At 43.2% G+C, this 288,358-nt stretch overlaps 3 protein-coding genes and 2 long non-coding RNA genes across 14 annotated transcripts; 3 read left to right on the top strand and 2 right to left on the bottom strand.

Annotated features, from left to right (window-relative positions):
- The first annotated feature begins 23,565 nt into the window (after positions 1–23,565).
- Positions 23,566–28,571, top strand: LOC138787028 (uncharacterized). The gene is made up of 3 exons (XR_011362281.1): positions 23,566–23,639; positions 26,667–26,788; positions 28,309–28,571. It is a non-coding gene; the product is annotated as an uncharacterized lncRNA (long non-coding RNA).
- Positions 28,572–71,285: 42,714 nt separating this feature from the next.
- On the top strand, positions 71,286–75,272 carry LIF (LIF interleukin 6 family cytokine). The gene is made up of 3 exons (XM_069961471.1): positions 71,286–71,367; positions 72,196–72,383; positions 74,035–75,272. The coding sequence occupies exons 1-3, from the start codon at positions 71,352–71,354 to the stop codon at positions 74,509–74,511; spliced, it is 681 nt and encodes a 226-aa protein (XP_069817572.1). The 5' UTR covers positions 71,286–71,351; the 3' UTR covers positions 74,512–75,272.
- Positions 75,273–130,701: 55,429 nt separating this feature from the next.
- LOC138785473 (uncharacterized) lies at positions 130,702–163,979 on the bottom strand. Of its 2 annotated transcripts, none has more exons than XR_011362110.1 (5): positions 163,819–163,979; positions 142,052–142,152; positions 136,013–136,330; positions 135,080–135,169; positions 130,702–131,006 (listed from the first exon to the last, which is right to left on the bottom strand). It is a non-coding gene; the product is annotated as an uncharacterized lncRNA (long non-coding RNA). The 2 variants fall into 2 exon arrangements; XR_011362109.1 differs by having other exon boundaries at positions 135,080–135,136; positions 163,819–163,975.
- LOC138785469 (acyl-CoA dehydrogenase family member 11-like) lies at positions 163,952–234,307 on the top strand. Of its 3 annotated transcripts, XM_069961467.1 has the most exons (16): positions 163,953–164,094; positions 177,737–178,007; positions 180,155–180,387; positions 188,889–188,988; positions 191,741–191,858; positions 191,930–192,072; positions 192,242–192,391; positions 198,313–198,407; positions 198,497–198,596; positions 201,492–201,632; positions 201,714–201,806; positions 201,887–201,994; positions 206,180–206,351; positions 208,200–208,266; positions 208,676–208,802; positions 233,871–234,307. In XM_069961467.1, the coding sequence occupies exons 1-15, from the start codon at positions 164,075–164,077 to the stop codon at positions 208,800–208,802; spliced, it is 1,938 nt and encodes a 645-aa protein (XP_069817568.1). In that variant the 5' UTR covers positions 163,953–164,074; the 3' UTR covers positions 233,871–234,307. The 3 variants fall into 3 exon arrangements, with proteins under 3 accessions (XP_069817569.1, XP_069817568.1, XP_069817567.1); XM_069961468.1 differs by lacking the exon at positions 208,676–208,802 and having other exon boundaries at positions 163,952–164,094; XM_069961466.1 differs by lacking the exon at positions 233,871–234,307 and having other exon boundaries at positions 208,676–210,879.
- Positions 218,580–277,902, bottom strand: MTMR3 (myotubularin related protein 3). Of its 7 annotated transcripts, none has more exons than XM_069961459.1 (21): positions 277,750–277,902; positions 258,001–258,056; positions 256,460–256,539; positions 256,289–256,378; positions 256,068–256,184; positions 253,219–253,301; positions 252,476–252,642; positions 251,811–251,907; positions 250,160–250,273; positions 248,048–248,256; positions 246,340–246,465; positions 245,970–246,081; positions 244,408–244,603; positions 242,598–242,783; positions 241,975–242,145; positions 240,213–240,358; positions 238,303–239,611; positions 237,776–237,886; positions 222,719–222,807; positions 222,537–222,563; positions 218,580–219,367 (listed from the first exon to the last, which is right to left on the bottom strand). In XM_069961459.1, the coding sequence occupies exons 3-21, from the start codon at positions 256,460–256,462 to the stop codon at positions 219,211–219,213; spliced, it is 3,510 nt and encodes a 1,169-aa protein (XP_069817560.1). In that variant the 5' UTR covers positions 256,463–256,539; positions 258,001–258,056; positions 277,750–277,902; the 3' UTR covers positions 218,580–219,210. The 7 variants fall into 7 exon arrangements, with proteins under 7 accessions (XP_069817560.1, XP_069817563.1, XP_069817561.1 ...); XM_069961462.1 differs by having other exon boundaries at positions 218,580–219,340; XM_069961460.1 differs by lacking the exon at positions 277,750–277,902 and adding an exon at positions 271,107–271,127.
- Positions 277,903–288,358: the final 10,456 nt, after the last annotated feature.

Raw genomic sequence — 288,358 nt, 5'->3', positions numbered from 1 at the left:
AATAATAATACTAATAATAATAATAATAATAATAATAATAAATCTTGCCTATAAGAGTAGCTATAAATATAGCATTGCATGCATACAAAAACCTAAAACTATTGATGTACGTTTTGCTAAATTCCACCCAATGTATTTAAAAATCCACACTTTCAGATTTTGCTCAGTATCCACAGTTGAGGCTAATAACACTGTAGATCTTTTGTCGATTTCTCATTTAAGTCAATAGGGGGAAAAAGGAACCTACCATCAGTTTCATCCAGCCCAAACCACGGGCAGTGTCAGACTCTATTGTTACAACTATGATTCACTGTGAAACACTGGGCTTGACTGACAGATACCTATATGTGTACGGGGAGAGATGGAAAAAGCCACTGGGGACTGCCCTGGTGTGTTGACTCAAAGCACCTTTCGTGGAGGGTTTTTAAATCATGATTTCTCAGAAAAGCATTGGGGTTTTATTAACAGTTGCAGAAAGGAAGCTTGTCCCAGTTTCAACCTATCTGTGGTTCAGGTAGCAGGAAACTGATAAGGTCCCCTTTAAATCACAGCTTTAATGTCAAAACACAAATCCCATAATGGATATTTATTAAAAAAAACTCCTGAAAACTATAAGCAGAAGACTGTGATGGATGAACTCTCACTGCCATCATATGATGTCAGAGATATTAACAAGTCTCCTATGATGCATATCCTCCTCTACTCATAAGTATGGGGGAATTCAAATACTAAATACATATTTATTCCAGTCCCTTACATATTCCATTGCATCATCGTCTCGTCTGCATACTGAATCATCCAACTTTTTTTTACGCAATGTAAAACTGAGCAGATCCAAACTTGTTATGTTTTACTGTGAAAAGATGTGGAAGAAAATATGTCTAATTAAGACCTGGTGAATGTATGAAAAGTTGTTTCTTCCGCCCATCTTAATAAAATAAAGGTTGGAGATTAGTGCCAATTTCCCTCAAGTTTATTTGGTGACTATTGTAGAACACTACATATAAATTACATTTCCGTTTGAAAGGCTCTGCAACAGCTCATGCCTTGGGACCCAAGAAATTCTAAAGATGCCATTTACCCTAGGCTACTCCAGTGTGCTCATAGGCATTGCATATATCAGTGCTTCCCAACCTTATCCACCTTGGGGCACCCCTTAGATAAAAATTTATGTTAGGGCACCCCTACAAAATAATGTTCTACACAATATAAAAACCGCCATTCAGTGACTCACAGGTGACGTCTTCTTTGATCCAAGATGTTTCTTTCCCTTTTCCTCTCCATTTAGCCCAGACCACCATGACTATTTCTTCCAGCTACACTTCATCTCTTCAGAACCTGCCAGACAAACATTTTAGGCTCTGCACTTTTCCAGCAACTACTGTGTACCCCCATACAATAATAATGCCCAAAGTGCCCCCTTATACAAATAATGCCCCCTCATGTTCCCACTTATACTAATAATCCCCCTGCTGTGCTCCCATAGTAATAATGCCCCATGCTGTGTACCCTCAAACAATAATAATGCCCCCTGATTTTCCCCCTTATACTGATAATGTCCCCTGATGTGCCCCCACATAGTAATAATGCTACCTAATGTGCCCTCCATATAGTAATAATGCCCCCACTGCTGAGCCCTCCATAGTAATAACACCCCTGCTGTGCCCTAAATATAGTATTAATGCCCATGCTTTGCCTCTCATAATAATAATGCCAACTGTTGTGTACTTCATAATTTACCCCCTACTGTGCTTTTAATCTTAATAATGCCCCCATGCTGCTCCCCTTAGTAAAAAAGCCTCCCTTCCTTCTCTGCCCCTAGTAATAATGTCCCCCATAATGTGCCCCCACCTGCTGTGCACCAATAAAACAAAAATCCTACTAACCTAATCCGGGCTGTGTGGATTCAGGCAGCAGCTCTGCTTTCTCTTCGGGCTCCATTCCTGCTCCTACATTCTGTTCAATTGAATGTTCACAGAACATCAAAGTGATCGGTATATCCCTAGAAGCTGCGCGGACGCAGCTTCTAGGGATATTAAAGTGACAGTGTCACAATTCCCACCGGGATCCCTCGGCACCCCTGGGTTGGTGTATATAGTCACATTCTCATTATATATAAGGTGAATGTTCTAGGCTCATATATGTACAATTTTGATTAATACATTCTGGATATCTACTGTTACCCACAAGTGATAAACTTGAACGCAGTTTTTTTGCTGTTTTTACAGTAGCTATTTCTCACTCTTGATCTTGTAACTTGTTAACTTCCCTAAATACTTCATTGCTACATACAATGCAATACAAAGCGGCAATACGTAACTGAAAACTTGAACAGAGATAAAGACAAGTGATGGCCCCACAACATACAGTATTAATATTTTGTAGGACAATTACTGTAAGGGTATTATTATACGGGCCGACTAAGGACCAATCATTTAAGTAACCGAGTGCCAATCTGCTAGATCGGCACTCGTTTACTGGACCTATTAGATGGCTCGATAATCAGGCAGTAAGAGCTGCAGCCACGGGGATTGGGAAGCTGCGGAGCACTGGAGAGAAGACCGGCATCAGGGAGAGGTAAGGTATCAGGTGTTTGGGTAATCGTCAGCCGCCGACATCACTATTACTTGTCGCCCATTGATTTTAGGCCCAAACCTTAAAGGACAAGTGCCATGAAAAACTTTTTGCCAGTAATTGAAGCACATTACAAAGTTATATAACTCTGTAATGTGCTTCAATCACCTCTGTCTCCCTTCCCTGTCTTTTCCCCCCTCCACCCCCCACCAGGAAGTGCACTAACTCACACAGACCTAATGACTGTCGTCACCATCACCAAGCTCTTCTCTCAGCTCCTTCTCCTGTTACACTAGCCTCCCCCCTCCCCTGCCTTGTCAGTTGACTCAGCTTGCTCAGCTCCCATTGGCTGAACAACTGCAAGCCATCACTTGTCACATCTCACTTGCTTATCTTCCCTCTGACTGACTCGGCACATAGGCAGCCCCCCCCCCCCCCCATACAGTCATCTCTGATGACTCATGCTCACAAGAAGGAGCTGCCTGGTGACGGTGACGACAGTCATTAGGTCTGTGTGAGTTAGGACACTTCCTGGTGGGGGGTGGAGGGGGAAAAAGACAGGGAAGGGAGGCAGATAGGTGATTGAAGCACATTACAGAGTTATATAACTTTGGTATGTGCTTCAATTACTGGGAAAAAGTTTTTCATGGCACTTGTCCTTTAACCCCTAGACGACCCAGGACGTAGAGTTACGTCATGGAAGTCTGTCACCAGACGACCCTGGACGTAACTCTACGTTAAAAAGTGATCAAAACGTCCGATCTTCACAAATATGGTATTAATAAAAACTAGAGATCATGGCGGAAAAAATGACACCCCACACAGCCCCCTAGGTGAAAAACAAAACTGTTATAAGTGTCACAATAGGCCTATTTTATTAATATTTAATTGCCAAAAAAAAGGATTTAATAAAAAAAAAAAAATATAACATTAGAGAATCTGTGTAACCTGCATATGATTGTGTTCGGGCTGACCTATAGAATAATAGTATCATGTCGCTGTTACCATATAGTGTATTACGTAGACACAGGAACCCCCCCCAAACGTTACCATATTGCATTCTTTTTTACGATTTCACCTATTTATATCTTCATAAATAATGTATTTGGAATTCCATCATACATGTTATGGTAAAATGAATGACGCCATTACACAGTACAACTATTCCTGTAAAAAACAAGCACTTACATGGTCTGTAGATAGAAAACTGAGAGTGCTAGAGCTCTTAGAAGGGGAGGAGGGAAAAATGAAAACACTAAGATCAAAATTTGCGCGGTCCACTGGGTCATTTTGGGCCTGGTCCTCAAAGGGTTAACCAACGGTCAGTCTATGATCATTTCATCGGCTGATCGTTGTCTCTATTACATGGAGCGATAATCAGTTGAATTGTCCCGATTCGGTCGATTATCGCTCCGTGTAATAGGGCTGAAACTCATGTAACTTGAAGCCATTAACTATTTGGTTTTTAAGCTGCCAAAATATCAACCCAAGCTTATTTAAAAAAAAACTTCATCAGAATCCTGTACAGCACAAAGTGTACCAGAAATATAAAATGGAACTACCCTTACCTGGTGTAAGTGCAGTACACAGAGTAGCATATTGTAGAGAGGTGCCACTATATAGTTTAACACTTGATTAAGAAAACATACAAGAGGAAGCAAAGCTATTTTATTAATTTCATTCATTATCTAGTTAGCATAAATACTTTTGATATCTGTTGTGACATTACAATAAAATAATAATATGCACTATCCTGTGCCATAACTAGTGCATAACTAGTTATGAAATTACAGCTCCTGCCCATTTACATGTATTCTTTCATCCAGCTCTGTTCAGCTTGGTCCCCCAGTAGGGGCCCTGCTATCAGAGTCTTTCTGCCTGTTAGACTATGAGAGGTGTGAGTTTTGACACTTAGGGGCTGTGAGGGTTTTGCACAGCTGGGTCCCTGTGGCTGTGATTTAATACACTTAATAAATCCTAAGATATATATATATATTATTCCATACTGCTTCCAACCTGTATCTCAAATAGTCAGAAGACAACAATGCTATTGGTTAGGGTTAGTGTTGGGCAGAAGTGTCGAACTGTTTGGGTTTGGCAACATTCTCTGAACCTGAATGTTTGGCATTTAACTCCCCACAGCTGCATAAGTTGGATGAAACCTACATAGCCATTGGACCCACAAGAAGATCTTACAGTCCTCCGGTGGACCAGTCTCTAAAGAGTCCATGGTTTTGTTACTTAATAGTTCATATTTAATTCAGAATATTCAGGATATTGCCTGGTTTACCTTATTGTTGGATATTGTTATATTCTGGTTGTAAGAAATTGTGTGCCCAAGATGATTTATGCTTATTATAATTTATTGGATTGTAATATTTAATGTTTCATTGGTCCATATAGATCTCATAATAACTGTAAAAATAGTACTACTGCTTGTACACTGTGGACATACTGGAACCAGCTTGATGGCAGGTATATGAAGATAAGGAGTCACAGGAGTAGGTGGAACCAGGGGCAAAAAGAAAAAAAAAAATCAGAAAACATTGGGAACCCGTCTACAGCATCATAAGGGATGCAGCCCACTTAAGCATCTGACCTGATAAACATCCGGAGATTTAAGCAATCCATTACACAACTTCTAGCCATGAATATGCAGAGTAAACACCTAAGCGTGACCCAGATCCATTTGTTTATTACATGGTTACTTTAGGCTTATTAAAATGACTGTGAAAACAAAGAGAGAAAAGTTTAAGAAAAAAATAAGTGGTCACCTGCAATGCAGATGCCTCCAACCATCTTCTGTCTACAGAAAGGAGGAAAAAATATGCTACGTTATGTTTACTGCTAGTTTTTGGTGTTTTTTTTTTTTACCTATTCTATCTGGTTAGACAATCTTTAACCCATCATATGCTTCCATAGGAAGTTTAGGAAATGGTTAGTTTCCATACAACTGTAAAACTCTTTACAATGAAGCAGTGTTCACCTCCTCACTTTCTAAGAGCCATAACACTTTCATTTCTCCACCTATGGGGGTGGTTGGGGGCTCATTTTTTGTGCTATGGTCTATAGTTTTCATTGGTAACATATTGGTGCAAATTGGAGTCTCATAATTTTTTTTCTGATATATAATTAAAAAAATCATCAATCCTGGTGTTTTGTTTTTGTTTTTTTACATTTTTGAAGTCCCCTTATGGGGACTATTACGTGCAACCATTAGAATACATATACCGATCAATGCTATGATGGGCGATCTTCCCATAGTCTGCCTGAGGCAGTCTCTGTGAGAAGATCGCTGATCCAACAGGACAGAGATAAGTATTTTACCCTTACCTGTCAGGGAAAGTGATCAGACCCTACAGTCACACTACGGAAGACCCTGTACTTTTGTCACGCTGCAATTGATACAGATCGTAGTATTTAAGGAGTTAATGACTGTGATTATACCTAGCTCTTGGGACATTAAGGTGTGCGGAACTGCTCACACTCAAGCAGCCTTGCATACATTAAAACTCCTTCACAGTCAGGAACATATATATATATATATATATATATATATATATATATATATATATATATATATATATATACATTCCTAATGCACAGATCATCAGCAGTAGGTATGCATATATAAAGGTTGTGGGCCTGAAGGGGTTAATCATCTAAACATGATTGCGAGGTGAGGTGCAGAATGGTTTCTATGGCAGTAAGAGGCCTGTACTAGGCCTCTGCGTCTGTCATGGTAAATCTGCTTATCAGGGAAAAAATATAAAAAGAATAAAAGAATTAAAAGCCCTTTTCCACCTTTATCAGCCAGCCATAGACTCACAAATGGGAATAGTCAGAAGAGACAAAAGCAGAGAACCGCTAGGTACACCTAAAGCACAAAGAGATACAGGAGAGATGGAGTTTCTTCAAAAAGAAACCAACACTGAGCCCCGTGTGCACAAGCAAGATGGTACCACCAGCTCCCAGAGGTAGAGACCTTGAGGAAGACTCTAACAGAGAGAGTGTATTGAGCACACAAACTGACCCTGAGGATTCGGATGCAACCCCAATCTCCAGGTCTTACCTCAAAGCCATACATCACGTCCTGTGCTAGGCATTGTCACCGGTTCTTCATGAGCTTACAGAGCTAAAGCAAATGGTCCACCATATTGGGTGAGACATGAAACACCTGGAATCTGTATCTACTGATGTTGTGGGCTTTTGCGATTCCATGTTGCACACAATCCAACAGCATCAGACTTATCTCAACTGGACCTTCCTCCTCCTGGAAGACCGAGAGAACAGCAACAGGACAAAGAACATTCACTTTGAGGGCATCCCGGAGAGTTATGCTGCAGATGCCCTGCCCATAATTGCTTAACATCTCTGCTAGGTGAGGACGGGGCTTCTTGGATGATTGAGAGAATTCACTGGCCTCTCTGCCCTAAACCATAACCAAATGAAGGTCTGCAGGATGTCATTTGAGGTCTACTGAGCTTCATTGACACACAGGGAGAGGCCAGGCCTTATGTTTGAGAACTCTGATGTCCTCAGATTCCAAGACCTGGCTGCCCCAACACTGGTGAAAAGGCGCTTGATAAGACCCTTACTGCTGAAGTTGAGAGAAGCCAAGATTCAATACCTGGCTATACACATTTGGGCTGGTGATCTAGAAGGAAGGGAGACCGATTACAATCCACACTCCTGAAGATCTCCAAAAAGGTCTTGGAATTCCTGGACATTCCCCTTCTCAAGATAACCTCTTGGATGCCGGAGCAGGCAGGACCCAGACTACCAGGGCTCCCTAAGATGACACCATGGACCAGCACGACCAAGCCAAAGTGCCATGGCAAAAGAACAGCACAGATAAAACTTCACTCAGAGTGATGTGCCAAAGTCTGGCACATGAACTTGTCAGAGATATAATTTTGGCTAATTTTCTTCTGTCACATCTCACCTGCTTTTGGCTGATGAAGGCACACCTCTGTTGGTATCTGGGTACCAGGTTTGTATCCATTAGGTCTGTTATTTCTGATTGAATATAGTATCCTCTTTGTTATTTTGCTGTTTACACAGATATAATTTTCCTATGTTCATAGCACTTCCATTTCCCATTCCTCTCATAAAAATAAAAAAAAATTTAAAAAATCCATGTTCCATTATAACAAATGTAACAAGTGTTATTTCTGTGGCTCTAAGGCATAAGTATTGGCCATTCCCTTTTATGTAAGTGGGCGGCAAAGGACCAATGCATCGGATCAGGTTATATCTCCACCCCTTTCCTATCAACCAACTTTTTAGGGTTGCTTTTTTCCCACACATAGCATTACGTTGCAGATGGTAAATGGAATCTATGGGATGCAGCTTTCTGCAATGTATGTTTACCATTGTTTTTCTGTATTGTACATAGTTGTTAAAGGGGTTGGCCACTTTATAGTAAAATTGTTCAGTGTACAGTATTAGTAGCTATACTCACTGCACTTATTGACAGCAGCTCCCTGTGTACCTTATAGAGCTAATATCAGACTTCCCTCCTCCAGGCTGGGCTGCCCTGCGGTTAATCTGTCCAAAAGGTGGCCGACATGGAGGAGCATGTGACCATGCCCCGCCCCCTGTGTCCACCACTGAACCTAAATATGTTTATGGAGGACACTGGAGGCGGGGCAGGGTCACATGCTCCTCCATGTCAGCATGACATGGTTAGAAAAGGCCTGCCTTTCCAGAGCTGCAGTAAAGTTACGCCACTCTTTCTTTTACTCCCAATTAATGCCGCAAGCATCACCCTCACACCCAATGTTTTTACTCTCCTAGGTGTCTGAGTTGGGAGTCACACTTTCCAGTTGAGAGAGGACGCACTGCAGCATGTCTTCTACCGGCTCTATCTCCTGATCAGTACGGGTCTGAACACTCAAAACTTTTGACATGTTTCTATGACATGTCAAATGTTTTCTGAAGTGACAGTGATGCTTTAACACCTTCCCCAACACACACACACATTTTTTCCCTCAAACTTATCATACAAATTTTATGTTAAAATAAAAGATGTCATCAGAAAGTACATTTGGTCCCACAAAAATAACGACTTTTAAAAGCTGAGGAGGACTAAAGGAGAAAGCAAAAATAAAAATTGGCTTGGTCTTGAAAGACTTAAGTAGTTTTGTGCTCACACACCCACAGATTCTACATTCTCATCTTGAAATGTGCTTCCTTCCTTTGCCAGACAGTATGACAGTCCTTTGTTCTATACTTTGTGAAATACATTATTACTAAAGTGAAGTAGAATGGAAGAATGGGAGCTGTAATTTCTTCACTCCACCAAAAACTATAGGCCACAGGCACTTCAGGCCTACAGCCATTGACTTGATGGGACACAATCTTTCAATCTGGCCAGTGCAATAGTATGATGACAACGGGCTTGGGGGCAAAGGGCCAACTAATATAATATGGGGGCACAGGGGGCATTATTATTATATGAGATACAGGGGGCATTATTACTATATGGGGGGGGCAAGGGCATTATTACTTTATGAAAGCACAGTAGGACATAATTATTCATAAGGAACAGAGGCATTATTACTTTATTGAACAACAGGAGGCATTATTACTAGATGGAAGCACAGGGGGCACTGTTAATTCATGGGGCACAGGGGACATAACTGTATGGGGACACAATAGGGACATTATTACTATATTGGAGCACAGAGAGAAATTATTAGTATAGGGGACATTATTACTATATGGAAGTTCAGGGGACATCATTACACAGGGGGCTCAGGGAGACATTTTTACAGCTGTATGGTGGTACAATGGGGTGGTATTACTGTATAGAGACAAAGGGGTATTATTATTACATTGAAGTACAGAGGGCATTATCACATAAGGGCATGGGGGGATTATTAATGAGTGGGGTACCACTAGGTAATTATACAATATATGAACAGGATCACAGTAGGGGCATTATAAGGCTCCGTGAACACTGAGCAAAACTGGCAGAATCCCACGGCGGAAATGTCTACGGAAGTCTGTGGGAGGCTTGCGCACCTCCTCTCTCCGCGCTGAAGAATAAACATGTTCATTCTTCAGCGCGGAGAGACGCTGAGAGAGGAGGCACACGTGTCTCCCATAAACTGTCATTATGACAGGGAGGCTGGCGGGATTCCGTGTGCTTGGAGCCTTAGTGAGTGTGGGGCACAGCTGAAGCCATTATTAGTGAATGCATTATTACCAAATGGTACACTAATGGGGCCCGATACTCTGCAGAGACAATCTGAGGTAGAAAAAAATAAAAATAAAATGCATGCAATAAGATGTCACTTGTGAGTCACTGGATGTAACTGTAATCATATATATGGGCTGCAAAGCCATCATATGAGCACTGTATGGCAGTTAGGCTATGTTCACACTACGTAAAAGTATGGCCGTTGTTGCCACCGGCCATACTTTATGCAGTGTTGAACATTGCCTGTTCCTCTATGGGATCCCGGACGGAGTATATACACACAGTGCGGCGCCGCAAATAACTGACATGTCAGTTTTCTGCGGCCGTAATTTAATGAATTGCAGCTGCAGAAAACCCTGTCAGTTCACACAATGAAGCGAGCGGCTCCGGCCGCTTGCTTCATTTTGTGCTGTGGGAGGTTCTGATGCGGGCGCGCGCTGATGCGCCCGCATCAGAACCCTGCGGCGGAAAAAATCATCTGGCCTGTACTTAAGTATTGGATGATCCGGGCAGATACCGGCTGTTCCGTGAACGGAACGGCCGGTCTCATACGTAGTGTGAACATAGCCTTATTTTGGTATGAGCAATAGTTAAGATATATGGTGCTGTTAGTAAATGCAGGACTGGATTATATAGATATATGCTGTTGTATATCCTATATATATTATTTGGGGGCAAGACCGACATATCTATGGGTACAGGTTTCATAATAAATTAAAATCTAGAAGTGTAGGTATAGCTTCACATGTGTTTTACATGTTGTTTTAAAGCAATACTTAAAAAAAATATGACCCAGATCTTTTAAGATCCTAGCAATGCCACTGATCCAGAGGGTAATGATCAGCCTCCTCAAGCTCTACCTAAATGGTGATGGTCACACACAAATTAATACCTAATTTGTGAACTAAGTTTTCATATTAGAGAAATTGGAGAAGGTGGGATAAATGTTTTTTAGAACAAAAAGCTTATGAAAAAAAATGCTGCAAGTTCAGCTAAAATATGTCACACAGTGCTCAGGTTGAGTGTAGGATTGGGAAATCGTTGCTCATCAGAGCTGATATATCATGCAGCCACCATCATGAGGGAGATCCAGCATTGGGAAGTACATTGAAATGAGCAATGTTTTAGGGGTGTGCCCTCTTTTCAAGCCACAGAAAGATGGATGGGATTATTCATATTTATAAAAAAAAAAGACAAAAACATTTTCTGTTTCCTAGAGCCACAGTACTTTCTCCTTATTTATAATTTTCCAAAATTATTTAATTAAATATTGGATTTAAAACAAAAAATATTAAGGAACATCATAAAAAAAGTTTTTCCTTATACAAAAAAAAAACTTTTTTATGCCATATTTTACAGCCCAGAAATGTTGTGTGCACATAGTCTACAGGTATTTTCTTTCTTTTAAATCAAATGGTGTCAGGAAGCTATCTAGATTTGTAATTAAAGCGCTACAAAAACATGGCCACTTTTCCCCCTACTGTTGTCGCCAGTTCAGGTGTGGTTTGCAATTAAGCTCCATTTACTTCAATGGAAACGAGTTTCAAAACCCCACCCAAACTGGAGACAACAGTAGGGGGAAAGTGGCCATGTTTTTGTAGCGCTGGATAACCCCTTTAACTTTTTTTAGAAAAAATATCAAGTCTTCCAGTACTTATCAGCTGTTGTATGTCCTACAGGAAGTGGTATTTTCTTTTCAGTCTGACACAGGGCTCTCTGCTGCCACCTCTTCCCAAAGCAAGAAAGGTTTTCAAGGAGGATCTGCTACAACTTTGGACAGTTCCTGTCAGCGAAAGAGGTGGCAGCAGGGAACATTGTATCTGACTGGAAAGAAGACACCTGTCAGCTAGGCTGCTACGGAATGACACAGAATGACCAGTGAGGGTATGGGGAGGACACGGACAGTGAGCCCTGGACTTGCCCCTTCCAGCTGACCCTGCCTTCTTGCCTCGAGACAACCCAAGGCAGCTGCAGGCAACTGTGCAACGATCTCTTACTTGAGTCTGAGGTGTAGAACACAGAATGGAGACAAGAAAGACAATGGGCTGGGGTCAAACCCAATTGGCCATGCATTACAGAATTTGAATCCAAAAGAGCAGTCAGAGGTACAAGAGCTGAAATCAGAATAACCAAGTAAAGACATACATGGTCTGCTTATCTTTCTCAGTGAGACTAAATAGCTAGCAAAGACAAGTAAACACTTGATAGGCAGGCAGGGACCTGGTCCAGCACTCGATTGGACCAGGAACCCAGAACACATACTGACAGAGCAAAGGATAAATGGTAAGACGGGATATTAATCACAAAGCAAAACAAAAGTTAACTATATGATTTTAATCCATTAGTCAATATGCCTTCTAATGGGGGTTGCTAGTGGGCCTTATAACGATCCGTATGCCTCTCTACAGTGGGATTGAAATACGTTAATGATGCGCTCCCGCGGCACCTACCTGGAGGTGCGTTCTGCAGAAGATTATAATATGGGCAGTCCAGACAGCCCATATTATAATTTGGTGCGCTTTGGTGCCAGCTCTACTAAATCAATTGATTTCCTCCGTGGGCCAAAAACAATGGCACCTGAGTTTGACATGCCTGGCTTTGTGTATTAATTGTGAAGAGCAATAAAAAACTATACATCTTCCCATAAAAAAATTAGCCCACACTCAGCTCTATCACAAGTAAAAAAGGAACACTATAAATCTTGGAATATGGTGAATGTGTGTTGTTTTTTTGTTTTTGTTTTTTAAAGAAAATAGTTTGTATTGTGCCAAATTTGTAAAAAAAAAAAAAAAAAAAAAAGAAAAGAGAAGAAACAAATTTGGTATAATTGTAATCGTAGTGACCCAAGACATGTATTTATTATATCATTTTTAATTTGATAGTAAGAAAGAAATGAAAAAAAATTCATACCCCAAAAAGGGTTAATAAGGGAAAATTTTTATTAAAGTATTGTATTGCACCCCCAAAAGTTATACAAATCACCAGTATACACTTATTACGGGAAATGCTTATAAAGTACTTTTTTCCCCACTTACTACTGCATCAAGGCTTCACTTCCTAGATAAAATGGTGATGTCACGACCCGACTCCCAGAGCTGTGCGGGCTGTGGCTGCTGGAGAGGATGATGGCAGAGGGATGCTCAGTGTCCCTCCAGTGTCCTGTGTCCCTCAGTGTCCCCCTGCCATCATCCTCTCCAGCAGCCACAGCCCGCACAGCTCTGGGAGTCGGGTCGTGACATCACCATTTTATCCAGGAAGTGAAGCTTTGATACAGTAGTAAGTGCAGGGAAAAAAATACTTTATGTGCATTTCCTGTAATAAGTGTATATTGGTGATTTGTATAACTTTTGGGAGGCAATACAATACTTTAAAAAAATCTTCGCCGGACTTTTCCTTTAACTGATGAGTTACATAAATCCCAAAATGTCACCAACTAATTGTAAAATTAGTCCTGTCAAAAAGAAAAAAAAAAGGTATGGTTCTAGGAGGGTGATGATGAAAAAAGTAAGAAAATTGCTTGGTCACTAAGGGGATAATAATTGGGAGTAGGGATGTTCCGAACCGAGTTCTGTTCGGGTTCGTACGAACCCGAACTCTCGTTCCGTGCAGAGGGTGGATACAGCGGGAGGACTGCCTGGAAAACTGGGATACAGCCATAGCCATAGGCTGTATCCCAGTTTTCCAGGCGGTCCTCCCGCTGTATCCACCCGCTGCACGGAGCGGGCAGACAGCGGGAATCTGATGCCGAGCGTTCAGGTTCATACTAACCCGAACCTCGGCAGTTTCGGACCATCCCTAATTGGGAGTATATTTAATGTATTAAAAAATAAGGAAAGGAAATTTTCTATGATGTTTCTTAATATGTTTATATTACTAGACATAAATATACATATATACATAAATGAGGAGAAAAGAAGAAAGTTCTGCCCTCGAAAACAATGACCAGTGTGAAAAATAAACTGTTTGAGGGTTTTTTTGTATGTTAGTCACATAAAAAAAATAAAAAAATTACACCACCACCAAACCAAATACAGTGTCTGTCTGGATGATACATTCTGTCCTCCATATCATATGTACAGTGATTAACATCCAGTATTGGAAGTCGTCATCAGTCACAAGGGCCCTTCAATAAGACCACTGAGGTGTGGCACTTTGAATTATAGTTCAGCACTCCTCCACAACCTCTTCTTGTTGTTGTATAAGCTTTTTGTTTTTAAACCATTTATCCCTCCTTTTAGGATATCTTGAATATACAGTATATAACACTGTGTCTATAAATTGAGCTCCGGAAGGAAGTTTTCATTAATACAACATTATAACCATTAAAGACAAAATTAGGAAATCAATCTGGATAAATGCTGTGGTCAGCAACTGCACCCTCTATATGAGGCTGTCCTTATAGAGTATTGAGTACAGAATTTCACACAAACTGGACAGATTCAGACATTGGAAGGAAGAAGCACATTTCAAGTCGAGAATGTGGAATCTTTGGGTTGGTAAGTGCAAAACAACTTAATATAGCATTTCTGATAACAATAAATCAGTAGTTTGAATAAATAAAGAAATACACAGGTATGGGAACCTACCATAAGTAATCTACTTTAACTCTAAATCTATGTTAAATATATGAATTTAATATTTGAATGTGTATGTTTTATATTTAAAACATAAAAAAAATGTGTTATGAAGTTTTCTAGTATTTGCATATTATGTGCATATGGAGAAATCTGCATTTTTTTATATGCGGAAAAATTAATCTAAGAATATATATATACTGTATATATATCTTAGCAAAAACAGTCTAAGGGTGCCTTTACAGCTACCGACTCACAGCGTTAATAACGCTGCGAGTCGGCTAGGTCCTGGCAGTTCACTGTCATTACATACACGCAGTGGTCTGAACGACTGCAGCGTGTATGTAAATCTGCCGTCCACTTAACCCCTTCTGATGCCGGCCGCCCGCCTCCAGCTCCGCTCTGTATACATACCTCCTCGCTGCACGGGGTCCCAGCGTCCTGCTCTCGCGCCCGGCCAATCAGTGTGTTGCCCAACCGCAGCCACTGATTGGCCGGGCGGGAGAGCAGGACGCTGGGACCCCGTGGAGCGAGGACAGGTAATGTATACAGAGCTTGGAGCGGGAGGCGGGCGGCGGGCGGCATCAGAAGGGGTTAAGCGGGCGGCAGATTTACATACACGCAGCGGTCGTTCAGACCACTGCGTGTATAATGACACGCAGTGTATGTGATCTGCCAGGACCTAGCCGACTTGCAGCGTTATTAACGCTGCAAATTGGTAGGTGTGAAGGCACCCTAAGGGGGAGATTTATCAAACTGGTGTAAAGTAGAATTGTCTTAGTTGCCCCTAGCAACCAATCACATTCCACCTTTGATTTTCCAAACAATCTGTGAGGCATGAAAAGTGGAATCTGGTACCAAAATGTTTCCTAAATCTAACAAGCCTGACGTAACCCCTCCCAAACCCAACGAATGGGCTTGTTTCACATAAAATGAATGTCTCTGGCAAAATGTATCATTTTGAGAGGCATAAAAAGCTGGTGAAAACTGTCAGGGTAGTTTTACACTCTGAGGCTATGTTTACACAACTTATGTGTTGTAAAAATCACTGGCGTTGTTGCAATTTACAACACATAGTATACACTCCAGCCGGGATCCCTAGCAGCGCCCCAAAAAATGACAGGTCAGTTCTCTGCAGCCGCTATTCATTGAATAGCGACCGCAGGGAACTTGTCAGTCCACACAATGGAGCATGTGGCGGGCAGCCTTCTTTACAATGAGAACAGTGAATCTGTGGAACAGTCTAAACAACAAAAATAGTGGAGTTCTTCAAAACCGGCCTAGACAAGTTCTTAGACCAAAATAACATAACTGCATATGTATAGAACCTATCCTCATCTGTCCCCTTCCCTGTATCCATCCCCTCCTTGTATCCCCCCCTTCCCTGTATCCATCCCCTCCTTGGTTGAACTTGATGGACATGTGTCTTTCTCCAACCGTATTAACTATGTAACTATGTAAGATGCGGGCGCACACTGATGCGTCGCATTCGAATGCAGCGACAGTGAAGATCATCTGGCGGGTACTGCAGTCACGGCCGGTGCAGCCGGGTCATGTAACGGCCGGTGTCTTAGGGCCCTGTTCCACTGGACGATTATCGTTCAAATTATCGTTAAATCGTTCGAATCTAAACGATAATCATTCGGTTGAATTGCAGTTAACGATTAACGACCGAACGAGAAATCGTTGATTGCTTTATAATACCTGGACCTATTTTTATCGTTGCTTGTTCGCAAAACGTTCCCAAATCGTTCGCATTTAATAAGACGTCGTTCGGTCGTTCGCAGTAGCTACGAACGCAATAGCGAAGAAATAGCGAAGAAAAAACTATCGCAAATACGATGATAAGTAACGATTATCGTTCCATGGAAATAAGTGAACGTTTTCAGGTCTTTCGCAATAGCGGTCGGTTGAGATCGTTAATCGTCAACGATTATGCGAACGATAATCATCCGGTGAAATAAGGCCCTTACAACGTGGAAACATGGCCTGAACATGTAACAAGTGGAAATACAGATGTCATTTCATGTAATTTTTTGCTGTTTTTCTTTTATTAAATGTTTTAATATATGTTCATTAATGGATAATTTTCTTTTAATCTCTTTATTGATATTATAAGTTTTTCATTATAACAAAGAAAGGTTATGTTCACACAACGTTTATCCAGCTCCGTTTAAAATGACGTCCGTTATTTTGAGTCTAAAATAACGGACGTCATTTAGTTGTCTGGCCTCCGCTTAGTGCAATGACTGGTGTTTGTACATTATTTTAGTTTTGGGATTACTAATTGAACTTTGGGTGTGTCTTAATTGAAAGGTCCATTGAATTTAATAGTAAAGACGGAGAAAGAACGTTGACAAAAGTAAAACTGTGTGTAAACTACTAATAAAAATGTCCGCTGTTTGCAAAAGACGTCCGAAAATAATGATCATGTTAATTTGACATCCGTGGCAAAAACGTCCATCATTCAATACACTGTGTGCATTGGATGTTCGTCTTCTCATTGACTTAAATGCATTGCCATTGTAGTCAGTTAAATCGCGGCAAAAACGGACGTTTTTTAAAATGAAAATCGGTCGCCTTTTCAATATTTTTGAGGTTGTGTGAACATAGCCAAGTAAAGCATATAATAGTATATTTCCAACATTACTGCATGTAGTTCCCAGGTGAGCCAGGCTGCTCAGAGAGGACTACTGTCCTTGTTGTCAAATCTCTCCTCTGGGTCCACTGCATCCCCCCAGCCATAATAAAGCCCTTGAGCTGATTTGGGTGCCACTCTGCTGTGAGTTCAAATCCTCCTCCTTCTTCGGCCCATTCATCCAACACAGTCCCCTGGCTGGACAGGGGTGTTCCCTGTCACTGAAAGGACAGCAACCCACCCTTTGAGCCATGTAATTGGGGAGAAAGGTACCACTGGCTGTGTTCTGGCTCTGAAACTTCCCTTTGTCCTGCAACTGCTTGCATACTCGCTGCAGAATTCTGTTTAAGTCACATATGAGTGGTGGGTGGGAAGGTCTAGGTTAGGCTGCAGCATAGAGAGGCAAGCAGCCAGTGGCGCCGCAATGATGAGGCGACCTGAGTCGTCTGCCTCAGGCGGCGCCACCAGCTGTCTTCATGGGGGCGGCATTCAGTGGCAGATTATAATATGGGCGGTTCGGGCGGCCGCCCACATTATAATCCGCCACTGATTGTACCATGTACTGGAGACCCCTGCGCCCGGACAGCATCTTTAATTAGATACTGGGAGCGGGGGAGACTGTATTCATAAGCGCCGCGCTGTAATGAATCAGCCGCGCGGTGCTGTTACTACAGCGCGGCGCTTATGAATACAGTCTCCCCCGCTCCCAGTATCTAATTACAGATGCTGTCCGGGTCTCCGATACCGGCATTCCACGTCCGTGATCCGTAAGGATCACGGAACATGGGAATGCAGTCTTAGTCCCCCGGCTGATGTGCGGCTGCCGGGGGTGTCCCGTCCTGTCCCCGGCAGCGCGCGCATCAGAGAGCTCCCTGTGCACCGGAAGTCACAGCCACAGGCGCACGGGGAGCTCTCTGATGTGCGCGCTGACGGGGACAGGACGGGACACCTCCGGCAGCCGCACATCAGCCGGGACCAGACCAGAGAGGCTCGACGGGGGAACGGAGGGTAGGTGAGTTATGTGCTGTTTTTGTTTTATCTGCTGTGCAGGGGGGGGGACCATCTATAAGGGAGGGGGGAGGGGGACCATCTATAAGGGAGGGGGGAAAGAGGGGGACCATCTATAAGGGGGGGACCATCTATAAGGGAGGGGGGAGAGGGGGACCTTCTATAAGGAGGGGAAGAGGGGGACCATCTATAAGGGGGGGAAGGGGGGACCATCTATAAGGGGGGGGGAGAGGGGGACCATCTATAAGGAGGGGGAAAGGGGGACCATCTATAAGGAGGGGGAAAGGGGGACCATCTAAAAGGGAGGGGGGAGAGGGGGACCTTCTATAAGGAGGGGGGGAAGAGGGGGGGACCATCTATAAGGGGGGGAGGGGGACCATATATAAGGAAGGGGGGAAAGAGGGGGACCATCTATAAGGGGGGGGGGGGAGGGGGACCATATATAAGGGAGGGGGGAAAGAGGGGGACCATCTATAAGGGAGGGGAAAGAGGGGGACCATCTATAAGGGAGGGGGGAGAGGGGGACCTTCTATAAGGGGGGGAAGAGGGGGACCATCTATAAGGGGGGGAAGAGGGGGACCATATATAAGGGGGGGAGGGGGACCATATATAAGGGAGGGGGGAAAGAGGGGGACCATCTATAAGGGGGGGAGAGGTGGACCATCTATAAGGGAGGGGGGAAAGAGGGGGACCATCTATAAGGGAGGGGGGAAAGAGGGGGACCATCTATAAGGGGGGGACCATCTATAAGGGGGGGGGAAGAGGGGGACCATCTATAAGGGGAGGGGAAGAGGGGGACCATCTATAATGGGGGAGGAAGAGGGGGACCATCTATAAGTGGGGGGAGAGGGGGACCATCTATAAGGGAGGGGGGGAAAGAGGGGGACCATCTATAAGGGGGGGGCCATCTATAAGGGAGGGGGGAGAGGGGGACCATCTATAAGGAAGATGGGATAGGGGGACCATCTATAAGGGAGAGGGGACCATCTATAAGGGGGGAAGAGGGGGACCATCTATAAGGGGGGGGGGAGGGAAGAGGGGGACCATCTATAAGGGGGGGGGAAGAGGGGGACCATCTATAAGGGAGGGGGGAGAGGGAAGAGGGGGACCATCTATAAGGGGGGGGAGAGGGGGACCATCTATAAGGGGGAAAGAGGGGGACCATCTATAAGGGGGGAAGAGGGGGATCATCTATAAGGGAGGGGGGAGAGGGGTACCATCTATAAGGGGGGGGGAAAGAGGGGGACCATCTATAAGGGGAGGGGAAGAGGGGGACCATCTATAAGGGGGGAGGAAGAGGGGGACCATCTATAAGTGGGGGGAGAGGGGGACCATCTATAAGGGAGGGGGGGAAAGAGGGGGACCATCTATAGGGGGGGGGGCATCTATAAGGGAGGGGGGAGAGGGGGACCATCTATAAGGAAGATGGGATAGGGGGACCATCTATAAGGGAGAGGGGACCATCTATAAGGGGGGAAGAGGGGGACCATCTATAAGGGGGGGGAGGGAAGAGGGGGACCATCTATAAGGGGGGGGAAGAGGGGGACCATCTATAAGGGAGGGGGGAGAGGGAAGAGGGGGACCATCTATAAGGGGGGGGGGAGAGGGGGACCATCTATAAGGGGGAAAGAGGGGGACCATCTATAAGGGGGGAAGAGGGGGACCATCTATAAGGGAGGGGGGGAGAGGGGTACCATCTATAAGGGAGGGGAAAGAGGGGGACCATCTATAAGGGAGGGGGGAGAGGGGGGCCATCTATAAGGGAGGGGGAGAGGGGGACCATCTATAAGGGAGGGGGGAGAGGGGGACCATCTATAAGGGAGAGGGGACCATCTATAAGGGGGGGAAGAGGGGGACCATCTATAAGGGGGAAGAGGGGGACCATCTCCTAAAAGATCAGCACCCTCCTCTCCTGACATCCTCTGTGCTGCTGGGACTTCTCCTATAGGATTAGCCCCCTCCTCTCCTGACATCCTCTGTGCTGTTGGGACCTCTCCTATAAGATCAGCCCCCTCCTCTCCTGACATCCTCTGTGCAGCAAGGGACCAAACATTATGTTTATTGGTGAAAGCAGTGGGGGGGTGGGGGGGGCGCAGTGGTGGATTATAATGTGGGCGGATTGACGGGGGGTGGGGGGGTGGCGTCATTCTATAGTTCGCCTCGGGCAGCAGAGAGACTAGAATCACCCCTGCAAGCAGCAGCAGCAGCATGAAAATAGGTAAAACGCGCATGCACAGCAGCCTCTGTATGTAGCAGCTTTGCCATGTCTGCTCTGCACCAACAGGTTCTGAAAATGCAGCAGGCAAGGGATGTGCGCAAAACAATCTCAACCCACTGTGGGTCTGAAGTTCGAATGAACCGATCGAACCCGATTATCTACGGGTCTGCTCATCACTACTCTGGACAGTTCCTGTCATTGACAGAGGTGGCAGCAGAGAACACTGTGTCAGACTGTAAAGAATACATCACTTTCTGCAGGACATACAGCAGCTGATAAGTACTGGAAGACTGGAGATTTATAAATAGAAGTCATTTACAAATCTGTATAACTTTCTGCTACCAATTTATTTTAAATATTTTTTTCCCTCCAGAGTACCCCTTTAAGAGTCCATTTAAATGTACAGGTTCTCTAGCACATGAAATTCTGTGTCCCATCATTTACTTGCATTCATATCTGCAGAATTACTTTTATAGAAAGTACGTGTTTAGGGGGGAGCAAAGTGATGTAGTTTACACATACAGCATTTTGTATTTTGGTGTTTTATTAATGTTTTGGGGTCACTAGGTTGTTAAAAAGAAATGGGGCATGTTAAGGCACAGCATAGCATGTTTTGAGGTACCTTCTTCCATAGAATTTCCAACATAAAATCAAAACCGCCAAAAATAAATTTAGAAACCACCAATAAAAATGCCATAAAACACCCTTCCAAATGCAGACGTTTGTGAGCATTTTTACATGTCATTTTATACATGCAAAACAATGTATACACTTAGCTGAATAGAAACCAGTTTTTTTTTGTCTCCATTTACAAATCTGCCTTAAGAAAAAAAAGGTAAAGCCCAGGTCATACCTTCACTAAAGCCCTAGGCCGTCTATCATAACAACAGTTGTCATTTGGCAGATGTCTGGTAAAAATAAAGACGGCTGTCATTTTTACATACCGTGAACCTAGCCCTAAAGTGAAATTAAAATGAAGAACTCTTGCAGCATCAGGCCAGGGCTACACTGTGACTTTTTGCAGTGCTGCATGACTAATTTTAACTATTGATTTACAGATAAAGGCTAAGGCTTTGTTCTTACAACATCTCTTTTTGGCTATTTGAGGCCAAATAGAGGCCGTTATTTTATAATGACAATCTTTATTTACCCCCTCCCACTGCTGCACAGTAAATTAACGTCGCTGCAGCCTACGCCTGATGCTGCAGCAACATTAATTTACGATCAAGGATAACACAGGCGCAGAAGCTGCGCCTGTGTTATCTGTGGTGGGTCCTGGCTATCAGTGATAGCTGGGGACCCATCGCAACTCTCAGCACCGGAGGGAGAATTCTCTGTCTGGTGTCCTTCGGGGCTCTACAAAGTGATCGCCCTGATGGTAGCCATTGAAACCGAAAGCCTCAGGCAATCACAAGATTGTAACAGCGGCAGGGGACAGAGGAGAGAGGGCAGACAGAGGGACATCAGCTTATGGGATCATTATGATCCCATAAGCTGATGTCCAAAAACGACCTGGGCATTGATGCATCAATGACCCCAGGTCGTGAAAGGGTTAAACAAATAACAGCTGTTATTTGGCCTAAAACAATTCTTAGCAAATTTGCATAAAAATCGTGTCAAAACACATCATTAATGCAAAATAAACGCCATGTGTTAACACACCCTTACTGCATTATTTCATTGCCATAATTAATCATTTAATTCTGCAATAAAACTCCAACATGTGCAAACCAGGATATGTTCCCACAACCTCTTTTTTTAGCCAAAATAACGGCCATTTTTCATAATGGCTGCCTTTAATAGTGCTTTTTGTGGGAACATAGCCTCAGCCTGTAGTTGCAGCCTATTGCAATAAAATGATTAATTACTGCAATTAAATAATGCAGTAACGCAATGAAAATGCACATAATTCAATACGATGAACTGCGCATAATCTTGTGGACTGCACCTGTCACTAAATTGTGAAAATAAATCTTGTAGCTTTACAAAACATTTCAATGGAGCTTTAGCCATCATCCATTTTTATTACATCATTTGACACCAACTCTCTCATTAAGGGTACGTTCACACTTACCAGATCCGCAGCTGATTTTCTGCTGCGGATCCGCAGCGGATCCGCAGCAGATTTCATTTAAATAACTGAACACAGCATCAAATCTGCACCATCAAATCTGACAGATTATCTGCCAAAGATTTGAAGCCAAAACCAGGAACAGACTATAAACAGAGATCAGGTCATAAAGGAAAGCCTGAGATTTCTCCTCTTTTCAATTCCAGTCCTGGCTTTGGCTTCAAATCTTTGGCAGATAATCTGTCAGATAATCTTTCTGTGTAAAAGGGCCCTAAGTGATTTCCCACTCTGCCAATCAGTGACGGGGTCGGGACTCCTGGCTGGGCCATGACATTGCTGCTGGAAGAGCCAGGTACGCAACGTACTCAGTTTGCAGAAGATGACAGCCGGCTGCGGTGAAAGCGACCCAGAAGCAGCGCAAGGGAGGCACAGGTTGAGTTCACTTGTTTATTATTATATGCTCTAACCCCCTGCCTGCCTGCCAGTTTTAGTGTTCATGGGACTTCCTCTCTTTAATATTAATAATCACAAACTATAATCTTATATACATATCAAACAGAATCTTAGCTTAATCCAAACCTTAAACTTAATTCCAATTTAAAGTGTAATGCTAATGTGCTGGTCTTGTACATGAAACCAGAGATTCACGTTAAAACCATCATACAGTATGTGAGATGTGTGTAGTTGGACCCAGAAGCCACAGTTCTCCTACACAATGGCCAAACTGTACCCATAATGGAATTTCATTTCACCTAGTGGTTAAAAATTCATAGCTGAAATGTATTTTATGCACTTACTAGATGCACTATTTAATAAAAGGAGGATGAGTATAACACTGGGTTTAACATTTCAGAAGTCTTATGTTAAGACTGGAAAATTCCTACAAGAAATTTTTTTTGTGGGTTTACTTGGAAGGTACAGTTTCTAGCCTTGTCCTCAAGAAATCAGAAAGGTGCTTTTATGCAAATGTCATCATAACCACAATAGAGTCATGAGGGCACCTAATAGTTCTATTTGGTGTCACCTGTACAAAGCCTGTACAAATTCAGGTGTTCTCCAGGATCTTAACATCTGCTTAAAAAACACACACACACACACACACACACACACACACACACACACAAAAACACACCAGTGTCACTTCCTATTTTACTGAAGAGATATACTGGTAGCAATCACACTATTAGTGTACATTTTCCATAAGATTGAAAAAGATAGGAGGAGGAGATGACAAGCATAAAAGAGATAACTTCTTCTTTCTGAGACATTACTCGCACAAGCAGAAGTAGAAGACTGTCCTATGTCCCTTAGTATGGTGGTGAGATCAAGAAAGTGTGAAAAAGTCTCGGGTACAGTATTGGTTTTTGTAGCTTGATTTGTATGTTTCGTTTCAGCTGTATTATGTATAAGTGTAATATGTAAAGTAAGTGTCTTGTGACACTGGAAGTGGCTTTGTATTATACTGTATATGACATGTGATCTCTCTGCCTGGCAAAGTCACTTCACATGATATGTTATTTCTGGTTATAATTTACAGTAGAGGTGTAGAGGTGCATCCTGCTACTATCAAAATACACACTGAAGTTTTACATCTTCCAATGATAAAGTAACAGAATTTGCACAGAACTTATAGGTATATAAAGGAAAAAGTCTCTTCTCGGAATTTTAAAGATCTATTTAAAACAATCTATTTAGATCATTACCACTGAGTCACAGGGTTTTTTTTTATGAGTTATATATAACACTTTTAGTTTAGTCCTTTAAAGACACTGGGGGAGATTTATCAAACTGGTGTAAAGTAGAATTGTCTTTGTTGCCCCTAGCAACCAATCAGATTCCACACAGATTCTTTGGAAAATGAAAGATGGAATCTGATTGGTTGCTGGGGGCAACTAAGACAATTCTACTTTGCACCAGTTTGATAAATCTCCTCCACTGAGTTTGTAAATTATATTTTTCTCGTAAAACTTTTTTTTTTTTAGATAGATCTCAAAAATCTCTTTGAAGTAGAAAGAAAACTACCACGGTTAAATTCATACATGCAAATGCGCAATATTGGTTTTGTGGTTTACCTGAGATCAACCTGATTTGAAATAACCTAAGAGCAAAAAAAAGAGCATGTAAAACTTAACTATGTAAAATAGAATTATAAAAAATGGAAAGTCTTTTAAACTTTTTTAAAGTTTGGGTTCGGCAACGTTATCCAAATGCTCGGTGTTTGATTTCCAAGGATGCAGCCCTAGGGAGTCTTGGAGAACATGAATATAGCCACAGACTGTATCCATATTTTCCTGGCAGCCTTAGGGTGGCGTTCATTTTGTGCAGCCGCATGGAACACAGAGCTTTTGGGTTCCAATAACGTTACTGAACCTAAACATTTTGACAGGTTCGCACAACTCTCAAAATATAGTTTTTAAGTTCAAAGATAATGTTGGTGCAATAGGAAAAAGGCTCATGTTATCATTTTGTAACACGTAAGGAAGTTGTTGCCTAATACTAGCTCTTTCTTCATGTCCTCGTAACCTTATTTTTAATATTCATCATCCTATTTCTATGTAGTACATTAAAATGCACAATCTACTGTAAATGGGCATACAATTGCTACAGTGGGAAAGTAAGGCCCTAATCATACACCAGTAATCCTGTCTGTTACTGCAGACCTGCATTTATAGACAGGATTACAGATGTGTATGATAACCATCCACATTTGCACAGATCCATTGATTGGAATGGGTGGATCCATGTTGGGAGGGTTTATAGCAACTATGGATGTGTAAAGGGTGCATTGAAATCAATGGGTACCATACTGTGTGCAATTATAGATCCGTAATTGCAAAAAGTTATAGGCTGTGTTCACACATACTATTTCCATCAGTCTTTTTTCAACCAGAACCAGGAGTGGGCTGAAAACACTTTTCATTATAATTTTGCCCCATCAGTTCCACTCCTGATTTTGGTTAAAAAAAAGATACTCATCGAAAGACCGATGGAAAAATTCATGTGTAAAAGAGGCCTAAGGCTAACAATAAACATAACCTGGTCTTCTACCATCACTTTCCAATCAATGTGCAAGTTTGCCAAGGATTCCTGTTAAATGTGGGGGACAATAAACTATGTGTCTGCTGTGTGGTAGATTAGGCACATAGGTATAATAGAAACATTTACTATTCTCTACGCCACCTCTTGATTGGTTTCCTTTACACTAGTACACAGTGTCGGACTGGGGTATCTGGGGCCCACTAGAGAAAATTATCCTGGGGGCCCACCATTGAAGAGCCAATGAGAAAAGACATGTCAGTCAATGTTAGTGCAGGTTCTAAAGCTGGAAGCCCACCAAAGGATCCTCTGGTACTCTGGTGAGCCAGTCCGACACTGCTAGTACACTCTTTTTAGCCACACAGTTTTTAAATACATTTTTTTAAAAACTGTTTGGTAATCTGCTAAAAGATATTAAATCGGGCTGACATCATGTTACCAGTGTATTTTGACAAACTGAGACAGAGCCTTTTGCGTAGTAAGCATCTTCCAATGTTTCCAATGGATCTTGTGTGCATGTTTACTCTCCGTTTAAATCACAGCACCGAGTGGGACCAGAAAGTAGAGACCACGTGTGTGTGTGTGTGTGTGTGTGTGTGTGTTTCTCAGAAATATCAGAATAAAAGCTGACGTAATGTAAATACTAAATACTGCTGCTTTACTTATTTGCCAGCACTGTCCTTATTTTAAGGCTATGTTCCCACTTTGAGAACATATCGGTGGAGGGCAGCCGTCTCATTATATAGACATCTGCTAATAAAAATCATGATCTATATAATTAACCGCCTTTCATATGTGGGAACATGGCCTAAATGCGCGGGCAACCTCTTTAAGGGTACGTTCACACGTACTGGATCCGCAGTGGATTTTCTGCTGCAGATCCGCAGCAGATCCACAGAAGATTTCATCTAAATAACTGAACACAGCATCAAACCTGCTGCGGATCCTGTACATGTGAATGCACCATAAAAGGGTTTAGCCACTGTGAACACAGGATAGGGAACAAGTGTATAATTACAGAAGGTCCAATTACTGGGGTCCCCAATGAGCTTTAGAATGAGAGTTTCAAATCATTTTGCTATCTTAGGCATTTTCGTAGACAACAAATGAACTGCATATTTGACTGCTACTTTCCCTTATGAGAGCTTTGGGAGTCCCTCTCTCGAAATTGCTTGGAGTTCCAGGGGTTGCTTGACCCCCATCCCCCGCCATCATACACTTTTCCCCATCTTATAAATATGAGATATGTGTTCATGGGGAAGCTACCATATATACAGATGCATTCATGTTCTGTTAAATTTAAAACTAATTTTTAATCATATATCTGTGTTTGGACCTAGGTTTCCTCTATGGAATTTTCCTGTCCCTTATCATATCTGCTAATAGCAGTTGTAACATCAGTCAGACCAAAAACATGTTGGAAGAAATGCAAAGTGAAGCAAAAAAACTTTTTACTAAATCTGTAAGTATCATTATGTTGATATTCTGTTCATTAGTATATATCAATGTATACCTACTCGAGAATGCACAGCTTACAGTTTCCTTAGAATTATTGTTATTGCTAGTAAATAGTAACTGCTCTAATTTACCTCCATATTAAAATAAAAACACCTGTAAATGTAAAATGCCATCCCATATGTCTTACATGTTAGGTCATTTTTTTTTTTTTTTTTTTTAAGAACACCTAAATTATTTTTGAAGACACTGATTTCTTATTCAGGCAGAGATTGAGAATAGCATGGCTTGACTGCTGCCAAACTGTTTCCCATTTTCATATTTTTACCAATCTCCCTTTAAGGCTATGTTCACACACCATCGATAGCCTGACAGATAGCTGTTAGGTCAAGATATACAGGTAACATTTCAGTTCCTGAGCTCGCTTCATAGAGCCCCTGGACTTAAAGTGCCTGTACCACCAGGCACAGGCAGAAGCACTGGAGGGGGGCCGACCCACCCTTAGTGGGAAGAAACTCCAGCCCCTCCATGACGTGACTCCATTAGAATCAATGGAACCCTATTATAGAGGGGCTAGGGTTTCCTTTCACTAAGGGTGGGTAGGCCCGCCTCCAGTGCTTCAGCCTGGGCCTAGTGGTACAGTCACTTTAATGACATAAATGTTTACCATGCATTGCCAAGTGACAGGCTCCCATGGTATACATTTATGCCATGTCGGGAAGGGGTTAAAGGGAATCTTTTTGCTGAAATAACTACTCCAAATTAACATCGTTAGATTGCTGTTAGGTCAAGATATACATGTTACATTTCATTTATTCATCTGTGCTTATGTATAATGCAAAAGTCCTTTTATTCTATAGCAAAAAAAGTCAAATAGGCTTTCCTGAGCTCATGAAGTGCAGCAAACTGTAACATCTTTATTACCCTCCATTTTTTAGAATGTGTGCACAGATGACTTTTTTTCCATAAACTTTAATGTATCACATTATTAGATTCAAATTGTTTACCTATTTTACTGTTGTATCATGCTATCATGTATCATTATTTTTTTTTAAATCAACTGGTGAGAATTTACTTCTATTAAAAAATCTCAAGTCTTGCAGTGCTTATAAGCTGCTGTATGTCCTGCAGCAAGTGGTGTATTCTTTCCAGTCTGACACAGTGCTCTCTGCTGCCACCTCTGTCCATGTCAGGAACTGTCCAGATCAGCAGCAAATCCCCATAGAAAATCTCTACTGCTCTGCAAGAGAGCAGCTGATAAATACTGAAAGACTTGAGATTTTTTTTAATAGAAGAATCTCTGCCACTTTCTGGCACGAATTGATCTGAAAGAAAAACTTTTTTTTTTCTAAATTACCCCTTTAAATTTAACTGTAAATGAAGTAACCTATAAAAAATGCATTATGCATTAGTTTTCAACAAGGAAATGTTAGATTTAAAATTATTGTTCAGAATAAATATATTTTTTATATACGCAATATGATATTTTATAATATAGCATAATAAACAAATACATTTATATTTTAGGTCATGGAACATGAACTTCAAAGAAATGATTGTAAGATAGCCTACCAACACACTACACAATTGCATTTCACAAATGTGTCTGTCAGGATAAGTGAAAGTCTAACTGATTTCATCGAAGGCTTTGATGTGCTGCTAACAAGACATGATGAAGAAGAGTACAAACATACAAAGGATTTAAAGAATGCAAGAGAGAGGAGTTCAGCACTGCGGTCCAATCTATCAGAATGTAAATTGCCAAACAAGCGTAATAGACATATAACATCAACGCTGGGGATTAAAGTTTACCCACCTAGTAGTAATACAATTTTTGATCAAAAGTTAGAATGCTGTCGGCTAGCAAACATCTACATGAATTTTCTGGATGTAGTTGACGAAATTTTGACACCTAAAAGATCAAAACGACATTTTCGTAAACGTAGCTTTCGGACATAGTAAGCCCTAGTTGGATTCTGGACATCTTCTTATTCTTCATTGGATAATACAAAGGTAACCATCAACCAACTAAATGACTCTAGTGCCCAGCGAATATTGCAAAGATATGATGTTGGCATCATCAAGCTCTTTAGTAATATTCTTTCTTTCAGCAAAGCCCTCAAATTATTCTCTTTAAAAAATGTTTGCAACATATGCAATTTCTACAGTGATTGTAGAAAGATTGAAACCACAACATTTTGTGCAATAGGCCATAAATGAATGACCATATAGGGCACAAACCTATTTTTTTCTATTGAGCTCAGTGGCCAAAATTGCACATTACATTGCACTAAAGCCAAGTGACGGTACTAATAGTTTAGACATATATCTATTGCGTGATAGTTGTGAGCACTTACAGTGAGACACATTTAATGCTGATACATGGAAGTGTTTTCATGCATTCCTGCATGTAAAAGAAGGGCACTAACCCACCCAAAAAACAGAACTATTGTTCATTATGCCCTTTTTTTTATACATTGCCCATAAGCTCTCATAATAGAGAATATTTATTATACAAATCTGCATGAAACTGAAGTATGTAATTACTGTTAACATTTTATACAAATATTATATTTATTTATTTATAGTTATTAGCTTATTTAACCTAGTTTTACGTTGTAATAATATGATAGACTAGTATACTAGTTAAATGTGCACTTTCTAAATCAACAGTAGATGGGAAATAAAGTATGTTTTCAATTTACATATTTTTTTTAGCTATCAGGCTTTAAAACAAAGCTATACTTACTTATATCCAGGTCTAGTCTCCTGAAGGCAACTTTTTAGTCATAGTGCTAGTTAAAAAAAAAAAGAGAGAGACCAAACGCAGTAAGTCCCGGCCAGTACAGAGTTTCACCGCTTAAGCAAAGCAAAGGAGTGTGCAGATGACCTGGACCTCCTGCTTTTAGTCTTTTTTTCAACCAGCACAAGACTAAACAGCTGCCATCAGGAGACTGAACCTGGATACAGGTTAGTATAGCTTTGTTTTAAAGCATGATAACTAAAAAGAAATAATGAACCTAAATTGCAAACATGCTTTATTTCACATCTCCTGTTGATTTAGATTCTGAAAGTAATAACAACAGGTACCCTTTAAATATGTAATCTTTTCCATGGTGCCCAATGTGTAAGTTGTATGTGAAGAATATTTAATTAATTATTATACATTTATTTATTTATTTAAATAATTTACTTACACTTGGATATGCCTGGGGCCAGGAGCCAGGAGCACAAACAGTATACATGTGAATGGAGTCTATGAGTACTAAAGCAGTCCCCAAAGGGTCCTGTTTCCAGCATTTCCTTTGTATTGAACAGGTTATATATTTATCTGTGTATCAGGAATGCTCCGTGTACAGAATATTTATAAATCATGACCTGTTTGGGGATCTGAGGGCTGTCATTGAGAGACCGTTCTATAATGTAGGTTTGGACATTTGTTAGACAGGTGGTACCTGGTAATGATATTACTGACACAAATAAGATAAAGGAACACTACATTAAAACTAGGGATGGTCTGAACAGAGTTCGGTTCGGTTTCGTAAGAACCCGAACTCTCAGTAATGATTCCCGCTGTCTCCCCGCTCCGTGCAGCGGGCAGATCCAGCGGGAGGACCACCTGGAAAACTGGGATACAGCCATAGCCATAGGCTGTATCCCAGTTTTCTAGGCGGTCCTCCCGCTGTATCCACCCGCTCCACGGAGCGGGTAGACAGTGAGAATCTGATGCCGAGCGTTCGGGTTCATACGAACCCGAACCTCGGAGGGTTCGGACCATCCCTAATTAAAACTTAGAAATGAACAAGACAAATAATTCTTATCTATTTTTTATCTGTCTACTGTATTTTCTGTATGTTCCTGAAAGAGAACATAGGAGTCATATCCTGTTGATCTGTTTTATTTTGGCTAGAGATGGAGAACTGTTGATCAGGATCAGGATTGACCAGGTGAAGGATTCAACAACAACAATAATAATAATAATAATAATAATAATAATAATAATAATAAAGGGAAACACATATAATTGTCAGGTCAAACATGAGAAGTGAGGTCCCTGCTCGCAAAAGCTTAAAGCCAATGAGGACAGCGTTGGAGACAAAAGGGGGGGGGGGGGGGGCAAAAGGGGTTTATAACTAAAATGGCCCTTTTATCTTTAATAAATAGGATAATGCACATACAGGTGGGAGAACTGGTCACCAATCAATTCCTGTATGGACAGAGTGTAGGGGGTGTATGGGTGGTTGGATGATGGCCATATTATAGAACCTAATAAGCCTGCTTGAAAAGAGTTTTAAGAGCACGTTTGAAGCTTTTGGCATCCGAGTTGAGTCTGACTTTCTTGGTTAATGCATAAAGTCCTGAAGGCGGGAGTGAGAGGTGTGGATTATAAAAGATGTTAGAAGTATGTCATAAGCGGAGCATAAAGCATGTTGAAGGTGGTAGAGATGAGGAGGGAAATGTACTGTAGGTGACAAGAACATGAAAGGGATTAAATGTGGGCAGCGAAAGACAGATCAGGGTCAAATACAATATAGTTGTACCATAAAAAGAGATGGAAATGTTGGGTGTAGGGTGGTTAGCAGAGGGAGGAAATACAAGTTTAATTTTAGTAAGATTGAGTTTTAGAAATAAAATTGGAGATGGCAGCCAGACAGTCACTAGTGTTTTGTCATACTACAGACAGAAGAGCGATGCTTCAGCCACTTCTGTTGAGTCCATATGCTGCTAGCACATAGGACACATATAAATGATTTCCAAGTATATTTATTACTACTTAGTATTAGCTGTAATATGTGATAAAATAAGATTAAAAGGAAGGAGTAGATTTAGGGAGAAACTGCTGGGATATTTTTTGTGATTCCTTTATTAATAAGATTGTGTTCTTGCTGTATATATATCTATGAAAATGAATACCTGCAGCAAGTCCAGGTCACCCCAATAGCTAGGCCCTTTTCTATTATGTATGGAGCCAGATATAAGGGATATTGTATTTCAGCTTGACGCTTTATAACCTTTGTTTTCTGCAGTTGTATAAATCCTTTGATGGGAAGTTCTGCAAATAGGTTTTCCTGGGAACTAGATTAAGAGATCATATATGTGTTGCAACAGAATGAACAGCAAGTTATAAGTAGGAGGAACTAAACAATGACAATTTAATCTGTCGTTAGCCTGTATCTCTAATGCTCCATGGACCACTATTTTGTGATAGTACTGTGAGATCTATCAGTGTTCTAAGCATGTTTCAAGGCCTTACAATACACACTTCTGTTTCCTTTGATGTAATTATACACATTTACTGGTTTAAGAAAAACGTGCAAATTAAAATGTACAGAATTGAACCTTAGCATCATCAAATAATGCTGTACCATTTAAAGGTCACTAAAAGTTATTAGCTTTAAAGGGTTAGGCTATGTTCACTCAACGTTTTCCAGCTCCGTTTAAAATGATCTCCGTCATTTTGAGTCTAAAATAACGGACTTCATTTAGCAGCCCGGCCTCCCCTTACTGCAATGACTGGTGTTTGTACATTATTCTAGTTTAGGTGGACTAATTGGCCTTTGGGTGTGTCTTAATTGAAAAGTCCATTGAATTTAATAATAAAAACGGAGAAAGAGCGGACAAGAGAAAAACTGTGTGAACAACTAATAAAAAACGTCCGCTGTTTGCAAAAGACGTCCGAAAATAATGATCGTTTTCATTATTTTGCCATTCGCGGTAACAAGATCCATTATTCAATACATTGTGGGCATTGGACATCTGTCTTTCCATTGACTTAAATGCATTGCCATTGCAGCCAGTTAATTGCGGCAATAACGGACATTTTTTAAAATGCCAAAAACGGCCGCTTTTCTCTATTTTTGAAGTTATGTGAGCATAGCCAGGCTGGGCTGTGATCTGCTGTGATCCCCCACTTCTGACAGTCAGTGCTTGGTCCTTGCTGAGTACCACTTACTGGTGACATCTCAACACCAGTAATGGCACTGGTTTCAGTGGTGACCCAGGCCAGCCATTGATTAGCTAAGCGGGAGGGTGGAAACTTTTTTTTTTTACTTTTTCAAACCAGCCTGGGTAATATTAAATGTAACATTAAATCATTGAACTTCCTTTCAGACCACAAAGAATGTGCAATATCAGTATTAGGTCACACGTATGTTCACACGACAGGATTTCATGATCATTACAGATGGCCGTCATCGGCAATAACGGCTGCAAAATCCCATCGTGTAAACATAGCCTTAAAGATAAAATGTGAATAAAATGTGAGATTGCTTGAGATAATTCTTAGACATAATGAATTGTAATGTATTTAGTTTAAATAACTTATATATGCATATAGTGATATGTACTGTAATTATAATTAATATTATTTATATCACAAATAATCCCCTTTTATGTTTGGATCCAGTATTATGTACTGTATTTGTAAATATTATTTATCTTATGAATATACCTTTGCTATTTTTCTCATTTATCTAATTATTTATTATATTTGGGTTTAATTTAAAACATTTGCACCAATAAAGGACTTTCAATTTTTATTAAACATTGCCTTATTTCCTTAAAATGGTTTCTGTTCATTTCTAACATATTTATCACTTCATTTACAAAAAATTACTCCTTATCCCCCTGCCCCCCAACTGTGTTAATGCAGACTGAGTCTGTCTGTCTTCCAAGAGTGTCCATGCTGTGCCTTAGAGGTAAATCAAAGCTTCCCTCTTACGTCTTACCAACCATAAATCTCTGGTCAGCTGTGCCTTGTGTTAATACTTGTATTTTTTATATGTACACAGTGCTACCTCCTGAATGCAATCCCCTCTATATCATCATCGGCTGTAACAGCAAAAGCTCACTGCTCAGACCAGGGGCGTTTGTGACATAACCCCCTTTTTTCCTGTTCATATAGAATCTTGCAAACACAGTGTATGAATAACTCCCTTCTCAGTCTACATGCCATTTATAGTACTGTACTGTGTGAACCATTATGCCAGCACTGTATGAGCACTGTTAGCAAAAAAAACTCCAGTCCTCCCCCTAAAAGGGGAAGAATGAGATATAGCTGTGCATCATGGAGGTTTCTCAGGGTCTCAATAACAACTGTAGGAGCACTAAAACCACTTTGTCACCACTCTGAATGATTCATGTAAGAAAAATATGATGTTTAGAAAAACATATTTTGAAAGTACAGATAAGCTTTAACTCCTTAACGACAATGAACGTAAATGTATGCCATGAAAGTCATGCTCCAGATGCCATATGGCATACATTTACATTATGGTCTGCAGGGGCTCTATAAAGCGAGCTCAGGAGCTGTTAATGACAAGCATTTAAATGTCAGTGACAGGAGCTCCTGTCACTGTCCAATCAGGACCCCCATTGTGTGATTGTGGGGGCCCCGATCATTTTAACTGACTGACTCTCTTACATTCTCTTACCTTCATCTGTGCAGTCAGCTCAGTAATCTTCTATGTGAAGATCGCCGATAACACTGATCAATGCTATGCTATGGCATAGCATTGACCGGTGTTAGTAATGTAAATGCATGCATGTTATAGTCCTCTAGGGGACTTAAAAGTGTGTGTGTGGGGGGGGGGGGGGATTTAAAAAGTTTTTTTTTTTTTTAAATATGACATAGCCCCTCTGCCAATAAAAGTTAAAATCCACCCCCTTTCCATTTTATATATAAAACACATAAAAAATTAAATTGGCATGTGAAAAAAGAACACACTACAACTAGGTATAGTATTCACAGAGGGTTGTGTATACATAGGAAAAACACTTGCAATTCATTGAACAAATTCAAGTACATGGGATGTTGCTTTGGTCCAGAGCCTGGCTTTGATTGTCACACCAGAGATTGAATGACACTGTGTAAAAGTGAATTGAAAAGGGGGTGGGGGGGCCCGCACAACCCTAAACTGGGTGCTTCCTATAACAGACCAACAACCAATTGTAGCTCAACAGAAAAGAACGAGGGTATGTTATAAAAAGGAGCACTCCAACAAAAAATGCAAAACTATGAAAATATTTATTACAAGTTCCAAAAAGCAAAAAATATACAATGGCATAGAAACAAAACAGAATCCCTATACACTATTTAAAAACACTTAAAATATCCACAACCATGAGGGACCCATACAATAAAAGGATCCCCCGGGCCTGCAACACGGTAAACAGTACAACCCACAGACCATCCTCCTATAGAATATAAAGTGCTATGTGCTGAATAAGAAGGTATGACCACTATATTAATCAATAACCCACAGTGTGTACCATATTATACCACATAACATATGAGAAAATATAATATATGAATGTATAAGCAAAATAAGCTAGTACAAAAAAAAAAATCCAGCACACATAAGTACAGAAAAAAGCAGTTATATCACCATTTAAAGAGGGAGAGGAGCATGCATGTGGCGACTCATGATACCCTACGCGTTACGTCCCAACAGCAACCCCTGACAAAGTTCCTGTTGGGATGTAACGCAGATTTGATCTAAATAACTGAACACGGCATCAAATCTGCTGCAGATCTGCTGCGGTTCCTGTATATGTGAATGCACCCTAAGGCCATGTTCACACAATGTATAACACCAGCCATTCTGCGACCCGGCTGGTGTTACTGAAGATCATCCCGGCCGATACTGCAGATCTTCACTTCTGCTGAATTAGGATGCAGGCGCATCAGTGTGCGCCCGCATCCGAATTCCCCTCTGCTCACAATGGAGCTCTATTGTGTAAGCTGACAGGCTCTCTGTGGCCGCAGACAATTGAAATTACAGTTTTTTGCAGCGCCACTAGTGATCCCGGATGGATTCCATTCATTTGTATACAACGTGTTTGTTGTATAAATCACAGCTATGATTTCTACAACACATACGTTGTATGAACATAGCCTAAGGGTATAAACCCACACACCGTATACACAGCGTATTTACTGCTGCAATACGCAGCAAATACGCAGCAGATTAGATCTAAATAACTGAACACAGCATCAAATCTAAACCATCAAATCTGCTGCGTATTTGTTGCGTATCTGCTGCGTATACGGTGTTTGAGTTTGTACCCTGAAGGTGTATTCCCATCTCAACCAATATGGCTAAACCTGTAGGACACGCCAAGTTAAATATTTTTGCCATATTTTTGGTTGTCTATGTTATCGAGTACTTCTAATAGAAGTGGACCGGTTAAGATAGATTATATATATATATATATATAGATATATATAGATAGATATATAGATATATATATATTCAAACGATGTAAAACAGACACTGGAGTAAACTGCCCATAGCAACCAACCACAGCTCAGCAGTCAGCTTTGATAAAATGAAACCTGAGCTGTAATTGGTTGCTGGGGACAGTTTTTTTTTACCAATCCAGTGTCTAGTTTACACCCTTTGATAAATCTGGGCCTATATGTCTATAAAGCTACCCTATGGGGGAAATGTATCAAGCAGTGTACCTTGTGCTACATTTTTTGGCGTATGTGTGATCTGCACAGACCTTCGTCAGATTTACTAAACAGTGTAGCTGTAGCTCGGTGTATGTGTGAATATGACAGCTTGCGCCTGATTTTTCCTTCTTGACTTATGTGGGCTTGGTTATTCCTAAGAATTTTCTTAGCTGTGATTTATCATGTGCGCATTTTGGAATATTCGCATATTTATTTGCATCTGTACTCCAGTCCCAGGGTAGCGGAACTTTCCTAACTAAGGTCAATTCATGAATACCTACAGTAAAATGTGCAGCGCCAGGGAAGCTATGGCAGTCGATTTATGAACCAACATGCGAATGTTCATAAATACCTTACTAGGCTGCAAACATATAAGCCAGTGCACAGTTATAAAAATATTTGCAAAAAAAGGTGCAAATGATAAATGTCCCCCTTTATATATATATACACACAAGTCAGACCACTGCTTTTAGAACAGTGTGATGGCTGGTAACCTAGACAAGAAGCTGGCAATAATGGCAAGGAAAGAACGGCCATATAAGAGGAAGGAGGCATGTTTGCTAAATTAATGAATTTGGAAAAATATTGAACTTGACTAGGAGTTTAACTATACCTGTATTAGTTGAGATGGGAATACCCCTTTCCATTTATAGGGAATCTAGGGGAACGTTAGGCGATCCTAACCTGCTGATTCCTATAGTACAAGGGATAGGAAGGCTATACATACCTTTATTATATAAGTGAGCTTTCTGTAACTTTTATTAATATTTTAAATGAAGGCTTTTTGTCAGTGTACCAAATGCCCTCATTTACATATAGTAGGTAATAAAGTTATGTACAGCCTTCCTGTCCCCATCCCTGTTAGAATGTATCAGAGGCTTAGGATCATCTAACTTGCTGCTTCCATTTAGAGATGAGCTATAGGGCCTTTTTACACGACCTGATGTGAAGCAGAGAATGAGCACTGATCAGCAAGATCAGCACTCATTTGCAGAGCATTCACAAGGCTTGATCAATTGTGTGTCTGGGCCACACGAACGATTGCTGGAACCCCCTTTGCAACAATTTAAATGCATTGTTATCAGCTACACATGACCTTTAAAACAGGGAGATGTGTGGCTGATAACGATGATTTATATGGTTGTGCAAATGATTCAATGAGCTGATGGATGAGCTTATTTGCTTGTTCATTGGCCGATTACTAGGGACAATTATCAAGCAAAGGTGCATTCCTATGAACGCTCATTACCAATAAGCGGCCAATGTAAAAGGGCCCTTACAGTTAACATGCCTGGTCATGTGATCTTGAGGCTTTCCTGTTATCATTTTAATAGCTTTATCACAAAGACAGACAGTTTTTTGCATTCTAGAGGAAATCTATTTTACATAACTCTAAACTTTTGTATGGGGAAATATGAAAGAAAAAAATAACTTTTTGGGACTTTAATGTAGGGTGATGATAAACTCACATTTCCTGTTATTGGAAACAACACCCTTAAAGATTCTTTTGTAACACTATTTTACAGCAGATTAAATATAGTACATTGAAAGGTCAGATGTCTAAGATAAGAATTACTGATGCAGAATCAGATAGTGTAGGCTGGAAAAACAGACTGCTTACTAACAGTGACATAAACAAAGAAAACAAAACAAAATAAAAAACAAAAAAACCCCTCCTCTCCTGACTGTCCTAACTGTGTAGAATGATTTATCTGATAACCATGTCACCTTATCCAAGCATGCTGCACTGTATCAAGTCTTACTTGTATGTTATTATGTATAGTAACTTGATCTTAGATACCTACTGTCATGAACTTCACGGATGTTTATGACTTATCTGGATCCGCTTTATACCTCATTACCCCATCCCAATTAGTTTCTGCAGGCCTTTACACACAGGCCAATTGTCAGCTGAATTAGAATTTATAGGAACTCATTCCTTGTGTAATAGTCCAAATATCAGTAAACAAATTAGGAGATGCTTGTTTGTCAGCTGATCAGATCTTTCAAAGTGACTTTGTATTCACAAACTCACCCCACCAAATTGCTAGTACCACATATTTGATGAGAGTAAGGGTCCTATTACACGGAGCGCTTTTTAACGAATAATGATAAATGATCGCAAACAAGATTGTTTATCGTGAACCTGAAATCGTTCAACATATAACACAATGGACAATGTGCAATTACACTGAACGATTAGTGAAAAAATGCAGAACTTGAGCAAACGAATGTGCAATTACAGCGAACGATTACTGAACGATTAACAATGATTTTAGGTTCAGATCTAAATCAACGTTCAGAGACACATGAACAATTTTTCGATCATTGCCTGCAATTACACAGAATGATTATCGTTCAAATTCGATATAACGATTTTTCGCACGATAATCGTCCCGTGTAAAAGGGCCCTAGATCCCTATCGGTCGTTTCTTTTACAATATACCGGGTGCCTTGGTTAGAGCAAAAAATGATCTTTTAGGCTATGTTCACACAATGTGAACGGAGCGGCCGGTCTCTGCCCGGATACAGAGTTGCTTTAAATCATTGTTACAAGGCACACATAACCTTTTGTAAAAACCTCCACACTAGGACCACATATTACTTTATCTTTCCTTTGTCTCAGCAGGATTTGCCAAACGCCCTAGCAACTGCACTTTTACAGCACATTCACTACCTTTTTCTTACCCTTTAGAAGCAACAGGTCACAGCACATTAAAGAGTCACTGTCGTATTTTATTATTATTTTTTTTGCAGAAATCAATAGTCCAGGCGATTTTAAGAAACTTTGTAATTGGGTTTATTAGCCAAATATGCCATTATATGCATTTAAAAAGCCTTTTCCCAGGTCCCCCCCTCCTTCCTCTTTTCCATCCACTGCAAAAAATCTGAAAATTGTGACTTGTTGCATGAGTCGTCCCCTGTCTGTTCTAGGGAGAGGGGAGGGGGGAGGAGGGAGGAGGGAGTTGGCAGCAGAAAGCAGATAACAGAGGATTACAGGCACGGAGCTGGGTGACAGCTGTAATCTGAGCTCAGACAGGTCAGTGGTGACTGTCCCAGGAGATAACGGGTGAGGTATTTGTAGATTAACTCTTTGTTGTCCTGTTTTGGTCTTTTCTTTAGCTCTCTCCATAGGAGAACAATGAAGACAGGGGGGAGAGCTTCAAACTGCTTTTTCATGATAAAAATGCATTTTTTGGCTAATAAACCTAATTACAAAGTTTCTTAAAATCGCCTGGACTATTGATTTCTGATTTCTTCTCCTGCTGCTGTCCTCCCTGTGTCCCAGTGTAGGTTCAGAAGAATGGAGATAAGGAGGCAGCAGCAGTATTATCTGACAGGCCCTGCTTCCTGCCGTATAGTGACCTGTCACCTCTTCACGCCTGTGTGCGACCTCCCTCCTCCTCCTCTTCCTCCCCCCCTGACTAGCCCAGGATCCTGTCTTCCTCTAAATCTACCTGTGCCCCTGCTGGTTTATGAAGTAAGATTACATGTGCTCTCTCTCATCTGCCTCTGTATTATCAATATCTATATCTCTATATAGAATAGATATATATAGAATATATATATCTAGTTAGGGCCGTCTTAACAGTATTATGGGCCCCTGGGCAGAGGTGCGAATTGGCCCCCCCCAACTGCCACCATCAAATCCCCCACATCTTTGCATATAGTGCCCCCCATAGTAGCCAATCCCCCCATAGTAGCCAATCCCCCCCATATAGTGCCCCCCATAGTAGCCAATACCCCCATATAGTGCCCCCCATAGTAGCCAGTGCCCACATAGTAGCCAGTGCCCCCCATAGTAGCCAGTGCCCCCCATAGTAGTCAGTGCCCCTCATAGTAGCCAGTGCCCCCCATAGTAGCCAGTGCCCCCCATAGTAGCCAGTGCCCCCATAGTAGTCAGTGCCCCCCATAGTAGTCAGTGCCCCCCATAGTAGCCAGTGCCCCTCACAATAGCCAGTGCCCCCATGGTAGCCAGTGTCCCCCATAGTAGCCAGTACCCCCCATAGTAGCCAGTGCCCCCCATAGTAGTCAGTGCCCCTCATAGTAGCCAGTGCCCCCCATAGTAGCCAGTGCCCCCCATAGTAGCCAGTGCCCCCCATAGTAGCCAGTGCCCCCACAATAGCCAGTGCCCCCCACAGTAGCCAGTGCCCCCCATAGTAGCCAGTGCCCCCATAGTAGCCAGTGCCCCTCACAGTAGCCAGTGCCCCCATAGTAGCCAGTGTCCCCCATAGTAGCCAGTGCCCCCCATAGTAGCCAGTGTCCCCCATAGTAGCCAGTGCCCCCCATAGTAGCCAGTGCCCCCCACAGTAGCCAGTGTCCTCCATAGTAGCCAGTGCCCCCCATAGTAGCCAGTGCCCCCATAGTAGCCAGTGCCCCCCATAGTAGCCAGTGCCCCCATACTAGCCAGTGCCCCCCATAGTAGCCAGTGCCCCCATAGTAGCCAGTGCCCCCCATAGTAGCCAGTGCCCCCATAATAGCCAGTGCCCCCATAGTAGCCAGTGCCCCCCATAGTAGCCAGTGCCCCCCATAGTAGCCAGTGCCCCCATAATAGCCAGTGCCCCCCATAGTAGCCAGTGCCCCCATAGTAGCCAGTGCCCCCATAGTAGCCAGTGCCCCCCATAGTAGCCAGTGCCCCCATAGTAGCCAGTGCCCCCCATAGTAGCCAGTGCCCCCATAGTAGCCAGTGCCCCCCATAGTAGCCAGTGCCCCCATAGTAGCCAGTGCCCCCATAGTAGCCAGCCCCCCCCCATAGTAGCCAGTGCCCCCCATAGTAGCCAGTGCCCCCATAGTAGCCAGTCCCCCCCCATAGTAGCCAGTGCCCCCCATAGTAGCCAGTGCCCCCATAGTAGCCAGTGACCCCCAAAACAACAAACCAGTTACTCACCCATCCGGCGGCCCCAGCAGCTCCTCTCCCGGCAGCGCGCACTCCCGACATCCTCCGGCACAGGCAGCGGGGTACAGAGCGTCTCTGTACCCCACTGCCTGTGCCGGAGGATGTCGGGAGTGCGCGCTGCCGGGAGAGGAGCTGCTGGGGCCGCCGGACGGGTGAGTTCCTGGACTGCCCGCCCCTTCTATCGTCGCTTAGCTGAGTCGATCAGAAGCCCAGGAAAGTGCTGCTCATTGCACTTTCCTGGGCTTCTGATCGACTGTCAGCTGAGAAGCGATAGAAGGGGCGAGCGGAGGGGGTCTCTCAGGGCCGCTCACTATGCATATGCTTAGTGAGCGGCAATAGAGGGGGCGGGCGGGACGGCTTCCTTGCGGTGCTCGGCACTGCTTGGGAGCCGTCTTTGCTTTATAGGACGCACTTAGTTTTATAAGTGCGTCTTATAAAGCTAAAAATACAGGTGACAGAGGGCAGGGGCCCCCTAGGATGCAAGGGCCCCAGGGCAGCCGCCTACCCTGCCCAATGGATAAGACGGCCCTGTATCTAGTCACAGTACTTATACTACTCTATAGTGTCCCATAATACCATCAAGCAAAAAATAATGTTAGATTATGTATTCCTAATCCTTACAAAGCTGAGTTGGGGTACATTCGCACTGAGCGGAATCCCGCCAGCTTTACTGTCTTGATGTGATGTCTCATGCGCCTCCGCTTATAAAATTGACATGTCAAATTTTTGAGCTGAGAGCAGAGACGTGCAAGACATCACATTGAGACAGTGAGGCTGGCAGGATTTCAAATGGAGTGGAGGTCAGCCTGTTGTGTCTTACTGGTTGTTCATTGGTGGGCCCCAAGGATTATTTCCTCCGGTGGGCCCCAAGTACTCCAGTCCGACACTGCAGCTGTATCTGCAAAATGCCACTTTTTTTTTGTTACAGTAAAATCTATATACATTATGGATACTTGTATGCTTGGCTTTTGAGTTTGGTTTGACTGGTCTGCACAGGGCCCAGACTGGATGAATGGGCAAATATTCCCCCAAACACACTCCAGAGTCTCATTGAAAGTCTTCCTAGAAGAATTGAAACCTTTATAACTGCACAGTTGGGACCAACTGTATAATAATGCCTTTACATTTACAATGAGATGTCCTAAAAGTTTCTGTAGTGTAATGTGTAGGTGTTCCGATAAATTTGTCCATACAGTGTATTTCATTAGTATTGCAATAGCATTTCTGCATAGTGAATACTGATAGACTAATTTATAGGCAGATGCAATACAGATGAAATACTGAGGACATGATGAAATATGAATCAAATACAAAACACATGCAGATGCATCTGGATTTTAGTCATTTCCCATAGACATTAATGGGCGGTTTCCATTTGAAAAAAGGATAAAAGTGGCACATGCAGGCTTGGGCCGGGTTCACATACGTATAACACCGTCCGTTCTGTGACTCGGCTGGGTCACAGAACAGCAGGTGTTACTGAAGATCATTCCAGCCAGTACTGCAGTATCGGCTGATCTTCACTCCTGGTGAATTCAGATGCGGGCGCACACGTCCCAATTCACCGCGGCACACAGTCCATTGTGTGAACTGACAAGTCAGTTTTTCGTGCGTCCGGGGCAAATTGCAACAACTGCCGTGATTTATACAAAACATATGTTGTGTGAACAGAAATTGTACCTGTAATAAACACTAGCTCTGAGCCAGTGTACATTTAAGTGATGGCGCACAGGCAGCTCAGATGCACCTGGATGTAGAGGTGTGAGCCTCCACATAAATCCAGCATTCTTATACAATAGGGTGGGATTAATTAACACTAACAATGGGATGCCGGCCTTAAAGTGACTCTTTACCCACATACTGCCCCCTCCCTCACCCAAACCTCTTGTACTGTCAAATAACTGCTTTTAATCCAAGATCTGTCCTGGGGTCCGTTCGGCAGGTGATGCAGTTATTGTCCTAAAAAACAACTTTTAAACTTGCAGCCCTGTCTCAAATTTGCATGGCCTAGAGTGTCTGTGCCCTAGGCTTATGATGCCCCTCCGTCCCTCCTCCCCACCCTTCTCATGATTAGGAATGCCCCAGGCAGGATTTTTCCTTCTCATCACTTTTCTGAACTTTGCACAGGTGCCTTAAGGTGCAGCGTTCAGACACGTGATGAATAGGATAAATGCTGCCTGGGGCATTCCTAATCATGAGGAGGGCGGGGAGAAGGGGCATTGCGGCCTAGGGCATAGACACTCTAGGCCAATTTGAGAGAGGGCTGCAAGTTTAAAAGTTGTTTTTTTAGGACAATAACTGCATTGTGGTACTCGACTGGTGACGTCCTGAGATGTTACTAGGGACGCCATTTCTGTGGTGGTTGGTTGGTTGTGTTGTACAGCTCAGCCAGTGATGTAAGTGTTGTGATGCCAGTGCTAGTCCAGCACACAGGTGGGTTGGTGGTACCTGCTTTTTTGTTGTGGCTGGCTGTACTCGCCAAAATGGTCAGTGACCTGCCTGGTTGTGATGGGTCCCTTGGGCTCTTGTCACAGTAGTCCTGAGTGGCAACTGACCCACCCGGACTATCGCCACCCACAGAAAGGGGAAAAATGACCCAAGGTGTGCAACAAATGTGTATAGGTGCTGGTGCAAAGGAAGAGATGACTGAGTTTCAGTGAATAAATAGAACAGCTTTACTATGCAGTCTCTGAATAATACAGAACACTTTGGCAGAAAGTAGATACACATGGTACAATAACAACAGTAACCCTTTGCTTATTTCAGCTGTGCAATACATAACAAAGTTTAGAAATAACACTGACACCTAGTCGTGAAACTAGAGAATGCTACCTTTATCACCACTGAACTGAATCGAGAACTTTACGACAGGTACCCTAACTGTGGGATACCACGGCATCACCCCACGGACCCTAGGACAGATCTTGGATTAAAAGCAGCTATCTGACGGTACAAGCGGTTTGGGTAGGGTAGATAGTGGGTACAAAGACAATTTAAAGCGAATGCACTATTAGGAGTAGTGAAAACATTTTTTTCAATACCCTGTCCATGCTGTTGCAGCAATCCGGGTGGCACAGTCCTTTTTTCAAAACACCACCTGGTTCCCGAGCTTGGCGCTGTTTTCTTCTAGTGCACTGGCCAGCTCTATGCACTTAAGGCGGGCCCGGTGCCCCGAGTGTAACAATATTCCCTTCCCTCACACGTGACCATGCTTAATTCTCATGGAGGCGCGTCATCGAGGGGAAGGGATTGTGTTTGTGTTTATTATTGCAGTCATGGACACAGATCAGCCTTATTCAATTGCTTCTATGCATCCGGCATTTTTTACACAATTTTTGTTTGTATATGCTTAGAATAAGTGACCTCAAAATGTGTACTGGGAAAAAAATTGTGTGCAATTCACAGTGTGAACTGCAACATTTATTGCCATTAAAAACAATGATAAGTGCATTGCAAGCGTTTTGAACACATAAAAATGCTGTGTTAACTCTTAGAGAACCTTAGAGAAATACATGAACCTTAGAGAAACCTATAAAACCATAGCCACATCTCTCTACTTGCTCTGAAGTATTTTATCACAGCAAAGTTCAGCATCCTGTAGAGGAGACATGCTGGAGCCTAACAATATAACTAATCCACTAGACACCAAGTATGATGAACCACTTTACCACACAAAACCACCAAGTATTTTTACAATAAATTACCTTTTAGAGCATTAGACCACCATAGATTACTAAATTTATTTCTCCCCTGCTGTATGTCATCAGGGATGCTGACATTAACCCCTAAAGTGCCCTAGACCACCTGGAAAGCCGATATCACGCCACCCAACAACCTCCTGTACACATCAGTTTCAGACTTGGAAAACAAAATGACTGATCTTTTATGAACTACCACTGGAGGGCAGACGGAATCTAAAGAAAGAGTTCTCAGTGTTGTAAACATTAAAACCATAGAAAGAACTCTCTGCTGCCCCTTGCTCCAGTAGACCAACCTTTGTTTTTAACAAAAATTCAAAAATGAGGCTTCCTCCTTTTCTGTCATTTTCTCATTTTACTGTAAATAGACTTTTTTTCTCTGGTGTTTTATCCTTGCATTTCTTTTGGTACAGTTCTACCATGTTTCCTTGAAAATAAGACAGTGCCTTATATTAATCTTTTGCTCAAAAAAGGCCCTATGTCTTATTTTTGGGGTATGTCTTATTTCCTATAGAAATAAGACATACCTCTAGACCTCCCTAGAACACTCATATCCTTGCAGGAGCGCATCAGCATCGTGACGTGCCTGTGGGACGTGCGGGACAGGCAGCGGTGTGCGTCGGGATGTATGGAGGTCGAGGGGGCCATCGACCAGGCTGCCTGCAGCGCCAGCTGTGAAGGTCCACTAGGGGATTAGGTGAGTCCTGGAAGGCGGTGGGTGGCAATGGGCAGCTTTACTTTTGTGGGGCCCCAACTAGTGGTGCCCTAGTTTAAAGTAGGGGAGCCTTATTTTCAGGGGGATGCCTTACTTTAGGCTAGTTGGTAGGGTATTTGGGGTGTATTATTTAAGAAGGGCATCTTATTTTGGGGTAAAAACACGGCATAATCCTTTCTCATGCAATTCCAGGTTTTTTATTGAAGAATTGGGCAAAAAACTCAATATGTATACTTACACTTTTTTCTGACGTTTTTACCTCTCTATAGAAGTCCAAAGAGGGAAAAACAATGTTTCTGTGGAAAAAAATTAAGACCGCAGTCCCTGCTGCAATTAAAAAAAAATTGTTAGAATTTTTGGCTTTAGCTGCTCAGTGAGCTTTCCTACATTCCTTGAGCCTCTCTATCCATTCATATATACTTCTTCACAACAAAACACTTCCTCCATACCATGTGGCAGACATGCCCTCAGACCACAAGAAAATGAATCACTGTACGCTGATCTTTCATGCAAATCATAATTTCATCTTCATTTATAAACATAACATGTTCAAATCTGCACAGAAGATACTAAAAAACAGCGATCTAGTACACAAATCATTGATAAGGCAGTGCGGACAACAGAAATTTTAATACAACAATAGTGGATAACTCTGATTCACCCTCGTATTAAATACAATATAAATCTATTTTCTCCAATAGTGATATAACTTATTTGCTAACTTACATTTGGAGAATTAATCTCCATGAAAAACTAGGCAGAAAAACTGTTAAAAGAAACTTAAAGGGGTTTTGTTTAAGTGACAGGGAATAAAGTTTAAAAAAAAGCTCACTGCAATTCCAGTGCCACTGCGGCTCTAGTGTCCTCATACCTGGTTACATAGTTGGTACAGTACATTACAGAGCAGCACTATATCCTGTACAGTACATTACAGAGCAGCACTATACTGTACAGGACATTTAAGAACAGCACTATACTGTACATTACAGAGCAGCACTATATACTGTATAGTACATTACAGAGCAGCACTATAATGTACAGGACATTAAAGAACAGCACTATACTGTACAGTACATTACAGAACATCACTATACAGTACAGGACATTACAGAGCAGCACTATATACTGTACAGTACATTAAAGAACATCACTATACTGTACAGTACATTTTAAACAAGACACATTCAACAAAACCAGCACTTATAGTACAGTAGTCCCCAACTACTCACTCATCCTTTACTGTATAGTGACCCACCCATCGCAGCACTGTAAAGTATGGGAGATGGTGGTGCACTGACTGTACTACTACTGTACTGTATATGCACTCCAGCAATCTTATACAGCACTGTACTGTATGTGAACCCTCACCAGTGCTAAACTCACCATGTACAACCCACCATCCACGCTCGCAAAAACCTTTAGATACTGAGCAAAGTTTTAATTCAGAATATTACTTCCAGGTAAATTTTCTATCGAATACCGCGGTATAACTGTACTTCAAGACTGGGTGCCCGAAAAGTGTTTGAGAAACGAGCAAGAGTTTGAGAACCAAAGCAAACTTTCCTTAAAAATACTGTTTGAGTTCTGAGCAGTTTGAGAACCGAGGTACTACTGTAAATGAAAGGCTTTACTTCATTCCGAAAAGAAATTACACCAATGCAGTTCCAAAATATGTAGGGTCCCTACTCATTATGATACCAACATTGGTTAGTAATAAGGGGAAAAATTATGTTCTGGTTTATGTTATGGATTTTTGCAGTTTTGGATTGATTTTCCTTATAAGAAATACAGAGAGAATTTAGCACATTGGGACCAAACAATATGTCATAGGGAAGTTCTCTTCAATATAAGTCTTCCATTTGGACATGTGAGAATACTTGGGGGGGGGGGGGGGCATGCATTGAGAAGATGAATGACAAAATACTTTTTTTTAGAGTTAGTTGACAGACTACTATGAAAACTGGCAACTCTTCTGTCTCATAAATGTGAGTTTATTTCTAGACTAGACTATGTGTTAGGTCATGAAATGTTTAACATAATTTCCCAGTTTAGTTATCGGATGAACCATGCTTCTTTCCACACAAATGTTGACTTCAACTCTGATTAACAGCCGGACTATAGAAAAGAAATGATGATGTCAGTGCATCATGTCTAGAAGCACATTAACATAAACTGGCAGATTTCATAGACTCATCCAGTACAGTCAGGCGGTAGTGGCATGGCTGAGTCAGCTCACGTAACTATTCGGAAGTAAGTGAGCTCCTGCCAAGAATAAATTCCTCCCTTTGAGGAGAAACAGTGAGGGAGCGGTAAGATGGAATAGCGTGTTTTACAGTTGAGGATGTTCTTATTCAGGCTCAGTAACTGTTAACTAATTGCCAAAACATGTTGAGTGGAGTGTAACAGATGTAGCAGGAAAAGGAAAGCCACCTCTAATATGTTTCAGTTTAGTGAACTTGTGCTTTCTACAAATATTACTACAAACAAACATCATCATCAGATAAACAGATTACAGATGACGTGTGTCACTAGTACTAATGTGCAAACAAATACTTTCAATGCAATAATACAATTGCTGTAAACTCATTGTGCCTATGTAATAGGAGGCAGCAGGGTAGCAGTAATAGGCAGCTGCACTGCTGTGACAACTGCTCAGAGGTCACCAATGTCCATCAGAAAACATGTTGGAATGGGTTTATTTACTTGTCTCACAAAAATTAAATTCATAAAAATTATATAAATATAATTAAATTAAATATATTGCTATGACAAAAAAAGAATATGTTAGTAGTTCAAAAATACTATAATGTAAAATCTCATATGATCCTGAAGACCGAAAAAGTCATGAAGGTGTTAAAGAGCTAGATAGGAATTTCTGATGACATTTTGTTTGACTTAGTGATTAATGGCCTATCATCAGGATAGGCCATCAATATCTAATCAATATCTAATCAAACTCAATCTTTTTAAGGCCAGACTCACACTTACCGGATCCGCAACAGATTTCACGCTGCAAATTCGCAGTGAAATCCGCTGCAGATCCCTTTCCTGTTAGTTTTTATGAGAATCCATGTAAGTAACAGCATTCTTAACCCCCCGCCGTCCAGATTGGTTCAGGGGCTTCCAGCGTCTGGATGTCCCGCTAAGCCAATAAGTGGACTGTGCAGCGCACTGACTGGCTGAGTGGAATGTCCAGCCGAAACCCCCCAAAACAAGCTGGAGTGTGGGGCAGGTAATGTATGGCCCGGCCGTGGGGGGTTAAGGGGGCTGTCACTTACATACTCGAGTATGGATTTTAATAGAAACTAACAGACAAAAAATCAGCAGCGTGAAATCCACTGCGGATCCGGTATGTGTGTATCTGGCCTAAAATTGAACTTCTTGTATGCCTTTCTTCTAACCAACCCACACCCAACATCTCTTTCTCAACCTGTGGTACTAGCTAGTGATGAGCGAACCGAACCATAAAGAACCAGATTCCTTAAGAACTTTGAGAAAGTGCGTAATAAATCTAGTTAAAATAACAATAACAAATAAAATCACAGAATAGACCAGGATACAAGGGATTATTACTCCTATAATCCCTTGTATCCTGGTTTTCTGTGAATATCAAGATGTGTGACGTCACCCCTGTTAGGGTGAGACCTTAAATTAGTCTCCTCAGATATACCTGGGTGTTGCCTAATCAAAAATGTAATGTGACAGCTGTCTGTGAGTATCAACCAAGACACATGAAAACAACTTCAGTGTTCAAGTTGATCTAATTTATTAACTAAAAATTGCAGTTAATATCTTTACAATAAAGCTTCAAAAAATAATAGGATAACCCCGTTTAGCCACAACCAAAAAAGTTAAAAAAAACAGTCCCATTGGCTGTCCCATCACTGCACAGTTGTGTAGAAAAATGTTGGCGACTCATTGGGATTCTTGGTGTCCAAGACCGTGCACCCCAGTGCTGATGTCTGGTCCTTTAATTATGGGAAAGGGCAGTACATGTCTGTTACTGCCCATTGGGTCTACATCCTCCCAGAAGACCATCAGAAAGTTAGCCCATTCTTGCCACTGTCACCTCCCCGGTGGTGGGGCCAGTTCTGCCTCCACCAAATTGCAACCATCTGCCGCTTTGACTGCAGTCTAACCTGCCCTGGTGTCTTACCAACGATGTCAGGCTCGGCGCTCTCAGGCTGTCCTCCATTTTGTGAGCCTGGGTGAACGGAGCCACAGTGGGCAGGAGCTCCTCTGGGTCATCAGGGAGGAGATAAATGAATGGCTGACCCCACATCAACTAACGGTGGGAAGTGTTGTAGGCCACAATGGGAGGAACATTGATTCTGCAGTGCAGCAGGGAGGGCTGAGTCATACACCTTGTATGGCACATGTGATAAACCTCATAGTGCACAGGTTTCTTCGAACATTTCCTGCCAATTCTTGATCCCTTTTGAGGATGTGACTCTGTTTGTGAGCAGGCATGACTATGAGATCAACAACATCATCCCACTTGTCCGTGTTCTGGAAAGTGCACCACTCCATGGCTGAACATCCTCCTCCTCCGTCAATTGTCTGTTCTCAACCATACTGGCCTGGGTGCAATCAGGTACTGCTGCCTCCACCTCCTCCTCCTCAAATAGTCTGTTCTCAACTATACTGGCCTGGGTGCAATCAAGTGGTGCCGTCTCCTCCGACACCTCGGCTAATTTTTTTTCACTATTTTTGCACTTTGATTTTTTCCAATTTTTTCATTGTAATCGCAACTGCAACTAAACAAAACTATACCCTATCAGACTCCCACTATTGTAGCCTTTATAGCAAGGTTCGTTTTAGGTTCGGGTCGGACAAATCCAAACTTCACGAAAGTTTGCCGGATCGAACCGAACCGAACTTTTCAAAAGTTTGCTCATCCCTAGTACTAGCATAACTCCTGTGCATCAGGCTCCATGTCTTGGTATTATGCTAGATTCTGATCTATCTTTTACTCCTTATCTTCAAGCTCTGTCACCTACACCTCAAAAACATCTTGAGAATCAGCCCATTTCTTACCATTGATACAGCTCAGACTCTTAAGGGCCTATTACACTAACAGATTATCTGACAGATTTGTGTAAGCCAAAGCCAGGAGTGGATTTAAAAAGAGGAGAAATCTTTCCTTTATTACCTGTTCTCTGTTTATAGTCCATTCCTGGCTTTGGCTCAAAAAAATCTGTCAAATAATCTGTTGGTGTAATAGGGTCCTTACTGTCTCCCTGATCCATTCTTGTCTTGAGTACTGTTACCCCCTACTAATCGGTCTTCCTTTCTCTCCCTTCTCCAGTATATCCTGAATGCAGCAGCCAGGCTCATCTTCCTCTCCAGCCATTACACTGAAGTCTCCCCTCTGTGCCAGTCATTGCCCTGGTTGTCCATTAAATCCAGAATTTAGTTCAAACTCCTGGCCAATAAAGTCAGATTACTGCAACTCAGTTCCATTTTACTTCAATTAGTTCCCCACTGGTCAGATACTCATGTTCTATTTTGAGGGTAGGCCATCAATCTCTAGGTCCTGGAAAAATCTTTAATGTTCATGTCTATATATAAACTACAAATTCACTTTTAATTCCATAAATTTTCAGTAGTATTTAAAGAGGTTCTTATTTCTTTTTATGCAAAAAATTATGCAATCATGCATAATATATATGTATTTTCAAGTCAGCTTATATACCCTTCTTATTAAAATGCAGTTGTCCTCTGGTGTTGCCCACAGATTAGTCATTAGTCATCTTAGCAGCATGACTGTCTGTCTAGAAGCTGCTCTTACGGGCCTTTTAAACGGGGTGATTATCACGCAAAATCGTTAAATCGTTTGAATTCAAACGCTAATGCCCGTAGTCCCTGGCTGCAGACAGCTGGGAGTCAAGGGCTGCAGAGCAGGATCATGGAGTGACCCCTCTCTGGAGCCGTCTATATGCGGGAAGGGGTTAATGACTTAGCTTCCCATCACTTGTCATTTGCTAAATAAGCGATTAAGCGATTTATCTGTGCGTGTAGAAGGACCCTAAGGGCCCTATTCCACCGGACGATTATCGTTCAGATTATCGTTAAATCGTTCGAATCTAAACGATAATCGTTCGGTTGAAATGCAGTAACGATTAACGACCGAACGAGAAATCGTTGATCGCTTTATAAGACCTGGACCTATTTTTATCGTTGCTCGTTCGCAAAACGTTCGCAAATCGTTCGCATTGAATAAGACATCGTTCGGTCGTTCGCAAAAGATACGAACGCAATAGCGAATAAATACGGAAGAAGAAACGATCGCAATTACGATCATAAGTAACGATTATCGTTCCATGGAAATGAGTGAACGTTTTCAGGTCTTTCGCAATAGTGGTCGTTTGAGATCGTTAATCGTTAACGATTATGCTAACGATAATCGTCCGGTGGAATAGGGCCCTTACAGTCCTCTCCCAGGTTTCCCTCAGTGTGATCTGTTTTCAACAGTACAAACTGTATAAACAACAAGATAAGATTACTTAGACACAGCTGTGTGTTGTCACTTTTATTTATCAATTAACTTTATTAAGCTCACAACAAAGTTTCCTAGATACAGACAGCATTGTTATACAAGTGAATACACACAATAAAGTTGTTGAACTAAAAAAACAATACTGAGTTAAGGCCCTATTACACCAAGTGATTATCGTCCATATTTGGCTGATTATCATCCGTTATGGCCGATAATTGCTTGGTGTAATAGGTAGTGTTACAACACTTTGGAAGAAAACAATGCAGGTAGCAATGGTCTGCAGGCTGTCGCTCTGTATAAAAGGAGCAGCGGCAACAGACCGCCGGTATCTCCTATGGGATCTACAGATCGTCCGGGCAGCCCCCTGCAGCTCCCCGTACCTCCGCAACTTGGTGTAGGTGCATGTAATAGCACAGACAGCATGCGGGGAACGAGGAGCAAGCAATTACTGACCTGACAGGTTGGCACTCACTTGCTCCTTTAATATTTGCCAGTGTAATAGGGTCTTTAGTCCTAAAACATTGTCCTAAAACAACAATGTTAACCCTTTTGTTAACTGAATGCCATAGGTAGCATGATGTGGGCATATGTGTATATGTGTGTGGGGTTGGTAATATGACTAATGCCATGTCTAATTCTATTTGTTTAGCCAATAGATGCATTATGCTAGACTGATCAGTAGGCTATAGCATTCAGACATAAGAAAAGTATGTGAGCAGATGCATGTTTATTAGAAAGTGCATGATTTCCTACTCTTTAAAGCGGCACTATCAGCAGGTTTAGCCTAATGAACCTGCTTATATGCCGCAGAAGACTTTACCTGATGAGAGCAGGGCTGGCAATGAATCTTCTCTTCTCCCCTGCATTTTTTGTCACTGTGTAATATGCCTATGCAAATAGGGTAAATACTGATAAATAGTAATAAAATAGGAAGTTATTTACTTCTGACATTCTAGACAGATGGTACACTGCCAACTTACACAACTCTAGCTGTCACAATACATAAAAATAATCTCTATCTACAAGGATGTGAATTAAGTATAAAAGAAAATGCAAACACCGTAAATGTCCCTTTAATGTAAATGAAAACTTTCCAGAAAACAAAAGGAAGACAAAACATCTGACCACAGTTATAATTCCAGATGAGTATAACAAGCGTGGAGCTATAACAAGGGAATAAACTGCCACAAAGCAACAAGTTATCACAGACAGCTTAAAGTGAAAGGGGAAGGCCAGGGGAAGTTTTCTTAAAAGCCCCTAAACTGTTTTCTGTGACACATAAAGTTAGGGTTTTAGGTGGAGTATTTGTTGCATATTTTGTGGCAGAAACATTGCAGATGTCAATGTGCCAGATTTATTGGTAAGGATACGTCTCTCAATGAACCTGGCAAACCCCCTTTGCATAAAGCCCCAGCCACTTATCAAACACAATGCAAAGTGCCAAAATATTATAAAGAATTTGCACAAAATAGGAATTTGCACAAACAATTGTTTTAGTGATGGGTTTCTACTTATGTCCATAGGATGAAAAGTGGCATTGGTTATGGGACTTCTCATGTGGCCATTTTTTTCCACTGTCCTTGAATTGCAACTTCTGCTGAACAAATTCCATAACTACATCTAAAACATTAGGTAATTAAAAGTTTAAAAAGTTTGGTTACCTTTTTAGCACTGGCTCCCTGCTAGGCCCTCTGATGTGTCTATAGCTGTTGTCTAGGTTTCTGACCAACACTGTGTTATCAGTGGTGCCCAGGCTAATGACTCACTCCCTTGGATCTTGGAAGCCTGCATTAGTGTGCCTACAAGCTCCTATGCTGACCATTTTATCTCTGCAGTAATCCATCACACTGACAGCTCCCTGACACTGATAGGTGTTGGTGTAGCTGAGCCCAGCACAGAACAGCAGAGCACAGGCCAGCAGCACTGATGGCAGCCATTCACAGTGAAGGAGCCCACCTACCAAGGAAATTAGGAAGTGGAGCAATCTTCAGGCAATGTGCAAGGTAAATAGGCGAGGTGGAAATAACCCTTTAAGGGTACGTTCACATTTACCGGATCCACAGCGTATTTTCTGCTGCGGATCCGCAGCGGATCCGCAGCATATTTCATTTAAATAACTGAACACAGCATGAAATCTGCACCATCAAATCTGCTGCGGATCTGCTGCAGATCTGCTGCGGATCCTGTAGGTGTGAACGCACCCTAACACAGAGACCTCATCTCTTCAATGGCTACCTGGTCCGTAGATAGGCGGCCCAAGGGTCTCCTATTCTTATGCAGCTTGGGTAAAATATACAGACCTTTATTGTTTATTGCGTCACAGCAAATAGTTTGGGGGATTTTGAGAAATATTTTTGTCTGCTATCTTCTTTATTGTAAATTAATATAGATTCATGTGCATACAAAACTAGAATGCAGAATGCATTTGAGATTTCTAAGAAAGCAAAAATAATTTAAGACAGCCTTTTGTATCTTTACCCTCTTATTTCCTGGTATTTGTGATGATTGTTCAAAGCAAGTGGTTCTGCTGATAAGTATCTGTTTCTAGTAAGACAAACCAAAACCAGTGACAGTGAAAGTTTAAAAGCACAATGCAAAATGCTTGCTTATTTCTCTCTTCCTTCTAACAAAATGTGGGACAAAAAATAGGAGGAACATTATGAAGGAACATTATGAATTATGAACTACAGCTCTGGAGGGGAGAAATATATCTTGAAAAAATCCCTGCCCCCATGTCCCAGTCTGGATTTATTGAGAGGCGCACGCCTCTCAATAAATCCAGCACATCTAGGCTATTGTGCAGCAGTATCAGAAATCTTTTCACTGTGACATATGCCTGCTTGCAGATGTAAATTATGGTAAATCAGGTGCAGAATGTGGCCACAGCCCTTTCATGCCCATCAGGCAAACAAGGCGTATATAGAAAAAATACTGGCATATTTCAGTGTCTTTATTAAGGGTGGGTTCACATGTACAGGATCTGCAGCAGATTTGAAGTTGCAGATTAAAAGCAAATCTACAGCCAGATCTGTGCTCCGTCTTGCTTCAGGGGCTCCCGGCCTCTGCATCTCCCGCTCAGCCAATCATTGACTACGGCAGGGCAGCACACTGAGCGGCTGAGTGGGACGTCCAGCTCCAAAGCGAGAGCTCCAAAGCAAGACAGAGCGCGGACCTGGTAAAGTATGCAACGGGCAGGGGGGGGGGGGGGGGGGGGGGGGGGGGGGGGGGTTAAGGGGGCTGCCTTTTACATACTACATGACGATTCCGATTTACATGACGATTCCGCTGCGAGTATGTAATCCTATTGAAAGTGACAGTGTTAGGATCTGCAGTGGATTTCGCTGTGAACTCGTGGTGTGAAATCCACTGCGGATCAGTTATGTGTGAACACCCTAAGGCCCCGTTCCCACTGAGCAAAGCTAGCGGAATTCCGCAACGGAATTGTCCGCCGCGGAATGCCGTTAGCCTCCCGCTCATAATGGGAGTCTATGGGAGGCGCGCGCTCCTGCCCTGTCCGCGCTGAAGAATGAACATGTTCATTCTTCAGCGCGTACAGAGCAGCAGCAGTGCGCGCCTCCCATAGACTCCCATTATGAGCGGGAGGCTAACGGCATTTCGCGGCGGACAATTCCGTCGCGGAATTCCGCTACCTTTCCTCAGTGGGAACGGGGCCTAAGGGTAGCTTCACACGTACCATATTGCTGCGTTTTTAACGCTGCGTTTTTTGGTGCGATTTTTACATGTGAGTTTTGATTTTCACATGAAAATCATGTGAAAATAAAAACGCGCATGTAAAAAACGCAGCAAAAACGCAACGATAAAAACGCAGTGTTAAAAATGCAGCGATAAAAACGCAGCGATAAAAATGCAGCGATACGGTACGTGTAAAGGCACCCTTAAAGTGTTTTCTCCTTTTCTATCTTTTCTGTGGAAAAAGGCCAAACTGCGAAAGCAGTAACCAAAATGGACTGGAAAACGCCATAGCAAAAAAGCTTACGTGAGTATTCATTTTTCCCCGTTGTCTCTCTGCTGACATCAGGCCACAACATTTTTGACCCAAAAAATGCCAAGCGCCAAATCTGTCAGTGTTGTAACTGTGCATTGTCAGAAGGGGTTAAATGATCTACAAATAAAGCTAAATGACATCTGTTTAAACTGGGTTTTCTCTTATTTTATCTTATTTTCCTATACTTAACATTGTGATAACTGTATAAGCCTAGGCAATGCAGTTTTGCTGCTCTAATGGACCTGTCCACCACTCATGCCCCACAAGCAACCTGACAGGAAAAAACTTTTTAGTTTACAGCCGCATTTGAATGACGTCACAACCGCGCCAAGAAAAGCCACAGACACCCAAGGAAATGCCATAACGAAACACAGAACTAGTTGTGATGTGGTTTTAAACTGCACCTTAACTGCTACATGTGAATAAATGCTCATAGGTGTTGTCCAGGATTACAAAAACATGTCTCTGTCCCTGCATAAACAGCACCACACCTGTCCACTGGTTACTTGTGGTATTGCAGCCCTAGTCACACCAATATAACTGAGCTGTAATACCAGTCCTAACTCATAGGCAGGTGTGGCACTGTTTCTGGTAGGATGAAGCCATGTTTTTCTAATCTGGACAACCCCTTCAACTGCTCAGCTCTGTACATAAATATTAGGTAGCCTCTACACAAACTATGTCCAGGCATGCCTCAGCCCTGCTCAGGGTTTAGAAGCTTGGTGCAGACGTATAACACAGATGCATGTTCTGGAGAGGCATCTGCTTAATATAACTGTCCTGACACTGTATAAAGAATGCATGACTGTGGTAGGTATTCCTTGTGGAGAACAAAGTTACAAGAGAATGTTAATTCAACTATGTTTTTGAAAACTGCAGATGTATCTATCTATCTATCTATCTATCTATCTTATGTAACTAAGCCAAGCATGTATGTTTGCAGATTGCAGTAATGTGAACCTTGTCACATTACGTATTGTATGTATTTCGGTCTCAGAGTCATTGGTTTCAGTCATATCAATTCTTTTATAAAAGTAACCACTGGTGTTCTTTTAGTACAGCATTGGGCATAAGTATGCCTATTTGTCCACATAAAGGCAGTGCTATCTCAGCAAAGTCAGCTCATAATTCTAGAGGTTTTATGGGGAGGCATAAAACACAGCTCAACTTGGTTTTTTTACTGTGTCAGTTTTTATTACATTCTGTTGAGAAATATCAGTTAGACCTACTTGGAGAGAAGGCAGAACGGGGCAGTGTTTTATTATGAAGTAAGAGAGCATGTTAGAGTTTATTAACGATACAAACAGTAGTCGCAGAAATTATTCATCTCAATGGGGATTGCATAAATCTATGCTCATGCTGCAGATGCTACCTATTCACATGGAAATTATTTTGAGTCAAAGAAATTTCTGCAATCTCATACGTATGGACTTACCTTGGGCTATGTTTCTACATAGGCATTTAGAACGGAATGGAAACTACACCCCTATTTCTGCCCCCTCCGCCCCCCCCCCCCTCCCACCGCGTAGCCGTGCAATGTTTCAGGGATTATATGCAGCATCAAATCTCAGTACCTATTAGCTGCTGTATGTCCTGCAGAAAGTGGTATTCTTTCTCCAGTCTGGAGAGCAGGAGAGGTTTTCATTTGGGGATTTGCTGCTGCTCTGGACAGTTCATGACATGGACAGAGGTGACAGCAGAGAGCACTGTGTCAGACTGGAAAGAATATACCACTTCCTGCAGGACATAAAGCAGCTGATAAGTACAAGATAACTGGAGATTTTTTAATACAAGTAAATTACTCTTTGGCACTTGTTGCGACCAGTTGATTTGAAATATTTTTATTTTTTTTGGTGAACAACCCCTTTAAGGCTATGTTCACACGCCGTCAAAATAACAGTCTTTCTTATTTGATGGCCATTAGAGATGAGCGAACCTCGAGCATGCTCGAGTCCATCCGAACCCGAACGTTCGGCATTTGATTAGCGGTGGCTGCTGAACTTGGATAAAGCCCTAAGGCTATGTGGAAAACATGGATATAGTCATTGGCTGTATCCATGTTTTCCAGACAAACTTAGAGCTTTATCCAAGTTCAGCAGCCCCAGGTAATCAAATGCCGATCGTTCGGGTTCGGATGGACTCGAACCTGAACCCGGTTCGCTCATCTCTAATGGCCATCATTTAATGGTAAATAACAGCTGTTATTATATAACAACAGCTGTTATTATATGAATAACGCCTGTTGTTATTAACCCATAGCTGCACCAGGACGTTACTGAACGTCCTGGTGCTGCTAGTGGAGTTCAGAGGGGGTTCGCACAGCAACCCCGCTCTGAACTGCCATGATCCCAGGTGCTACATGGAGCCTGGGACCACGACTATTAGTGGGCACGGTCTGATCGCTGTGCCCACTAATTAAGTACTTAGATGCAGCTGTCAAAGTTGATCTAAATACATACTGTCCCTCATACCTGGTGGTCTAGTGGGTGGAAGCCCTGCATCTGCTCTGAGCCAGCAATAGAGCACACATCTCATTGATCTATGCAGTATATCTATACTGCATAGATCTCAATGAGAGATCAGAGCAGTCATACTAGAAGTCCTCCAGGGGGAATAACCCTAACCCCAGTGGGACTTCTAGTATGTTTGTAAAGTAAAAAAAAAATGTTTCTTTATTAATACAAAATCCTCTCCCCTAATAAAAGTTAGAATCACCCCCCTTTCCCCATTGTATAAAAATAAACAAACAAACATGTTTGGTATCGCTGCGTGCATAATCACCTAAACTATTAAATTATCACATTCCCGATCATGCACGGTAAACGTCGTAAGCGAAGAAAAATCCAAAGCGCAAAATTGCGCATTTTTGGTCTCATCAAATCTCGAAAAATTGTAATAAAAAGCAATCAAAAAGTCGCATATGCGCAATAAAGGCACCGATAGAAAGAACACATCATGGTGCAAAAAATTACACCTCACATGGCCCCATATAAGCATTATAAACATAGTAATAGAGCAACTTTAAGGAACATATATATATTTTTTTTTAAAAAAGGTTTACATTTTTTAAAAGCCATGCATGTAACATGTATAACAAGTCAGTTTGACCCTAGGGCGAATGGTATAAAAACAAACAAAAAAACTAAATTTTGTGTTTTCTTTTTTAATTTCACCACACATATAATTTTTTTCTGGTTTCACAGCATATTTTAGGCAAAATTTATGTCTGCCATTGCAAAGTACATTTAGTGGCGCAAAGAATAAGGTCTCATCTGGGTCTCTAGGTATAAAAACGCACGCGCTATAGCCTTATATACACAAGGAGGAAAAAAACGAAAGTGCAAAAATGAAAACTGGCTGTGTCCCCTAAGGGTTAAAAAAAAAAGGGCGTTATTTGCTGTTAAATGGCGTCCGTCTAATGAAAAAGGCATCATTTTCACACGGTTAACATTGCCTTAAAGTTTGTTTGGGGAAATATTAAACTCTCCCCACTGCCATCCTGTAGCATAAAACAATAAATGAGCCATACTTACCCTCCCTTCCTGTTTCCTTGGTGCAATTTTCCTGTGCCAGATATGTTCTTGCTCTGACAGCTTCTACTGATATCTCACTCCCGAGATCCGCAGCATATCTGGGGAAGAAGGAGGAGATTTATCTTCTGCCAAGGTTTTTTTAAGCAGGTGTCAGGTATTGCACACCATGCATAATCTTGCTTTCCTTATGGAAAATGTATTAGGTGCATCCATAATTTTGCTTAGTTTGCTAGGGTAGCAGTGGAGTCTTACTGCACTATTTACTACGCAAAAAAATGTAAAAATCGCACATGATAATCACACATAAAGTTTGACTAATCACCAACCCAGCCCCCTCCTAGCGAAAAAAAAACGAAGTAGAGGCGAATGTGCTTATTCTGCTTCAGAAATATTGCGTACAGCATTTAAAAAAAATCATATCCATCTATTATAAAAAGAAAGCAAATTCAATTATACATACCCCCCTCATGGGTGGATTTTGCTGCAGATTTGGGCAGCACACACAGTATTTTTGGTCAGTATTTTTCAACGAAAACCAGGAGTGGACTGAAAACACAGAAAGGCTATGTTCACACACTGTTAAAAGTTAGTAGATGTCCGCCATTTAACGGCAAATAACAGGCGTTACTTCAAAACAACCACCGCTGTTGTAAAGTATCAGCAATTATTTGCAATTAAATGGCGGCCATCCACTCAATGTTCACTTTTTGTGAACATAGCCTTTGGGCCACATGTATCATCCGGCGAACGGATGATTTTTTGCGGAAAGTGCCGATTTGCGTAGTATTTTATACGCAAATGGCCGATTTGCGAATAAAATAATTGCAAATCGGCACTTTCTGGCGAGTACGCCAGGGGACGGAAAGGGGGCGGAAAGTAGGCGGGAAGTGGGCGGAACGGAGGGCGCGGACTCAGAGTCCGCGCGATTTATCATCCGTTCCGCCCAAATGTACGCCGAAAACCTACTCCAGTCCTCAGCTGTTGAACCTCACATGTTGGTTCATAAATCGCCTGCCATAGCTTCCCTGGCGCTGTGCATTTTACTGCAGGTATTCATGAATTGACCTTGGTTAGAAAAGTTCCGCGACCCAGGGACTGGAGTAGAGATGCGAACGAAAATGCGAAAATTTCAAAATTCTCACATGATAAATTCCGGCTGAGAATATTCTTACGAATAACCACGCCCACAAATGTCAAGAAGGCAAAAAACTGGAGTAAGCTGTCATATTCACACATACACCGAGCTACACTGTTTAGTAAATCTGACGAAGGTCTGTGCACATCACACATACGCCAAAAAATGCTAAGGAGCACAAGGTACACTGCTTGATACATGCCCCCCACTGTGTGTGAACATAGCCTAATTGTGGAATTTACCTGGTTACACAGAGAGTGGTAAAAATCGACGGCATTGTAAGAATGGAATGAGATATGAAAATTTTGAGTACCAAATAAGGGCCATTATTTAACATACTTTGACGGCCGTCATCGCAATGACGGCCATTGGTGCATCATTTAAGTTTTGATTGAACAACTTAAAATGACGGCTGTTTTTTGCTAAATAATAGCCGCCATTAAATGTCCTGAACATTAATTTGACGCTGAAAACAATTATTCTATGCCATTTTTAATAGACTTCAATAGAAATCATCTGAAAAATAACAGCCTCAAAATAACAGCCGCTATTTTAAGTACCAAATAACGGATGCCATTTTAATGAAAAGTGGAAAATCTCCAATAATTCCATATTGAAAAATCGGCCCCAGATCAAGTGTAGTGTGAATTTTCCATTGTGGATTTTCATTGTGGATTATATAAATTACACTACAAATACTGTATTTACAAATCCACACTTGTGGGATCCGCCACATAATGCACAAAAACTTAACATCCTTATTGAATTCAAAAGAAAAAATCCACAATCTTTTCAACACTGCAATTTCCATGCTGCAAAATTTAACCCCACATCTAGCTAATATGGCTTTTTAAGCCCGCCTCCCCATGGTCCAAACCACCCACATTCGCTATGGCCCCTACTCAGGTAATTCAGGTAATACAGCGGCCCCTTTTGCCGCCTTGGGCCCCTGCCCCCTTCAGCAGTCCTGATGAGCGCTCACAGCTAAAGGCTGTGCTGTGATTGCCACAACGAGTAGCTATTGGCTCTCCGCTCTGCCAATCACTCTTGTGGCTGCAAGAATCATTATGCCTCTGGCCAAAAGAGATTGCTCCCTCACCTAGGACTTGCAGTGTTTATACGGAACGATTATCGTTCGAATTTTCACAATAACGATCGCATTTGAGCGATAATCGTTCCGTGTAAACACGGCAAACGATCAAGCGACAAGCTAAAATGATCTTTGAACATGTTCTCAAATCGTCGTTCGTCGCTCGCTAAAAATTCACAGATTGCTTCATGTAAACAGTCTTTCAAAGATTCACCCTATGTAAAGGTGGGCTTAAGCGATCTTAAAAACGATCGCAATAACGATTTTTCTTACAAATTTTTTTACGATTTGTTCGTCTAGATGCTGATTGTTATAAAAACCAAATCGTTGCTTCAAAATCGTTAAACAATCGATTGGGCAAATTATCGCTCTGTGTAAACGCCCCATAACATGGTTCACTGGATCACTGGCTGACTGCATTTTCACCCAGCTGCACTGGATGGACTTCAAAGACTCATAATGAAGCCCATCCAGTGCAGCTGGACAGAGATAATGGCCAGCTTGGAAGTGAAGCACACTACCACATGCTTCTCCCAGGGATATCTAGTAGTTGGTCAAGGTCTCCACACTCTGACCCAGAGTGATCAAAATTTTTGACAAGTCTATCTGATATGTCAAATGTTTTTCTAAACAATGGGGACACTTGTTAAATGTTTTAACAAATACAATAAAACAATCAGGAATAAAACTGATGAAAAAAAAAACTACAATTCCCAAAGCTTTGGCTTTCCAGGTGTGATTGGGATTCTAGTTGTAAAACAGCTGGAGGGACACAGTTTGACACCCATGATATAGAAAGTGATACAGGCACCAGCTTACTTCCCTTCTTTCTCTTTTTTTGTATGTCTTTTCAATGTATGTGTATTCTCGCTGTTTGTTTGGTGCGATTTTGGTGCGTGTTTGGTTTTTCATGCTAGTTTCGTGTGATAAATACGCAGTGATACGGTATATGTGAAGGCACCCTTAGAACATTTTGCAATTTCTGGAAGAAAGTTTTTCTAAGCCTGGATAACCCCTCTAATCCACATCCATTTTATACCAAAGTTATGCCCCTTTGACAGACAAGACACATAAGTTCCTATAAGGGTACAAACACACACAACGTATACGCAGCGTATTTACTGCTGCGATACGCAGCAAATACGCAGCAGATTAGATCTAAATAACTGAACATAGCATCAAATCTGCTGCAGATCTGCTGCGTATTTGCTGCGTATCTGCTGCATATACGGTGTGTGTGTTTGTACCCTAACACAGAAAAGGCACAAATGTTCGGGCAAAATGATAGTTGCATAAAAATTGTACAGCAGAAAATTGACATGCAAGCTTTGACAAATTCCCCCTATGCTCAGGGGCTAGTTTTCGGCTATGTTCTCACATGTTCTTTATTTGGCCGTTGTACGAGCACCCTTTTGGGTGGCCGTTATTTTAGTGCCAAAATACAGGCATATTATGCAAATAACGACCATAATTTTGCATGACACGGACGTGTTTTGATGCCAAAATCACATCCATCCAAAATAGGTGTCTGTAAAATGCCCAAAAAAGACATTGTGGGAACCTAGCAACCATTTTCGGCACAAATCTGGAACATAAATAGAGCCCCCATCCTCCTAATCACATCTTCTGAATGTTGCATTGATTTTGCTATAAAGTATAAACGGGTACCATACCAAAAGAGGTAAAAAAAAATCCTTTTGGATTACGGCACCTGAAACTACAAAATGATTTTAAAAAATCTTACTGATCACAAGTCCTCTTTGAAGTGGTATATAATAATATGAGATTCTAAATCTAATCCCCAATTTTTAGATGTTAGAAATATTTCCTAAAAAAAAATAAAAAATCTAACCTCTGCAATAAAATTTTTCACATTTTCCCAAACCAAATATAGCTAGTTGGAAATGACTGTTCATGGCAACAGTCATAAGAATGTGGTTTCTGTTCAATTGGTCAGAAATTCACTGAAAATCCATCTTCAATGGTAACTGTTTTCTCTATGATGAGTATAAGTAGACAAGCCATCCTTGGGGTTTACTCTAAAGCAGTGCTTCTCAATTCCAGTCCTTATGGCCCACCAACAGGTCATGTTTGAGGATATTCCATACAAAGAACACCTGTGATAATACCTGATGCATTGACTATAATTATATCACCTGTGAAATACTAAGGAAATTCTCAAAACATGACCTGTTGGTGGCCATGAGGACTGGAATTGAGAAGTACTGTTCTAAAGACTAGATATGGTCTGGAATAAGGCAATCGGGGCGGCGGCGATCGGAGCAGCGGCAATCAGAGCGGTGGGGGTGGCGATCGGATCGGCGATCGGGGCGGCGGGGATGGCGATCGAGCCGGCGCAGGGGGCTGGGGGCTGCGGATGAGCGGGAGGGCCGGGCTGCGGGCAGGGGGCCGGGCTGCGGGTGGCCGGACTTTCGCGACGACTGTTTACACGGAACGATCAGCGATTTTTTTGCAAACGACGGACGACGATTTAAGAACAAGTTAAAAGATCAAAACGAACGTTCTCTCGCTCGTCGTTCGATCGTTTGCTGCGTTTACACATACGATTATCGTTCGAATTCGATCGTTATCGTGCAAATTCGCACGATAATCGTTTCGTGTAAACGCAGCATTAGTTTCTATTGTAAATTTGCGCATCTCTATTAGGATCACAAACTGATCTTTCTTATGGTGCGTTTACACAGAACGAATAATATCGTTATCGTTCTAATTTTCGCGATAACGATCGCATCTGAGTAATAATCGGCTCAAGTAAACACATCGAACGATCAAGTGACAAGAGAAATTGTTCATTTTGATCTTTCAACATCTTCTCAAATCGTCGTTGGTCGCATCGTGTAAACAATCTTTCACCGATTCACCATATGTGTGAGATAGGCTTAAGCGATCTTAAAACGATCGCAATAATTATATTATTAAACGATATATCGTTCTGTCTAAACACTGATCATTATAAAAAACACATTCAGATTTGTCGTGGGACAATGCATCAATGGAGAATCTTGATTGAGCACTCCATTGGATTCTTTTGCTGAATTGTTGTGTTTTGTTGGCTTGTTTTCCATAACTGCAACCAAAAAACTGTACATGTGAGCACACCATAATTGTTCTCTCTAGCAGTTTCATCCAGTGCCCCAGTTGCATGCATGTTCATATTTTCATTATAATAATGCCCTCAACTAAAGTCAATGGGAAATTGGACAGCAGTGCACACATAAGGGGACATTTATGAACATTACGCTAGAGGCGTCTGCCAGGGAGAAGGTGCAGATTCGCCCCTTCTCCCTGCCGTACGCCATCTGTACACCCCGCTCGCCTGATGGGCAGGCTAGCGGAGCTTGGGGGCGTGACAAGGCAGGAAGAGGCGTGGCCACCTCCCGCTCCTCATTTATAATGATTTACGCCTGCTGGCAAATCTGCTGGAAGCAGGTGTACATTTCGTACACCGGGCGCCCGGATTCACTAATATTTTGAAACAACGGCCATTAATTTACGAACAATTGACATTATTTCAAAATAACAGCCGGTCTAAAAAAAATGGACAGTATAAAAAAAATAGCCATAATTTTTGGACGGTGTGTGAACTTAGCCTAAGTCAGGATATTCTCATTCTTAGTTTCAAAAGCCCATGCCTGGAAGGAAGCAATACTTACTATGTCTATGCATTGAAAAGACTTGAAAAAAAACTTATGGGATTTGCTTACTTTTTTAAAATATTTTTCTGAAACATTATATATGTCTGGAAGGCTATGTTCACACTATGTTTAACAGCATCTGTTGCATAGCAATAGACACTGTTAAACTGCAGGGCGCCGGGCTGCATTAAGGACGTTCCTGAAACCAATACCTCTGTATCAGCTGCAGTAACATTCTTTTTTTAACGCTGACTTGCTGACACCGCTGGGTATGCTTGCAAATCAATTAACCATTAACTTCAATGTAAAGTGTGGCTGTCACACATTACATTGTTTGAACAGCTATCATTTCCGGACGCTGTTCACTGAACAGTGACCGGAAATAATAGGCAGGTACATTATTTTAACGCCTGTTCTAAAGAACGAGCGTTAACATAACGCTGTGTAAACACAGCAGGTGGCATTGCATTGACATCAATGCAATTCTGCCCCTGCTCTGCCCCTGCAGTAAAGAACGGACACTGATGCAATCGCAATCAGCGTCTGTTCTTTACATAAAAATAACGATGTGTGAACATAGCAGAACTTTGACAGTAATATCTAAAACCTGCAGGAATAAGACTTTCTGCACTTTGAGAAAAGCATTTTATTTGTATTTTACTATATTTGTATGTTCTTATTTATGTATCGTTAGGTGTTCTCTACTTGTGTTATTCAGGACTGAACAAGAAGAGGTTAAACATTATTTTAGCTCTGTCAGTTGTTTTGTGGTTCCCTTTTGTCTGAAAAGCTGCAGCCTACAATAAAATTCCTATCCAGTCAGGGAAAAGAGCAGAGGAGTTTTTCTTACTGTCCATGTAATGTTAGATTCCGCTACAGCTAGAAAAAAAAAACATTAATTCTAGTTCAGGTATCTAAACAATATATGATTGCTGATATGGCTCTTATTATCACCATACTGAATTCTTCAGCATTTTACAGTATAATTGGTATAATAATGATAAACACTGTAGACAATACACTTCTACATGGGCCCTGATCAGACAAGATGAAGAAGCTAAATTATGCTGCATAGGCCAGCCACCCAGCTGTTTCGGGGAGAAAGGATACTGAAAAGACATGTATGGTTTTGGACGAACAGTCGATACAGGAGGGTATTAGTTTGCTAGGTAAGACAAAGGCATTTGGGACTGTAGGGGTTAAAAAAAAGGAAATGGAATAAAAATAGATAACCATAAAGGGGCTATTTAGAATTGGAAAACAGAAATGTTTTTCATCCAGAAACAGTGTCACTCTTTTCCTTGGTTTGTGTGCAGTACTGCAGCTCAATTCCATTGCAGTGAATGGACCAGAGCTGTAATACCACACACAGCCTGACAACAGTTGTGGCACTGTTTTTGAAAGGAAGCAGCAACATATTTTTTTTAAATCTAATCCTGGATAACCCCTTTATAGGTATGCTGGTAGCATTCTACCAAGTGAAAAAAAAGACTTTTTTTTCTATAGAAATTTGTTACATTTAAAGCATCTCTGTCGATCACAAGGGGTTTTTCATTAGTTGAAAACATATTCAGACAGCGTTGAAGCAACCTCTTCCTCCATGCATCACCAACGAGGGCAGTCATTGCATCAGCATCACATGCTCTGCTGATGACTCACTAAGACATGCAAAAGTCGAGCCATCCAGTATTCTTCCCTAAGTCATCGGCAGAGTAATGAACTCATTCATAAATTGCTTTTATTTATTGACTAAGTGAATGGGAGGTTGTGTGATTACTCTTATCTTATTGGTCTAACAGGACAGAGGGGGTAAAACAGGAAGTTATAAAAGGTCCACATTTGTGGTCTTTCCCTCATACCTCATATATCCCCAGATAAAGCTGGAGATCTAGTGAAAAATGTTGGAAGTGTTCTCCCTGGCAGAGGTGTCACTAACACCGCACTTTCTATTGTGGGCTATGGTGAATTGGGATGCGGGTGCACCCGAATGCGCCCACATCCGAATTCAACAGAAATGAAGTTCATCTGGCCGATACTGCAGTACTGGCCAGGATGAACTTCACTGACACCAGCTGCTCTGTGACATGGCCCGGTCACAGAATTGCCAGTGTTTTACTAAGTGGGAAAAGTGCACAGGTAGAGGAACACCAAGAGATGTAAAGCAGGTGGAAAACTCAAAGGTGGACTACTGTAAAAAACACATAAAAAGTATTAGGGGGATACATAGGTAAGAACCTTGCAACCTTGTTGTTTTTTTGTGTGTTTTTTTTTTTAAACAAAGTTACTTGGAGTTTCTCTTTAAGCAGAAATATTGTGAACTGAAAAATGCCATACAAAGCCAGCAGTGAAGGTGTTACCTGAAACTCAAAATCAAAAGCTGATAAATACTAGTAGTGACTAACAGAGTGGCATTTGATGAACTGTCACTTACATAAACAACAACTGATTTGAAAATCTGTATGGGAAAAACAGTATCATATAAGCTAGCGGGGGTATGCCCTCACATTTACGACATGGATAAGTAAGAGATTTTGAGACAGAAATGGGAAATTTGAATAACTTAATCCCTTGCTGTCAACAGCTAGTACAGTCTGTCGTGGCAGAATACAAGCTCATTTACAGTATAGCATTTGTATTGGATTGACAGGTTCAAAAGGCAACTTAATTTTCTGGCGCTTTTTTTTGTGGTATCCTACCACGGGTGTTACTGTTGAAGGGTGGGTTCATACTGAGGAATTCTCGCGGATAATATCCGCGGAATTCCGCTATTTGTCCGCGCGCACGGCCGCGTGCCTTTCCGCCGGCTCCATAAAGACCATTCTATGGGCCGGCGTATTCCGCTATCCGCCAAAAGAAGTGACATGTCAGCAGGACGGTATCCACAAAAGCCATAGAAGCTAGGAACTGATCCAGATAGAGCAAAGTTGCGCTAAGCCTAGGAACTCTATCTCGCAGAGCGGTTGTCAGCAGGAAATCCTCAGCATTCCACTCAAATCAGGTAACACGGTCTGTGGCCTGTGTCACCCTCTAGGACGGTTCGGCCAAATCTAGTGGGCATCTAGAGGGCATAAGCTTACTTCTAATAGATCTTTCCCCTTACACCAACACAGTATTACCACACAACCTTGGGACATTTCCCCTTTCTGTGGGTGGCGGTTCCGATAGTCCAGGATGGTCACTACATTGCTCTGGCCATCCGTGATCACACTAATCCAAGGGACCCCGTAGCAGCCCAGCAGGACACTGACCACAAAAAGGTACAACCGGCCTTGTAAAATACAAACAGGCCTGCCATCACACCTGTGTGCCTACCCGGCACTGGCGTCACAAAGTAACACCCCAAGGTCTGGCTGTATCTCGGCCAACCACCGCCGGAGTGGAGTCACACTTCACCATCTAGCAAGTGACTGACCAATCCTCCGATATAACATCATCACCAGGGGCTCACACCACATTTTAATCCCTAAGGGCTTATTCACACAGAAACACGGAACCTACGGACAGGTAAGCTGCGAAGTGGAATGTATCACCACCCAGCATCATGTATCAATATTGCAGCAGGCTCTACATTCTGCGTTTTTCCATAGAAATGTTGGGGTTTTCCCTCATAGACATCTATAGGGGGCTTAAAAACAATATATATATTGGCATTTTTCTGACATAATTTTTTCAACCCAAGGCTAGGTTTACGCAATGTAAAAACAACGTCCGTATTTCATAACTATGGTTGTTGTTGTGCAAACAACAGCGTTTTTTTTTCTCAAATAGAGGCAGTTGTTGGCACATTGTTATGAAATACGCCTGTTGTTTTTACGTAATGTGAACCTAGCCCAAAAATGCATTTGAAAATTTGTCTAAAAGAAGCCTAATTTATTGTTAAATATTAGGGTGCCTTTATACGTACAGTATATGAACGATTTGAGGCTATGTTTACACTACGTAAGTTCCGCAGAAATCACGGCCGTTGTTGCAATGGCCGTGATTTTTGTGGTACTTATGTAGTGCTGCAGACTGAGGGAATCTTGGCTGGAGTGTATACATGTACGTTTTCTGCGGCTGCTATTCAGTGAATAGCGCCCACAGAAAACTCTGTCAGTTCACACGATGGAGTGTGCGGCTCTGTGGGGAGTTGATGCGCCCACATCAGATCTAAGCATTGCTAAAGATCATCCGGCCAGTACTGCAGAACCAGCCTGGGATGATCTTTTCTGAGACCAGCCGTACCATGACCCGGCCGGGTCACAGAACAGCCGGTCTCATACTACGTGTGACCATAGCATGACACTGCGAGTTCCGCAGCAAAATTAACTGCGATACTCTGTAGTGGCATTCCCTATGGCTCTACAAGATGATTATACCCACCAGCTGCTGGGCTAATACATTACCATTTTCCATGCTCCCGCTCAGCCACCCTGTATGCTGTCCTGCAGCAGCCACTGATTGCCTAAGGGGGACACCAAGGTGCCGTGAGCCAGAGAAGCAGGGGGAGCATGAATAGATAACGTATTAGCCTGGCAGCTGGTGGGTTAAGTGGGCAGGGGCTACATTCTCACAGTGGAATGAAAATCCGCAGCGAGAATGTAGAGCCATAGGGAATGACACTACAGAGTATCGCAACCGATTTCGCTGCGGAACTTGCAGCCAGAAATCTGCTGTGATACTGTACGCGTGAAGCGACTCTTAAAGTAAATCTGTCAGGGGATCTATGATGCCCTTTTTATGTCTATGGTAGATAACTAAGTTCCATGACAAAAACATGATCTGAAGCATGTTTTTTTTTTTTTTTTTTTAAAGCAGAAAACCTTAAAATATGTCTAAGAAAGACACTGCCCACCCACACACCCTACCCATACAGGCTGGTTGACAGTCTTCCCCATTGACACATGACACACTAATTCATAGAAATGAGAAATATGTTTACCTTTCCTAGGAGTCTTGCTAGGGTTTACTCAGTTTTTTCTCAGAAAGGGTGCCTTCACACGTACCGTATTGCTGCGTATTTCTCGCACAAAACTCGCATCAAACTCGCATGAAAGTAGCTACGTTTTTTGTGGTTTTGAACTCGCATGTGAAAATCAAAACTCTCATGTAAAAATCGCACCAAACACGCAGTGAAAATACACATACATTGACTTGATAGCAATCAGTATCACTGTGGATTTATGTGCTAGAAACTCGCAGCGATACGGTACGTGTGAAGGCACCCCTAGTGTGTAAATTTAGTCAAACTTATATATTACAGAGCTCAGCTTACATTCCCCTGTCATAGTGTCTACTCTGAGATGGGGCAGTTCCAATTTAACAGCAGGTATTATGAATTACTGTAGGTACCTATAGTGTACACATAGGATATTTCTTAAAAGTATAGTATAGAGTAGTAAAGGTGGACTGTCCCAGTTACAATTTGTCTGTTCACTATTTATAAAGCACTTTACACCGCAAAGGTTTACTGAGATTTACCATGAGGTTCTAGCAATGTATGGGCATGTTCTCTGAAGAAATCCATGTGAGCAATATAAAAATCTCATTGTAAAAGTGGCACCTAAACACTTTGCTGCTCAAACGTAACATTCTTTAGGTCTTATCACTTCTACCACACCTCTTTTTTTCCAAGTCCTCCTCGGCACTTTCTAAAATAAGTGAGAAATAGTATTTAGATTCACAATCACAGTTACTGCATTAAGGAATTTCCCATTAGAAACTGGAGTACCGAATATTACAAGGGAAAAAAATGAATGAATGTCACTTCCTGAGTGTACTGGTGTTTGATTGGCTCAGAGAGATGGGAAGGCTATATAAGTCATTGCTTTGTAAAAATGTTAGTGAAGAATCGCATAAGACACCAGCTATTCCACAGCCTGCCCAGGGGGGGCTTGAGAGTAGAATGCAGCTTGTGGCAGGTAACTTTTGTTTCCTCAACTCACACTCATACTTAAACTGTTTGGCTTGTGTAGAAAATGACATACTAAAACTTTGCAAACTATGTAGGATCGTCTGTGAAAAGTAGTTTACTTTACAGTGCTTTCAGACTACTTCGGCAGTCCAGCATGCTTACAGGCTTACAGCAATGCTTTCTTGTATAAAACCTAACAAGTTTCTTTAGACACGTCCGGGGACATGTTCATAGAAAATGCTTTACAGACATGTCTAGCTATTATCTAACACAGTGATTTGGAGGTTAAAGCAATAGAGGAAGTAACGTTTAGAAATGTGGTACTCACGCTGCTCCTGTCATATTTTCTTCATCTGCCAAGATTTTTTTTATGCCACACTGGAAGCAAGCACAACATGTGAATGTGTTTCCTGGCATTGTGATTTTATATTTTACATAGAAACATAGAAGATTGTCGGCAACAAAGACCACCCGGTCCATCTAGTCTTTTATCTCCTTTATGATTATCTTAGCCTATAGATTTGTTTAAATTCACTGTCGAGTTACTTAAAGCAGCTGCTAGAAGTTAGTTCCGAGCATTTACTACTCCTTTTTAATGCTGTAGAAGGTATACTTAACTATGTACATGAAATACAGTACTGTACACTGTTAAGTTACGTGAACCCTAAAACAGCCCTCACGAATGTTACATGAAGAAGTATTTTCTGGCTGCTTCCTATACTTTTTACCACAGCTTAGAGAAGTTACATGTCTCGTCTGTCACTGGGATAAAAGCAGACTTTTCAACAGAATAATGTGAAACATATGTTTTTTTTTCCTTCTTTCTTCTGAACAGGGGTTGTGCAACTACTGATCTTCCAGCACTTGGCTCTGTTAATGGCAAGGGCAAAGCCAATAAATGATGTTTCTTCGCTGCACACACATGCTAGCATATGCAATGACAGCATAACCTCCATCATGTCACAGATCCACTCACTAATAATGGATATGCACTTGAAAGCCAAGGAACGCTTTGACACTTATGTAAGTATAGCAAAACTATAAAATGTTCAGTTGTGCTAGAGAAAACCTGTCTGCCAAGAAACAATGATTAAAGGCAACATGTCGCATTCCTGAAAAGCTATGTATATTGCATCACCAGACCTTATATATAGAGATTTTCCGTTCTTTGACAATAGCTTGTGTGAAATCTAAAGACATTTCGACAGCTTATCAAGTAGTTGACTGTAACTTTTCTGGAGTTAACTGACATATTAGAAAGATTACTAGGAAAAAGGAGTAATAGCGTTTGTACCAGAGAGAGCAAGAGGTCAGTACTGATCTTAGTTCAAGGAAGAAAGCAGGTTTTAAAGGAAAATGTTCCAGACATGATGTGTTGAGAAAGAACTGGCTAGAATATTATTAATGCCTGACAGTGGGTGGTTGGTAATGTCTGTTGGCATTTGTAGACTTTTGATTCTCAAAAAGAACTTGGAAAGAAAGACGTTAAACAGCTTTAATGCTGTGTCACAGAATGACATCATCTTAAGGTTCTACCAAAAGAAAGAGATAGAGTGACTGTATTCAATGAATTTAATCCTATTGTTCGGAAGTCATGACCAGAGGAGTCTTGCAGGAGCCTATTTAGAACATTTGTAAGAAGGATGTGTGTGTGTGTGTGTGGGGGGGGGGCATCAGAGAAGATATATGTAAACTGGCAAGCCTTTAGCTCACAGCTACCTAATGCGTATGGACAACCTTAGACATCTGGAAATGGAAAGATTTGCACAGTTTCTGTGTTTTCAACCCACTCCTGGTTTTGGTTGAAAAAGACTGACCAAAAGACTGACAGAAATGCTATGGGTGAACATAGCCATGCACTGCATCATCAGTTATCCTTTAGGTACAGTAACCTTTACTTCCCATTTCAAGGCTATATTCACACTACGTGTGTACAACAGCCGTGATTACTGCGGTATTTACATAGTGCTGCAGGCACATAGTATACACTCTGGCCGGGATCCCTAGCGGCCCCGTAAAAAACTGACATGTCAGTTTTCTACGGCCACTATTCAGTGAATAGCAGCCGCAGAAAACCCTGTCAATTCACGCAATGGAGTGAGTGGCTTCGGCCACATGCTCTATTGTGTGCTGTGGGGAGTTCCGAACTTAGCGGAGCTAAAGATCATCCAGCCAGTACTGCAGTACCAGCCGGGATGATCTTCTCTAAGACCAGCCGTTCCGTGACCCGGTCGGGTCACGGAACAGCCGGTCTCATGCTACGTGTGACCATAGCCCAAAGATGTAAAGCAGACAATTTTTGATGAAAAAAAGTGATTTGTATTTTCCATCCTATTTGAATCCATTTCTGGCTTTGAATCCAGCATAAAAGACTCATAAATCACATTTTTGTACCCTGTCTAAAAAAATTAAAGGGGTTCTCCAGCGTTAGAGAAGCATGGTCATTTCCTTACAGAGTCAACACGACTCTTGTCTCCAGTTGAGGGGTGGTTTGCAAATAAGCCACGTTCACTTCAAAGGAACCGATCCAAACCATCCAAAAAGAGTCATGCTGTTTTTGGAAGAAAGTGGGCATGTTTTTCTAAGGCTGGATAACCCCTTTAAATTTTAAAAAAGACAGCATGTGAACCACTGAGTAAGAAAATAACCCTTATATGATTTTATTCTTTTTCAGGCCCACTATCAACGTTTAGATGCTCACCAAATTAGCAGCTTGTGTCATGCAGAACACAGTGAATTTCCTAAATTCAGTTTAAATAGAACTGGTAGTGAAGAGGAGAAGCTGAGTGAACTGTACAAGATTTTTCAGTACATGAGCACAGCTATGGGGAATATTACAAAGGAACAAGAAAAGGACCTGAATTCTAACAATAGGATTTTGCACAAACAGCTAAATACAAGCAAAGAAGAGATAGCAGCTGTTATTTCAAACTTGTCTTGTGTCCTCAACAAAAGGTATAAAGCACCTAAAATAGAAGTGTACTACAAAGTGTCAAGAAAAACGTGGCATAAGAAGATTAACGGATGCAAAGTACTTCACAAGTATAGACACTTCTTGACACAAGCAGCAAACATCACAGGTGACTGGGGAAACAATGGAGAATACACTCAGGATCTTTCTTCAGATAAACTAACACCATATCACAGGTAAATGAAGCCAACATCAACCAGCAGTCTAAAAGACGTCTGCTCTGCCCTTCTATTGGTGGAGCAGAATCAATACGCTCAACAAGTCTATGGTCAGCATCAGAGGACTGTGGATTATTGTGACATTTTTGCCTCTGGCGTTGGCAACAAAACTATTTTATTTCTCAGTGTTTCATTCAAATCCTCATGTTGAAGTAGTCTTTGAATTCTGTGAGACACTCATTGTCCAATTATATGCCCATGGAAAACTGGAATATAAAGAGAAACAACAGATTTGGACAAAAGCACTTAACAAATTCAGTTTTAACTATGAAAAATGAAGAAAAGGTGTATTTAAAGGGTTTGTTGAGGGTTAGAAAAATGTGGCCGCTTTCTTCCAGAAACAGCACCTCTCCTGTCCTCAGTGTGGGTTCTGCAGCTTATTTCCATTGAAGTGAATGGAGCTGAACTGTAGTACCACACAGCTGGGGACAGAGGTGGTGCTGTGTGTGTAGCTGTGTGTAATCCTGGATTCAGCAGGGTATGAACACACAATGCAGATTTTCTGCAGCAGGAAATAAGCCAAAGGCAGAAATGGATCCAGCTGGAAGGGGACATATAAAGGAAGGTGTCATAGTTCCCTTTCGAATGGATGCACTTCAGCTTTAGGCACATTTTCTGCGGCTGCAAATCTGCACTATATCTGTTACATGTGTGCCTGCCCTTAAAGAAAACAAATCTTTACTATTCAAGGAAGAATTGGTTGAAATTAAGTTAAAATGTTGTTTATTTATATATTTATTATTTAACAATACTTTTGATATTTATAAAAAAAAGAAACTCCAAAATGTGAGTTTTACTTCTCTTTTCAACTTGAAAAGTATTGTTTTCTGTATGGAACAGAAATGTTATTTAAATTCCAATATTTATTATTTATTTATTATAAGTAGGTATTTATTTTGTACGAATCCTTTGTTTATATTTTGTCAGACCATAGTTCAGTCGCTCAATGATGTTTGTAGGCAGTGGTCTTTTACCTGTTTCTCAACTTCCAGCTGTTGTAAAAAACAAAACAAAACTACAGTATTCAAAAGAGCTACAAGTGGGAGACCACTGTTGGAAGGGTTTTTTTTTCATTGATTTATATTAGAGCAATTGTATCTATCTACTTTACTGTTGTATCATGCAAGTTACCTGCGATATCTCCTGTGATATACAACTTAACCAAAAAAAAGACTTGATCTACTGGGAAGAGAGTAAGAAGAATTAAAGTGGTTGTCCAACCCACATGACTGCAAAAAAAAAATATCACAATGGTGTAAAATTGAGTAACTATTCCTTTACCACTTGCCTGATGCTACTTTAATATGGCCTCCCTGGTTTCTTGCCAGTCCCTGATCTTCATGCTCCAAAGATGACTTGTCAGCGCAATTTATGACTGGTGCAGCCAACTATTGGCTCAAGCAGTGATGTGTCAAAACCATTGAAGTCACTGTTACAATGACTGACTGCAATGGAAACTTCTGTCAACATCTCAGGAGCAGAAAGAAAGGGCCGCACTAGCATGTATGAGTATTACTTCCTTCGTTATTTTACACTAGTGTAAGCTTTTTAAAAAAAACTAATTTGGCAGCATCAGTACGAGTCAGTTATGTACTATGTATTCACATGCTGTATGCTCAGGAAACCTTATACCTGACAGAAACGCACAGGTTGCATGTTTACAGTGGAAATATTTCAGATAACTGATGCATTAGTCAGTATATAGGACCAAAATGGTACTGGAAACTTTTGTATCATCTATGTTTTGCAAAAATATTTATATATTTATTATGTTTTGTATTTTTTTTTTATAATAAATGCTTATTTTGAAAATATTTGTAGTATATTCTTGTTATTATGGTATTACAAGTACATGAGAACGAACAAAGTACATTTTGCTTAAAAGAACTACGGTATTAGGCTATGTTTACACAACCTAAGTTTCGCAGTAATCACAGCCGGTGTTGCAACGACCGTGATTAGTATGGAACTTACATTGTACTGCAGGTTGAGGGAATCCTGGCCGCAGTGTATATAGCAGCGCCACGAGAAATCCCAGCCGCAGAAAACCCTGTCAGTGCACACTATGGAGCTTGTGGCTCCGGCCGCATGCCCCATTGTGTTCAGTGGAGAGTTCTGATGCGGGCGCGCACAGATGCGCCCGCGTCAGAACTCAGCGGCACTAAAGATCATACGGCCAGTACTGTGGTACCGGCCGGGATGATCTTTTCTGAGACCGCCCGTTCCGTGACCCGGCCGGTCTCTTACAAGGTGTGAACATAGCCTTAAGTATTAAAGGGGTTGTGTCATTACTTTGGAGAAAAAAAATGTCTTTTAAATGAATTTGTATCAGTAATGCTAGAATCACACACAGCATTTTTTGTGCCACTACAGTTTTTGTACCAAAACCAGAAAAGGATCTAACAGAAAAGAGAAGTACAAGTCCTCCCCTTTTATTTTCCATCCCATTTGAATCCACTTCTGGCTGTGGCACAAAAACTGCAGTGGCAGTTTTTCATAAAACTACCATGTGTGATTCCAGCATTTGCCTATGTTCCCACAACGCTTTTTCTTGTCCGTTTATAATTTTTAAAACATAACTTTAACTTTGTTTCATGGTACTACTCCTTTAAGTAAGGTCTGCGATAGGAATGTGCTTCATGGACAGTTGCCTGTCCGTTATTTCAGATTTTACTAGTGAATCTGAAGAAAAATTAATAGAGCAGACACTTATAACAACTATTCAAGGCAAAAGGCTACCGTGTTCCCAATGTCCTTAATCACCACTAGTCTGGGAGTTAAAGTGTCACTGTCATTATAACTTTCAAAATCTAAATCATCAGTAGATGTCATATAAAGCAAGTTTGAAATTTACATTCATCGAAAACATGGCACTTTCTGTTTTCTGACAGTTTTTTCGCTCAAAGAACAGGAAACAGTCAGAAAACAGGAAGTCCTATGAATCCCAGACCATCTGAGTGCTCACAGAGAGAAGGCTGTCATGTGGCTGATGGACACATTGAGCCGTGACTCTCTGTACTGGCCAGAATTCCTGTGTTTAGTCTGGTTTTTACAACCAGCACAAGTCAGAAAATCTGCCTTCTGAGGACTGAACCTAGATTTCTGGTAAGTTCAGCTTTGTTTCACAGCATGATAGCAACAAATAAAATGATAAATTAAATACTGTTGATTTAGATTTTGAAAGTTATAACGACAGTGACACTTTAAATTTCCCAGAGACATGGAACATTACAGGGATGGGGAACCTGTGGCCCTCCAGCTGTTACAAAACTACCAGTAGTTTTCCAACAGCCATCACATCCCTGGAATATCAGTTGGTTTGCATTATGGTGAAATTTCACAAAAAGTTACAATATAATCAATATTATTATTTTTTTCTTAAATGTTATGTTGGTCATCTCAGCTGCAGAAACCTAAAGTGGAGTTGGCAGCAGGTAAACACTGCAGTGCCATCTGGGCATAGGAGGAATGATGTAGAAGAGACCTGGTGAAGACTGCATCTAATGTTCCCTCCCAGCCAGGATGTCTCACCTCCCCTGGTCTTTTGGCATCAATGAGTGGTCAATTTTTCTGACTTAGACCTTATTCCCAAGTTTTGTGCACACACCGTACATATGGACGGTGTGCAGTGGAACGGATTATTAGACGTCCCTACATCACATATCAGTATGATACTGCGGGCTTCAGAACTAAACTAAAGCTGGGTTCACACTATGTATATTTCAGGCAGTATTTGGTCCTCATGTCAGGACCTCATAGCAACCAAAACCAGGAGTGGATTGAAAACACAGAAAGGCTCTGTTCACACAATGTTGTAATTGAGTGGATGGCCGCCATATAACGGTAAATAACTTCCATTATTTCAATACAACAGCCGTTGTTTTAAAATTACAGCACATATTTGCCATTAAATGACGGCCATCAACTCAATTACAACATTATGTGAACATAGCCTTTCTGTGTTTTCAATCCACTCCTTGTTTTGGTTGCTATACAGCCTCAAATATACGTAGTGTGAACATAGCCTAAATCTGTACAGTAATGTACTGACACAGGTATTTGATTGACAAGTTGGAAGAGACCACATTGCCACGCACTCTTCTCTCCCCAACCCCCCTCCCAGCTGTATTTCAGGATTTAGGAGTACGTTTTTCAGGATTTAGGAGTAAGAGTAAAATTTTGACATGTCTGGGGATATACTAATGAAAACAGTACAACAGCACGAAAATAGAATCTGAGCTGTAATGTAGAATGTGGATATATGCTAGATGGCAGACAATGCCAGGTGAAGGCCTTGTAACATCAAAGCTGAGGAAATTCAACAGCATCCAGGATAGTGTAAATCCTCAGGTGATTTATTAAATCTCTAAACACATGTGACCTACGTTTCGACCCTGCAAGGATCTTTGATGAGTAAATGTCAAAGGTTATTGAAAATGACAGTAACACTTTAAAAAGTTTCCTCAAAAAAGTTACTAAATTATACCAATAAATGCTGAAAAGGAAAAAAAAGTCGGTATATGACTTGGGCAAAGGGACATTTTTGGGAAAATTGGGAAAAGGCAAATTTCCTCTGTAATCACAGTGATGTCACTAGTGACAGATTTCATTCAGGAGAAAGTAATTAAGTATCTTTACCCAATATCACTTAATACAAGAAAAAGTACAACTGTGTCTGAGCAAATATATATTTATAAGCCCAGCTCACTGTCAGAATTGCGATGATAATGAAATTATGAGACAACTTTTTAATTATCTATTAAAAGGGGTTGTCCCATGAATAAATAATAATTTCTTTTAAGATCATGTAAAAGATTTCTTTTTCATTCATATCACAAGAGGTTTAACCCCTTCCCGCACGAGGGCGTAACTGTACGTCCTCGCTCGGGTGGGGGAGTTCAGAGCGTGTAGCTGCGGCTATTAACGGGCACGGTCCGATCGCCGTGCCTGCTAATTAAGTCTTCAGATGCAGCTTACAAAGTTGACAGCTGCATCTAAAGACTTACTGAAACCTCATCCCTGGTGTCTAGTGGGGAGATCACCCCCACGTGACATTGTCACTGAGGGGCGATCCCTGCTTCTGGTGCTGGCCGGGGTCTGCGCCGTAATGGTGTTGATCCCGGCTCGGCATTCTATTGCTTTTGGCTGCAGCAGCCAAAAGCAATAGAACACTGATCTTACCGATCTATGCTGTATAACTATACGTAAGTACCCAAAATATTAATTTATCACATTTCTGATCTCGCACGGTAAATGGCGGTAAGAGCAAAAAAATCCCAGAGTGCAAAATTGCGCATTTTTGGTCGCATAAAATCCAGAAAAATTGTAATAAAAAGCGTTCAAAAAGTGGCATTTGCGCAATCAAGATACCGATAGAAAGAACACATCATGGCGCAAAAAATGACACCTTACGTAGCCCCATAGACCAAAGGATAAAAACGCTATAAGCCTGGGAATAAAGCGATTTTAAGGAACATATATTTGTTAACAATGGTTTGAATTTTTTAACCCCTTAAGGACAGAGCCTGAAATGGCCTTAATGACAGAGACAAATTTTATGAATATGACCTGTGTCACTTTAGTCATTAATAACTTCGGGATGCTTTTACCTATCCGGCTGATTCTGAGATTGTTTTCTCGTGACATATTGTACTTTACATTTCTGGTAAATTGGAGTCGATACTCATAACAAATCTTTATGAAAAAATCCCAAATAATGTGAAAAAATGTGAAAAAATGCATTTTTCCAACTTTGAAACTTTTTTGCGTATACAGAAAGTGGTTATACCACATAAATTATATATTAAATAGCATTAGCAACATGTCTACTTTATGTTGGCGGCATTTATTAAACGATCTTTCATTTTTTTTAGACAATAGGGAGCTTAAAACATTAGCAGCAAATTTCCAAATTTTCAGTCAAATTTCAAAATCAGATATTTTTAGGGACCTGTTCAGGTTTATAAAAGTGTATTTGAGGGGCCTGTATGTTAGAAAGCCCCACAAAGCACCCCATTTCAGAAACTGCACCCCCCAAACTCTGCAAAAGCATATCCAGAAAGTGTTTTAACCCTTTAGGGGAGTCACAGAAATAAAAGCTAAGTGTGTAAGGAATTTGAAAATTTTAATTTTCTGTGCAGAGATTTTATTGTAATCCAATATTTTTCATAATTATAAACCTATTACCAGAGAAATGCACCCCAATAATTATTGTCCCGTTTCTGCAGTTTATAGAAATACCCCATATGTGACCCTATTGCGCTATTTGACGCAACCACAAGCCTCAGATATAAGGGAGCGCCTAGTGATTTTCAACGCCTCCGTTATATTTGGTCATTTTTGACTGTACCACTTCAGGTTGGCAGAGGCTCTGGGGTGCCAAAACCTAAAAAACACCCCTAAAGGGACACCATTTAGAAAACTACACCCCTCAAGGAATGTAACAAGGGGTGCGGTGAGCATCTGGACCCCATAGGTGCTTCACAGATTTTCCGAACAATATGGCGTGAAAATTTTTTTTTTTTTTTTACACTAAAACGTTGTTCTAGCCTTCAATTTTTCATTTTCTTAAAGGGATAAGAGGCAAAAAAAGACACAAAATGTGTAGCGCAGTTTCTCCCGAGTACGGAAATACCCCACATGTGGCGATAGAGTGCCAAGCGGGCGCAGGACGAGCCTCCAAAGGGAAGGAGCGCCAATTGGCTTTTGGAAGCTGAATTTCACTGAAAAGGATTTCAAGCGCCATGTCGCATTTACAGAGCCCTTGTGCTGCCAAGACACTGGAAACCCCCCACAAGTGACCCCATTCTGGAAACTACACCCCTCAAGGAATCTAACAAGGGGGGCAGTGAGCATATGGACCCCACTGGTGACGGGCACAAATGTGGAACAATGTGACGTAAAAGTAAAAAATTTCATTTTTTCACTTTCATGGCACAAATGTGCCCGTCATCAAGGGGTCCATATCCTCACTGCACCCCTTGTTAGATTCCTTGAGGGGTGCATTTTCCAGAATGGGGTCACTTGTGGGGGGTTTCCATTGTTTTGGCAGCACGAGGGCTCTGTAAATGCGACATGGCGTTCATCATCCATTCTGGCCAAATCCAACCTCCAAAATCCAAATGGCGCTCCTTCCCTTCGGAGGCTTGCCCTGCGCCCACATGGCGCTTTATGTCCACATGTGGGGTATTTACGGACTCGGGGAAAATTGCTCTACACATTTTGGTTTTTTTCCCTCTTTTAACCCCTTGTGAAAATGATAAATTCAAGGCTAAACCAACATTATAGTGTAAAAAATGTAATATTTCATTTTCACGCCACATTGTTCCACATTTGTGCCCGTCATCAGTGTGGTCCATATGCTCACTACACACCTTGTTACATTCCCTGAGGGGTGCAGTTTCCATAATGGGGTCACTTGTGGGGGGTTTCAACTGTCTTGGCAACACAGGGGCCTTTTGAATGCAACATGGCCTCTCGAAATCCATTCCATCCAAATCCAGCCTTCAAAAACCAAATGGCGCTCCGTCCCTTCGGAGGCTTACCCTGCACCCGAATGGCGCTTTATGTACACATGTGGGGTATTTCCGTACTCAGGGGAAATTGCGCTACACATTAAATGTTTTTTTTTTATCTTTTAACCCCTTGTGAAAATGAAAAAATCATGACAAGATTAATGATTTAGAGTAAAAATTTTACAAAAATTACACTAAATGTTGGTCTAGCCTTGATTTTTTTCCATTTCCACAAGGGGTTAAAAAAGAAAATGAACACAAAACGTGTAGGGTAATTTCCCCTGAGTACGAAAATACCCCACATGTGGGCATAATGTGCCATATGGGCACAGGGCAAGCCACCAAAGGGACAGAGCGCCATTTAGAGGCTGGAATGGAGGATAGAGGCCATGTCGCAATTACAAAGCTCCTGTGCTGCCAGGACAGTAGAAACCCCCGACAAGTGACCCCATTCTGGGAACTACACCCCATAAGGAATCTAACAAGGGGTGCAGTGAGGATATGGACCCCACTGGTGACGGGCACTTACGTAGGACATGTGCCGAGGAAATAAAAAATACAATTTTTTTTCATTTTCACGTCCCAAATGTGGCCGTCACCAGGGGGCCATATCCCTGCTGCCCCCCTTGTTAGATTCCTTATCAGGTGTAGTTTCCAGAATGGGGTCACTTGTGGGGGGTTTCTACTGTCCTGGCCGCACAGAGGCTTTGTAATTGCATCATGGCATCCTCTAATGGGAATGGCGGCCATACCTACTTAGCTGGGGAAAAGGGACAATTCTAATTTATTTGGGAGTATTAGGCCAATTATTAGTTTATAAGGTTGGAAATGACAGGTGTCCATCAAACTCAACCTGTGTTGATCCAGAGGAAGGCAAAAACCCCTCGTGAGGCAGACGACAGTAGCCTCATCACAGGGGAAAAATTCCTTCCCGACTCCATAATGGCGATCAGAATAATCCCCGGATCAACGTGACCCCTGAAATAGGAATAAGGGACAGAATTTAGATAATGTAGAACTCCAATGACGTGTGGTGCGCCTTGAAGCGATCCAGTATGCAGAGCCGGGGTGATCAGGACAGGCGTCACACTGGTAAATGTTGTCCTTCCTGATCCCCCTGTTACGCCACACTCTGCACTTCTTCTGGGGTCTCCTGTTTTCCAGTGTGGGGGACGTCACCTGGAAAATGTTGTCCTGGTGCGATACGGGGTCCTTCATATCCAGAAGTGCTGGGTCCGCTCCATGGCTGCTAAATATTAGGGCTCTATTACGGCTTCTGATATGTTCGGATCGTGCCGCAAGCTACAATAGCTCAGGCAGCGAGGGACCGGAAGAGGGGGCGCTGGTATAAAAGTTATCCCCGTACAGGTGGTGACCTTTATCCAGCAGTGGGAAGATCAGTTCCCGGACGATCTTCCCACTTGTTTCGAGGATGGGGGGGGAGGGGGCATCTGGGGGCATCTGGGGCTGGATTCGGGTGTCCCTTCCTACATACACTCTAAGGGTACGTGCACACTGCGGAATCGCGACAGATAACCCTTCGTGCATTCCGCAGTTGGCACCCGCCGGCTGACTGATGCAGGCGCACGTCTCCGTCCGTGTCATAGACTCCATTCTATGCACGGGCGGATTCCGCTCTCCGTCCAACGTGTTCATTCTTTGGACGGACGATGGAATCCGCCCATGCATAACATGGAGTCTATGACACGGGTGGAGACATGCGCCCGCATCAGTCCGCCGGCGGGTGCCAGCTGCAGAATGCACGAAGGGTTATCCTTCGCCATTCCGCAGTGTGCACGTACCCTAAATCTGTAAGTGTACCCTGAGGTACGCTCACACAGTTTGTAGAATTTCACACCATACCGTCATCTCTTATTGGGACGGTACTGGCGGAAAAGACGTGTCTGGGGGGCAGCGTACGCTATGCTACCCCCAGACACGTCACTGGATGATGAGGATGATGAGGATGAATGGAGGAAAGAAGGATCCCCCCATTCATCCTTACTGGCTGTTTCGGTGTCGGAGGCAATAACGTATGCGTCCGACACCGAAAACACCCTGGGGGCCATCTTTATATGGGGATTGGTATATGGGGTATGTAGTGGTGTAGTGTCAAACTTTATTCAATGTAGTGTGGTGTAATGTAGTGTTTTTTTACGTGTTTTTTTACAGTAAGTATAAAAAAAAAACCTACGCCAACAAAGGAGTTGCTGATAAATGCCGCACTTAACGAAGACGAGGACGCCGCGAACCCGGAAGACGCCGATCAGGAGCCCGGGACAGGTGAGTGATGTACAAATACCTGCTCTGGACCCCTCGGCTACCTAGCTGAGGGGTCCAGGGCAGGTATTTACTATATTGTGGGACTCTGATCGCCGTGCCACCGGCCCGATCGCCGGCCGTTCACGGTGATCGGGCCGGTGGCACAGTGACCACCATTACTTTTTACAGTAATGGCGGTCAGTGCCATCCTCGGACAGCACCGACCGCCATTTTTTTCCGGGTCATCGAGTCACCGATGACCCGGAAAGGTTCCGATCGCCGCTATTGGCTGATCTGAATTGATCAGCCTATAGCGGCGATCGTAAGCACGGGGGGGGTTAACCACCCCCCGTGCCGTGAAGCTAAGATGGCCTGCTATACATTATAGCAGGCCATCTTCCCCGACCGCTGTGTGTGAACACACAGCGATCGGGGAAACATCGGGCGTACCTATACGCCCGTTTGCGTTAAAGCCCAGGCAACGCGGGCGTATGGGTACGCCCGATGTCGTTAAGGGGTTAAAAGCCATCTAATAAAATAAAAGTTATATAGTTACATATCGTTGTAATCGTAATAACTTGAGGAACATATATAACATGTCAGTTTTTCCATAGGACACACTGCGTAAAAACGAAGCCCCTTCAAAGAAAAAGAATTGCGTTTTTTTAAAAAATTTCACCGCGCATAAATTTTTTTTTTTTTCTGGTTTCGCAGCATATTTTATGCAAAAATTCAGCCTGTCATTGCAAAGTACAATTAGTGACACAAAAAATAAGGGCTCATGTGGGTCTGTAGGTGTAAAAATGCAACTGCTATGGCCTTTTAAGCACAAGGAGGAAAAAAAGAAAAAGCAAAAACGAAAATTAACCCGGTCCAGAAGGGGTTAATCTATTAATGAAGGTAATAAGGAAATGAACAAAAACTTCCCAGATTTCTTAATGCTTTCATCAACAATACATAGAGTAATTGCATCAAAACCACTTCACTTAAAATATGAATGCTTGCGCATTCCTGCTAAAATTACTTGTATCAACACAGAGGATCACCTGAACCTGCACCACCCTAATCCGGAATGGAATTTCACAAATTATTCAACACAGCAGCCAGACGCATAAAGTAAAAAGCACTTAACTGTTCTTTACTGCTTAATTTAGGATTGTGTACTCACGTTTTCATATTTCCGATTTCTCAACTTGACTTGCGCACTAATTGTCAGTATCACAGACTTTGACCTCATTCATGCTTAGTATTTTATATTAGTATTTTAACCCCTTCATGACCAAGGTCATTGGTGCCCAGATGTTCAGGTCAAATTGAAGCAATGTTCCTTCTTGCCTTCTAAGAGCCATAGCGCCATGATATCTAGTTTTTATTAATATCATATTGATGTAAGAGAAAAATTTTTATTGTTTTTTATTATTTTTTTTCTAATATATAATTATATATAATTTAGGCTCTGCAGCCGGCCACACTGATGTGTGGGGGCCGCCCACATTGGAGCCCCTTCAGTTTAGGAATGTATATATACGTTCCTACTGCACGAGGCATGTGCAGTAGGAACATATATATATGTATTATGGATTTGAAGGGGTTAAAGCCAAAGACAGGAAAGGAATATAAACAGAAAGAAAATTGTTATGGATAGTTGGACCTTTGGTGTCTTTTGTACTCTGGTTTTAATCACAAATACTGATATAAAAGACCAAAATATGTAAGACTTAGGGTGCGTTTACACAGAAAGATTTATCTGACAGATTTTGGAAGCCAAAGCCAGGAATGGATTTGAAAAAAGGATAGATCCCAGTCTTTCCTTTATGACCTGTTCCCTGTTTATAGTCTGTTCCTGGTTTTGGCTTCAAATATCTGTCAGATAAATCTGTCTGTGTAAACGCACCATTAACTGGAAAATGAGATTGTGCCCAATTTAAAGTTCTCACCTTATTAAAGCTGCTCATACAATTAGCTGAGAATTCACACAATTCAGCAAATAGCTGAACTTTTGCAGTGCAGCTTAGGACCATGAATAGAAACATAGAAGATGGTCGACAGAAAAAAAAACACCAGGTCAATCTAGTAGTTTGCTTTTATATTATTTTCTTTATTTTTATCTTAGGATAGATATATGTTTATACCAGACATGTTTATATTCAGTAACTGTGGATTTACCAACCGCATCTAATAGAAGTTAGTTCCAAACATCTATTACTTTAAGGGTAGCTTCACACATAGAGGATCCGCAGCAGATTTGACTAAATAACTGAATACAGCATCAAATCTGCTGCAGATCCCGTATGTATGAATGCACCCTTATGGTAGATTCACATGTAATGGAATCGCAGCAGATTTCACGCTTGTAGCGAAATACGCTACGATTTGAAAAGGATTACATACTCGCAGCAGAATTTTCATACCCGCTGCGAGTATATAAAGGCTGCCCCCCTTAACCAACGGCGGTCCAATAAATACATTACTGGTCCACACTCCGGCTTGCTTCTGGGGCTCCCAGATCCTGATGTCCTGCTCAGCCAATTAGTGCGCTCTTCCGCCGCAACCACTAATTGGCTGAGCGAGACGTCAGGATGCTGGTAGCCACAGAAGCCGACCAGCGTGCGGACGGATATGTATTCACCGGGCCGTGGAAAGTTAAAGGGGAACTCTGGATAAGAAAAACTTGTTTTCTATTAAAAGTACATTAAAAGTTATATAGATGTGTCTATACAATGTATTACCGTATCAGTACGGTTCTGCCATACTGGTAGCTGATAGAAATCGAGGAAGTGAAAAAAATGGTCCCTGTGCCAATTCACATTGTCTCCTGCTCCTTCTGCTATCCCACCTTAGGAAAAAAATATTCCATGCCTCTGTCTCACATTGTGTGTGTTTGGTAACCACAGGCTTATGATGCAGACAGGGGGGAGGGTGTGATGTCACAGGAGGCTTGGCTTGATCCCCCAATCCCTTGAGTGATCCACCATCTCTGAATGGCCGGAAGCAGGTGCAGCACTAATTTTATTGATTGTGATGGGTGGGGGACTGTGATGATCAGCTGGGGGAAAGCATTGCATTCTGGGAACTGCTCAACCAGGAAAGACAAAAACACAATACAGAACACCCCTACCCTACCCCCCCAACAAATGGATTTTTGGTAGTTTCAAAACTGGGATAGACAGGTAAGTAATGCTATATGCTTCTGCAGAAGTTTCATTTTTTTAACCTCTACCTGAAGTTCCCCTTTAAGGGGGGCAGCATTTACATACTCGCAGTGAGATGAAAATTCACATGCGAGTATGTATTCCTATTGAAACTGACAGTACTGGGAATCACAGTGGATTTTGCTGCGAACTTGCTGCGTGAAATCCGCAGTGATTCCGTTACGTTTGAAGCTACCCTTTCAGTAAAATAATATTTTCTTATGTTGCTCCTGATCTTTCCCTCAGCTAACCTCTCCCTTGGTCTTGTGTTCAGTTTCTCTCCTCTCCTGAAGCTTATTTATCCCATTAACATATTTATGACAACTTGCATATGCAAAGCACAGTAAAACAATTGGAAGAATACGGCTGCATGAAAAAATGAACCCTATGAAATGACATGCACTCATTATGGATAAAATATGGTCTCCATTACAAGGTCACTGCACAAACAGCAGAGGATCTACAGTGTCTGTCAGCAATCACAACTTTCACTACTTCCTCTCCCTTTTAAAGTTAACCAACATCAATCAGGTTCTTACTGCTCACACAACATGGCCTAGAGGCTTTGTTAAAGGAGTATTACAGGGATTGAAAAAAACGCTATGGATTTCTATTTACATTTATTTAAAATTATATAACTCTGTAATATAACATTATTAAAGAATCTGTATTTTTTAAGTTTGTTTTTTTTTACATTGAGTGGCAGCAGAAAAGCACAACCAGGCCCCTCTGTTGCCACTAGTGGCTGTGTTGGGAAAAGTACGGCTGTTTAACCCTTGACCCGTCATATTGGCATTAGAACATACATTACATTTGGAGAAGCAGTTTGTGTCACTAGCCCTGCAGCCACAGAACAATGTAGCACAGCAATTGGGGATAACTGTAAATCATTGCTTGCTGTGCTCCAGGCTTCCATGGCTGCAGTGCTAGTGACACACACACAGCTTCCATAACTTTAATGTCTACTTCAATGCTAACATTCATTAGAATAGACATTAAGGGAGACTCAATATTGGTAATGCTGCAAGTAGCAGCACTGGTGATATGTAACTGTGCCAGGTGCAGGGCTAGTGGCTGCAGAAAAAGATGGTAATAATATATTACTCTAGTATATATATGGCTCCAGTCCATAGATAGATAGATAGATAGATAGATAGATAGATAGATAGATAGAGATATATATGGACTGGAGCCAGATTTTCCCAGCACCCAGGGAGGAGAGGCACGGAGTGGAGCAGACGTCAAAACCCACTCCTACTGTAAATTCGTTCATCTCTACTCCCACTTATGTACACTGGAACTACTGGGACCTTCACTCGTGGTGCTCCCCTGAACAACACGGTCACTTTGTTCAAATCCAAATGAAACAGTTGTGTGCTCCACTATTCTTTATTTACTACCACATTAGGCATAAAAATATCTTTATAGACCAAAGAATTGTAAAGTGCATGTATTTTACATTTCTCGGCTCGTAAAGAGATTTTGTTGCATGGTCAGTAAAAGCTATAAGGAATATTGGTGACTGATGTAGGATCTTTTGCCTTTTGGCTTTTTCTCATGGTACATGCCACTGCTGGTTACTGGCTTACAAATACTGATGCGAAATCCCCACCGTGTAAAAGTGGCCTATAGCACAGAGTAAAAGTGATTCTGTGGGTGCTCCTCCTGAATTACGTGTGCTGTATTCTATTTATAATCTGATTTCTGTTTTAGTGATTTATTAACATACATCCTGCAAAGTAACTTAAAACTGGTACTACACTTTCACTTCGAGAATGAATGGTCAGTGCTATACTTGATCCCACATCAAAGATGTCAAAAACAGGTTGCGGCTATGGTATAACCTAGTTTCTATGTCTACATCATTGTGCAGGATGCTTCTCGGTAAACTGGTTCAGCTAGCATTGCAGCAAAAAGAAATATACTATATTTCTCAACGCCAAACTCACCACAAATGTTACCAGAAAGTAACAGGATTTCCCTGAACTGAGCTTATTTTAAATCACATCTATGGTTTAGTTTTGATGAGTCCCTCAATATGGAAATATTTAAAAGAGCTATTGTCAGCTAGGCTTCCATGGAATGAGCAGGATGGGTATGGGGAGGACACAGACATTGAGCCCCATCCTTAAAAAGCCATCCCTTGACCCTGTCTCCTTGTCCAGCTATTGCCCCATCTCACATATGCCCTTTACCTAAAAACTTCTTGAACAACATGTCTACCTTGAACTATCCTTCAATTTCTCAACCAACTCTTCGACCTCCTGCAATCTGGCTTCCGCCCCCACCGCTCTACAGAAACTGCCAACGATCTGCTATCTTTTGCTTTGACACACTTGACCATTCCATCCTTCCACAAACTCTTTCATCCCTTGGTGTCACCAGTTTGGCCCTATCCTTGATCTCCCCTAACCAATCCAACCACACTTTTAGTGTCTCCAACTCTTACACCAATTCCTCCTCTCCTCACCCCTTACTGTTGGTGCTCCCAAAGCTCTTAGGGCTTCTTCTCTTCTTAGGGACACATCAGAGAATCCCACGGCTTGAAGTTTGACCTACCTATCCAGATCCGGATGTCAACTCTCTGCTATCCAGGATCTCAGAATGTCTATTAGCTATATATTCCATATATTGATTCCATACATCAAAGTGAAACAAAGAAATAATTCTTGGGAAACAACAGATGACATGCTTAGTGACATCTATACTAAAAAAAATACTCAAGCTAGCTGTGAGGCACCCAAGGTACCTTTCAAGGATTCAGTACAATAACATTCTGTTAGCCTAAATGGGTGAACAATATCTCTTATTGCTGCGGAATCATAGGGGGACATTTACTAAGGAGTCTTATGTGTGTGACTAATGTGCTTGGTGTTTATTTTGTTCCATTATATTTGGTGTGATTTATGGAAAAGTTGCACTGTTAAAGTAAATGCGTCTAAGTAAAAAGGTTGCAAAAAAAGTTGTACACAAATTCACCTAGTACGGACCAGACGTAAGCCTGCACCAGTTTTTGCGATTTTGAAAAAAAAGTCACAATTTTTTTTAACTCAAAACAGGCAGATAAAAAAAAGTATCATCTAAAAAATATTCGACTGTCGAACACTGGTTCATAAATAGAATCAAAAATTAAAATCCATAGCAAGATATCCAGCTCCCAGGACGGAGATAAAATAGAACGTCTTTATTGCAAAATCATCACCGATACAGGAACCGTTAACTGTAGTTGACGCGTTTTAGCATATAACAAGCCTTGTTTACAACTGAGTATTCATACTCAGTTGTGAACAAGCCGTGTTGTACACCGAAACACGGCTTATAACTGTTTATACTATAAGGGCAGTCTAGATGGACTAAGTGTTCTTTTTCTGACGACAATCTCCTATGTTTACATTTTGCCCCTGACTGCATCTGATTGGGGGGATCAAGCTGAAATTATGTACCAGGGCCGATCAGTCTTTAGCTACAGCCCTGCCTTCAGAGGTCTTGTGGAGCCAATACCCTGATGAGACAGAGCTGTTCTGGTGGCAAAAGGAAAACTCACAAAATATTAGGCTTCAATGATATGGCTAATTGGTACATATAGACAAAGACAGTGGCATAGTACGTAGATATGCAACATCTATTGATGTTGCATGTCTACAACCAGACATCATTTCCTTTCTATAGAATGGAAAGATGCCCACAATATTTCCTGCCTACCACCTTAAAAGCGTAAAATAGACAAAAAAGGATGCATGTTTTCCATTGAATTCTTTAGATGACTCAACATATTGCAGAAGCAAAATCCCTGCCAAAGGTCTTTATGGCCACAAATTTACTCAGACTGAAAAAGTCATAATGGAGAAAGTTTAGCTATAAAAATCTAGAAAGTCCATTTAGAGGGAAATTTCAGACAGGTTTCACTTTACTAATGACAGACATGAATTACTCATATAGAAAAGGGAGTCTTACAGATATTCAACTAATGTATATTGAACTATAGCTCATCATCTGTACAAGTTAGTTCCATAGCTTCACATTATTGTAGAAATGCTACTTTTATGATCTCATTAAAAGGGTACTCCAGAGAATTTTTTCTTTTTTAATTAACTGGTGTCAGAAAGTTACACAGAGTTGGGCTGGGTTCACACTACGTATATTTCAATCAGTATTGTGGTCCTCATACTGCAACCAAAACCAGGAGTGGATTGAAAACACAGAAAGGCTCTGTTCATACAATGTTAAAATTGAGTGGATGGCCACCATTTAATGGCAAATATTTGCTTTTATTTAAAACAAAAAGGCTGCTGCCACCTCTTTAAAAGAACTGTCCAGAGCAGTAACAAATCCCCACAGAACACCTCTCCTGCTCTGGACAGTTCCTGACATGAACAGAGGTGGCGTTAGAGAGCACTGTGTCAGACTGGAAAGAAAACACCACCTTCTGCAGGAATTCTCTACCGGAATACCCCTTTAAATATCTTTTTGCCAGTAAAGCTTAGGAACATGCATAAATGCAGATTTAACCAGATGTTACCAGTCCTGGTCTGTCTGCCATGCGAGGGGGGCATCTGCATCTACTCCTACATCGGCATCTCTAGATCCTTCTAGTCAGAGAGAGTAAAGGCATTCAAAGACCTGCTTTCCTGTTCTATGCCTTTAATGGTTCTGCCAACATAAGCAATCTGATCAGTGGCGTAGCTACCAGGGTCGCAGCGGTCTCCGCTGTGACCCGGCCCGCTACGAGGGGGGGCCAGCGAGGGCCCCCCCCCTTGCCACTGCACTGCTCCCCCCTTAAATTACTCTTGTGACCGCAAGCATTGATTTGCTTGCGATCACAAGAGCGTGCTCGTCCGGGCCCCCGGCTGATGCGCGGCTGCCGGGAGTGTCCCATCCTATCCCCGGCAGCGCGGCGCATCAGTGAGCTGCCTGGGGCCCTGACTTCCGGCACAGGAAGCGCACGTCAGAGACACTTCCTGTGTCAGAAATCCCAGGGTACAGGGAGCTCACTGATGCGCCGCGCTGCCGGGGATAGGACGGGACACCCCCGGCAGCAGCGCATCAGCCGGGGACAGCGCCTGAAGAAGAAGAGGATCGCCGGGTGAGCGGGTTGTCAGGTGAGTTTGTGTGTTTGTTTTTTTTAAATAGTGCTTAGCATAGAGGAAAGGGGGGGGGCATCTATAATGGGGGGAAGAGAAGGGGGGGCATCTATAATGGGGGAAAGAGAACAGGGGGGCATCTATAATGGGGGGAGAGGGGGGCATCTATAAGGGTGGAAAGAGAACAGGGGGTCATCTATAATGGGGGGAGAGGGGGGCATCTATAAGGGGGGAAAGAGAATAGGGGGAATCTATAATGGGGGGAGAGGGGGCATCTATAAGGGGGGAAAGAGAACAGGGGGGCATCTATAATGGGGGAGAGGGGGGCATCTATAAGGGGGGAAAGAGAACAGGGGGCATCTATAATGGGGGGAGAGGGGGGGCATCTATAATGGGGGAGAGGGGGGCATCTATAAGGGGGGAAGAGAAGAGGGGGCATCTATAATGGGGGAGAGGGGGCATCTATAAGGGGGGAGAAGAGGGGCCATCTTTAAGGGGGGGGAGAGGGGACCATCTATAAGGGGAGGGGGTATCTATAAGGGGGGGAGAAGAGGGGGCCATCTTCAAGGGGGGAGTGGGGGCCATCTATAAGGGGAGAGGGTATCTATAAGGGGGGGAGAAGAGGGGGCCATCTTCAGGGGGGGAGTGGGGGCCATCTATAAGGGGAGGGGGGCATCTATAATGGGGGGGAGAGAGGGGGCATCTATAATGGGGGTAGAGAGGGTCATCTATAAGGGGAGGGGGTCATCTATAAGGGGAGGGGGCCATCTATAAGGGAAGGGGGGTGCAACATGCAGTGGGGGCCATCTATATATACTATAAGGGGGTCACATAGAGTCAGGGCTACCCACCAAATGAGGGTGTAAAGGGGACAGTACAGATGTGCAGTGTGTATAGAGATGAGGATGGTGCCAGAGTGAGGAGACTAATATGTCTGTCTGGCAGATTCTGTGGATTTGTGGCTCGGAGAAGTTCTCATAACGGCCCAGGACAGATGGAGAGGAAGATGAAAAGGAAAGAACTCCGATCAGAGAAGACGTCCCCTGTGAGTCACCTGATATACCTGCGCTGTAATTTATATGGTGTATACAACCTGTGTGGAGCTGCTTCCACCTCTATATGAGTGTATGAGGTGATAGTGATCTGTGTACAGTGGATCTTATTCAGTAGCAGAGGTGGTGTTAGTCAGTATGTGGTGGTAATATTTGTTACTTGTTATCCGGTACTGTGTTTTATTGGTCTCAGTATACTGGTTTTGGTCAGTAAGAATGTGGTGGTGATGGTAGTGGTTGTGGTGTGGCGTTAATATTTGCCCCTTGTATACTTGTATTATTGGCAATATTGGTCTCAGTATACAGTAACAGTATGGCGGTAATATATATGGTGATGGTGATAATATTTTCACTTCCTATATGCTGGTGTTATTGGTAATATCTGTCTTGGAGTGTGTATATATATATATATATATATATATATATATATATATACATACACACACATACACCTACCAGTAGCATCACTTGGTCGTGAAAGGGGGGGGGGGACCCAAGTTGACCTCTCGCACCAGGGCCCAGGAGACATTAGCTACGCCCCTGAATCTGATGACTTCCACATCCTGATCAAGTCTGTGGCATGCCCTGCAATAGGGTATCGTATCAGCCTCAAACCCACGATTAATTTTCTCAAGTTGTATCCACAGTAATCTAAGCTGTGAAGGCCCCCACATAGATAGAGGTTAATGTGACTGTAGTGTGCCACTTTATATCATTTGTATCTAGCAGCTATGGTGAACTAAAGCATATGTCCCTAAGTGAACAAGTTAGAGCGACTCTGTACCCACAATCTGTCCCTCCCAAACCACTTGTACCTTTGGATAGCTGCTTTTAATCCAAGATCTGTCCTGGGGTCCTTTGGCAGGTGATGCAGTTATTGTCCTAAAAAACAACCTTTAACCCCTTAACGACCACGGGCGTATATTTACGCCCTGAGGTCGTTAAGGGAGTTCACAGGGGGGGCGCGCGGCGACCCCGCTCTGAACCGCCAAAATCCTGGGTGCCGCTTGTAGCCCGGGACCACGGCTATTAGCGGGCACGATCCAATCGCTGTGCCCCCAAAGTTGACAGCTGCATTTGAAAAGCAGCTTTTCCATATCCCTGGTGTCTAGTGGGGGGGATAACCACCCCCCCCCACCCCCCGCCCGGCGTGGTCGCGGAGGAGTGATCCCCGCTTCTGACCTGGGCCGGGGTATGGGCCGTAATTCTAGCAGTCTAGCTCAGCCGAAAGCAATAGAGTGCCTATCTCAATAAGAGATCAATGTGGATATGCTAGAAGTCCCCCAGGGGGGCTTCTAATATAAGTTTTTAAAAAAATTTAATGTTTTATTATTAGTAAATTATCTCCTCCCCTAATAAAAGTTTGAATCACCCCCCCTTTTCCCATTTTATAAATTAAAAAAAAAAAGATAAATAAATAAACATGTTTGGTATCGCAGCGTGCGTAATCACCCAAACTATTAATTTTTCACATTCCTGATCTCTCACGGTAAACGGCGTAAGCACAAAAAAAAACTAAAGTGCAAAATTGCGCATTTTTTGTTGCATCAAATCCAGAAAAATTGTAATAAAAGGCGGTCAAAAAGTTGCATATGCGCAATCAAGGTACCGATAGAAAGAACACATCATGGCGCAAAAAAATGACACCTCACACAGCCCCAAAGACCAAAGGATAAAAGCGCTATAAGCGATTTTAAGGAACATATATTTGTTAAAAATGGTTTGAATTTTTTAAAAGCCATCAAATAAAATAAAAGTTATACATGTTACATACCATTGCAATCGAAACATCTTGAGTGACATATATAACAAGACAGTTTTACCCCAGGGAAAACGGCGTAAAAACAAATGCGTTTTTTTTTTTCAATTTCACCACACATTTAAAGAGGACCTGTCACCCCACGTGCCGGGGTGACAGTCTCCCGACCCCCCGTTAGAGCCCCCTATACTCACGTGATCCCGTCGGGTCCCGTTTCCTGAGCCGGTCGGGTCACGGAGATATCAGCGCCCGAAGCCCGGCGCGCGCTGACAGGGGAGTCCGATGCCCATAGAGAATGACGGAGCATCGCACTTCCCATTCATTCTCTATGGGCATCTGACTGTGCTGTCAGCGCGCGTGCCGGGCTTCGGGCGCTGATATTTCCGTGACCCGACCGGTTCAGGAAGCGGGACCCAGCGGGATCACGTGAGTATAGGGGGCTCTAACGGGGGGTCGGGAGCCTGTCACCCTGGCATGGGGGGTGACAGGTCTCCTTTAATTTTTTTCTGGTTTTGCAGTGTACTTTATGCAAAAATAAAGCCTGTCATTGCAAAGTACAAATAGTTGTGCAAAAAATAAGGGCTCATGTGGGTTTCTAGGTAAAACAATGCAAGCACTTTGGCCTTTTAAGCACTAGGAGGAAAAAGCAAAAATGCAAAAATTCAAATTGGTCCGGTCCTTAAGGGGTTAAACTTGCAGCCCCGTGCCTAACGGCCGGGGCTTAGAGTATCTGTGCCCTAACTTTGCACCACACCTCCGTCCCTCCTCCCCACACTCTTCATCATTAGGAATGCCCCTAGAACATTTTCTCCTGTCTGAACATTGCACAGGTGCCTTAACGATCCAGCCCATGTTCAGTATTCACACAGCTGATGAATAGGAGACAATCTACCTGGAGCATTCCTAAAGATCAGGATGGCGGGGAGGAGGACAGAGAGGTTGTGCCAGCCTAATGCATACACAATCTAAGCTGTTGGGCATGGGGCTGCCAGTTTAAAGAGACTCTGTATCCACAATCTGCCCCCCCCAAACCACTTGTACCTTCGGATAGCTGCTTTTAATCCAAGATCTGTCCTGGGGTCAGTTCGGCAGGTGATGCAGTTATTGTCCTAAAAAACAATTTTTAAACTTTAAAATTCTTAAACCCTGTGTCAGACGGGAGTATCTGTGCCCTAACTTTGCACCACCCCTCCGTCCCTCCTCCCCACCCTCTTCATCATTAGGAATGCCACTGAAACATTTACTCCTGTCTGAACATTGCACAGCTGCTTAACGATCCAGCCCATGTGCCATGCTGCCACAGGTGGGGAATAGGAGGCAATCTGCCTGGAGCTAAAGATGAGGAGGAGGGACAGAGAGGTTGTGCCAGCCTAATGCATACACAATCTAGGCCACGCCCGTTGGGCACGGGCTGCCAGTTTAAAAGTTGTTCTTTAGGAAAATGACTGCATCACCTTCCGAACGGACCGCAGAACAGATCTTGGATTAAAAGCAGCTATCTGATGGTATAAGTGGTTTGGGGGGGTCACATTGTGGGTACAGAGTCACTTTAAAAGTTGCTTTTTAGGACAGTAACTGCATCACCTGCCAAACGGACCCCAGGACAGATCTTGGATTAAAAGCAGCTATCCGAAGGTACAAGTGGATTGTGGGTACAGAGTCGCTTTAAGCTAGAGAACATCTCATCCATAATTCTTTACTCCTGCTATTGCTAGTTATTAAAGGGACAATGACCAGGGAAATCAACTCTCAAGGGTAAAAAGCGATGCAACCACTGTGTCAGAATTAAGGGAAAAGTCCGGCGAAAATGTTTACTAAAGTATTGTATTGCCCCCCAAAAGTTATACAAATCACCAATATACATTTATTATTACGGGTAATGCTTATAAAGTGCTTTTTCCCTGAACTTACTACTGCATCAAGGCTTCACTTCCTGGATAAAATGGTGATGTCACGACCCGACTCCCAGAGCTGTGCGGGCTTTGGCTGCTGGAGAGGATGATGGCAGAGGGATGCTCAGTGTCCCCTCCAGTGCTCTGTGTCCCTCAGTGTCCCCCTGCCATCATCCTTTCCAGCAGCCACAGCCCGCACAGCTCTGGGAGTCGTGACATCACCATTTAATCAACAGACTTCTCCTTTAATTTGCCTGCACATTGCATCACAGAAATAACCAAATTGATAAACAGGGAAACAGGGTGTGGGACATCAGGGGCATTGGCTAGCTCAGCACTCTGGCTTGTGACATAGCAGTGACACTACAACACCCAGTTAGCCCTGCACTTAATCTGTTGCAACCATTGGTTTTCATACAAAAAAACTGATAGCTGAAATCCAGACTGATGGAGATTAGTATCCCTTTTACAGAAATAGAAAGCCAGCCAGTGGCATAGCGACTGCGGTCGCAGCGGTCGCCGCTGCGAACGGGCCACTACCAAGAGGGGGCCTGCGGGGCCCCCCCTTGCCACTGTACTGCCCGCCTCCCACTCCCTCAATGTTTTGCTTGCGATCACAAGAGGCAGGCTGGGATGGACCCCCAACTGTCTTGCGGCTCTGTGTGCGCCGGGGGGGGGGGACACTACTTCCGGTGCAGGGAGCATCGTGTTGAAAAAAACCAAGTCCCGCGAAGCTCCGCCCCCTCCGCGGGAAGCCCCGCCAGTGCGTGTGACTAGGGGATATAGATTTTTTTGTTTTAACCCCTTAAGGACCGGGCTGACTTTCGTTTTTGCGTTTTCGTTTTTTCCTCCTTGTGCTTAAAAGGCCATAGCACTTGCATTTTTACACCTACAGACCCACATGAGCCCTTTTTTTTGCGTCACTAATTGTACTTTGCAATGAAAGGCTGAATTTTTCCATAAAATATGCTGCGAAACCAGAAAAAAATTATATACGCAGTGAAATTGAAAAAAAAAACGCAATTATTTTTCTTTGGGGGGGCTTCATTTTTACGCCGTGTGTCCTATGGAAAAACTTACTTGTTATATATGTTCCTAAAGTCGTTACGATTAAAACGATATATAACATGTATAACTTATATTGTATCTGATGGCCTGTAAAAAATTAAAACCATTGTTAACAAATATATGTTCCTTAAAATCGCTCCAATCTCAGGCTTATAGCGCTTTTATCCTTTGGCCTATGGGGCTGAGTGAGGTGTCATTTTTTGCGCCATGATGTTTACTTTCTATCGGTACCTTGATTGCGCATATGCGACTTTTTGATTGCTTTTTATTACAATTTTTCTGGATTTGATGCGACCGAAAATGCGCAATTTTGCACTTTGGGATTTTTTGCGCTTACGCCATTTACCGTGCGAGATCAGTAATGTGATTAATTAATAGTTTGGGCGATTACGCACGCGGCGATACCAAACATGTTTGTTTATTTATTTATTTATTTATTTATTTTTGTAAAATGGGAAAAGGGGGGTGATTCAGACTTTTATTAGGGGAGGGGATTTTTTATTAATAAAAACACTTTTTTTTACTTTCACTTACAGTAATATGAAGCCCCCTGGGGGACTTCTATATACACAGAACTGATCTCCCATTGAGATCAATCCTGTGTATATAATAGAGCAATGATCCATCAGATCGGTGCTCTATTATAATGGTCTGCTGCAGACCATCTAAATAGATTGCCGAGCCGGGAACAGCGTCGGAGCGACGCTGAGCCCCGGCCGGCTCAGTACAACGGATCTCCCCGCCGCGATCGCATCGCGGGGGGGAGATCCCCCACTAGACACCAGGGAGAGGGGCCACATTCACTGTTCAAATGCAGCTGTCAGCTAATACACGCGGTCCCTGGCTGCACATAGCAACCGGGGACCGCGCGCTGCAGAGAGGGCTCACGCCGGGAGCCCTCTCTGTTTACCCTTAATGGCCGCATGACGGGTATACCCGTCATGCGTCGTTAAGAGGTTAAAGGGGATGATGAGGTGGTGTAGTGGTATGATGATGATGCAACAAGAGGATGATGGGGGGTGTAGTGGTATGATGATGAAGGAACAAGAGGATGATGGGGGTGTAGTGGTATGACGATGAAGGAACAAGAGGATGATGGGGGGTGTAGTGGTATGATGATGGAATAAGAGGATGATGGGGGGTGTAGTGGTGTGATGATGAAGGAACAAGAGGATAATGATGGAACAAGAGGATGATAGGGGCTGTAGTGGTATGATGATGAAGGAACAAGAGGATGATGAGGGGTGTAATGATATGATGAAGGAACAAGAGGATGATGAGGAGTGTAGTGTTATGATGATGAAGGAACAAGAGGATGATGAGGGGTGTAGCGGTATGACGATGAAGGAAAAAGAGGATGATGGGGGTGTAGTGATATGATGAAGGAACAAGAGGATGATGGGGGTGTTGCGGTATGATGATGAAGGAACAAGAGGAAAATGGGGGTGTAGTGGTATGATGATGAAACAAGAGGATGATGGGGAGGTGTAGTGGTATGATGATGAAGGAACAAGAGGATGATGAGGGGTGTAGTGGTATGATAATGAAGGAACAAGAGGATGATGAGGGGTGTAATGATATGATGAAGGAACAAGAGGATGATGAGGGGTGTAGTGGTATGATGATGAAGGAACAAGAGGATGATGAGGGGTGTAATGATATGATGAAGGAACAAGAGGATGATGAGGAGTGTAGTGTTATGATGATGAAGGAACAAGAGGATGATGAGGGGTGTAGTGGTATGATGATGAAGGAAAAAGAGGATGATGAGGGGTGTAGTGGTATGATGATGAAGGAACAAGAGGATGATGAGGGGTGTAATGATATGATGAAGGAACAAGAGGATGATGAGGAGTGTAGTGTTATGATGATGAAGGAACAAGAGGATGATGAGGGGTGTAGTGGTATGATGATGAAGGAAAAAGAGGATGATGGGGGTGTAGTGATATGATGAAGGAACAAGAGGATGATGGGGGTGTTGCGGTATGATGATGAAACAAGAGGATGATGGGGAGGTGTAGTGGTATGATGATGGAACAAGAGGATGATGAGGGGAGTAGTGGTATGATGATGAAGGAACAAGAGGATTATGATGGAACAAGAGAATGATGAGGGGTGTAGTGGTATGATGAAGGAACAAGAGGATGATGAGGGGTGTAGTGGTATGATGAAGGAACAAGAGGATGATGAGGGGTGTAGTGGTCTGATGATGAAGGAACAAGAGGATGATGAGGGGTGTAATGATATGATGAAGGAACAAGAGGATGATGGGGGGTGTAGTGGTATGATCATGGAACAAGAGGATGATGGGGGGTGTAGTAATGTGATGATGAAGGAACAAGAGGATAATGATGGAACAAGAGGATGATAGGGGGTGTAGTGGTATGATGAAGGAACAAGAGGATGATGAGGGGTGTAGTGGTATGATGATGAAGGAACAAGAGGATGATGAGGGGTGTAATGATATGATGAAGGAACAAGAGGATGATGAGGAGTGTAGTGTTATGATGATGAAGGAACAAGAGGATGATGAGGGGTGTAGTGGTATGATGATGAAGGAAAAAGAGGATGATGGGGGTGTAGTGATATGATGAAGGAACAAGAGGATGATGGGGGTGTTGCGGTATGATGATGAAGGAACAAGAGGACGATGGGGGTGTAGTGGTATGATGATGAAACAAGAGGATGATGGGGAGGTGTAGTGGTATGATGATGGAACAAGAGGATGATGAGGGGAGTAGTGGTATGATGATGGAACAAGAGGATGATGAGGGGTGTAGTGGTATGATGATGGAGGAACAAGTGGATGATGAGGGGTGTAGTGGTATGATGATGGAACAAGAGGATGATGGGGGGTGTAATGGTGTGATGATGAAGGAACAAGAGGATTATGATGGAACAAGAGGATGATGAGTGGTGTAGTGGTATGATGAAGGAACAAGAGGATGATGAGGGGTGTAGTGGTATGATGAAGGAACAAGAGGATGATGAGGGGTGTAGTGGTCTGATGATGAAGAAACAAGAGGATGATGAGGGGTGTAATGATATGATGAAGGAACAAGAGGATGATGAGGGGTGTAGTGGTATGATGATGGAACAAGAGGATGATGGGGGTGTAGTGGTGTGATGATGAAGGAACAAGAGGATAATGATGGAACAAGAGGATGATAGGGGGTGTAGTGGTATGATGAAGGAACAAGAGGATGATGAGGGGTGTAGTGGTATGATGATGAAGGAACAAGAGGATGATGAGGGGTGTAATGATATGATGAAGGAACAAGAGGATGATGAGGAGTGTAGTGTTATGATGATGAAGGAACAAGAGGATGATGAGGGGTGTAGTGGTATGATGATGAAGGAAAAAGAGGATGATGGGGGTGTAGTGATATGATGAAGGAACAAGAGGATGATGGGGGTGTAGTGGTATGATGATGAAACAAGAGGATGATGGGGAGGTGTAGTGGTATGATGATGGAACAAGAGGATGATGAGGGGAGTAGTGGTATGATGATGAAGGAACAAGAGGATGCTGAGGGGTGTAGTGGTATGATGATGAAGGAACAAGTGGATGATGAGGGGTGTAGTGGTATGATGATGGAACAAGAGGATGAGGGGGGTGTAATGGTGTGATGATGAAGGAACAAGAGGATTATGATGGAACAAGAGGATGATGAGGGGTGTAGTGGTATGATGAAGGAACAAGAGGATGATGAGGGGTGTAGTGGTATGATGAAGGAACAAGAGGATGATGAGGGGTGTATTGGTCTGATGATGAAGGAACAAGAGGATGATGAGGGGTGTAATGATATGATGAAGGAACAAGAGGATGATGAGGGGTGTAGTGTTATGATGATGAAGGAACAAGAGGATGATGAAGGAACCAGAGGATGATGAGGGGTGTAGTGGTATGATGATGAAAGGGCAGGAGGATGAAGGGGTAGTAGTATTATGATGGAGTTGGTTGTAGTATGATGATGGAGGGACAGGAGGAGGGGACAACATGGGGGCATCTGTAAGGGGGATAACATGGGGGGCCATCTATATGGGGGATAACATGGGGGGCATCTATAATAGGGACAACACAGGGGGCCATCTATAAGGGGGAAACATTGGGGGGCCATCTATAAGGTGGACTACACGGGGGGTGTATACAATAGGGGGATATGTACTATAAGGGTGATCACATAGTGTCAGGGCTACCTACTAAATGGGTGTGTAAAGGGGTCAATACAGATGTGCAGTTTGTAGAGAGATGAGGATGGTGTCAGTGTGAGGAGCCTAATATGTTTGTCTGGCAGATTCTGTGGATTTGTGGTTTGGAGAAGTTCTCATAATGGCGCAGGGCAAATGGAGAAGATGAAAAGGGAAGAACTCCGATCAGAGAAGACGTCCCCTGTGAGTCACTTGATATAACTGCACTGTAATATATATGGTGTATAGAGCCTGTGTACAGTGCGTCCACCTCTATATGACTGTATGAAGTGATATTCGTCTATGTACAGAGGATTTTATTCAGTAGCAGCGGTGGTGTAAGTCAGTATGTGGTGGTATTAGTCAGTAGCAGCGGTGGTAGTCAGTATGTGGTGTTATTAGTCAGTATGGGGTAAGGGGGGGCCCAAGTTGACCTCTTGCACCAGGGCCCAAGAGAAATTAGCTACGCCCCTGAAGCCAGCTGTCAGGATGGTATCTCTGCAGAGCATTATGCGTCCCTCTGCTCGTGCTGTTCGGCCGAGAAGGCACTGATTTTCTTGTATCCTGTTTCTGTGTTTTGTTTGCAGTGTGTGAACACTGGTTTATGTGCTCACCTTTGTTGGGAGACACACCCGACTTCACCTGCTGAATTCTGTCTGGCCATGTCATGGTTAATCTGTGTTTGGGTTCTGCTGTGACTGACAGGTCATCCTGCCAGTGGATCTGTCTTGTTCTCAGGTGTCTGTGCTTGGAGATCAGGGGGATGGTCCAATTACATTCTGGACCAGAATCCTGGCCTCCTATATAACTAACCCAGTCTGTGCTCTCATTGCCGGATATTGAGCTTGTCTCTGCCTGGTTCTGTGTTTCTATTCTTGCTCTGTTGATTCTGACCCTGCTTTGCCTTTCTGACCATTCTTGTTTGCTGCCTGCCCCTGACCATACTGCCTGTATATTGACTTTGCCTTCGGATTGTGATTTTGTACTTTTGCTGCCCGTTTGTTGTGACCCGGACTGTTGACCATTCGTTATTGTGTTTTGTCTGTCTGTCTTGTCCTTGTGTCCCACCTAGCCAGCGCAGGGACTGCCGCCCAGTTGCTCGCCGCCATTTTAGGGCGGATTGTGGCAAATAGGTAGAGGACAGTGGGCGGGGCTGAGCTTAGGGCTCACTGTTTGTCTTGTCCTGCTGTCCGGTTCCTAACAGAATATCCGGCCTTACTTTTTTTTTTTCTTTCTCTTCTCTCTCTCACCTTGCTATGGACCCCATGAAAGCTCTGGTTGAGCAAATGCAAAGTCTCAACCAGCTTGTTCTGGACCTTACGCAACGGGTGCAGCAGGTAGAGTCTTTCCTGGGCCAAAATGCCATGCTATCTGCTGCTGTTCCCCCAGAACCTCCAGTGCAGCTTCCTGATAGGTTCAAGGGCGAGAGAAAGGCCTTTCGGATCTTCAGAGAGGGATGTAAGTTGTTTTTCAGACTTTGTCCCCGGTCCTCTGGGGATGAGAGCCAGAGAGTGGGCATCATTATGTCACTCTTACAAGGACCTCCGCAGGAGTGGGCCTTTTCTTTGCCTCCAGATGCCACTGAATTGTCTTCTGTGGATCAGTTTTTCTCTGCATTGGAGTTACTGTATGATGACCCTGACAGGGCAGCAGCAGCTGAGAGGCAGTTGACAGTTTTGAGACAGGGCAAGCGACCAGTGGAGGAGTATTGTGCCGAGTTCCGCCAGTGGTGCGTTCCATCCGGATGGAACGATCCTGCGCTTAGATGCAAATTTAAGCAGGGGTTGTCTGATGACATTAAGGATGCCTGGACAGGACACCCAGATCCTTCCACCCTAAAGCAGGCCATGAATTTGGCTATTCGCATAGACAGTAGGCTCCGTGACAGACATAGGGAGAAAGTAGGCTCTGACCCTTCTAAGACCTCTGTCCCCTGCTCTGTCAAACACTCTGTTGTTATCCCTGATATACATGAGGACGAGCCCATGCAGCTGGGACAATTGGACGCCAGGACCAGGCGAGAACATCGTAGACACAACGGTCTGTGCTATTACTGTGGTGACAGTAGCCACTTCATCAGTTTCTGCCACAAGCGTCCCAAGCGGCAAGAAAACCTGCACCCAGATCATCGGCGTCCAGGTGACTCCCAGGAAGGTCACTTGGGCGCACAGGTACCCTCCGGCGAAATAAACATTGCTAGTTCTACTGTAACTGATTTGCCTGTATCTGATGCCAATTTATCATGTTCTTCTGCTCGTCCTGTCAGTAAGCCTGTTCTCCATGCCATGGACTCTTCTTCTGATGAATGGGAGTCAGATGGCAATCTTCTAAGTGAAGTTGAGTCCTGTGAGGGTCCTGAGGCCCCTCGTAAAAGGGGGGGTACTGTCAGGATGGTATCTCTGCAGAGCATTATGCGTCCCTCTGCTCGTGCTGTTCGGCCGAGAAGGCACTGATTTTCTTGTATCCTGTTTCTGTGTTTTGTTTGCAGTGTGTGAACACTGGTTTATGTGCTCACCTTTGTTGGGAGACACACCCGACTTCACCTGCTGAATTCTGTCTGGCCATGTCATGGTTAATCTGTGTTTGGGTTCTGCTGTGACTGACAGGTCATCCTGCCAGTGGATCTGTCTTGTTCTCAGGTGTCTGTGCTTGGAGATCAGGGGGATGGTCCAATTACATTCTGGACCAGAATCCTGGCCTCCTATATAACTAACCCAGTCTGTGCTCTCATTGCCGGATATTGAGCTTGTCTCTGCCTGGTTCTGTGTTTCTATTCTTGCTCTGTTGATTCTGACCCTGCTTTGCCTTTCTGACCATTCTTGTTTGCTGCCTGCCCCTGACCATACTGCCTGTATATTGACTTTGCCTTCGGATTGTGATTTTGTACTTTTGCTGCCCGTTTGTTGTGACCCGGACTGTTGACCATTCGTTATTGTGTTTTGTCTGTCTGTCTTGTCCTTGTGTCCCACCTAGCCAGCGCAGGGACTGCCGCCCAGTTGCTCGCCGCCATTTTAGGGCGGATTGTGGCAAATAGGTAGAGGACAGTGGGCGGGGCTGAGCTTAGGGCTCACTGTTTGTCTTGTCCTGCTGTCCGGTTCCTAACACCAGCTATACATTTCCAGAAATGCCTTCCAGAAACTTGAAAATGCCTTAAAGGATGAGGTTCAGCAGTACTAAACTGGATTTAATATAAGCAGTAATACATTTAGCCAAATGAAAAAAAATGCATACCACAAAATTTCTTACAGGAAGAAATTGTTCAACCAACGCTATGACATATTTTGCATGTGCCTCCTAAAGGAATATGTTTTGAATGCTGTGTAGGTATGAAGAGGAGGACTATGTAGAGAGATAATAATATTGCCATATACTGGGGTAAATAGCCAATTCACAGACAAAAATCACCAATAAAACAGGCAACTCTCTCCGTTGTGGTAAACTGGCTTTGACTAATTTTATTGTATCCAGAAAAAGATGCTGAAAACAGTAGCAAATCTAAATCTAGGCCATCTAGCTTATTACTGCTGAGCAGTGGATAACTTTACTAACCAATGCAATGTCTGCACCTGCCCCAATGTACAGCCGCCGCTGTCGCCAAGCTGCCCTGCCGGCAGCTGGTTCAACTGGACTGCAATGTGGTCCAGCTGTCAATGATTGTCAGAGGAGTGGGACCTGAAGACAGAGCGCCGGCCAGTGAGCTGGGCAGGACAGACAGCATCACAGAACAACCCCCGTGACACTGTGCTCCCAAAATAAAGATAATTTTTCCAAAAATGCCAGATCACACAAAGAAGAGGAAGGTACTTACAGAATGCCTACTCAGTAAGTAACTGGACACTGTCAGCACAGATACATGCATTTCCCTGCTGTCAGTCTCCCTTAAAATTATATGCTCTGCAGACACATTTTCCTTTTCACTCTCTGTCTGGTTGTTGGGTCAATTATCATATCGCCAATAATTGGACTGTATAAAAAGACCTTCAGAAACTGTAGTCTATGTTCACATTTTCTAAGAGTTTGGGCCCTATTATACCAACAGATATCTGACAGGTTACAGTGGTCAACAGCCAAAAAGATTCTGACATGAAAACAGTTGAACTCAACTAATTTTGGAGTGCTGAGATCGAAAATGATGTTCAAATTTTGAACTTGGCTCTAATTTTCAAGATCTAGACGTTTTTTCTATATTTCTCACAGCCTGTGATACAATACTGGGAAAAGTTTGCATCATCAGTGTTGCATCATCAACTGGTATATTGGATCATCTTAGAATGACCAATGGAAGGATATAAAAGACCATAGGGGAGATAATCAAAAACTGTCTAACAGTAAAACTGTCTTAGTTTCCCGTAGCAACCAAACAGAGATCAGCTTACTGCTACTGGTAAAATGAAATCTCCACTCTGATTGGTTGCCATAGGCAACAAAGACAGTTTTACAGTTGGGTAAACCTGGGATGTAACATGTCTTTAACCTCTTAAGGACATAGGACGTACCGGTACGTCCTATGTCCTCACTTGCACTTCAAAGCGGGGCCGCGCGGCGGCCCCGCTTTGAAGTGCCGCGATCCCGGGTGCCGCGTGTAGCCCGGGACCGCCGCTATTAGCGGGCACGGTCTGATCGCCGTGCCCGCTAATTAGCTAATCGGAGGCAGCTGTCAAAGTTGACAGCTGCCTCCGATTACCGGAGGCAACGTTTCCCTGGTGTCTAGTGGGGGAGATCGCTCCTCCGGGACCTTGTCCCGGAGGAGCGATCTCCGTTACTGATGCCGGCCGGGGACGCGTCCAAGATGGCGCCGTCCTCGGCTCGGCACTCGTTCGTTTTCGGCTGCAGCAGCCGAAAGCAAACGAGTGCCGATCTCATGGATCTCTGCAGCATATCTATGCTGCAGAGATCTCAATGAGAGATCCAAGTGTATATACTAGAAGTCCCCCATGGGGGCTTCTAGTATATGTGTAAAAAAAAAAAAAAAAAGTGTTGTTAATAGTAAAAAGCCCCCTCCCCTAATAAAAGTCTGAATCACCCCCCTTTTCCCAGGTTTTAAATAAAAGTAAACAAATAAATAAATAAATAAACATGTTTGCTATCGCCGCGTGCGTAATCGCCCGAACTATTAATTAATCACATTCCTGATCTCGTACGGTAAATGGTGTGAGCGCAAAAAAATCCCAAAGTGCAAAATTGCGCATTTTTGGTCGCATCAAATCCAGAAAAAATGTAATAAAAAGCGATCAAAAAGACGTATATGGGCAATCAAGGTACCGATAGAAAGATCAAATCATGGCGCAAAAAATGACATCTCGCACAGCCCCATAGACCAAAGGATAAAAGCGCTATAAGCCTGGGAATGGAGCGATTTTAAGGAACGTATATTGGTTAACAATGGTTTGAATTTTTTACAGGCCATCAGATACAATATAAGTTATACATGTTATATATCGTTTTAATCGTAACGACTTGAGGAACATGCATAACAAGTCAGTTTTACCCCAGGGTGAATGGCGTAAAAACACATTTCCCCCAAATAAAAGAAATGCGTTTTTTTTTTCAATTTCACCACACTTCGAATTTTTTTCTGGTTTCGCAGTGTACTTTATGCAAAAATTCAGCCTGTAATTGCAAAGTACAATTAGTGACGCAAAAAATAAGGGGTCATGTGGGTTTCTAGGTGGAAAAATGCAAGTGCTATGACCTTTTAAACACAAGGAGGAAAAACCGAAAACGTAAAAACGAAAATGGGCCATGTCCTTAAAGGGTTAAAGATTCATTTTTTGCACTCTCATCTAGACTTCTTTGCACCAAACTGTGGAGCGGTGAGCAATGAACATGGCGAAGAGTAAAATTAGAACTCTTCGATATCATAGAAACTAGAGCCAATTAACATTTTTAATTGTGATACTTGAATTCAGCACATAAAAATCATTAAGAAATTCTATTTCTGAACCAAACAACTTTTGAAAATTTGCTGACCAGTGATCAGACAGAGTTTTGAAGCCAAAACCAGGAATGGATTTGAAAAGAGGAGAAATCTGTCTTTTCTTTATGACCTGTTCTCTGTTTTTAGCCCATTCCTGGCTTTGGCTGGAAAAATCTGGCAGATAATCTGTTGGTCATCATTTTAGTGAATCTGCCTCAATATGTTTTTTTATGGGATAAGCCTATAACCTGATACATTATTATCCTTACTTGTTCTATTTATCTGTGACACAATGTATCTGTTATTAAGAAATGTATTGGTTGCAGTATTGCATTATTAGGCCATGTTCACATGGCATATTGTACCGGGGGAAGAGAGGCACGGAACGGCCGGTCTCTACAAAGATCATCCTGCAGTACCGGCCGGATGATCTTTATGGCCGTAGAGTTCTGATGCGGGCGCACTGGCGCGTGCCCGCATCAGAACTTCCCATAGCACATTGTGAAGCAAGCGGCCGCAGCCGTTCGCTCCACAGTGTGCACTGACATGGTTTCCTACGGCCGCTATTCAATGAATAGCGGCTGCAGAAAACTAACATGTAAGTTATTTGCGGCGCTGCTTGGGATCCTGGCCGAAGTGTATACCATGTGTATACGGTCCGGCCGGGATCCCATAGAAGAACATGCAGCGTAGCTATGCGTACAAAGTACGGCCGCTGTTGCTGATTGCAACAACGGCCGTACTTTTATGCTGTGTGAACATAGCCTTATTATTATTATTTTCTTTTGCTAGTTTAGTTTTAGAATATAGAAAGAGTTAATATTTTCACATTCCACTGCAGTTTATGAAATACTAAACTTGGGAGGAGTGTGTGGGCTGGAAGAACAGAAGGCAAATGCAGGGAGATTCCCTTGTTCTCTGAAAAGGAGTTTTGGGTATCATCTTCCTATCATCACACCACATTGCCTTTTATCACACCACTATGACGAACTAAGCAAAGTTTCTCCTTTGATACTACATGGGACAAAATTTCAAACCACCATTTTTTTTAGAGAAAAGTACTTTCATTTCTCTATAGGCTGTAAAGTTAGTTTCATCTCGGGAAACTGCTTTAAACGCAACCTGCTCATCATTTTAAATGTATAGCTATACTGTAATTGCTTTCCTTTAACCTAACAAGAGGTTAAACAGAGGTTTAAGCCTACAAATAATTTGGTCACCAATTAGCATAATTTAGTGTTTATTTAATATGTTAAATACATATTAACCCTTAGGGGACACAGCCAGTTTTCATTTTTGCGTTTTCGTTTTTCCCTCCTCGTGTATATAAGGCCATAGCGCCTGCATTTTTCCACCTAGAGACCCAAATGAGCCCTTATTTTTTGCGCAACTAATTGTACTTTGCTAAGGCAGATGTAATTTTTGCCTAAAATGTGCCGGGAAACCAGAAAAAAATTATATGTGTGGTGAAATTGAAAAAAAAAAACGCATTTCTTTTATTTGGGGGAAATGTGTTTTTACGCCATTCGCCCTGGGGTAAAACTGACTTGTTATGCATGTTCCTCAAGTCGTTACGATTAAAACGATATGTAACATGTATAACTTATATTGTATCTGATGGCCTGTATAAAATTCAAACCGTTGTTAACCAATATACGTTCCTTAAAATCGCTCCATTCCCGGGCTTATAGCGCTTTTATCCTTTGGTCTATGGGTCTGTGTGAGGTGTCATTTTTTGCGCCATGATGTGATCTTTCTATCGGTACCTTGATTGCGCATATATGACTTTTTGATCGCTTTTTATTACAATTATTCTGGATTTGATGCGACCAAAAATGCGCAATTTTGCACTTTGGGATTTTTTTGTGCTGACGCCGTTTACCGTGTGAGATCAGGAATGTGATTAATTAATAGTTCGGGCGATTACGCACGCGGCGATAGCAAACATGTTTGTTTATTAATTTATTTATTTATTTTTATTTATAAAATGGGGAAAGGGGGGTGATTCAGACTTTTATTAGGGGAGGGGGTTTTGTGTTATTAAAAATACTTTTTTCTTTTACTTTAGACATATACTAGAAGCCCCCCTGGGGGGCTTCTAGTATATGCACTCTGATCTCTCATAGAGATCCATGCAGTATAGTTATACTGCATGAATCCATGAGATCGGTGTTCTATTACTTTTGGCTGCTGCAGCCAAAAGCAATAGAATGCCGAGCCGGGATCAGCGCCATTACGGAGCAGACCCCGGCCCGGTATGGATGCAGGGATCGCCCCCCCGCAATCGCGCCGCAGGGGGGCGATCCCCCCACTAGACCACCAGGCATGTATAACCGCAAGTATTTAGAAGCAGCTGTCAACTTTGACAGCTGCTTCTAAGTACTTAATTAGCGGGCACGGCGATCGGACCGTGCCCGCTAATAGCCGCGAGCCCGGGCTACACGCGGCACCCGGGATCGCGGCAGTTCAGAGGGTGGTCGCCGCGCGACCCCCCTCTGAACTCCCATAGCGGCACGAGGACGTTAAATAACGTCCTGGTGCAGCTATGGGTTAAAGTGTTTACTCCAGTCTGTGGACTGACCAGTCACAGCATATATAGAAGAAAGTTGCAGCATCTGCTTCTTTTACTCTTTCAGAGATGGTGAATCAGAAGATGGGAGACAAGATCACAAGGTGGGAGACAAGATCCAGCCAAGCCTCCTGTGATATCACACCCTGCCCCCTGTCTGCATCATCAGCCTGTGCTCAGCAAACAAATCAATGTGAGACAGAGGCATGGAATCTTGGTCTCCTGAGAGGGGAGAGCAGTGGGAGCAGGAGACAAAGGGGATTGGCACAGAGGTCAGTTTTCTTTACTTCCTGGATTTCAATCAGCTACCAGTGTGGCAGAATCGCACAGAAAATACATTGGGTTGAGGCGTAAACAGTTTACATCTAAATCAGGTGGACATTGTAAGCTCGGCTGCCATGGGATGACCAGGAAGGGAATGGGGAAGACACACACAGTGAGCCCTGAGCTTGGCCCCACCCAGCTGTCCCTGCCTACTTGAATCAAGACAACCCTAGGCTGCTGCGGGCAACTGGCGATCCCTAACCTGCATCAAACAAGACAAACACCAACGGATGGTCTACAGGACGGGGTCAAACCTAAAAGAAAACCTGGTACATACCGGATCACGTGCGCACACCACACTCATTCAACCTTCAATGGCTGCGTCCATCTTGTACTCTTTCCCCATTTGAGGAACTATGCAGTTTAATTGATCAATAACCAGCTGTTGAATGTTAGCTTAAGGGAGGTTCCATCCTATATGAGAGGCTGGAAGAGGGAGATTAGTCGCACCTTCGAGAAAGCAGATTGGATCAGGTCCTTTGTTTTATGACACAAATTTTCAATTTCCAGTTGGTAATGGGCCCCAGCCCTTTTGAAAAAATTGCACCCATCAGTATCAGACCTGTGCTGGACATGTGGGGAGGCAAGGGGCACAATGGTTCTGTCAGGACTGGTAAGAACAGACAGGACAGAGATAGTGGGCCCTGAATCTGAACCTACCACTGACCCTGCCTAATTGCCTCGGTCAACCCTAAACGGTCGCGGACAACCACAAAGGCGTTCCCTACGCTGCGTAAGTGAAACACAGAACAGCACGGACAGACAAAACACAATAAAGAATCGTAGAACAAGCCGGATCAAACCACACAGACAACGCAGTACAAAGTCGGTAACACAAGGGATAGTCGGAAGTCAGGCGGAGGTCAGAACATGAGTAGTCAGGCAGAAGGGATTAGGACGGGATACGCAGGAAAAGGACAGGGGGAGCTGGGATCAGAATAACTAATAGCCAGCGATTACTAGCTGGCTTTAACTTTACTTTATACTGGACCAGGAGCCCGGACCAGACACTGATTGGTCCGGTCTCCTGATTCAGCAACAATGCAGCTGCGGCGCTGCAGACCAAGTGGCAGAGCGATCTGCCACTCAGCCTGCATGAAAGCCGCATCAGCTGTGCCGGCCAGCTGACTATCACGTGAGACCGCGGCGACCCCGGTTACTAGGGACGCCGTCGGGTCTCCAAGACGTCACTCGGCTCCGGCGGGCGGAGCTCCGGCGTGCTCTCGAGCCGGCCGCCGGAGCCAAGCCCGAGGAAGACGCCGCAGGAGCCAGGTCAGGTGAGTTCCTGACAGGTTCATATCTGGTGGGGTGGCACAAAATTTCAGCTTTTCTGGAAAGAGGTGATAAAATTCATCCACTCCGGTCCAAACAATGGAAACTGCAGTTCAATGTTTACAAATGTAAAATAATGAATTCGGGGAGGGAAATCCTCTACCTGAGTATCATATCTGCAGTCTTGTGTTGGCAAAGACTGCAGAGGAGAAGGACTTAGGGGTAGTGATTTCTGACAGCCTTAAAATGAGCCACCAGTGCAACCAGGCGGTGGGGAAAGAAAATCGCATGCTGGGCTGTATAGCTAGAGGTATAAACACTAGGAAGACGGAGATTGTGATCCCGCTGTATAGAGCTCTAGTGAGACCACATCTGGAATACTGTGTACAGTTCTGGAGACCTCACCTAAAAAGGACTTCGATAAAATAGAACAGGTCCAAAAATAGTGGAGAGTGTCAGGCATAAAACATATTAGGAAAGACTTAAGGATTTGAATCTGCATAGACTGGGGAAGGAAGACAAAGGGGGGGGGGGGCATGATCAAAACCTTTGTAATATGTTAAAAAACTAAATAAGATTCTGGAGTAAAGTTTTTTTTTTTTAAGGAAAAAAATTAACTCAAGAACAAGAGGACAAAGTGAGAGGTTAGTTGGGGGAAAAGTCAGAAGCAACGTGGGAAAATATTACTTTATTGAAAGTCTAGTAGATGCTTGGAACAAATTTCCAGCAGATGTGGTTAGTAAATGTACAACAGAATTTAAACATGCCTGGGATAAACATATATCTATCCTAAGATAATAAGAAGAGAAATACTAAAAGGGCAGACTAGATCGACCAAGTGGTCTTTTTCTGCAGATAATCTTCTATGTTTCTATGTATTTGATGTAAAGCAAAGACCTGTACATAGGAACGCCCTGAGGCAGGAAAAAACTAATTGATCTCTACAAGAGAGTGCTAGGGGCGTTCGCTGTGACCTGTGCAAATGCCACTGCAAAAGAAGAGAAAGATTTCATCTGATGTTATCAGCTATAGAACAGAAATGTTACCCTCTCACTGTAATTCTACCTTCTGATGATAAGATAACTGTGGAAAATTGATCTCTACAGAAGAGGAAGTGTCAGTCTGCTGTGAGGGCTCAGGGGCTGGGGTGAAAACTGTAAGATTTAAGGAATTTTTGTTAACTATAGATAATGGCATGCAAAATTTATTTAAAAAAAAACCCACAAAAAATGTTTAAAAATATGTTGAACACAAAGCTTAATTTGAATAGTGGATCATTTTCTAATAATGTATTTCCTTAAAGTTGACAAGGCAACCTGTCAGAGTCTTTTGCTTATTTTATCTAACTATTGGGGAAGGTAGGGGGTTGAACAACATGAATTATCACACTATTATAAAGTGTCTGTAAGGAAATAGTCCACTTTTGCCATATGCAAATGAGCTGCAAGTGGCCATCGGGTGGCTTCAATCATGAAAAGTGCCCACTCTCTTCTTTCCTGTCTCAGGTCTTTACCTTCTCCTTTGACTTGATTGACAGCCCCTTTGCTGTCTGATGTTAATCCTGCTATCACTTAAACCTTTGCATGTTCAGTGGTATTTTTCGATAGAAACATTGCTTCAGGGGGAGAATAAATTTGGATGTATGGAGACTAGAGATGAGCGAACCGGGTTCAGGTTCGAGTCGATCCGAACCCGATCGCTCAGCATTTGATTAGCGGGGGCTGCTGAACTTGGATAAAGCTCTAAGGTTGTCTGGAAAACATGGATACAGCCAATGACTATATCCATGTTTTCCACATAGCCTTAGGGCTTTATCCAACTTCAGCAGCCACCGCTAATCAAATGCCGAAAGTTCGGGTTCGGATGGACTCGAGCATGCTCGAGGTTCGCTCATCTCTAATGGAGACTGTTGCAGCTTGTACAAGTTCAAGGTAAAGAGCTCTGGTTGGTACAGTGGAGTTAATGGTGTGTTCACACATACAGATTTTTGTTTGTAACTGGTGAAAACAAAGCCAGGGATGGATTTGAAAAGAAGAGAAATCTCAGTCTTTCCTTTATGACCTCTTCTCTATTTATAGTCTGGTCATGGCTTTGGCTTCAATAATTGCCATGGAAAATCTGTCTGTGTAAACACACCCTTATGCTGTGGTTTTATTTGATATAAATAAACAGCTAAAATTCACACAATTTAAAATCTGAAGTGTAGAAACTCCAATAAATTAGGTATGTGTGAATGTACCCTAATTTGTATCCAAAGCTTTCTTGAAACAATTTTCTAGTACTCAGGTTTATCCAGTTATCAATCTAAATTGACAGTTTAGGCTGTGTTCATAAATTGTCAGATTGTAACGCCTGGAGTCGTGGATCCACCGAACCGTCACTAGCGATGGCACTAACCACACCAGGGAGCGGAGTCTAAGGGGCCGCTGGTTTTCACCAGAGCCCGTCGCAATGCGGGACGGGCTTGCTGCGGCAGACGACCCCCAGTTCGCTACCCCTGGCTTGGTTGCTAGTGACAGCAGGCGAGGCGTGGCAGGAGCAGTAGGCAGAAGATAGTGCAGGCAGAGGTCTGTAGGCGTAACCGCAGGTGACAGACAGTACTCAGGAACAATGGGAAGGCAGTGGACAGGGACTAGGGACCGGGTCAGCGGACAGGAACAAGGGACAAGGACTGAGGTCAGGAACAACAGGGAGCTGGGCCAAACGCTATGGGAAGCATGTAGAGGCTCCAACACCTGTAGTGGGGCAGGGCTGGAATTATAGGAGAGTGTGATGTGCAATAACCAATTAGGGGCAGACTGCCCCTTTAACTCTGAGACAGCCGGCACGCGCACGCGCCCTAGAAGGCGGGGACGCGCGCGCCGGCCGGCAAAGCGATGGACAGGAGCGGGGCGAGGTGAGGCGCCCCCAGGGGCCGAAGTGGCAGCAGCGCCGGGTCCCTGCATGTGGACAACGGCGGCTGCAGGACAGGGTGAGGGGGTGCGGCGGCGGTCCGGAGCGGCCGCCGCAGCCCTCACAGTAACCCCCCCCCCCCTTTGGCCTCCCCCTCTTTCTAGTCTGCAAGAATCCCTTGAGAAGGTCCCGATCCAGGATATTAGACTCGGGTTTCCAGGATCTCTCCTCAGGACCAAAACCTCGCCAGTCCACTAGGAAGAAACGTCTTCCTCTGACAGTTTTCATCGCCAGAATGTCCTTAACAATGTAGATGTCGTCTTAGACGGCTTGCGGAGCAGAGAACGAAGATTTCTTGGAGAATCGGTTGAGGACCACTGGCTTTAAGAGGGAAACATGGAAGGAGTTCGGGATCCGCATAGTAGGGGGAAGACCGAGTTTGTAGGTGACTGGGTTGATGCGTTTTAGCACCGAGAAAGGACCAAGGAATCGAGGACCCAACTTGTAGCTGGGAATCTTGAGTCAGACATATTTGGCCGAGAGCCAGACTTTTTCACCAGGGAGAAAGTTTGTGTCAGGTCTCCTTTTCTTATCCGCCTGGTCCTTCATGCGGTCAGATGCCTTGAGCAAAGACTGTTGAGTCTGTTCCCAGATCGACTGCAGGTCAGACAATTCCTCCACGGCTGGGACCTCGGAGGATGGAGAGAGAGGCAGAGGAGGACGAGGGTGACGCCCATAGACAACATAGAAGGGTGACTTGCCTGTGGAACAGTCCAGATGGTTGTAGGAAAACTCTGCCCATGGAAGTAGGCTGGACCAGTTGTCTTGGCGAGCTGAGACAAAATGACGTAGATAGTTGCCCAGGATCTGGTTGACCCTCTCCACCTGCGAGTTGGTCTGGGGGTGATAGGCAGACGAGAAGTCCAACTTCACTTGGAGCTGTGAGCAGAGGGCACGCCAAAACTTAGAGACGAATTGTGAGCCTCTGTCGGACACGATGTGAAGGGGAAGACCATGTAGGCGGAAGATGTGTTGAAAGAACAACTGGGACAGACGGTGAGCAGATGGAAGTCCAGGAAGAGCCACAAAGTGAGACATTTTTGAGAAGCGGTCAGTAACCACCCAAATAACTGTGTTGCCCGCAGATGGAGGCAAATCAGTGATCCCTATGTGGCGCCAGGAATGGTCTGGAACTGGCAAGGGCTGAAGTAGGCCGGCAGGTCTTTGACGGGTTGACTTGTTTTTGGCACAAACGGCACAGGAAGCCCTTGACATCCTGGAGGAGATTGGGCCACCAGTAGTGGCGGAAGATCAATTGCCCGGTCTTTTGAGCTCCCGGCCACCAAAGAGGAATGACCCCACTTCAAAATTTGTCTTCGAAGTGCAGGGCGCACATAGGTCTTTCCGGGAGGCACTCTCTTAAGAGTAGAGGTGGCGACTGGCACTAGGCGATCGGGAGGTATAATGTGGCGAGGGGATTCCTCTTGCCCCATAACATCAGGTGCTCGGGAAAGTGCATCGGCTTTCACGTTCTTCTCAGCTGGACGGAAATGAATGATGAAGTTGAAACGTGAGAAGAGCGACCACCTGGCCTGCCGGGGATTGAGGCGTTGGGCCGATTGGAGGTAGAGAAGGTTCTTGTGGTCCGTGTAGATGTTGACCGGATGCCTAGCCCACTCTAGGAGATGACGCCACTCCTCCAGTGCCAACTTAATCGCCAAGAGTTCTCGGTCGCCGATAGTATAGTTCCTCTAGGCAGGGGAGAAAGTCTTTGAGAAGAACCCACAGGTTCTGGTCTTGCCTGATGCGTCCTTTTGCGAAAGGAGGGCTCCAGCGCCCACTGAAGATGCGTCGACCTCAAGTGAAAACGGCTTGGTGGCATCCGGGCGGACTAGAGCAGGAGCAGAGGCAAAGGCAGACTTTAGGCTAGTGAAGGCTTGCTCGGCCTCAGGTGGCCAATGCCTGGGATCCGCCTTCTTCTTAGTGAGAGCGACGATGGGTGCGACCAGGGTAGAGAAATGTGGGATGAACTGCTGATAGTAGTTGGCAAATCCTAGGAGGCGTTGGATAGCCCCACAGGAGTCCCACAGGACGTGGCCACTGGAGAACAGCTGAGAGTTTGGCTGGATCCATCTGTAGACCTCGATCGGAGACAATATACCCAAGAAACGGAAGGCTGCGCTGATGGAAAACGCACCTCTCCAGCTTGGCATACAAATGATTGGCCCGTAGTCTTCGTAGGACCTGACGTACTTGTGTCACATGAATCTGCTGGTCAGGGGAGAAGACCAGAATGTCGTCAAGATAGACGATGATGCAGACATAGAGGAGGTCACGGAATATGTCGTTGACGAATTCCTGGAAGACAGCTGGGGCATTGCATAGGCCGAATGGCATGACCAGGTATTCGTAGTGCCCATCTCTGGTGTTAAAAGCGGTCTTCCATTCGTCTCCTTCACGAATACGGATTAAATTGTACGCTCACCTGAGATCCAGCTTGGAGAAGATCCTGGCTCCACGGAGATGGTCGAATAGTTCAGGGATAAGCGGAAGAGGATATCGGTTCTTGACAGTCACCTTACTTAGGCCCCCGTAGTCTATGCATGGGCGGAGAGAACCGTCCTTCTTCTGCACAAAGAATAATCCTGCGCCAGCAGGGGACGTGGATTTGCGGATGAACCCCTTCTGTAAGTTCTCCCGGATGTAGGAGGACATGGCCTCAGTCTCTGGTATGGAGAGAGGGTACACCCGACCTCGTGGGGGAGAAGATCCAGGAAGGAGGTCTATGGGACAATCGTACGCCCGGTGAGGTGGTAGAGAGTCCGCCTTCTTGGCAGAGAAGACATCAGAACAGTCTTGGTATTCCGCCGGTAGGCCGGATAGAGGCTTGGCGGGATCAGGTGATGACATAGAGTACTTGGGTTGATGTGACTTCAGACACCGGTTGGAACAGTCCTGACCACAAGTAAGAATCTCCCCGGTTCTCCAGTCCAGCGCTTAGGGGCATGTAATTGCAGCCAAGGGAGTCCCAGGAGGATGTCGGAAGAAGAATGTGGCAGGACGTAGAAGGAGATCTTTTCCTGATGTAAAGCGCCCACCTGGAGGACTAGAGGTGCAGTCTGGTAGTGCACATGTTCGGTAAGAATCTCGCCCGTGACCGAGGAGATAGTCAGGGGTCTGGCTAGTTGGGTCACGGGTAGCCGCCATCTTTGGACCAATGTTGCTGCAATAAAACTGCCTGCTGACCGAGAATCGAGAAAGGCAGTAGTCTGGTGATTTTGTCCCGTGGGTGTCTGGATGGAGACTGGCATAGACAACCTTGGAGAGGTGGCATTCTCACCTAGGGAGGCCTCTCCCACCGGACATAAGTGCGAGCGTTTCCCGGACACATTGAGGACGTTGGGGACATCTCTGCCGGAAGTGATCAGGACCACCGCAGTAAAGGCAGAGATTCTGCTCCAGACGACGAGTTCTCTCATCAGGCGTCAGGCGAGCTCGTTCCACCTGCATAGGCTGGGAGACCGGAATGACAGGATTCTGGAAAACAGGCTTAGTCGCCGTTCTTGCCGGACCTCCTCCTCTCTCTCTCAGAAAAACGAGTATCGACCCTGGTGGCCAGTAGGATGAGTTCGTTCAGGGAGGTAGGAAGGTCTCGGGCGGAGAGCACGTCTTTCACCCGACTGGACAGGCCCTTCTTGAAGGTGGCTACTAGAGCGGCCTCATTCCAGTCTAGCTCTGCTGCCAGCGTGCGGAATTGGATGGCGTAGTCGCCAACGGAGGAACTCCCTTGTGAGAGATTGAGTCGAGCAGTCTCTGCTGAAGACGCACGGGCAGGTTCCTCAAAGACAGAGCGAAACTCTGCCAGGAAGGTTCGGAGATTGGCAGTAATCGGGTCATCTCGGTACCACAGTGGCGTGACCCAGGCCAGGGCCCTACCCTCCAAGAGGCTGATGATGAAAGCCACTTTAGAGCGTTTAGTGGAGAACTGACTGCTTAAAAGTTCAATGTGCATGGTGCATTGAGTCAGGAATCCTCTGCACAACTTGGGGTCACCATTGTATTTGCTCGGGAGAGCCAGTCGAAGTTTCGAAGAGGCAGCAGGAGGTGGTGTGCGCTGGTCTGTAGTACGCTGCTGTAAGGCGGCAGTCAATTGCTGGATGTGCTGCGATTGCTGCTGGATCTGCTGAGCCTTTTGGGGGGCGACCACTCTGGTTACGTCACGGATGTCAGGCACCTCGCCGGGATCCATGGTTGGAGCCTACTGTAACGCCTGGAGTCGTGGATCCACCTAACCGTCACTGGCAATGGCACTAACCACACCAGAGAGCGGAGTCTAAGGGACCACTGGTTTTCACCAGAGCCCGCCGCAAGGCGGGATGGGCTTGCTGCGGCAGGCGATATGAGCGCCCAAAGCCCGGCGCGCGCGCTCACAGGAGAGTCCGACGCTCATAGAGAATGAATGGGGAGTCCGATGCTCCGTCATACTCGATGGGCATTGTACTCTCCTGTGAGCGCGCGTCGGGCTTCGGGCGCTCATATCTCCGTGACCCGACCGGATCAGGAAGCGGGACCCGGCGGGATCAGGTGAGTATAGGGGGCTGTAACGGGGGGTCGGGAGCCTGTCACCCCAGCACGGGGGGTGACAGGTCCTCTTTAAGTAACATGCATGTAATTCAGTGTACTTTTACATTTGTAACCAAAGATTTTCATCAAAGTAGCATCTTATCTCCCATCTCCCCCTCAAATTCCCCCCCCCCCCATAGAGAATGCATTGGAAAGCGTGACTTGCAGACTTCAATCACAGGAGACAGAAGAGGGGTCAAAGATGTGGGTGATGTCAGCGTGCACTGGATTTGCACGGCGTCGTGGGACCAGATCACCTCTGGTAAATATACGCGCCAGCGTGCAGTGGGGGGAGCAGATACATTTTTTGTGAACTGCTTCTTTAAGCTTTAGGATTATTTGTTCTTAGCAGACTAATTACACAAAATCTGACATGTAGTGCTAAATACTAGAATTATAACCAATATAGGAGATAATGCTGTGCTATTACAAATGAATCCTATTTGCTATGTTGCTATTTAAAACATCAATAGTCTATTCCAGTAGAGTAGTAGTAGTAGTAGTAGTAGTAGTAGAGTAATGCTATCCCAAACTGCTTCAAGTGAAACTTTTCATTATTGTGGCTTTTCATTCCTTCAGGGAAAAGTGACATCATTGTTGACTAGGATTCTCCAGTGTGGGATTCATGGTGGAATAAATGCATCTCCAAGGGGAATTACAAAGCCTATTAAACATTCTCATGGACTAAAAGTCACTTGAATATTTCCATTTGGCCTATCATCAAAATGTATGTCAAGCTGTAGTCACTCACTTTTCCTTTTCATCTGTATGCACCCAGACTACCATGGCAGATCTTGTAGCTATGACTGTGTGGCTGTGTGGTATATACTTTTGCTCTTGTCCACTGTTACCATTCTTTAGATGGTGTACAGAGACAAAGCGGCATTGTTCATCATTTAGTTTGGGAAACAGCAAGGAATAATGGAATTGTGGCTGCCTTGGTGTCTCTATGCAATGGCTAGCGCGACATGTCAATTCTTTGAGCAGAGTAACGGAAGCGGAGGCGTGCGAACCATCCCGTACAGACACTGTGTGACACTGAGATGGGCAGGATTCTGCAGCGGGGAGCCCTGCTGCAGAATTGCGCCTATATTTAGGGCTGGATTAAAGGGAGGGCACCCGGGGCACGAGCCCCGAGGCCTCCACCACTTAGGGGCCCCCACCAGCCCGAACTCTAGCAGAACGGTGCTGCTTACCCAGGATACCAGGCCATGTAACACAGTGGGCAACAGCACACAGAAAGTGCTGTGTTCTCACATTGCATTATTAACACAAACACAATGTAGGAATACACTCTGATACTTAGTCCCCCCCCACACACACTCCTGTCTTTAGGGCCTGGCATCTTCCACTGCACTGCAGCCTCTAATGACCACGTGCATAACAGACAGGGGCGCCGCAATCATGAGGCGACCTGAATCGTCTGCCTCAGGCGGCGCCACTAGCTGTCACCATGGGGGCGGCATTCAGTGGCAGATTATAATATGAGCGGTTCGGCGGCCGCCCACATTATAATCCGCCACTGACTGTACCATGTACTGGAGCCCCCCCGCCCCCGGGCAGTATCTGTAATGAGATGCTGTGAGCGGGGGGGACTGTATTCATAAGCGCCGCGCTGTACTAAATCAGCCGCGCCGTGCTGATACTACAGTGCGGCGCTTATGAATACAGTCTCCCCCGCTCACAGCATCTCATTACAGATACTGCCCGGGGGCGGGGGGGCTCCAGTACATGCATTCCACGTCCGTGATCCGTCAGGATCACGGAACGTGGGAATGCAGCCTTTAGTCCCCCGGGTGATGCGCGGCTGCCGGAGGTGTCCCGTCCTGTCCCCGCCAGCGCGCGCATCATAGAGCTCCCCGTGCGCCGGAAGTCACAGCCGCAGGCGCATGGGGAGATCTGTGATGCGCGCGCTGCCGGGGACAGGACGGGACACCTCCGGCAGCCGCGCATCAGCCGGGACCAGACCAGAGAGGCTCGACGGGGGAACGGAGGGCAGGTGAGTTGTGTGCTGTTTTTTGTTTTATCTGCTGTCCAGGGGGGGGGGACGATCTATAAGGGAGGGGGGAAAGAGGGGGACGATCTATAAGGGAGGGGGGAAAGAGGGGGACGATCTATAAGGGAGGGGGGAAAGAGGGGGACGATCTATAAGGGGAAACCATCTATAAGGGAGGGGGAGAGGGAAGTGGGGGACTATCTATAGGGGGGAGAAGGGGACCATCTATAAGGGAGGGGGGAAAGAGGGGGACCATCTATAAGGGGGGGGGACGATCTATAAGGGAGGGGGAGAGGGAAGAGGGGGACTATCTATAGGGGGGAGAAGGGGACCATCTATAAGGGAGGGGGGAAAGAGGGGGACCATCTATAAGGGGGGGGACGATCTATAAGGGAGGGGGAGAGGGAAGAGGGGGACTATCTATAGGGGGGGGAAGGGGACCATCTATAAGGGAGGGGGGAAAGAGGGGGACCATCTATAAGGGAGGGGGACGATCTATAAGGGGGGGACCATCTATAAGGGAGGGGGGAAAGAGGGGGACCATCTATAAGGGGGGGGCCATCTATAAGGGAGGGGGGAAAGAGGGGGACCATCTATAAGGGGGGGCCATCTATAAGGGGGGGGGGCCATCTATAAGGGAGGGGGAGAGGGAAGAGGGGGACCATCTATAGGGGGGGGGGAAGGGGACCATCTATAAGGGAGGGGGGAAAGAGGGGGACCATCTATAAGGGAGGGGGGAAAGAGGGGGACCATCTATAAGGGGGGGCCATCTATGAGGGAGGGGGGAAAGAGGGGGACCATCTATAAGGGGGGGGACCATCTATAAGGGAGGGGGACCGTCTATAAGGGGGGGAAGAGGGGGACCATGTATAAGGGGGGGAGGGTGACCATCTATAAGGGAGGGGGAGAGGGAAGAGGGGGACCATCTATAAGGGAGGGGGGAGAGGGGGACCATGTATAAGGGGGGGGGGGGGGGGACCATCTATAAGGGGGGGAAGAGGGGGACCATCTATAAGGGGGGGAAGAGGGGGACCATCTCCTAAAAGATCAGCACCCTCCTCTCCTGACATCCTCTGTGCTGCTGGGACCTCTCCTATAGGATTAGCACCCTCCTCTCCTGACATCCTCTGTGCTGCTGGGACTTCTCCTATAGGATTAGCACCCTCCTCTCCTGACATCCTCTGTGCTGCTGGGACCTCTCCTATAGGATTAGCCCCCTCCTCTCCTGACATCCTCTGTGCTGCTGGGACCTCTCCTATAAAGTCAGCCCCCTCCTCTCCTGACATCCTCTGTGCAGCAAGGGACCAAACATTATGTTTATTGGGGACAGCAGTGGGGGGGGGCAGTAGTGGATTATAATGTGGGCGGATTGACGGGGGGGGGGGGGGGCGTCATTCTATAGTTCGCCTCGGGCAGCAGAGAGGCTAGAATCACCCCTGATAACAGAGGAGGATGCTGAGCCATACAGCCAGGAGCTAAGTCACCTACAGTAAGCAGCCGTCTGTATGAATCGCGGTATAGTTTATTTATTTATTTATTTTTTTTTGGGGGGGGGATTGATGCCCGGGGCCTCCACCAACCTTAATCCGGCCCTGCCTATATTACTCAGTATATTACTGTGTGGACCCAAAGAGGGTAATAGTATTTGGGGGGCACAATATTATTCAGTTGTACACTAAGCATGGCAGCGAACTGTGCAAGGGGTGAATCATAGCTACAATAGCTACAAGATCTGACATTGCAGTCTGGGTTGGATACGGATGAAAAGGGAAAATGAGTGACTGCAATCACGTGTAAGGTGCACAGCGGGTAACAGCGTTGTATTGAAATGTGATTAATGTATGAGAACTGTATGATGTTATTATTAGTTAGAGTACTGTTTGTGGTAGATATATTTAGTCATGATGTTACTGTATATGGTGATATGCTGTTATATATACATTAATGTTTATGATGGTTTAGGTTACTTAGCAACAGGGTTAATGCATTAATGGGAACAGGTATGATAATAAAGTAATATGGCACAGTGTACTGATGAGGTGGCGTAGCTAGTTATAGGTACAGTTATTTAGTTCTCAGAGTTGTTTTGAAGATTTTATATATATATATATATATATATATATATATATATATACACTCACCGGCCACTTTATTAGGTACACCTGTCCAACTGCACGTTACCACTTAATTTCTAACCAGCCAATCACATGGCGGCAACTCAGTGCATTTAGGCATGTAGACATGGTCAAGACAATCTCCTGCAGTTCAAACCGAGCATCAGTATGGGGAAGAAAGGTGATTTGAGTGCCTTTGAACGTGGCATGGTTGTTGCCAGAAGGGCTGGTCTGAGTATTTCAGAAACTGCTGATCTACTGGGTTTACAGAGAATGGTCCGAAAAAGAAAAAACATCCAGTGAGCGGCAGTTCTGTGGGCGGAAATGCCTTGTTGATGCCAGAGGTCAGAGGAGAATGGGCAGACTGGTTCGAGCTGATAGAAAGGCAACAGTGACTCAAATAGCCAACCGTTACAACCAAGGTAGGCAGAAGAGCATCTTAGGCAGATGGGCTACAGCAGCAGAAGACCACACCGGGTGCCACTCCTTTCAGCTAAGAACAGGAAACTGAGGCTACAATTTGCACAAGCTCATCGAAATTGGACAGTAGAAGATTGGAAAAACGTTGACTGGTCTGATGAGTCTCGATTTCTGCTGCGACATTCGGATGGTAGGGTTAGAATTTGGCGTCAACAACATGAAAGCATGGATCCATCCTGCCTTGTATCAACGGTTCAGGCTGGTGGTGGTGGTGTCATGGTGTGGGGAATATTTTCTTGGCACTCTTTGGGCCCCTTGGTACCAATTGAGCATCGTTGCAACACCACAGCCTACCTGAGTATTGTTGCTGACCATGTCTATCCCTTTATGACCACAATGTACCCAACATCTGATGGCTACTTTCAGCAGGATAATGCGCCATGTCATAAAGCTAGAATCATCTCAGACTGGTTTCTTGAACATGACAATGAGTTCACTATACTCCAATGGCCTCCACAGTCACCAGATCTCAATCCAATAGAGCATCTTTGGGATGTGGCGGAACGGGAGATTCGCATCATGGATGTGCAGCCGACAAATCTGTGGCAACTGTGTGATGCCATCATGTCAATATGGACCAAAATCTCTGAGGAATGCTTCCAGCACCTTGTTGTATCTATGCCACGAAGAATTGAGGCAGTGCTGAAGGCAAAAGGGGGTCCAACCCGTTACTAGCATGGTGTACCTAATAAAGTGGCCGGTGAGTGTATATATACATATATGAAAACATATGCCCTAGAACTCAGATGTCACTGATCGTTTTAGATCCTACCAATGCCCAATTCCCAAAAGCATACATTATGAACACTTGCCCATGCAAGTGCCCCGTGTATCAGTCAGATCGTTTGCAGTTTCTATGCGTAATAATTACTCACTGTTAGTAATGTAATTATATGTTAAGTGAATCTCCAATTTAATGTGTAGGTTTGATTAGAAATCACAAACAAATTAAATATATAAAAAAATTCCCTAAAAGTATTCATTGAAAGTGACCACATCTTTCTTTCCACCAATGTAGGATATAGTCACACTGGAAAGACTGGTCATACAAATGTCATGCTACTGTCCCACTTACTGTATATGAATGGGGCTTTCAGAAATTTGTATGCCTGCTATAGAAACAATACAAATTTGATGTATGGAACACATTTCTCTAACAAAACTATTAAACTAAATAATGAAACAACAGCAAGGATATTATTGAAGTACATAATACCAAAACTGGATTTTCATCCCACTTTTTGCATTAGGTTGAGTTCACACTGCGCTTTTGCTGTCTGTTTAACGGAAAAAACTGATGAAAAAACTGATTCGATCCGTTTTTTTCTATAATGGACAAATGCATAATTTTTTCCCATTTTAACTGATGCGTTAAACAGACTTACTGTTTTGCCCCTAGAATTATTTAAATATACAGTATATTCATACAAAGTCTGTGACCAAATCTTTAATCCGCTGGTATTATTTTCTAAAGCTTTTCTGTAAAAAAAAAATGAAAAAAATAAAAATTCTTCTTTGCACTATTTTTTTTGTCATGGATGAAGTAATAAAGGGATAGAATACAATACACTAATCTGACAGCCTGACCTGCTTCCAAGAATGTACTTTGCTTAATCACAGTTCTGTATTACTGTAAAGATTATCAGTAATTACCACATGACAGAGAAATCATTTCCCATAATATGCAAGGCGGCAGTAGTAAATGACAAACTTAATTATTAACCTCTTAATGACACAGTCCAAGTATGCTTGTCCTGCCGCCGTTAAGGGGAAGCAGAGTGGGTTTACACCTCTGCAGTGCGCGGCTGATTGCACACGTGTATTAGCCGCCGTGGCTGATCGCGGCTCCCAGCTGACAGCAGCAGCTGACAGCAGCATTTAAATAGCTTGTGTCCCCCATCCCTGGTTTCTAGAGGGTGGGATCTCGCCCTGTGATGCGATGGCGGAGGGGAGATCCCTTCCTCTTAACGGGCCAGGCCTTAGCGTCGGACTGACACTGATCCTGGCTTGGCAATCTATAGATCTGTGCTGCAGTTGCCCAGAGTAATACAGCACTGATGTAATTGATCAGTGCTGTATTAAGTATACTGCAGTGATCTTGATGAGAGATTAGTGCAGTAATAATAAAAGTTCCCAAGAGGGACTAAAAATTAAAAAATGTGTAAAATGTGTTTTATGGGAACCCCCCCCCCCTAATAAAAGTTTAAAGACGAAAAAAAGAAGTCTTATACCATAGGGTGAGCAGTGTTAACATGAAAATATAAAGAATTGCACTTTTTTTTTTCAATTTCACAGTTTTTTTCTGGTTTCGCAGCATATTTTATAGGAAGAATTAAGTCACTGCAAAGTTTAATTGGTGTCGCAAAAAATAAGGGCTCATGTACATCTGTAGGTAAGCGCTATGGCCTTTTAAACCCAAGGAGGACAAAATGAAAATGTAGCAAAAGGTAACATACTTAAAGCAAATGTACCAACAGGAATATTCGCTTTAAGAGTAACACATTAATAAAATGGCATGGGCCAGGGAAGTTGGTGCCGTGGTTCACAACACCAATCTATTGCACTATTGGGCTGAAGCACTGGAGAGACTAGTAATAGACTGGTGGCGCGCACGGAAACTGATCTGCAGAAATGGATGAAAATCAATCCTGAAAAAAAAAAAAGGACATGTTCTAGTACGGACTCGGTGCGGACCCTGATTTTTTAATGGATCCTCTCATTAAAATCAATTGTTTACGGATTGTAACATGTTGGCATCCGTATTTCCGGATGCAATACGGATGTCCAATCCGTAATTTTTAGCGGGTTGTTTCAGGACCAGAAAAAAATTACTGAACGTGTGCATAAGGCCTATGTTTTCTTACTGTATACTGTTCTCTTACGCATATCCATACCCTGCAGCAAATCTAAGCTTGGTAACTGACCTTTGTTGAGATTTTTAAATCTGCAGTGTCTTAATTTCTGCTGTAGAAAGAACATGGATTAGGTGGAACATGAGATTCTAGATTTTAGGTGTCAGGGCTTAGTTTACATGTAGCCATTGTGTGCCATAAGAATAATTGCAGCACATTTCACAGCAAATTTTCACTGGGGTTGTGATTACTGGGCAAAAGTTAAAAGTTTTTTTTACAGGTAAAGCATTGCTATGTGATAATTTATTTCACAGCAAACTACTGATACATGTAAACTGAGCCTTAAAGGGAACCAATCGGGCTGATATGGTTCCCTGAACTGCTGTATACAGCTCCTGCAGCAGCCACTGCACATACCGGCCGCAGCAGTAGCTGTATACCCCAAAAAAAGTACTTTTATCCCCCGGGCACGGCAGGGAAGTAGTCATCTGGGCAGCTCCCCGCCCGTATCTACTCATCACGCTCTGCCTGTCAGCGCGCTCGGAGAGGATGAATGACAGGCAGAGAAGTTCACACAGGAGTATTTTTCAAAAATATATTCCGTTAAAACACTTAGAACGCTAGCTGTGGGCAGCAGTAGAATCCAATTTTTAGAAGCAGCAGGCATAGGAACTACAGACGTAAGATCTAGTGCAGTGGAAATGTGCATTTCACATTTTCAAGAAAACATGCTACAGTTTACTAGTCAGTAACATCGGCAACTTGGGCAACAAAATGGTCAGAGATCCACCCTTGATTTATTTTTATTAAGGTCAAACAATCCACATTGTCAGTGGATAGACGGATACGATTGTCAGTTATCACCCCACCAGCTGTGCTAAATGTGCGTTCTGAGATAACACTGGCTGCTGGGCAAGATAACACTTCTATGGCATGTCTAGCAAGCTCAGGCCATTCATCCACTTTGGACACCCAGAAGTTGAATGGGTCAAGACCAAGTCCAAAAACTTCGATGTTGAGGCGCAGGACCGTTGTTGCACACCACCTTACTTGGTGCCAGGTTCTTAGCACCCAGCCAGTGGTCGGTCTGAGTGCACAGAGCCCTCCACAGCTCTTGACCTGTGTGTTGACGGTCTCCAAGACAAATTAATTTAAGAATGGCCTGGTTTATGTTAGCATGTGATGCTGCCTGTTGAGGTTGGGGATCCTGGCTGTGCACCATCCTACCAGTTTTGGGGACTGTCGATGGAGACCCAGAGGCAGTGTCAGACACCAAAGTCACCCAGTGAGCAGTCAGGGATATGTAACGACCTTAACAGTGCTTACTGGTCCATGTGTCTGACGTCAGATGGAGCTTGGTGGACACAGATGCAGCCAACACGCTTGAGATATTTTCTGCAACATGCTGGGCCAGGGCAGGGACAGCTGTTCTTGCAAAGAAATGCCTGCTAGGCATCTGATACTGGGGACATGCCTACCTCTATGTCCCCTTCCTACACCTTATATTGCTCGCCTACCACCTCTGGTTCTCACCATGTTCACAAGATAGATATAAAATCTTAGATAGAAGATAAAAAATAAAACAAAAATAAAAACCAAAGCTGGTATGAGGGGAAAGATGTTAAAAAGAACCACCCATCCAACATGTAGATGCAAGACCAAATATGAGAAAATTATTATTCTTTATTAAATATATTTTTAAAAAAATCAACAATAATAAAATACATATAATGGGAGCTGGAGCCTATAAAAATCCCCAACAACATGATACACAAAAAAATAAATACAAATCAACAGGTAATTTACATACATGTGTACTGGGCATATATAGGACAAGTAATATAACTCACAGTGGATAAGGGTAAATGGATCACATCAGGAATCAATATACATTACCGCCTAGTGTGTCCCTAGCACATGTAACCACCGCACCACTCACCCAACGAGCGTTTTGTGTATTGCTTTATCGAGGGTGATGTCACAAGTACTGAGCTCTCTTTTTATATCCCATTAGACCAATCAGGTACATACCCCCACACGTGTGTCACTGCAGGCTTGTAGTTAAAAGCCGACCTGTGTATCCCCGGGGAAACAGGAAATGATGTAACCGGGTCCAGCTCCCATTATATATATTTTATTATTGTTGATTTTTAAAAAAAATATATTTAATAAAGAACAATAATTTTCTTATATTTGGTCTTGCAGCTATCTGTTGGATGAGGGGTTCTTTTTAACATCTTCCCCTCATACCATTTTTGGTTTTGTTTTAAGAGTGAATTGTGCATATAGACCTTGTATATTAGAGCCCTTTATAGGACTGAAAAAAAATCAACAGATCTACCCTCTCTCAATAAATCCATGTACACAAATCAGATGTACAATTAATTACTGGGTATTAAAGATTTGAAGTATTCCATATAATTTTTTTTTTTTTTATGACGGACAAAGAACATATGTCAGCTGATAGGAATACCGATGAACAAATGCACGTACACAAACGAGATGTAAGTTTAATCAGTGTATAACAGATGTCTACTATTTCGTATTTTTCCTGACGGACAGAGGCCATTTTTCATCTTATACGAATATAGCCGTAATAACTAAACAAATGCACATACACAAATGAGATGTACATTTAAGTAATGTAAAACAGATGTGAGCAGACCAAAATACACTTTTGGGCACTATGTATAAATTGGCAAATCCAATATGCAGCCTGCAATCCAAAAGCTAAGTATTGCTGTGACTGCAATGGTGTCTATGGACAGGAAAATGCTTGTTGCAAATATGCTAGTGTAACCTTGATAAACACCCCACTAATCTCTCTAATCTCAATGCCTATCTCTGTAATATCCCTAATCTCACTACCTGCGAGATAGCTGTCTGCACAGAAAAGTGAGTGAGGAGACAATAGCGTCCAGAACGCAGCACAGTGACTAATCTAAATGGCTGCATGCAAAGAGATGATACACTGCGATAGCCGTTCAGCTAAACATGTGAATTGGATCCTACCGACTGTGTTTCACATATGTGTTCAATTAGGCAGCTCCACAGCCAACATTCAGATTCCATATAAAGCAGAAATGAACACACTTCCCACCAGTTTCTGATTTTCAATTGCTTATGACTTCATTTTTCATTCATATTTTTCAAGGACAATTACATGTCTTGCAATTAGTAAAGTCAATTAAACGTTACATCACCCAGTGGCAAATAGTAGCAGAGTCTTTTAGCATGCGTCCTTGTTCAGTTTGTAGCCATCAGGATGCAGTTCCCGGACGGGAGTAGAAGTCCAACTTCCATGAGATGTACGCAACGTTTCAAGAGCAACAGCTCCCTTTGTCAAGCCTAACACATGTGTAACCCATCACCAATAAGTACATCCCGACCTCTCGCGAGATCTGAGATCTGTTTAAAAATAGACATAAAATAAATTAGACATCATGGAAAAACAACATAAATCTAACGGAATAAAAATCCCTCTTGTTTTCACATCATGGTTTTTATAAGAAGACACTGAAATTGCATGCCTCATTTAACCCTTTCGGGTTCAGTGCTTCCATTTTATTAATCCAATACACTTCACGTTGTAACAGCTTGCGCTGTGTCTGTCCACTATCAACACACTCTACCTCTTCTAATATCATCCATCTTAATTTGCTAACCTGGTGTTTACATTGATGAAAATGCCTCGCAACACTGGTTTCTCCAAAATTTTGTTCTTTCTCCTTTTTTATTATTTTTTGGGCATAATTCCTTTATGGCACTGTTAGGATCCGGACAGCAGGACAAGACAAGACAGTGAGCCCTAAGCTCAGCCCCGCCCACTGTCCTCTACCTACTTGCCACAATCCGCCCTAAGATGGCGGCGAGCAACTGGGCGGCAGTCCCTGCACTGGCTAGGTGGGAAACAAAGACAAGACAGACAGACAAAACACAATGAAGAATAGTCGACAGTCCGGGTCACAACAATCGGGCAGCAAAAGTACAAAATCACAATCCAATAAGCAGAGTCAAAAAACAAGCAATATGGTCAGGGGCAGGCGGCTAGCAAGGAAGGTCAGAACACAAGGCAGAAGGGTCAGAGAAACAACAGATAATAGCAAAAACTCAAGCAGGCAGAGACTAAGTCAATAACCAGCAATGATATCCAAGACTGAGGTAGTTATATAGGAGGCCAGGGTTCTGATCCAGAACATAATTGGACCATCCCCCTGATCTCCAAGCACAGACAGCTGAGAACAAAACAGATCCACTGGCAGGAAGACCTGTCAGTCACAGCAGAACCAAAACACAGATTAACCCTGACATGGCCAGACAGAACTCAGCAGGTGAAGTCAGGTGTGTCTCCCAACCCAGGTGAGCAATAAACCAGAGTTCACACACAGCAAAACAAAACACAGAAACAGGATACAAGAAAATCAGTGCCTTCTCGGCCGAACAGCACGAGCCGAGGGGCGCATAATGCTCTGCAGAGATACCATCCTGACAGTACCCCCCTTTTACGAGGGGCCTCAGGACCCTCACAGGACTCAACTTCACTTAGAAGATTGCCATCTGACTCCCATTCATCAGAAGAAGAGTCCATGGCATGGAGAACAGGCTTACTGACAGGACGAGCAGAAGAACATGATAAATTTGCATCAGATACAGGCAAATCAGTTACAGTAGAACTAGCAATGTTTATTTCGCCGGAGGGTACCTGTGCGCCCAAGTGACCTTCCTGGGAGTCACCTGAACGCTGATGATCTAGGTGCAGGTTTTCTTGCCACTTGGGACGCTTGTGGCAGAAACTGATGAAGTGGCTACTGTCACCACAGTAATAGCACAGACCATTGTGTCTCCGGTGTTCTCGCCTGGTCCTGGCGTCCAATAGTCCCAGCTGCATGGGCTTGTCCTCATGAATATCAGGGATGACAACAGAGTGTTTGACAGAGCAGGGGACAGAGGTCTTAGAAGGGTCAGAGCCTACTTTTTCGATATGTCTGTCACGGAGTCTACGGTCTATGCGAATAGCCAAATTCATGGCCTGCTTAAGGGTGGAAGGATCTGGATGTCCTGTCCAGGCATCTTTAATGTCATCAGATAACCCCTGCTTAAATTTGCATCTAAGCGCTGGATCATTCCATCCGGATGGAACGCACCACTGGCGGAACTCTGCACAATACTCCTCCACCGGTCGCTTGCCCTGTCTCAAAACTGTCAACTGCCTCTCAGCTGCTGCTGCCCTGTCAGGGTCATCGTAGAGTAACTCCAATGCAGAGAAAAACTGATCTACAGAAGACAGTTCAGTGGCATCTGGAGGCAAAGAAAAGGCCCACTTCTGCGGAGGTCCTTGTAAGAGTGACATAACTATGCCCACTCTCTGGCTCTCATCCCCAGAGGACCGGGGACAAAGTCTGAAAAACAACTTACATCCCTCTCTGAAGATTTGAAAGGCCCTTCTCTCGCCTTTGAACCTATCAGGAAGCTGCACAGGAGGTTCTGGGGGAGCAGCAGCAGATAGCATGGCATTTTGGCCCAGGAAAGACTCTACCTGCTGCACCCGTTGCGTAAGGTCCAGAACAAGCTGGTTGAGACTTTGCATTTGCTCAACCAGAGCTTTCATGGGGTCCATAGCAAGGTGGAGAGAAAAAAAAAAAAAGTATGGCTGGTTATTCTGTTAGGATCCGGACAGCAGGACAAGACAAGACAGTGAGCCCTAAGCTCAGCCCCGCCCACTGTCCTCTACCTACTTGCCACAATCCGCCCTAAGATGGCGGCGAGCAACTGGGCGGCAGTCCCTGCACTGGCTAGGTGGGACACAAAGACAAGACAGACAGACAAAACACAATGAAGAATAGTCGACAGTCCGGGTCACAACAATCGGGCAGCAAAAGTACAAAATCACAATCCAATAAGCAGAGTCAAAAAACAAGCAATATGGTCAGGGGCAGGCGGCTAGCAAGGAAGGTCAGAACACAAGGCAGAAGGGTCAGAGAAACAACAGATAATAGCAAAAACTCAAGCAGGCAGAGACTAAGTCAATAACCAGCAATGATATCCAAGAATGAGGTAGTTATATAGGAGGCCAGGGTTCTGATCCAGAACATAATTGGACCATCCCCCTGATCTCCAAGCACAGACAGCTGAGAACAAAACAGATCCACTGGCAGGAAGACCTGTCAGTCACAGCAGAACCAAAACACAGAATAACCCTGAAATGGCCAGACAGAACTCAGCAGGTGAAGTCAGGTGTGTCTCCCAACCCAGGTGAGCAATAAACCAGAGTTCACACACAGCAAAACAAAACACAGAAACAGGATACAAGAAAATCAGTGCCTTCTCGGCCGAACAGCACGAGCCGAGGGGCGCATAATGCTCTGCAGAGATACCATCCTGACAGGCACTCCGATGCTCGTTTAATCTTATTTTAACAGGTCTCATCGTCTGTCCGATATAAACTTTCCCACAGGGACATTTTAACATATATACCACCTGTTTAGAATTACATGTATGCCACCCCTTAATTTTAATCGGGTAACCCTTTGTGGGATGCATAACTTGGTCCCCCTTAATTACGGCACTACAGTTTTGACATGCTAAACAAGGGAAGGTACCAGTTTTCTTTGCTCTTAGGAATTTCTGTCTCGTTATTTTATTCTTCCGCATATCTGCTCTCACCAGATAATTGGCCAAAGTTTTACCTTTCCTGAAAATAAATCTTGGGGTATCCCCAAACAGTCTCCCAAACTTGGGATCAGCCTGTAGGAGCCCCCAATATTTAAGAACAGTCTTTTTCACCATATTCGCATGACCATCATATGTTGTAATGAACATAGGTTTGGAACTATCTTTTTCGCTTTTCTTTTTCTTCCTAATTTCTTGTTTAGTTTTCTGTCCAATTTCTTCTCCAGCCTTTTCTACTTTTTGTACATCATACCCTCTCTCGATAAATTTCTTTGCCATCACTGTTTTCTTCATCTCATACTCCTCATCTGTACTGCAAATTCTCCGAACACGGGTAAACTGGCTACACGGGATCCCTCCAAACACTTGGGGTGCATGACAGCTATCTCTTGCCAATAAATTATTGCGATCTGTGTCTTTCGAAAAGAGAGTGGTTCTCAAACTACCATTTGTTTCCTTAATCACTTCTACATCCAAATAATGGATTTTTTGTAGATCACATTCCAACGAGAACTCTATGAATGCGTGTCTCTGGTTGAGATAGTGGACGTACTGCTCCAACTGCTCTTTCGAGCCCTTCCACACCAGGAACACGTCGTCCACATATCTCAACCAGAGAACAACACACCCACTGAGCTCATGAGACCACACATAATCTTCCTCAAATTTGTTCATGAATATGTTAGCGAAACTTGGTGCTACAGGGGACCCCATCGAAGTCCCCTGTAGCTGGAGATAGTAGTCCTCCCCAAACCTGAAATAATTTTTCTTGAGGATAACATCCAGCAAATTGGTCAGGAATCTAATCTTACCATTTTCTAAGGTAGCATCTCTACAAAGTTGTTCTCTTACTGCAACGATGCCTTCATCTGTGGGGATATTCGTATACAAAAATTTAATATCTAAAGTACACAACCAAGTATTGCATGTCACATTTAGATTCATAATTTTATCCAGGAACTCATTAGTGTCTTTTAAACAATAGGACAACCTAGATACAATTTTTTGGAGGTAGCTATCTACATATACAGCTAGAGGGTGAAAGATGGAATTAATCCCCGATACGATCGGGCTTCCGGGGGGAGTTTTTAGGCATTTATGCACTTTTGGCAGTAAATATAGGATGGGTACCCTTGGTGCATTATTTTCTAAAGCTCTTTTAATTTCTACGTCAATCCATCCCTCATTCATTGCCTCCTCTAGCAACATGTCGATCTCTTTTTTAAATTGTCCAGTCGGGTCTCCTGTCAGTTTTCTATACACTTTGTCATCCTCTAACTGTCTTGTCGCCTCATTTACATATTGTTCTTTGTCCTGTATCACTGTCGCCCCCCCTTTGTCAGCTTTTTTCACCACTATTCTATCGTCATTCTGTAGTGCTTTTAGTCCCCTCCATTCCTCTTTTGTCATATTCTGTCTTAGCTTACATTTCTTGGTATCCCAATTATTTAACACATTAGTGACAGCTTGCTGAAAGCTATCCAATAGAGTATTTTGTATCAATGGATCGAACTGACTTTTTTTCTTTAACACACTAGGAATCTCATCAGTTACTCCTCCCCTTTTTGCTCTATTAATGTCAAAGAAATACATTTTCAATCTTAGAGTACGGCATAATTTATAAAAATCAACAAGGAAGTCAAACTGGTCAGTCTCATGAGTAGGCACGAAGCCCAGTCCTTTATTGATTACACTTTTCTGTGCCTCATTTAGCTTAACCGATGAAATATTGATCATGAGCTCACCTTTCAGTTTTTCTTCTTGACTCCTGTTGTGGCACTCTTTTGATTCACTCCGGATGAATCTGAATCGCTCAGTCTCCGTCTTAGGCCCCCTTTCTTTTGTTTTTTGTCTAAAAAAGGCTGGTTTACTTTTCCTCCTTTCGCACCTTTTGGCACTGTTCCCACACTGCGATTATCGTTGTCTGTGGAGAGACTTTCAGAACTTTCAAAAACTCTCCGGTATGTACCTGTTTTTCTAATTTTCCTCCGTTCCTCAGCCCATGTGTACACTCTGTCGAGCTGGTAGTCATGGGTGTCATGCTCAAACGTAGAAATCTTGACCTGTACGATAGAAGCTTGTAACAGTGATGGCAAAGAAATTTATCGAGAGAGGGTATGATGTACAAAAAGTAGAAAAGGCTGGAGAAGAAATTGGACAGAAAACTAGACAAGAAATTAGGAAGAAAAAGAAAAGAGAAAAAGATAGTTCCAAACCCATGTTCATTACAACATATGATGGTCATGCGAATATGGTGAAAAAGACTGTTCTTAAATATTGGGGGCTCCTACAGGCTGATCCCAAGTTTGGGAGACTGTTTGGGGATACCCCAAGATTTATTTTCAGGAAAGGTAAAACTTTGGCCAATTATCTGGTGAGAGCAGATATGCGGAAGAATAAAAAAACGAGACAGAAATTCCTAAAAGCAAAGAAAACTGGTACCTTCCCCTGTTTAGCATGTCAAAACTGTAGTGCCGTAATTAAGGGGGACCAAGTTATGCATCCCACAAAGGGTTACCCGATTAAAATTAAGGGGTGGCATACATGTAATTCTAAACAGGTGGTATATATGTTAAAATGTCCCTGTGGGAAAGTTTATATCGGACAGACGATGAGACCTGTTAAAATAAGATTGAACGAGCATCGGAGTGCCATAAGGAATTATGCCCAAAAAATTAATAAAAAAGGAGAAAGAACAAAATTTTGGAGAAACCAGTGTTGTGAGGCATTTTCATCAATGTAAACACCAGGTTAGCAAATTAAGATGGATGATATTAGAAGAGGTAGAGTGTGTTGATGGTGGACAGACACAGCGCAAGCTGTTACAACGTGAAGTGTATTGGATTAATAAAATGGAAGCACTGAACCCGAAAGGGTTAAATGAGGCATGCAATTTCAGTGTCTTCTTATAAAAACCATGATGTGAAAACAAGAGGGATTTTTATTCCGTTAGATTTATGTTGTTTTTCCATGATGTCTAATTTATTTTATGTCTATTTTTAAACAGATCTCAGATCTCGCAAGAGGTCGGGATGTACTTATTGGTGATGGGTTACACATGTGTTAGGCTTGACAAAGGGCAGGGCCGGTTTTAGACTAGATGTGGCCCTGGGCAAACTTAAAGGTGGGGCCCCAAATGCTGAAATATTTTAGCAACAATTTAAGGTCCCCATACATGTTACTCTTTTGTTGGTGGTACCTGTTGCTCCTGGTGGGTTCGGCCATCAGTGTAAGGTGTATGGGGCTCTCTGGACAGTTCTCTGACAGATGATATCAGTGGACATAGGGGATCAAGCTTGATGGAAAATCAATGCCCAACCTCTTTGTTCTAAGAGAGATAAGCCGCCATCAGATCTGTATGGCTATGGCTTTACCCTCTCATAGAAAACACAGGAAAACTCAGATGTGCCAAATTTCTGTGTATGGGGAGGACGGGACCAGATGGGAGAGATAATTGTCAGCTGAAGGATTGTTCAGCCAGCAGTTATTGGAAGTGTACGGCCACTTTTAAGGCTGTATTACACGGCCTGATATTCTGCAGAAGTGAGCGCCAATCTGGTAGAATGGAGCTCGCTTAGAGAGCCTACTACAGCAAAAGCTATGGAGGAGATTTATCAAACTGGTGTAAAGAAGAATTGGCTCAGTTGCCCCTAGCAACCAATCAGATTCCTACCTACTAGTGATGTGTGTGCAATCCTTGCTGTATATAGTAAATAATAAAGATATATATACTACCTGATCACGTTCCCCGGTGTCCTCAGGCCATGTCTGTGATATATACTACCTGATCATGTTCCCCGGTGTCCTCAGGCCTTGTCTGTGATATATACTACCTGATCATGTTCCCCAGTGTCCTCACAGAGCAATAGCGTCCTGATTCGGACAATTTTCGCTCCATGTATTAGGGCCCTTACTCAGTTCAGAAGTTTACATGCCGCTACATGTCAGGACCGCCGCTACATGTCGGGACCGCAGCTACATGTCGGGACCGCCCCTACATGTCGGGACCGCCCCTACATGTCGGGACCGCCCCTACGTGTCGGGACCGCCCCTACGTGTCGGGACCGCCCCTACGTGTCGGGACCGCCCTTACATGTCGGGACCGCCCCTACATGTCGGGACTGCTGCTACATGCCAGGAATGCCGCTAAATGCCAGGACTGCCCCTACATGCCAGGACTGCCGCTAAATGTCAAGACTGCCCGCTAGTGGTGTAAATACAAGAACTATTTATATGAATTGCTTTAAAAAAATAAATTAAAAAAAATCACTATAATCAGGACCAAATATTACCTCCATACCGTTATTGAAGAAAACACACTATATATAGGCCAATATTACCACCATAAAAGTGACCGCCCCATAATGACTCTATATACACTATATACAGACCAATATTACCGCCATAAAGTGACCACCGCATAATGACTCTATATACACTATATACAGACCAATATTACCGCTATAGACTGACCACTGTATAATAAATGACTGTATATACACTGTATACAGACCAATATTATGTGGCTGTCACCCTATGGCTGTACTATTGGTGTATATAGTGTATATTTAGAGTCATTATGTGGCAGTCAATCTATGGCAGTAATGACTCTACGCTATATACGCTATATACAGACCAATATTATTGCCATAGGCTGACCCCTGTATAATGACTTTATATACACTCTATATACAGACCAATATTACCGCCATAGAGTGACCACTGCATAATGACACTATATACAGACCAATATTACCGCCATAGAGTGACCACTGCATAATGACTCTATATACAGACCAATATTACTGCCATAGACTGACCCCTGTATAATGACTCTATATACACTGTATGCAGACCAATATTATGTGGCGATCACTCTATGGCTGTACTATATATACTGTACTGTACTGTGGCTGTACTGTATATAGTGTCATTATGTGGTAGTCAATCTATGGCAATAATGACTCTATATATACGCTATATACAGACCAATATTAATGCCAAAGAGTGACCACTGCATAATGACACTATATACAGACCAAAATTACTGCCATAGACTGACCCCTGTATAATGACTCTATATACACACTATATACAGACCAATATTATGTGGCGATCACTCTATGGTTGTACTATTGGTCTGTATATAGTGTGTATATAGAGTCATTATGTGGTGGTCACTGTATGGCGGTAATATTGGTCTGTATATAGTGTCATTATGTGGTAGTCAATCTATGGCAGTAATGAGTGTATATATATACGCTATATACAGACCAATATTAATGCCAAAGAGTGACCACTGCATAATGACACTATATACAGACCAATATTACCACCATACAGTGACCACCACCTAAAGACTGAATACCACCTTATTTTTTTCTCAATAAAATACACCGTATTGCCTTAGTGATGTCATCATACACTATACATAGGAGCTGCAGCAATTACATAGGACTGATGAGGCCGGAGAATGGCTGCAGCTCCTATATACAGTCTATTCACCTCAACACTTGGAGTCAGCAGTGCCTATACACACACACCATTATATATATATATATATATATATATATATATATATATATATATACACACACACACACACACTCACACACCCATGAAAACACATTATACAGATACAAACCATCCAGTCCACACACTATACACAGGACATGTAACACACACTGCATTCATGCATTATACACCTACATTCATACACATTACACACTACATGTACAGAATACTTACTCCCTCTAGCATGCTGGTTGTAGTGGTGAATCCCCCTCATGTTCCTTGCAGCAGCAGGCTGTCATCCTCACCCATCAGCCCTCTCCTCCATCGTCCCGACAGCTCCACACCAGAGCAGGAAGTCACGTGCAGTGAGAGGAGCTGGAGGGAGGGGGAGGGGGAGCAGACACGGAGCCCAGCGTCCTGCAGCCTCTGCATGACCCCTGATAGCAGCAGCCAGGGATCATTCCCAGACGCTGCAGGACGCTGCCTGTGCTCTCCTCTCCTACTGGAACTGCGGTGGGGGGCCCCTGGGGGATGGGGGCCCTGGGCATTTGCCCTGCTTGCCCCCCCCTAACGCCGGCCCTGACAAAGGGAGCTGTTGCTCCTGAAACGTCGCGTACTTCTCATGGAAGTTAGACTTCTATTCCCGTCCGGGAACTGCGTCCTGATGGCTACAAGCTGAACAAGGACGCATGCTAAAAGACTCTGCTACTATTTGCCACTGGGTGATGTAACGTTTAATTGACTTTACTAATTGCGAGACATGTAATTGTCCTTGAAAAATATGAATGAAAAATGAAGTCATAAGCAATTGAAAATCAGAAACTGGTGTGAAGTGTGTTCATTTCTGCTTTATATGGACACTGCGATAGCCATCTGTACAGCATAGTGAGTGAGGAGACAATGACGTCCAGAATGCAGCACAGTGACTAATGGAAATGGCAGAGTGCAGGCAGACGATGGTACACTGACATAGCCGTCCGTACAGCACGCTGAATGAGGAGAAAATGGCGCCCAGAATGCAGCACAGTGACTTTTATATGAGATGGTCATGGGATTTTAGCAGCCAATGAGACCCCTACACCTCAGCAATGATGTTTCTGCTCTGCACTGATTGGCTGGCAAAAAGGCGCTTGAACGCAAACTTGAACGCTAACAGTAAAACGTTCAATTCAGTTCGAGTTCAAGAAAATCGAGATGTTCGACTCGAACCTAACTTTTCTCGAACAGTTTGATCAACACTAATTACAGACAGCAGCAGCACTGCCCTAACACTGTACAAATAATAATATTGTATCTTTACTTATATAGCTCCAACTTATTTTGTAGTGCTGTACGGAGATTGTAGTCACTCATATTGGTTCCTGTTTCCAATGGGGCTCACAAAGTTTTGGAGTGTGCGATAAAATCCATGGAAACCAAGGGGGCATACATGCAGCTGTTATCCTTTTTGGCATTTCATCCCAGGAGCCCAACACCATAAAGTAACATGGCTAACCTCTGTGCCATTCACAACATGGCTATCAGCTCCTGGTCTCCTCCATGTTATGCTGCCCTTACTGCTGCAGTTTCTACTGGGCTCAGATGTTAGCTCCTCCTACAGGGGTGCAGCTTAAAGAGAACCTATCACCTGAATTTAACTGTCCCTATTCTAAAAGTTTATCTCTCCCTAAGTACAGTATATTCATGAAGATACAGACTGCCTTTGCAGTCTGTATCTTATACTTTACCTAATCCTTTTTAACTGTGTAGTATGGCCAGTGCGTGACAGTGAAGAAAAACGTGAATAAATGAAAAACTCGGACAGAAAATTAAATAATTATACTTACAAATGTTATTAAAAAAGTCATTCAAATTGAATTAAGGAATAATAAAAAGAAAAAAATCATCTATGATTGCTTCTCTTTAATCAATGTGGATGCATAATCCAACCCACCTGATGACTTATTGTTTCCTCACTGGAAGGAACAGCAAACAGACAAGGAACGTGACATAACAGGAAGTAAAGACAACACAGGCAGAGTGATCATGTGACTGAGCCTGAGAACACAATAAGAGCTCTAAATAATAAATGAAAGTGTATATAGAACATACAACAGCCAAGTAGTCAATGCAATGCTAGTTTATTGAAAAATCCTGGACAACCCTTTTATTATTAGGTATAGTAGCCAGACTGAAATATTTATAACAGTATAAAGTGTAAATATAAAACTGTAAAGGTAAGTGTTTACAAAATAACACATAGAACACTACTGAAATAACTATTAACTTACCTTGGCTCTAATCCTGAAGGAGCAGTGGGTCTAAGACAGGAAGCAAAGTAAACTGACCTGCTGCTGGGGGCTTCAGTTCTTGTCTTCTTATCATGTGTAGGCTGTGCAGAAAACATGTAAATTAGCCCATTATGAAGTGGAATCTAAATTTGTGTCAAATGGAGAAAGTCACAAATAAGGATCTTTCCATATTGAGTTTTTGCAGTGTCCAGCTGGGGCGCCACATTGCATACCTCTGCTCTATAGTGGCATTCATCATACATAAACTATGAAGGTGAAATACTGTAGACTGTGTAGCATACCTCTTATTGTGTGGATACTGCTCTATGGAAAGGTGGGCCAAAAAAAAACACCTGATGATGAAAATCATTCAAATGCAGGCCAAAATTACACACCTTTAGTTTTCATCGGATGATTGGGGTCTTTGGATACATTTGCTGTAAGCATTGGAGATTTCTTGTCACAAATGTTATGCTATATTTATGTTACACCATAAACCGACACTATACCCATGTGTAAAAGCATTTTTAATATAATCTACTATACCACAAAGCACCCTTCCTTTCTACAAAAAGTCTGAGCAGCATGTATTCTGATCACTCTGCAAGCTGATAATCTGTCTCATCTCTCAAGATAAAAGTAAAGAATGCAAGGCACAAATGAAGAAGTAACTGATAAATGGAGAAAGAGACATTTTTCTGATAAAATACATTACAGCGAATGTACCAGTTCAATCTGCATTATAAGATTTTCATATGACCTTATGGGTGCCGCTGCACTGATTCTGCTGGTGTGGTACTTTTTCAAATTGGTCGCACGGTTCTCGGAATCTTTGACTTTTTATAAATATGAAAATAAGGTCGCTTTACGCACTGGAAGTGGCCCCAGCGCCACCAGTGCACAGATATGTCCTCCCCAAAGGTGATGCAAGCCTTCTCTGTTACCTCCATCCCACCTTCCTTTTCATGACTGACTTGGCCCTGCAACAAGAAATTCTTCTCAAACGTCCATCTATTCAGCGGGTAAGAGAATGCGTGGCTCGAGAACGAGATCAGGCTGGACATTAAAAGGAAGGCAGAACTGAGATAACAGTAAAGGCTCACATCACTCGGGCCGCTGAGCCTTCCTCTAGTGCACAAAGCGACCTCATCTCCTTATTTATAAAATGGCAAAGATCATGAAAACCGGGCAGATGATTTATAAAAGGACTAGACCAGCGGAATCAGCACAGCGGCGCACATAAGGTCGTTTAAAAAGCTTATTATGCAGATTGAACTGGGACATTTGCTTTAATAACATTTGCTTGCACTATAGATTTATACACATTTTGTTGAAATAGCAACGTCCATTTAAGGTTTTATATGAGAGACGATAACTGGCTGATTGGTGGGGTCAGACCACTGAGACCCACAGTAACCATAAATCTTTTCTTTCTCTATTCCAAACATAGCCAAGTGCTGAACTGGGCTATATCCAGAAGTCCCATAGACTGTGAAAAGGGTGCGCATGCGTGCGGGACTCGAGACGGACGTGCGCCGCTGAGCTCCAGGCCGCGCCGGCCGCTGACAGCCATCGGAAGCTACTATAAGCGGGCTACCCGGTCCTTGCAGGTGTGGGAAGGTGCCCTGACTCCCGAGGGAGAGTTTAACAGCCCGGATGGCCACCAGAACGAGCAGGAGAGGCGGCGGACAGTCCCGGGCTGGCACGGGCCCGGTGACGTCACAAAAGAGGGCGGAGCAGAAGCAGAGGGAGACGGCCGCCGCCATTACCAAGAGCAGGAGCAGCGTGTCGCAACCCAGCTCCCCGCAGCTACAGCCAACCAGCAGCAGGTCTGTGGATATGAGCACCCCTCACCCCAGAACCCCTAGCCCTCAGTCTGATATATTTGGAGACAATTCACAGACATCCTCCATGGACAGAGCTATAGCAGAATTACCATTCAGTCAGTCCAGTCCTGAGGTACAGGAGGGGGAAGATAATAGTGTGGACGGAAGGGGGCCTACAGGGTCCACTGACTATTCTGGGGACAAAGTTCTCATTGCACGCTTCTATGTGTTATTGCAAAAAGAATTGGAGAAAGCATGTGCTAAGATAACAGCAAACTCCCCAAAAAGAAAAAAGCATATGCACAAAGAGGTAGCACATCACAAAAAATACTTTATTATAACATTATAGAAAATATCATGACAAAAAACTATGCAGGAGTAAAGCAATAAGGGAGACAAACCCCAAACACTACCCTACATTAAAAACACTTAAAATGTCAACATAAGACCTGCCGGCGTACCAGCCAGATCTATAAAACCACATTGACCCCGGACCATATGAATAATATTGAAGTATAACAAAGCTGTCCAAGTAGAGTCCCTGTAGCAAGTAACATCACACACACTGTGGTATAGGTATTGGACAGAGAAGTCAAAGCGATCACCATATGTAGTCCTACAATATAGAGAGCGGGTCAGATAGTCACCCCACGCGTTCCGCCGCCGAGCGGCTTCCTCTGGGATGTGGGTAATGGGGTAAGGGGCACACTATATATACATGTAAAACATGTGGAGATAATTCCCAACCTTAATGAGAGCATGTGCAGGAGAATCCAGCGTTCAGCGAAGACGGTCGCCATCTTGGAATGCTGCGCGTGCGCAGAACATACAACATGACGAACACAGGAGGCAATATTACATGAACTACAAGAACATGGCGACCAAAACTATGAGCAAGGTACCGTGCCGGGAAGCAAGACATAATGCCATATACAGAAAACTGTGGCGTCTAGTGATAACCTTAATAATTAATAAAAACCTTAATGATAAAGAGGAAATGTTCCTTAAGGTTTGGCGGCCCTGGATGTTATATTTAGATCCGACATTGGCTACTGGGAGAGTTGCTTAATTGGTATGGGGGATAGGGGACAGGCTCACTGGCCCAGAAGTTTGATCCTGTGGATAAGGAATAACCTTTAATTTTTGGGATAACTCTTTTAATGTTTAAGTCAATGTTTCCCAAAATGACTATGCTTCAAATTGGATTTTGGGGTTTCAATTTAGTTTTGCACCAATAATTACTAAACAATTAATGTCTTGTAACAAATTGGTTTCTATCTGAGAAAAATCAGTGACCACATAGAGAGGATTAACACATATAGTAGAGTAATAGAGTAATAAAAATTAGTTTATACTTTGCAATACAAAGACTATATATATATATATATATATATATATATATATAATTACCTTTTATTTTTTTTACAAAAGACTATGGACAACTTTTTATTTATTTTTATCATTGCATTGTCCATATTACTGTGCAAAAAAACATTCTCCACCATAGGTCTTTATTAAAAATGTTGCTGCAGCCTGCGTGTTAACTTCGATCAGGTGATGAATCAGGTTAGAAGGTTGTTCAGGAAAGGATAAAGATGGACTGGAGACTTCAGGAAGTTCCTCTGACAGGTATATGTGAAAGCATGCTTGCTGTAGAATTAAAAGTGAGTGTCTGTGGCTATACAATATGTCTGTTCCTAGGTGTTCCTATATGTCACTAAAGCCAATGCGTGCAATATGTACATATCCTACAAAATCAAAAAGACAGAGGACCAAGGATAAGACTGAAGACCAAAAATCCCACAGATGCTAGTTTGGATTTGGGTTTAGGCAATTATAGGTCAAGTCAATACCATAAACTCTTTCATGTTCCCCAAACCATCTCTGAACAATTTTACAGCGTGGCAGTGTGATTTATCTTGCTGAAAGAGGTTGCTGTTATTACAGAACACAAGTTTCCATGTTGGGATGTACTTAGTCACACCCATAGCAACCACAATAAAAACATCATTTGTTAAGATTAATAAAAAAAAACAAAAAAACAAGGAAGATTTTTATACCTTTTATATATCTGTTTTATTTTGTGATTGAACAGTTAAAGAGGACCTGTCACCCTTCCCCAGTGGAGCCCTGGATACTTACCCTTTGCTGGAAGTCCCGCTCCTGGATCTGGTCCCCAGACGCAAATATCAGCGCCTGAAGCTGAGCGCACGCAGTATGCTAATTACCTGAGATGAGTCCGATGCCCATAGAGAATGACTGGAGCCGTCATTCTCTATGGGTGATGGACTCATCTCTGCGCGCGCGGCTGCCGACGGCAATATTACCGTCCCGGGACTGGGTCCAGGAGCGGGACTTACAGCAAAGGGTAAGTATCCGGGGCTCCACCGGAGGGGGATCTCTGCGCCGGAATGCCGGGTGACAGGTTCCCTTTAAATGTAATAATGCAAGTTGCATTATTTCACATCTGCATCAGAGCTCTGTTTAGCGCCTCAATAACAGATTCCATCACAGCAAAAATAACACCTAGGCAGGGCTTTCTTTCCACAGAAATAAAACCTAAGCACAGCCCTGTCAGGTCAACGGGGTCTGTATGGTTCCCCATCATACACCAGATTTGGCCAAGCATCTAAGTTTCCATTATAGAGAATGCCACACCGCGGATGTAAACAGAGCCCAAATAGATAATGTAGTTTGATCATATTTAGTAAAATGAAACAATGGCACTGTTGTTTTAATATAACACAAAGACATACAATGATAAATGGCTTGTAATTGTCTTTTGAAAAGATTATGCTTTTTAGTAAGAGCAGAAACATTTTAATAGTCTGTAAAGAATAAAAAAAAATGTAATTTTTAGATAAGTACAACCCACACATATTTTTCTAAAAGGCTGACAAGAGATAATTTGTTTTTAGGGCGTTCACCATGTGGCAAAACTGACATGTTATCTAAATTCCTCCAGTTTATACATTACAACCATCCCCATCCATTAAGGGTATTCCCTGTCCTGGCTGGTGGTGAGGCGATGCCCACTGACTCTTGAGGAATTGCCACATAATGGGTACCTGTACTGACTGACCTGTTGAAGTGTGAAATGGCCCCAAGGCCGTAGAGCCACCAGACACAGCTCTCCAATCTTTAGGGCCGGTTCACACTGAGCAAACACGGCGCAATTCCGCGGCGGAGAGCTCCGCTGCGGAATTGCGCCATGTTTGCTCAGTGTGAACCAGCCCATAAAGGAGAAATTCAGCGATTTTTAAAATTCGGCAGCAGAGGGGAACTTGATTAAAAGTACGAAAGTACCTCTCCCTGTGCCCGCGGTGGTCGGAGGGACCAAACTCGGGACCCCCGCCAGAAGGCGCTTTTCCCCCCGAGTTGACGTCACAAGCCGGAAAAGGCTTGTCCTGGTTGATGAACTGGCCACTTCAGTCACTGATTGGCTAAACAGCCAGTCCCACAGCTTACTACGGGCATAGGGAGAGGTAAGTTCGTACTTGTAATCAAATTCCCTCCTGCTGGATTTTAAAGATCAAAGGATTTCTCCATTAAATCTTTGGTCCTGGCATCTAGGCATTGGGGTGGATCCACAGTGGCATATAGTCATGTTGCCTATGCCCTCTTCCCTGCCAGTCATGCTTGATTGGCATCCTGAGCACTGGTCTTTGCATTATGTTTTCAGTGCTCAATCTGCCAATCAAGGGTGAGTGGTCATGTGGCACAATCCACCAATGAACCAAGCACCAAGAAATATATTATAAAGTAAGAAAAATGCAGAATTTAGGCTTTACAGCTGGGTAGAGAAGTCCTCGTATAGAAAGGGGGTGTCAGTATCACATTAAGGGTAGGTTCACATGTACCGGATGCACAGCGGATTTCTAGCTGCGTATTCGCAGGGAGACCTGCTGTGGACCCCTGCCCAGTAAACTCTATGGGCAGACAAACTCGCAGCAGGATGCACATCCCACAGCGAGTTTGTCCGCAGCCCACCCCGTTAACCCCACCACCACCCCCGCCGGAGCCTATACTTCACCTGGTCCCCGCTCCGGCTTGCTTAGGGGCTCCCGATGTCTTCACGTCCTGCTCAGCCAATCAGTGCGCTGTTGCGGGGCAGCGTGCTGATTGGCCGAGCGGGACATGCCGAGAACCCCCGAAGCAAGCCGGAGCGGGGCCCAGGTGAAGTATAGGCTCTGGCGGCAGGGGGGTTAACGGGGCGGGCTGCGGACAAACTCGCAGCGGGATGTACATCCTGCTGCGAGTTTGTCTCTCTATACAGTTTACTGGGCAGGGATCTGCAGCGGATCTCGCTGTGAATATGTAGCGAGAAATCTGCTACTGATGCGTTATGTGTGAACGTACCCTAAAACTAACTTAAGACTAGCAGTGATTGGTTCTAGCCCTTTGGGCATAGAGGGTTAAACCAGGAGATTACTGGTCCTTACGAAAAAATCACTTAGTGCAGGATTACTTTTCAGCATATTACATTTTGAGCTTTCATTGATTAGGCAGAATTGGGTAACTTAGGATGAAAAATGAAACTTCAAATAAATGTTCATAATTTAGTAAATAAAAAAAAACACATAAAATTTTACAAGCGTACCAGTCACTTTCCACTGCATCCCCCTCCACTCAACTTTTAAGCTTTCTTTTTTTTTTTTTTTTGTAATATCATTGGTTGAGCCCAAATGTACCCCTTAATGTAACAGATACATTCTGCATTCTGAAGTGTATTTCATGCAAGATACAGTTGACCTCCTCTCTTGTTTTCTAACTTAACACTTATGACATTTAAAATTACTTGTGAAAGTATTGTCTAATAATTGTCTTGGATAACCTAATCTTCAAATCTACTCCAGTTTATCTATTCTTTCTCAATCACTGGCTTTATCCACATTTACAACATTAAAAATTGAGAAAACATACTGACCTGCAGAATAAAGACTAGGGGGGATTTACTAACAAATCTAAAAACACGATTTTGTCAAAGATGTTTTGGCATAATTTCCAATCTAATCTAATGTGTTTAGTCAAATTTATGTAAATTGTCTAATAGCATAGCAAATGTGTCTTAAAAATAATGGTCTTTTAATTAGTCTAATAAATTCACCTGGTTCGGAGCAGACGTAGCGATGCGCCAATATATGCGACTTTTAACCTCTTAACGATGCATGACGGGTATACCCGTCATGCGGCCGTTAAGAGTAAACAGAGAGGGCTCCCGGCGTGAGCCCTCTCTGCAGCGCGCGTTCCCCGGTTGCTAAGTGCAGCCAGGGACCGCGTGTATTAGCCGGCGCGGCCGATCGCCACGGCCGGCTACTTAACTATTCAAATGCCGCTGTCAAAGCTGACAGCTGCATTTGAATAGCAGCTGTGCCCCCTCTCCCTGGTGTCCAGTGGGGGATCTCCCCCCCGCGATGCGATCGCAGAGGGGAGATCCGTTCTAATGAGCCGGCCGGGGCTCAGCGTCGGAATGACGCTGATCCCGGCTCGGCAATCTATTCAGATGGTCTGCAGCAGACCATTATAATAGAGCACCGATCTGATGGATCATTGCTCTATTATATACATAGGATTGATCTCAATGGGAGATCAGTTCTGTTTATATAGAAGTCCCCCAGGGGGCTTCATATTACTGTAAGGGAAAGTGAAAAAAAGTTTTTTTATTAATAAAAAATCCCCTCCACTAATAAAAGTCTGAATCACCCCCCTTTTCCTATTTTACAAATAAAAATAAATAAATAAATAAACATGTTTGCTATTGCCGCGTGCGTAATCGCCCGAACTATTAATTAATCACATTCCTGATCTCGTACGGTAAACGGTGTAAGCGCAAAAAAATCCCAAAGTGCAAAATTGTACATTTTTGGTCGCATCAAATCCAGAAAAAATGTAATATAAAGCGATCAAAAAGTCGCATATGCGCAATCAAGGTACCGATAGAAAGAACACATCATGGCGCAAAAAATGACACCTGACACAGCCCCATAGACCAAAGGATAAAAGCGCTATAAGCCTGGGAATAGAGCAATTTTAAGGAACGTATATTTGTTAACAATGGTTTTAATTTTTTACAAGCCATCAGATACAATAAAAGTTATACATGTTACATATCGTTTTAATCGTAATGACTTGAGGAACATATATAACAACTACGTTTTTCCATAGGACACGCGGCAAAAAAATGAAGCCCCCCCAAAGAAAAATAATTGCGTTTCTTTTTTTCAATTTCACTGAGCATATAATTTTTTTCTGGCTTCGCAGCATATTTTATGGAAAAATTCTGCCTGTCATTGCGAAGTACAATTAGTGACGCAAAAAATAAGGGCTCATGTGGGTCTGTAGGTGTAAAATGCAAGTGCTATGGCCTTTTAAGCACATGGAGGAAAAAACAAAAACGCAAAAACGAAAGTTAGCACAGTCCTTAAAGGGTTAAAAAATTGAGCAGTTAATAAATTTAGCTAAAAAAGAATTCTGGTGCACTTTCGATCTAATTAAAAACAAAAAAATCTAATTCAAAAAGTCGCATCTAATTTGGATAGTCTTGTCTAAAAAAGCTTCATAAATTCATATTAGATTTATTTTGAGCGCAAACTAGATATATTAGGCAGGGCTCCAGATGGCGACCAAAATGGTCGCCAATGCGACTGATATCTTGCAAATGGCGCCCATTTGCGACTGGCCCCGGCGGCGGCTGTCTCTTTAAGGACTTCCGCACGCTGCACCGAAGCACGTGGCGCCTCTGCAGCCGTCCGTCCAATGAATGACGGACGTGCTGGATGACGTGTGCGGGGACACGCTTCTCCAGTGACGTCATCCAGCACGTCCGTCATTCATTGGACGGACGGCCGCAGAGGCGCCACACTCCTCCAGCGCCTCTCTCCCGCCTCTCCTCACCCGGCGGTTCTTCAAGTGCACCCCAGCGGCACCAATTTGTGGATAGTGTGTGTGAGTACAACCGGAGGGACAGCAGGGGTGGCGGCCGGCCACTAATCTGTGTGGGGGGACCGCGGCCTGGGCGGCTGATTGGTAGTGTCTGTTGTGATGGCGGCCAGGTGCGGTAGTCAGTGCGTGTGGGGTGCGGGGGGGGGGTATGCATAGACTGCACAGTACCACTTCCCTCAGTGTCTGTATGTATAGACTGCACAGTACCACTTCCCTCAGTGTCAGTATGTATAGACTGCACAGTACCACTTCCCTCAGTGTCAGTATGTATAGACTGCACAGTACCACTTCCCTCAGTGTCAGTATGTATAGACTGCACAGTACCACTTCCCTCAATGTGTGTGTGTGTATATACACTGCACAGTACCACTTCCCTCAGTGTCAGTATGTATAGACTGCACAGTACCACTTCCCTCAGTGTCAGTATGTATAGACTGCACAGTACCACTTCCCTCAATGTGTGTGTGTGTATATACACTGCACAGTACCACTTCCCTCAGTGTCAGTATGTATAGACTGCACAGTACCACTTCCCTCAGTGTCAGTATGTATAGACTGCACAGTACCACTTCCCTCAATGTGTGTGTGTATATACACTGCACAGTACCACTTCCCTCAGTGTCAGTATGTATAGACTGCACAGTACCACTTCCCTCAGTGTCAGTATGTATAGACTGCACAGTACCACTTCCCTCAATGTGTGTGTGTGTGTATATACACTGCACAGTACCACTTCCCTCAGTGTCAGTATGTATAGACTGCACAGTACCACTTCCCTCAGTGTCAGTATGTATAGACTGCACAGTACCACTTCCCTCAGTGTCAGTATGTATAGACTGCACAGTACCACTTCCCTCAGTGTGTGTGTATGTATACACTGCACAGTACCACTTCCCTCAGTGTCTGTATATACACTGCACAGTACCACTTCCCTTAGTGTCAGTATGTATAGACTGCACAGTACCTCTTCCCTCAGTGTGTGTGTATATACACTGCACAGTACCACTTCCCTCAGTGTCAGTAGGTATAGACTGCACAGTACCACTTCCCTCAGTGTCTGTATGTATAGACTGCACAGTACCACTTCCCTCAGTGTCTGTATGTATACACTGCACAGTACCACTTCCCTCAGTGTCTGTATGTATACACTGCACAGTACCACTTCCCTCAGTGTCAGTATGTATAGACTGCACAGTACCACTTCCCTCAGTGTGTGTGTATGTATACACTGCACAGTACCACTTCCCTCAGTGTCTGTATATACACTGCACAGTACCACTTCCCTTAGTGTCAGTATGTATAGACTGCACAGTACCTCTTCCCTCAGTGTGTGTGTATATACACTGCACAGTACCACTTCCCTCAGTGTCAGTAGGTATAGACTGCACAGTACCACTTCCCTCAGTGTCTGTATGTATAGACTGCACAGTACCACTTCCCTCAGTGTCTGTATGTATAGACTGCACAGTACCACTTCCCTCAGTGTCTGTATGTATACACTGCACAGTACCACTTCCCTCAGTGTTTGTGTATGTATACACTGCACTTAGTGTCAGTATGTATAGACTGCACAGTACCTCTTCCCTCAGTGTGTGTGTATATACACTGCACAGTACCACTTCCCTCAGTGTCAGTAGGTATAGACTGCACAGTACCACTTCCCTCAGTGTCTGTATGTATAGACTGCACAGTACCACTTCCCTCAGTGTCTGTATGTATACACTGCACAGTACCACTTCCCTCAGTGTCTGTATGTATACACTGCACAGTACCACTTCCCTCAGTGTTTGTGTATGTATACACTGCACAGTACCACTTCCCTCAGTGTCTGTATATACACTGCACAGTACCACTTCCCTCAGTGTCAGTATGTATAGACTGCACAGTACCACTTCCCTCAGTGTCAGTATGTATAGACTGCACAGTACCACTTCCCTCAGTGTCTGTATGTATATACACTGCACAGTACCACTTCCCTCAGTGTCTGTATGTATATACACTGACTCAGAACCTGACTTGTAGACCACCTCACACATTCTAGTGGACTGTATATTGTTGTCAAGTTGCAAGCTTTTAAGTTCAAGTTCAGAAGAGTAAGCCTCATTAAAAGGCTAGCCAAGTGAAGCTGAAGTACTGAGTCAGGCTGTATATGGTTGTCAAGTTGCAAGTTTCCATGTTGAACGTTTTCAAACTAAGAAAAGAGAGAATCTAAAGGAGGATGCTGCCGTGGCCTCTGCACACAGTAAGTCCCATTTAACATAACATTAATTTTACATGTTTTAAAATGTTGGCGACCAAATATTCTATTTGGCGCCTAAATTTTTCAGGTTAGGAGCCAATGGCTCCTAGGTAAATTTTTTAGTCTGGAGCCCTGTTAGGCTAAAAACAGGCGCAATTAGTTTGATAAATGTCCCTCAAGATGTGCATTTCCAGGGGAAATGTTAAATGACCCAATGGCGTTTTTTTTCATCATGGGTACGTTAAGGATGTATTAGGTGGGCTCTTTGGTAATAGCCCTTAAAGAGCAACTTTGATGCGGGCCCTTTAAGAGCAACTTTGGTTCTGGCCTTTAAACCCTTTCAAGCAAAAGTCAGTAAATGTACTGACCTGCTTCAGATGCTCACTGTTTAGACAAACAGTGACCGGAAGCTGCAACTAAACTTTCAGCTGATAGCTGACAGTTTAGTGTAACTGCCCAAAGGGGGTCCAGCATCGGCAATTGCTGGCTTTGGTGGATCAGTAACGGTAATTGGTTTTGTAAAAAACACATAGGATTACATTGGAATCTCTGGAAAGAAAATGCAAATTTTAACTTTTCACTCTTACTTTGCAGTAATTCCTGTGAAATGCAGAAAGGGTTAAATAACTGAATGAATGTAAATTTAAATACTTGAAAGAGTGAATATCTCAAAATGGGTTGAATTGTGGGGGGTTTTAGTATACAGGCCTCTAAAATATACTCCAAAACTGAACTGGTGCCTAAAGAATTTCTGAGTTTGAAATTTTCACGAACATTTTGAAAATTGCTACTAAACATTTACAGCCTCTAAGATCCCAAATAAGTAAACGCATGTTCACCAAATGCTTTTAATGAATTAATAAATAATGAATGTAGTATTACTATTTTCCTTATTGGCAGAGACTTTCAAATGTAGAGAATGCGCTTTTTTTACATTTTTAACAACATTTTGGAGTTTTTTCACAAAAAAATTCTAAAGCTATCAACTCAAATTTACCACTAACATAAAGTAGGATATGTAACAAAAAAACAATCTTGGAATCAGAAGGATTAATAAAAGCATTCCCAAGTTAATGATGAATAAAGTGTCATGGCCGCGGCGGCGTCCCGTGCTCCGGGCCGCCGCCGCAACCTCCCTCTGTCCCACGCAGCTGCCGGGGTCCTTGTGCAGGGACCCGGCGCTGCGGTCTGTTCGTCCCGGGGGGCGCCTTACCTCGTCCCGCTCCGGTCTCCGTCTGTGCCGGCCGGCACGCGCGTCCCCGCCTCCTAGGGCGCGCGCGCGCCAGCTGTCTCGGATTTAAAGGGCCAGTCCGTCCCTAATTGGTAGTTGCACCCAATCATTCCCTATAAATCCCAGCGTGCCCTGCCCTTTGTGTTGGAGCCTCTATATGCTTCCCATAGCGTTTGGCCCAGCTCCCTGTTGTCCTTGACCTTAGTCCTTGTCCCTTGTTCCTGTCTTCAGTCCTAGTCCCTAGTCCTTGCCCGCTGCCTTCCCTTTGTTCCTGAGTCCTGTCCGCCACCTGCAAGCACGTATACTATCCTCAGCCTGCACTATCTCCTGCCTACTGCTCCTGCCACGCATCGCCTGCCGTCACTAGCAACCAAGCCAGGGGTAGCGACCTGGGGGTCGCCTGCCGCAGCAAGTCCATCCCGCCTTGCGGCGGGCTCTGGTGAAAACCAGCGGCCCCTTAGACTCCGCTCCCTGGTGAGGTTAGTGCCATCGCTGGTGACGGTCCAGTGGATCCACTACTCCAGGCGTAACATAAAGTGACACAGGTCATATTCATAAAATGTGCCTTGGTCCTGAAAGGGTTAAGAGCTAATTTGGTACCGGCCCTTTAAGACAGGGACATGTGACTGTGTGGATGTTGTCAGACACTTAGTGAAGGATCTGCGAGTTTCTGTTGACTGCTACATTTCAGCTACTTGCATGTTTGCTCTCATTGGCTGGTTAGTGCTGTGCAATATTTTAAAGGGGTAGTCTGGAGAAATAAATTTTCCTTTGAATCAGCTGGTTATAGAAACGTATATAGATTTCTAGTAGGGATGGTCCGAACCTGCCGAGGTTGGGGTTCGTATGAACCTGAACTCTCTGCAATGATTCCCGCTGTCTGCCCGCTCCGTGGAGAGGGTGGATACAGCGGGAGGACCGCCTGGAAAACTGGGATACAGCCTATGGCTATAGCTGTATCCCAGTTTTCCAGGCGGTCCTCCCGCTGTATCCACCCTCTCCACAGAGCGGGCAGACAGCGGGAATCATTACCAAGAGTTCAGGTTCGTACGAACCCCAACCTCGGCAGGTTCGGACCATCCCTAATTTCTAGTTTACTTCTATTTAAAAATCTCAAGTCTACCAGTACTTATCAGCTGTCCTGCAGGAAGTCCTGTATTTTTTTCCAGTTGGACACAGTGCTCTCTGCTGCCACCTCTGTCCATGACAGGAATTGGCCAGAGCTGTAGATGTTCCCTAACGGAGGAGGAGGAGAAGGAGAAGAAGAAGATATAGCGCTTTTTCAAGCATTATACTTACATTTGCTGTGTAAAAACAATATGGCTGTTAGAAGGTGAGGTGTTACAAATATGCCAAAAATCACTGGCAGGAGAAGGTGTTAGAGCTACAATATGTGTAGTGTCATTGTCGTTATGAGAAACTTATGGGGGCTATGTTCACACTACGTAAGTCTCCGGACGTAGCGCGTTCCGTGAATAAGCGGCCGGAGACTTACGTAGTTTGCGTACAATGGAAAGTATACGATATACGGCTGCACAGTTCACACTACGTAAGAACTTACGCGAGGATCGTACGCAACTCCGTAAAAAAAAGAACCAGACCATTGTTTGAGGGCGAAAATGCCGTAACTTATGCCCGTAGCGTAACATGCGGTCCCGTACGTAGTGGTGATTTCTTCATTTTGCCATCTTTTTGTGTCGATCCAAAAGGTTCTGTGGGGTGTCCGGGGCTAGGCGAAGATTTCCAAGTAAAAGACCGCTGTCAGATGGCTACGTACGGCGCTCGGGAAGAGTAAGTAGACTTTGGGCGTAAGTTCGCGCTCCGTACGTAGCGGGCCGCAAGTAGCGTAAATCCCCGGCCGGAGTTTACTGCGTATATGTCCGACCGCGAAAATATGCGGCCAGACATATACGCAGTGTGAACATAGCCTTAATATGTGGAGAGACATGTCAAAAGATTTAATCGGTTTAGGTCTGAGTGTTCAGACCGTGACCGATTGTCAGAACAAGCCAGGGGAAGGCCCTGCTCAACGTGGCCCTCTCCTGGTTCTGTGTCATGTGATGAGTTGGACTCATAATGTTAGTCTATGAGCCTAAATTTTTTAACTCACACAGAGCGGAAGTGGACCACACGGCAGCACGGTCCTCTCCCCACTTGTTCTCATGATCGGTCAGGTGCTAAACACTTAGACTCGGACCGATCAAAACTTTTTACATGTCTCTCTGACATGTCATAAATTTTCATGACGACAGTGACACTTTAAGTTTAGTAAATTGTGAGCCTCATTGTTGTTAGGGCCTCATAGGCTTGTACCTGTTCCTCACATCCCACAGATAGTCAGTCCAATTGACATACAGGTATATTTGGAGGTAATGTCAAGAACTTGAACTGATTGACATTGACATGTGTGACAGTAACATTCACATGAAAGCCAGAACCCAAGGTTTCCCTCTTTCTCCACTGGCTTCCCTTCCTCTCATAATGTATCTGGATGGCCTATTCCCCAGGGTAAGCAAAGCACATGCACATTCAGGCTATCCAAAAAAACTGAAAAATCACTTGTCCAATTTTCCTGCTTCCAACAAATTAACTTTAGGAACTGAGTGTTCACTTGATTCTTTTTATATCCCACCCCTTTACAGATGCCATTGTCATGAGATAATGTTATTCACTTCATATGCCAGTAGTTACAAAGGAACACTAAACTCAGCTTATCTTCCCTTAATCTCATCATATTCAAGTGACTGTAGTTTGTTAATTTCCTAAATGTATCTCCCATGTACAGTGCCTGTGTTACACACTGCTACAATATACACATTCCTCATACATTCATGTATTTTAGTTTTAGGGGAATATATATTAGTATAATACTAGGTACAACATTCTAAACTGGTGGAAGACAGCAGCAATAAACCCTAAAATCCATACACTATAGGACAAATAAGATTTTTGAAGATGGTGTATCAGCTCATATCTTGGACAATAACTTTAAAGGGAAACTTCAACAAAAATTATTTTTTTCAAATCGACTGGTACCAAAAAAAGTTATCAGATTAGTAAATTACTGCTATTTAACCCCTTAATGACAGAGCCATTTTTCATTTTTGAACTTTTGCATTTCCCTCTTTGTGTTTAAAGGACAACTCCCGCGGGACCCCAAAAAAAAAAAAAAACACAGACACACACAGACACCATACTCACCATCTCTCCGGTGACGATCGCCACTCGATTCGCCCGCCGTCCGCCTCTCCGTCGCCGCCTTCCGCCATCCAGCGATGTCTCCAACTTCCGGGTCCAGGGGATGGAAAAGGCTGCCAGTGCGCTTGCGCACCGGCAGCCTTTTCATTGGCTGGAGCGCATCACATGGCTTCCAGCAAGCTCAGCCAATCAGGGCTGAGCAAGCTGGAAGCCATGTGATGCGCTCCAGCCAATGAAAAGGCTGCTGGTGCGCATGTGCACCAGCAACCTTTTCATCCCCATTCACTTTGCATGAAGACGCCGAGGAGGAAGAAGACCCGGACCGCCCCTCGGCTCTGACGTCGTCGTCACCAGATGCCGCCCCGGAGAAGAGGACCGTGACGATCGTAATAGGTAATGTATACATTCCTTAACTTCCGGGGTGGGGGGTCGGGGGTCCGAAAGTGGGGGAAGGGGGCCAGGCCGGGTATTTAACCACATTACAAAGTTATATAACTTTGTAATGTGTGTTAAATGAGCAAAAAAAAATTTTTGTGGGAGTTGTCCTTTAAGGGCCCATTCGCACTACAGAATCCCAAATCCCGCCTTCTATCTCTTTCAATGGGAGGCCTTCTGCACTTCCATTCTCATTGACATGAATTGACATTGAAAGACATAGCAGGCGGGATTCTGCGTCGAGTTCGTGGGCAGGGGTTCCAAGCAGAATTTTGGAGCCGATTCCGTAGTGTGAACGGGCCCTAAAAGGCCAGAGTTCTTGCATTGTTTCACCAACAGACCCACATGAGCCCTTATTTTTTGTGAAACCAATTGTACTTTGCAATGACAGACTTAATTTTTCCACAAAATATGCTGCAAAACTGGAGAAAAAAAAATATTTGCACAGTGAAATTAAAAAAAAACCAACAATTTTTATTTCGGGGGTTTTGTATTTTATATGACTACTTTTAAAAAATTTAAACCTTTTTAAAAACTAAATGTGATTAAAATTGCTCCATTACCATCCTTATAACATTGTTATTTTTTTGGTCTATTGGGCTATTTGAGGTATCATTTCTTGCAACAAGATCTGTACTTTCTATCAGTACCTTGCTTGTGTATATTTGAATTTTTGATCACTTTTTATTACAATTTTTCCAGATTTGATGTGAGCAAAAATCCGAATTTTAGCACTCTGGCATTTTTTGGCGCTTGCACTCTTTACCGTGCAAGATCAGGAATGTGATAATTTAATAGTTTGGGTGATTTCATCTGCTGTATGTCCTGCAGGAAGTGGTGTATTCTTTTCAGTCACTGTGCTATCTGCTCCCACCTCTGTCCGTGACAGGAACTGATCAGTAGCAAATTTCCATAGAAAACCTATACTGCTTTGCACAGTTCCTGTCACGAACAAAGGTGGCAGCAGAGTGCACTGTGACTGGAAAGAATACACCACTTCCTGCAGGACACACAGCAGCTGCTAAGTACTGGAAGACTTGCAATTTTTAAATAGAAGTAATTTAAAAATCACTTTCTGTTACCAGTTGATTTAAAAAATAAAATAAATTTAATTAAATAATTTATCATGGTAGTTAGAATGACATTAATTCTGGTAGTTCTGAGGATGTAGAAATCACATGTTTTTGAGATCACCAGCTTGGAAAGGGAAGGGCTTAGCCCTAATACATGGAGGGTACAACTAGAAATGAAGAGGCTGCTGCTTCTGTCATCTATCATTTTGGAAGAAGGCAATGGAGCAAAAAGATAGCAAAATGGCCAAAGGTCATTACAAAGAAAATCCAAGAAGCATATTAAAGCGAATCTGTACCCACTGTAACCACTGGTATTGTTCGTTAGATTAACTAAAGTCTTAAAGGGGTAGTGCGGCGGTAAGCAATTATTCACTAAATAACACACATTACAAAGTTATACAACTTTGTAATGTATGTTATGTTAGTGAATGGCCCCCTTCCCCGTGTTCCCCCCCCACCCCGGAAGTGTAGTGCTCTATACTTACCTGATTTGAGTCGACCCCCGTCCGCCATCTTGTAACAATGATGTCATCTTCGGGCAGCCGGCCGAACTGCTCCGACTGTCCCTTGTTCCGGCCGCCCTCGCGACTGAGCAGCTAATGACTCGAAGATGACATCATTGTCACAAGATGGCGGACGGGGGTCGACACGAATCAGGTGAGTATAGAGCACTACACTTCTGGGTCTAGCGTGGGTGGGGGAAACACAGGGAAGGGGGCCATTCACTAACATAACATACATTACAAAGTTGTATAATTTTGTAATGTGTGTTATTTAGTGAATAATTGCTTGCCCCCGCACTACCCCTTTAACCCATTTTTCAAAATCCTTGTTGTGCCGTCTTTAGGGGTAAAAAATAATTTAGCGGTGTCAGTTGGGGGGGGGGGGGCTTACAACATTCATGCCCTAGGCCTGCTATGAGCCTCTAGGTTCTTCTTCTCCACCCCTGGTTTTTACTACTGCCTCCAGCCCATATCTCTGCTGTACAATGCTGGTTATCTGCACATGCGCAGAAGCAATCCTAAACGGTGCAGGTGCAATGACACGCTAGTCTGGAACAAAGGCCCAGCTGCAGCACTGCACCTGCACAGCATCGATCGCTATAGCACCTAAGCAAGTAGCATTGTAGATATAACCAAGTAATAAAGAGTGTAATTTTGTATCAACATTATCCGATAAATCTGCTGCCAATTTTGGTGTTAAAGTGGAACTCCAGGTAGAGGTTAAAAAAAAATGAAACTTCTGCAGAAGCATAACGCATAACTTACCTATCTATCCCAGTATCTATTACCAAAAATCCATTTGTTTGGGGGGTTCTTGTTCTGTATTGTGAATCTGTACTTCCTGGTTGAGCAGTTCCCAGAATGCAGTACTGGTTCCAGAATGCAATGCTTTCCCTCAGCTGTTCAACACAGTCCATAGTCCTTGCTGCACCTGCTTCTGGCCAGTCAGAGATGGTGAATCACTCAGGGGATTGGGGGATCCAGCCAAGCCTCCTGTGACATCACACCCTGCCCCCTGTCTGCATCATCAGCCTGTGCTCAGCAAACACACACAATGTGAGACAGAGGCATGGAAGATTTGTCTCCTAATGTGGGAGAGCAGCGGGAGCAGGAGACAATGTGGATTGGCACAGAGGCCATTTTTTTCACTTCCCGGATTTCTATCAGCTACCAGTATGGTAGAACTGTACAGATATGGTAATACATTGTATAGGCACATCTATATAACTTTTCTTTTGTGGAGTTCCCCTTTAAGAACCAAACCATATTTTTCTAGAATCTTTCATTTTATGTGCTAATGGTGTTAACTTATCCAAGTGATTTTGAGACTGTTTTCTCGTGACAAAATGTACTTAATTGATAGTAGTAAATTTTGGTTGCTGCAGTAACTATTTCTTTGTAAAAAAAAACAAACAACAACTCTAAAATGTCATTAAAGGTTAGATGAATCTAACCTACTGATAGCACCTTATAGCACCTAGATGCTGAGGAGGAAGATATGTGTCTTGTCTTCCTCCTCGGGCCTGGTCCTGCCCTGTTAGGGCCAGTTCACATGGAGTAAAATCGGTAGAATTCCGCAGTGGTACTCTCCTGTGTAGAATCGCGCCTGCCTCAATGTGACACTATTTCCCTATGGGAGTGTGTGGAATTCCGCAGATTTTACTCCATGTAAACTGGCCTTTAGGGTCCTATTACACGGAACGATTTTTAACGATTAACGACTAACGATAAACGATCACAAACGAGATTGTTTATCGTTAACCCGAAATCGTTCACCATATTACAAATAAAGATGGTCATTAGTTACGATGGTTAATACGATCGTGATTGCGATCGTTACTATGATCGTTTATTCCTTCTAATCCCAGCAAAACAATAAACAATGTGGAATTACACTGAACGATTAGTGAACAAATGCGGAACTCGAGCGAACAAATGTGGAGTTACAGCGAGCGATTAGCGAACGATTAATGATAAGTTTAGGTTCAGACCTAAATCAACGATCAATGACATAGGAACAATTTTTTGATCGTTGCCTGCAATTACACAGAACAATTATCGGTTAAATTCAAACGATATAACTATTTTTCGCACGATAATTGTCCCGTGTAATAGGGCCCTTAAGGCCCTATTCCACGGGCCGACATAAAGGAGCAAACGAGCGCTGTCAGCGCTCATTTGTTCCTCGTTCCCTGCTCGCTGCTGCCGCTATTACACGCGGTGATCACTGATTGTCCGGGCAGCCCATAGGATATAGCAGCGGTCTGCTGCCGCCGCTCCTATTGCACAGAGCAGCGGCAGCAGATCACTGCTATATAAGTCGTTTGTCTTTCAACATGTTGAAAGACAAACAACTTCAACGATCAGCCGACATGAACGATGTCAACTGATCGTTGCCTCCTATTCCACGGGACGATTATCGGCTGTAACGGCCGATAATCGCTCTGTGGAATAGGGCTTTTAGTCGGCGAATCTTCCGCCAGGAGCACTGTTATGAGCACTGCCCCGTCCCACAGTGTCATCCGGTCGGCCCGCTCTATTCACACTGATAACTACTGATAAACTAATGGCATTTGACTCCCTGGGGCTGGAGAAGTTGGAAGCAGTCCCAGGGATTCCAGGAAAACATGTTTTCCTGGCAGCCCTACGTCTGCATCTAATTTCTCCAGATGCTGCGGGTCAAATGCAGAGCATTCAGGTCAGCAGGTTCGCAGATCACTACTGATAATATGACAATATGATTACAGTCATATTAAAGGGAACCAATCAGCCCAATTGATTGTAGGATTGATTGTAGGAGCTGTATACAGCTCCTACAGAAGCTGCGGCACATACCTGCCTTTGCTGCTGCAGGAGCTTTATACTGGAGAAAAATGAGTTTTAGTAACCCGGGTGCATGACAGGGAGGTAGTCATCAGGGCAGCTCCCCGTCCGTGTCTAGTCACCGCTCTCTGCCTGTCAGCGTGCTCGGCGGGATGATTGAAAGTCAGAGAGGCCGGTAACGGTCCTCTCTGCCTGTCAATCATCCCCTCCGAGCCCGCTGACAGGCAGAAAGCAGTGACTAGACACGGGTGGGGAGCCACCCAGATGACTACCTTCCCACCTCTGCCTGTCACGCGCCAGGGTTATTAAACTCGTTTTTCTCCGGTATAAAGCAAAGTATCCGGACTCATCTCTCCCCGTGCCTCTCCTGCGCTGGATCGCCGCTCTGGGATCTCCTGCAAAGTCAACATCAGGACCCGTTTGATGGACAGCTCACTCAGCCAGTCAGTGATTACCTGTCCCCATGCCTGTGATGTACTATCTGACAGGCTTCAGGACCAACTCGGTGGAAAATGCCTTCAAGCAGGGGTCCCGGAGCCTGTTGGATGGCACATCATAGGCACGGGGAGAGGTAAGCAATAATTAATTTTTATGTTTTCCTCTGCCCTTCTCCTCTTAAAAAACAGAACTCTTATTTTTCTATCTACAGATTCACATGAGGACTTTTTAGCTGGACTAATTGTACTTTCCAGTTACTTTTTTCACTTCACCATAAAAAATTAAGGCAAAATTGAAAAAACAAAACAAAAACAGAAAAAAAAAAAAAACGTGACAAAGTGGATTAATAATGTTATATTTAAAAACTTTTAGAAACTTCACCAGCTATACCAAATATGTGTATTTTTTTTACTATAATTTTTTTTTAATAGGAAAATGGGGGGTGGGGCATTTGTATTCTTATGGCGGTTTTACACGGAACAATTTATCGTTCGAATTTGCACGATAACGATCGAATTCGAACGATAATCGTACATGTAAACGCAGCGAACGATCAAGCGACGAGCGAGAAATCGTTCATTTTGATCTTTCAACATGTTCTCAAATCGTCGTTGCAAGATCGTTCTGTGTAAACAGTCTTTCAACGATTTCACCTATGTGTGAGATAGGCTTAAGCGTTTGCAAAACGATTGCATAACTATTTTTCAGTACGATGTATCGTTCCATCCAAACGATGATCGTTATAAAAAAAAAATCGTTCATTCAAAATCGTTAATCGTGCAATTGGGCGAATTATCGCTCCGTGTAAAACTACCATAAGACACCTAAGAGGAGTCTCAGAGTGGCTCGGTGGTTAGCACCACTGACACTGCTCTAGGTTAACATCACAGCTCTATGGATTGTGTATACTCTCTGTGTGTTTGTGTGGGGTTTCCTCACAAATAGTTGAGCTGGGCACAGGAGCCAATTACAGTGATGACAATGATGGCGTGTTATATATTTATATCTATTGTGAAAGACGACTAGTTTTTATGAGGGACGCCCGTGTATGTTACACACCTGTACGTGAGGAGGATTCCGCCTACACTTGTATTTACAGTCTCCTGGTGACTCACTTCCCGCCTTTATCCTGACCAATCAGAAGGCTCTCGGCTCTCACAGTTTTGGTGATTACGTCACGCATCCTCCAACACCGCCGCAGCCCCGCCCTCGGCAGAGCATAGTGTGACCGGTGTCGTGCCTGCTTGCCCCGCCTCTTGGCCGGTCAGCTGACGTGTTTTCCCTGTCTGTGCCAGAGTTCAAGTGAAGGCCTCCAATGCCGCATACAATGAAAGGGTAACGCTGCTGGGGTGCGGGCATGAAAGCGGGGGACGTTATCTGTACGGGGCTGTGTAGTAATAGGTGAAGCATAGGAGCCTGCGTTATACAGTGTGTTGTGGTCTGGACGCCGCTTAGCTGGTATATACTGTGCAACAATAAAAGTGTGGACTAGCTGCAGTGTTCCCCTCAGATGAGGTGGGTTATAATCTGTGCCTGGTGTGTATAGAGTCTTTATAAAGACTAGGGTGTATTAGGTCCTGTTCACACTGGGGTTCAGGGCTGATTTCCATAGTTACGGCTGCCTTGCTTATCTATTTGTTAAAAAGTTGACATTAAAGTGTCACTGTTGTCACTAAAGTTTTTTTGGTTCGGGTCTGAGTGTTCAGACTTATACTGTTCAGGAGAAAACTGCGCTAAGCGCGGTCCTCTCCCGCTTCTGTGTTACGTGATGAGTCCGGCCAATAATCTAAGTGTATGGAGCCCGACTCTTTCACTGACAGAGTGGTCAGTAAGGATCAGTACAGGTCTGAACACTCCAACCCCGACCCATTACAACTTTTGACATGTCCAAAAAGTAAGGATGTGTGACTGCAGCCTAAGGCCGAGTTCACACTTAGTAAGACAGCAGCTGTTCTGTGTCACGGTATGACCACTGTCATTGAAGTTCTCGCCGGATGAACTTCACTTCTTTTGATTTTGAATGCGGGGGTAGTTGGGTGTGCCCGCATTCCAAATCAGCCGGAGCCACACTTAACATGTCTGTGCTGTCAGTTTTGTGCAGCCGCTATTCAATACAACATTCATAGGACACAATGTTATCGTTCATTTTGATCTTTCATCATGTCATCAAATCGTCGTTCTTCGTTCGCAAAAAATTCGCAGATCGCTCCGTGTGAACAGTCGTTTGCCGATTTAAACAATGTGTGAGATAGGCTTAAGCGATCGCAAAACAATTTTCCTTACGATGTATCGTGCCGTCTAAACGCTGATCATTATGAAAAAAAAAAATCGTTACTCCGACATCGTTAATCGTACGATCGAGCCAATTATCGTTCAGTGTAAACGTAGCATTAGTCTGGTGAACTGGGGACATTCTTCGGCTCGGCCTCTCAGTACACTTTTGCTCGCTGGCTCAAACATCCACGTTCATCTAGACATAAATAGGCCCATGCAAACAGCTGCCTGGAGATGTACAGGGAAGAGAGATGTGCCCACTTATAATAGATGAATATGCAAAAGTAGGTGTGGAGCTATGAGCTGGCTGACGTATTGGCATAATTTTTCATAAAAGGCATCTCGGAAAAACATAAGAAGAACGGTGCCAGAATTGGTAGGGGGGGGTAGGGGGACCGGCCTCAAGATCTCCGGCGCTGACATGTCACGATCCAGCTGATGGACTGGCTGTGCTCACCCAGTTAGTGACTGGTGCGGGACACATCAGCTGGGTCAGGCCTTTTGCCACAACTTGGGGAAAAATGCCTTCCGACGTGGATCCCAAGGCCAGCCATGCCGCTCACCGCGGGTAGGGGTAGGTTCATACTCCTAATCAAATTCCTCCATGCCCCTGCAGGCTGCCAGATTTTAAAAATAACCAGACTTCTCCTTTAAATGGTACCATAACAAATACAACACCTTGGAAGGTAAGGGTTAAGAAAAAAATAATAAAATTAAACCTCACCAAAGTTGTGTATAGACATTGAAGCATAGAAGTTTCATCATCTGGAAATGTATAGAAACTCTGCTAATCAGTTGTATCCAACCAAACTCTGTCTATGGGCAGCTGCTTCTCTGAAAACATTTTGATTTCATAAGCTCATATTTGGAGTTATACTTTTAGGTGCTTTCTTTTCTTGAGCACCTTATCAGCACCGTCTTTCAGAGAAAACTGTGCATGTTCTGTGTCATGTTTACTTCTCTGATTGCCTTTAATTGTAGATAGGTTTGTTTCTTTGTGAACCACTTTGGATTTTTTTTTTAACCAGAAATCACCACAAATATTTCTGTTACGTAGTTTTTGCGGTAGTAAGGAGTTTAATATCTTTGACGAAAAACTAAGATTGTGTAAGTTCCAAAAGTTTCTAAAGAAAATTGTGTTTATACAACATTCTGATAAGGCGTCCAGGCTCCTGTCTCTTTAGTTGGTACATAAAGCTTAGTTTTAGGTCTAAGGGTACTATTACACGGAACGATAATCGGCCGAATTGGTCGGAACGATCAGCCGATCAGCTGATCGTTGATATAGGCTAGAACCTATTTTTGTCAGGCGCCGACCGCGCACCGATGCGTGTAATAGCGGTGCACGGGCGACGACTAACGATATACATTACCCATCCACGTTCCAGGGCTGCTCCTGCCGTCCGTTTTCCCGGGGTCCCGCGCGCGGTCTAACTTCACAGCGGCCTGTCAGCTGATAGGCCGCTCAGCCAATCACAGGCCGCGGCGGTCCCGGCCTGTGATTGGCTGAGCGGCCTATCAGCTGACAGGCCGATGTGAAGCTAGAGCGCGCGCGGGACCCGGGAAGAAGTGGACGGCAGGAGCAGCCCTGGAACGTGAATGGGTAATATATGCCAGTTTAGCAAGGGCTGCAAGGACATCGGTAACAATGTCCTTGCAGCTCTTGCTAAACGATTATCGGGCCGTGTAATAGGCACAGTAAACGAGCGACGATCTAGCAGATCGGCGCTCATTTACAGGTATTATCGGGCCCTGCTCGGCCTGTGTAATACCACCCTAAGGTTTCATTCACACTCTTTGCACATTCCGCTTATATGGACAATGTGCTATAGAACGGACTTTGGAACACCCAACGCCATCATTCATTACGATGCCAGGAGCTCCAAAACTATTTAAATCTTCGTACTACTGTACAGACACTGTATGTATGGACCGTGCATGGAATATGTGAATGACCCCTAAGGCTTCATGCACATAATTGTATGAAAAAATTATTTTCAGTGTGGTACTCTGTATAGATGTGCACACTGCACTTTTGCATGTATAAGTTCCATATGGTGCACATGAATTATTCACAATGCACAGGTGGGAATTTGCAGCAATAAATATGGGGACAAAATCCATTTTGTTTTATAGCCATTATCCAAGCATGCTTTTGATATACTGTATAGTCAAAATGTTGCACATAGATGACCAGTGACACAGAATATTTTTTTCATATGTGATGCGAGGCCTTTTTGTTGAGCTCTTCATAAAAATAGCTTCTTTAGGACAAATATTAAAGTGACTCTGTACCCACAATCTGACCCCCCCAAACCACTTGTACCTTCGGATAGCTGCTTTTAATCTAAGATCCGTCCTGCGGTCCGTTTGGCAGGTGATGCGGTTATTGTCCTAAAAAACAACTTTTAAACTTACAGACCTGTGCCCTACGGGCGTGGCTTATAATATCTGTACCCTAACTTTGCACCACCCCTCCGTCCCTCCTCCCCACCCTCTTCATCATTAGGAATGCCACTGGAACATTTTCTCCATGCTGAACATTTGCACAGGTGTCTTAACGATCCAGCCTATGTGCCGGGCTGACACAGCTGACGAATAGTAGGCAATCTGCCTGGAGCATTGCTAATGATGAGGAGGGACGGAGAAGTTGTGCCAGCCTAATGCGTACACAATCTAGGCCGCTCCCGTAGGGCACGGGGCTGACAGTTTAATAGTTGTTTTTTAGGACAATAACTGCATCACCTGCCAAACGGACCGCAGGACAGATCTTGGATTAAAAGCAGCTATCTGATGGTACAAGTGGTTTGGAGGGGTCAGGTTGTGGGTACAGAGTCGCTTTAAGTTTATAAGAATAAAAGAGGTATTTCAGCAATTAAAGCACAACTATAGTTTCAGTAGCCAAAAAATGAAATTCCTCAAATAAAAAGCCCTTGTGTTACCCTTTAAAAAGAGCCCTAAACTGCGTTGATAGCGTGTACGCCCGCTGAGATATCACCAGTTATTTGGCTCAGAGGAATAAATGAATTTTTCTTCTGGCTGAGAGAAAGTGGGCGTGGCCTATCCCTCATCTCCCTGGCTGCGTCCCTCCATTCACTGACCAGCACCTTAGCAGATGTATCACACACAGCAGGATTAGATACAGCCCCAGCATACAGTATCACAATGTAAGATTAGATACAGAGCCCCAGCAGATGGTATCACACACAGTGGGATTAGATACAGTCATCTGCTCTCATAACTCTGTAGGGTAATGTCAGCCATGGAGGTGGGGGCACCTGCTGCAGACATCTGATAGTGAATGTTATATGTACTATGGAAGGACTACAGCTGTGTTGTGCTGGGACTTGTAGTCCTCCCATCAGTGCCTCACTCACTCTCCCTCATGCAGTACATTGGAGTGATGGTGGCACTGGATACACTTGTCCCTCCATCCAGCTCTTCCCCTGCGCTGCTCCTCACACACAACACCCTCAGCTCTGCTTAGTCACCTCTGTGAGGGGAGGGGGGAGAACGTGCTGCTAGGAGGTGGGGGAGGAGGCTTTGTTTATGTCTGTGTCAGGGCTGTTATCTGATCCTCCTGTCACAGTCTGTACACTCAGGACGGTTCTGCAGGGAGGGGGTGTGTCCAGCAGGAATGCAGAAATAAGTGAGAGCCAGAGAGGGCTGTAAGTGGATAATCAGCCTTATGTATTTAAAAAACTGTTCATGTTAGGTTATTAATGTATATTGCAAAAATTCTTATCATGACCTAAGCTAACTAAAACTGAATGGTCAAAATATTTTATAGTTGCACTTTAATTTTTTTTTTTATATATTTCTGTTTTCTGTACAACATAATAAAGTTGATATTCTTACTTCACCATTCTCCCCAATGTCGTTCTCTGTTGTCTCCCCCACTGAGACAGCACCGCGTGTAGTGATTGGCTCAGTGGGCTGTCACTACCAAGACTAGTCCACCTCAGAAGTGACGGAGGGATCGTTCAGCAGGGACCCAAAGACATTGCAGGGGAGCACAGCGAGGAAAGAATGTCATGTTTGTTATGTTGTACTGAAAGCAGCAATATATGAAAGGTTTTTTTGTTTTTTTTTATTGCCGGAGTGCCCCTTTAAAAATAATGACGATAAATAGGTCTAAACTAATGGATTATGTTGTATTAAACTTTACCATGTACAACAATTTCTGTAAATGTTCCAAATAGAGATGAGTAAGGCCCCCTTCACACGTCCGGAAAATCTGTCCGGATTTCCGGACTCATAGACTAACATTAGACACGGACACCCTTCCGGATTTTTCCGGAAGGGTGTCCGTTCCGGAAAATAGGACCGGATTTTTTAGATCCTGTCCTATTTTCGTCCGGAAATCCGGCACGGACGCCCCCATAGAAGTCTATGGGAGCGCCGGAATCACGGGCATTTTCCTGATGTATATTCCGGACTGGTAGAGAGCCAGCCCCGGCCGCCGTCCGATCACCCGCACACCCCCATCCCCACCGCACCCCACACTCTGCCCGGCACTACAGGGCTGGCCGGCCAGAGTGCGGTGCAGATCCCCCCCCCCCCCCCCTCCGCCGCCTAACCCCCAGTACCCGCTAGTCCAACCCAGATCACCCCCCCCCCCCCCCCCCGCCGCCGGCGCCGCTCACCACTGGAGCACCGGCTCTCTTGCATCTGACCCTCTCCCCCCCGGGAACTCACCACCGGGCCGCCCGCCGGATGCTCCGCACCTCCGACCGCCGCCCGGACCTCAGCACTGCACTCTGACCCGGACCCAGACCCCAACCTTGCGGCCCCGACAGAGCAGGATCCAGGACAGGTGAGATTACCCCTTAGGACTACTACTCCCACCATGCTGTGCTGGCAGGCCATGATGGGAGTTGTAGTTCTGCAGCCTGTGGCCATCCAGGTTGCAGAAGTACAACTCCCATCATGGCTCTGCTGGCAGGCCATGATGGGAGTTGTAGTTCTGCAGCCTGTGGCCATCCAGGTTGCAGAAGTACAACTCCCATCATGGCTCTGCTGGCAGGCCATGATGGGAGTTGTAGTTCTGCAGCCTGTGGCCATCCAGGTTGCAGAACTACAACTCCCATCATGGCCTGCCAGCAGAGCATGGTGGGAGTTGTAGTTCTGCAGCCTGTGGCCATCCAGGTTGCAGAACTACAACTCCCACCATATCTTGCTGACAGGTCATGATGGGACTTGTACTTCTGCAGCCTGTGGCCATCCAGGTTGCAGAAGTACAACTCCCATCATGGCTCTGCTGGCAGGCCATGATGGGAGTTGTAGTTCTGCAGCCTGTGGCCATCCAGGTTGCAGAAGTACAACTCCCATCATGGCTCTGCTGGCAGGCCATGATGGGAGTTGTAGTTCTGCAGTCTGTGGCCATCCAGGTTGCAGACGTACAACTCCCATCATGCCTTGCTGACAGGCCATGATGGGAGTTGTAGTTCTGCAGTCTGTGGCCATCCAGGTTGCAGACGTACAACTCCCATCATGCCTTGCTGACAGGCCATGATGGGAGTTGTAGTTCTGCAGTCTGTGGCCATCCAGGTTGCAGACGTACAACTCCCATCATGCCTTGCTGACAGGCCATGATGGGAGTTGTAGTTCTGCAGTCTGTGGCCATCCAGGTTGCAGACGTACAACTCCCATCATGCCTTGCTGACAGGCCATGATGGGAGTTGTAGTTCTGCAGCCTGTGGCCATCCAGGTACACGGGTACCTGTGATTTATGTTGGCATACTAGACCATATTATCTCATCAGGAAATCCTGAAGGTTTTTCCTGATGGTTTCCTGATGGTAAAAACGGATTACTGTCAGGAAATCCTGATACTATCCTGATGACATTTGAGGTCTCCTGATCAGGATTTCCTGACAGTAAAAACTGACACGGACGTGTGAATGGGGCCTAAATCTACAAAAGGAACGAAGTAAAGCACTTTGTTTCGTTCCTACTGTAGATTCGCTCATCTCTAGTTCCAAAGTTACTTCAAATAGTAATTGTTACCAGCAGTCAAGGAGAAAAAAAAACATTTTTCTAAACCCGCACAGAGGTTTTTACGCGAATGTGTACATACAGTGCAGTTTTTCATGCTCTGTTGAGATCTTTGGTGAACGTGTACACCCAGAGAAGCATGGCAGAATTTTTACATGCAGATGCACAGCGTGTGGGCACAGATGCCTCCATACAAACATATGGCAGCACACAGAGTTACTTGACCCTATTAACTGTTGGATAAATTAACTGTTGTTTTGTGACCCTATATAACTTGGAACTTGTACAGGGCCATAATAGAGTGATTTTCAGAGGCACTCCAAGGGGGTGTCCCATTATCAACATTTATCACATCATTTACAATAATATTATATAACATGAGGCTTATGTCTTATACTTACCCCAGCCCAGACTGCCAGTAGTGTGAAAATTAACCTGGATTGTACCATTAGTTGGTGATATAAAAAATGGGTATCCACCTAAAGCAACACAGTCCCTGCTAGGGATGGTCCGAACCGAGTTTGTACGTGGTTCGTATGAACCCGAACCATCCGCAATGATTACCACTGTCTGCCTGCTCCGTGTAGCGGGCGGAACGCCTGGAAAACTGGGATACAGTCATAGGCTGTATGCCAGTTTTCCAGGCGGTCCTCCCGCTGTATCCGCCCACTGCACAGAGCGGGCAGACAGCGGGAATCCGATGCCGAGCGTTGAACCTCGGCAGGTTCGGACCATCCCTAGTCCCTGCATATCCAGTATTTGTCAGCAGAACTAAAGATACGCGGCCCGATTAGTAATGTAAACTAGCGCTTATATGCTAGATTGGTGCTCGCTTACTGATCCTATTACACAGCTTGATAATTGTGTAGCAAGGGCTGTATATATATTGTTAGAGATGTCCGTGCAGCCCTTGCTTTAAAGGTGTAAAAAATAAAGTATATTCGTTACCTCTCCACACTCCCTGGTATCTTCCTGGCTTCTACCCACCCTCCGCAGCCGCCGATGCAACTTAAGAGACTGTCTCTAAAGTGACAGGCAGCGTGATTGAGCAGCCTGTCACTTCAGAGAACCGGCTCTGAAGTTGCATACGTGGCAGCGGGGAGAAGCCAGGAAGATGCAGAAGAGTGTGACGCGCTAACGTATATACTTTATTATTTTCTTTACACATCGATCAGCTGCCGGCCATGCATTGCTATTACACGTAACGATTTGTGGTCAGCGGCTGATGATTTTAGGACAGGACCAAAAGACACTGTCAGCCGATGATCGTTGTCATCAGCACCTGATCGTTGTTTTTATGCTGAGTCGGCCTGATTTGGCAGATTATCGTTCCATATAATAGGGCCCCAACTCTACAAAGCCTTTGATCACTAACCTATTTTAGGTACATTTGACTACGGTATATTATCTTTTGAGATTTGCCATTGAGAGATGCATATTAAACAATGATACTAATTCTTGATGCTTTTGAACAACAGATGTTAGAACTTCAGTTCTCTTAATAAAAAGGCCCAATTGTAGAAGAGTTTGAGAGCTTTACTGATCATGATGGTTTGAGTTACTGGTTTTCTGTTTCATTCTTCTAAGCTATCATGAGATTTCAAAAAAAAAAAAGAGTAAGAATTATTCACATTATAGACATTTAGGGCATAAAGGACATGCCATACTTGTTAGATGGATGAGGACAACAGCTCATGCATCCAAGTGAGGATTAATGCAGAGGTTTTCTATAAGTGAATGGAGAGTCATGCACATGTGGAGCCGTTTATTTTTCCAATGTAGCAGACAGTCCCTGTTTTTAGCAGTTGGGGTCCCTTGTTTCCGGTCATTGATCATGTGCATTGAATATGTGCAAACCTTTAGTGACACTGTTGTTGTAAGTTGCATTATAGAGTCTTCCATTTGACTTTCAGTATGGACGCCATGCAGTACTTATCAGCTGCAGGAAGTGGCTTATTCTTTCCAGTTTAAGGATATGTGCACATGGAGTAATTCTCGCGGCTGCCCTCTCCAAAGGCTCTATAGGCTCCATTATATGCTTGGGCGGATTCCGCTGTCATGTCAATTCTTTGGGCAAACAAAACACCTATGTAGAAAGAACTGAACCTCCATAACTTGTAAACATATCAAAAAATACTTTATTAAATAAAAGGACATACATTTAAAAATCGTACAAAACAGTGAACTGCGACTGAGAAAATATGTTTAAAAACCAACAGGAAAAACATACAGATGAGGGGTGCAACTGTCAGGCAATGTTTGGAGAGTTGATCCAGGACCCAGTACAATTCATTGGTATACTACCATAAGCTCACTCTGAACCAACTCTGTCAACACAAAAGGATTATACAAAAATGAGTTGTCTTACCCAAATGGAAGTAATGTACCAGCCGGACAGTTGCCCCCACCCCAACGCACGTTTCGGTGAACAACCTTTATCAAGGGGTCAGTCGCAGTTCACTGTTTTGTACGATTTTTAAATGTATGTCCTTTTATTTAATAAAGTATTTTTTGATATGTTTACAAGTTATGGAGGTTCAGTTCTTTCTACATAGGTGTTTTGTTCGTAACTAGAACCCGGTATTATTACTTTAACACCACATCCCCTTCTCAGTTCTTACAATACATATAGACTGTAGTGTAGGGGAGATCTGCTATATCTTTGTATATGCAAGTGTCTTTGGGCAAACAGCAGAATCTGCCGGAGCATATAATGGAGCCTATGGAGCCAGCGGAGAGGGCAGCCGCAGCGCGCAGGAACGGACGGCATATTCCGCACAGAGTATTCTATGTGCATAAACCCTGACACAGTTCTCTTTACTGCCACCTCTGTCTGTGATAGGAACTGTCCAAAGCAGGAGAGGGTTTTCTATGGGGATTTGCTACTACTTTGGAAAATTCCTGTCACAGACAGGGTTTGTAGTAGAGAGCACTGTGTCAGACTGAAGAAAACCCCACTTCCTGCAGGACATACAGCAGCAGATAGGTACAGGAAGACTGGAGATGTTGAAATAGAAGTAAATTACAAATCTGTGTAACTTTCTGACACCAGTTGATTTGAAAGAAAAAAAATCCCCTTAAACAGGATGTACCACCAGGTATGTCCTCTTTAACCTGACCGATAGAACGGCGGCGTCACGGGGAAGCCGGTGCCGCAGTCCGCTTTTTGATCCGCCGCCCGGTTCCCCTGTACGGCACCGTTCTTTCCACGTTTACCGGCCAGTGCTCAAGCACTGGAGGTAGGCCGGCCCGCCCCCAGTGGGAGGGAATTCCCTCCCCTCTATGACGTGGCTACTTTGATTCTAACAGAGCCACGTCATAGAGGGGAGGGAATTCCCGGGGGGGCGCGGGGCGGCCTACCTCCAGTGCTTGAGCACTGGCTGGTAAACGTGGAAAGAATGGCGCCGAACAGGGGAAACGGGGCGCTGTTCAAAAAACGGACCACGGCACCGGCTTCCCTGTGACGCCACCGGCTTCCCTGTGACGCCACCGTTCTATCCCTGAGTCAGGTTAAAGAGGACATACCTGGTGGTACATCCTCTTTAAAGAGTTCCCCTTTAAATTCTATACTGGAAATAACCCTTTTAATCTATTATTACAATGACAGGTCTGTAAGACCTGTCTTACTGATATGTTGCCCTTAGATAGGAAAGCATCTTTTAATCAGCTATCTGCTCTAAATATAGACAATATCTTGTTCTAAATATGTGGGATTTTCCAGTTATGCCTTGATATTTTAGTATCTGTTTATGTGATTTAAATTCTTATTTATAAATCCTATGACTTGTCTTAGTCAGAGCTTGCTTTGTGTACATGATAATCAATAGGAGGGCATTTCCCAGGCTCGGCCTACATTTTCCTTGAAACTTGAAAGCAAGTCATGACTATGTCTGCTCACTTTCCACACTTTCCACATTCCTGATACTTTTTTTAATCGGGAGGTGGGAAGCTGGCAATAGCCTATTTTCATTAACATTCTTTGACTGCAGTCCCGATGATGCAAGACTTCCGGGCTACAAGAAAAAGATCTTTGTTTTGTTTATGACGCATCCTTGCAGCAGAGAAAAGACAGGCCTTGATAAAGCCGTAATAGACAAACAGATTGGGCGAGCAAAGCTGTAAGAATAATAAAGAGACGTGCCTCCAATTTAACCTCTGATCGTTCAGAAAGTCTCATAATCCAGCATTGAAATGTGGTATAAGGTGAAACTTCTCAAGACCAGAAATAAAACATGACGACCAAGTCTTCTAATAGGAAAAAGTTATAAAAATGTAGTTTATGTTGCCATTGTTTTTAGATTTGCCTTCCTGGAGGTTCTCTAACCCTTGCAGGTGACTTTTACATATTTTATGACTGTCCAAAAATACAGGATATTTGTATCTCAATATTACTGTAGCGTTATGGGTATGTGGACTTCCTGCAGAGGGATGGGATGTATACAGTATGGGGGAACAACTACAGAGGGGGGAGGTATACAGTATGGAGACTACCTGCAGAAGGGGATGTATACAGTATGGGGGAACAACTAGAGAGGGGGCAGGGAGGTATTCAGTATGGGGACTACCTGCAGAGTGGTGGGATATATACAGTATGGGGGAACAACTACAGAGGGCAGAGGGAGGTATACAGTATAGGGACTACCTGCAGAAGGGAATGTATACAGTATGGGGGAACAACTACAGAGGGGACTGGGATGTATACAGTAAGGGGACTACCTGCAGAGGGAAGGGATGTATACAGTATGGGGGAACAACTACAGAGGGGGCAGGTAGGTATACAGTATAGGGACTACCTGCAGAGGGGACATGTATACAGTATGGGGTAGCAACTACAGATGGAGGAGGGAGGTATACAGTATGGAGATTACCTGCAGAAGGGGGATGTATACAGTATGGGGGAACAATTACAGAGGGTGGATGGTGGTATACAGTATGTATGGGGAGTACCTGCAGAGGGGGATGTATATGGTATGGGGCATAACTACCAAGGGGGGAGGGAGGTATACAGTATGGAGACTACCTGCAGAGGGGATGTATACAGTATGGGGGCATAACTACCGAGGGGGGAGGGAGGTATACAGTATGGAGACTACCTGCAGAGGGGTGGGATGTATACAGTATGGGGGAGCAAATACAGATGGCGGAAGGAGGTATATAGTATGGAGATTACCTGCAGAAGGGTGGGATATATTACAGTATGGGGGAATGACTACAGAGGGGGGAGGGTGGTATACAGTATGTACTGTATGGGGACTTAATCCAGAGAGGAATGTACACAGTATCTGGAAGATCTACGGAGGGGTGGGGGGTATACAGAATATATATATATAGTATTATAATTTGTATTTAATTGCTTGAAAAGTAAGTAGTTGATTGCTCAACCTGATCTACCCTGGAGTTCAGTGTAATTGCGCTAGATTGTAACTTGGAGAGCTTCCTTACCTCTTTCATACCTCTATTGGCCTGTTAACCATCGTGTTTTTTTTTGGCGGGGAAACTCATTTTCTGAAAATAACTTTGTGATAATGAATTCAGCTTATGTGTATAAGTTGCTAAAAAAAACCTGCATGGCTAAAAGATTCATCCACAGGCTGAGCACAAAAAGGCCCTATTGCACGTGATAATCTCCCCAATTAGGCTGATTGGGCAGATTATCACTTTGTGTAATAAAGACAACGATCAGCCAAAAAAATGATCACTGGCTGATCGTTGTATTTCAGCTTGCTTAAAAATCGACTGCTATGTGTAATAGCTGTGCACGGCTGATGACTGTATAAAAACAAATAAATAATAAGTTATAAATACCTTTTTTTACGCTCCCAAGTGTTCTTCTCACCCACTGTGCCCATGGTCCGACGCTGCTTTAACTTCTGAGACTGGCTATGAAGTTCCAGCAAAGGCTGCAAACAGCAAGCAGGAGCGAGGACAGGTAAGTATACAGTTTATTAAAGGCAAGGACTGTACTATTGATTCAATAGGACATGTCACACGTACTCCGCCATCTGCCTAAAGAATTGACATGTCAATAGTGTGTTTACACCATCTGACAGATTTTTGAAGCAAAATCCAGGAAAAGACTATAAACCGAGAACAGGTCATAAAGGAAAGACTGATGTTTCTCCTCTCTTCAAATCCATTCCTGGCTTTCGCTTCAATAATCTTTCAGATAATCTGCCTGAGTAAACACACCATTAGGGTGCCTTTACACAAACCAGATTCGCAGCAGATTCCTCTCATTCACTCACAGTAAGACACTGAGCAAGGCGGGTAATTGTAATTTCTGTCGCTCTTGCTCGGTGTGAATGGGACCTTGGGGCAGAAAGCAGATCAGCGGCAGAAATTTCTGCTCTGAAATTCTGCAGTGTGAACATCAGAGTGGAAATCCCATCGAGTAATTTCAAGCTGAAATTCCTCACCTAATTCCTCACCTTTTCCTCAGTGTCCACATACCCCAAGGATGGTTTAAGCTTGTAAGTTAAAATAGGGCCAGGTGGATGCTAAACCCCAGCTGTGTAAAGACACCAGCTAAAGGTTCTCTTAACCCCTTAATGACAGCCTATTTTGGCCTCGTGGACGCAGCCAATTTTAATTTTTATGTTTTCTGGGTTTTTTTTGTGCCGTATGTATAATTGTATACTGCACATTTAGAGGGAAAATATAATTACTTTCAAAGCTTGAGTACTTCAACAATATCCCTTGCATTTCAGGGTGAAACTATTCAACCTTCTGTTGGCACGACATAAGAAATTATGCGGTCACATACAGTACCAGCCTGCTTATAACATGAGTAGTAAAAGCTCTGTATCTCCTGCCGTGAGTGGAGAAGACACCCAGTCTCACGCCATCTTGGAAGAAGTGAAGATGCCCTTTTCTCGCGCGATGATCGGAACCTTTTTTCAAGATCAGCCTCGATTGGGGAATCCGTTTCTGGAGGATTCTCTTCTTCAGGGTTACCTCAAGAGACATCTTCCGCCTGTGGTATGCAGAATATGTTTATTTTTGCTCAACGCCTTACATCACATGTTACATACTAGCAGTTATGTGTTTGTTTTTCATTGGAGGGGAGACCCATAGCAGAAAATGATCATCGTATGATGGTGTATGGAAATGAGCAATGAGTTAGAGCTGTGATTCATAGACGTTGTCAGGGTGATGGACTAAGCGGTATCTGGAGCCAATTATGCCTTTCCTGCTGAGCTGACCTCATCCACTTTCCCCCGTATGAAGCATTGCTTCCATTTCCCTTTTGTCTGGACCTACTCAAGGGGGATGTGTGACTTGTATACAATTCACTCTATATATACTTATGTCACTAAACAAACCTAAAGGTTAATCTTGGTCTAGCGATTGTGGGATTTTTTTTTCTGTTAGCAATATATTCCAATTTAATGCCTGATGATAAATGGGTTCTAAATTTTACAGGCCATCAGTCATTTAAAGGAAATCTGTTGTCATGAAACTGCTACCTAAACTATCTGCATCATGTAATAGAAGGAGAAGGACGGGGCATAACTAGAAATGGCTGGGCCCCATAGCAAGCTTTTCCTATTTGACCACTAAGGCCCCCCTTCCCAACTAACCACTAAGCTTTCAAGTCTAGTCATCACTGCTTGTCAGGAGTGCTTGCAGTTAAAGGGACAGTTAGAGAACCCGGGAGGCCCACTTTGCAACCTGGTGCTGCAAATGATGACAGCTCAGGGGGCTCAGTGTATTGCAGGAGCAGGCCACCAGGCCCCATAGCAGCAGGTATGGCTGCTACGGTGATAGTTACGCCCCTGGTGAAGGAGCTGAGTGGATTGATATACTAAATCTTTTCATATTAAGGTGTATAACTTGTAAGATCTTTCCATGCTAAGAAGCCAGTAAAAGTTATAAGGTATATCCAATCATTTAGATAGCAGATAGCATTGTCTTGTTGACAGATTCCCTTAAAGCATGGGTCTCCAAATTGTGGCCCTCCAGCTTATGCAATACTAAATTTCCCATCATGCCTGGACAGCCAAATACAAAGCTTTAGCTATCCGGGCATGATGGGAATTGTGTTTTTGCAACAGCTGGCGGGCCGCAGTTTGGAGACCCATGCCTTAAAGGTTGGCATAGGCTGACTGTAGCTAAAAGTTCATGTAAAAAAAAGTGGGTGTTTGCAGCTTTTGGGGTTATCATACATTATTTTAACATATAGCCAGTTTAGGAATAAAACCAAACATTTAATGGGATACAATATGAAAATGTGACTGTGATATTAACCTATATCCTTGCTTCAGTAAACCAAACAAGCAAAAGCAAGAAGCAGGCTGTCCCATGGTAACCACACGTCATGCACCACAGCAGTGATACTGTCAGCAGATCTGCAGAAGACATGTTACCCTGTAGCACATGCTTCTGTCAGTGTCCTGTTAAGGTTCTGTGTCTGCCTTATTTTAAAGATCTGCATCAAACACCAAAGATATTTTGTGCATTACGAGTATGTCTATTCCACGTTGCAGGTTGTACATTTTTAGCTTCTATACTAATGTACTGTTTTGTCGTACATCTCCTATTACATTAAAAACAATACTTGGGTTTGGTTACCATTGATGTTTATACTGCCGTGCCAGCTGTTTCCATTCTGCACTTATTTTACCTCTTTAATAAGCTAAATTTATCTAATGTTATGAAGTAAGAAAAGCTTAGTAAAGTTTTTTTTTTTTTTATAGGACATTTAATTGAAGCATTAAACCTGCTAATATGTCCCTATAGTGCACGAGGCGCTGAGGATAAATGTAAGTTTCTTACCTTCATATATTTTTGTGAACTTTGTAGTTTAATCCATATGCCAATGAATTGTTTGGTTGCACCAGAGGTGGGGCCACCGCCCTCAGGGCATCGGCACCCGCTCCTTCTAATGAATACTGAGGCAGCGCTCTGCAGTGGCAGTGTGGCCAGGGTGGATCGGTGCACTGAGGGGGGTAGCCCCGCCCCCAGGGCACTAAACCACCTCATTTGCATATGGATCAAACTAAAAAGTAGTGCCGAGAATGAAGGTAAGAAACTTACCTTCATCCTCAGGGCCCCGTGCGCAATAGGGAGCTATTAGCAGTTACTGATATTTTAGATTTACGATTTTATGATGGGTTTTATCTCAGGTTCTGGAAGAAGCCAAACAGAATCTGGAACGGTTTGGAAAACGTATAGTAGATGAGATAGACTCCCTTGGACGTGAATGTGAACTCAATCCACCACACCTGCAGCATTATGATGCCTGGGGCTGCAGAGTCGATCGCATCATCACTTGTCCAGCCTGGCAGAAGATGAAGGTGGTGTCTGCAGAAGAAGGCTTGGTGGCAGAAGCATACGAAAGAAAATACTCCAGTTGGAGGTAAATATATGTATTTTGAGACTATAAAAACAAAAAGTTTACATGAAAAGCTCTTACGCATTTACATTTAGTCCAGATATCTATTGGGGTGTACGTCAGAAATGTATTGAGGTGCTGTCTGGAAGGTAGCCTATTGTGGGCTTAGTAGTCCAGTGAGCAATCCTATGCAGTGATAGCCAGCTGTTTGTGTATGCACACTTATTCAGTGAATAACCCACTAGACCTCCCTAGGTCCAGAATGAGCAAACATTTCAATGTATAAATGACAGATTATGCTGGAACTTAATAAAACTGCCTACCAATCTGGTTAGCTCTGGAAAGTAATCAGTAAGGGTGCCCTCTGGCTTGAGGTTTAGCCATGTCACAGCGGCATTTTTGAGATAACCAGAACCTCATGCGTTCTTCAGAGATTTTAAAGGGAACCAATCAGCACGATTGTGCTGATATGGTTCCCTGCATACCAGCCCCGGCTGCGGCAGAAGCTTTACAGAGCGCAAGGATGGGTGAGGGGCGGCAACTAGTCATCTGGGTGGGGAGCCGTCAGTGACTAGTCATGTCTCGCTGCCTGTCAGCGCACAATCCAGTGATGATTGACTGGCAGAGAGACCACTAACTGGTCTCTCAGCCTGTCAATCAACCCTGCACTGCGTGGTGACTACGTAGATGACTAGTTGCCGTCCCTCTCCCGCCCTCGCGTGGGGAAATAAAACCTAATTTTCACCGCTGTAAAGCTACTGCCGCAGCCACGGCTGGTAGCTTCGGGGAGCTGCACAGCAGAGCTGTACTGATTGGTTCCCTTTTAGTCTATGTTCACACTACGTAAAAGTACGGCCGTTGTTGCTGATGGCAACAACGGCCGTACTTTTACCGCGGTAGAACAATGCCTGTTGTTCTATGGTATCCCGGCCAGAGCGTACACACATCGTGTGCACTCCGTCTGGGATCCCATACGCCGCCGCAAACAACTGACATGTCAGTTTTCTGCGGCCGGAATTCAGTGAATTCCGGCCGCAGAAAGCCCTGTCAGTTCACTATGGCTATGGGAAGCTCTGATGCGGGTGCGCGCTGATGCACCCGCATCAGAGCTCTGCAGCCGGAAAGATCACCCGGCCGGTACTTAAGTACCGGCCGAGATGATCCGGCCAGAGGTTGGCCGATTCGTGACACTCTCTTACGTAGTGTGAACATAGCCTAAGGCAGTGTTAAGCCAGTGTAGTAATTTTTTCTGTGACTTAGTTCTTCCAAAAATTTGTATTACATCATTTTCTTACTCAGTAATGAGGCCATAACAAACTACTAATAAGAATTGAACATTTTTGACGCACTATTTCCACATTTTGTTTTCAACTAAATAAAATTACGTATTACCAAGTCCCTGATGTAAACCCATTTGAAAAGATAAATGTTTCTTAGAAGTAACCATATCGGAGATTGATTAAATCTTTGTATCTTTATCTTGTATGAGCAGAGGCCAAAAGTACATTATACGTATGTTTGTTGACGTCAAATTAAGATAAGATCTGGCCACAGAAAACAAAGATGCTTATACTTGTGTTTTCCGCTTTCCTGTAAGAATTTTGTTGTCCATCTAGACAAAAGAAAATCTTCTAAACACATAAATATACATGGACAGAATTAAAGGGGTTCTCCACTTTGGATAGTCCCTATATAAAAGGGTTCAATGACAGAAGATACCCCTTCTGGAATTCCTAACGATCAGCTGTAACCTGTGGTTACACGTACAGCCAGGCTGTGTAATTTCCCTACAGCACCACCAAAGAAAACATGAAGCATTACACATCACCCTTTTAAATCAATGGGCTGTCTGTGTAATGCAGGACAGGACAGGACAGAATTTCTCCAAAATGAGAAAAGTATTTGCAAAGGCTTCCCAAGTGATGAGGATCGTACATATTAAATTCTTCTGTTAACTTACTGTCTCATTGAGCATCTGAAAAAAGAGAATTTCTAAACCGGACATCCTCAATAAATTTTTTTTCATTTATAGTTTTCAGGTCTAGTTTCTCTCCTCACCTTCACGACGGCACCATAGGAGGATGGGTTGTACCCTAGGGACAGGAAAAAGCACGAGAGGTTAAAAGCCCCTCCCTTTCCTCCCAGCACCAGTGCTTTTTCCTGTCCCATTAGGGCAGGCACGAGAGGGAGGGGATCCGCGTGAAGGCGAGGAGAGATCCCCTCTAGGAAAGAAGAAATTACTATGGAAGGCTGTGGGATCGATCGGGGCCTTGGCTCCCTTCCTCCCAGATCGACAGCCGGCCTCAGGGCAGGAGCGGTTCCGTCGTTTTCATATGGAGCCTCGCACCGTCTCCAGGCGCTCTGCAGAAGGGGGTGTTGGACTAATCGACCCCCGCCGTTGGATAACGGAGGTAGGCCGCAGGTACTTCCGGCGGAGTCGTTACGGTGTTCCGGAAGTGAAGTGGGACGCCGCGACGCTCTGCGTGGGACGCCGCGTCGCTCCGCTTGTGACGTGGGACGCCGCTCCGCTTGTGACGTGGGACGCCGCGGCGCTCCGGAGGTGACGTCAGACGCCGTGCGCTCCGCATACGCTTCCGGGACCACACTGTTAAATTTACAGCGCGAACTGGTCGGATCGTCTCGCTGTTGATGGATCCCTCCACGTCCGACAAGACTGCTTCGGTGGTAACTGTGAGTAATGATCCGGCTCCGGCCACTTCCGCATGCGTAGCTCTGCAATCAGTACGCTTCCTATGCAAACTCTGCAGTTTTTATTCCTCTCTGGAGTCAGTGCATGTCTTCCACTGTGGGTGATATTTTACCTTGAATGTGCAATTAGCATTATCACGAGGGTTCCCTCTCCACTCACATTCTGAATATGGGTGCGGGAAGTGCTTGTGTGTGTATGTGCTATATATGTATATGTGTGTGTATATATATATATTAGCTATACAGCTGGTGTGTGGGTACATACATTAGATTATCATCTCACATGTGAAGTCTGATGTATATATTGCTTTATCCTCCTTAGGAGACTAAAAAATCTAATCCTAAGAAGGATAAACCTAGAGCACCAGAGAGGAGATGTGTGTCCTGCAATGCTAAACTGTCTTATAGTTGCAAGAAAAACATCTGCCCATCTTGCATTGGGGAAATTATAAAGGAAGACAGATCATCCTTCCTGGAGGATATCAAGAAAATGATGAAGGATGAGATCGCTACTTCTATAGCCAGACTCCCTCCTCCTCCCCTACTGCCGCCTCCGCCTCCTCCTCCACATCTTCCTGCTCCGCTAGATCAGAATCCTCCTCATGTCTCCCCGGTCCATCAGGTGGTGGCTAATGATGCACCGGTAGATATTGTCTCTAATTATTCTGCTTCAGTAGCAGCTTCAGACGAATCTACATCATCCAGGAAACGTAGGAGACACTCATCCGCGTCTTCTTGTGAATCGGGTCAGATTCAGGAAACAATAGAGATAAGTGATAATGAGACAGAACAAAAAGAAGAAATAAGAAAATATTTCTTTCCCTCAGATCACACCTCTGCCCTACTTAAAGCGGTCAGAGATGCTCTGAGTGTGGAAGAGATTCAGGAGCAGGTAGCTCCCAAAGATAAAATGTTTCAGGGCTTGAAAACCAAGAGGAAATTGGTTTTTCCAGTTCATGAGACTTTACAACAGTTAATCACTGATGAGTGGGCAGAACCAGAGAAGAGGCTACAGGTGCCCAGTGAGATTAGGAGACGATTACCCTTCGGAGAAGAGGATACGTCCAGGTGGGGAGATATTCCCAAAATTGACGCTCAAGTAGCTAAAACCACAAAAAAAATCCTTACTACCCTTTGAGAATTCCTCTCAACTTAAAGGACAACTCCGGCGAAAAAATTTTTTGGCTTATTTAACACACATTACAAAGTTATATAACTTTGTAATGTGGTTAAATACCCGGTCTGGCCCCCTTCCCCCACTTTCCGACCCCCGACCCCCCACCCCGGAAGTTAAAGAATATATACATTACCTATTACGGTCGTCACGGTCCTCTTCTCTGGTGTCGGGTGATGTCAGAGCTGGGGGCGGTCCGGGTCTTCTTCCTCCTCGGCGTCTTCATTGAGAGTGAATGGGAGAAAAAAGGCTGCTGGTGCACATGCGCACCAGCAGCCTTTTCATTGGCTGGAGCGCATCACATGGCTTCCAGCTTGCTCAGCCCTGATTGGCTGAGCTTGCTGGAAGCCATGTGATGCGCTCCAGCCAATGAAAAGGCTGCCGGTGCGCAAGCGCGCTGGCAGCCTTTTCTCTCTCATGGACCCGGAAGAAGGAGACATCGCTGGACGGCGGACGCAGGTGACGGTGAGGCGGCCGGCGGCCGAATGGAGTGGCGATCGTCACCGGAGGGATGGTGAGTATGGTGTCTGTGTGTATCTGTGTTTTTTTTTTTGGGGGGGGTCCCGCCGGAGTTGTCCTTTAAGGAACCCATGGACTGCAAGGCGGAAAGCCTCTTAAGGAAATCCTGGGAGACGGTATCTTACTCATTAAAAAATAACATTGCGGCCACTTGCGTAGCCAGGGCCCTTCACGTCTGGGTAGAAAAGCTTGAGGGCCATTTAAATGATAAATGTCCAAGACAACAAATAGTGGACTCCCTACCCCTACTAAAGGACGCCACTGCCTTCCTAGCCGACGCCACAGCTGAATCTATTAGATTCGCAGCTAAAGATGGCGCCCTAACCAATGCCGCCCGCCGGGCGCTCTGGTTAAAAAACTGGACCAGGGATAATACCGCTAAATCAAATCTTTGCGGTATACCCTTTGAAGGACAATATGTATTCGGAACACACCTGGATAAAATTATAGAAAAATCGGCAGATAAAAAGAAAGCCTTACCAGAAGAAAAAAACCCACAAAAGAAACAACAGTACAAACGACCTAAGTTCCAGGACAACTACCGCGGTAAAGGGAAAGGAGGCCGCTGGAGTTATTCCAAGGGAGGGAAAGGGAGAAATATTTTTTCAACCCCAAGACCTCCCAAGATAAACAGTGACACCGGTCCGGTAGGGGGAAGATTGCAGGGCTTTTCAGGTGTGTGGGTATCTATTACCAACAACAGCTGGGTAACAAATATCATCAGAGAGGGCTACCGAATAGAACTGACTCACCCTCCCCCACACAGATTTACCATCTCACGTCAGTCTTCAGATCCCCTACAAAAAGAACTAGTGAAAAGCGCGAGAAAACTACATTGTATGAAAGTAATCTCCCTAGTTCCACCAAAGGAGAAAGGAGCGGGTCATTACTCGAACTTGTTTCTAGTAAAAAAAAACAACGGCTCCTTCCGTCTAATTATAAACCTGAAACCATTGAACCAATACGTCAGGTATCAGAGGTTCAAGATGGAATCAATACAGACGACAACACCTCTAATAGCGTCCAATGCATTGATGGTCTCCATAGATCTCCAGGACGCTTATTATCATGTTCCAATACATCAGGACTCCCAAAAGTATCTAAGGTTTGCGATACTCATAGGGAAAGAAGTATGCCATTATCAGTTCAGAGCTCTCCCGTTCGGGATCTCCTCGGCTCCAAGAATCTTCACCAATGTGATGTCAGAGGTGGTATCTTTTCTTCATCTCCAGGGAATAAATATAGTGGCCTACCTGGACGATCTTCTTATCATAGCAGACACACAAAAGAAGCTACTACAAGATCTGGAAACGACTCGCAACCTTCTAACATCTCTAGGTTGGATCATCAATATCGACAAATCCGACCTGGTGCCATCACCCAGGAAAGTGTTTCTGGGAATTCTCATAGACTCGACTCTTCAAACGTCCTTTCTTCCAGAAGAAAAGATACAAAAGATCCTCACAAAAGTCAGGAGACTAAAGAACAGTTCACTGACATCTGTGAGAGAGGCCATGTGAGTACTAGGCTCAATGACTTCATCCATCCCGGCGGTGCCATGGAGTCAAGCCCATTCCCGGTCACTTCAGGCTCAGATCTTAAAAACCTGGAACAAAAGACCCTCGGGATTGGACAAAAAGTTTCCCCTCACCCCTCAGACGAAACTATCTCTACGCTGGTGGCAAAAAAGGGAAAACCTACAAAAAGGGGTACAGTGGAACCCTCAACCCAAAATAATAGTAAAGACGGACGGAAGCCAGATAGGTTGGGGAGCCCAAGTCGGGACCCAATTCTTCCAGGGGGTTTGGGACACAAACGATTTAAGAGACTCCTCAAACCTCAAAGAACTATAGGCAGTCCAAAATTCATTACTGGCAGCTCAGAACACCTTAAAAGAGACCCACGTACATGTTCTATCGGACAACGTCACTACGGTGGCCCACCTAAGACACCAGGGCAGTGCAAAACACAATCACGTGGTCAGTATCAAAACAAATATTCACTTGGGCAGAGTCACACCTTCTGTCTCTTTCAGCAACTCACCTGAAGGGAACAGAAAATATTCAGGCAGACTTTCTCAGTCGCCACCAAGTTCATCCAGGGGAGTGGTGCCTCAAAGATCAAGTCTTCCGTCAACTAGTAGAGCGCTGGGGGAACCCCGAGATAGAACAAGAAAGTGGCAAACTTCTACTCCCTAAATCCGTCAGACCATCCTACTGCAGTAGACGCCCTGACACAGAATTGGAGGGTAAAACTAGCTTACGCCTTTCCAACCATCCCATTGATACCAAAGGTACTCCAGAAGATCAGGGACCAAGGAATAAGAGTTATTCTGGTAGTTCCGTACTGGCCAAAGAGAAGCTGGTTTGGCCTCCTCAAGACGTTAGCACTGGAAGATCCAGTCCTACTTCCACAATTAACAGACCTACTCTTTCAGGGTCCGATTCTCCACCCAGAACCAGAGAAACTACAGCTGTCTGCATGGATCCTGAAGAGACAATATTAAGGAGTCGAGGCTTATCAGAGGAGGTAATATCCACTCTCAGGAAAAGCAGAAAGAAAGTAACTACTTCCATCTACCTAAAAGTCTGGAAGGTGTTCTCCTCTTGGTGTAGATCTCCTCCACCAATTCCTGCAGAACCAAATATAGCCCAAATCCTGGACTTCTTGCAGGCTGGACTATCTAAAGGCCTTAGACCAGCCACCCTTAAAGTACAGGTTTCCGCCTTATCGGCGATCTACGACACAAGTTTAGCGGACCATAGATGGATCAAGAGATTTATAAGAGCCGCGTCTAGGATTAATCCTAAACCTCAGACTATTCATCCGTCATGGGACTTAAATATAGTTCTAGAAGGTTTAACAAAACCTACCTTTGAGCCTATAGCAGATATCAACATAAGACTTCTCTCATACAAAACAGTCTTTGCCTGCGATATGTTCCGCCAGGAGGGTGAGCGAAATCCAGGCCTTAACTATCCGTAAACCCTATTGTACTATCTCAGAAGACTGCATTACTCTAAGAACAGATCCCTCTTTTCTACCCAAGGTAGTTATAGAATTCCATAAAAATCAGGACATTATCCTTCCATCATTCTGTCCAGATCCAAAAAATTCATTAGAGGAGAAATTCCATACTTTAGATGTTAGAAGAGCAGTTCTACAGTATAGCCCACTCTACTAGAGCGATGTCTACATCATGGGCAGAAAGGGCTTCGGCCTCTCTGGAACAGATCTGCAGGGCCGCGACATGGTCGTCCCCCCACACATTCACAAAACATTATAGACTACTTCTGCAGTCAAAAGAAGATCTGGCCTTCGGCAGGAAGGTGCTGCAGGCTGTGGTCCCCCCCTAAGAGTAATGGTTGGTATTGCTCCTATGGTGCCGTCGTGAAGGTGAGGAGAGAAAATAGGATTAGTCTTACCGATAAGACTGTTTCTTCGAACCTTCACGACGGCACCAGTATCCCTCCCTAGTATTGTATGATTAATATGATACTCACGTGGTGCTATTGGTTGTTATAAAGGCACTGGTGCTGGGAGGAAAGGGAGGGGCTTTTAACCTCTCATGCTTTTTCCTGTCCCTAAGGTACAACCCATCCTCCTATGGTGCCGTCGTGAAGGTTCGAAGAAACAGTCTTACCGGTAAGACTAATCCTATTTTTTTGGTTTGGTTAGGCTGGGTTCACACTGCGTTTTTGCAATCCGTTTTTTTTTGCAAAAAACGGATGAAAAAAACAGATGCATTTGTGTGATCAAAACGGATCAGTTTTTTTGACGGACACAAAAACGTAGCCGACACTACTTTTGTGTTCGTTAAAAAAAATCCGTTTTGATCTGTTTATTTTACAATGGAAGTCAATGGAAAAACTGATCAAAATGGATGCACACAAATGCATCCATTTTTCATCCGTTTTTTGCAAAAAACGGATTGCAAAAACGCAGTGTGAACCTAGCCTTAGACAAAAATAATATTTTAAACATAATGTGTAAGTGATCGCCATGTTTGTAAATTTTTCTTTTAGTCATTATTTCATTAAAAGGTTATCATTACACTAGATTTGAGTACTTTGTGTTCAGATTGATGATTTTATTAACCTTTTATGCATTGTGAATTCTACAGCCGCCTGCTCCAGATTGTAAAGCTCTATCTTCAAGCACCGTCCTGTGGTATGTTCAGCTGCCCTCTCGCTATGACTGATGGTGCAGCAAAGGTCATAGAGGTAAGACTATGTATGACTCGTGTAGCGTATACTGTATTCTGGGAGCATACTGCGTAAGAATTTATTTGATAATTTGTTAAGGTGTTCTTGTTTTAAATGTGTTATCTAGCAAATATTTAAAGGGTTTCCAATCTCAGAATGTGATAGCATGCCATTAGGATATAATTTTCTAATTATTTGGTGTCTGATTGCTTTGAGCCTCACAATTCTTAAAGATAAACAGGCCAAAGCGCTAGTTTAGTCTAATTTTTCCATGCGCCTCAATATTCTTAATAAAAGGCTTAGCAAGATACTGCGGCAAATCACTATTAACTTGAATGGACATTTTGCAGGTTATTACTTACTGACGTTACCCAAATGGACCCCAACTTAGAAAGTGATGGCAAACATGACGTTAAAGGGGTATTCCACTCAAACATTACTTTTCATTTGTTGCTGCCCATGGTGAGACTAACAATTCATTCCAAACTTGTTACTATCTATTCAGTCTCCTTCCCCCAGTTCTCAGCTGCTGCTTTCTGCTGAAGACACACAAATCCTCCTCCTCCTCCCCCCTTCTATAAAAAACAGCTGATGTAGGCTTTATCTGCAGCATTGTAGCTCCTTTGTAATGCTGGGAGGGTTAATCACAGTGAGTTCATTAGCAACTTGACCTCAGATTAACCCTCCCAGCATTACAAAGAACCTGCAGATAATTCAGGAAATTGTTTACATCAGCTGTCTCAGAAGGGTTGGGGGAGAAGGGAGAGGCAGAGAGAAAAGCTCACATACAGATTTTTGTGTTCTTTAGCAGAAACCAGCAGCTCAGACCTGGGGGAAGGAGACTAAATATATAATAAGTAAATAAGGAATTGTTAGTCTCACCATGGGCAGAAATGTATGGAAAGTTATGTTTGAGTGGAATACCCCCTTTTAATAGGGAGAAGGCGGTCATTATTGCTTTATTAGGAGATATGGGAGGATATTGCTGGTTTAGTGGAAGGTTTGAGAGCATTCTGGCCTGGTGTTAGGCAACCAATCTGCAAATATGGATGACATATGTATAGTAATCTGCATGCTTCTGTATTTTCCATAGACCCATTGATTTCTATTGGTTCCCCTGTTCTGTAAAGTGCAGGTCCTATTTTATTTTTTGCATATCCAGATCTGGATCCGCAATAAATAAGTGTGCATTGACCCATAAACTAAAATAGGTCTGCATGACCACAATTGCAATTGCAGACCATATGCAGACAGAAAATCCTCTGATGTCACAGAGGCTTGGCTGGATCTTACCTCGGAGCTGTAGGCGCACCCCCCAGAGTGATGTTACCATCTTTGACCAGCTCCTCCAGCCTACATCGATATTTCTGTCATATACACAGATACATATATACCTATTAGGACAGTTAGTGAGATAGGGGTGGGATTACAACATGCTGCAACCTAATTGTGCAATAGTCTGCAGTGAAATGAGATGGTCAGCTTTGGGGGGACTGGAAGGGGAAAGGGTAGAGTCTGAAGACTATGATGAACAGCTAAAGGAAGCAACATATTCTGGGACTTGTATTACTAAGCTACTGCTCAACATAAAAGCACAACCATGAAATTTAGAAGTAAGACCCCCCAGAACAATTTTTTTGACAGTTTCAGGGGACAGACAGGTAAGCAATGCTGTGGTTACTTATAGTTTATTTGATGAAGCATATGCTTGTTCAGCTTCCATCCACTGAATTCTGTACCAGCAATAGAGTTCAAACACATCAATACTTTTCTTGTCCAACTTATTTACTATCAAAAAATCCCACCATGGTGAGGACAATTGTGATCTTTGTTTTTATCCATGCACAGCCGCTTCTGGAATTTTTTTCATTGTTACTCTGTCGACAAGTTCTAGTGTATGTCACATCCATCATAACATATTTACAGGCCTGTGGGTACTCAGCATGTAGTGGTACAGAAGATGTTAGCATTCACTTAGTGAATGCCTTTACATCACTCTGCAAAAGTTACCTTCAATGTGTGTGACAAAACAAAACTGGGAGAAGTATGTTAAGAATTCTACGAGTCCAAGGAATTTAGCCTTTTGTTCCCTTTTCTTTTACAATTCTTTTGCCTGTTTCACCCAAGCATTTTGGTATATATCCATACTTCATATCCGAAATAGGGACAGATGACATGATGCGTTATTTTTGTGTACTGCTGTACAGTTAGCTGTGATGAACTGTGAAATTGCAGCTTTCCCAACATACCCTCTGAAGGTAAGGCACAAATACAGTGTGAATCCACCTTCGGCAGTGTTCACACTACGATTGTGCCTTCCAAGTTACAGATCTGTGCATGGACTGGCACCTACCCCATTTGCCTCTATGGCCTGACGGTAGTCGGCTTAGGAGTATGTTTTGTGGACTTTCAGCATGTATATAAGCTTTTACTTTTACTAGAAAGTCTAGCAAACCACTCTTTTGAGTCTTAGTTAAAACTGACCCGCTGGCAAGAAATGACCCGCTGACTATGTTCTGGCAGTAGAAGTTCCATGCCACCCGTACACATATACTTTAGCACAATATAAAAATCAAGTGCCAATATATGTGTCAGAAAGCACTGTCGTGATGTGAATGCTCCTTTAGCAATAGTGACAGCTCCTGTAAACATACAAGCAAGGATATGAAGAATGGTATACGTCTTTTTTAATGTCTAAGCTTTATTATATGTATAATGTTCCATAATGTTATTTACCAGTCCTGTACATCCTTGCATTTTCCATTGACAGTCACTGGGTATGCCAGATGTCCTTCAGGGTCCCTTCCGACACCTTACCTCCAGAGATCCCCAAAAGTTCTGGACATCAGGCCAGTGGATGACAGAACGCAAAGGAGGATCAGATGTTGGTAGGTGACCATTAAATCCAACTGTGAGACATGTACATTCATGCAGTAATTGTTTCCTTTTTTTTTTTTAGCAAATGGCACGGAAACAGTGGCTTGTCTCCAGGCAGATGGCACTTACAAGCTTTATGGGTACAAATGGTTCACATCAGCCACAGACTCTGACATGAGTCTGACTCTAGGCAGAGTGGTAGATGCACAAGGACACATTGTGCAGGTAAATTCTGTATTGTAATGTATATCTATAAGATTCTGTATATCTATGAGATATACATTAGTAACAAATGCAGCAAAAAAGTGACAAAACCATTAGAAGTGCCATGTAGATAGAGACTAAATGCATTTAATGCTGTCATTAATGTTAACTAATCGTTTACACTTTGCAGGGCACAAAAGGGTTAGCGCTGTTTTACTTGGAGGTCAGAGACGCAGATGGACGGCTAAATGGAATAGAGGTTCAGAGACTTAAAGAAAAGCTGGGTACTAGGCAGGTCCCAACAGCAGAATTGCTGCTGGATGGGGCAAAGGCCCTGCGGGTAAGTATGATTATTGTATTTGTATAAGAGGGGGGAAAAAAAAGATATAGATATAGATATATATATGCGAAGGGAAAAGTCCAGCACCAGTGCAGCGGGTAAAAAACGTACTTCTTTATTTAGGCAAACTTCACATACAGGAAATAGACATGCGGTAGGTTGACGCGTTTCGGCGTATCTCACGCCTTGTTCACAACACAATATGGTATATTGTGTTGTGAACAAGGCGTGAGATACGCCGAAACGCGTCAACCTACCGCATGTCTATTTCCTGTATGTGAAGTTTGCCTAAATAAAGAAGTACGTTTTTTACCCGCTGCACTGGTGCTGGACTTTTCCCTTCGCATGTGTTGTCCTGGCTCCGGGCTTTGCCGTGCACCGTGAGTGGAAGTAGCAGGTGAGCTGACCCCAAATCAGCATTTGTCTATAGATGGATAGAGATATATATATATATATATATATATATATATATATATATATATATATATATATATATATATATATATATTATTTTTTTTTAACCAAAGACAGATAAATGAGGCAGATAGTTTCATAGATTAATACCAGCTGTATCTGTGTCTCTTCTTGTAGATGCACAAACACTTTCCTCTCTGGTAGTTCTTTTTAAGATTTTCTGTTTCAGATAAGCAGAGTAATAAAAATGACATGTTTTGCCAAGAAAAGAAAACAGAGCAATAGGAGAGAGGGCTAAACAATTTCGTTAATCGTTTGGCAAAAAAGTACAGAATAACAAAACAGACACAGATACACCCATGCAGACAAGTTCTAATAGTGAACATTACTAAGTAAATTATTGTCACAACTTACCTTAAGTTTCCATTGCTTCCTCTCCTGTTGTTGATCATCTGAGATCTGCGTCACATACAGTAGGATTTTTTTTCTGTCTGGCTGTTTTTCTGCCCTGCTGGGGCTCTAGGTGATCTTAAAGGGGTACTCTGGGCAAAATTTATTTTTATTATGTTATTACAAAAGAAAAGTTATACAAATCCCTAATATACACTAATTATGGGAAATGCACATATGGTGCTATTTTCCCTCAACTTAGGAGATCAGGCAGGCTCACTTCCTGTAAAAAAAAAGGTGACATCACGTCTCAAGTGCCGGGTCCAGCAAGGGGGCGCATGTATGCATCTATATAGATGTATCTCCCTCTCTGTGCTGGCTGATACTGACCCCGCTGTGGAGGCCCCTCCCCCCCAACTAGCTCACCCTGCCACCCGGTCAGCGTTCCCCCAACTAGCTCTGAGCCCACCCGTCCCTTGCAGGAGCGCTCACCCGCCGCTCGTTCCTGGCAGGGTGAGCACTCCTGTGCCTCCCCATCCAGCCGCCCGGTCCCTTGCAGGAGCGCTTACCCGCCGCTCGTTCCTGGCAGGGTGAGCGCTCCTGTACCTGCCCCTGCCCATCCAGCCGCCCGTGCTCTGATCCACCCGGCCCCTTGCAGGAGCGCTCACCTGCCGCCCGGTCGCGGTGCTGTGAGCGTTCCTGCACCTCCGTATGCATCAACCTGTCCCCTCTCAGATACCCACAGCGCCGAGCAGGTGAGTGCTGAGGCACAGTGGGGCACAGAGGCTGTCCTCGCTTCGCCTCAGCGCTCACCCGGACGCCCACTCCTGCGCTGTGAGTATCTGAGAGGGGACAGTTTGATGCATACGGAGGTGCAGGAACGCTCACAGCACTGCGACCGGGCGGATCCGAGCACGGGCGGCTGGATGGGCAGGTACAGGAACGCTCACCCTGCCAGGAACGAGCGGCAGGTGAGCGCTCCTGCACAGGACGGGTGGGCTCAGAGCTAGTTGGGGGAACGCTGACCGGGCGGCAGGGTGAGCTAGTTGTGGGGAGGGGCCTCCACAGCGGGGTCAGTATCAGCCAGGACAGAGAGGGAGATACATCTATATAGATGCATACATGCGCCCCCTGCTGGACCCGGCACTTGAGACGTGACGTCACCTTTTTTTACAGGAAGTGAGCCTGCCTGATCTCCTAAGTTGAGGGAAAATAGCACCATATGTGCATTTCCCATAATTAGTGTATATTAGGGATTTGTATAACTTTTCTTTTGTAATAACATATTAAAAATAAATTTTGCCCGGAGTACCCCTTTAATTATTTTTGCATTTGCAATAGAGTGTATGCCTTATTCTGTTCATGCAGAAAGTGCTCACCATACGTATCAGAAATGGACTATTGAGCAATAGGAAAAGGTGGCTTGGTCTGAGGAGTCCCATTTTCTTTTACATTGTGTGGCCAGCTGGGTGTGTGATGCTTACCTGGGAAAGCGATGACACCAGGATCAAAAGAAACAAAGCAGGAGTAGGCACTTTGATGATCAGGTTAATGTTCTCTTAGGCCAGCTTCACATTGCAGCGGAAATCTTACTGCGAGATCCATTACGATCCAAGGTCCTGGCAGTTCCTATGTGAATACATACTTGCAGCGGAACTTTCAGTCAGCTGTGAGTATGTAAATCACCTGCCCTCTTAACCCACACACTGCCTGCACATACATCACCCGTTCTCAATCCAGCTTGCTGCATGGGCTCCTGACTACCTGTATTCACACAGGAACTGACAGGACCTTGGATCGTGACAGATCACGCTGCAAAACCCGCAGCAAGATTTCCGCTGTGATCCGTCATGTGTGAAGCTGCTCTTAGGAATTCTTGGGTCCTGTCATTCATTTCGATGTTGCTTTGACAAATGCAGTGGCCTCTTTCCTTAGGATAATTCACTATATCCACACTGCAAAAATTGTTCAGAAATGGTTTGAGGAACATGACAGAGTTAAATGGGTTGAGTGAGCCTCCAAATTCCCTGACCTCGATCCAAGCGAATACCTGTGGTATTCCGTGTCAAAGGTCAAATCCATAGAGGGCCCCATCTCACAATCAGGACTTTCAGAGGTCTTGTAGAGTCCATGCCCCACAAGGGAAAGATAAAAGTTGTTAGGCAGGCATTTTTAATGTTATTGGTGATCAGTGTACTTTAAAGAGAAAATGACTCTAACCTGCTGTTATCTTTTCATCCATAGTGCACAGGTAGCTGAGGATGTAGGTAATTTTCTTACCTTGATTACCAGTGCTGTTTTCTTTTTTTCTTTTTTTTTTTTTTTTTTGAATGTTGACTTTATTCCATGTGGAAATGTGGTGCACTGGAAACAGGACTACTGGCCTCTGATCTGCCCCGTCCCTCCTAATGCATATTAGGGCAGCTCTCTGCAGTCAGCGCTGGATGAATATTCATTATGAGGTGCAGGGCAGATTGGTGCACTGAGAGCGGTAGTCCCATCCCAGTACACCAAAGTGCTTCATTTACAAATGGAATAAGGTAAGAAAATTACCTTTATCTTTGACACCCAGTGCATTATTGACAAAAAACAAAGTGCAACAGCAACCTGCAGGTGCAAGTGCTTACTGTACATACTCCCCCTGACATACATACAATAAAAATCTGCTCTACCCAGTGCATTATGCCTGTTTATTCCACATCGTATCTAGAGCCCCCACTGCAGTAGTGATGTGCCCTTATACTCATGTCAACTTTTCAGCAAATGATTGGTCTTAATAGCCTCAGCCAGTGTACACTGATTGGCTGCAGCAGTAACATGGGTATAGGGGCAAGCCATGGCTGCAGCCAAGTAAACTCGGCCCAGTGAAGAGGACTGGATTGCCGTCACTGGATACAGTGAAGAATAGATGGGTGTTTATAGCATCGTTTTTTTTTTATATTAAAGAAATACCGAGCATTGGGTAAATTTATAAATAAAAAGTCAGTAAAGGCTCTATTACACAGCACGATACTAAGGAAGGAAGGAAGCGCTGACCTTTCAGGTTGGTGCTTGCTTGCCCCTTGTTCCCCGCTTGCTGTTTTTGGCTTTAAAAGTGGGAGGGTCTGCCCGGACCATCCGTGGATCATCCAGGCTGCCTATTGAGACCAGTGGCCGCCTGATGCTGCTGCCCCTATTACACAGACGCGCAGCAGACTCGCTCTTGTGATTTTGACTATTCAACATTTTGAGAGATCACAATCAGCTGACATTGTGCATGTCAGCTGATCGTGTTTTTTTTTTTAAACATGCGTTGTTACACCAAACGATTATCAGCTGGAGCGGTTGGTAATCATCCAAGTACGGCCAATAATCATTTGGTGTAACAGGGCCTTAATTCTGAAAGTTCTTGCCTGTTTACAGAAATGCATGGTCATATTTACAATGTGTGAGAATAAAAAAGATAACTGAAGAATCCCACAGAAGCACAAGACAAATACTGGAAGACAGAGAGTCCTGAAATTAAAATCCAATCTCAAGGACCCTGAGATAAGTGCTGAGCACTGTGCCAAACATTAGGTAGTAAAACCAGCGGATTGGGCATCCCATTATATCTTACATTATACTTTTGATTACTTCTGAGAACAACAGCAAGAATTACTTTCTCATTGGGATAATTTTGTGCATAATACCATAGTAGCATATTATGCAGAAACACAAGTGTCTCCGGAAAAGTTTAGTATTGTTGTGATCATGTGCGGTTTTGTGCTGTAAATAGTTCAGTTATATTTTGACTGATGTCATGTAAACATTTTCCTATCTAGAGCGTATATATTTGTCTGGTGGGTATGGCTCTTAGTAGGGCATGCGAGAGAGAAATGCGAGACAGTGTTTGAAAACCAAACCATACAGATTGTACCTATTTGAACTTAGCCCTAAGGATGCCTTTATGTGTTGCAGCTCAGTCATCATAACTTCATGCGGTTTACCACTTATTTCCATGCTTCATATACACTTGCTGTGTTTTCAAGTTGTAAGTACAGGTAAAGCATGGGAGTTAGCAGGAATCTGTGTATGGTCACCGCTGCTAAGCTTTAGAGTGTAAAGGCACCCCTATAGGGGTATTATAATATAGTGTCAAGGCGGCTGGGAGGTGTAGAAGAGCAACTTGGTAAAAGGTAAGCTGTCGTATATTTTGGTGTGCCGGCAGCAAACTATATAGTGTAAAGGACACGATTACATTAACCACTGTCCTTGAAGGGCGCTGAGGATGAAGGTAAGAGACATACCTTCATTCTCAGTGAGCCATACCAAATATGACCTCATTCACACGTCTGCAACGCAGTCCGCAGTCACCGACCAGCAATCATAGACAGCACAAAGCTAAAGCTTTGGCTGTCCAGGCATGAGGGGAATTGTAGTTTTGCAACAGCTGGAGAGCCTGAGTTTGACATCCTTGTAATTTAAACAGTGACCCATACGCAATTGCTAATCCGCACTACAGCATGTCGTTTTTTTTTTGTTTTTTTGTGTTTTTTTTTTTGCGGCCTATTAATAGATCAGCAAAAATTGCAGATGTGTAAATAGGCACATTGAAATCAATGTGTTTTAAATGTTTTAATAATTGCTGATTTGCAATTAAAGACAAATTTTTGCGGACGTGTGAATAAGGCCTAAAGAGCAATCATCATCAGGTTAGATTAGTCTAACCTGCTGATATTTCGTCTTTAACAAGTCAGGTAGATGCCACTCCCCTTCAGTAACAAAAATCTTTAGTTTCTTTTGTGTTATTAGCAGCATCAAATTATGTTTTCGCTGTGATTTATATGTCGCATTTCAAGGAACGTGGGACATAGGTAGGCAATGACTGTGTGACTTTGCCAGCGACACCACAGGTTACTGGTAAGATTGTGCTGCGATTGGTTATCGTATGCTAACCACTTCTTGGTCACATCCAGTAGCTGCACCATGAGATCATACTCTTATACTTAGTTAAGGTTCTTTCCTGCGTAGGTCAGTTTACCTAAGATGTCTACCTGTATATCTCATTATTTAGGACATTTCCATGAATATCAGGTTACCAGGCCTATGTAAGGACTATTTTTATTTATTTTGTTTTCTTTTGTTTTTTAATTAAGATATCTCCTGAAGGTCGGGGTGTTGCTTCAATCTCCAATATGTTGACCTTAACCCGCATACACAACACAATTTCTGCAGCCGCTTGGATGAGAAGGTAACATTTCTCTAGAATACCCATATATAAACTCTGCCTATAGCCTGAAAGAGTACATTACTAATGATTTTTTTTTTTTTTAAATCTAGGGTGATCAACCTGGCCAGGGAGTATGCATCAAAGAGATTTGTATTTGGTAGCCTGATTAAAGACCACCCTTTGCATATGCAAACTTTGGCACGCATGGAAGTAAGTGTTCTTATGTTTTTATTCACAGTTTCATTCAACGTTCATTTAGCTGACAGTTATCTCTCCCATCCTCCCCATACACATGAACTTTTGGCACGGGTAGCCAGACAGTTCTGGCAGCAATTTGTTCCTATGAGAAAAAGGGTCAGGTGGCAAAAATCCAGCATTCCCCTCCCTTCTCTTTACTGAAAGATGATGGGAGACTGCCATAGTTGAGGGAAGTCTAAATTTTAATATAAGGTGTATGGGCATTACCAGGGAGAGTCGTAAGAAAGAGCGGGAGGAGACTGCATGATCTGCTTCCTGCTTTATGTTAGTGAAAAGAGCCGGGCTCCATAGACCTACATTGACTACTCTCAGTAAGCAGCTTAAAACCTTAGGTGATCATTTTTTAGCATACAGTACAATTGTGTCAAAATGTCAAAAGTTTCTTGAAATGACAGGTACACTTTAAAGTGAAATGTTGAATTTAAAAGCACCAGAAATTATTCATGGTTTAAAATACCAAACAAACCACGGTATTTGAAATTCCTGAAATTCATGAATTTGTGTGTATGTGTGAAGCCCTAAACCTACCAGTTCACAGGACACTACATATGTGCTTCACTCGGCATTCTCCAGCCCCATACTGTTTCTATAATAAAGATGAGAGACGACAGATAAGAGGACTACTCATGCTTCAAGTATATAATTGTGTATTAATTAGTAAATGGATGTCTGCAAATCTCAATGGCTAGACAGTTAGTCATCCCACATCATCCAAGATATCCATGGTATCAATTATCAATGTAAGGTTAGAATTATTTAAACATATGTCTGTTATATAGCAGCGAGGAATGTTTTACTCCCAGGAGTGGAAGGGATCTGAGGGTATAGCCATTATGCGTGAGAAATTATATTACATACCATTAGGATTTGTACTGATATGCATTGTTCACATTTATTCTTCCTATATTTATGGCATAATGTGAGGTATAGTACAGACTGCAGTCAATGAAAATACATTAAAGTTTGCGGACAATGTAAGTGAAATAAAGTCTTAAAGGTTTGCAACTTTTTAGTCCTAGTCCAGATGTTGCAGTACATTGCTCCACTCATGTGCAGTGGCAGGTTACTCCGCAGCCCATGTCAGGATTACTTCTTGACTTTGATCATTATTGCGATCTGCTCATTAAAGCCAGAGACGTGCTAGGAACAACAGACTGCTTGCTTAGTTTTCATTTGCTTTATTTAGTAATACGCAGGTACAGTGTTCCATAAAATTTTATTAAGTTTTGTAATAAACAACAAGTAAGCAAACAAGTTGGGCAGACAACAATAGCCCGGAATAATGGTTTCAGTAAGTAGAACATACACAAATGAAGATATAATGTAAACAATCATGTATCACTCTTTATAATATTACACCTCATACAAACTTTCCATAATGCCTATCTAAGGCCTCTTCTGAGGCCAACAGTAACCATGCATCAGGCATCTGCCCAATCATAGCAAAGATAAACCCCTTGGTTCCATCACCCGAGTGGGACCAGAGGTAAAACAATAAAGAGAAGAAAGTAAAAGAAAAAAAGACCAGCCGGAGAAGAAAAAATAAGGGGGGGAGGGGAGGAAAGGGAAAGAAGTGGAGAAGGGAGACTTTTGTGATCCCCCGCTCCTCCTCACGAAACGCCCTCATAAAAGCTCTCTTTCGTACATTCATTATTTATTACCGCCCCTAAGGGGAGGAAGATAAATATGAAATCCAGGGTTGCCAGACCATTTGGAATTTCTCTTCTTTATCATGTAAGATAGCGTGTAAACAGTCATTGACCATGATCAAGTTAAGTTTTACCTTCACTAGTTCGAGAGGAATCACGATATTTAGAGCACACGCCTAAGGAAAGTGTATGAAGCAGATATTATTAATGATTTGAAAGCCATAGTTTCATATTTTATTCTGCTCCTTCAACCTTCCTGTTTTGTGGCCCACTCACCAACACTGTATATCTTTAGAAAACCAGCAGCTAGATCTGGAAGGTTTCTTTTCCTCATATTTAGAGTATTTGTTAAAGGGGTTTTCCATGTGGCATGTGACCCGCAGCTCTTTTCATTCTCTTTGGAGCTGCCGTAGAGAGTACAGCACTTGGCTCTTTCCTGCAGCTCCATAGAGAATGAATAGAGCTGCAAGTCTATTAAAAGACTCTGTTTATGCTTTGTTTATCATTTGTTCATTTTTCAATTTCAGAACCAAAACTAAGGCGTAACTGACTAAAAAAATGATAGGTAGATATAAGTAATTTTTTTTTAACATTAAAGTAAATGAGGGAAATTTATATCATCTGTCACTATCTGGTATGGCCCTCATCTGTGTTGAAATGATTGGATTGGATGATATACATTGTTTATACTGGACAGGACCATTTGGCATGCAAACTTTTCTGTCTACTTATGCCTTTATGCAATAGTCATTGAAGACAATCAGATCTACTTTTATGGATTTCTAATTGAAGATTCCAAAAGGATAAGGTTATAAAAAGACGAATGATATCAACTTTTACTCAAGAGGAACTTTAAGCAAAATTCTAAAATACTTTGGACATATCACTCGTTCGCCTGCCAAGTCAAAACTAAGAAAATGTTAACAGAACTGCATCAATTATCCTGTAGGTTGGGAGAACTTCTTGCACTGTACTTATGAGTGTAATATAGTAAAGGAGTTATCCAGGCTTAGAAAAACTTTCGCTCTTCCAGAAACCGCATGGCCCTTGTCTCCAGTTTGGTCCAGTGTGGTTTTGCAAGGTGCTTGGACCTGATGACCATTGTGTGGACAAGAATTGCTCAGTTTCTATAAAAAGTGATGGCAGCAGTTTAGTTGGCTATACCTCATTAAGTTGTATAGCCTTATTGTCTTTTAAGGTGCAAGTTCGTGGAGCGTTTCTTCTTCTTATGGAGGTTGCACGTTTGCTAGGGCTGGAAGAAACAAACATGGCAACTGAGCAAGACAAACATCTTCTCCGGCTTCTAACTCCCATTGCTAAGCTCTACACAGGAAAGCAGGTACACTTGTCTGAAAAGTTTGCATGGAGTACAGTATATTGTAATTTCATAAACTCATGTATATATCTTTGTACACACAAGGCTATGGCTGTCATATCAGAAGGACTAGAGTGCTTTGGAGGGCAGGGTTATATGGAAGACACAGGTCTACCAACTATTCTGAGAGATGCCCAGGTAAGAGCTATGATTACTGAAATACAAGACTGTGTAACAGTATCTTTATATTTCCCTTACTCATTTTCTGTCTGTGATAGGTTCTAACAATATGGGAAGGAACAACCAACATTCTAGCTCTTGATGTCCTCCGGTCAGTCATCAAGAGCCAAGGGCAGGTTTTAAGTGCCTTTTTCTCTTCTACTCAGGTAAAACATATGACATTATAATTGTAAATGACCCAGTATAAACATGTTACTCAAGCTTTGTGGTCACTACTATATTTTCTGTATTGTTTATTCATATCTAAGTCACAGGCTGTCAGCCTATATTCACAGTTAGGGATGAGCGAACTTTTGAAAAGTTCGGTTCGATTCGGCGAACTTTCGTGAAGTTCGGATTCGTACAAACTGAACCTAAAACGAACCTTGCTAAGTGAAATATTTGAATATTCGATAAGCGTACACATATCTCCTGATATTCGAATATTCGATAAGCGTACGCATATCTCCTGATATTCGATCCCATTAAAGTCTATGGGAACAAGTATTCGATTATTGAAAAACATCTATTCGACCACTTGGAGGTCACCAAGTCCACAATGACACTTCAGGAGATGATGCCAACACCACTGGAATGCAACTAGGAAAGCAGAGGAAGCATCTTACACCACAAAATCGCAGTATAAACCAGCTATTAACAGTTAGTTACGCGTGCGTATATACGTACGATATGTGTACGTCTAGCGATGCGTACGAAGTTCGTGCGACGCATACATGACATTCATGCGACCATTGCAGTGTGCACAGCAGAAGACAGGAAACATGGCAGAGAGAGCTGCTCCATTCACCAGGCCCGAATTAAAGATGGTCCATGGTCCAGTTCTTTGATGACAGGGACTATGATTTAAGACAGGGATGTGTGAAAAACCCTAACCAACATAAGTTAAAAATTATACAGAAAGTTCTGCGTGCCCTTCGGAGACAGCTAAATGTCCAGAAGACCAGAGGGCAAATCCAGCGAAAATGGTTGGATTTAAAATTAAAAAGCCCTGATATCCTGACCGAGCTTCGAAGAGAGATACGTCGCAATGAGTAATATGACTGCATACCTCACAACTTTCTGCATGGTCAAAGAGGGACATTTCGGCTAAGTTCACACCTAGTGATGAGCGAGTGACAGTGACAGCAAACTAGATTAGTGGGTGTTTGCATTCAGTGACAGCAAACTAGGTTAGTGGGTGTTTGCATTCAGTGACAGCAAACAAGAGAACTGGGTTTTTCCATTCATTGACAGCAAACAAGGTTACTGGGTGTTTGCATTCAGTGACTGCAAACTAGGTTACTGGGTGTTTGCATTCAGTGACAGCAAACTAGGTTACTGAGTGTTTGCATTCAGGGACAGCAAATTAGGTTACTGGGTGTTTGCATTCAGTGACAGCAAATTAGGTTACTGGGTGTTTGCATTCAGTGACAGCAAACTAGGTTACTGGGTGTTTGCATTCAGTGACAGCAAACTAGGTTACTGAGTGTTTGCATTCAGGGACAGCAAATTAGGTTACTGGGTGTTTGCATTCAGTGACAGCAAACTAGGTTACTGGGTGTTTGCATTCAGTGACAGCAAACGAGGTTACTGGGTGTTTGCATTCAGTGACAGCAAACTAGGTTACTGGGTGTTTGCATTCAGTGACAGCAAACAAGGCTACTGGGTGTTTTCAATCAGTGACAGCAAACAAGGTCGCTGGGTGTTTCCGCTCAGTGACAGCCTACAAGGTCGCTGGGTGTTTCCATTTATTGACAGCAAACAAGGCTACTGGGTGTTTCCATTCATTGACAGTAAACAAGAGTACTGGGTGTTTCCATTCATTGCAGCAAACAAGGACACTGGGTGTTTCCATTCATTGACAGCAAACAAGAGTACTGGCTGTTCCCATTCTTTGACAGCAAACAAGGTTACTGGGTGTTTCCATTCAGTGACAGCAAACAAGGCTACATTCAAATATGTAGTAGCAAATCTACAAATGGTAGTGCAAGCACTCTGCTGACCAAATGCTTTGTGCTGCTGATACGTGCTAGATGTCTCGATCTAAAAAAAAAAAAAAAGATTAGTACAGTATGTGTGTTCATCCAGTGCTACGTGCTGCTACGTCATACATAAATACACAGGGTGGTACAAGCTAGGGATGCACGATGCACCGAAAAATCGATTCTACTATCGATTTTCGGGGCATATTTTCGGTTCGATACCAGGATTTCCTGGTATTTGATACTTTATGATAAGCCGCGCCGCAGTGCGGCATATCATAAAGTACACAGCAGAAGACATGGCAGGCAGTGAGCTGAGTGCCTGCCATGTGCTCTGCGTGGCCCCCCTGGTGTCACCTCCTCTGTCCACCCGCCCTCCCTCTCTCCGCTCCCGGCGGCACTAACTTCCAATAGCCGGCACACAGCGATCGTATGTGCCGGCTATTTAACTGTATACATGCGGCTGTCACACTGACAGCGGCATTATCTCCCTCTCCTAACCTGCTCCCTATGTAGCAGGGGTCGGCTACTGTGTGTAGCCGACCCCCGCTACTAATGACTGCGGCCGGCAGTCATTTACCCTTTAGTGAAAGGGTCAGAGCAGGGTCGGCGGCTGCAGAGGGAGAGCGGCCGGCGCTTCATGAAGAGGAGACCGGAGGAGAAGGCTGAGGGCGGAGAAGGCTGAGGGCGGGGAAGACATGCGGCCACTACATCTGGCTGCACAGCACTGTAAGGTGGGGGCCACAGGACTGTGAGGGGGCGGCAGGCCGGGGCCGACAAGACACTCCCGGGGCGGACATCAGCTATGTGAGAGAGGTGAAGAGGGGGTCGGCCTGGCTCTCACTGGGAAGGGGGGAGGGGGGTCTGCAGCCTGCAGTTTACCCTGCTGCCCAAATCCAGGTCACCCTGCTGGGTCAGTGGTCACCATGCCCTGACAGTAGGAATACAGCTCCCATCATCCCCGATAGCTGGTGTGTGTTACATGGCTACAGCTCCCATCATCCCCCTGATAACTGGTGTGTTAGATGACTACAGCTCCCACCACCATCCCCCTGATAGCTGGTGTGTGTGTTACATGACTACAGCTCCCATCATCCCCCTGATAGCTGGTGTGTGTGTGTGTTACATGACTACAACTCCCGTCATCCCCGATAGCTGGTGTGTGTTACATGACTACAGTTCCCATCATCCCCCTGATAACTGGTGTGTTACATGACTACAGCTCCCATCATCCCCCTGATAACTGGTGTGTTACATGACTACAGCTCCCATCATCCCCCTGACAGCTGGTGTGTGTGTTACATGACTACAGCCCCCATCATTTCCCTGATAGATGAAGTGTTAGGCCTCTTTCACACTATCAGTGCCCCCCCCTCCCCCGCCACCCAGCTGCAGAGATGACTACAGCTCCCATCATCCCTCCTGTCATCTCATCTACTACTCACCTACTCCCCGCACTGACCGGCTACACGCGCTCCCTTGAAGTGGCCGGGACTATGCTGCCAGGAGAAGGTATCATAGTCCAGGCCACTTCTGGTGAAGATGAAGCCGGTCAGCCGAGGGAGTAGGTGAGTAGTAGATGAGATGACAGGAGAGCACATCATGCTCACCTGTCCTCTCTGCGGCTGGGTGGCGGGGGGGGGGATCCGTGGATTTCTAATATTGAGTTTTTTGGGTTTTTTTAATATAATTTATTAAGTATCGAATTGGTATCGAGCATTGAAAAAAAAATGTTGGTATTGGTATGGAACTCAAAATTCTGGTATCGTGACAACACTAGTACAAGCAGGCTGCTGTGCTACAATAAGGCACTCTGTTTACCAAGTGCTACGTGCTACATAATACAGCCGACCAGCTGTACCTATAAAATATTCATACACACTTTTTTATACACCCTTTAATAACCAGGTAATTCACCTGTATAACATCAACTTGTGACTTTATTACCTGCGATTTTGGGGTGCTAGATGCTTCCCCTTCTGTCCCAGTTGCATTCCAGTGGTGTTGCCATCATTTCCTGAGGTGTCATTGTGGACTTGGTGAACCTCCAAGTGGTCGAATAGATGTTTTTCAATAATCGAATACTTGTTCCCATAGACTTTAATGGGATCGAATATTCGAATATCGGGAGATATGCGTACGCTTATCGAATATTCGAATATCAGGAGATATGCATACGAATATCGAATATTCCAGATTCGTTACGAACTTTCTCAAAGTTCGGTTCGGTGACTAACAGAACCGTTTGCGAAGTTCGTAACGAATCTGGTTCGTTACGGTTCGGTTCGCTCATCCCTATTCACAGTACACTCCCTGGGAACATAGCTTCCATACTTCCATATGTAAGCAATGTGTATTTCTTTACTGCAGGAAAAGCTAGAAGCCGCATCAAATACTCCCAGCCTGTCCCAGACCAGTACACGATTGATGCATGCTCTGCAGAACCTAAAAGACTTCACAAGAAAAGCTGGAACGAGAGGAAATGGCTTCATGGAATTAGCAGCTCGAGATTTTGCCTACAGCCTTGCTAAAATCTACATGGGTAATGTCTCCATGACTCTTCCTTGCACAAGTATTCTGATTCATCATTCGTATTATAAGTGTCATAAATAGGATTTCTAAAAGGTGTCTTCTGGCCTTAGACAATTTTTTGTTCAATGCTGCCCTATTAGAAAACATAATAAACATGTTCTGCTTACCGCTTTGCACTCCCCCGTTGTCCCCTGCTGACTGCAGCCCTGCCAAAGTTGTTTCTAGAGTGACAGCCCAATCAACCAATTACTGACTGAGATGAGACAGCGCCACAGCCTGTGACTGACTGAGCGGGCTGTCCCTCCCAAGATCACTTTGTTTTCTAATAGGGCAACATTATATTAAAATTTGTCTTTTGCCAGGTAACCCCTCTAATTTATTGCTTAAAAAGGTCTCTGTACAATTCTTTAAAGGGAATCTGCCAGCTACAACTCATGTTCCAAATTGCTGACAATGTTATAGTAGATACTGTTAGGTCAAGAAGACACTTGATACCTTTTGTATATTCATCTGTGCTTCCAGGATGTAGAAAAATGTTACTATTTTCTAGTAGAAAAAGTCAAAGAGGCTTTCCTGAGCACCTGAAGTGCAGCAGTCGGAGAGAGGAGACGTTCCAGCTTGCAGCTATTCAGAAGCTTGGAAAAACCTTTTCGACCTTTTGCGTCATATAATAAAAGCATTCTCTACATCCTGGAAGCATAGACAGATATATGAAAGGTACAATGTGTCTTCTTGGCCTAACGACGTCTAAGGGTCCTATTACACGGAGCGATATTTAACGATTAACGACGAACGATAAATGATTGCAAACGAGATTGTTTATCGTTAACCTGAAATCATTCACCATACTACACAGAACGATGGTCGTTAGGTACGATCGTTATTGCGATCGTTACTATGATCGTTTATTCCTTCTGATTTCAGGAAAACAATGGGTAATGTGCTATTACGCTGAACGATTAGTGAAAAAATGCAGAACTTGAGTGAACGAACGCGGAATTACAGCGAACGATTAACGATAATTTTAAGTTCGAATCTAAATCAACGACATACGAACGATTTTTCTATCGTTGCCTGCAATTACACAGAATGATTATCGTTTAAATTTGAACGATATAACGATTAAAATGTGAATTATAGCTGACAGATTCACTGTAAAGAAAAAGGTTACCTGCTTTTTTCTATCAGCCAAAACTCTTAATGTGTTGTCTGCAGGTGGATTTGCAGCTCAACACCTGCTACTAGGGAGACATTATCTCTCTAACACGGTGCTGCATTTCATTATATGGCTTTGCTTTTCACTTGATATTTTTAACAATAAGAGCACCTCCCTAAGGGTCCTTTTACACTGATTTATCTGACAGATTTTTTAAGCCAAAGCCAGGAATGGATTTGGATGGATTTAAAAAGAGAAGTCTCAGTCTTTCCTTAATGACCTGTTCCCTGTTTATAGTCTTTTCCTTGCTTTGGCTTAAAAAAATATATATAAATCTATATAAAAAGATAAATCTGTCTGTGTAAAAGGACCCTAAGGATTGTGTAAGGGAGGTCACGTGTAACAGATATATTGAAAACATTTCTGTAACTGAAAATCATCAGTTCCACACATCTGAATGAGTTCTCTTTTTGAGACTCTTCCCCCCCCCCCAATTCCAATCGTGTCACTGAAATTTGTGTAACACAATCTGCCAAGTGTAAATTCCCGCCCAATAGATAGATAGTTCTTTCCATAAGACATTTGTAAAATTTTATTTGGGCAATTGGGGAGTGCTGAAAATGCAAGATTTAGATGCAGTTATATGCTTACATGTGGAACTTCACATGTCTCACAATTATTGGTGTATCTCTTTCCACATAGGTTGTCTCCTTGTGGACCATGCAGCTTGGATTGGAGCAACAGAATCAGAAGTATATTGTGCTCAAAGGTAATCTTCAAGGCGTCCTAGTCTTGACTGATATTGTTAAAGAGCTATTCCGGATCCATGCCGCCTTATTAATAATAATAATAATAATAATAATAATAATAATATGCTAAGGCTGCTGTGCCAGAATAAGCTCCCTCATCTTCTTCCGAGATAGAGTTGTCTGAGCAGGGATGGCCCTCCCAGCCAATCACAGACTGCACTGGTATCCGGCTCAGTCAGTGATTGGCTGAGCAGGAAGTTATTGCTGAGACAAGTCCATCCTTACACAAGGAAGAGTGTGAAGCCGAAAGATTTCAAAGGGGTGAAAGAGGAAGTGAGGTAGGGACAAAAGGCATGTGTCCAGAATACACCTTAAAAAAAAAAAAAAAAAAGTGTATCTCTAAGTACATTGTCTTTGGTCTTTTCTCAGATGGAGTGAACAAGATCTGTGTCCTGTCACCACAGCTGAAGCTTCAGGATGCTATAATTCAGATGCAGCAGCAATGAACACAAAGCTTGTGTATGGAAACAGTCCTTTGTTAAAGGGAGAGCTATAGGTTAGACATTTTTAATTCCCACCTAAATTTCTTCTTATAAAACAGAGGAATATTTTTGATGACAAGCTAATCTGAAATTAGGAAAAAACGGAAACATTGTGAGAAAATGTCATAGGCTTAGTATTTTATAGTCACATACAAATTGACATAGGAATACGATCATGAGTAAATATTTTGCAGAAGTATTTTGGCAAGAACATTTCTCTCCATGTGGTAGCCACTGTAATTCCTAATATTTTCAGTAAATTAAGTGATTTACAAATATGACCCAGTTAACCCAGTAAAACAACTCTAAAGTTTTGGCCACCATGTGTGCCCCTTCTCTGTAATCTGCTGTTCACTGCCTGTTGTCAGGGGAAAGTTGTCTCCTAGTACACTCAGTGCTTAGTGTAACAAGTTCCTTGATGTGATGCTGCTGTTTCTTTGCTTTAAACTTTTATAGCACGTTGCAAACCCTGTGCGTCAGTAACCCATTCTCTAACCACATGCCATCTAGTAGCGTACTATGTAAACTATAAGCCCAGCATAGTGCCACCTTTGTTCAGTTAAGTGCACTTTCTCCAGCACTATCATTGCAGACAGCAGACAGGCGTGTGGGCCAGAGAAGTCAGGGAAAGTGCCTATGTGACAAAAAACCCCAGCTCTGGCCTTGCCCCCTGAATGGGGAGAATAAGAAATAGCTGTGCACCATGGAGTGGTAGTCTCAGGGCTCAATAAGAGCACTGAATCAATCACCTTGTCCCCACTGTGAATGGTTAAAGGGAAACCGCCCTCATGCATAAATAGTTATATGCACATACAGTACTGGTTATTAATACACTACCTCAGTAAATCTATATGCAGAGCAGTGATCATTGTAGTGTTTATGCTTTGTAGCAGGTTCTTAACTTCTCGTCCCTAGAAAACACAAGTGCCTAATGGCTCTGGTGTAAAAACTCTGCCATATCTATAGTACTTTTTTATTTTATGGAGACTGCTCAGGCTTGATTCTCATTTCAGAGAAATAACTGATCTAAAAAAAGGGAAAGTGGTAGCAATAAGCGGAAAAACGACTGATTGCATCTTTTGTGCTTCTTTATTGCTATTTGTAAACTGGGAATATGCAGCAGATAGCAAAGGGAAACTGACAGCACAGATGTACATATATCCTTGATGTCAGTTTTCAGATCACACAAGCAGTAAATACTTAACCTTCAGTGCTGCTGTGTGATCTGGCATCCCCCTCTCTGGCTCTTCCGTCCAGAATGATTAACAGCTGGAGGAGGCAGTGTGGCCCGAAGATACAGCAGCGCAGAAGGTATGTATGCACTGCTTGTGTGATCTGGAAACTGGCAGCAAAAATATATGCATGTCGGTGCTATCATTTTCCATGTTTGCATGAGCAGTACAGGGAACGTTCGTGTGGCCTGGCCTCTTGTGCAAATAAGCACCAATCTAGCTTATCATTATTTGTTTGCGTCCTTGCATAGCCTCATGTTGGGCCATGTAAAAGGGTCCCAAGACAATAGCAGCTCCCTGTGTAGTGACCCCTCACAGTATGCTCAGTAATGTTTCACATTAATCTCAAGGGGACAGGTCTGGTCTATTGTCGAATATGACTATGGGGATTGCTGTAAAGCGTGTCATTAAATGCTGTTAAAAATTGCTCAGGTCAAATGGCAGCCCCCATAAGAATGTACAAAAAATCTAAATGAAAAAATAACATTTTCAATATCTGGTTATAATCAGGAATAAAATCTAGGTGCTACATGTCCACTAATTTACACTAGTCAGCTTAATTGAATGCCAAACAGCATATTATTACCACATAGGTAAAATTTTGTTGCCTTTGGTGTCTAACCTTGTCCCCTGTAGAGTTTTCATAGAGCGGGAGCAGAACAAACATTTAAAAGCCATTGTTCAAAGCAGGTGGAATCATATTTTTCCCAATTTTTGAATGTTAACATTGTTCTTAATCTGAATTTGTTTTCCTTGGTGCAGTTGTATCAGCTGCTGCAATATGGGTTCTCTCTATTGTGAACAGTTTTTATACAAAGTTGAAAGCATAGAACAATAAATATCCCTATTTTTCCCAGTACTTGTGTTATTTTATCATTCTGTTTAATCCAAGTGTAAGCCTGACTGCAGATAACATATGTTCAGTTATGGGCACTGGGAGAACATGTATAGATTCCCAAACTTCACTTGCTGGCCAAAAGGGGAAGAAAAGCTCCATGGCATCCTCCTGATGGCTGTTTCGTAGAGGTGTTAGCTACAGCAGGTCCCTCCATGCTCCAATGTACAAGCGCCTCAAAGAAATGGCATTTCCAGTATCTTAAGAAGTGCAAACTATAGGATTAGCTCCTCACAGGATCCTACCTTAAAGGGAACCAATCACATCAAAATTTGCCCTAAAGCTAAGAAAACGTGCTGGTACATCACCCACTGTATGCTAATCACATCACTGTATGCTAATTGCGGTCAAGTAGTCATCTGGGCTTATGTTTTTTCCATGTAGTCACAGTCCTAGGTGGGTTTCAGCACTGTAATCATGCCCCTCTACACTGCATATGCGCAGTACAGTGGGAGAAGAAGCTGCTGTACTGCACCTGCGCTGCTTAGTACAGCTCCGTCTTCTCCCGCTGTACCGCACAGCGTAGTAAAGACTTTGGCGTACCGTCATGCAGTGCCGGCCCCTGGGTAATGTCACAGGACAAGAGCGCTTTCATTCATGCCCAGAGGGGCGTGATTACAGTGCTGAAACCCGCCCAGGACCGTGACTACATGGAGAAGACATACGCCCAGATGACTACTTGGCCGCAATTGGCATACAACGTAGGACTTTATAAAGGTAAGATTGCCAATCAATCAAGCAGGGTACAGGCATATGTTTGGGAAGTGTGCTGGATGATGTACCAGCAGGTTTTCTTAGTTTTAGAGCCATTTAAGGCTGACTTCACACTGCCTTAAAATCTTGGAAAAATGCCATGGCATTTTTTTTTTCTCGCAAAAGCGCCAGCAACCAGACGTTATCTGGAGGCCAATGAGAGTGTTAGCGCTTTTTTGTACCATAGACTTCAATGGGATTGTTCTGGTTGTCTCAAAAACGCCATTGCTGTGCGTATGGTGTTTTTTTTTTTTTGTTTTTGTTTTTTTTCCTTCACCTTTTGTGGTCCAGCAACTAGGTCATTTGATGGCAGTGAAAGAAAGCGCCTAAACCACAAAAACGATCATTCACACATACAGTCAAAAACATCAGAAAGAAGCAAATGCATGGGGGGGGGGGTAATGCAGTAGCAGTTTTTCTGGCCTTTTTTTTTGAGGCCTGAAAAACGTGTGAAGGCCCCTTTATGGGGTTATCCAGTGTGAGAAAAACATGGCCGCTGAGACAACGCTACTCTTGTCTCCAGTTCAGGTGAAATTTGTAATTAAGCTTCTTTTACTTCAATAGAAATGAGTTGTTAAACCCCACCCAAACTGAAAACAAGAGTGGTGCTGTCTCTGGAAGAAAGTGGACATGTTGTTCTATTGCTGGATAACCCCTTTATGGACTCTCTCTAAATCCCCAGCCCAGGTTCTTGGTCAGTGGAGCTTTTAGATGCCCCTCTAAGGATCTGACTGTAGACAATAATTAAAGGAGTACTCCATCAATTTTTTTAAGCTGAAAGTGACACTGTTACCCCCTATTTGCATTTTGACTGCTCTCCACAGGTGTAAAGGGTAAATGTTACAACTTTCATTACTTATTTTATATCACACCTCATGGTGCTTGTTCTGGTAAAAAGTTGTTTTTATCACCTGTGGATTGGTATATGTGGGCGGGGCATTGTGGCCTGTGTGCCACATTGCTCCGCCCCTAGCGCCACTTAGTCCTGCCCCATCCGTGACGTCATCACTGCATAGGCCCCCCCCCTCAGCACCCATTGGAAGGGCCAGCCTATGTGGCGATGACATCATGGATGGGGTGGGGCTAAGTGGCGCTAGGGGCGGAGCAATGTTGCACATCGGCCGCGAAGCCCCGTCCACATATACCAATCCACAGGTGATTAAAAACAACTTTTTACACGAACAAGCATCATGAGGTGTGATACAAAATAAGTAATGAAAGCTGTAACATTTACCCTTTACCCCTGTGGAAAGCAGTCAAAATGCAAAAAGGGGTGACAGTGTCACTTTAACACACACATCACAAAGTTATATAACTTTGTAATGTGTGTTAATATGTTATCTGGCCCCATTCCCCTCCGGGAAGAGAAATAAAGTATACATACCAAATAACTGTCGACCCCGTTCTCTTCTCCCATGCGCCATCTTGGGTCGATGTCGTCGGGGGGGGGGGGGGGGGGGGGGGCCTGGTCGTCTTCCTCTTTGGCGTCTTCCACAGCGGTGAATGGAAAAGGAAAAGGCTGCTGGTGCACTTGCGCACTAGCAGCCTTTTCATTGGCTGGAGCGCATTACATGGCTTCTAGCTTGCTTAGTCCTGATTGGCGCGAAGTGAGGGAAGATCTGAGGACGGCAGACTGAGATGATGGGGACGCGGCCGGCAGGAAAGTCAAGCGGCGATCGTCACCAGAGGGATAGTAAGTACACTATAAAAGCTGTGTGTGTCTGTGTTTTTTTTTTTTTTTTTTGGTCTGCTAGTGTACTCCTTTAAGGATACAGCACTTGCATCAACAGCATTTTGACTTACAGTTCTTGAAGTCCCCCACATCTAGATGGATTAGGTGGTCATCACTGGATTAGGCTATAGCTGTGTATTCACAAAGAACAAATCATTCCCCACATGTGCCACTGTCCAGACTGTAGACACACACTCAACCTGTACTCTATGGTCTTGGGAGACACTGGAATAGATGAGTGAAAATGAAGTTTCCATCTCTATAATTGTCTAGAAGCCTAAACACACTGTAGAGTAACAAGTATAGAGCTGGTCCTGAATGGCTAGATGACAGACGGCAATTGTGTGCCCTGCTCCTGCGGTTGGCTTTTGTAGCACAACATGGTACAGATTTTGTGTGAGAAGAGCAGAATCGTGTCTATTGCCCAGACAGTAAAAATATATGAATCTTTTAAAGAGTCACCTGATTCAGGTTGACGACATTTGACCGCACTCGGAGATGTGTACTCTGCCGGGAGGGCTGCTAGGTCCGCCGTCCCTCCCCACACCGGATCCCCTCCCCTCCTCATTCTTTATCCCCCCCCCCTTTTTTTTGTTGTTCGTTTGTGAGTGTGTTTTGTCTCGCCCCTCTTCCCTTTCTTTCTCCGTAGTCCTAAATCTCCCTCTTCTCTTCTGTTGTTCCGCACTTTTTTTTCTTCCTGGGTCCAAGTGACCTCGTTACACTGTTACTTTCTATCACCCGTCCCTCTGTCGATGGGTTGCCCCCCCCCCCCCCCCCCCCCCCCCCCCCCCCCCCCCCCCCGGCTGGGAGGCCAACTCTATCGGTTACAATAAAATGGATGAGGTCCCGGGAGAGGGGTGGTGATGGCCTTTCTGCTTCCATGAGCTGGTTTACATATTGCATGTTTCTTTCTCTACCTAATGCTATCTTAATGTTGATAATGTTTGTCGCCTATTGAAGAGTCTGTTCAGTGGTTTGCCTTTCCTTCTTAGACCATGTATTGTGCTTGGAAGTGGGAGGGGAGGCGTTGCCGCCCCCACTCTTTTGTGGATTTCTAAATAAAGAATTTAAAAATAAAAATAAAAAAATTAAAATATATATATATTTATATTGAATCTCTTTGGCAGTGATCATTTAGTGCCAACATGGCAGCCGACCATAACTAAACTTCATTTTGTTACATTCTGTAATATGTTTTTTTTTAATCTTTCAAGAAGCGTATTTTATACTAGTGAACAATACACATAAGGAATACACTAGGGGACAAATCAGATTCTATGGTATTTTAATAATTCTCAGAAGCAAGGAATGTACAGTTATACTCATGTCCCCCTAAAGGTGATTAGTGAGGTATACCTGTATGTATGTATTTTAGAAAATAGACTGTAAAGTGCTTATATAAGAGAAACAACAAATGCAGATCAATAAGTTACCATATAATGGAGTTTAAGGCAATGCAGCATTTCAATATAAAATATAACTCGGTTCTGCCATTCATATGTAAGCCAATTGCTATTTTGATAGTACAAGATATAAATATATCGCCATCTAGTGGTCAGTTACACTTCTGCCATATGCATACCCCAAAGCAAATGACTAAAAAGCCAATAAAGGAAAAAAACGCAAGCAATGCTTAATAAATAAGTCTTCTAAATATTTCACTACAGACAGTACTGCGAGCTCTGAACTTTATTTCACTTTATTATTAATGTAGTCAACAATGCTAAATTATTTACCTCTTGCTTTGACACAAAAGAAAAATATAGACGTTCTTTATCTGCTTCATTAGAACTTGAAGGGCAAGAAAGTTGTGTGTGTGTGTATATGTGTGTGTATGTATATATATATATATATATATTATACACACACAATCTAAATAGTAACAAATCAGATCCCATACAGAACAAAAAAGTAGAGCAATGAGGGGAGAAAAGTGCTTTACTGCACAGAGGCTATCACCTGGAATACTCAGGCTAATGGCTGCTAAATACAGATGAGCGAACCTTGAGCATGCAGCATTAGATTAGGGTGGGCTCACACTGCGTTTTTGCAATCCGTTTAACGGATCAGTTTTTTTTAACGGACAAAAAGTGTCGGCAATGTTTTTGTGTCCGTCAAAAAAAAAAAACAGATCCGTTTTTGTTTTTTTTTATAATGGAAGTCAATGGAAAAACGGATCAAAACGGATGCACACAAATGCATCTGTTTATTGCAATCCATATTTCATCCGTTTTTTTTTTTTTTTGCTGGAGAAGATGGATGTAACCATAAGGCTACATGGAAAACATAGATACAGCCTATAGCTGCTCAAGGTTCACTTATCTCCACAGCTGAACTGTTGTGATGCAACAACAATGCATGAATATATAGTCGACAAGGGGTGAAACCCCTACAATTTATCTGGTATTTTCAAAAGCTGTTACCCCAGACTGAGATATTAGTTTTTTTTTTTTTTTATAAACTTCACACATTATCCTGAAACAAACTGTTCTCTCCAAGCAAAAGCACCAGAATAAGTTTCATACTTTTTTTTAATATAAGGAGCAAACAGCAGATCAGAGGTTGCCAATATTATAAGCACAACCTTTACATTTTTCAGGACTTAAAGGTTATGGTCACTTTTACAACTAATTTTGTATACTGTTCCAGTGCATCTAACAAAAAGAATAAAATGAAGCTACCATGCAAACTGCAAAAATAAAATAAAATATATATATATATATATATATATACAGTGTATATATATATATATATATATATATATATATATATATATATATATAAAACGAGAAAAAAAAACCCTACTGCAAACCTGTGTCTCCATGGTTAGTCTACAAAAAAAACTCTGCGTAGTCTGATCCTACAATCACATTACTCCCCTTTTACATGAGGCTGAATTACGGCTATAGACACAAAATGATCGTTTTTTAGGCTTTTTTTTTTTTTTTTTTTTTTTTTAAATAAAAGTAAATATAATTAGATACACTGAACCAATAAAAATAGTTGCAAAATTGTACACTTCCTTTAATTTACAATGTGTGTCCCTATGAACTTTATAAATAACCTAGGACATGCTGCAAGTGAAGCCACTATTAGAATATAATACACCAAATTTCTTTTAGGACAATTTGTGACAAACTCCTACAATCTAAATTCCTGGTTTTCACTTCTAAAACTTGAGTGAATCCCCTGTCACCAAAATGTCTTTGTCAACTAATATCACAACATTCCTTTTCTTGCTTTTTTTTTTCATTTTTACAAGGGCTCAGCTGCACTGCAGTAGAGAAAGTTTATTGCCCTCCCTCCGTAATTCACTATCCCTGCTGTCACACAAAGAAGCAGCCTCCCAGAAATTAACTGCAGCTTTGTTAAGTAAGTGCACTCAAGCTGGGGCAGAAAGGGTTTGGAATAAATATTTGTATAAAAATAATCAAAAGTGCAAAATAAAAATTCCCATGTTTCCCACAATACTCACATTATAATCAACTGTCCTTCCCCATTTTAAAGTAATTTATTTAGATATCGTTCAAGACTATTTCAGTTTTCCAAAGTCTATACTGTGCACTTACGAGAAACTGGTTCTACTGAACTTAACTTTGATCATAATAGAATCCTATGGTTAGCAAGTTCCACTTACATAACTCTGGATGGTTCAAATACAGTGGACTTAAAGGGAATCTGTCAGCTTCTGGGCTCTACCTAAGGTGCTGACAGTGGGCTGTAACTGACAGCCCCCAGTGAGCATGGTGCCTTTTTGGTAATTTTCTGTGCAGCGGATTATGTACAATCTTATGTCTCTTACTGTAGTAAAGAGTAACAGAGCAGTTGTTCGTGCCACACTCTGGCATGCATCCTCCTCCCTCTTCATGAATAATCAATGCTGCCCGGCCTCCTGCTCACTCAGCTGTCAGATTGCAGATCAGTCCTCTGTAGGCAGTTTATGTCTGAAAGAAACACTCAGGTATCATCGAATCTCTTCTCCCTAATATGTTGGAGCTGTGGTCTAGGGGTAACTCACCTGTCTACAGAAATGCCAGCAGTTCATTCTCTGGTTCAAATCCCCTAATGGAAATAAAATAGATGTGTTTTTTTTCTCATTATCATTATTATCATTGTATCATTTTTAAGGCTATGTTTACACACAGTATTTTTGCTCAGTATTTTCCAACCAAAACCAGAAGTGGATTGAGAACACAGGCTATGTTCTCACACTGTTAAAATTGAGTGGATGGCTGCCATTTAATAGCAAATAATTACTGTTATTTTAAAACAACGTCCAATATTTGCCATTAAAATGACGGCCATCCGCTCAATTTCAACAGTGTGAGAACATAGCCTTTCAGTGTTCTCAATCCACTACTGGTTTTGGTTGCAAAATACTAACCAAAATACTGAGCAAAAATATGTGAACATAGCCTTAAAAATGATACAATAATGTGGGAAAAAGAACATCTATTTAATTTCCATCAGGGAATTCGAACCAGAGAATGAACTACTGGCAGGTCTCTAGACAGGTGAGTTACCCCTAGACCACAGCTCTAACACATTTAGCAGAAGAGATTCAATTATACCTGAGTGTTTCTTACAGACATAAACTGCCTACAGAGGACTGATCTGCAATCTGACAGCGGAGCGAGGAGGCCGGGCAGCATTGATTATTCATGAAGAGGGAGGAGGATGCATGCCAGAGTATGGCACGAACAACTGCTCTGTGACTCTTTACTACAGTAGGAGACATAAGATTGTACATTATCCGCTGCATGGAAAATTACCAAAAAGTCACCATGCTCACTGGGGGCTGCCAGCACCTCAGGTAGGGCCCAGGAGCTGACAGATTCCCTTTAATATGGACCCTAAAATACAATGCTTGAGGCATGTTTTGGCCATTGTAACACATGATGGCTGTGTGTGTAGTGGGGGCATTCAGAAGAAAAACAAACAAAGTACTGCGGTAGATGAAGTGCTTAGTGTTGAGAATTCTCCTATCACCTGTGAGGACTGTTAAAAGTGCTTAATAAAAATTGTAGTTTCTTGTAGAATTATTCTGCCAATCATCTCATCCTTCAATGCCACCATGCAATCTGGTTTACCTAATCCAAACACTCGGCACAATTACAACCCGTGTTTTCATCAACATGTGCCAATCAGTGAATATGCTATAAAAAAAAAAATCAGACAATTAGATTGGTCAATTGTATTTGCCATACAATGTCTACAGTACATACAGTTACAGGTCAGCCTAGTACTGCTTCTTAGTGTGAAAAGCAGAGGCCTGAACTAGACATCACAGACTGGGGTTAAGCTAGAACTATACTGATGGAGAATACCTTGACAGATGCAATTTCAGGTTTTTCTCCTAACTTAATAATCAGACTAGATCATGTTGTGGCTAAGTCGGGATACATTTAATGTTTGATTTGGGCACCTTGGTATCACACTTTGTGTGACTTTCCTCTTCAATACACATAACTGAATGACCCCTTGTAGGGCTCATGTTACATATTATACACGGTGTTAAAAGAGGCCTCAACTGTCCTTTTAGAAGTGATATACTGAACGTCTTCTGCGGCTTCCAAAGCAAAGACGAAAGCATGGGATCCATGATGTCTTTCCCCATCAAGCCCAAACACTGCTCCTATATAAGACAGAAAATAAAGTATGTAGAATGCAGAAAAGATATAGGGCAGTCAATAGAAAAAGAAGACAGCGCTCTGTCTTAGCATCTCATCTTCAATAGCTTGTTCTTCCAGCAGATTTGCAGGAGAAGGGTGGGGAGGGGGTCTGCTCTGCCCATCTGGAAGGATGATTGCCTAGTTAGATGAAGCTGTAATTGCGTTTTCCAGTTCCAAGCTGGAGTGAAGATTGTTGTAACATGACTTGCATACGCGGCTGGGCTCAAACAGTTGCTGACTCGGAACAGGGACCTTCTGGTTACAGCAGCTTGAACAGAAAACATTGCCACAATTCCTTTAACAGAAATGAAACAAAGTTAAAAGTAATCTACAGTTACAGTAAAACCCCAGGCAACATTTTATAATAAGGACGATGGACCTGCTATGGTTAATGACAAACCTGGGCAAACTCTTTTCCCCCACTTGGTCTAGTCCTTTAAGTTTTGAAGCTAGTTTCAGGCTTGGACAAGCATGGCCACTTTTCTCCAGAAACAGCACTCTTGTCCTCAGTTTGGGTTTTGCAGCTCAGTTCCACTGAAGTCAATGGAGCTGAATTGTAATACCACACACAACCTGAGGACAGACGTGGTCCTGTTTCTAATCCTGAATGACCCCTTTTTATTTTTACTTGCAAAGTTATTCCCTATCCACAGGACAGACGTTGATCTCAAGAATGGGGACCTGAGTCTCCCTTTAAAATAGTGATGGTTCGTACATGCATGTAGGCGCTCCATTTAGTCACAGTGGCAGCTGCAGAAACAGCAGAACGCTGTGCTCGGATTTTTTCAGCCGGTCACACAAAGAATGATTAATGCTTCTAATGGGAGACTCAGGTCCCCATTCTTCAGATCTCGGGGGGCAGCAGTTGGATCCCCTCTGTGATCAGATAGTTATCCTTTATCCTGTAGATAGAGAACAACTTTGCAAGTTGGGAAAACCCCTTTAAGAATCCAGTGGCCACATGAACTTGGAAATTTGCAATGAACTGTCCTGGTTTGTTTGTGACAAGATTCTATTAGGCCCATTCTACAAATTATAAAAATCTCTGCTCAGAGTTTCACTTTACAGAGAAACCAAAAGAACCCAAATGGAATCATTGCCAAGTAATGGCCCGAACATGTTCATGTCATGATCAGCAAAGGATGCCAGGGCCCAATTGTAATACAGCCAGTCTCCTGTGAAGAACTGCATCCATCACTCAGTCTTCCAGAACCTGGGTTTGTGGATGATGTTGGAGCACGGATACCTAGAAAAGGGCATTGACAAGGATTTAAAGGGAACCTGTCCCTACCTGAGGTGCTGACAGTGTGCTGTGGATTACAGTCTCCTACTGTAATGAAGAGTCAAAGAGGAGTTATAGCTCAGCGTTTGTGCAATGTTCTGACACGCCTCACCACTCCTTCCTCTTCATGAAGAATGTCTGCTGCCTGGCCTCCTGCTCACTCACGCTGTCAGCTATTGTCTCTGAGTGTTTCAGTCAAACTGCCTACAGAGGACTGATCTGCAATCAGATATAGTTGAATCCTAGCCTAATTGTGCTGGAGCTGTGCTCTAAGGGTAAATTTTTCTCATTATTGTACCATTTTTAAAATTAGTTTTGAAAAAAATCAGTTTTTTAATACAATGATGAGGAAAAACAAACAGCTAACTATTTTTCTATCAGGGGAATCAAACCCAGGAATAAAAAAAAAAAAAAACAGTTGTTGGTCTCTAGACAGATGATACCCCTAGACCACAGCTCCACCACAATTAGGCAAGGAGATTCAACTATATCTGATTGCAAAACAGTTCTCTGCAGGCAGTTTATGACAGAAACAAACATGCAGAGAGACTGCCTGAGAGTGCGAGCGAGGCCAGGCAGCAGAGATTATTCAAGAGGAAGGAGTGGTAAGGTGTGCCAGAGTGCGACACAGATGCTGAGCCACTCCTCTTTGACTCATTACAGCAGAAGACCCAAGATTGCTCATAATACACTCCATGGACAAATTACCAAAGGGTAATCTGCTCACTATGAGACTGCCAACTACAGCACACTGTCAGCACCTTGGGTAGGGCCCGGGTGCTGACAGATTCCCTTTAAAAACTAGTCCTGATCAAAACTTTTGGCATGCCTTTGCGATATGTTTTTATTTAATGTGACAATGATGCTTTAAATTCTTGTCTTTGACCATTTGTAGGATGCAAAGTCCTACATTGCCAAGCCCACCGATATAAAAACAAAGCACTGTATAATAGTTGTTACAGCTAAAACATATGTGCAGAGTAAGCCACCCCTTCTTGACTGCGGCTATTACAAACCCTTTGCATCTGGTACATGGAAAGCACTACACAGTACTACAACTTCTACAAGACATGCACTGGGAAACAATAGACATGCAAGTAGGAAGCTCAGTACATGCAATTGCTATACATATACGCAACACAGCTGTTAAACCAAACTCTGTGAAATTTCACTGGGTAGCGGGCAGCATGCATATCTGTTTTATATTCAATTTATAATCTTGATATTTATAGGTCACAATCAATTGGTTCTAACGCAGCTGCGTTACGGAGGGGGTTTTGTGTCACTGGGGGGCCGGCTAGTACTTATGAAAAGAGCGGTGCTGAGTGCAGGAACCAAAAGGTCATTTTAAAAAAGTACCGCACCACCAGCAACCCAACACTGGTGCTAATCCATTAAGGTAGAAGAAAAAAAAAAAAAAAGGTGAAGCGATGTACCTGATGGTACATTCACTTTAAGGCAGCTACACACCTTGAATAACTGGTGGACAGACAATTATTTGGCCAAAAGTTGTCTCTCCCGTCTTGCCTATACACATGAATGTTCCTGTGTTCTCCATGGGGAAGAGTAAGCGGCAACTAGACAGCTCTAACAGTGGCTTATCTCGCCAAGACCAAAAGGGTCAGGCAGTGAGTTTCCATCATGCCCAACCCCTATCTCCACCAACACATGTCAATGGAGTCTTGGGAGAGCACTGTACACTTTATACGAATGTTGGGGTTTGTCTGTCAGTACAAAATGTATGGGGACATGTATGTAATAGGAACGTTTAACCAATAATTAATTTTTAGCATATTAATGGTGTTCACCATTAGAAGAACTTCAAAATGGCTTAATGCCACAAATAATGGAGACATTGAATATGGAAGATGAGGAAGAAGGGGCTGAAATAAAATAACAAAATATACTGAAAGCTAGATGGCAGAATCTATAACACAACATACAGCTCTGGTAGTCGGCAAAGGTTTGCACATATTCAACACACAAAAAATAAAAAAGCGATTTCCTATTCTGAGCTGTTATAACATGCTGCTGTGCATTCCCACCGTACAGAGGGCTCTCTGCTTCTTTCTTAGGACATGTTAGGCACACGGGAATGGTGTGGGACTGAAAGGGCCAGATGCTGTTAGTTCTGGTGACTGCAAAAGAACAAACTGTCTAACCAACCTCAACAAAAGCTCACCACGTTTCGGCCCCGACTTCTGCATTCCTGCAAGGAAACATGGCTGAGATGGAGGAAAGTTTCATTGGCGTTGTAGCTTATTTGTGTGCTGGTGAATGTGGTAACTAAGCGACATTCAAGATATGAATAAGCAGTCAGTAAGGAAACAAGGTCATGTCTTAGAAACCATTAGTACAACTTACCTACAATGGTGTTTCCTGCTCGCCAACCAGAACTTGCTCTCACAGTTATAACAATTAGCGGCTAAATGGTCTGGAAGCCATCTTGTCACCTGCAAGAAACCAGGCAACAAAACACCATGACAATGGTTTCTTAGGAATCGAAAGTTTTTTGTGTTTTTTTAAGTATCTTCACTTTATTATGGCACCGGAAAGACTGGTTTATACAGGACTGACTCCGTTGATACACCCATCATGTAGCATTTATAATATTTTGACAGTTTCCAAGGAGTCGAGAGATGTAAACTGGCAGAACTTAGGAATTATATAAATTTCTTCTGCTGTATGCATATTTTTAAGCAGGAACAGGCATTCCTTAAAGGGGTTGTTCACCCAAAAAATTTTTCTTTCAAATCAACTGGTGGCAGAATGCGCCAGGGATTTTTAATTTACTTCTATAAAAAAAAAAATCTTATCAGCTGCTGTATGTCCTACAGGAAGAGGCCTATTCTCTCTAGTCTGACACAGTGTTCTCTGCTGCCACCCCTGTCCGTGACAGGAACTGTCCAGAGCAGGAGCAAATTCCCATAGATAACCTCTCCTGTTTTCTAGACTGGAAAAAATACAGCTTCCTGCACGACATACAGCAGCTGATAAGTACTGTAAGACTTGAGTCTTACAGAAGTAAATTACAAATCTCTAGCACTTTCTGGCACCGGCTGATTTGAAAGAAAAAATTTTTGGTGAGCAACCCCTTAAAAGAACATGTTATATCAAAAGATGAAACGTTTTCTTTAATTTCCCTCTCTGTAGTACCGCCTAATGTGCCCCATGCTGATGTTTCTAGTGTGCCGATTGTTAGTTCTCTTATAAGGGTAAGGCTTACCTCAGGTTTTATTTGCGAATCATGAATAGAATACACACAGATCAGTCCTAACAATATGTCATCTGCCTAGTACTGTGTAGACTTCCCCTTGTGCCACTCTGCTCACTCCAGAAAGTATCCTGTGGTATCAGACACTAAGGCCACATTCACACGAAAGTATATTTTCCTGGATTAAAATCTGGATCCTCTATCTTTCTTCCGCAAAAAATCATCTGTTTTGCATCCGTATTGTGTTGTTTTTTTTTAATCCGTTTTTTGCGGATCCACAAAAACAAGGTGTAGTGAAGAAAAAAGAGAAGATGCCAAAAATTATGTCATTAGCAGTCCCAACCCCCCCAAAAAAAGGTCACATGGTCATCTGGGGGCCATTTTACAGTCATTTCTACCAGGCAGGATATTTCTGGCAGGAGGAGCTTGATGATGTCACAAAAAAATGGATCCGCGATATGGATGATTTCGCGCATTGCACTTTGCTCTCCATAGACTTCTATTGGGGTGTCCGTTCCGTAATTACGGACCGTATTACAACATATCCGTTTTTTTGTCATGGATTGCGGATCCGCAAAAAAGCTGGATGTATGAATAGCACCATTGAAAATAATGGGTTTTAATGGATTCCGTATTTCCTGGTCCGGGAAACCGGATGAAAAATACTGACGTGTGAATTAGGCCTTAGACACTGGCAACAGATCCTTTATGTTCTATAAGTTGTAAGCTGCAGCCTCCATGGGTCGGATCTGTTTTTCTAGCATATTCCCTAGGTGCAATATTCGGCTGTAAGAGGGCGCTGGCATTGGGTAATACTGCTTCCACGGAAACGTAAGTAGACACGTCACAGTAACATTCACATCAATGGCAGATGGTATAGTTTGTAATAGATGAGTTCATTGTGTATGAATTACAATATTCTTCATTATAAGCACAACCTGCAGCCCCCTAACCATCTGATGAGGGGCAACACCCCGAAACAGCTGTATGTGGATGGTTACCTAGCCTTGATTTATCACTTGTCATTACATTGACTTATAGAGCCACTTAATATGGTGGTTTCCTAACAGGAGCTGCCACTTGTCTGGGTCCTTCCCAGAGGGATATCTGGCTAGTCCTGTGTTTTGAGACTCTTCAATGAGGCTCCACGGGCTCCACTTTTGCATCCCCAACCATCTTGACACAGACAGGCTTGTTTGTGTCTGCTAAGATGTCATTGTTATGTCAGAGAGAAGTGGGGCGGCATACTGCATGGGAGCAGGGACATATAAGTATCACTCGTCTATAGTATAGTCATACTGAGAATCTTCACCAGTGTTAGCACTCCAGAAATGAGTAGATGGGGTGGAGAGGCAGATGTTTATGCATGTGGATATCTCCATCACAGTTTATGAGAACTGAAACGCTAGGAAGTTTCTGTAACTTTTATCTACACTGGAGAGTCCCAGGCATGTATGGTATCCTGCTCTGTGGAATCCCAAATGGGGGAGGCCCTGCATTCTTCTATCAATAAGGAAAGGAGAAAAGGAATGGGGTAAGAATCAGATGCACACACATACATATATGCAAAATATATATTTTATGAGTGATGGCGACAAGAAAAAAAAAAAAACACTCAAATATTTATATACACATTCCCTGGTGCAGGCTGTGAAAACACTGTTGTGGGCAGCATAAGAAAAAAAATTCCAGGTATACGTCAATACAACAATGACAAGATAAATACAAATACAAGTGTAAATACAAAATGAATAACAGAAAAACATGACTATATGCAATAAGCCCAATACATCCTGAGAGATCTCCAACCTGGAACAACAGTGTGCAGACCAGACTATTTATAGGAGCATAACGTGCAAGGGGACCATCAGCAAGCAGTGATCAGTCAGGAGGCGGAAACCCCCTGCAATGTGGTCTAAAGTGCATGCACCTGCCATTTACAGACGGAATTGTATAATGTGCTATCGGCCTGTGACGCATTATCACAACATGAGATACCAATGATAATGAATGTAAAGCTACAGGTCACATGACCCATCAATACATGGCCCATGAATGCCAACAAAGATGGCTGTAAAGAAACTAATAACAATATGATAAAAAAAAAAATAGAATATCCTTATTGTATGAACAACTAGGTTAGTACCAAATACTTCCATATGAAGTGTGTAATAAATCATGTAAGTATAACACTAATCCACCAACAATATCTTGTTGCCATCTGGTTGGTGGATTAGCATTACAACTTTCACGATTCCGCACTTTATATAGTAATGGTACATACAATAAGGATATACCAGTTTTCATCCTCTTATTGTTGTTTGTTGCGTTACATTAATCCTTGTGGGTATTCATGAGTCATGTGATCCGTATTGTTATCTGTTGCTTTACATCCATGATTATTGGTATCTTGGGTCATGTGATAACGCATCACAGACCGAATGCGCATTATACAATTACATCCATAGGTAGCAGGCACATATACTGTAGCAGGCATTGCAGGGACTTTGGTGCTGTCTGGTCCGTGCAGGTGCAGTACATGTTTCCTCCCGCTGACTGATCACCCATTGCTAATGGTCCACTTGTTAGTTAGGGTGCGTTTAAACAGACAGATTTATTTTTTAAGCCAAAGCCAGGAACAGACTATAAACAGAGATCAGGTCATAAAGGAAAGCCTGAGATTTGTCCTCTTTTCAAATCCATTCCTGGCTTTGGCTTCAGAAATCCGTCAGATAAATCTCTGTGTAAAGGCACCATTACATTCCTATAATTACTGGCATTATATGTGCATAATTAACCAGTGGAGTTTGTTCTGCACACTGCTGTTCCAGGTTACAAGTTGTGTGTTGTTGTTTTTTTCTGGTCATATTGGGCTTATTGCATATATTCATGTTTTTCTGTCCTTTATTTTCTATTTGCACATTTATACAATTTATCTTGTGAATTTTAGTCATCATCATCATCATGGATGTGTTTCATTATTGTATTAATGTATACCTGGTATTTTTGTAAGAGCCCACAATGGTTTTTACAGACATCCTGCACCAGGAAGTGTGTGTACATAAAAAAAAAAAAAAAAGCGCTGTTTTTATTTCTTGTAGCCCGCACTAACTAAGTGTGTGTGCACATCTGATTATTACCCCTTTTCTTTTCTTCTTACTGTGCTTACATTTTGGGAGCACAGGTACACCCCCTTCTCATGATTTACTTAAAAGGACAACTCTGGCACTAATAAAAAAAAAAAAAAAAAGGAAAGGAACAGTGGCAAACAGAAGCTCTGGTCGTTCGCATCTTCTTTTCTTGTGCATCTTTGGCTAGAAGCTTCAGATGAATGACAGCATAGTCAGCCAATCAGAGGTGAGCAATGTGTCATTCATCTGCTGATGTCACAGAAGGGGCAAGGGAGTGTCAGATGACTGACAGCTTGCTCAGCCAATCAGAGCTGAGCAAGCTGTCAGTCATCTGATAATGGAGGATGGAAGGCTTATTAAAACACGTTACAAAGTTATATAACTTTGTAATGTGTTTTGACTCCCAGGGGGGGGGGGGGGAAACAAACAAAAATGGACTTGTCCTTTAATTATTTAGTTGTGACCACTGCTTGCATCCTTTATACATTCTTCTATCAGACATTTACGCTTTTGATAAGCCATACATGTCTCAGATGGAAATACCCCTGTCCCCCTGGAGTGGTGCAATCTGACAATGTGGCCGACTGATTACAAAAAAAAAAAAATCATTGTGCAACCCTGAACCGAACCATCTCACATTCCAGAAAACTACAGAGAAATGTAAGCAGGACACGGTAAGCTTAACATGAAGCGGTTGAAATAAAATGCTGACAGAATATAAAATACAAGCATTTAGTGACCAGTTTAATGGGTTTTATGTAAATAAAATTGTGCAACTTCTTTAAGGCTATACTGGAGTTAGGGCAGAGCTAGGTGGTGACATGAGATGGGATAGCACACATCTAAAGCCAAAACAGCAATGCTGCCGGCTCGGCTGGTGTTGAAAAGGATTGGCATTCATTGGTACAATATAACAGAAGGTGAGGAGCTCCTGTTATATGGATTGGAAAGCAAATACAGCGTGTACAACAATAAAATAGCCCAGCAGCCTTTGGGTATAGGGGGACAATATAATGCAATAAGAAGTGTCGGCTCTCGGGTATGTGCATTGAAAGGATTTGTTTGTAAGATACAAATACAGTATGTAAAATGTTATTTTATTGTTCGTCTTTTGGTTTAAAATATCTTTTATAAAGTTAAAAGATAATGTGGCTGGGGGGGGAGGAAATCCATCCATCCAGTCCAGCCCCTTACGCTATAGGGTTGTTCCAGAGAAATAAAAAAAAAAACAAACCTCATGGCATAGAAGCCAATTTCCCTCACTTTAGGGAGATAATTCTTGTACACTGGTGCCCGTAACTCTCCGCAATATTCTATGTGGGGTCTGACTACTGTAATGGCATTGTGGGAAAGAGTCTGCACGGTTATTTTTCTTCCCTATTTAAGGACTTGGAAGATGCAGCCGGAAGTCTGTCTGGGAAAACATGGATACAGCCATAGGCTATGTTCACACTATGTAAAACTATGGCAGTAGTTCTCGCCGCAGAACTACGGCCGTAGTTTTGCGGTGTGTGACATAGCCTTATGTGCAATGGGATCCCGGACGGAGTGTACACACATCGTATACGCTCCGGCCGGGATCTGTGTGGCGCCGGAAAAAAACTGACAGGTCAGTTTTCTGCGGCCGGAATTCAGTGAATTCCGGCCACAGAAAAACCTGTCAGTGCACACAGTGAAGCGAGCGGCTCCGGCCGCTCGCTTCACTGTGGGCTATGGGAAGCTCTGATGCGGGCGCACCCTGATGCGCCCGCATCAGAGCTCCGCGGCCGGACGGATCATCCGGCAGGTACTTAAGTGTCACGGAACGGCCGGTCTGATACGCCGTGTGAACATAGCCATAAACTGAATACGTGCCCCTCAATATAAAACTTTTACACCCTGACTGTAGTACCCCCCCCCCCATCACCTGATAGTAGTCAGGTGGGTGGGATCATAATGGGAGTGACTAACAGGAACCCTTACCAAGACATTGCTATCTAATCAAATCGCCATCATGTTATAGAGCAGGAAAAACTGAGCAGATTGATGTATATATCTTAATGGGGAAAAAATTCAGTATAAGGCCACACGGAACACAGACTTGGAATGCCTGTAACAGAGTCGTCCTCCCCCCGCCCCGGCATCTGTTATAAGATGCTGGGAGCGGGAGAACTGTATGAATATGTGAGGCGCTGTAATGACAGAGCCGCACAGCTGCTTCATTACTTCCCTTAATTCCAGAGCGCATATATATATATATATATATATATATATATATATATATATATATATATATATATATATATTGGGTGTGAGTTATAAAAAGACAAATGATGATACTGCCACTGTAACAATAATGAATGTACTTGTGATCTTTAGTAGACTTTCTTGAGAGAAGCTCTGGCTCACGCAGGCTAGATCTATTTTGTAGTTTTAGTTATTCACTTCCTCAGGCTACTTTATTGTACCAGTTGCATTGATTTTTATTACAGCACCAATACAATTTATCAAACGACATGTCATGGTACAGTAAAAGGAAGACTGCTTTACACAGGTGCCAAGAGGCCACAAAGTGGCAGCATCTTATGGCGCACAACATGCATGTGCATACAGGAACACAACCCACAGAGCAGCACTGACTGACAACACTCAGGTCGGACCACTTAAGGCCTCATCCACAAAATCAGTTTTATCTTCTAGGATCAGCGATGTCCTGGAGAAACCATCAGTGTGCCAGCAGTTTTTTGTTGATTCACAAAAACAGATAGGATGGTAATAAATGGCCACAGGGTGGAGCTTGTCTACGGCTTGTTAGCCAATGCATCAGTACAAATATGCGCCATCCGTCTGCCTTCATTAAAAAGTGACCCATTGGCTCCTATGTTCTGCAAAAATTGAGCATTTAAGTGCAGATTCTACTTTTTGCGGTACTGATCAGTTTTAAAACCGGATGTGTGGCTGACCATATTGAAATCAATGGAACCTCTCTCTGATTTACAGACAGGAAAAAAAACTGATATGTTGATGAGGGCTAAAGGCTTATCCCCACATGCCGTATATTACGGATGCTACGGACGGGGAAGCCCTGTAGTGGAGTGTTTCCCTGCCCGGCATTATGTATTAATATCATGTTGGAAGCAGGAAAACTGTTTGAATCTCTGCAGCTGTGTCACCACAGTGCCACAAAGATTCAAACAGTTTCCCTGCTCCCATCATGATATTAAGAGAAACAGATTGCTGAACTCAGGGAGAACAGCCAAATGACAACACTGCCGGCTGCTAATGAAAGCGCTCAATGCAGTGAAGTCCTAGGTCCCATCATGATATTGATACATCATGCCTGGCAGGGAAACACTCCACTACAGGGCTTCCCCGTCCGTAGCATCCTTAAAATACAGGATGTGGGAATAAGCCCTTAGAGTAAGAAGTGCCCGGCGTCAATTGTTTGCCAAGTTTCTTTTACTAACTTATCCTAAAATGTAGCATAGTTTTATCTTATACATTTGGCACATATGGACCCAGCTAAACGAGCCATATTATAAGAACACGTTAAAGGGAATCCGTCAGCTACTGGACCCTACTTAAGGTGGTGACAGTGTGCTGTAGCTGGCAGTCCCCTTGTCGGCATGGTACCTTTAGGTAATTAGTCCGTGGAGCAGATTATGCAATTCCAGGTCTCCTACTGTAATGAAGTGTCAAACAGGAGTTGTTTGTGCAGGCCTCACCCCTCCTTCATGAATAATCAATGCTGCCCAGCCTCCTGCTTGCTCAGCTGTCAGCCAGTGTCTCTGATTGCAGATCAGTCCTTTGTAGGCAGGTTATGTCTGAAAGAAACATTCAGATATAGTTGAATCTCTGACCCCCAATTGTGTTGAAGCTCTGGTCTAGGGGTAACTCACCTGTCTAGAGACCTGCCAGCAGTTCATTCTTTGGTTCAAATCCCCTCATGGAAAAGAAATATACAGATCTCTTTTTTTTTCTCATTACTGTATTATTTTTAAGGCTATGTTCCCACACAGGATTTTGCAACCAAAACCAGGAGTGGATTGAAAATGCAGAAAGGCTATGTTCACACACTGTTGAAATTGAGTGGATGGCCCCCATTAAATGGCAAATAACTGCTATTATTTCAAAACAGCAATTTTTTGCCATTAAAATGGCAGCCATCCGCTCAAACAGTATGTGAACATAGCCTGTGTTTTCAATCCACTACTGGTTTTGGTGCAAAAATACTGACCAAAATACTGAGTGTGAACATAGCCTTAAAAAATGATACAATAGTGAAAAAAAAAACAAAAAAAAAAACCATATTTCATTTCCATCAGGGGATTTGAACCAAATAATGAACTGCTGGCAGGTCAGTAGACAGGTGAATTACTCCTAGACCACAGCATCAACACATTAAGGATTCAACCATATCTGGGTGTTTCTTTCAAACACAAACAGCCTTAGGGTGGGTTCATACTGAGGAATTCTCGCGGATAATGTCCGCGGAATTCCGCAGTATGTCCGCGCGCCTTTCCGCCGGCTCCATAGACACCATTCTATGGGCTGGCGTATTCCGCTATCCGCTGAAAGAAGTTACATGTCACTTCTTTCGGCGCATAGCGGAATATGCCGGCCCATAGAATGGAGTCTATGGAGCAGGCGGAAAGGCGCGCGGCTGTGCGCACGGACAGCCAACAGAATTCTGCGGAGTTTATCCGCGAGAATTCCGTAGTGTGAACCCACCCTTACAGAGGACTGATCTGCAATCAGAGACACCAGCTGAGCGAGCAGGAGGCGGGGCAGCATTGCTTATTTACGAAGAAAGAGGAGGAAGAAGGGGTGAGGCGTGCCAGAGACCTGAGATTGTGCATAATCCACTGCACAGAAAATTACCAAAAGGTACCATGCTGACAAGGGGACTGCCAGCTTCTTAGGTAGGGCTCGGGAGCTGACAGATTACCTTTAAAGGCCCTGTTTCCACTGAGCAAAGGTAGCGGAATTCCGCAACGGAATTGTCCGCCGCGGAATGTCGTTAGCCTCCCGCTCATAATGGAAGTCTATGGGAGGCGCGCGCTCCTGCTCTGTACGCGCTGAAGAATGAACACGCGTACAGAGCAGGAGCGCGCGCCTCCCATAGCCTCCCGCTCATAATTGGAGTCTAACGGCATTCCTTGGCGGACAATTCAGTCGTGGAATTCTGCTACTTTTGCTCAGTGGGAACGGGGCCTAAAACCTTCAAGACCGAGCCCACTGATGCACGGATGTCCGGGTCAAATTGATGCAATATTCCTCCTCCCTTTCTAAGAGCTATAGCGCTTTTATTTTTCCACCTACAGGGCTGGTTGGGATGTCATTTTTGTGCCATGTTTATTAATAGCAGATTGGTGTAACAAAAATTTTAAATCACTTTTTAGTAATTTTTTTCTGATATATAATTTTATTTTTTTTTTTAAATCAGCAATCCTGGTGTGTTTTTTTTCCCCGCTTACGCTGTTCAGGGTGCAGGAACAATGTAATATTTTATAGATCGGACAATTCTACACGCTACGATATAATATATTTATTTTTTATATTAGGCAAGGAGGTATATAAAACTTTTATGGAGGGGGGGGGGTTATAAGGTTTTTTTAATACTTTTAAAAACTTATGACACTTTTTTCACTTTAAAACATGCAATCAATAGACTGCATTAAACTGATCTATGCTATGCCATAGCATAGATCAGTGTTATCGGCGATCTATGTATAGAGCCTGCCTGAAAACAGGCTCTATGCATGGATGGCCGATCCGACAGGAAGGAGGTAAGTAGATTGCCCCCCGTCTGTCGGTACAAGCCTCTCATTTACCTCAGCTCCCGGGACACTGATGTGTGCGCAGGGCCGCTCTCACTGCAGCAGTCCTGCACACATCAAACCCCTTCACACTCAGGAACGTATATGTACATTCCTACGTAGGAACGTATATATACACACAGATTGCTGATGTGAAGGGCTTAAAAAGTATTGGATTATAAAAAAATTAATTTGGTAGCTGTCCGCAAGGCACGGACTAAATTATTAATGATCACGGCCCCCGTTACATGTACAGATGCGAGAACGGGCTATTCAAATGTGTAGGTCTGTAGGGTGGACAGATTTCACAGATGTATGAATGCATCTTGGGGTGTTTCGTTTTTTGTTTTAAGAGATGAGATCTTAAACCAGAAAAAAAAAATAAAAAAAAAAATAAATAAACTGTAAAAAATTTTTTTTTTTTTTTTACATATTAGCTTAGAAATGAATCTTTATAGTGTAATCATTTCAGAGCACATACCAGAGCGCCAACACACGCTGATCACTTTATTAGTTGCTATGAGCATACACCCAACATTTCCTCTGTGCTAGTTCTACTGTCACTTTAAGGAATGTTAAGACTTCAACCTATTGCTACAATGAGCTGGAAGACGTTAAAGGCTGAGCACCTTATTCCTTGGCTTAAAAGGGTTATCCAGCATTAGAAAAACATGACCACTTTCTTCCAAAGACAACACGACTCTTGTCTCTAGCTCAGGTGCGGTTTGCAATTAAGCTCATTAGCATGAACTTCAATGGAACTAAAGGCCCTATTCCACCAAAAGATCTGACGACAGATAATCTGCCAAAGATTTGAAGCCAAACCCAGGAACAGACTATAGACAGATCAGGTCATAAAGGAAAGCCTGAGATTTCTCCTCTTTTCAAATCCACTCCTGGGTTTGGCTTCAAATCTTTGGCAGATAATCTGTCGTCAGATCTGTTGGTGGAATAGGGCCTTTAGTTGCAAAACCCCATCCAAACTGGAGAAAAGGGAGGTGCCGTCTCTGGAAGAAAATGGTCATGTTTTTCTAACGCTGGATAACCCCTTAAATTCACCTTATTGCATGTGTCCTGCAGCAAGACAAGGAGAGCAGAGAGCTGCCGAGGGAGTTACTCAGGTGTGTGCTTCCTACAACTCGTTCTAGCAATCCATGGAAGTCTGAACACACGGAGACCAAGCAAGTTTTAAAATGTCTGTGTAACATCAAATATTTTTTTGTTTTGTTTTTAAAGTGTACCTGTCTTGATTTTGCTTTTTGTTAAGGAACAAACAAGGGATGTGATCCCTAGCAGTTTTGCAATTTACTAAGTTTTCTATGTTTACATCATTGTTATACATATGACCAATCTTTTTTTTTTATTATTATTAGAGAGAAGACCAAACACAGGCAAGGAAAGAAAAGAAATGTTCATCATGCAGGTTTTATATCAACTTGAGGGCAATGAACTACGGCTAATTATATGAACTTTTGTTAATATATTATCAGCTCTGCAGTTTACCAGAAGACAATGCTCTTTGTTATGTAACAATTCAGTCAGTATAATGTCACTGTGTGATTACAAAGGTTTTTAAGCTGTGTGACAGGAGAGCTGACCGTACAATGCAAGCACCCCCTGGATTTTCTGCTACTGAATGTGGACGTGCAGCAGCTGTACACATAAGTAGTGAAGGGAGACACCTAGAGGCCATATGTATCATTTTGATTTAAACAGACAAACTAAAGAGTATATCGCAAAACTGCTTGATATCACAACCCGTTGATTTCTTAAAAAAAAATAAAATAATAATAATGAAGTTTCACGACAATGCCTATGTAAAATCAAGCAATTTGACTGCCCATCCAGTCAAGTACTGCGAAGTGGGTTGCAGGTATCCATGGATTCACTTTTGCTGCATACAATTTATAATGGTGTCAGATGCTGGATTTGCTATATACTACAAAATTGAAGTTTCGAGCATAAAGTTTTCAATAGCATAAAGCAAAACTCTGCAACAAAGACCACTTGTTAATGATGCCTTGTTTGTCTAGATGGTACTCCTATGCACAAAAGTGGAAAGTCGATTTATACAAAATATGAGGTATATAATAGGTATACTTAAAGGGGTATTCCGCTCAAACAAAACTTTTGATAGGATGCTGCCCATAGTGAGACCAACAATTCCTTCCACACTTATTATCTAGTCAGTCTTCTTCCCCCAGTTCTGAGCTGCTGCTTATGTGGAAGATACACACACACCAAAAAAAAAAAAAAAAAAAAAGTGTGAGCACTTTCCTCTCTGTCTTTTTCTTCTACTCCTTCTCTTCTGAGACGGCTGATGTAAACAAGTCCCTATCTACAACTTTGTAATGGTGGGTGGGTGGGTGGCTTAATCTGAAGAACAGTGATTAAAGGGGTAGTTCAGGGAAAAAAATGTTTTCCTTTAAATTACAAATCTCTGGCACAACTTAATTTGAAGTCTTACAGCAGCTGATAAGTACAGGATGTCCTACAGGAAATGGTAGTCTTTCCAGTCGGGAGAGCAGGAGAGGTTTTCTACAGAAGTATTTTACAAATCTCTGGCAGCAGTTGATTTGAAAGTAAAAAAGCTTTGCTGAACTACCCCCTTTAATACTCCTGGCATTAAAAAGTTGCAGATAGGGACTTGTTTACACGAGCCATCTAGGAAGGGAGGTGGAGATAGAGAGAAAAGCTTACATATTTTTTTGTGTCTTCAGCAGAAAGCAGCAGCTCAGAACTGGGAGAAGAACACTGAATAGATAATTATGGGATTGTTGGTGTTACCATGGGCAGTAACATATGAAAAGTTGTTTGGCGGAACACCCCTTTAACCCCTTAACGACAAAGGGCGTATATTTACGCCCTATTGCCGGTAAGGGGCTTCAGAACGGGGCCGCGCGGCGACCCCGCTCTGAACCGCCGCGGTCCTGGGTGCCGTTGTCCCGGAGGAGCGATCTCCTTGTCGGATGCTGGCCGGGGTCCGCTCCAAGATGGTGCCGACCCCAGCTCGGCACTTGTTTGTATTCGGCTGCAGCAGCCGAAAGCAAACGAGTGCCGATCTCATTGATCTTTGCTGTATAACTATACAGCAAAGATCTCAATGAGAGATCAAAGTGTATATACTAGAAGTCCCCCAGGGGGGCTTCTAGTATGAGTGTAAAAAAAAAAAAAAAAAGTATTAGTAAAAAGCCCCCTCCCCTAATAAAAGTCTGAATCACCCCCCTTTTCCCAGGTTATAAATAAAAATAAAATAAACATGTTTGCTATCGCCGTGTGCGTAATCGCCCCAACTATTAATCACATTCCTGATCTCGCACGGTAAACTGCGTCAGCGCAAGAAAATCCCAAAGTGCAAAATTGCGCATTTTTGGTTGCATCAAATCCAAAAAAATTTTTAATAAAAAGCGATCAAAAAGTTGTATATGCACAATCAAGATACCGATAGAAAGTAAACATCATGGCGCAAAAAAATTACACCTGACACAGCCCCATAGACCAAAGGATAAAAGCGATATAAGCGTGGGAATAGAGCGATTTTAAGGAACGTATATTTGGTAACAATGGTTTGAATTTTTTAAAGGCCTTCAGATACAAGAAAAGTTATACATGTCATATCGTTTTAATCGTAACAACTTGAGGAACATGCATAACAAGTCAGTTGTACCCCAGGGCGAATGGCGTAAAAACAAATACCCCCCAAATAAACAAAATGTGGGGTTTTTTTCAATTTCACCACACTTTGAATTTTTGCATAAAGTACACTGCGAAACCAGAAAAAAAATTCAATCTCTCATTGCAAAGTACAATTAGTGGCGCAAAAAATAAGGGCTCATGTGGGTCTCTAGGTGGAAAAATGTAAGTGCTATGGCCTTTTAAGCACAAGGAGGAAAAAAACGGGAAAAAAACGGGAAAAAAAAAAAAAAAAAAAAAAAAAAAAAAAAAAAAAAATCGAAATTTGCTCTGTCCTTAAGGGGTTAAAGGCCTGCCATCCTTTTTTTCACTATGATCACACCAGTGGTTGCTACATAGAAAGTATTGAAAATCATAAATCCCCCACATAATGAGCGGTTATGACTGTCTCTGCAGCTCTGACCATGCTTGATTCAGCCAAAGAGGGAGGCTGACTCTTTCTCTAGGTCACAGCATCATTAAAAGTTTATATCGTGGTTTAGGTTTGTTTTTACCAACAAAACACAGTTATCACTGAACTCAAGGAGAACAGTGAAAAAAATTCCAATGTAAATATGCAAAACAGGAGTCCGTGGAGCCTCGGTTGCGAGTCTCAAAACACGTGTTTTGAGACTCGCAACCGAGGCTCCACGCACTCCTGTTTTGCATATTTACATTTTTGGGGGCATCAGTGGAGACTCTTGATTGAGTACTTCATTGGAATTTTTTTCACTGTTCTCCTTGAGTTCAGTGATAACTGTGTTTTGTTGGTCGATTTGCTATTGCCCCAACTAGCCAGAATCCTACTCCACACTGATGAGGGGCAAAAACCCTGAAACGGCTGTCTGTGAATGGATGCCTGCCTTGGCAAGCCCTTGTCATGATCGCAATACTCGCATCTTGAGTTAGACATTGACAAAAAGGGGCCACCCTGGTGTTTCCCTATTTATGTTCCAATACATGCAACCGAGTGGGACTTAAGGGGCTATTTATCAGGGTGGTGTGGTGCTCTCCCTATCATGGAGGCACCCAGGGGCAATAGGCTAGAGATATCTGGCTATCCCGTGTTTTGAGACTCGCAACGGAGGCTCCACGGACTCCTGTTTTGCATATTTAGGTTTGTTTTTAAACACAGGACCTCGGATGCTTATTAATAAATACGGCCCTGTCTCTAGTGGCCATATGTGGAGGCAGAATTGGACTAGATGCTACTCATGATCAGCATAGTGACGTCCCTCGAATTCTAAAGGTATGTTCACACTGAGCAAATGAGGCGCAATTCCGCCTGCCTCAGTCTATGAGAGGGCTCGCGCGCCTCCACTTCAGCAGCTCTCCATGCAAAGAATTGACATGTCAATTCTTTGCACGGAAAGCAGCAGGAGCCCTCTCATAGACCAACAGTGTCACAGTGAGGCAGCCGGGATTATGCAGCACAATTCCACCCCATTTGCTCAGTGTGAACATACCCTAATACCGCTAGTGTACTCACATTTGATTTTGGATAGGAAATAAGACTAGGATAATAAAACTATTTTCTTTTCTAATATCTATACTTGAAACTAGAGGTTAGTGACTAAGGTGGTGGTAACAAGCATGGCTGCTGTACCTCTGTGTCCCGTTTGTCCACCTGCTCCCAGCTAGCTTCTGAGAAGAGTTCTGTACTGCAGCCTGACAAACAGCTAGGATCTCTGTTGCTTTCAGAGTCAGGAATTGAGGTCTGTAAAGAGTAAACATGATATTTCATGGCTATCCATAAATATTAAAGAGAGGCCTAATAATACCGGTCACAAATGCCAAAATCTAAATTAAATTCTGAGATGTTTGATTCTATAGATTTACTTTAATAGAAAAACAAAATTCAACAAAAAAGAAAATACATCATATAGTTACAGTAAAAGCAAGGTTCCAAAATGAGCAGCTGTGGAGCCACATGTAGCTCTTGGGCTTCTTAGCCATTGACAGCTGTGGACAATATTGTGCCTCAATGGCACCAGAGATGCCAGGGTCAGAATTAGAACAGGCACTTGAGATAGGAACACGACACAGGATTTTTCAGCACCACAATATCATACTAGTACGGATACTGACAATTCTCACAGATTATGTCAGGGTTCATCCAGTCTGGGAACTCACCACCTCATCTGTAAAATCTCCATTGAAACGAAGAGGGCCGTTGTGTAAATGGCTTTCGAGTCGACAACGCAGCTCTTGTACTTGCTTCTTTAGGGTTTCCACTTCCTGCTGATGACCACTTTCCATCTGCCGTAATCTCTGCTGGATGGCGTCTACATATAAAGGCATCCCATCATCATCCAGATGATTGCGGACTGGTTGCTCTGGGGTACTCCCAATCCGGTGTCTCCCACAACTGTGCAAGGGGCACTTGTGCGGGAAGTTTCTGAGGTGGGTCTGGGGGTTGTTTGAACTAGAGTTCTGCCTTGAGAGTATTTGTTTCCCCCGGCGATTGTCCGCACTAAGACATGGTCCATCGACAACAGGAGGGGAAGATTGGTCCCTATTGCACACATTTTGTGCGTTGCATTCAGCAGGGGGAAAGGCACTATGAATAGGGGGATAAGAAGAATGCGTCCTTTCATTATGGATTTGCAACCCCTTTAAACCCATCAGAAGTATGCCCTCTTCTGACACTTGGTCTGATTTTAGTGAAAGTTCGTTTGCTGCTGTAACATGGTCTAGCTTACATGGCCAAGAGTCAGAAACATCGTCTACCAAAGTTTCTGTGGACTCTTCAAGGACAAGGTGCTGTGGCAACTGCCGTGGGGACTCAGAACTAGGACAGAATTGGTTTTCCCCTTTTAATAAGTCCGAATTAAAGTTTTCACTTTCCTCTGGGTCCGAGGTATCAGATGACTGTTCTCCAACAGCCTGACTTAAATCTCCCTCGCACACCATAGTCGCAACTCCCTCTTTTTCAGACTGGTTAGAAATATCAGTTTCGCAAGGTGGTTGGTCAAAGTTTGTACAAAGTTGTCCACCATTAGGGTTTGTGTTTTCCCCATCAGTTTTCCCTGTGTTGTCCTCACTTTGTGATACACTACTATTCACAGAAAGTTCCTCCTCATCTCCTACTGCTTTTTCCGGGTCCCGTGTTTTTTCACTTTGTTCACCCTCAGCTTCTTCCCCATTCACAAGTTTTCCATTCTGCTCTTCCCCTCCCCCTTCCTCTTTGCTGGCTTCTTGTAGTATATTTTCCATTTGCCCTTCGCCAACACCAGCAGCCATGGAAAGCTGTGCCCCCAGTAGTAGTCTCTCTCCATCTTGGCACTCTTCAGCAGAATTCGCTAAGCCACTCAATTCCAAAGAACGCCGATGCTCCTGCCACTTTTCATTCAGACTGGGGTCGCTGCTGCGCCTATTCACACAGGGTACACTTATGTCGCAGGTAGTTGGGAGATCATCATAAGATCGGGTCTTGGGTAACCTATAAGGGGACAAAAGACAAGTATAAATAAGGGGGTAGATCTTAACATGGTATAATGTGCTGCGAGTGCTGTCATAATGCATAATGCCTCTCTATCTAATCTCTCTATGTAGATGAATATATAGATAGTAAAGCAAAAGCAGATCACGCCAGAGATAGGCAGAACCCATCAGTTCATTCTGAGGTGCAATGTATGCTGGGAGATTTAGTTTGCCAGGTGGATGCCATGATATAACACTGGGATCATTTATGGAAGTTTAAATCTGGGGCTAGGAGCAGTGTGGACAAGTGGCAAAGTGTCAAACAATTGTGGGGGACCAGTAAGTGCACCTATATGCTCTTTGTGCATTTTATTTGTTATGGGATTAGAGTTGACATTTAATTTTTCACGGGGAAAAAAAAATTATTTCTTTCCCCCTTTTCTCACCGAAACAAATGCAGGAAATCAGATCCATAGGATACGTAGGAACCGCCATGTAAAATTGTCAATTGTTGTAATTGCAAGATGACAATTATCACAACTTGACATTTCATTTAGAGACCACCTCCATTTGTGATCAGTTAACTGGAAATCATATACACATACATTTCAATCTCTCACCTGCACAGAGGTGGCTCCTCCGCAGCAGACCCAGGTGTTGGGTATGGTGTACAGGAGTCTTCACTAGGTGTGGATGGGGAAGAGCCAGGTAGGTAGACAGCACTCCACAACATTAGATTGCGAACGTGGCACACAGGATACAGCACCTGCGAAATAAAAGGAACATTGAGGAACAGCTTGCATCTTAACAGAACTGTGTGTGTCACAGCGGGTATAGAGCAGATACACCTAGCAGGGTCCTATTACACAGAGATTATCTGCCAAATCAGGCCGATTAGGGCAGATATTGCTCAGTGTAAAAAAACTAAACAAAAAAAACTCATCTTTTGTTGTCTTTTAACATGTTTAAAAATCATTAGCCCCTGGCAGCACATCCCTATGTGTAAAGAAAATAATAAAAATGTATACTTCTGAACCGGTCTCTAAAGTGACAGGCCGATCAACCAATCACTGGCCACAGCATTGTCTGGGACCTGTTCCACAGGCCGATGGGGGCCCGATCAATAATGTAAACGAGTGCCGATCTGCTAGATCGGCACTCGCTTACTTGGCCTATTCCATGGCCCGATAATAGTTACCGATGTCCTTGCTGCCCTTGTTTAAACACCATACATTACCTAACCATGCTGCAGGTCTTCTCCTGCTTTCCTGGTCCCGTGCGCAGCAGCAGCTTCGGAGCGGCCTGTCTGAGCTGACAGGCTGCTCAGCCAATCACTGGCTGCGGCGGTCATGGCCAGTGATTGGCTGAGCAGCCTGTCAGCTCAGACAGGCTGCTCCGAAGCGGCTGCTGCGCGCGGGACCAGGAGAGAAGGAGCACAAGAGAAGACCTGCAGCATGGTTAGGTAATGTATGCTGTTTGTGAAATAGTCGATAGTCGAATAGTCGATAGTCTATTTAACGTAGCGATGCACGGTTAGTGCCTGATGATTTTAGGTTTGCATCTAAATAAACGATCGGCCGATGTCACGATTGGCTGATCGTTGTCTCTATTCCACGGAGCGATAATCGGCCGAATCGGGCCGATTATCGCTCTGTGGAATAGGCCCCTCTCATCTTGGGCCAGTGATTGGACGAGCGACCTGTCACTTCAGAGATGGTACCAGAGATGTGAGCTGCACTGACCTTGGAATCCCATAGACCTCTTTATTTTTTGACATCTTTAAGAAAGGGCTGCACGGACATTGCTTACAATCCATCTATATACATACACACAAACACAGCCCTTGCTGCTTGATGATTGAGCAGTATAATAGGCTCTGACTAGCAGATCGGCGCTTGGTTACCCTGGATATCAGGCCAAGTAATACAGCCTTTAGACAGTGTAAACTAGGCAGTCTAAGGGCCCTATTACACAGATTATCTGACAGATTTTTAAGCCAAAGCCAGGAATGGATTTGAAAAAGAAGAAATCTCAGTCTTTCCTTTATGACATGTTCTCTGTTTATAATTCATTCCTGCCTTTGGCTCAAAAAAACCTGTCAGATAATCTGTTGGTGTAATAGGGCCCTAAGAATGCTCCAGGTTTATCAAGCTGGCTCAGGCTGTTTGATAAATCTTTTGCATTGTCTTATCCAAGTTTAGACCAACTATTAGTTGGTATACGCTGTACTGGAATCTTGCACCACAATTTAACACATTTTTAGCATCCTAAGCCACGGCCCCTTTAACAAAGCCACATCTCTTCTGTGTGCAATATTAAATCTGCCCAATGCATGCACAACACGATTTATGGGGAACTTTGAATATAAGCAAAATCACTCACAGTTTCTGATTGAGAAGAATACAGCAAATTCTTAAAGGAACGGTTTCCAGCTCGAAGCAGTGACCAAACAGAGCACGTCCGCTCTTGAATATGTTTTTCACTTCTTTCCTTGGCATTATTACAAAGAAAAGTCCCAAACAAACAGGAGTAAGTGTGCTGCACCAATTTCACCTAAATTCAAGAAACAAAACGTGATCTGTAAGTGAATGTGAATATACAGATCTGCAGACTGCTATGCCGATTCTGACACGTGAAATGCATACAATCGGGAATGTACAGGTTTGCACTTTCCAATGACCTTATAGATTGTAGTCACTTAACTGTACAGGTTCTCCTTCCCAGAAATGTTATTAGAATAGAAGCTTTTGATCAGTAAATGAATACAAGTGCCCTTCAGCCTTGTTAACCAAGAGGCACCACATGCTATTGCCAATGCTTCACTAGAGTGCTACCGATGTGATTTATTAGCATCTAGTAAATGTCTAATTAGAGATTCCCCTACGGATTTGTTCTACTAGAGCATATAAGGCAATACGCCTGGAAAAAAGAAAATACAACAGTGTGATAAGAAAGCCGCTTATGTGCTTGATGTGCCTGCATAACCTCCTGCAGAAGACACTTACCAGAAAAGCCTCATTGAACTCAAAGGAACATGGGAATTGTCTCTGTAACTGGTGAACACAATCTAGCCACTGCAGGAAGACTGGGCAGCGTTCATTCAGGTCTTCAGAGTTTTCCCCATGTCCACAGCGATCAGCAAACTTGTGCCCAAAGTCCAACCACTCTGTCTCCACCAACACCTGAAAACCCTGAAAGGGCAGCAAGAGCGCAAAGTTATAACCAACAAGTGGCTAAATGTTCAAATGATATAGAAATGGAAAGAAAAAAAAAACGTAACCACTGCAAAATGTCCCATTGATAGGTAATACCAAATTCTACTAAACATCTGTGGCAAGACCTGTGTATAACCATGCTTAGGGCCCTTTTACATAATTGAGCGAATCAAGGCAATGTGTAACAGAGACAACGATCTTCGGGTGATCATGTCTTTTGGTCCTGACCTAAAGTTATTGGGAGCCGACCATGCATCGCGGTGTGTAATAGCGATGGTGGCTGATGATGCAGCCCTTGCTAAATGATTATAGAGCCATGTAATAGGCTCAGTAAGCAAGCGCCAATCAGCACTTGCTTACAGGAGGCATTGTGCCATATAATAGGACCCTAACCTTACTTATAGTAAACATTCTTTTATAGGGTTTCTATGTTTTGTGTATAAGTAATGGCTGGAAAAACTGGAGCTAGTCCTGGGAAAAGTCTACCAGTTTCCCAGGACTGGAACTAGCTTTCCCAGGAACTCGGGGAGGAACCTCACAGTGTTAGGCTAAATTCACACTGTAATTACAGAACGGACACCCCAATAGAAGTCTATAGAGAGCACAAAATTTGCGGAGAGTACATTGCAATCTGCAAAACCATCTATATCACGGATCCGTTTTTTTGTGACATCACCAAGCTCCTCCAGCCAGAAATATCCTGCCTGATAGAAATGACTATAAAATGTTCCCCAGACGACCATGTGACTTTTTTGGGGGTTAGGACATCTAAAGACATCATATTTGCCATCCCCCCTTTTATTTTTCCACTACACTTTTTTTGCGGATCCGCAAAAACACGGATTAAAAAAACAGAACAAAATATGGATGCAAAAACGGATGATTTATTGCGGATTTAAAAAAAAAAAAAAAAAAAAAAAAAAATCCAGATTTTCATCCAGGAAAATATACTGATGTGTGAATGTGGCCTTAAAAAGCAACTAGCTGATAAGCAGACTGACAAGCTAACACATCTATTTGCTTCGTTATTACTGTAAATTCACTCTTCTCTGGTCAGAACACATCAACTCTCAATATATAGGATGTATTTCCTCTTACGATGTTGATCACTTTTGGCAGAATATAAACCACTGACTTAAATCCATATCTATGTAAACATAGTCAGTTCAGCATGTAAAATTCTCAGATCTCTTTTTATGTACCACTTGTCCAAAGAGCGCGGCCCAGTATGCAAATCGCCGCCTTGTTTGCTCTATCTGCAGTAAGGGCCCAGCGTCCCTAGTTCACCAATATTGGGCCCAGGGCACCAAGCGGGCCTAATTACAGATGGAGAAACCAGAACAGATGTCAAGAACGGGGAGGTGGTTGAAAAATGGACTGTGCCACTTAAAACACAACTCTGGCGCCGACCCAGTGATAAAAAAAATTTTCTCCTCTAAAGAAGTGGTACATTTACTTTAATACACCATATGCACACACAAATTAATAAAAACTATTTTTTCTTTTTTTATTTATTTATTCATTCAACTATTGTCTAGGAAACAAATTTTATTCTCTAAGTTTCCCTACACAACAAATCATAGGACATAGTGACCGATACCTCAATGCTTCTGTAATAAGGGTCCAACAAGAGCTTGGAGAGAGCAACAATTTGTGGAGTGCGGTCCCATCCATCTGAGCAGTGCACAAGAACCGGTCTCTGATCACGATCCAAAGCATGCACTACTAGCAAAGAGGACTTCAGAAGCATAGAGAGGTGTTGTAGCCACTTAGTTCCCTCCAGGGCAGAAAGCCAACTGAAATGGAAAAGAAACAGGTCTGCTAAAGGCTTCTAAACATATTGAACATCTGTTCACCAAACCCAAACATTTCTGTGGGGACAGCCAACCATATAACATGTTTGGGGCCTCTTGACTATTCCCTGTCCAATGCTTTCCTTTGTCAAATAGCTAAGTTGCTGTCAGGGGTTTATCCCCAAAGCAAAAATAAGCATTGAGCTGTATGGTGTGATCAGCTGTTAGCTGAAAAACCATTTGGTCAAGTACTGTATGCGACCGGTCAGCTAAAGTTGTAATACATTGGTAGACATATCCTGCATAGAGATGGCTAGGAACAGAAGCATGACTAGAGAAGTAAAAATATTCCTATAGGATTTAGAGGATTCTAATGCTGAAATAACCATATGGCAGAGTATACACTTGTACGCGCTTAGTGAGGTTCAAAGTGCTAAACTTTATGACGCACAGTACTGTAAATATACACCGTGCTAACACTCCAAACACTATGCTAGGAGTCAGGTCACTGCTTGCAAAAGGGTCACATAGCGAGGGTCAAAAACCTGCCTATGCGTTTCAGAGATCACTGTCCCTGATGAAGAAAAAGGTGATCTCTGAAATGCGTAGAAGGATTTTTGACCCTTGCTAACAGTAGTAGTGATGTAACTCATAGCATAGTGTTTGGAGTACAGACTTCCGAAACTTCTACTTTATGGACTGCAAGAGCAGTGAGATGCCACTATCCGAAGCTGACTACCACATGAAGTTCCTGGCAACCAACTCCTTCAGATGACTGCTGTATACTAACTTACCATACACATTAAAGAGAAAGGACATTGAAGGGGTTATCCAGTGCTACAAAAACATGGCCAGTTTCTTCCAGAGACAACACGACTCTTGTCTCCAGTTCAGGTGCGGTTTGCAATTAAGCTCCATTCACTTCAATGGAAATGAGCAGCAATACCCCGCCAAGCTGGAGACAAGAGTACTGCTGTCTCTGAAGGAAAGTGGCCATGTTTTTGCAGCACTGGATAACCCCTTTAAGAGTATCCACACAACATTCTATGCCTTCTCCCAGACGGTGAGAAAGGTAAAGCCTGGCTCTGTGTATATTGACAGTACATCACAAAATTTATCCCTTTGAACCTCTCTGGGCATGTACACATTGCCGTATGGTTATTTCAGCATTAGACTCCCCCATCTCTATTTGGCCCTTTTCGTTCATCATAATCATCACACACATTCCACATTACATACTGCTCTTCTATAGGAATATTTTTTGTTTTGACATTTGACAAAGATCCGCAGTAAGTGAACAGCGGTTACTGGTGTTTTTGCGCCGGTGAACGGTATATGTATTTTGCATGACTGAATAATTATTACGTACTTAGCTGGGTCTGGCATCTGAGTGCATAGCAGCCGTAAAGACTGGAAGCTCTTGCGAATGGAGTGTATGTTCGCCATTCCCATAAACACTACTTCACAGTTGGGATAATACTCTAAAGAGAAGGGAAAAAAAAAAAAATATTTTAGTGCTGCATAATACTTCTAAGGCTGAAATACTATACTACAGACCAAAGCACAAGGACCAACTATGACAATTCTAAAGATTTTTAAAAATAACATTTTATTTCATGAACTGTTATATATATTGGGCACTGGTGTTAATAATAATAATTTAATCTTGCATATAAAGTGTATACAGCAGTTGGCTACCTGGCAGCAAGTAGTAAGGACCTCACAATTTAAGAACTCACCAGGACATTCACAACCTCCACCTTTGGCGCGGTTAGCCACTGCGGCAGCATAGGACCGTGCATCAAGAATTAACAGCTTTTGTGGCTGACTCTCAGACGAAGGGGGTACATTAGACAGAGAGGAATCTGAAGGTAAAAAGTAGATTACAGAATTGAATAAAAAGCAACAAGTGTCGGAGAAAACAATAAAGACACATACAGAGCATTTGGAAAATCTCCAAATTATATGTTACAATCTTGAGCTTAAAAAAAAAAAAAAAATCAAGTTTTCGTCAATCAATCGGCATTCAACGTTGCAGCGTTTTCATTGAAATGATGTAACTGTACTGTGTTAACACAGTATTAGAAATACATTGCCCTTTCTATATAAGTTCTCACAACTGACAATGCATATCAGAGCAAAAATCAAGCCATGAGGAGGAAAGAACTGCCTGAAGAGCTCAGACACAGGATGATGGTGTGCAGGATCAGATCTGGAGAAGGATATAAAAAAAAAAAAAAAAAAAAAAAGTCTGCAGTGTTGTACATCAAGCGCAAAGTGGCCTCTATAATTAAGTGGAAAAAGTTTGGAATAACCAGGATTCTTTTGAGGGCTGGCCGCCCCATCAAACTAAGTAATTAGGGAGAAAGGCCTTGGTAAGAGAGGTGGCCAAAAACACAATGGTCACTGTGGCTGAGTTCCAAACAGTGTGTGTAGATGCAAGAAACTTCCAGAAGGTCAGCCATCACATCAGCACTCCACCAATATGTGATTCGTGGCAGAGCAGCCAAAAATAAAAAGACACAAAAAAACTTGTCAAGGGTTTGCAAAAAAAAAAAAAAAACACCTCTAAAGGAATCACATTATAAGAAACAAAATTCCCTGATCTAACCATGAGGCTGCGGTCACACACAATAGCTTTTCGAAAAATTACCACTGCAGTTTTTGAACCAAAACCTGAAGTATATTCAGCAGCAAGTAGAAGTATTAACCTTTTCTTTATATTGTCCCTTTCTTTACAATCCAGTCCTTTCACACAAACTAATTATTGTAAACAAGCGCTCATTTCATTTGGCCTGAAGTCAGTGGTAGGCTGTGTTACTGCTGCTAACCTGGCCCACTGCAGAGATGGAGGACAGCTGATCCACGGGAGAAGGGGGGCGGGGACAACATTGGGGTTGTGGTCCCAGTGTTGGTCAGAAGCCATGCCCCAGTTGCCACAGGATCCCTGTACCCATGGACATCTTCCCATGTAGCATAGAGCGAGGCACAAGATGCCAGTAGAAGAGTGGCCAAGTGAGAGTCACCGCGCTCTGCCTGTCAGCACGCTCGGAGGGATGATTGACAGCCAGAGAGGCCAGTAACGGACCTCTCCGGTCCTCTCCGAGCGCACTGACAGACCGCAGTGATTAGATAAGGGCAGGGAGCCGCCCAGTTGACTACTTCCCCGCCGCTGCCTGTCATGCGCCCGATGCTTCAACTAACTACTGTGTAAAGGTTATGAATACTTGTGCCAATGCAATATTTAATTTTTCCTTTTCAAGAAACTAGCAAAGATTTCTAACGCTTTTAAACGTATCACTACGAGGAATAAGAGTGCAGAATGATAGGGGAAAACTGAAAGCGTGAAAGTGTCAGAAGAGTATGCAAATGTATTGTAACAAATATAACTGCTATAGCATAAAAAAGCAACATGAAGAAACTTGCCTGTAAGAATACAGCACTTACCAAAATCAATATCCGTAAGCACGTCTCCATTGAGATGGCTGCGGGAACATGAGCCGTTGGCCACTTTGCCTGGACTGCTTCTACTGCTGTCAATTGCACATGCTTTGGCTATGGATTGAACAAGATTCTCGTCATCTGCATTCCTCCATCCCCACCAACTAACCTCAGGCTGCCCACAGCGGGCAATAACAGCCCCATTACTTTGGTGCCTGGGGGAGTGAAACAGACATAAAAAAGCAAAAATTAACATAATATGTTTACATTCTAGGTTGTAACAAGACTTCTGGGCTGTTTTCCATCAAATTCTATAATTCGTAAGAAATTCTAAAAATCACATAGGCTATCCACAGCATGTGGATAAATCCACAGCATGAAATATGCATCAACCAATGTTCTGGATTTGATGCTGATAATTTCAGTATATGCGCTGAGGATTTTATGTTGCATTCAACGACTAAAAGAATGAAGTGGGAGATTTATGAAACCTTCCGCAAGGAAACAGAAGAGTAGTTGACCATGGCAACCAATCAGATTGCAGGTTTTATTTTGCAGAAGTGACTCTTAGGGCCTTTTTACACAGAGATAATTAGCGGAATTGGCTCATCGTTTCTTTAGGTCATCAGGCACCGAGCATGCATCGCCAACGATGCCTGTGCAGATCAGGCACTGTATGGGCTCAGTAATCAAGTGCCGATCTAGGAGACCCACTTAACTCCTCAACTTGGAGGGTCAGGGATCACTTAACTCAATAAATACCAAACCCACAGGCCGAAGCCCGGGGTACAAAACCCCTTTAACTATTAACACCCCCCTTAAAAAATAACTTTTATTTCACTATTAAGATATATACGTGAACTTCTTTAAAATCACAGAATCCAGTATTCCACACTCTAGACTACGCTAGGTGATATAAGGGATATATCTATCCTCCTAACTATCTCAATTATTCTCACAGTCTGCAGCACTGCATAAGTAAATCACTCAGAACTACTGGATTACTGCTAATTAAAATACAAAATATGCCCCCTCTCAGAGAGGGGGCATATTTTGTATTTTAATTAGCAGTAATCCAGTAGTTCTGAGTGATTTACTTATACAGTGCTGCAGACTGTGATAGTAATTGAGATAGTTAGGAGGATAGATATATCCCTTATATCACCTAGCGTAGTCTAGTGTGTGGAATACTGGATTCTGTGATTTTAAAGAAGTTCACGTATATATCTTAATAGTGAAATAAAAGTTATTTTTTAAGGGGGGTGTTAATAGTTAAAGGGGTTTTGTACCCCGGGCTTCGGCCTGTGGGTTTGGTATTTATTGATCTAGGAGACCGACACTCTTAAAGTGACACTGTCACCCACTTTGTGCATTCTGACATCTCTACACAGATGTAAAAGGGTAAATTTTGAGTTTTTCATACCTTATTTTATATCATACGTCAAGATGCTTGTTCAAGTAAAAAGTCATCTTTTATCAACTGCAGATTATGTTAAGTGGGTGGGGCCTCGTGGCATTAGCGCCACTTAGCCCTGCCTACAACACCACCGTTGGCCCCACCCCCTCACCAACCATTGGAACAGGCTGGCCTAAAGGTCTAGGCCCCACCCCCTTTAGGTCGGCCCACAAATGGCCGCCACTTAACACTATCTGCAGTTCATAAAAGATGACTTTTTACTTAAACAAGCACCATGACGTATGATATAAAATAATGTGTGAAAACTGCTAAATTTACCCTTTACACCTATGTAGAGATGTCAGAATGCACAAAAGGGGGTGACAGTGTCACTTCAAGGTTTTGTGCACACTGAGGAAAAGGTGAGGAATTGAAGAGGAATTTCAGCTTGAAATTCCTCCTGTAAAATATGTAGAGAGCAAAGTCCCGTTGTGTTTAATGGGTTTTCTACTCTGTTGTTCACACTGCAGAATTTCCTAGCAGAATTTTCTGCTGTAGATCTGCTAGAGGAATCCTATAGAAGTCAATGGGGGGCTTAAATTGTGCCTGAAAACTTTCTGCTTCAATTCCTCGAGAATTGCTCAGTGTGCATATACCCTTACAGAGAGTCATCAGGCCACGTAATAGGGCCCTAACTTTACCCAGATCTACTTTAGGATTACCTGTACACTACAGCAGGAATACGTTTCCAAGAGCGAAAATTGGCAACATTTTCCAATTCCGGGTCTGTTATCCATGCTGGAACAATCAGTTCTTGTGGATAGCTAGAACACAGCCTGTAAAAAGGTAGAGACATAAGGTTATAAAAATAAGTAAACTATAGACTCACACAGTAAAAGCGCACAACTTTCTATGTTCCCATAGTTTTAAAGAAACTCTGGTCACGTCCAAACAAGTAACCTACTAAGGGTGCGTTCACACCTACAGGATCCGCAGCAGATTTGATGCTGTTTTCAGTTATTTAAATGAAATCTGCTGCAGATCCGGTAAGTGTGAACGTACCCTAAAGGTGTTCTTTATTTTCTTTATATTTATTGTAGAAAATGAGAGCCAATGAAGAATTGATGTGTCTGCCACCTTCCTCACACCTGCTTGAACAACATAAAAAAATAAAAAATATAATAATTTAATAATAAATTATATATATATATATATATATATATATATATATATATATATATATATATATATATATATATATATATACACACATATACATACAATGATCCTACCACAAACGCTATGAAAAGACAACAAGCAGCCAGAAAGTTGAAAAAAAAAAAAAAAACAGAAATTATACTGTATGCTAAAATATGATCACCTAAAGTTTTAAGCTGCTTACTGAGAGTAGTCAGGAGACATGTTGCCATCAGAAACTCAGATAGTGCTTAAAGAGGTTAACATGTCATGGAGCCATGTCATAAGTTTTCATTGGTTGGGGTCTGAGTGTTCAGACCATTACTGATCTTAAGAACGAGTAGAGAGAGGTCACGGTCAAGGTTTTCCTCTCCCAGCTCTGTGTCATGAGATAAAACTTCACTTGGGGGCAGGACACTGCTGGACCCAGTGATGAGCGACTGATTGGCTGAGTGGGACGTCCAGCCGAGAACCCCCGAAGCAAGCCGAAGCAGGTAATGTATGCTCCAGCTGGCGGGGGGGGGGGGTTAACTTACATACACGCAGCGAGTATGTATTCTCATTGGAATGGGCACTGGATCCACAGCGGATTTCGCAGCGTGAAATCCGCTGCTGATCCGGTGTGTGTGAAGGCACCCTAATAGGAGTTTTGTGGTTCAACAGTTAGGATGGAAGTGTACACCTGGACAACATCTTTAAATGCTATTAATAATAAATTCATATAAAATATTAAAAGGGATACGCTAGAGAAAATCAACAGGTGTAAAACTCAATCCTTCAAGTACTTTTCAGCTGCTGTGTGCCCTTCAGAAAGTGAAGTGAAAGTAAATTCTTTCCAGTCTGACACAGTGCTCTCTGCTGCCTCCTTTGTCTGTGTCAGGAACTGTCCAGAGCAGGAGAGGTTTTCTATGGGGATTTGCTACTACTCTGGACAGTTTCTGACATGGACAGAGGTGGCAGAAGAGAGCAGTGTAAGACTAGGAAGGATACACCACTTCCTATAGGACATACAGCAACTGATAAGTACTTGAAGGCTTGATTTTTATTTTTTAAATAAAAAGTAACTTAATTTTTATTTTTTTATTATATATTTATTTTTGAATATCCCTTTAAATTTAGTGAAGGATAAATACAAACTATACACCATGTTAAATAACCCATATACTGCCAACGTACCTGAATTTTTCATTGATGTTAGAAATTCTCCAAGCATTATCCATGTCAAATCCCATCCGTTCCACTTCATTCTTAAAGCGTGAGATCACATGATCACCTGGAGGAAAAAAAAAAAAAAAAAAAAAAGCTAAAAACGGGTAAAAATACTTCAATTGTGCAAATGTGCTGCATGTTCCTTTATAGATTGGTAAGTAAAAGATAAGCCAATTTACTTACCAGTCTCAGACAGTAAGGGCCCTATTACACGGAGCAATATGTGAAATCATGCCAATTCAGCAGATTATCACTCCGTGTAATAAAGACCACGATCAGTCTAGTTTAATCCTGCCTAAAAATCATTGGCCGCCAGCTCAAAAGTTCCAGCGATGGCCGTGGGTAGAAGCTAGAAGAACACAGGGGGGGGGTGAGGACAGGTATGTATAACAGACCTTGGTAGCCGAACAATTATCGAGCAGTGTAATAGGCTCATGAAGAGAGCCAATTTAGCAGATTATTGCTCGCTTACACTGCTCATCAGGCCGTGTAATATACGTCACTGGCTAACAGCCATGTCCCTGACAACTCCACCTATCCCTCATAGCTTGGCCATATGAACAAAATATGGTTTCTAATATTAGAAGAAGAAGCTGGAGAGCAGTCAAAGTGTAATAAAATTTTTTACTTACCAGGTCGACACAGGTCTCCATGCTGTTCTTTTTCACTAGCATAAACCTCCATGCACCAAGCGTGGTAAGCAAAAGAGAAAAGATCTTCTATACGACTAGGTGGGCGCAAGGCAGCATTGAGACGTTTCTGCCATTCCTGGACCTGTTCAAAGTTGAAAAACTGGCACCTGAGAGTAAAAGAAAAAAAACTCTTATTAGACGCAAATAAGTAAGTATTACCAAGACCTTGCTAACCCCTTAGTGACCAGTCCTTTTTTAAGTTTTATTGTTGTGTTACATAACACCCCACCACCACCAGATACCATTGGGCAGGGGGAGAAAGGGGTTCAGATACTTTGTTTTCACGCTATTTCTTAGTAGGCAGGATGGATAATATGCAGTCTTTTTATTGTGATTGATATATTTATATATCAGAGCATTCTTAATGTGGTAATAGCAATCAATTTTTGTTCCCACCACAATAAACTTTTGATTATTATTTTTTTTAAGTTGTGCCACAAGGCTTTACCTTATTGTTTGACTGCCTCTACAACACACTGCAATACTTTTGTACGGCAGTGTATTATGTCTCTAAGTATTGCCTCTGGCTATTGACCCAATCCTGGCGGTTCGAGCCGGAGCCTGGCTGTCACCTGGGCTTATTCAGCTCAGCACATTAGGCAGAATAAACCCTATAGTGACAACCACAGAGTGGTCAATAATAGGTTAAACATATTAAAACTTGCTTTTTACTGCCCTCTTACCTAATTACTTTGCAATCCTTGCAGGTCAAATGGAGCTGAAAGGGATCACGACATTCTACAGATTCTATCAGCTGCAGTGGAACCTACAATAAATCACACTTCACTTACCACACGTCAAACAAGATGACCAGTATACACATATATACACAATTCTGAGCTGCTCATCGCCTATCTCTGGACTCTGATGCCAGTATCCTTTCTGCACAGCTCAATAGGGTTCACCCACAAACCGTCCATATATTAGGGTTGAAAACATGGTATTTCTTCGGTTTATCTTTGCAGGATCCGAGAGCTGGAATTACTTTGGGTGGAATTAGCACATCCTGAATTACTACGTCCTGTGCATGTTAAAAACTGGTTTATTGGAACCTGTGAGAGATCACATTTCTGGAGAAATATAGCCTGACCTATTTATGAGCATTCCTGAAGCCACGGCCTATACTCTTGTAAAGAGAAACGGTTTCCAAAAGAATGTTCATCTTTGAGCAATTTTAAAGATAGGTTATACGGTTACATTGATATATTCATCAAGGTTATACGGTTACATTGATATATTCATCAATATACACTATTAGATGGATATAGATACATAGGTAGAGGATAGATAGGGATGGAAAAATCAGAGCAAGATACGTAAAGCAGTGTGTACAAGGTTACTCAGCTTTTAATGTCGATTTATTTGGTGTGCTAACACTTAACTGGTAAACATGGACTTATACTAAATTTTAAGGCTTTACTCATCATATTTTATTGACCAGGGAATCCAGGAACCATTTATTAAATTGTTATCCAGGCTTTTAAAGTTGATGGCCCATCCTCAGAACAGGCGATCAATATTAGGTCAGCTGGCGTCTGACATCACCGCCCTTTCAAACTTATTTGCAAAGGCAGTGGCCCTCATGCTAGCACTGCACACTCTTCAGTGTATAAGTGCTGGTACACACAGACAGCCTTAAAGTGATACTGTAACGGGTGAACATCACTATGTTAATTGGATTGCGGGCACTTTTGGCACCAAATAACCATAGCACACAATGTAAAAGGACATCCGAGAGCCGTACGTTATATTGTGTGCACTGGCTATTTTCTGTGGTCCCTGTTCACTGAATAAGGGCCGCACGAAATAGATATGTGAATTTTCTGTGGGGCTGCAGTGTATACAGAGTGTATACACTGCGGCCGCTCTTCCATAGAAAAGAATGTTATTTCACATTTTAATAGTGTCCGGCGTTGCAACCTGCAACAACGAACGTTATTTATTGAAAATATACAATGTTTGGCCTAAGGTTGTAAATCTGTATAGTCTGGAGGAAAGAAGGGAAATGGGGGACATGATGAAAACCTTTAAATATCTTAAAAGGACTAAATAAGGTCCAAGAGGGAAGTGTATTAACCCCTTCACATCAGCAATACGTACCTATATGTTCCTGCTGCACACACCCCTGCAGCAGGAACGAATATGTATGTTCCTGACTGTCAGAGGGGTTTGATGTGTGCGGGACCGCTGCAGTGAGAGCAGCCCCACACATAGTGTCCCGGAAGCCGAGGATAATGACGGGCAGCTGCGATCCTCCAGCTGCCTTTCCTTAACCCCTTAAACGCCACAATCTATAGTGATCACAGTGTTTAAGGTAGTCAGTGACAGGACAAGCTCCTGTCACTGACTGATCGGGACCTCCGCAGCCATGCTGCAGGGGTCTCGATCCCTTGTACCGACGGACAGCAGGAGTACACCACTTACCTCCGTTCTGTTGAATCGGCCATCTGTGCATAGAGTCTGCTCTATGCATAGATCAGTACATGCAGTGTACGTTTTACAGTGAAGGGGTTTAAAAAAAAAAAAAAAAAAAAAGTATTAAACCACCCCCAATAAAAGTTTTATATACCTCTTTGCCCATTATAAAAATAAAAATATTTTAAAAATAATCTAAAAACTTTTGCCGATTATATAATTTAAAAAAACAGCAAATCAGAAAACAAAAAAAATAGCAATCACATTTTTTTACACCAATATGATATTAATAAAAACTAGAGATCATGGCTTAAAAAAATTACAAAATTAAAGTGCTATGGCTCTTAGAAGGCAGGGGGGAACATTGCATTAATTTGACCCGGACATCTGTGCATCAATAGGCTCTGTCATAAATGGTTAATGGGAAACTGAACACAAGAACAGAAGTTGCCTAGAGAAGCATTAGGCCGGATTCACACGTTCCGTATGGAACATGGACGTGGAATGCCTGTAACGGAGTCCTCCCTCCGCTCAGGCAGCCTCTTTGATAAGATGCCAGGAGAGGTGCATATTCATACAGTTCTTATCAAAGATGCTGCCCGAGAGAGGGGAGGACTCCGTTACAGGCATCCCACGTTCGTGTGGAAATTCTTTTTATTGCCCCTCCCATGGCATAAAACTACTAGAAAGCCATAAACACTCCTCCCACTATGAGATCTTCTGGCCCCTGCTGTGGTTCCATTCTGTCAGCTTCCAATGATGCGCCACTCTTTACTCCAATGCCAATGACAGAGCTGAGCGGGACATCAGCAGAAGCCGTCAGAATAGGAACGTACAGTAGGAAGAGTTTACGATTTAACTTGTTAGTTTTGATAGTATTTGTTTATTAGTATATAGAGTTTGGGGAATGGGTGAAAGGTAACCCTAGCATTATTTTCAGCTTTTAAATGGACTTTCACCACAGATAGTGAGGCCCAGGCACCCTCTTGGTCAGTCTTGTGAGGCCCAGGCATTGCCTTGGTCTGTTAGGTGAGTCTCCAGTAGAAAATGAGAAGCGCTGTTCTACAACATAACATGGTAGCATGATCCTAATGATATTTTGCAGTGAAATACTTACATTATTAGAGGACTCCTTAAATTTGAGGTTCAGGCGATAGTTAGAAAGAGAAATGACGGCATCCTCTGCCCGCCCAACAAATTCTGTGCTCTCTCCATGCAACTCTTGAAAAGGAACCTAAGCAGAGACAAACATGAACCTCAGGCTTCCCTATACTACAGATTACAAAAAGATTAGGATATTACCTGTATATACAGCGTGGCTATTGGTGACGTGCTTACCTGAAGGTTCTCATCTTCTCGGATCAGCTGCTTGCGAGGAAAAATCTGATTCGCTTGAATACACTCTAGACTGCTTTGACTTTCTTCATCCTAAGAAGACATTCAGCGTGACTCTTTCATATTTACAACCATCTATTATTATAGAAGTAACAAATATAAGTCACGTCTTACCATGTTTTATCCAACACAAATATGGAAAGCGATGGTGGATGACTGCTCTTCCTCGAGGCCTCTCCACCACACAGAATTCCCTTAAGATACAAAGGAAAGTAAATACTATTATAACATACCTCATCACACATCTAAAACAAAAGTTAGAGGCAGCATAGTAAAAAGAAATCAGTTAGGTCAGTTTCACACCTAACTGATCTGCAGCGAATTTCATGCTGCAAATTCACAGCGAAATCCGATGCAGATTGACATCCCGCTGCGAGTATTTAAGTGACAGCCCCCTTAACCCCGCACCGGCCGGAGCATACATTACCTGCTGGACGCTCCGGCTTGCTTCGGGGGTTCCCCGCTGCCCTGCCGCACCCACTGATCGGCTGAGCGGGACATCCAGACACTGGGAGCCCCTGAAGCAAGCTGGATCATGGAGCAGATAACGTCTGCCCTGGCTGGTGGGGGTTAAGGGGGCTGTCACTCACATACTCGAGTATGTAATTTGATTGAAAAATGACAGGCAAGGGTTCCGCTGCAGATCAGTTACGTGTAAAACTGGCCTTAAAGGGAATGTTTCACCTAAATGTTCCAACTACAAGAAAAAAAAAATTTTTGGGGACAGCAATTGGGAGGGGGTTCTATAATCCCCAGTGGAAATGGTGAATCCCCTACTTGGGATCAACACAGCCCAGCACTGGTATCAGTAGTGACATGCAAGATGATCAGCTTCACATCACTTAGTGTTAGGGCCGCATTACATAACCTGTTTTTATGTAAGCGATCACCAATCTGCTAGTCTGAGGCATGCGTACAGAGCCTATTAAACATCTCGATGATGCAGCAAGGGCTGTATAATTATAATAGTGATAATAGTATAATTTAGTGATGTCTGTCCATGCAACCCTTGCTATATATATAGAAAATAAAGTTTTACTTAAGTCTCCCCACTGTCCTCCTGGCCTATCCACACTCACCACTGCTGCCGCTGGCATTTCTGAATCAGTCTCTGAAGTGACAGGCTGCTCAGCCAACAACTGGCTGAGCTGGGACAGTGCCCTGTCACTGCACAGACGGCTTCAGACGCTTTAGTGGCAGGATGACACAGGGAGTGTTAAGAGGTAAGTAATAACTTTATTATTTTCCACATTTATCGGTCGCCTCCCCCACCTATTACACGGAGTAATGAACGATTGGCGTCTAATGATTTTTACACCTGCTGAAAGATAACTAAGACGATGATCGGATCCTCAGCTGATAGTGGTCATTACTACACGGGCAATATCTGCCAGATTGGGCGGGTAATCACTCTGTGTAATAGGGTCTTTATTCATCTGACTGTTCCAATGTTCTTCTGTGAGGAAATTTGGGACTCCTCAGATATTATGCTAAACCATGGCTGGTGAAGAGAGCTGGAACGCTTGCAATATATCATCTTTTCAGTGTCTACATTAAAAGTTAGCAACTACAGAGAACTCCTACGTCTATCCCAGCTATGCCAGTGCCAGGCACTATGGATTGAGAGGATTTCTCAAATGCATAAAGCCACTCACCTGCAGAAGTCTGCCCGTTGAGATAGCACTTCCTCTAATACATTTTACCACAGGATCTGGGGACATAAAACATATAAGTATAAGTGATGTAAAATACTGGACGCAAAGAATTATATAGGAGAAGTAACGGCCACAATACATCACACTAGTTTTATCTGACCAGAGTTACAGAGGCAAAGTAAATATATTAAAAGGGTACCCCAGCAAATACATTTATTAAAAATAAAGAAATGTAAAATTGTTGTTTTTTGTCATTTATACATTGACTGGCAGTAAGGGACAACGTGGCCTCTATGCTGCCACCAATGGTTGTGTACAGAACTGAATATGTTACTTTCGCAATGTGTGCTTCAATTTCTGCAAACTCTATTCAGGTGAAAGAGACAGCCGAGTAATCTGCTGCATGTGAATACGCCCTGAAAAAAGGTGCCACTTATACGCTACTATTACATCACAAAACATAGTTCGTTCTTTTCACAGATAGTTCCTTCACTGCCTGTTCCCAAATTGTGAATGGAAAGGACATGACTATAAACCGACTGCAAGTTTTGGATGCGATACAAAGAGCCAGACGTTGTGAGAACAGAGTTGACATTATACAGATAAAGTAGCGGAAAGCACTCAACATATTTTGCACAATTTTCATCAACTGTGTTTCAGAAAGACAAAGAGCTCAACTAGGTTTACAGACTGAAGACCAATGTAGGGCTGAGTAGTCAGCAGTAAAAAGTTTTAGTTTTGAAAGAAAAGGCGACTAGAGTCCTATTAGATGGCCTGATCAATAATAACAGGCTCTAATCTGCTAGATCGGCGCTCGTTTAATGAGCCTATTACACGGCTTAATAATCGTTTGGCAAGGGCTGCATTTAATATCATTAGCGTTGTCCGTGAAGCCCTTGTCCTAAACTGTATACATTACCTGTCCAAGCTCCCAGTTTTTTTCTGCCCTCTTCCCGGAGCCGCCGCTGCAGCTTCAGAAATTGCACTGCACAGTTCAGAGACTAAGCAGTCTCTCTGAACTGACAGGCCGCTCGGCCAATCACTGGGTGGCCACCGCTGCCAGTGACTGGCCTGTAAGTTCAGAAATCCACTCTGAAGTTGCAGCGACTTCAGGAAGCGACCAGAAGGCAGAAGAAAACCGGGAGCGTAAAGAAGTAATGTATAGTTTGTTTTGTTTTTTTCTTTTTACACATAATCTTCAGCTATTACACACAAGATTGGCGGCCAACGATTTTAGGTGAGGACCAAAAGACACGGTCAGCCAATGAGTGGGGTCTCTATTACACAGCGATAGTCGGCCTGATTCAGACAATTATCCCTCCGTTTAATAGTAATTCAGTATGTCTTTTCCGCCTTGCTATAAGAGAAACGGAACCTAGCGGATCAGTCATTTCAATGTTTTTTTTTCTATTTGCATCAGTTGTTCTCAGTTTTCATCAAATCCGTGAGGGTTCCTTTTTTTGGGCAAACAAAACTTGTTCAGGCAAAAAAAAAAAAAAAAAAAAAAAGAAGGTCTGTCCAATAAATAGAACACAAATGGAAAGTGCACAGCCATGTGTTTTTTTTAGATTATAGTGAATGATTATGCATCTAAACGGAAGGTATTTTAGTTCACGTCCGTTCGCTGGTTATCAGTCATCATGAGTTGACAAATATCTTTCAAAACAGATGTGAACAGAAATGAATCTAAAACAGAAGATATTTCTGTTCACATTAATTTGCAAGATATCTGTCAGCTGATGATAACTAATGACTAGCGAACGGACATGGACAGTAATACTTTACATTTAGATCCATCACAATTGACAAATACAAAAAAAAAAAAAAAAACTAGTAAAGTGCACTTTCCGTTTATGTTCCGTTTTTTTTTTGGATGGACAGAAAATTTTATATCCGTTCACTTGTTACCTAATATGTCTCCCTTCACATGAGCGATTACCACAAGATGATGAAAGTTATTCACTACCTGTTTAACGTTAAGACTAAGACTATAGGAAGAACTGCCAAGTCTGAATCTAATGAATAGACTATTGATTTATTCTTAAACTTCTTCCACTTCCCAAGTGTTCCAATCACCCAGAGAAGTCTGGTATGATCCAGTCCTAGCAGACGACAGGGTGTTATATCAGACCACTCCAGAGAGACTGGACAACTTTTTCAAGACCAAACGAATGAACAGCAGATTTAATAAATTTAGATTTAGCAAATCTTACTGCTTAATAGCTAATCGGTGTATTAAAAAAAAAAAAAAAAAAAAAAATCCCATTGGCATCCATGTGACCCTTTTCTCCGGACATTCATGCACCTTCAAAGGCTGGAAGTCAAGAGTTTTCCATGCATCTCTATAAGAGCACTCTCAGTAGTACTGCAATGAAGCCCCCATCATCATCATCATCAGTTAGTATACGTGCCAGTCTGAAGCAGGGAAGCATATTTATATTAAGAAGTTTTTACTTCTATATAAAACATTAAAAAAAAAAAAAAAATGACAGACTGGACACACCATTCCAAGACCACAATACAGCTGCTCAATTCATGAACCTTGGGCTATGTTCACACACCATTGCTTGGGGCTCATCGTAAGGCCAAATTTTAGGCATTTTACCATTTTTGGCCATATTTGATCTATAGCCTTAAAAAAAAAAAAAAAAAAAAAAACTGTTTTCAATTAGAATGTTTACAACCCAAATTATGTACCAGCATGTAACCATCTGAAGAAATCTCCAGCACTTAATTTTACAGCCGTAACAATTTTGGCCATAAAATTTTACAGAGCGCAAAGAGCTGTTTTCCCACCGATCTCAACATAATTCAATAGGAAAAATACACCTGTTTTGGGACATTTTACATGCCAAAAAAAGCATAAACAGAAACCGTGTGTGCACACAGCCTGAGAGCAGAGTATTAAAAGGGATTTCTCTCATGAAGTCAACCCCTGCCTATAATGGCATATGTACATTATAGCCCCAGATTACACTAGCATAGTAAAGCACTACCAGGTTTCCCAGTTCTACTAAAAAACGATTGCATAATCATATAAAAAGGTTACAGAACAAATATTTTTATTTTAATTTGCATGAAATTTACACATGTAAAGCGCAAAATGAATATCGAGTTGCAAGTTCTATGACTATTCAATTATAATGGGCTTAATTTTGCCATAAACATTAGATATATTCAGGCAACACCACCAAATCCATAATGTATACAGGTTTCCTAACTCTCCTCCAAAGTTACATGTCAGGGGAAGATGAGGACTGGGCTGTCAAAGGAGTCCTGCAGTAGCTTAGGGTGGTATTACAACGACCAATGATCGGGGTAAGCGAGCGCCTATCTGCTATGTCAGCGCTTACTTGCAGAGCCTATTAGATGGTGCAATTGTCATGCAGCAAGCAATCAGTGATGTCTGTGCAACCCTTGCTTTAAGGGTGCCTTCACACACCGGATCTGCAGCAGATCTGCAGCTGATTTGATGCTGTGTTCAGTTATTTAGATAAAATCAGCTGCGGATCCACAGCAGAAAATCCACTGCTGTACGGTGTGCGTGAAGCTACCCTAAGGGTGTGTTCACACTGAGCAAGTGGGCCTCAGGGTGACACTGTCTATGAGAAGGGCTTGCGTCCCTCCTCTGCCTGTGCATAAAATTTACATGGCTGGAAGCAGGTGTAGATTTGGTACGCCTGGCCGCCTCCTTTTCCTTGGCCCTGGAAAATGAGGGGGGGGGGTCCAAACCACCCCCCCACCCCCCATGGTGTTCAGCTTCACAACCTGTTGGACAACTTCGGCCCAAGTGCGGAATCTTAGAAATGGTTGCCAGTGGCTTGCCTCTATTCGCTCAGCCTATGCTTTTTGGACACCAAAGGAGGGAAAGGGTCCGGACTATTAAAAATAAGGTTCAATTAAAAAAAAAAAATGGATGATACCTTTTTACATATTGAAATTCAAGTTTATTGGGAGACAGAAGGATAATACGTTCCAATACATTTTAAATGTATCTCTTGGTATCCTAGTGCGGGATAGGTGTGAACTCTCATTGTACTCTACACCCCTCCCCACCATCCAAAAGAGCTACTTAAAAACAAAAGTAGCAATGATGTCTCCAATACTTGGCTGGCTAACACTACTCGTATTGGCCTTCTAATATTCTAAATATAACGCAACATTTTGCAATAAGTGGTGAGACCTGAGAGCGTTGGAATAGAAGAGACAGGGTGAGCTCTCAACAAGACACAAAGCAGGCTCTGTGTTGTAATAAATACCTGTTTCTGTGTCCGGAAAGCAGGACTGTCAGATTTCATTACAGCTTGAATTACGTACTTTCACTTTATAACCAAGAAAATAAACACTTTCTGCCCCCGCACAGTACTTTATTGGTGAAGTCACTGACTCCAGCGAGGGGCTTCACCTAAGCAGCGGCTACCTGGATGGTGGTGAACCTCAGCAGGGGGAGTCATTGCTGTTGTGTCATAAAGACAGAAGTACCTGGAAACTCTTCCTATAGCCGGTGTCAGGAGCTGTGCCAGGGAATATAATGAGAGGGTACAGCCATTGCCAGAGGCACACAGGACCAAAACATGGCTGGCTTTTAAATGTCAGCTCTGTATTTTAGGTAGGGTGCGCCAGATTAGTGAAGCCTCTGCTCACGTACATGCTGGAGCCGGAATAATAGCAGGATAAAGCTGGACGGTCACCTCTGATCATCATGTACCTGTATAGGTCACATACTCTTTTCACTGCACCTCTATCATTTTTTAATACATGTATCAGGTTACTTTTGCCTCTAAAATAACTATTAGTGAGGATTACTTTCAATGTCTATTTCATTGCCATGATCTACGATAAAGGAACAGGAAGCCCTATTACATGGAGCGATTACCTCCTGATCAGGCAGACATCAGCCAGGTAATACAATGAATATAGGTCCTAGCTTTATCTTGCAGGCTTTTTGGAGTACATAAGACCCGCTCCAATAATAAGCCCCAACTAAAAAGGACACTCGTTTAGGGTGCGTTCACACCTACAGGATCTGCAGCAGATCTGCAGTAGCTTTAATGCTGTGTTCAGTTATTTAAATGAAATCTGCTGCAGAAAATCAGCTGCAGATCCTGTAGGTGTGAACGCACCATTAATTTATTTTATTTTCTTTGCAGAAATCAATAGTACAGGCGATTTTAAGAAACTTTGTAATTGGGTTTATTAGCTGAAAAATGCATTTTTATCATGAAAAAGCAGTTTGAATCACTCCCCCCCCCCCCCTGTCTCCATGATTTTCTATGGGGAGGGGTGGAGGGAGATGAGGCACCAAAACAGGACAACAAAGAGTTTATTTACAGCTACATCCCCGGGCTATCTCCTCTAAAGTCAGCACTGACCTCTCTGACCTCTGAATACCGGCTTTCACAAAGGTCCCTCTGTGTAATCCTTTGTTCTCTGATCTCTGCTGCCGACTAATCTCCCTCCTCCCCTCTCCATAGGTTACACAGGGCCTGACTGACATAAAAGTCGAGATTTCCTGATAATGAGCAGTGGATGAGAGAGAGGAAGGAGGGGAGGACCTGGGGAAAGTCTTTTTGAATGCAGATAATGTCATATTTGCCTAATAAACCCAATTACAAAGTTTCTCAAAATCACCAGTACTATCGATTTCTGCCAAAAAAAAAAAAAAAAAAAAAAAAAAAACACACCAGTGACACATTAAAACTATTTTGTCCCACAGCCAAACAGCACAGCACTCGGCTCTTCCCAGTGGCTCCATAGAGGATGAATAGAGCAGCGGGTCACGTGCTGTACTCACAGCTGTATTCAAAACAAAGGAGATGGGGGCCGATCTTGAGATCACTGGGGGTGCGAAGGTTGGACCATCTGCAGTCTTACTTGCCCCCTATCATGTGGATGGGGACAAGTTAGTTTTATGTTGGAAAACCCCTTTAAAGTCAGCTGACAAGATTCCTGACACAAGCTGCAGGGGATGCATGAGTGGTAAGATGATGCACAGGAGGGGGGTGTTGAACATGGGGGGGGGGGGGAGGGAGGGAGGTATAAAATATGGGGACTACCTGCAGAGGGGGGGGGGATGGAGATATACAGAATAGAGGGCCTTACTGCAGAGAGGGGATGTATACAGTATGGGTGAAAGACTACGGGGGGTAAAGAGTATGGAGGCCTAACTACAGTGAGGCTACAGTGTAGGGGCAAACTTTGTTTCTAAAAAAATAAGACCTAGCCAGTCTGATAGGCACAGTAATTGAGCGTCAATCTAGCAGATCAGCACTCTCTTACAGTGCAGGGCCCTATGGCTGGATTCCCATGTTCTGTACATAGTCTGTAAGCAGACAGTATGTCATGGACTGAAATGTAGAAACTCCCTGCATCACAATTCATTAGCCATGTCAGTAGAGTAGCAAAGACCTTTGAACTGTCGGAACTCTCTGCATCATAACTCATTATGATACAGTACACTGAGCTCTAAAACAGTCTGTGACATACAGTCCACTTAGACTGTATAGATGGAATATGTGAATCCAGCCTCAAGATTCCAAAGACATCTCCCTTCTCAGCTCTGTATGCTGCTGCTATCTTCATGGGAACAGGATAGGAATACACCTCCGCCGAGGATGTGTTCACAAGTTGTGTTTCTGCAGAATGAGCAAAAATCAGCCAGGGGTCTTGAAATCTTGTGAAGCGGAGCAACCCCCCGGGTTGGCACGCGACCCGCTGCTCTATTCATTCCTATGGAGTGGCGGAAAACACCAGGTACAGCGCTCTTCTGGTGTAATCTGCACTTTCTGCCACTCCATAGAAATGAATAGAGCTGCAGGTCTATTCATTTTAATAGTCTATTTAATAGTAATCTCTGGCTTATAAAACCTTTTTAGTAAAGGGGATCCTCTGTTCAGGCTCCTCAGCTCTTGCTTAGATTGAAGGGACTCTAGTAGAACTTGTACTGTATTACACACACGCAATATAATATATATACACATATATATATATACACATATATATATATATATATATATATCTGCCACTCATAATATAATGCGCATTGACTATTAGGATCTATATGTTAAATGTCATGGTTTTATAGCACAGTAAGTCAGTTTGTAGGTCTAATAATATAACAAATATGTGCATTGTTTCCCCATGACCGCAGCCAGCTGACAGCCAGTAAAAGAGCAGCTCATAAGTGACAGTCACACCTGGCATGACGTAACCGGCAGAAGGCCGCTGCAGGTAGTGAACAATGTCAGGTATTCATCAGATGGCTACAGAATGAATCATTTAACATGCCAGGAGGCGGATGTAGCCTGGTTGTAAAAATTCTACTAGCTTTGGCTGGAAACGCATTTAGTGATTGTGCCAGGGAAGGAAAATACCCGCTAGGGCCCAGATACGAAGATTAGCAAGACACAAGGGGTGGCAGGCCGATCCATGCTGGGAGCGAGGCATCTGCAGCGCTGCTTTGTATGCTTGGTATTATATTTTTCAGCCAGTTCTTGATAGTGGCAGATCATCCCCGTCCCCGTCGGGTGCAGATAAAACACCATGTGACAAGGATAGGGCAAAGTCTTATGAACCGGGAGAGAATATGCAGACTAGGACAGATCTTACAACGTGAACAATAAGTAACAAGAGAAGGAGGTTTGGCCTTTAAATCAACACCCTTCAAGGAAAGGGTAATAATATGCTGAGGAGGAAGAAGGGTGCAGGTAAATCATAGGCTGCACTGCAGGCTACTGGTCTGTGCAAGCACTCAGACTTTATTACCCACGTCTAGACAAACAGCAGCAAGAAGCTCCTTCACGTCAGCGGTGCTGACAGCTGGTGCTGACCGATAACACACAAGTCTGACTATTGCTCCACACTGTCATGCAATCGCCCTGTACACAGACCACGCTAGAGGTGGTGTGCAACACGAGGGCCATGTGACCGCACGTCCACACGGATCAGGTATCACAACACACATGGAGCTGCCGGTGCATACTGTTCTCACTTCACCCTGCGTTACATCACAGAACATGCCATGCCTGGCCCTCACCGCTATATTACTTTTATTCCAGCAATGCATTGACACACGACTTTCCCCATTTCTGAACGCCAAAATTCTGCAACACATCGGCCACATGTGACTATTTGACATTTGGAAAATGAAAGGTGGAATCTGATTGGTTGCTAGGAGCAACTAAGCCAGTTTCACTTTACACCATGTTAGATAAATCTCCCCAATAGTGTGAAGCATTGGTCCCCATTCACACAAACATATCAATAAATAATGCAAGCAGCACCTAAGCACCCAGTCGTATGCCACCACTTATGCCATAAATATCAAATAGATGGAAGTGGCAGCTATGTCAAGAATGGTGGTACACTGGGCCTCTCTCTGTCTGGTGCAGAGAACACAAGTGGCCACCTTGTAGGACACAGGTTGACAAACTTCATCCCTTCAGCTGTTGCAAAACTAAAATTCCCATCATGCCTGGGCAGCTGAAGCTTTAGCTGTCCAGACACGATGGGAATTGTAGTTTTGCAACAACTGGAGGGCTGAAGGTTCCCCATCCCTGTGCTAAAGCTTTGGCTGTCCAGGCATGATGGGAATTGTAGTTATGCAACAGCTGGAGGGCCGCAGTTTGACATCCATGCTGTAGGACATTTTCCCCAATGTTGTGTCAGGACATGGACTCCCATAGGCTACAAGTTTTCTTCCTTTCACCTGTAATACCAATGGTCTTGAGATACGGGAGAGGTTCCTAGCACCATCAGCAGCTGCACAGAGTGATGCCAGAAACCACCCACTCACATAAACCCATAATAACCCGGTAAACAAGAAGTCACACAGGATGGTATAGTCTCATAGTAATGGAGAGAACACGCTGTATACCAGTGATGGGGAACCTTCGCCCCCCCAGCTATTGCAAAACTACAATTCCCATCATTCCATGACAGCCTTTGGCTGTCCAGGCATGATGGGAATTGTAGTCTTGCCACACCTGGGGGGCTGGAGGTTCCCCATCCCTGCTATATACAGTCATAAACCCAAGCAATAAATGGTTCATTAAGAAATCACCCAGATAAAACTCCCAACTTTTTTTTTTTTAATGTAGTTTATAACTATACTTTTTGTTAGGGCATAAGGTGGCAATGAACTCCAAGTAAGGGCTGTATTACATGGCCCAATGACTTTAGTAAACAAGTGCCGATCTGCCAGATTGGCGCTTGTTTACTGAGCCCATTATACAACTCTTATCGTCATGCAAGGGCTGCATATACAGATAGCAATGTTCGTGCAGTCCTTGCAGTATACACTCACCAGCCACTTTATTAGGTACACCATGCTAGTAACGGGTGGTCTTCTGCTGCTGTAGCCCATCTGCCTCAAAGTTCGACGTACTGTGCGTTCAGAGATTCTCCTCTGACCTCTGGCATCAACAAGGCATTTCCGCCCACAGAACTGCCGCTCACTGGATGTTTTTTCTTTTTCGGACCATTCTCTGTAAACCCTAGAGATGGTTGTGTGTGAAAATCCCAGTAGATCAGCAGTTTCTGAAATACTCAGACCAGCCCTTCTGGCACCAACAACCATGCCACGTTCAAAGGCACTCAAATCACCTTTCTTCCCCATACTAATGCTCGGTTTGAACTGCAGGAGATTGTCTTGACCATGTCTACATGCACTGAGTTGCCGCCATGTGATTGGCTGATTAGAAATTAAGTGCCAACGTGCAGTTGGACAGGTGTACCTAATAAAGTGGCCAGTGAGTGTATAGTAAATGATAAACTGTATACATTATCTCTCCGCGCTACCCAGTGTCTCCCTGTTTTTTCCGCCCTCCCTACAGCCGCTGGTACAACTTCAGAGACGGTCTCTGAAGTGACAGGAGGTCCGGGCCTGGCCAGTGATTGGCTGAGCAGCCTGTCACTTTAGAGATCGGCTCTAAGGTTGTAACAGCGGCTGTAGGGAACATGAAAAACCTAGGAAGACAGTGGGAAGAGTGGAGAGGTAATGTATACAGTTTATTACTGTCTTTACAGATTCATCAGCTGGCGGCCATGCATCACTATTACACATCCAGTAGGAATGCGCGGTCAGCAGCGGATGAATTTAGGTCTGGACCACACGATCAGCCGATTATCATTGTCATCGGCTGATACGTTTCTTTTTACACGGAGCGATGATCTGCCAAAACATCCTGATTCAGCCGATTATTGCTCCTTGTAATAAAGCCCTAACGCCATAGTTACACTGTTCCAAATAAAGTGTCCCATAGCCTTCAGCAATTTTACATGTAAGGCCTCCTTCACACGACCAGACTGAAAAAGATACAGATCTTTAGTCATGACTTGTAAAAAAACAAAAAAGTTGAATCCGCATTTGTGGATTTAAGCAAAAAAAAAAAAAAAAAAAAAAAACCCCGAAGGGTGTTTAAAAAAAAAAAAAAAATTTGAACGCTTGGTATGATATCAGTTGCCAGGAAAGCGAACCACAAGTACAGACAGTATATTTCACTGATCCATTGACTTCCATTGGCGAGTCAGTTCTGCACATACAGACTGTGTGAGTTCACGTCCTATTTGTAAGCAGGCAGGACTTTCTGAAAGTATACAAGCTTAAAAAAAATAAATAAATTAGGATTCAATAGGCTGTATACTGTCTGTAATTAAGGCCAGTATACGGATAGTAATATATGGTCATGTGAAGGAGGCCTGTAGCTCAACTACCCGTCAGTCCTAGAAGTATCAAAAACAGTAGTGGGGAACCTTGCCATAGGGATTAAAGAGAATGGAGAATAAAGGCAGAGTACCTGTGAATTATCCGCCTCTAATATAGCGCTACGGTAGAAAAAGAATAGATAATTTACACAATGGCAAACAACCCTGGAGGCTTCTGCTGACATGCTGATATGAGCCGTTTACACAGACTATGGGCATGAAAGGAATAGCGTGGACATGGGCGAGAACAATACGCAGTCTAATCCCACCAAACAAAATCTATGGCTGATATCAGCAAAACAGCAAGGCCATGAACCTGGCACAGACACAGCAATGCCCACTTTTCCATTCAGGCATGTGAAATAGTTAAGATAGCATTGTTATCCTGGAGCAGAATATGTGTAAATAACATTCTGTGTGTAGCGACTACACACTAACACTGGATATGCCGTACAGAAGGGATCCCCCCCCTGCAGACACCTGTGCTTGTGGAGGTGCGCACGTATCTATCAGTTTGTCAGTGGTAACATGGTATGGTTGTACGGGTGCTTATAGGTATGATGAGAAAAGTTCTACATGTGCATCATTTATAAACCACCATGTTCTACTTTCCCGCACACACATACAATGCATCCTTGTATGTTTATATATGTGTCTGGGTGTCTATACGAGGTCTACTTTACTTTTCTCATCTGGTAGGCAGAAGTAGCCAGGAAGGAAGATCCAGTCTTTTGGTGACAGATATACTGCAGAGAAAAGGCTGACATTTACATCCCATATATGTATATAAGTTAATGCATTGGTACAATAGGGCAACCTTATTTCTTGCCCTTCAAGTATTTGGCATGTTTTTTTATTTCTATGTGCGGTGCCTCTATTATTTCTCCAAGAAATGTATGAATAAGTAGATAACTGGGTGTATCTGGTTGGGGGGGCTGTCCGTACACTGGGACTGCCCCCTCTGATTGGATAGTGTCACATTGTGCAAAGACACGCCCCCAGCTGGCAACACCCAACTGTTAACTTAGATTTTTAGGAGTAACAACATAAGTCTGCAGTGCAAGGCTATATTCACACAGTATCTTGGGCCATCCCAACTACCAAAATGGTAATTGCCATTCAATAAAATGAAACAAAATGGCAGGGGGGGGGAGGAGCTTGAATCTTTTGATGTTTTTTGCAAGAAAAAAAAGCATTAGGGTTTTCTTTTAGGCTGCAAATATGGGGACAAGATACAGTGTGTCAAACATTTAAACCCTGGCAGAAACTAACTGGCCCTGCTATAGGTCAATGGGATCAAATTATAATTGATCCACCAGAGCAAACATAAGCAATGGCACTAGTGTGCAGGTTTATTGCATACACACCGCACAGGGCTTTGTATACAGCAGTACCATGTATGTGCCCTAAAGAAAGTACTCCATAAAACAATGGGTTTCTCTAACATACAAAACTTTCTACACTTATTCTGTTATATTACTTGCTCTAAATTAAAAGCACAAAACAATTCAGCCACAGCACAGGGCCACCCCTGTCAGAAGATCCCCTCCTATCTGAGCGGTCAGACGGCCGCAGGCTGGCATGCTGTAAATATTGATCTCAGCTCCACATAACCTAGACAGTCTCAAGGACAAGGGTGATGGGACGCCGGGGTCTGCTGGATTTCCCACCAGGAGAAAATATGCATAATATGCAAAAACAAAATCCACTAAGCTACTGCCAGAGGCATCGTGTGGATAGGTGTGCCGGACAATGGTTATTCTGTGCTAATGAAAAACTTTAGCTTAGTAACCAAGAGCCACATTAAGGGTGCGTTCATATGTACAGGATCTGCAGCAGATTTGATGGTGCAGATTTGAATCTGCAGCAGATTTAATGGTCTTGAATTGATTTGCTTTGAATCTGCCGCTTCAAATCTGCTCCAGATCCTGTACGTGTGAACGCACCCTAAAAGGGGTTATCCAGTGCTACAAAAACCATGGACACTTTCTTTCAGAGACAACATGACTCTTGTCTCCAGTTCAGGTGCTGTTTGCAGTTAAGCTCCATTCACTTCAATGGAACTGAGCAGCAAAACCCAGCCCAAGCTGGAGACAAGAGTAAGGCTGTCTTTGGAAGAAAGTGGCCATGTTTTTTTAGCGCTGGATATCCCCTTTAATCTTCATTCTGTGCACAATTACATCATGATCTCATAGAGGAGACTATGGACGCTGCTGCTATTTTAATATTAATATTATAAGGATCTGGGGGTGCAGAGAAACCTGGGCCTGTTGGAGGTCATAAACTTCTAATGAAAATCTCAGGTAAATAAAAGAGGTCCCAAACCTGAAAATCAGGGGTAGATTGCTCTCGAGTCATCTAGCTCCATAATAGGCTCCTCTAAGAAAAAAACTAGGGCCTACCGTCTATTGGAACACATGCACCTCTAATAGGGTATTTGTGAATCGACCCATAAGGTTGTGTTCTCATGTTCCTCTAATTTCTTGGCAATTTCTGAATGAAATGAAGAGACAAAAACAGATCATAAATGGAGGACATGTACAAACAAAACGCTGAAACGTCTCTTTTCAGCTGTATATAGCTATGTGGTCCATCATTGATTGTGTAAACACAGCCATAAGGGCCCTATTAGACGAGTTTCTACCTATTACCAATGTGGGTCAAAGGGGTAGTTACTCTCCTTAAGGAGACGTGTGGAGACTTACAGACCATTGTTGCTCCACTGAGAATTCTGGGAAGAAAGGATATGCAAAATAGCTCTCACACCTCTTGAGCAAAGAGATGTCAAGTCTCACTCAGTCAAGGAGTCTTAGAACATTAACTGGGGATTTTATGCCAAGCAAAACAATCTCTCCAAAAGGAAACATTTCCCATCTGCAGACAGCTGTTTCTGGGAATTTGCCCCTCATCAGTGCAGAGCAGGGTGTTGGCTGGCTAGTGAGTGGTCTATCGACGTGGGTCAAAAGGGTAGTTAGCGAAACTTGACTTGAAGGGACATCTCTTTGCTCAAGAGGTGTGAGTGCTATTTTGCATTTCCTTTCTTCCCAGAATTCTCAGTGGAGCAGTAATGGTCTGTAAGTCTCCACACGTCTTTATGACGTGCTCTCCTTAAGGAAAGTAACTACCTCTTTTTTTTTTTTTTTTTAAATAAACAATTATAAGCAATACACTAAGTCCCTCCCCCCCCTCCCCGACATCTGATTCTCTATATTAGTAACTACCTCTTTGACCCAGGTCGATGGAACTCTCACTAGCCAGCCAACACCCTGCTCAGCACTGATGAGGGGCAAAACCCCCAAAACAGCTGTCTGCAGATGGGAAATCTTTCCTTTTGAAGAGATTGTTTGGCTTGGCATAAAATCCCCAGTCAATGTTCTAAGGCTCCTTGACTAAGCGAGACTTGACTTGAAGGGACATCTCTTTGCTCAAAAGGTGTGAGCTATTTTGCATATCCTTTCTTACCCATTACCAATAAACGGTTGCAAACAATCGCTTTTGGGAACGGCCTGAAATTACTCATCATAATACACGGAACGATGGTCATTAGTTACAATTACGATTGTTTGTATACTCTAGTACGAACGATGTGTACATACGCCGAAAGATTTGCAAAAAAATTTTAGTCGGTTGACCAATGCCTGCATACACACAGATCATTTCTTAAATTCGAAAAATAACAATTTTTCATACAATAAATTTCTGTGAAATAGGGCCCTAAGGGGCCTTCTATATGGCCGTCCAAGGGGCTGTGCAAGGACAAAAATGATAAATCGAGTGTTCAAGCTGCATGATTAATCTTTGTGTTGTTTGTGCAGCCATAGAAACTGATAGCACAGATATGCATATATCCGTGCTGTCAATTTTCAGACCACACAGCTGTGCATATTTACTGTAACTACAGGCTGCCACCCTGCCTCCTCTAGAATGACTGACCGCCAAAAGAAGCGGCAGCCTGTAGTTACAGCAGTGGCCAGAGAGCAGGACGGGAGCTGACCACGCTGGATCACACAGCAGTGCAGTAGGTAAGCACGTACTGCTGTGTGATCTGGAAACTAGCAGCACGGATAAGTGCATACAAGTACCCATGCTGTCAGTTTCCCTTGGCTATTGGTCACACATCTTTTTACACAGGAAGATGTACGGGCAATAATAATAATCTTCAAACCAGTGCAAAAGATGCGATCAGCTGAGGATCAGGTGTTTTCCTGTTACTTGGCTGATCGCTAACACTTTTACATGGGACATTTCTAGGAACACTTCTAGCCAATAAACAGCCCATGTAAAAGGCCCTAAATAAACAATGCCTGGCACCAGGTAATCGGCCATAAGGCTGGCACCAAATGGGATCTTCTATAGGACCTTTGGGGGTCTGTTGTATTAGATGCCGCATTATTGGGGGGGGGTCGGGGGCAATTTTAGACTGAACCATACTAGAAGAAAAGAGATACAGTAGTTATATTGGAAGGTAAATAATAGAGGGAATGCTTCAGTACATATCATGTGTTTAATGAATACCTTCAAGGAAGAATAAAAACTAGACTAAGCTCCTAAAGCTTTCTGTATGATGACTGTGTACAGTGTCTTCTCGGAAGTTAGTGAACACTCAGAAGTTAGTGCTCTGGAATTCACTTGGCTTCAGTCTCAGTGTAGGGAGTATTTACCAGACATCTATCAGCAGCCATATTAATGCTACTCTGCTCATACTGGTGATACACAGCTCACCATGTAAGTAACAGGACATAACTAGCTGACCAGTAGGGTTCTGACCGCTGACACCCCCAACGATCATGACAATAGAGGTCAAATGAATGGAGCAGAGTGCATGTGCAGTCAACACTTCCTTCAAAGTCTATGGAACTTCTGAACATAAAAAGAGTACAGTGCTCAGCAAGGTCTGAACGTCTCATAGAGAATGACTGGAGAAGTGTTCAAGTGGATGTCCTGCTGCTCAAAAGGAAAGTTATTGAGTAAGGGCTCTATTACATGGAGCAATAATCTAACCATCGCTCTGTGTAATAAAGACAACGATCAGCTGATGACAATCATCATTGGCTCATCATGTCTTCTAGGCCTGGGCCTAGAACCATCTGCTGCCGGGCGAGCATCGCTAATGACTGTAGAAAGAAAAAAAAAAAAAAAAAAAGTTACACACACCTGTCCACACTCCCAGAAAGATAGATACACACACACACATACACTTTCTGCACGATTATAATGCTATACATGGGCTCAGTAAGAGAGTGCCAAATTAGCAGATCGGAGCTCTCTAACATAAACTTATCAAGACATCTAATACTGCCCTTATTCTATTCATAAAACTCTATAAACATTCTATCAAACACAAAAGGGTAAATGCAGCCAACAGGTTGTAATGTGATTATATCTGACTTCAATAGATAAAAGTGGATGGCTAGCAGGTTGCTGTAGATGGTTGTTCTTTGTACTATATAATAAAAATGGGTGGATAAAAAAAGCAGCAAGTCCACGGAGACCTGCAGACAGCTCACCTGAGATTTATGGGCGGCAGGTTACGTTTTTCCTCAATGCCTATAAAACCAATGAGCTGTGCACGTGCTGATCTTATAATACCAGACAGTCACATCCGCCACCTACATCAGGCATTACTAGTACTTTAAATGCCAAGGACCAGCTACAAGTGGGGACTGCTCACGGCCCGCTGCTTGGCTTGTAAAGGGAGTAACAATGGGGCTATGCAGGTACTGGAAAAGTAAACTACAGAGGAGAAAATTCCTCAATGGCAGAGCGAACATTCCGGACACAGAAGGCATTTATTTCCCTTCACAGAGTATGACACAGTAAGGAGATGTGCCAGAGAGTGCGTGGTTCACCCCGTTGGAATTCGGATTTTGCATCGCACCTCTCAGTCACATGACTACTTACTGAACTCATTTCATCTGGAATTAAAGCGACCTATATTCCGTTTTATACACATACACCCGGGCTGATGCAGCTATGCAGGACACATTAAAGGGAAACCATCAGCAAATCTAACCTGCTCATATATCCCTATTGCACAGGAGACGCTGCGGAGGAAGGTATGTCTCTTTCCTTCCACCTCATCACCGCTCCGGTGCAGTTAGTCTGTGCTCCCCAGTCCGGTTAGAGTACTGCCCGCCCCCATAGCGCCAATTTGGCTTGCCCGCCCGACGGCTCTATTCATTATAAGAAAGGGGGGGCGGTGCTATGGAGGCGGGCAGTGCTCCTAAGAGTGTTACCGGACCGGTGAAGCAAAATGACTAACATCATGGGAACGGTGCTGAGGAGGAACGTAAACGCCATACCTTCCTCCTCTGTGTGTCCTCTGCAGTAGGGACATATTAGCAGGTTAGATTCGTCTAACCTGCTGATAGTTACCCTTTAATATGACATTACAAAACTTATACCTGATGGGATCTTGTCCCAGGTAAAAAGTGTTCCTACGTTGGAGATCCAGACTCATCGCATGCACATGACCAAAGAGGATTCCCCCCCCCTCTCCATTTTAAAGGGGGACCCCATTGACATGGGAGTAATACAGCAATGTGACTATCATCTTTTAAAGTCTGGTAAAGTCCATGAAACAGATATCACATGTCGGTTCTCTTTTGGCGACAAGTCTCTTAAAGGAGTTATCCAGGATTAAAGGGGTTATCCAGCGCTACAAAAACATGGCCACTTTTCCCCCTACTGTTGTCTCCAGTTCAGGTGCAGTTTGCAATTAAGCTCCATTTACTTCAATGGAACTGAGTTTCAAAACTCCACCCAAACTGGAGACAACAGTAGGGGGAAAGTGGCCATGTTTTTGTAGCGCTGGATAACACCTTTAAAAAAAAAGACAGCTACTTTCTTCCTTACTTTTCTAACAGCACCACCCCTGTCCTCAGGTTGTGTGTGGTATTACAATTCAGCTCCATCCACATCAATGGAACGGAGCTGCAAAACCACATCCAACCCCAAACTAATGGCAACGGCAATGTTTTTTTAAGCCTGCCCTGGATAACCCCTTTAACCAAAGAACAGTGATCCCAACCTGTGGTTATTCAAATTTTGCAAAATGACAACTCCCAGCAAGCCCTGACAACCTCTGAAATGGACATAATTGGTTGGTTTTCTCCAGGGCATGCTGGACAACCACAGGTTGGGGAACACTGCCTTGGAACATGAGCTTAGAACACAGGTGTTAAACTCAGGCCCCTCCGGCTGTTAAAAAATTACAGTGCCCATCATGCCTGGACAGCCCATACTTTGGCTGTCCAGGCACGATGGGAGTTGTAGTTTTGCAACAGCTGGAGGGCCTGAGTCTGACACATCTTGCTTGGAAGATAGTAGGACCTCTGGCAAACACTAGTTTGTTCTGCATACTACAGCTTCCCATAGGACATTCTCACACAGCATATAGTAGCCAAGTGGTTTCTCATAGTCCATCCTCTGCCAGGGACTGGTAACTCTATGGGGCTGATCTCCAGTACCTGCAGCAATGACGACAGCAGGGGACTCTACAACCTGCGGATGCCGATGTTTTTTTATTCTGGAGTGTGTGAATAGGGTATTAAACATCGCAATGACATACAACGCTGAATGCGGCCTAGTGGGTGACAAGTGCATGAGAGGCCATGTCTGAGGAAGGGTATATTCTGTAACATAGGCTCTATACATGTCATGTTGCAAACATCCTCCCCATGTAACTGATCTTTAATAAAGACGACAGAGAAAGGAGAAGCGGAGGCTTCCAGCACAGCAGGGGTTAAGCACCGGGTACTGTTTGCTCCTGTTATAATACTGTGTACATATGTGGCACTATATAAACAGTGGATGAAGCGTCATAATACTAAACTGACATATACTCCCTTCTAGAACACATACCACACACAGAGCACTACCCTGCGGAGATACAGGGGGCATAGGGCAGATCCCAATCTGCTATGGTTACAGTATAAGATATCAGGTTATATACGGACTATATAGGTGCACAGGTCTATGTCACCATATACACATCATGTCTCTATATGCATAATATGCCACTATATATGTCATATCTCTATATACATAATATACCACTTTATACCATGGCACTATATATGTAGTGTCTATATACAAATTATACCATTACATGTCATGTTACTATATACATAATACCTCTATAGACACATAATTTAGCACTATATGACATGTCTCTCTCTCTCTATATATATATATATATATATATATATATATATATATATATATATGCATATATGTAACGTCACTATATACATCTATAATAGACTACAATATGTTATATATATATATATATATATATATATATATATATAGTGCCACTTTATACATATATAATAGGCCAGTATAGGGCATGTCACTATATACATATATTATAGACCACTATAGGTGTAATGACACTATATATATATATACATACATAATATAGCACTATATGGCATGTCACTATATACATATATAATATAGCACTATATGGCATGTCACTATATACATATATAATATAGCACTATATGGCATGTCACTATATACATATATAATATAGCACTATATGGCATGTCACTATATACATATATAATATAGCACTATATGGCATGTCACTATATATATATATATTATAGCACTATATGGCATGTCACTATATATATATATATATATTATAGCACTATATGGCATGTCACTATATATATATATATATTATAGCACTATATGGCATGTCACTATATATATATATATATATATATATATATTATAGCACTATATGGCATGTCACTATATATATATATATATATATATATATATATATATATGTCGTGTCACTATATACAGGCCAGCCGGGATTGAGCTGGAGGTAAATGAATCAAATGAGAGTATATAGAGTATACAGCGGCTCCCCATTGAGTGGCCAGGCCTGTGGGTCATGTGACCGGCGCCCACAGCACTCCCCGGGTCTCCATCCACATAGACTGGACCAGGGTCTCCCCATTCCATCTGTACAGGACATGTAGGAGAAGGCGGCCATGTCACGCCATGAGCGGCCTCTCTGGTTACCGTGCGGCTCGGAGGGATGAGGTCCCCGGTGTCAGCTGTCTCGCCCCCCCCTCCCCGTTGTCGGTTGCTGTCAGTCCGAGCTCCGGGTTCTTCCTTCCTCCTCACAACCACAACAACATGGCGGAAGCGCGGGCACGCAGGAAAGGCCTTCAGCTGAGAGGGAGGGGGGGGGGGGGGGTCAACGTCACGGGCACGGCCACTTGCACGCACACAGACACACCCACTGAGGGTACGCGCGGACACGCCCCCTTATAGTGTAGCCGCAGCTGTACTGAGCCTCAGCCAAAGGAAGGCAAAGCTGGGGTGGGTGTGTCGCCAGGGGGCGGGGCTTAGCGTGTTGTGACTTCTAGCTGTCATTATCCAGGGGTGGGGGCGGGGCTGGAGGGGGCGTGTCTGTGCCGAGACCCAAACAAACCATTTAAAGGGACACTGCATCCGCGATTTCCAAGGGCCAAGTTCGAGTTGCTTGTAGTGGTCGCTCTGCACAACTGAATACTCTATGATATATGAAAATCGCCTATACATTTTGAAGTGGTTCCTGTAGCAATTTGCTTTCTGTGAAATTAAATTGTCTAATGCACAGGTGTCACAGGTCCTCCAGATGTTACAAAACTACAATTCCCATCATGCCTGGACAGCTAAGGCTATAGCTTTGGCTGTCCAGGCATGATGGGAATTGTAGTTTTGATCTCGCCCTGTTTGAGCACAGGGAGAAATCTATCAATTATGGCAGGTGGGGCAGGAAGAAGCCGCAGGGGTCCGTGCCAAGCAGCATGAAAATAGTGCCCCCTTTGGACAGAATTGCTGCGAAGTTTCCCTGCAGATTTGCAGCCGCTGCAATTTGCTGGGTGTTTGTGACAGAGCTGCATAGAAAAAAAATTGCCACATATTTAACCCTTTAAGGACGGGGCCGATTTTCGTTTTTGCGTTATTGTTTTTTCCTCCTTGTGTTTAAGGCCATAGCACTTGCATTTTTCCACCTAGAAACCCACATGAGCCCTTATTTTTTGCGTCACTAATTGTACTTTACAATGACTTGCATTAAGTACACTGCAAAACCAGAAAAAAATTCAAAGTGCGGTGAAATTGAAAAAAAACTCACATTTTGTTTATTTGGGGGTATTTGTTTTTATGCCATTTGCCCTGGGGTAAAACTGACTTGTTATGCATGTTCCTCAAGTCGTTACGATTAAAACGATATATAACATGTATAACTTATATTGTATCTGATGGCCTGTAAAAAATTCAAACCATTGTTAACAAATATACGTTCCTTAAAATCGCTCTATTCCCAGGCTTATAGCGCTTTTATCCTTTGGTCTATGGGGCTGTGTGAAGTGTCCCCCACTAGACACCAGGGAACGGCTGAATCCGGTAATTGGAGGCAGCTGTCAACTTTGACAGCTGCCTACGATTACCTGATTAGCAGGCACAGCGATCAGACCGTGCCCGCTAATAGCCGCAGTCCCGGGCACCCGGGAATGCGGTGGTTCAGAGCGGGGTCGCCGCGCGGCCCCGCTCTGAACACCTTCTGGGGACATATGACGTACAGGTACGTCATATGTCCCTAAGAGGTTAAAGGGGAACTCCACATAAGGAAAACTTGTTTTCTATTAAAAGTACATTAAAAGTTATATAGATGTGTCTATACAATGTATTACTGTATCTGTATGGTTCTGCCACATTGGTAGCTGATAGAAATCCAGGAAGTAAAAAAAAAATCTCCTCAATGCCAATTCACATTGTCTTCTGCTCCTACTGCTCTCCCACCTAAGGAGACAAAGATTCCATGCACAAAAAAAGCAGGCATAAGCAGTATATCCCATGTAAGATAATATCAGAAAAAGTCCTTATTGTGGGGCTCAACTTCAAAGATAAAAGTTGCTTGATCATAATATGTGCGTGGAGATAAAAAGAGAACAAAGATTAAATTTAATTTAAAAGTTCTTTAGTTTATTCCAATATCTGTGATACAGGTAGAGAATACAGTGTGCTGTGTGGTGTTACAGGGAGAGAATACAGCATGCTGTGTGGTGTTACAGGTAGAGAATACAGCGTGCTGTGTGGTGTTACAGGTAGAGAATACAGCGTGCTGTGTGATGTTACAGGTAGAGAATACAGTGTGCTGTGTGGTGTTACAGGGAGAGAATACAGCATGCTGTGTGGTGTTACAGGTAGAGAATACAGCGTGCTGTGTGGTGTTACAGGTAGAGAATACAGCGTGCTGTGTGGTGTTACAGGTAGAGAATACAGTGTGCTGTGTGGTGTTACAGGTAGAGAATACAGTGTGCTGTGTGGTGTTACAGGTAGAGAATACAGTGGGCTGTGTGGTGTTACAGGTAGAGAATACAGCGTGCGGTGTGGTGTTACAGGTAGAGAATACGGCGTGCTGTGTGGTGTTACTTGTAGAGAATACAGCGTGCTGTGTGGTGTTATAGGTAGAGAATACAGCGTGCTGTGTGATGTTACAGGTAGAGAATACAGCGTGCTGTGTGGTGTTACAGGTAGAGAATACAGAGTACTGTGTGGTGTTACAGGTAGAGAATACAGCGTGCTGTGTGGTGTTACAGGTAGAGAATACAGTGTGCTGTGTGGTGTTACAGGTAGAGAATACAGAGTACTGTGTGGTGTTACAGGTAGAGAATACAGTGTGCTGTGTGGTGTTACAGGTAGAGAATACAGTGCACTGTGTGGTGTTACAGGTAGAGAATACAGCGTGCTGTGTGGTGTTACAGGTAGAGAATACAGCGCTGTGTGGTGTTACAGGTAGAGAATACAGCGCTGTGTGGTGTTACAGGTAGATAATACAGCGTGCTGTGTGGTGTTACAGGTAGAGAATACAGTGCACTGTGTGGTGTTACAGGTAGAGAATACAGCGTGCTGTGTGGTGTTACAGGTAGAGAATACAGCGCTGTGTGGTGTTACAGGTAGAGAATACAGCGCTGTGTGGTGTTACAGGTAGATAATACAGCGTGCTGTGTGGTGTTACAGGCAGGTAGAGAATACAGGCAAAAAACAAGAAAAAGAAACTGAGGACAAACAGTCTATGCACATCCAAAAGTATACACAAAAAATGTTTTATTATATAAAAATAAGAGAAAAACACACAGAAAAAAAGAAAGGCTGTATACAGCAATAAAACCTAACTCTAAGGGGGGAGAATACAATATATCACCCCACCAACCGGGATCCTCCACATGAACAAATGTAACATGCCTAAACATCAAGCATCCCTTCCATATATGCATGAAATATGGGGTACATCAAACAAAAATTGACAATAAACCAGTAAAATATATCGAATAATATATACAAAAAATGAAATATATGCAATGATGTACAAACCGAAATTTAGAAATGAGAGATGAGAGTGACCCTGGTACTAACCCTACCCCACGCGTTCCGTCAGCACAATGCTGACTTCACACAGTGTGCTGTGTGGTGTTACAGGTAGAGAATACAGTGTGCTGTGTGGTGTTACAGGTAGAGAATACAGTGTGCTGTGTGGTGTTACAGGTAGGGAATACAGCGTGCTGTGTGGTGTTACAGGTAGAGAATACAGCGTGCTGTGTGGTGTTACAGACAGAAGAATACAGTGTGCTGTGTGGTGTTACAGGTAGAGAATACAGCATGCTGTCTGATGTTACAGGTAGAGAATACAGCGTGCTGTGTGGTGTTACAGGTAGAGAATACAGTGTGCCGTGTGGTGTTACAGGTAGAGAATACAGCGTGCTGTGTGGTGTTACAGGTAGATAATACAGTGTGCTGTGTGGTGTTACAGGTAGAGAATACAGCGTGCTGTGTGGTGTTACAGGTAGATAATACAGTGTGCTGTGTGGTGTTACAGGTAGAGAATACAGTGTGCTGTGTGGTGTTACAGGTAGAGAATACAGTGTGCTGTGTGGTGTTACAGGTAGAGAATACAGCGTGCTGTGTGGTGTTACAGGTAGAGAATACAGTGTGCTGTGTGGTGTTACAGGTAGGGAATACAGCGCTGTGTGGGTGGGACTACAATTAAATGATAGAGTACTGCAAATAATTCAATAACACAATGAAACTGCAATGTGTGAACACAGCCTAGATGTTCTGAAACAGATTTGGTTAGGGAATGGGCAGGGTGTTGGACTGTGATGAACAGCTGAGGGAAAGCAATGCATTCTGCAACCAGTACTGTATTCTGGGAACTGCTCAACCAGGAAGCACAGAAACAAAATGCAGAACAACCCCCCCCCCCCCCCCCCCAAAAAAAAAAAACAAAACAAATAGATATTTGGTAGTTTCAAAACTGGGATAGATAGGTAAGTAATGCTTAATGCTTCTGCCAAAGTTTATTTTTTATCCTCCTTTACCTGGAGTTCCCCATTTAAGTTACTGGACTGGGGGTGGGTACCAATGCCACTCCAGGCTACCGTGCCAAGCATCCAAGTGACCCACACCCACCTAGAAGCCACAACACCGCCAGAGCTACCCAGGCCAACGGAACCCCTACTGATTGGCCACATGTGAACATAGCCTGAGGGGGAATATGTTGAGTGAATGTGTACTTTCAGAACTCTGACTCGATTCATTCTGTGCAAAGCCAGGAACTTCTCAGCACCCCCTCGAAATCTCTGGCCAGGGGGTTAATCCATGGTAAGAGAAGAGGGTCTGATGATGACCACCCTTCAGAGGTATGGCAACCTTTAGGATATGGACAGATATACACAGGACAGAAATGCTGCAGATTTTCCATCGTTAAAAAGGTGCAGTATTTCCATATGTACATATCTGCAGCAGCAAAGCCATTCGGTGCAGACTCACCACTGTGGATTTTTGTGTGTAATTTGAACTGGAAAAAAAAAAAAAAAAAACCAAGAACAAAGTACTAGAGATTTGTAATTTACTTCTGTTTAAAAATATTCAGTCTTCCAGTACGTATCAGCTATTTTATGTCCTGCAGAAAGTAGTATATTTTTTTCCAGTCTGAAGAGCAGGAGAGGTTTTGTGAGGGGATTTGCTGAAAAGAATACACCACTTCCTGCAGGACATACAACAGCTGGTAAGTACTTGAAGACTTGAGATTTTTAAATAGAATTAAATTACAAATCTCTGGCACTTTCTGACACCAGTTGATTCGAAAGATTTTTCCTCCCGCTTGACTACTCCTTGAACCCCACAAGAAATGCCTACTCAGCCAGTTATAGGCTGAGGCAGGTCATTCTTGAAGTCAGTGACTGTGGAGTAAAAAGGGGAACTCCAGTTAGAGGGGAAAAAATTAAACTTACCAATCTATCCCAGTTTTTAAACTACCAAAAATCACTTTGTTGTTTTTTTTTTGTTCTGTATTGAGTTTCTGTACTTCCTGGTTGAGCAGTTGTACTCAGTACTACAGGTTTCAGAATGCAATGCTTTCCCTCAACTGTTCATCACAGTCCTCCACCCTGCCCATTCTCGCCCAAATCTGTTGCAGAACATCTAGTCTGTGTTCACACATTGCAGTTGGTCCACCATTGAACTTTATGAGAGAGAAATGCCACAATTAGCAGAAAAATATGCCAAACCCTCAGCATGCTGCATTTTGGATAAACTGCCACGGCAAAAAACTGCTGGACTTTGCCTTCTTGCAGCGTTCCATTCTCCTTCAGAAAGAGGTGGATCTAGAAGACTCCTCCCTCAGAGCGCACATGACTTGGAAACGGGGAATCTACCAAAAAAGCATCATGTGCCAAATCTTTACTTCCTAACATGTGACCAATACACAACATGATAGTTGTGACATGATAGTCAATCTTGTGGCTGCAAGCAGTGTTTACCTGGTGTTCCGGCGCTCAAGTGAAGTCACTCGAGTGCCACTTGCGGAGAAGTGGAGACGCGTGGAAACTGGTGAGTATAAATGTTGTTTTTTTGTTTTTGCTCTTTTATTATGGAGGAAGCCTACCAGGTGGATATGAGAGAGGGCTGACACACAAGGAGCATATACTACTTGGGCAGCACACAAGGGATCTATACTACTAGTGCAGAATACAACGGTTCTATACTACTGGCAAAGCACAGCAAAAGGGATCTATACTACTGGGGAAGCACACAAGGGGGCTGCACTAATGGGGCAGTACACAAGGGATATATAATACTGATGCAAAACTTAAGAGTCTATACTACTGGGGCAGCAAACAAGGGGTCACTTAGAATGGAACACTTAGAATGGAACACTTGGAACACTTAGAATGGAACACTTGGAACACATAGAATTGAACACTTAGAATGAAACACTTGGAACTCTCTGGCCTTCCATCTATCCAGCTCCCCTTCAGTCTATCCTTAAAGTGTCACTGTTGTTATAACTTTTAAATCCTAAATTAACAGTAGATGTGAAATAAAGCAAGTTTGCAACTTACATTCACATTTTTAGTTATCATGGTAAACACAGCACTTCCTCTTCCTTTTTTTTTTCTCAAAGAGTCTAAACACCTAGACACAGGAAGTCCTGTGCTTCCCAGGTCGTCTGCACTCTCACAGGAAAGGCAGTCATGTGATTGATGGGCGCATATGTGGTGACCACTGGGAGTGATGTTATCAGTGGTATGATACAGCTTAGTCAAAGGTGTAAATGTCGTGACGCCAGTGCTAGTCCAGCAAGCAGGTGTGGTGTTAATACCTGCTTTGGAGAGTGGCTGACTGTATCCCCCTGAAATGGTCGGTGACCTGACGGGTTGTGATGGGTCCTTTGGGCTCCTGTCATGGTAGTCCTGAGTGGTAATTGACCCAGCACAGAAAGAGGAAAAATGACCCAAGGTGTGTGGCGGATGTGTATACTGTAGGTGCTGGTCCAAAAGAAGAGATGACTGAGTCCCAGTGAATAAATAGAACAGCTTCACTGTGCAGTCTCTGAACAATACAGAACACTTTGGCAGCAAATAGATAATCTTTGTACAGATAATAGTGCTCAACTGGGTCTGTGCTGCAGAGATACTTGAAAGTGCTGAATACAGTAGAGGTAGTTGTAGCGGTGCTTGTAGAGTTTAGAGTAGAGAAGAGCAGCATAGAGAAAAGGAGTTTGTCAAGGGAGTACCAACTCAAAGTAGTACTGTGCTCTTCCGGAACTTTAGAGAAATACTTGAGACTTGAGAGTGAGACGTTAACTTGCACCTGTGTTTAGACAAGTGTCTGACCACCTTCTGCCTTACAGTGTCGAGTTTCCCATCTTAATAGGGTGATACAAGCCCCAGCTGTGGTTACCTGGGTGAGGCTAAGTGTCCTGCAAGATAGAATACCTAGACCTTTCGGTATCTTTGTTCTATCCAGGCTAGTTCCTCTGTATATCAGAATACTCCCCTGCACTTTGTAGAGTGGTTCTTGTCGTGGACTAGATTTATCTCCGACTTTCTCCCTCTTGTGGTGTCTAGCACTGTATCATAGTTATAGTGGATAGCCTGAAGAAACTGAGTGTCTTTGGCTGCTTCATACACGTGTGTCTTGAACTCACTAACACACTATACTGTCCCGGACAGGGGTCCTTGCAGAGCCAGGCCCTGGCTTGGCTACAGCAGGGACATCTGCTCTGTGTGTCCTCCCACGAGAATCTGAGTCAGAATGAAGCTACACTTCCTACCACCAAGTGACTACTTCCTACAGGGGTATGTAAAAGACCCTGTGAGTGGTGGAAAGGAATGTGTGCAAAGAAGAGAAGAGAAAGGATAGGTCAGACGAGAAGAATATCTCTATTGGACAATTAAAGTACAGTTTGTCTCCCTCCCTTTACCTCGTAGATTGTAAGCCCTCGCGGGCAGGATCCTCCACCCCTGTGTACCAGTCTGCCATTTACCTTATTCATGTAACGTGTTTTGATTTTGTAATGTTCTGTTAGTTAGCCCCTATCACTTGTATATAATAATAATAATAATAATAATAATAATAATAATAATAATAATGGAACATTTGTAACACTTAGATTGGAACACTTGGAAAAATTAAAATGGAACACTTTACCCCTGCCATACTGTCCCAGATCCTGGTACCCCTTTCCAGGCTCCTGAAGTGTCCGCAGGCGCACTGGCAGTGGGGAGAACCAGCATCGGTGGCTGGTTAGGAGGAAGCCAGTGGTTGCTGGGTGAGCGTTGCTGGGGGCCGCGAAGGGGCATGGGCGCCTCCGGCCTGGAGAGGGGTGCTGTAAGCTGGGGCAGGCTGGAGGGGCTGTTATCCACAGCTGAGAGAAGCAAGGGCGGCGCAGGAAGTTAAAAAAGATGCCCACTCCTGCATTTTTCTCTGCCTCGACTGCGGGGAACACCCTGTAAAACAGGTGTTCCCTGCAGCAGAGGCAGAGAGAGAGAGAGAAGCAGCAGTGGGCGGCTGTTTGAATTACCCGCACCATCCTTGCTTATCTCAGCTGCAGGGAGCAACCTGTAAAGGATCAAGAATTTACGTTATTATAATGGGAATCCCCGTTCCTTTTCAGTAATGGTGCAAGATGCATCACTACTTATTGCTAGTCTTTACACTCTGTAGGCCAGGCGCTCTGCACCTGACCCATGGACTGTAAAAAACAATTAAAGGGGTTATCCAGTGCTACAAAAACATGGCCAATTTTTTTCAGAGACAACACGACTCCTATCTCCAGTTCAGGCGCAGTTTGCAATTAAGCTCCATTCACTTCAATGGAACTGAACAGCAAACCTGCTCCCAAACTGTAGACAAGAGTGGGGCTGTCTCTGGAAGAAAGTGGCCATGTTTTTGTAGCACTGGATAACCCCTTTAAAGACATTTACATTGTTCCCTATGGGAACACACTGCTCAGTTCTGGAACAGCCTTCAAGAGCTGATTGTGTTCGAGAACGGTATTACTGTACTTGCTGAATCTCCCACCCAAAATCTCCATAAGCCTGCGTCTAAGCTTCCCCATTATATACTTACGGCAGCTAAATGTCTAATTGCTGCTGATTGGAAGAAGACAGTTTTGCCTATTTGGAAGTTTGACTTATTAGTATGTAAAGTCACTGATTTCCGTCACATGGAGGACCTTTCGGCTCTGAATCCTAATCAGATATATAGGTTCACGACTTTATTGGGTCTGTGGGATGCTGACTTTTCTGCTAGTACTCCCTCATAATGTTTGTTGGTGTCTTTGTGGTGTCTGGATGTTGTTATCCAAATTGGTTATTATATCTGGTTATTTGGTACCTTCTACAGCCTTTAGAGTACTGATGAGCCGCATTTAAGTCAGAATAGTATGACATCAATACGGACCATTATTTTATGGTCTGACCCTTAATAGGAAGCTTTAAAAGGTACTTGTGTGCTTGTTTGCTATACGACTTTGTACTGTATTTTGAATGTTTTGTCTATTATACTTAGAAAAATTCTTAAACAGTTAACAAAAACAATGGAACCCTTGGAACACTTAGAATGGAACACTTGGAACACTTAAAATTGGACACTTGAAACGCTACAAATGGAACGCTTATACACTTATGCTTAAAAAATTCTTAAATAAACTGTTAAAAGAATGGAACACTTAGAATGAAACACTTGGAACACTTAGAATGAAACACTTGGAACACTTAGAATGGAACACTTGGAACACTCAGAATGGAACACTTGGAACACTCAGAATGGAACACTTGGAACACTTAGAATGGAACACTTGGAACACTCAGAATGGAACACTTGGAACACTTAGAATGGAACACTTGGAACACTCAGAATGGAACACTTGGAACACTTAGAATGGAACACTTGGAACACTTAGAATGGAACACTTGGAACACTCAGAATGGAACGCTTGGAACACTTAGAATGAAACACTTGGAACACTCAGAATGGAACACTTGGAACACTTAGAATGAAACACTTGGAACACTTAGAATGGAACACTTGGAACACAGAATGGAACACATAGAATGGAACACTTGGAACACAGAATGGAACACATAGAATGGAACACTTGGTACACTTAGAATAAAACACTTGGAACACTTAGAATGAAACACTTGGAACACTCAGAATGGAACACTTGGAACACTTAGAATGGAACACTTGGAACACTTAGAATAAAACACTTGGAACACTTAGAATAAAAAACTTGGAACACTTAGAATGGAACACTTGGAACACTTAGAATGGAACACATAGAATGGAACACTTGGAACACTTAGAATAAAACACTTGGAAAACTTAGAATGGAAAACTTTGAACACTTAGAATGGAACACTTGGAATAGAGCACTTGGAACCAGGGCCAGCCTTAGCTACGTGGGACCACACAGGGTGCTGGCCACCAGACTATTGGGGGCGTCATCGAGATGCTGCCCCCTACAGGGCCAACATTAGTGCCCCTCGCTGCTGCACCCAGCACTATGATGATGAGTGATAAGACATAGGGGGAGATTTATGAAAGGGTGTAAATGTACACCTGGTGTAAACTGCCCACAGCAACCAATCACAGCTCAGCTTTCAGCTGTGGTAGAATAAAAGAGGAGCCGTCATTGGTTGCTGTGGGCAATTTACACCAGGTGTATATTTACACCCTTTTATAAATCTCCCCCATAGACTCTATTCTATTCACAGGCAGATTCCGCCGTCCTCCCGAAGAATGAACCTGTTGAAGGTTCATGAAGTCTATGGCACGGGTGGAGATG

This window comes from Dendropsophus ebraccatus, chromosome 3 (genome assembly GCF_027789765.1).
Source record: "Dendropsophus ebraccatus isolate aDenEbr1 chromosome 3, aDenEbr1.pat, whole genome shotgun sequence".
Lineage (NCBI taxonomy): Eukaryota > Metazoa > Chordata > Amphibia > Anura > Hylidae > Dendropsophus > Dendropsophus ebraccatus.
This window is presented reverse-complemented; position numbering and strand designations above follow the sequence as displayed.

Bases quoted from the DNA above. Each gene is read 5' to 3' on its own strand.
- LIF (XM_069961471.1), top strand. The intron at 72,384-74,034 runs GTAAGTATAGCA...ATTCTTTTTCAG, and splicing joins AGGAACGCTTTGACACTTAT to GCCCACTATCAACGTTTAGA.
- LOC138785469 (XM_069961467.1), top strand. From the start codon at position 164,075: ATGCCGCATACAATGAAAGG. The intron at 201,807-201,886 runs GTAAGAGCTATG...TGTCTGTGATAG, and splicing joins CTATTCTGAGAGATGCCCAG to GTTCTAACAATATGGGAAGG. The intron at 201,995-206,179 runs GTAAAACATATG...TCTTTACTGCAG, and splicing joins CCTTTTTCTCTTCTACTCAG to GAAAAGCTAGAAGCCGCATC.
- MTMR3 (XM_069961459.1), bottom strand. The intron at 256,185-256,288 runs GTAAGCACGTCA...GTCTCTGCTTAG, and splicing joins GAGAAGATGAGAACCTTCAG to GTTCCTTTTCAAGAGTTGCA. The intron at 246,466-248,047 runs GTAAGTGCTGTA...TTTTACCTTCAG, and splicing joins GCTTACGGATATTGATTTTG to ATTCCTCTCTGTCTAATGTA.